We start from the raw sequence: 235,695 nt of genomic DNA on the forward strand, positions 1-235,695 counted from the left end.
GAAGGACACATTGCTTTTTTCCCCTGCCATTTTTTGAGATACAACCTGCGTTTGTTGATGCTGTTGGGAAACAGAGATTACTGCAGAAATGAGTAACCCCCACTCACTCCTCTCACAGAGCTGGTTAAAATGACAGAAGCAGCAGGGGCCCTGTGGACAGTAATGGACTCACTGTATCTCTTCCCACCTGAAAAACACTGCCTGGTTTGTTGGGAAATGGAGAACTTGCTGGAGGCAGGCTTAGGAGCTGCCCGATGCTATGGAGAAAGATCACTCATTTGCTCTCTTTTGGCCATCAAAAGAAAAGCAACCCCCCACTCATGCTGTAAGCAGTAGCACAACCCAAGTTGTGCTACATGGGCACAAACAACACTTCTCCCTGGCCTCCCAGGACAGGCTGTGACTGCTGTTTTCTTGAGAAGGTGGTTCAGGTTCCCACCTGTTTGCTCTTTCTCTTCCCTTGTTCCAAGCCAGTGGTGTTTCTGTACCCTGGGAAGGAGGGCTGCTCTATGGCAGGATGTTGCTCTCTGCAGCTGGAGGGGGAAGATGGAGGAGCTCAGGACTGAGGGATAGACCTTGACCCCAGTGTCTTCCACACATGCAGGGAGAAGGTGCTTGGAGTGGGATCTAAGCAGCCCCTCAGATACTGCTACTGCTCCTAATTGTTCCTGTAGCCAGGTGCCATAATCCCTGTGGGGACTTCGGAGGTGCAGACTCCACAAGCTATGTGCAGAGGTGTGATTTGTCATGGCCTTCTCTGGGATTTCTTCCTGCCTCCACCAGGGATGGTGCTTCATCCCCCAGGATTCAGTGTGGAGAGGGCCAGGGGAGCTGGCACTGGAGGGCTGCCAGCTCGGCTCTCCCCACAGGTGGACAGCAGCCGCAGCCTCCTGCGATTCAGACCTCAGCAATGACAAACCTGGCAACGGCTCACCCCAGGGCAGAAGTCACAGCAGCCTATTTCCCCGGGGCAGCAGTGGGTATAGGACCCTGGTATTCCTTCCTCTCCCACCCCACCCCAATCATTCAGGATTCAAAGGCAACTTAACCCAAACAACTCTGCTTCTCTACGTCATCCCCACCCCCTATCTGTGCCTTTCCCCCATACCTCCAGCCTCCCAGGACCTTGCTGTAATGCCAGGGGGCCACAACTTCCACATCAGCAGCTCTGCACAGCTCCAGGGAATGCGCTGCTCCTGCCCTTCGGCCTCCCTCGCGCTCCTCCCACAAGCCATGCAATCGGTCTCCTCATCTCAGGACGTGCCCTGCCATCCCTCACTGACTGCCTGAGCACATTATCCTTCACTTCTCCAGACAGCAGTCGAGGAAGGCAGCTGGGACCAAGCAGTTCCTCTGCTGAATCCCAGACACGGTCACACCTTGGCCCTGCAGGGCTGTGCTGCAGGGCTGGAGCTTTGCTGACTTGAACCCTCCAAAGACCAACAAAGTCCGTGGAGCTGCCTGGCACTGTGGGCACCACCTGTGATCCTTGGAGATGGAAGTTGTGGAAGATGGGGCATTCGGAATACCACCCCTGTGGACCACAGACAGCTAAATCCATCCTTGTTGCCATGTCCTGGCCAGTACATCCTGGCCAGTACCCCCAGGGCTGTGGTATGGGTTGTGCACTGCCAGGAGGGAGCGCGGTGCCCTCTCTTTGAGTGAGGGCAGCAGGGAGGCTGAGAGTGCACAGCAGCCCAGGGCACAGACAGGGGCATGGGCACGTGAGAGGGGATGGGGTCAGTTTTTGCCCAGCACTTGAATGATTTTGCCCAATACCATAAAGTTTCAGAGGCAGAAGTCTATTCCTTACTCTGGGACTTTTCTCAGGTGCCACTTCTGCTGAGTTTTTCTCCCATTCTTTGACTGTTTCCACTCCTTGAGGCAGGAGCTTTTGCCTGCAGCACCCCTGCATTCCAGTGCCTGCACTCCTTGTGCTGCTGCCCTGCAAACCCTCCTGACAGCCAGGTACAGCCTTCCCACATATGCCACAGCTGCCCTCCTGAGCCCCCACACTCACCAGTCCCTCCTTCCCGGGCTGCCAGACTCCCCAGAGCAGCTCCAGCCCCTCCATGTGCACGGAGGGCAGCAGTGGGCAAACACGCGCTGTTCTGCCACATGAGTACAGCAGAGAAATGCAACAGCATTTGCTCTGACTTATCCAGCAGAAAAATGACAGCAGGGAAATCCCAGTGCTTCCACCTCCGAGATTTTCACAATAACACCTCCTGTGGCAGGGATGACCCCATGGGGACACTGCTGTTCCAGAGCTCCTAAGGAGCTGACCAAATCTGACCTGGTATCACAGACATGGCAACTAGGGGAAAAAAAGATTTTGGAAGGCTAAAAAGAATCACAGCTTCTGGTGGTATATTACAGACATCAAAAAACCAATTCTGATAAATATGTGGTTTAATGTGAGTCAGTAGTAACAGGTGCTACAAATTTAAATACCTCACTGCACACTCAATACGCAGCTATGCAGAATTATGAAGCACTTTGGATTAATATGCATTTAGTACAACGCACCAGTATATAGTTTTTATTGAATTGCTGCACTTCTGTGTGCATGCTAATATTAAATGGGCCTCTACTTGTGTAGATAACAGCAGATATTCAGATGCCAATGCTGATCTAGAGCTTTCAATGATCCTAATGCAATATTTTGGAGAAGCACCCAAGGACCAGAGGGCTAAGTGGTGGTCAGGTCCTCCTGGCTCCCGTTTGTGGGTCCTGCAAGTTTGGAACAGCAGGAAAGGATGAACAGCCTTGGTTCTCAGATAATGCTTTTTGGGGTGTCTTGACACAGACACATCCCAAGGGATGGGCTCACCCACGCACCCTCTGAGCATGACAAGGGAATCCTTGCTGGGACAGATGTCTCAGCTCCTGCTGCTCAGCCACCAGGCCCTGGCTGCCACTTAGCTCCACGGTGCCAGTGTGTCACCAGCATCACCGGAAGAGTGGAATCCTCCAGGGATGTCACATTCTTCTTGCTGTCCACTCTGCTCACAGCAGCCTGGGGAGAGGCCACACCATGGGCACCTCCCACAGCCTGCAGCCCTCTGACTGGTGCTTGATTCCCTGAGGACTTGTGTCCAGGCTGATGTGAAAGGTTTACACTCCCTTCCCAGGGACCATTCTGCAGCCTTGGACCTGGGATTACCAGGCAGCTTCCCACCCACTTTCACTCCTTTCTCTCCAGCTTCATCCCTCTTCTCCCTCCTCCCTTGGGTATTTGCTACCCTGGCTCCATCTCTTAAGCAGACATGAGGCTCTTTTACTCTCTACATGCCAGCTTTCCAGCCTGTTCTCCTGTTTTCCCACAAACTGTCCCAGTCAGTTTCAGCCTCTGGCAGCCACCTCAGGCTGGACATGGTGCCCCAGGATGCTGTTGGGGCTCTCTAGAGGCACAGATTGCCCATTGATTGCCTCAGCCATGCCAAAGACATTCCCAACCTCAAATGCTACTCTCAGTTTCAACCTGCAGTCTTGTAGGGATCCATCATCTTCCACCCCTGCTCCCAAGCAAGACAATCAAGCTTTCCCTTGTCATGCCTCACCCTATCCTTCCCCTGGCAGGTGGATGCCCAGGTCCCTCACACAGTTCACAGTCCCGGAAACTGGGTCTGGTGCCACTGTTTGAGGAGAAAAATCCCAGAGATAACATGGCATCCTCCATCCTTGGAAGTTTTGCAAGACCTGACTGGATAAAGCCCTGAGCAATCCAGTCCGGCCCCATAGCTGACCCTGATTTGAGGAGGAGGTAGGACTTGAAACCTCCTGAAGTCCCTGTGAGTTTTCTTGTGGTCTTAACCCCCTGCCCACACAAACTTTAGAGGTGGTCCCAGACATTTCCCAAGCTGCAAGGGGCAAAACTTTGCTCAGGTTCAGGTGGCAGCGTCTTCTTTGAAGCTCTCCCCTCACAGCCAGGAGCTCCCTTCTCCAGGGTCTCCCTCCTTCCCAGCCCCTCCCAACCTTCCCCTTTACTGACTTCTTGAGGGAGCCCCTCTCTCCCTGCCAGTTCCAGGCTCCCACAATGGTGCTGAGTGAGAGCTGGCTCGGCAGAGATGGGAGGCACACGTTGCCTGCTGGGGGAGCTGAATAAAATGAGCAGAAAATGCGCTGAAGCCTTTTCCACTTTTTTTATGGCTGACAAATCAGTTTTACATTAAGTTTTTAACGTGCTTGGCTTGTCGGCTCTGCTTGGAGTGTGGCGGGACCAGGCAGCACGGGGGGAGAGGGGACAGCAGTGGGGGCAGCAGGGACAGGTGGCATTGTGCTGGAGCAGATGGTGCCTGTGCATGTTGGATGCAACCCCACTGTCAGATGGCTCAGGCTGCCCCAGCTCCAGGAGAAAGCAATGAGCCTCGTCGCCTGGTGCCCCAGGACTTTGGGGTCTCCTGCCTCAGGCGAGGAGGAAGAGGAGACAGGTTTCCAGGAGGCACTGGGCAATACACAAACCCACTCAGGTCCAGTCAGACACCAGTTTTGTCCCTTTCCTCGGGAGCCACAGTCATGACCCTGTGCAGAGCAGGGCATCATCCCAGTTCCACCTCTTCATCTGACAAAGATGGTGGGTACAGTCCATCCCCAGTGAGTGCCTGAAATCCCTGCTTAGCTCTCCTCTGCCTCTCCAAATGCTACAGGAAGTCAGCAGAAACCTTGACTCTGCCAGCCCCATGATGGTCTCTGATTCCATCCTCAGGAAGTCGCAGGAGGGTTCCCTTGGTCCTGGAATAGCATTTGGGCAGGTGAAAGCCACAATGAAATGAGATGGCACCCAATAATTCTTCAGAAAGGACAGTTTCATCAAACCCAAAATATCCCCCCTTGGCTCCCACTGAATGGGTGCCACTTCTGCTCCAGTTCTAGAGGGGGTGGGGTGCAGGTGAGGCACAACCAGCTCAGAGCAGGCTGTTTAAACTACAGCGGACCCCGAGCTACTGTAGTTTACACTGGGGAACAAATCCAAGCCTTTCATCTATCCATCCTCAGGGGTTTTAAGTGTCTCCTTGCTTGCAGGGGTTAGCAAAGCGAGTGTTTTCAAAGGGAAGAGAAGGGATGGCAAAAAACAGCATCCACAGCTGGGAGCAAAGAGCAGCTTTTGTGGAAGTCACGCGAAGAGAGAAATCAATACAGCTCTAAAACAGGCACGACAAAAGAACAAGTGAAAAAATCAAGTGGCCCACCAAATCAAACCAGAAGGTGCAAGCAAGGAGCTGCACAGCTGCCTGGGACAGCAGGAGAAGCCACTGAGGAAGAACAAAGATGGAGCTCAAAACATGTGAGGCAACAAAATGACTCAAGACATCACACTTCCAGTATCGAGTCTCCACAGAGTCCTGCTGTTGGGTCCAAGCCACTGCTCCCTGCAGAGATCTCCTGCAGCCTGTCTGAGCATCCAGCAAGGCCCCTGTGCCTCAGCTGACCTCTTGTCCTGATGCCTCCTGCTCCATCTGTGACCCTTTCTTCTTTCTGACTCCACTGCATGCTATCCAACCACGCTCCTCAGAGAAGGATCAGGCCCTGAGACGGTCCAGAGGTGTGTTGCTGGCTGCTGGGAGAACAGTGCACAAACAGAATGTACACTGCCATTCACTTTTGCAGACATGAACCTTTTCCATGGACATCTTCTGGAGGAGCCAGGCAGCACCTGTTTACAGTGGAGGTGTCCCAGCCCAGAGACCCTGCCTGCTCATTGCTTTGGCCTCAGAGGACCCAGGGCATCCCCTTGCCCTCCTCTGGGGACACCAGGCAGTGTCCCTGCCCTAGCCAGTGTCCTTGCCTGCTCCTGTTGCCGTGCTGGGTCAGCAGCCTGGGAATCTGTTCCAGTGTTACGCCTGGAGGAGAAGCAGCACCAACATGCAGGCTCAGCAGAAGAGATATCCTATGGGGAAAAAGGCTGCTTCCAAGTCCCCCCTCCAGCACAGCCAAAAGCACGGGCAAGCCCTGAGCAAGGGCAGGGGAAGCAGGAATCAGCAGGAGGTCTTCGGGAGCTGGGTGAACTTGGAAGGCACCTCCTGAATCCGTATCATGGAGCTAATCCCGGATTTCGATGCTCAGATACTGACAGCAGTAGCCACAGGTACACAAGCAGGAAGTGTGAAGCAGAAACTCTGGACCCCAGCCAGCCTGTGCCCCAAGCCGTGGTGCTGTGGCCTCTTTGGCTGCCTGGTGCCCAACCTAAGCTCTCACATGGCCCCCATGGTCCCACGGGACCATCTAGAACTCCCTATTGGCATCTTGAACAAAGCCCTGACTTTCCATCCTCTTCCCCAGCCTGGCTTGCAGGGGAAGCCCATTTATATCAAGCAACCTGCGCGCCCAGGAACGGAGCGAGCTGTAACACCGGAGCGGCATGGCCAGGGTGGGAGACGGCCCCGGCTTTGCAGGAGGATCCCCCGGCTCCTGTGGCCCCCGAGCCTGCTGCCTGCAGCCTGCTGGCCCCTGCTGCCGTGCCTGCAGGCAGGGCTGCCATGGCCGGGCTGCTGCGGCTCGCTGAAAGGGCTCATTGTCGGCAGGGGCGGAGCAGGGACACAGGCGGCATTGAGGGGTGGGTGCCCGTGCTCCCGGCTGGCGGCAGGGCCAGCCTGCCCCGTGCCTGGCCGCTGGCAGCCCCGACCTCACAGACCTCCTTGAAAAGGCTGGTTTGTAAGGCTGCCCGCAGCCAGGAGCTGCAGGAGGGTGAGGCACCTGGCACGCGCTTCTGCAGCTCCCAAATGAGAGCATCCTCTGCAGTGATCCTCCTACCCCATCCCCTGCCGGCCCCACCACTCTGGCACAGCATCACGTCTCTGAGCTTTCCAGACCTGACTTTGTTGCCCATCTCCAGCCCCTCGATGTGAAGCTGCAGCTCTGCTCAGCAGGGCCACCACCGCCCCAGTGCTCCTCAGAGCGGCTGATGGACTCTGCTCATGCTCTCTGCTCCCTCTGTCCTTGGGACAGGGCTGAGTGGGATCCAGCCTGGTTGGGGAGGGAACAGTGGCAGGACTCCAGCTCTCCCTGGCCCTTGGCAGCTCCTGCAGCCACCAGTAAACACGTGTGAGGCTCCTGCAGCCACCAGTACACACACAAATCAGAGGAAGGAAGGACGCCTGCTTGGGGAAGCTGGCCCCAAGGCTTCTGGCACCTGCAGCCAAGGGAGGCCAGGCTGGGACCTACCTCGCAAGGGGTGGCAGGGTGCCAGAGGCAAAGACCCCCATCCTCTCCTACCCTACTGCCCTGAGAGGTGCATCAAAGGAAAAATTGCTTCCAGAGTGACCTGGCTGGATGACCTGTAAGATGGCAAACAGCATTTTCTCTCCCAGCCCTGGAGCCAGGTCCTGTGCAAGGATACATGGGCAGTGTTTCAGGCACTGGCTGTTTCAGGACAGGGTGAAGCAGCAGCTCCCCACCTTTGCCAGCACAGACCCAGTGGGGAGCAGGCCCATCCCCTTCTCTCCCAGGGCAGCCCTGCACACCGACAAGGAGCAGTGCACAGCTGCCAGTGAGGAAGCCCTTCCCAGTCTCGTGGATGCCACGGTGTTTTGGGGAGGAGGCATGGGGCTGGTACCCAGCACTGCATAGGGATTCAGTGCACAGCCTTCTGCACCCTCTGAGCAGCAGCTGGAGGAGACAGGGTCTCCTTGGGGACCCATCTGTCCTTCGAGAGACAGGCAGATGCTTGAGGCACTTTCTGGGCTTGCAGTGGCAATGTCACCAACTCGTGTGCATCCCAGTTGTGTGTAGGCTCCCACGGAGGCTTTGTGAACTTCGGGCAGTTTAGGATGAAATGAGAGACTCCACTGATGCTGAGCTAATTCAAGGTTCTGCAGAAGTGTGACAACCACATCAAAAGGGCTGGGGAGGCAGAACAGGTGCTGTGCATGCCAGTGATATGGGTCACACCTGGCTCTGCAGCATAGATGCTGCTCTGGGATGCTGGGAGTATCCACTGCCCTGGACCTTCTGCCAGAGACAGCCCTTGCCTCTTGGGGTCAGGGCTGGGAGCACAGCGGGTCCCATCTCCTCCTGCTGCTGCATGGCCAGGCCGGCAGCCCCTTCCTGGGCAAGCACCCTGCTCCCTTATGGCAGACATGCCCTCACCAGTGCAATCCCTGAGCTGGGATAGAGGCAAAACTATCTCAGGACAGAACTATAGCCCTCCAGTCAGACTTTTCTTTAGTCTCAAGTACTGCAAACAGGATACTGCAGCCTCCACCCTTTCCCTGGGCACTGGCCACTTCCTCTCAAGATGCCTCTGCTCTGTGGGGATCCCTATCAAATGTGGTGGCCATGGTCATACCAAACTCAGAGCAACCTAAAAACCCCCAAAGCACTGTGAGTAACAGTAAGAACAGACAGCACCACACACACTCTTAGGACCTTGCATCCTGTTTTTTTTTCCAAAATGGGAAACTAATCTGACCCAAAACACCTGGATACTCAGACAGACCTGCTCTAAGGTCCAGCAGAGCCTACTCCTTCCTCTCTGGCCAGCATCCCAGCCTTGGCAGCTAGCAAGGAAGGGGTCTCATTTCCCCCAACACACAGGACATGCGGCATCCAGGCCTAGCAGGTGGCAGGCTGTTCCCTGTCTTAGCCCTTGCAGAGTCTTTTAACGGAAATATTAATGCTGGTATGGATGCTAGACAAATGTGAGCTCATGTGTGTATGAACTGGGGGAAAAGCAGAACAGGAGTTAGAAGAAGGGCTGTATTCAGAAGCAAGGATGCATTTCCAATTAGTCAAGCTGAGCGCCACCAAGCCCAGGTCTGATAAGCCTCAGGACAGACGCTGTGTTAGCAGAAGAGAGCAGCATGTTATTACTTCCTGTTAACCCAGCAGGAACACAGTTGCAAAAGACAACTCTGAACAGACAGACAATATCAGTCCAATAAACTAGTTCATGATTTCCCAGCAAGAGGAATGCAGGAATCATAGGGAGGACCCAGCAATCAGCATCCCATCCCGTGAGTTGCAGAGATCGCGAAGAACCCTTGGGGACACACATCTTGGTGTTTGTATGTAAGAGAGCATGAATGGGGAAACACATTAGAGATTTTGTATAATAAAGTCACCTTCCCCTCTGTAAGGTTTTGCTGTCTTGCACCATGATTGGATGACCCATGCTCTTCAATCACTGACAGAAATTTTCAGGACACACAAGTGTATGAACATGGAGCACCTTACCCTGGCATGGCATCAAGGTGGCACTCGTGGCTGGCTTTGACAGCCTTGTCATTTGTTATGGGATCAAAGCAACCCACGTACCTGATGCCACCAAGAATTATGGATAGGTAGCTTCTGAGGGGTTTTCTACCTCTCTGAGGCAGCTGGGAAGGCTCTGTGGGGCTGGCAGGGAGGCAGCGGCCCAGGACTGGTTAGGAAGGGGTGCGGGTTGTCAAAAAGACAAACTGCTCTTTAACCAGGTTTTTAATCTCCAGTCTTCACTGACACTTTCACAAATCCCCCTTTTTCAGTCCAGTGAAATATGGAGTGTCTTAGTAAACACACACCCAACCCCTCTGCAAATTCATAATATGCGAATGATTCTTATTTAAAACACCAGAAGCAGTGTTAAATTTACTACTGTATTTCAAACTCACAGGAAATGGGACTACAAAAGATACAGGCTGAGTAAAAGCATTGACTTGGGTACAGCATGATTTATGGGGCGTATTTAACATCGTGAAACCTGATGTACACTTTCAGAGAAGAAAACAAAAATACAAAGATATGTGTAGTCCAATAAGGCTTTTGATACTGGCTTGGGGTCTCCACCAGTAGATGATTTTCCTCCTGACCTCACCTCAAGGGGGGCGGGAACAGGCCTTGGAGGGATGACCTGAGGGCTGAGTAAAGCTGGGGGAGAACTGCACCGTGTCCCATTTATGTTATTTTCTGTGCTAGGAGTCAGGCAGACACCAGGAGCTTGTCAAGTTTGATCTTTTCCTGAGTAAGATGAGATGCTAGGGGATGACCAGCCCAGGCTGTTATGGATCGCAATGTGCTAAGCAGGTGTGCTGAGCCAAGGCAGGATCCTTAGCTGAGATGAGTTAGCACAGCTGCTCTCATGGTCAGTCCTGAGATGCTCTCTGTGCTTCTGGGGTGTGTGTTTTCGAACAGACATCAGGCAGGCTGGAGAGACCAGCAAGAATCATGAAAAGCCCAGAAAACTCTGCTTCAGTATGAGAGATAAAGAAGTTTAGTCTATTTAACTTCTCACAGAGAAGGTTAAGAGGTGCCTTGATCATGATCTATTAATACCTACACAGGAGAAATAGTTCAGATAGTAGATAGCTCTTTAATCTAATAGGAAAAGGCATAATGCAATCCAGTGGCTGGAAGCCAAAACTCAGTGTCTCCAGCCTAGAAATAAGGGGAATGTTTCACCATCAGGCACATCAAGCCCTGGAACAACTCACCCACAGCAGCAAAACCATCTCTCCTGAGGCAAAGGTGTGCCTGCACTGACGGCTCTGGTGCAGGAATGACTGGATACAAGGCTGTAGCCTGTCACCCACAGGGGCAAGGCTGAGCAGTCACAACGACGATTTGGCCCTGAAAACCTGGGATTTTACAAGTGGGTAGTTGATTCAGTTTATTTTTGTACAGAGGAGGAGAATCTCCCCCACCGCTCCTGCCCAGCAATTCAAAACTGATCTGTAGCCACGATTCTGTGCGTATTTCAAAGTGACTGCATAACATCGAGGCAGTCACTTTTGTCCTCATCCATTTCCTTCACCTTGTGTGTTATATTGACTTCTTGTGGCTCTTGGGTTCCTCTTGAAGAGGAAGGGGGAGTGAAAGGCAGGGGTAAATAAACACATCCTTGGGACATTACCACTCCTGCACACACAGAATTTCAAAGCTCCTCAAGAGAAGGGATTATAGCATGAGCTGTTTATCTCCCCTTCTGAACTACAGAAGCATGATAAGTCTCAAGTATTTTGTTAAAGCTTCTACATGAAGGCAAATGAGAAAGAACATTTTTGAAAGTCAGGTGTCCCAAAAAATATTCCAGTCTTTGTCCCTTAAGATCAAGGTATCAAAAAATCACTCTGTGAGAAATCTCGGCTGGCGCTCCTGTGGGGCTTAGGAAGGATTTCAGTAACCCCATCGGGCTCTGGCAGACTTTAGAAACTCCTCGAAGCGAGGCTTGCGCCCTGCAGCCCTTCAAAGGGAACCCCAGGGCAGGGGGGAGGCAGCGGCAGCCCCGCTTCGGCGCAGCCCTCCCGCGGCTCCCCGCCTGCTGCAATGCCCCAGCCGTGGCCACGCTGCTGCCGAGCCAACAGCAGCCCTTCCTCTGCGGCACACCTCCCCATCCTCCGGGGATGGCAGCAAAGTTTTTACCGTCTCGGCCCGGAGAGGCGCTTCCTTCCAGCATGGAAAGCCTGAGCCCGGCGGGAGGGTTCCTGCGTTGCTGCCGGAGCGGCTGCCGGCACTGCAGCCCAGGGAGAGCCTCCTCTCCTCCGGCACAAAGAACACGTAGCACGCAGGTGGGCTTACAACAAACACTACACTGCCGTCTGACACAGACTTGCAAAATGCCGTGCTCAAGCACACAAATAATGTTTTCTGTTAGTTTGCCTTTAAATTTGCGTGCCTTAATGCATTGCTCTTTATGTTACCGGCGTTTCTCAGGATGTACGGGGTATGTAATGTGGCCAGGTTGCTGACAAAATCATAACTTTGCTCCCGACTGCATTTGGAGTGATTAGAACAGTAACCTTCATATCACCTTAACAGCCACGTTGACATTTTATTACATATATCCCCAAACGTTGTTAAGGTAGGTTCTTTGAACCTTAAGAGAAGAAAATACAAACCCTTTGCAGAGATCTCTTGCTGAAGAGCATGGAAATTGGATATTTTCAAACTGCATTTTGGCTCAGATGAAAATTTACAAGGTGAGCTTCCTTGACTCACCAAGTCACCAGCAGCCTCTCTGCTCTCCTGCCTGGAGCCACACAGGAGAGAAATGATGCCTTTCAAACAGAACCAAATTTTCTTGATGAGGGTGAGGTGCAACCACAGCAGTCCTTCCCTCTGAAAGCAAACTGACAACAAACACACACCACAGAGCCTAATTAATATTTTAATACTCAACAGTCAGAGATAGAGAGCTGTAATACGTACTAATGAACAGCATCTCTCTAGATTAACACTTAAAATACCAGGGCAGCATCGGAAAACGTGATCATGCCCAGCTGAAATAATCAGAAGCATCTGTTTGTCCTTCAACCAGCCCTGGTTTTATTCCTCATTTTCTTGCACCATTCTGTCAAATTGCTTTCTTTTGTATGAGACAGCCTCTACAGAACCTGTAGGTATGAGTCCAAGTATCTCTGCGACTGTTCCAAGTTACAGGACACCCTGGATTTTTACAGATGTACTTTAGAGCAGTCTCAGTGATGTGTAAGAGAGGAGCAAACCCTGAGTCCTTGGAAAGACTGGGAAGCACGCAGGTGCATATTCTTGCTGCAAGCCCCTTGATTTCTTCCTGGCACTGGTTCCTGGACTGGTTTATGCCCCCTTTGGCCAAACTCCTTGAAATTCTGCCATTCCTGCACTTCCAGTGCCTTGGCCCCCAGTGGGAGTGAAGCAGAGCCATGGCTGTGCACCAGCTGGATGCCTGCTTGCAGCTCCTCCCCACCACTCGCTGGAGGTGCCAGGTAAGTGGGAGCACAGGTCAGGTGCATGCCATGAGCACCTGGAGCTGTCGAAGGCCTGTAAGCCCCATGGGGGTGGCACTCAGGGCCATTGCACAGGCACTGTGGGCTCACAGGTACAAGGTGGGCTGCACCATGGCAGATGATTCAGCAGGAAGGGGATGGCCTGAGCCAGCACATCACCTGAGAAGCACCAGCAACACAAACCCCAGGGTCACCAGCTTGTTTCCAGCAGCAGCTGGTGGCATGGCTCTTTCCCAGCTCTATGAAGAGTCAGACAGGCAGGGGCTTCAGTCCTTGTCCTTTGCAAGGTGTAGGAAAACAAGCAAGAAAACGAGTGGCTTCAGGGCTTTCTCACTCAAAACAGGGATACACCAATGCAATAGCACCGTATAACGAATGCTACAATGGGGAGCTGTTGCTATGGTGAGGGAAATAATATTTAAGCACCAACTGTTTATAAATATAAAATCCCTACAAAGTTTTCTAAAATTAGATTAAGGGGGCTAGGGCTGTCAGGATATTGTAAAAAACTTGAGAAATACCAGTATTTTTGGACACGCAAGATCTGGGTGCTCCTAAAACAGCAAATGTAAGTCCAAAATGCTAAACAACAAACGTGACAATCTGCTGTTGTGCTTCCCGAATTTTAAAGGCAATCTCATAGCTCTGAACTCACTGTCGCAGCCTGGCAGGCCTCTGAGAGTGGAGGTGAGACCAGTGTTCCCAGGGATTTATTCTTCTCTTGACACAAGCGCAGCGCAGGGACCTGGGCCCCACTGCTACTTGTTGCCTGCTCTCTGCCAGGTGCAGTTCCGAGCCGCTGCTGAGCGTGCTGGTGCTGCGACCCCACAGTTACATGTTGCAAATCCTAGAGCCAGAGGTAAAGATTTGGAAATCCCTGAGCTGGAGAGGCAGCTTCTTGCAGAGCTCAGGGGTTTTTCAGGAGATAGATGTTGCTCGCATGGATGTAAGAAGAAAACTGCTGTGCCCAGTGCCGAGGCAGCTCCAAACATGCCCCAAATGAAACAGGGATATAAAAAATGAATATCCATTGTAGCATCTCCAGAATCATAACCTATCTTTTGCTGGCAGCTGCCATTTCAGTAGAGCTGCAGTTAAACTGCTAAAAATGCAGTTTAGTTGGCAAGCGCTGGGCAAAAGGGAAACATTCAAAGTTGCCAAAAGTAAATGTCTGACCTGTTTCTAGGGGTTGAACAGAAGCAGAAGGAGAAATGTGACTGTCAGGGCACAGCTACTTCAGCTGCTGTGACACACTCCCATGCTTCTTTTCCTCTGTCCTGTCCCACCTTCCAAGGTGAGATGGATGGTGGGAAGGTGCTGTCACCTGCCACTATTTTGGCGTTGTCACCACTGAGAACGGTTTTGGACCCTGCCCGTGGCGGTGAGCCCTGGCTTAGGCGGCACACGGAGGATTCCTGGCGCTGGAGAACCAGTCCCCATGACAATATTGGTTTTGATGAGCAAAGGTCACCGGAAAACGAGGGAATGAACGTGCACCATCATTGCTACCAAGTCCAGCAGGGCCCGAGGGGCTGCTGGTGCCCCAGGAGCGGGGTGCGAGGAGAGTGCGAGCTACTCGCTGTCCCGCGTCCAGCCGGTCCGCAGGGATCCCCGTGTTCCTACCAGCACCCGGCCTGGGGAACACGTCTCACGGGGGAAGCCTCACCGGGCCCCTCTCCCACCCCCGCGACGGGAAGGGCTCTGCCCGCTCCGGCCGGGCGCCTCGGGGAGGTAAAGAAGGAAACGGGGAGTTTCCTGCTCGGCAAAGCCGGGGAGCCCGGCGGCCGGGCTGGGTGAGCGGGCGGCGCGGGGCGGCGCGGAGGCTCTGCCGGAGCCGATGCCGGTGCCTGGCGCTGCGCTGCGTGCGCCCGTGCGCGCTGCCGGGCGGAGGGAGGGAGGGAAGGAGGGAGGGGAGCGGCGCAGCCCCCTCGGCTCCCGCCCGCCCCTCTCCCGGCGCGGCGCGGAGGGCGTGGAGAGGCGGCCCCGCTCGGCGGGTGCCCGCGGGCGGGCAGGGCAGGGCAGGGCGGCAGCGCGGGCAGGGATGAGTCCCCGCAGCGCCGCCCGCTGAGCTCCGCCGGCTGCCGCCCCCGGGCCGGGCCGGGCTGGGCCGGGCTCGGCGTCCCCCGCCCCAGGAGCCGCGGCCAGGGATGCGGGGGACAGCCCGCCGGGGCGTTCCGCCAGGTAAGGGGCGCCGGGAGTGGGGGGAGAGCGGCGCAGATCGGCGGGGGTGCTCGGGGGCGGCGGGCTGGGGCTCTCTCGTAACCCTTTCCGCGCCACCAACTTTCCAAGGCAGCGAGACGTCGCCCGCAGCGGGAAGGACTTTTCCGGCTGGTGCCCAGCCCGGCTGCGGCGGGACCCTGGCCCGGGCGGCGAGCGCCCAGGGGGAGCCGCCGCCCGGGGCTTCCTTAGCGGCGGGGCACAGCAGCCCTGGCCCCAGACCCCCGCGGGAACGAGCTGCCGCGAAACTTGGGCTGCTGTTGGGCAAGGAGCTGCCTCCTGGAGCAAGTGAGTAAGTCCCCGGTGGCACAGGGAGGCCAGATGCCCTGCCCGGCAGTGTAGCCGCGCCGGCCGGCGGAGCCGAATGCCCCGGTTTGCTGTCAGACCTCCAGGCGGTCTGAGAAACCTGCCGTGAGGGCGCAGGCTGACGAGGAGACCTCGCAGAGTGGGGTGCAAGCACGCCATAGCATGAAGCAGTCCTCTGGGAAAGCTGTGCGGTTCGAGATCTGGGCTCTCGACGCGGCCGTAGGTTGGGGACATTGCAAAAAGAGTGTTTTGAGGTGATGAATGAGCGCGTTCTTCCCAAGAGAGCCTTCCAGCTCCTGCCAGGGAGTGCTCTGGGAGTGAGCAGGCACCAGCAGGCTGGTGGATGGCTCAGGGGAAGGTGGAGAGCACAAAAAACCACTGTATTTGCTTTACCGAGGTGTTCGCATCCTCGGGAAGAGGCAGATGCAGTTCAGCAGATGAGGGATAAACAGGCACAGGTGGATGTTGCGATAAGAAAACTCTGGGACTGGCTGGGGTTGGCATTACTTGATAGTGATTAATTAACTGGAAAGGTGAATGCTGTGTGCCAATAGGAAAGAGACGGATTTCCCGTTTCAATTCCTGTGATTGTTTAAGTGCTGGTCAAAGTGGGTTGTAATCTTCTGGTGTTAAAGGATCTTTCAGTCCCTCTGAAATGCAGAGGGAATGGACAGAGATAGGGGAACAGGGGACGTGCCAGGGTGGCTTTGAGCACAGGAGTCTTGTGCCTTATCATAAGAAAAGTGCTCCAGGAGGTGGTGAATGCAAGAGCAGAACGAGTCTGGGGGGACGAAGCACCTCCACTTGGCACACGGTGAGGCACCTGAGGAAGGTGGCGGGCACGAGTCCCCAGCTGGCATTTGAAGCTGTGACTGTAGGGAAGCTCTAGTGCTGTATGGCTGAAGAGGAGGCAAGGCTGAAGATTCATTCCCACCTCGTCAGGATCTCATGTTGGTGGGGCTTGCTGAGTGGGGCAAGGGACTTGGGGACAGAGGCCAGCCCTGCTCACATGTCTGTAGTGGTGCCCAAAGTCAAGTAGTGCTGGTGGTGAGGGGACAGGGGACAGCTCGGCGCTGCTTTTCCTTAGTGGTCTCTCTTGCCCCTGGCGAGTGGTGGCTGCCCAGGCTGGGTGGCCCACAGGCGTGGTTGGTGTCTGCCAGCCTTTGCAGAACCAACAGCATGACTAAGCCACTGCGACCAAGTGGGATGCTTGCACCCCACCAGAAGCCTGTCTTCCCTGCCTCAGTGGCCACAGCATTGTTTTATGGGATAAACTCTTTGCACAGTGGGATAGCGCTGGGAGGTGGCAGGGCCTTTGCCAGTGGGTCACTGGCTGAGAGTTGGTTCGCAAGCCTGCGACTTAACTTTTGTGCCTGGGTGGCGAGGTGGGGAGGAGCGGGGCTGCTGGCTGGGCAGGGAGGCACTGCAGAGTGCTGGCTGCCACTTGTCCCCTCCAGCAGCCCTCAACAAGCCGTACTGCCCTGGGGAAGGCGTGCAGGGGTGTTACTTGCTGGGCAGGGGACAGAGGCGCAGGTGCAGGGCTGAGCAGGCGCTGAAGTTGGTGCTAAGAATTCCCTGGGTGACTATGCATGCATGAGTCTCTGGGCGGGGGAAGGGAATGGGGGGAAGAGGGGTTGTCTGCCATGAGTCACATTTTGGGATGTGTCCCTTGGTGAGCCTGCTGCAGTCTCACTTGTGTCAGGAGAGGGGTTTTGCCTTACAGCTCCCGGCCTTGTGCAGGGTGTGCCGTGTGCTCCTCTGTGCCGGTGTGCGGGTGCCCGGCATGCGGGCAGGCAGCCCTGCCCACTCCCAGAGCCATCTGCCTGTCTTCCTGGCACCGAGACCCTGGCACTTCTCAGGCGATCACTGCTCACAGTTGTGTTTTCCAGCTGGTCCCAAAGTCCTGAGTCACTCTGCCGTTTCCATGGAAACAGCCTTGCTGGCGGGAATCGGTTTTGGGGGTAGAGGGTGCCGGTAGCTGGACTGGCACCAGGCAGGTCTGCGGGAAGGACTGGCGGGGCACAGACACTCCTCCAGTGCATTATCCTTGTGCCAGGGTTTCTACCAAGGCTGGAGCAGGCACCCGTGTTGCACAGACCCTCACACCTTCTTCCACTCCCTTTTCCCTTCCTCCCTGCCATGGGGAAGCAGAGGTTTCCCTGGCAGTGGCAAGGGAGCTCAGGATGAGCCCAGCCAGGCTGAGGGTACAACTTCTGGGGAGCTGTTGAGAGAGGGGGACAGCCTGGAAGGCAATCAAAAAGAGCAGGTTTTTTTGACTGCCCTGTGAGAGAACCTTGGGGACAGTAATGAAAGTATCAGTAACTGCAAGGGCTCCTTCCTAAAGCTGCCTGAGTTTCCTGAACACGGCCACGTCCGGGGAGCAAGGGAACCTGCAAGGAAGGCTTGGGGCAGGCGTCAGGGCAGCTGTCCTTGTGGAGATGCTGTGAGAGCCCCCCACGAGGATGAGAGTGTCACAGTGCCGTGAGGCTCTGCCCTGCATAACAACTGGCTGCTTTTGGAGGGGAGAAGACCTGTGAGTTGTACTGACCCCTGCAACTTCCCTGCAGACTTCCAGCCTGCCTGGCAGCCCCTGAACTCAGCTGCCAGTGCAGCCTTCAGTGCCACGGCCTGGCTGCATGGCTCCAAAAGCAGGTCATTCCCATCAAACCTAGGAAGACCATCCCCAAAACAGGAGCCCCCGGTCTGCTGCACAATGGCTGGCCGGCCGCATTCACTGCTCCCCGCACCGGTGACTCACAGATGCCATTCAGCTTAATTCATCACCTCGATCTCCCCAGCGCTCCTGGGCTGTCTTGCTGGCTTCTCGCCTGCCCATCTCCCTCGGAGCAGTGCTGGGAGTCAGTGGAGGAGGAGGAGGAAGAGGAAGGCAGGTGATTACGCATCCGCTGCTGTTGGCAGGTGCACAGGATGGGGGAGGTTGCACTGCCTGCGTCCATCCTCTCCCTTCCTCCAGGCTCAAGGCTGCGGGAAGTGGAGCAGGGGAGAGGAAAGGCTCAGCACCTTCCTCTTCCCACAGACAATGCTCCTGTCCCTGTGTCAGGCACTGGCTGGCCTCCTGCTGCACTTAGAGCTGGTTGCCGGATGCTGTGGATCCCTTGTGGACAGCCTGGTCCCAATGCGACTGCAGGCAGCTGGACAGAAATGCAGGCAAGGCAGCAGAGTGCAGTCTGGCATGGTGTGACCACAAGGGGGTTTGGGTTGGGAAAGGGGCAGTGGTGGCCCCAGCACAGTGCTAAAAGAGCCCAAAAGGGGCCTTCTGGCAGGCCCCTTGCAGCACCAGCAGTGCCAGGGGCTGGAAGGTGTGAGCGAGGTACCCCCACCCCGTGCTCAATCTCATAGTCCCAGCTGCTTGGAGGGACACACTGATCTCAGCTCCCACCCTTGGGCTCCATTTGCTCATCCTCTTTGGTAGAGTTGAGCTGGAGACAGAGCAGAGGGTGATTTCGACTGAGAACACTTCTAGCACAGAAACATCTACAAGGCCAGCGTTTTGGATGACTCCCATGGTCTGGGACTGAGGAGCCAAAACCATCCATGCCTCACACGGGACTCTCAGATGCAGCCCCACGTGGGCACGGCCCTCTCTCGGGCTGCTGTCCGTACTGCAGGCCCTGGGTATCAGAGCCTGAAGAAGAACAGGCCGATTTCAGAACAAGGTTCCTCGGGGCAGGAATGGGAGTGCGAGCGGCTGTCCTGCTGTGCCTGTGTGCATCCTGCAACATCCTCCTGGGGCATGTTGTCTGCAGCCACTGCTCAGCCTGCCCGCCCCGAGCCGTGTGGAGCCCGGACAGCTCCTCCTTGGCAGGTGTTTGCACCAGCCTGGCTCTGTCTGACAGATGAACAAGAGGCAGTGGGAGTAAAAGTGATCCTCAGTTGTTCTGGCAGCTCCCAGGTGTCATGTGCTTCTGCTGCCCCCGGAGCTCCTCCAGAGCACCCAGCTGCCGGTTGCCACTGTTCCTGGAGCCCAGGGCCGGATTGAGCAGGAGCTGCAGCCCCTCAGGGACAAGCAGTGATGGGAGGAGGCAGGAGAGCCAGCCGGGAGGTGAGAGTAGGCTCTGGCTGGCTTTAAAGGCCACAGATGAGACATCAGGGAGGGAGGCCTTCTCCCAAAACCTTCCCCTCCCTGGCTGCAGCTCAGCAGATGGGCAGGGCACACACCAAGGGGTGTCAAGGCGCAGCCAAGGCTGTGGTTTAGCACTTGCTCAGTCAAGAAGGTGAATCAACACCCCGTTTTTCCCCTCCGCCACGTGGGATGTTGCAAAGGGGAATGGGTTAGTGTGGGTGGAGAACCTGAAATGCTCACAGCCAGTGAGTGATCTGGTGGGAATTGGGACCAAGAAGGCATCTGGTCTCTGGTTTGCCTTTTTTGGGGAGCCGGCCGCAGGTTTCTGCTACAACCAGGACAATCTGAGTCACATCTGCTCCAGTATCCATCAGCAATGAAGCAAAGAGTAGGAGTTGAGGTTGTGTGAGGGATGCAGTGTGGTTGGCCATCACTAGAGAGCAGGAAAGCATTCCCACTGCAGCATGCAGTAGACACCTGGGCCAGGGGATGCCAGCAGGAACTCTCCTGCCCTGTTCTGCCTTAGCAGACCAGGAAAAACACTTTATCCAAGGGATAGAATATCCAATGTGGACACTGAGTCTGGGTTTCCCCTTTGCAGGGTGGGTAACCCCAATCCAGCAGCAGCAATAACCAAGAATCTGTGGCTTTGGTCCTCCAGCCATGTGCCACAGTCCTGGGCAGGCAGCAGTCCAGGTGAAAGCAACCTGTATTCAAAGCATCATTTTGGGTCTAAAGCACAGCTCTTAGTGCACAGATACAGGAAGCGCTGGCGGGGGGTTGCCTGCAGCAGCTGTGCCAGACCCCCTGTCCTGGGATCCTGCTCTAAACCCCTGCTCCCAGTGAGAGGTCTCTGCAGTTGATAGTTCCTGAAGCTTCCTGCCTTCACAAATCAGCTGGAGCAGTTAGTAAATAATAAAGATATTAATTAAAAACAAGCTGGTTTTTACTCACCTGCAGGTCTGAGCTGCCTTCCTGGTGTCACTTGCTGGGTGACAGGTTCTCCCTGGGGAGTGGAACATATTGAGGATATGGGAACAACACACCATGCCAGCTGCTATGGGCTCTGCCGGGACCACACACCAGGAGCATTGCACTGTCCCAAGCCCATCAGGGATTTCAGTGTGCTCTGGGTTACAGCGGCTCTCACATGCTGAAATCCATTGCTGGCCCACTGGTCTTCCTTGGAGACCTCGTCCAAGCAACAACAGCAGTGGCTCTGACAGTCCCACCCACAGTGACCATGTGCTGGGGCTGAGCAGGGGACCAGGCACTCACCATGAGCTTGGGGCCAGCACGTTGTTCTCCCTGGGGACCCACAGAGAGCAGGGAAGAGGAAGCAATGGCAGTGATGATACAGTGGGCTCTGCGGGATGAGGAGCAGAGGTACTTGGGTCTGTCCCCTTGGTTTGCCTGAGGTGGATGGGCAGGTGAATGTACCACACTACGGGAGGGGAGACGTGGAAGGAAGATGGGCAAGGGAAAGTGGGTGCAGGGGAGCTTCAAAACCATTGCTAATACTGGTGTGCCTCCCACACACAGGTGGTTTAGCTTGTTTGGAGTTTCTGGAATGCATCTTCTTTCTGCTGCCTCCCAGCCCCACCGACCCCCTGGGAGCAGTAGTATGTGGATGTGAAATACCTGTGCTTTGGAGAGCAGCTGGCAGTTGGTCAGTGAACAGGGGGGATATTACAGCACCACCAGAGTTACATCCCCTCCCAGCAATGTGGCAGCTCCCCAGGCATGATGGGTACCCCCCACATGGTCCCTGAGAATCCCATCCAAGGGTCCTGCTCAGTTTCACCTACCCTTGCCCATGTGTGGGCAGCAGCAAGGCAGGGCTAGCACCACTGAAATGGTCCTGTGCAACTACAGCCCCACTCTTCCCTGCATCCATTCCTGTTGCCAAGGGCTTCTGCTGCTGCCTTGTTGGCAGTAGAGTACGGAGGAGATGCAGACTCTCATGCTTCCTCCTTTGTAGTATTGTTTTTCCCCTCTGGTGCTCGGAATAGGAGAGCCCTGAATACCAGAGTGGAGTAGGATCTTACCAGTCCCACAAGCTCATTGCTGAGGGCACAGCTCTGGCTGCACTCATGCCCAGAGGCTGACAGACTGAGCTGGCTGTTGGACCTCTGTGCAAAGAGGTGTGCAGCTCCAGGAGAGACATTGCTGCTGTCCCAAGCAGGAGGTTGCTGGCCTGGATGGGCCATGCCTTATCCTGACAGCTGGACAGAAAGGATGGAGACAAGATAGCACCATCCCCTGACCTTTCCCTGCCACAGCTCCTGCACTGGAGTCAAAGGCACTGGCTGGTGGGGTGACAAGTGACTCACAAGGCAGCTGGGGAAGAGGGTTTGCAGCAGCTGGATGGAGACACACGGACAGTGTCACCTCCAGGTCCTAACATCCCCCTGCCTGGGCTGCAGGGCATGAGGTGAGCCATGGAGCACAGGATTTATGTACACCCCCAGCCTGGAAGGAACAGGACTGAAGTCCTGGCTGGACATGTTTCTCCAGGCTTGCCAGCCTCTGCCTGTTATTTTTCTTGTCTGAAACAGGGCTCTGCAGTGTGTGACTGGGATTCACATGGTCATGACTGATGGACATACATTCGGAGGGCATTTGTTGGTACCTGCATCTGCTGGGTACTTGGCAGTCCATGCTCAACCTGTGACTTCTCTGTTGGGTTGCAGACACCAAGACGACCTGCGAAGAAGCTCCATGAAGGTGACCAGCCATGCAATGTTCCTGGAAGGCTGTACTCCTCTTAGCCTTGGCATCCATCGCAATCCAGTACACAGCAATCCGGACCTTCACTGCCAAGTCCTTCCACAGCTGCCCCATCCCTAATCCTGTGAACTGCAGCCTGAGCCAGGACACTGATGTGGTCGACAGGCTGTGCGATGAGAATCCCACTTTCCCGTACAACCTCTCCAGGAAGACGCACGTTCTCATCCTTGCCACCACCCGCAGCGGCTCCTCATTTGTTGGGCAGCTGTTCAACCAGCACTTTGATGTCTTCTATTTATTTGAGCCCCTCTACCACGTCCAGTACACCCTGATCCCAAAGCTGACCCAGAGCAAGACTACGACAGACAGGCGGGTCATGCTGGGGGCCAGCCGAGACCTGCTGAGGAGCCTGTATGACTGCGATCTCTACTTCCTGGAGAACTACATCAAGCCCCAGCCTGTCAACCACACCACTGACCGCCTCTTCCGCAGGGGAGCCAGCAAGGCCCTGTGCTCGCCACCTGTATGTGAGTCCCTGGGAGCTGTGGATCTCCACTTGGAGGAAGGAGACTGCGTGAAGAAATGTGGGAGCTTGAACCTGACGCTGGCCACTGAGTCCTGCAGAGAGCACGGCCACGTGGCCATCAAAACCGTACGGGTGCCCGAGGTCAGTGACCTCCGGGCCCTGGTGGAGGACCCGCGGCTGAACTTGAAGGTCATCCAGCTGGTGAGGGACCCCCGGGGGATCCTGGCATCCCGGAGTGAGACCTTCCGAGATACCTACAGGCTGTGGAGGATCTGGGATGGCACTGGCAGGAAGCCGTACAACCTGGATGTGACCCAGCTCACCACAGTGTGCGAGGACTTCTGGAACTCTGTGTCCACCGGCCTCAACCGGCCGCCATGGCTCAAGGGCAAGTACATGCTGGTGCGGTACGAAGACCTGGCCAGGAACCCCATGAAAAAGACTGAGGAGATCTACGATTTCCTGGGCATCCCCATGGACAGCAACGTCGAACGCTGGATACAGAACAACACCCGAGGAGACAGGTCCTCCTCCAAACACAAGTACGGGACGGTGCGCAACTCTGCAGCGACGGCGGAGAAGTGGCGCTTCCGTCTGTCCTACGAGATTGTGGCGTTCACCCAGCACGCCTGCCAGCAGGTGCTGGCGCAGCTCGGCTACAAAACTGCTGGCTCCGAGGAGGAGCTGAAGAACCTCTCCATCAGCCTGGTGGAGGAGAGAGACTTCCTGCCCTTCTCCTAAGGCAGCCCCAACGGGCCTGGTTTTGATGCGGACTGTTTCTAACTGATGCCTTATTTTATTTTCTTTCATTTTGTTTCCCCCCTCTCTCTCTCTCTTGTCTTTTTCTCTCCAAAATTTGCACTAAACCTTGAGCAGGAATCTCAATGGCCGAGTCCAGGGGAAGTGACTGCTGCCCCTCAATACATTTTGGATGCCAGGAGGAGTTGGGCCTCCCAAGCAAGAGCTAGAACTCTGGATGGGTAACAATGTTTACAAACCACACAAAATGTATAAAGCAACCTTCAAGCTTTCCAAACCGAAGGGTATCTGGGGTACTGTACTTTTGCACTGTTTACTTTTACAATGTAAGAGGTAAATATAAATATAATTTATGAATGGTGTCATCCCCTCCAGAATAACTCCCTCTGCCCCCAATGAGCAGGCTAGACTGGAAGCTGAAAGTGGAACAACCTCTTCGTTTTTGATCTCAGTGCGACATGTCTGTCTGTTTAAGTCCTGTTATTGGGCTGGGCAGTTGGTCAGCTGCTCCTACATGGTTGTTTGGTAACACCTGTGATAGTTCTTTGTGCCAAAAACCCACAAAAGAAAAAAAAAAAGGGAAAAAAGTGATTGGGTGGTTTGGTAAAAGCCCAACACATTTAATGCTTTATTTCTGTGTTTTCTGTAAATAAAAGTGCAATAAAACTGACCTGGGGGTGAACTTCACCTGAAAGACCTCAGCGAGTATACTGGGGTGGATGCACCACCAGGCAAAGGGCAGCATCTCCTGGTCTGCCTGACTCCTGCGAGGCTGGGAGCGGGTGGGGTAAGGCTGGGGGGCAGACACCACAGCCCCCAAGGCGGGGGGAGCTGCAGCCACCTCCTCGGGCATGTGCATGTTTGCCTCTGAAGTGTGTCAAAATGCAGGCAGTTAAGGCAAAAGCAAGAACCTGTGGCTATTTACTGGCCTGAAAGCTTGTTGGTCTGCATGGGGGCATAGGACTTGCTGAAGTGCCTGACTCCAGAGTGCTAATGGCACCAGCACAGTGAACCCAGCTCCATCAGGCTGCCCCCGCCCATGTCTGACAGTGCTGGTGCCAGAGCATTGGCATCCCCTGTCCTGGAGGCCAGGGGAAGTGCTCTGGTGCAGGTGATGAAACTGCCAGAATGAAAATGAATGAACAAGATGATCCTGGCAATACACAAGTATTCCTTCATGAGCTGCCTGCAAGACACTGGGCCTGTGGGCTGGGCAAGTCAGAAAGCTGCTGAACGGGGGAGCCAGGCATGCAGGGCAGGAACACTGAGAGCCTTACACAAGACATTGCTGGTCTGCTTGATCCCTGTCTGATAGAACAGCTGGCCAGCTCCTCCAACCCAGCTGGGAGAGTCCCAGCAGTCCAGCCCTTGCGACATGTCCTGCAGACCACAAGCAGCTGCATATGGGAAGCCACTGGGGCCAGTTCCCAGGGTATGGAGGACAACAATGCCCCAGCAGTTTCTCAGTTGCTCCTGGAGCCAGGCAGGGCAGGGACCCAGAGAGAGATGAGACCACAACTTGTGACATCTACTCACAGCTGCACACTCCCAGCTTTGGGCCTGCTCCTGGCCCAGAGGGGTCTGAGCCACCCACAGCCCACCTACCTGGGCACATCTTCACTCCAAAGGTCTCTTCCGAGCTCTGCTGCCCACCAGCTTTTGCCCCGCTCTTACCTGGGAGAGGAGTGGGTGCTGCAATTGCACACAGGGGGCTGGGACACGTTGCCTGAGCGAGACAGGGCAAACCTGTAACTATAGGTGATTCTGCACCATCCTTTCACCCCTTAAAAGACCTCTGGAGGGGAAGCTTGTTAGTGGTGTTTTGCAATTTGGCTTAATATGGCAAACCAACTGGGCTGCAGGAAAGGTGAGAAGCTGTGATGTACCTGATAGCTTCTCCTCAGGGCTCACTGCTCCAGCACCTGTAATTCATCTGTGCTGTCTGCAAGGCTACATGGATGGCTCCAGCTCTGTGAGGAGGAATGGGGAGAGACAGTGTGCACTTGCTGGGGATGGGCACTTCCCTCATCTGCCTCCCCACAGTGGGCATAGGGGCAGCCCCTGGAAGAGACTGTGTCCCCAGGTGTCTTCACCTCCCTGTCACCGCCAAACCTGCTCCTGCCACCGGTGCCTCCCAAGCCACACTGCCTGGCTGTGTCTGCAAGCGAGGACGGAGGAATGGGGCAGGTGGCAGAGGTGGCTGCAGACAGCCTTATTGGTGCGCTGTGTGCTGCTCTTCCCAAGCAGCTGGCAGCAAAATGCCAACCAAATAAATGGCTTGATTGCCCTGTTATTAGTTACTAAATTAATCCTTTTGTCAGCACTTAACAAATGCTGAGCTATTGGCTCCTGGCCTCGACCCAGTAAAAGGGACACCCTGTCTTGTGCCTGATCCAGCACTGCCTGGCTGCTGGGCTACAGTCCTCCCTGAGGGCTGTGCATTCCCAGGAGCACTGTGTGGCTCTGCCCTGGCTTAAATGCCTGTGGAGCAGATGAGGTGGCTGGGGTAGCTGGCTGTGCCCCCCAGCACCAACACTGCCAGCCAGCCAGCAGAGGGTCAGGCTGCCCCATGGGGCTTGCTGCAGCTCTGGGGTGGGATGTCAAACTGCCATCTCCTGCAGAAAGAGCAGGCTGCTGTGAGGAGAATTGCTTCCTCAGCTGGGAAGAGTGGCTATGCAAACTTGCCTGGAGGAACAGTGGCTGTAGAGGCAAAATATCCCATCTTCAGCTGCTGAGATCCCACTCCCAGGGCTAGGCCAGCTGTCCCCAGCCTGAAAGCCATCTTATGCACTGGTCTTTAAACCAACACAAAAAATTGAGATTAGAAGTCTTATCCAAACTGTTCTTACCATTCCAGTCAGGAAAGGCGCCTGCAGCAAAATGGCTTTTGAACCGCGGTAGAAAGCTATGTCCTAGTTTAAGCAGGGATGGAGATTCAGCCTTGCTTGGTGCCTCATCTAGAGCCCTTAGGGGAGAGATCTAATTTCCCAAGGAATCTCTAACATCTTCCTTCAGCTGTGCTTCCTCTCCTTATTTCCCCCCACTGGAAACAAGAGCCAGCATAATCAAGGTTTTTATCCTCAAATTTTACTGTAATTAAAATACAGAGATGCAGAATATTCCCAGAAACACACTGCAAAACAAACCAAGCAAACAAATTCAGTAGGAAACCAATTGCAGACAATGAAATGATAAAGAACAAAAGTGTTCTCTGGAGCCCAGCACTGTGCACAGGACCGTGTGGCTGCAGTTTTGGGTTGCCAAAGGCCTCCTCAGCTCCTAGAGAAGCAGAGTTGGGCCCTGGCTCTGCGGCACTCTCTAACCATCTCCATATTCCCACTCATGCTGTTGTTTTTACAAGGATGACTTTGCAATGGAGACACAGAAATGACCCTCCCACAGGGACAAGAGCCAACAAGGGAACCCAGAGAAAAAGAAGTGGGTTAAAATTTTCCACACACAAAACACAAGGGGACAGAGAGGGGTGGAAGACATGCACTTCTCTCCCAGCCTGGGGAGCTGCAGGGGCAATCACCCTCTGCCCTCCCAGACACTGCGAGTGTGAATGTTTAATGAAGGTCTCAGCAAAAGCTTCGGGGAGCTGTATCCACGGGCAAGACCAAAAGCTAAGGGAGGGATAAAAAAGTGCAGGATAATGAGACTAAGGACAGGGAAAAGGGAGGAGAGGATGTGCCTGTGGGTCTCCTTTCAGGCAGGACATGTTTGCTGGGCACAGGGAACAGCCAGGCAACGTGGGACACAGGGCTGTGACTAGGGCCACATCCCACCTCCACCACGGGGGAGACCCAGCCCCATCATGGGGAGATCATGACAAAAGCCTGGGGGAGTTTTGGGAAGGGGGGGTGATAAGAAGGGAGCTGATCTGATGCTTTGACCATCCATTGATCTGTCTAAAAAGAAATCACTAGCAATCATCATTACTACGGAAGCAGGGCACAAGCCAGGCATGGACCACCACCACACATTGACCACAAAACCCACATTGACCCACTCCCCTTTCTGTTCTCTTCCCATTATGTTCATCTTCTGATTCAAAGCCTGTCCTAAGAAACAAATTCCCTCCATGCTCCCCATTTTCTTGTTCCCCTACTCCTCAACTCCTCCTGTCACACCACTCTCTCCCCATCTTCTGTGTACCAACTCCCTTTAATCCTTCCCTCTACCCCGATGCCACCCCCTCCTATTTTGTACCAAGCTACCTCATCTGGTAGCCATGGAATTTATGCACAACAGAGTTTTTTGCCCTTCATGCCATGAATGGGCAGTGAGAGAAGGGCTGCACCAGTGGCCCAGGTGGCTGGAGTCTCTGTAGTGGGAGAGGAGGAAAGAGGGGGCATCTGACAAGAGCCAACAGGTTCCCCATCCAATCCAGATCCCACTGTCCTGCAACCAAAGCTGTCAGAAGGCATCTTTACTTTTAGACTGGGAAGACTGACCGTGTTTTCCCTCTGCTCTGGCACTGTGAATGCCCAGAAAAGCAGGTTGGGACTGGGTCACCATGGTGAACTGAGCAGGCCTAGCACAGTCTTTCTGAAAGCCTTTGAGTCCTGGAGAGTTACTTATTCCTGAATGCCTGTTTAGCAGTGTGAGGCCTTGTTTTTGGAGTAGATTTAATCTTCTACCCCTGCCTGCTAATTTGATCTCTTTTGCTACTCATGGTCCCTGAGCTCTCCTTTAGCTGGGCTGTAAGAACAGCGATTTAAGCTGTGAGTTCTCCTCTCCAGCTCATCTCTTCTTCTCCAGGCCATCCTGCAAAGAAATGGCAGTTCCAGACAAATGGTAAGCTTTACTCCATTTACTGCAGGGATGCACAGAAGAGAAGAAATAAAAAGATGGGAAACCCTCAGGCCCCCTGTGGCCTTCCTTACATCACCTTGATCCCATTTGCCACGGCTGCTCTGTACACACAGTGCCTGCAGACAACAGCTTGGGCAGGATGTACTGCCTCTCCCAGCAAAAGCCTGTGCGAGACACTATTTAGCCAAAAGCATTGTCAGCCTCCCACCACCCACCCAGGGCTGGCTGCTGAAGGTTCTTAGATTCTATCTTCTCCTGTCCAAGACCAGGAGAGACACTTAGGAAGAAGACTCTTCTGTCTCAATTGGCCAGAAGCTATTTTTCTCAGAGGGTTGGTGACAACACAGCTAGTTACACACAAGCAGCTTTTAGCTTTGGGGCTAGAGCTTGCTTCAGGAGCAGTCTGTGATCTGGAATAAGAGATGAGATGTGCTCAGGGAGAGCAGTGAGCAGAGATCCATGCAGTGCAAACGTCCTCCTGCTTTGCAGGGCGTTTGAGATAAAGGGAGAACAGAAAAGACTTCTTCTGGCCTTGCCAACTGCCACGAGCATCCCAGCAAAGTACAGGCACACATCAAGGCCTGATCTTTCTGTGAAGCTGCTGCCTTCAGAGACAAAACCGACATGTCTGGCCTTCACCAGAACAGAGGAGACAAAGTGAGGAAATGCACACACCTACCAAATGCTGCTTCCTCTTCAGAAACAAAGATGTAAGTTAAATCTCTCTCATGCTATCAAGAGTAACAAACGGCGGAGATCAGCAGCTTCTTACCACTACAAACAGTAGGGGCTACCTAGCAAAGGGTATGGAGAGTGACTAACATCAGCATGATTATCACAGGGACACAGCAACATACGTCCCAAAATGTGGATTTAATAAAGGTCAGAATGAAAACTGCGTCACAAGCCCAAGAACATTCAGCAAAAATGGTGGCGGAAGTGTGTGTGTGTGTTGTACTTAAATATTCCCTGATGTCTAAGTCCTAAGCACAAGAAAGCAGCCAGGAAGTGCAACGACCTCCAAGGGGAAACAAAGATCAAGAAAGCTGGCTTCAGTGTCTGAAAGACAGGGCTGAGAGAAAACAAACAGCACAGACAGGAGAAAGGGGATTTTTCACATTCCTTTGGTTTCAATAAACTATGCTCTTGGGCAACAGAGGGCAAAACATCCTCTAAAACATGATGTTTCTTTTGACCAGGACCCTATATAAAAACTGTATGCTGAAAGTGCCGAAGATGACTTTGTAAACTCCTCTGTGGCAGTGGCACAGGTTTGCTTCCCTGGCTGAAGGCATGCCTGTGGACTGACACAAACACACGCACGCTAACATAGAGGCATATGTATAAATCACAGCACAAGCACTGCTTCACTTGCCTATGCATCCAACACCTACAGACCTAGGCAAATCACCTGCCAAAGCCAGGAGCAGCAGAGTTAGTGGTGGAGCCTGTGGCTTTCCTCGTCCCAAGAATTACAGGGGGCCTTGAAGTGAGTGAGTGAGTGAGTGAGTGCACGTTTGTGTTTGTGTGTGTGTGTGCAATGCCACATGGCCCCTTGAGCATCAGGGGCCAGGCTGAGGATGGCTGTGACTCCCAGATGGATGCAGGTGTCTGGGTTTCTGCGGCACTACAACTATGGGTGGGCTATTTAGTGCAACATGGTCATTTAGAGGAGCTGGCCTGGGGCCCCAGGAGCAGTGTGCAGAGGAGTAGTTGCTGGTGCCCTGTGCAGGCTGGCTGCTTTTGGAGCATGCTCAGCCCCTTGGGAAGTGTTCTCCAACATGGTGCAGCCCACTCACACCCAGGCCACCACTCCTGGGATGCTGAGTCATGGGGAGAGCAACACTCTCAGCCTCCCCTCCATCCCTGCAGCAGAATTTAGGTGGCATTTGGGAAAACACTTGCTCCTGGTTACTACTGATGTCTGTGGAGTGTGAGGGTGGCCAAGAGACAAAACGTCCTTGTTGCAGACAGGGATACTGGAAGGACTTCAAGGGTCAAACGAAAGGCCTGGTCTCTCTGTGGAACATCACTGCCTGTACTGCAATATCACAGAGGCCTGGCAAGTGCCACTGTCAGCTCCTTCTCCAAATGGGAACATAAAACAGCTTTCTTATTCCTCCCTCTCACCAAGAAAATCTGGGCAGAATTTGGTGGTCTGGGACGTAGCATACTCTGGTGTGGCATCATTGCCAGAGCTGCTCTGCTGACCTTGAGGGTTCCCTCTCTGAAGGGTGCAATTCAGCCAGGGAGTAAGTGATTGGGAGCAGCTTGTAGGAATGGGCCCTGCGAAGAAAAGGTAAGAGGTGCAGGGCAGGAGGGAGGCTTCCCCCTCTTCACAGTAATTATCCTTTGTGTCAATGGGACTTCTACAGTTCTCTGCCAGGCACACCTCCCAAACACACCTCCCAGAGCAAAGGGAAGGGGTGTTTCAGAGGCTGTCTTCCCAGCTGAAGTTGAATTTGACTACACAACCCACACTTCAAGCCAGGCATAGTTCCCCCCATCCCTGTTACTCCCCTCACCTCCAGGCAGATGGAGCCTGATGCCTTCTCCCATCCCTCTGCGCTTACAAGAGCAAGAAGGGAGGAAGGAAACTACAAGACAGAGACAACTGTGCCTTTAAAGTCCTCAGAGTAAAGATGGTTCCCAGTAGGTGATGGGAGTGAAAGGCATTGACAGTGGCTCTGTGAGCTCTGAGCCAGGCAGGCGGTGCTGAGCAGGCTGCAGCCAGAGTCTGCTCGGGTGCTCGACCCTCCCTGAAGCGGCTGGTTCCAACTCAAAGAGGTGCAGGGTAGGGGAAGAGTATGGGCAGGTTGATCTTTTGGAAGGGAGCTGTGACAGGGATTAGTCAGCCTTGTCCTTCTTCTTTGCAGTGAAAGGGACTTTGCTGGCGACTGCACTGCCCACAGCTCCGACGCTGCCGGTCACTGCCGAGACGCTGCCCTTCACCAGTCCAACGCCAGCAGCGGGGACACTGGTCACAGCTGTTTTGGTGAGCTCCAGACTCTTGCTGCCCACCCAGGCAACTCCTCCCAGTGTGGCCCCCACAGCTCCCCGAGTGATACTGAACAGGCCGCCTGTCACTCTCCAGATGACTCCTGCCTGCTGCTGTGGGTGGTCCTTCCTGGCATCTGTGGGGAGAGACAAAAAGGGAATGTCAGAAGTGGTCATGCTGGAGACCTTCTCCCATGGCACCTCTTCCAGCCCAGGACTGTCAACCATGGCACATGCTCTCATATGCATAATGCCTTGCCTTGCAGCCTGAGACCTCTTGGTGCCTGAAGGAGGAACCAAGGCAATCCCAGACTTACAGCATAGCAAGAAAGGACTTTGGGAGGGTAGGAGTGGGAGCAGAATTGCCTGTGTGACAGAGAAGGGAAGAAGGCAGGTCAGTTACAGTCCCAAACTTGCAAGCCTTCGTGCCACAGTGCAAAGCAAATCCCACTTTACAAGAGATGTAATTCCCCTCCCATGCGTATTGGCTAATGCCAGTAAATCACAAAGACTAATGCCAGCACGGGAGGCACGAACTGCAGACAGCAACAGCTGACATTTGTGTGGCTTGCAGGTCCTCAGAAGCATCTGTTTGGAAGCAGGTCTGGGCTCGTGTCAGATGGAGAACTGAGGCACAGCACAGACTTATCTGCGAGAGCTGTAATTGAGTGAGCAGAGATAGCAAACTGCAGTAAAGATACAGTGACAGAAACGTCACCTCAGGTTGTACAAGCCCTCCAGAGATCTCAGCTACGTATTTAATAGTGTTAAGACAGTGCTTAAGTTACTACACTGTGTCACTGCTGGTTTACCTGTGCCAGCTGGATCAGGGCCAGCATGATATACCCACCCAAGCTGCCATCACACCTGCCCACAACACTGCAGACATTATGTTCACAGCTCACCACTTCTTGGGAAGGGGTTGAATCTGAACTGCTACTCATGGGATTCAAACCTGACAACTCTCCTGCTGGCCTGCACACAACTTTCTCCTTTTACATCAGCTAACAATGCAGTGTGCAGATAGCAATGCAAGAGGTGTTCTTTTCGTGGGCAAGGCATTTTGGATACTCTGACTTCTGATTCACTGCCATGAGTTGAACTAATAATTGCAAAAACATAATAAAGCAATCCTGGCAGGAAAAAAAAGGAGTGTGTTTACTCTGAAGTCCATGGGGAGCTGGTGTGGAAGGTTTGCAGGTCTAACTATGAGAATTAATTTTCTACTTTTATTATACCACTGTAGCTTATGCTGTGTTCAAACACAAATGACAACACCCACAGAAGTAGAGGGGGTGGGCAGGTGATGTCAAATCCATTAAAGTTTCCATTCTGGGAGGGTGATTCAGTTCAGAAAGTGGCCAGTCCACCCTACTTGTTAATGTTCCTAATTCTCCAGCATGAAATAATGCCTCTGATCTCACAGTGTAAGAAAATAGCTTCAACTGGGGTAATGAATATTGTATTTCCAGCTCTGTTACAAAGACAGAAAAGTGGTGAATCTTTGTGCTTCTGCAAATGCAAATGGTGCTAAGTGGGAATAATTTTTAGATGGACAACAAGTTGTGTCAGAGGAGCAGAAAACCTAAATGTTTATAGGCTGTGCTTTTTTTCTCCCTCAATGTGTCACAAAGTGAGCAGCAGTAAAAAAATGCAGACAAAACAAAAGTTAAAAAAAAAGCAGAACATGAGTTAGGTCTGTAAAAAGCTAAATAGCACAGTTACTTGAGAATGATGCTGGCACGTGTTTGGTTATCCTAGAGCTTTGTTAGATCTTTTCCTGAAGGATGGAAGCTCCCATGGCTTTATTAATTGGAGCATCTTGTTGTTAGGTGGAGAAGACTACGGAAGGATATTGCGGCTGTTCAATCACTGCAGTTTCGTTGTATTTGCATAAAGTAAAGTTATATCAGACTCCAATTTTTTGTGAAAGCATCCTGATCCTGCTTATCACAGCCCAGCAGAAGGTGCTGAAATATTCCCCATTAGCCTAAGATGAACCCTAATCCATCACCATGGGTGGTCCAGATCAAAAGGATGTAAGAGCAGCAATGTTGGGGCCCTGCCAGGATTGCCTTGGGATGTCTTTTCCTGGAGCTGTAGGCTCTTTGACACTCCCAACCCTAACCCTAAGCCTAAACCAGAATCAGGTGGTGTTATGATCCTTCTCTAGGTATTTTTGTCCTGGATTCTTTTAAAATTCTGCAGAGTTGGAATTTCCTTGGATTCATACATTTTCCCCCGAGCTTCTCCCAGTCTGAACAGAGCTCTCCCTTGGGCAGGGAGTCCGATGTTCCCCAGCTCGGATGACTTGGACTAAGCCTTAAGTTACACATCTATCTGATAACCCGGACAGCAACATGGAGGTGGAGAAAGGCCAGTACAGAGCTTCCAGTGTACAGTTCCTAGTATACAACCTATTCCTTACCTATTCCTCAACCGTTTCTCAAGAGGTTTTTTTTTCTCCTCTCCCTCAGTGTTACTGAGACCTACTGGATCCATGTCAAGTTTATCTGCTATTCCTCAACTGCTCCAGAGAGCTTATCCAGTACAGCCATTTCTGTGTTTTGTCTGCAGTCCGAGGGCAGGAAGAACTGAGGGGTCCAGAAATCCATGTGACTGTAAAGCAGGACTAGGTGAAAACCAGAGTGGTCCTCCAAACAAACATTATCCTTCAAGGATGGCAGGTCTTGTGTTCCTGCTCCCCTGTCTGAGGAAGTGGGATCCTTCGTGTCTCAGAGGACTGCAATGCAGAAGCTCTGGGCATTAAACACCTACTGGCATGCTCAGCTGCAGAACCAAGACCTGTATCAAAGTAGCAATAATCTTCCTGGCTCTCCCCCAGTAAAACTGCATCTTAGGCTACCTGGAACGTATCTGTAGGAAGATTTATGCCTCTGGAGCTGCCCAGCCATCTGAACTGCACTAGTGTGAGAATCTCTTACATGGTATGTGAATGTCTGCAGGTGGACAGCCCACAGACCAGAGAGAAGGTAGCAACTGCAGACGAGATTGAGAGAGGATGTTACTCTGCCAGCAGAGAGCTAGAACATTTTGGACAAAGTGTCAGGAAATACTAATGAAGACAAGACAAGGACAAAGGTTCTTTCTGATTAAGCTAGGCAGAGACAACAAAGCTGCAGTGCACTGGAGCACCAGTGCTTGCACACTGCCTGTGCCTGGTCTGCAGCTACTCTCAGAGTCCTTAAAACTCCTCAGGGAGAAGGGAGGGAGGATCTGGCCCTAGGAGGGTGGGAGGCTGTGCAGAAGCACTCTAACAACTCCAACACAAAGCAGAAGATGTACCACACCAAAAAAAACCCCAAACCGATCAACCAAATGTACAAAAATCCAAACCAAAACCCAAACACACTCAGGTTTGAATAGATTTGAACAGAAAAAGATAAATCCCTGGTGACCCCAACCACAAGGGACTACACTAACCTGGCAGCAAGCTGAAATGGGTCATATTTGTTCTATATTCCAGATGATGTGTTGGAAGCTTTCAAGCCATCCCTGGTTAGTTTGTCTTCAGGATTGCAATAAACCCCACAGTAAGCTGTCATGTAAGATAAGCATCAGATTTACAGTGCAAATTAGTCTCTCAGACAATGGAGCGAGCTAAGCATTTTGTTGGCACAGAGGAGCCCAGATTAAGAGCAAGACAGACAGCAGAGATGAAATACACAAAATAATCAGAGAGACAGACACACAGCCTAAGCAGGGGAACAATTCTGCTCCCTGGAGCCAGCCGCAGCCGATGCTGCTCATGAAAGCTCTCCACAATCTGTGGAGCCCTTTTTCCTCTCCATCAATGACCTGGCCTTTTCAAGGGTCCCTTCAGCTTCACTTCACCCCACGTCAGCTTAGAATAGAAGAATACATAGGAGAAAAGAGCTGAATAAAAGGCTCTCCTGTATGAATGCCTGCATTCTGGGCTAGGGTCGGCACCCCACACAACAGAGAGGTCTCCCTACACTCTCCTCCCTGGCCACTGCCATCTGCACTCTCCACTGGCTTCTCGTCCAGAGCACGGGTCCTGCCCACCGGGGCTCCAGACAAATTTAGGTCTTCTCACCTGATCCTAACAGCATCTATGACTTGAGCAGAAAGGAGATTGGTAATAACAGATACAACTTTCTACGCTGCCATGACACTCCTCAGGGCTTTGCACTACATTCATTTGGAGAGACAAAATGCGAGTCTGTGCTGGTGCCCAGTACAAATGGCACAGGCACTACTCTCGCCCTCAGCCCCTGCCAGCAGGTGATCAGGCAGGCAGTATGAACTCTTTACTTTAAGAAGGACTTGTGTAAGTTGCTCTTTCCTACTAACTTTCAAGAACAGCCCCAAGCCAGGAAAGCAGTGTCCAGGAGCAGCACTGGTTTTGCATCTTTCCATTCCTGCTGGGCCCCAGACAAAGCAGCCGGGCTGCTCAGAGACCTAATGTAAGCAGTCAATGTCATCAGTCTGTCCCTCCGCAGATGTGAGAGGAAGGGGTGAGGTCACTAGTTCAAACCTGAATTACTCCTCTGACAGCTATTTAGTGCCCACTGGTTGATTTAGGCAGGTTCCCTCACCTAGAAAAATGTTTGGTCTGGAGAAACAAGCAAGGGGTGGAGGGTCAGCTACTCACAGAGTTTAGTCCAGCTTTTTCTAGCTCATTTTTAAGCAACACTGAGCAAGTCGTTCTGACCTTTACTGCCTCTGCCCCACTGTGACTGAGAATGTGTGATTTTCTGAAAGCCTTGGTTGTTGAGTCACAAACAAGCATATATGGGAGAGAAGTTTTTAGTCCTGATGTTTCTTGGAGAAAAAACTGAAAGTTTGATTCAAGTGCACTCTTAATACTCTGAGAACCCCAAGTGTATTATTGTTATGTTTAACCTTGTGACTTTTTCAAGCCTACCTCAATTTGAGATGCATGGGGCTGGTACTGATGTTTCTCTTCCCCTTCTGTAAAGCAAAGCTGAAGTTAATGATCCCTATTTCCTTGTATTGCTGTGCTGTCATGAAGGTTAATTAGGTACAGCTGGTGCAGTGCTTTAAACAAGGAAATTGTACTTGGTATTGTCATGACTGGCACCAATATGATTCCTGTTCCCATTCTCCGTGGAGACACCAATGACAACTTCCTGGAGAGGTTTCCAATTTCCAGACAAGTTACAAAGGTGAGAAGAAAACTTGCCCCATCCCCATGCATGCCAGCCTGCTGTTGTGGGGCTACACAAGTTTATCCTGCAGCTGAGACCTTCCTTCTGTGTGATACGTTCCTCGTCTAGCACAAGCAGCTGAAGCAGGCAGAGATCACTCTGACTGCTGGGCACAAATGAAATCTCACTGTACAGCACCTAGCAGGACCCTTCTCCAGAAAATGACCAACACTGCTTTCTTCCAAGACTGCCTGCTGCTGGAGAAGGCTTAGCTGAACCTTGCAGGGCACATCTGTAACAGGCATTTATGTCTGAGAGGAAGGAATGGCTGTTCATGTCCTTTTTGTCATTTCTGGATCAAAGATCTAGTGTCACAGGCAAAATGTTAAAGGGACCACTACAAAGTGTTTGTTCTTCAAACACTCGTGCTTCACTCCTGCCATCGGTCCCATGATGCAGCTGTTGGAAAAAGCTTTGCAGGCACAGCAGCTGGGCTCTACCCAGCCCTGCTCTGCCCAGGCACTGAATGCTACAAACCATGACGGCTGCCACCAGCAAAAAGCCTAGAAATGCCACACTGAATTTAGCCCTGGAGTTTTAAACTTTAACTCTGCAATCAACAAGATATACTGTCTCTCTGCAACAGGATTGTTCAGGAAGCTGCTGCACACAGCAAAAATGGGGCCAGCTGTCTCCATAGCCCAGCTCACCCCAGGGCTCTTCACTGGCACAATGAGCTTTAATTGTTCCTTGCACATGCCCCAGGAGCAGTATTAACTGCTGAAGCATCTACCTTGAAGCACTGAGAGACAGGGTTCAGGAGGGTAAACGAACAGTGATATGGAATGGCTTGTTTTCCTCGGCTGAGCCTTGGGGAAGAAGCAGCCAATGCTCTGACTCTGGAAGTGTGAGGCTTACTTGGTTGGGAGCTTCCTGACTCTCTTTGTTGGGAAGTTTTGTGTCACCAAAACAGAAACTGTTTGTAAGAACACAGTGGTATTCTTCAAACTTTCACTGAAAAAAGAATTCAGGGAGATTGGCCTCAGAACAGGTAATAACCTGGTGGTCAAGGCATTTGACCAGGCTTGAGTCAGCCCAAGGACACTGCCAGCCACACACACACACACACACACACACACACACACACAAAACCACTAAATGGCCAAGCAGTGGCTATTTGCACTGTTTTTGTTGAACTGTTTCACTTTGCAAGAAGAGATACTAATTGGAGTAGAAACATAAACTTTTCCTCTCACTTCCTAAGTGCTTTCAAATATCAGAGCCAAGATCTGCGCTGATATGGGTTTCTGTTTCTTGAAAAATAGTTGTTCCTTTGCTTTGCCATCCTGCAGGAGGTGATTGGTTTATTTAAACAGAAATATCTCTTTTATATAGCTATAACAGTTTGTCAGGAGCAGCCAGAGTCTCCTTCAACCAGGATGTCCTGGGACCCTTTGATTTTTACAAGACTTCAGCTACTCTGGTATATAGAGATGGTCTCTAATGAAGCTGAAGACAGGATGGCCCACAGTCCAGAGGTAATGCTCCATGTGCTCCAGAAAAACACAAGGGAGTTGCTGGACAGGCAGTATCATCTACTAGAAAGGACGTGGATGAGGCAGGAGCCTGGAGACCCAGCTCTGTTCTCAGCATTACTGCTGACAGCTATGTCTCCTCCGCTTCCTCTCCACATTCCTGGCCTGTTTCAGCCACAGATGGTGTGACTGCCCAGACAGTATGCTGGGGATCCTGCATGACCTGCAGTGGAGTGGGCTGGCAGGCAGGAGTCAACCCCAGCTCTGCGAAGCCCAGCAAGCTGGGAAGGGGAGAAGCCCACCCTTTGCAGAGGGGAAGCTAATGAACACTAACTGGTTGACCTCATGGTACTTCACAGAAACAACCTCCCAGCTCCCACTGATACACTTAACCTCTCATCTCAGAGAGAAACAAGTGCACACCAGGACAAAGTTCTCCAAAGCTTGCTGTCCTTCTGATGCAGCTCACAATGGCTTAAGGATGAGGATTTACCCTTTCTATAGGCCTGTATGGCAGCTGGTTTAAGAAGACTCTTGTCTCATTTGATGCAAATATAATTTCTTACCATGATGTATAGGCTGTAAGAAAGATGAGCCCACAGGAGAGAACTAGAGCAAAACTAGGAGTGGTGTTGGCCCTTCAGGAATAAAGAAACCTGGACGTTCCCCTTTCTATCTCCATCGCAACATATCTCTCCATGTGGAATATATACAGAAATGGGCTTTTGCTACTGGCCAGACAGGTCACTAAAAAACCCATAGGATGTCTCAGGCTGCTGAAAGAGCGGAAAGACGATCTCGAAAGGCAAGAGATTCCAGCTTGCTGCAAAGAACTGTGGACAGTGACTGCTTCCTCCCTACCATCGCCACCCTCTGGGCCCTGTGCTAGAAAATGCACTGGTGCATTATGGCAAGTATGAACAGCAAGGGACAGCTATCAGCTGGGCTCTACCTTTCCTGAACTTGTGTTAAAAGCATCAAAAGTAGCCATCAGACTTGACTTGTTTGAACAATTTCTTGCCTTCAATTTCCACTTTTTGCTCCACCTACGTGCACTTGGATCAGTTAAGAGGCTTGCTTAAAAGCTTGGCAAGAAAGAGCACATAAAACTGCACCAATGGCTCCTTTTCCTTTTGGAGTCTCATCACTGCTACACTGAGATTTTGGATCACAAGGATCCATGAATTTGGACTCTTGATCCCACTTGGGAATCTGTGGGTGGAACAGGAAAAATCCAGCAGACTCAACGATTTTCAGTGGCCTCACGCTTTAGAGGTGTGAGGAGGAGAGCTTTCCAACAGAAAAATTTATTCCTTACAAATAACCCTTCCTAGCATTTGTGCCCAGGCTGAGGAGACCATCTTTTTAAGCCTGGTCTTTGACCCATGCTAGCTCAGCTCTTGTCAGGGCACATCACCTCCTCTGTCAATTCTGTAGCAGTGGTTGCACATTCTTCATTGAGCTGCTTTCAGCTGCTTGTGATAGTACCTGGCACAAAAAGACCCCAAATGAATCAGAGGATCTTGTTAAGCAGTCTTGTTAATTCAGCTCTGATAAAGACACAGGAGAAAAAAAAAATCAATATTTGTAAAATGAAAAAGGACAAAATCCATAGAGAAATAAAGGTCATTTTCTTGGTTCTATGAGGCCCTTACAAACAATGGAGAGTAAATAACATAATCCAAGCTTATGTAAGAAATAACTTTTCTTCCATGCTCTAGTGCTACCCAGTGGATTTTAAACAAAGGCAGACTCAGTTAAGCCTCCTCTGTCCAGTGAGGCTAAAAGTCCTTCCCATGACAGTATTGCTAACTCAAAATTTATCAAAAAAGCACATGAAGTTAGGTCCCAGCAGCATTTTGGGAAGGTGCATGGGAGTGAGACTAACTAACAGGAAGGTGCTCTAGGCTGCCAAGATCAGACATCAAAAGTCCCCCCTATTTGTTCACCAACTGCCATGAATATTTAGTGTACTCTGCCATTATATTATCAAAGGTTTAATCTCTTAATCTCTTGAAACACATGATTGTAACTTAAGCATTTTACAGCTGAGATATCCAAGAATTTGTCCAAAAACACTCCTAGTAAAGTTGGGAACATATCCTGCCTTGGCAGTAGGGAAGGATCCAGGTCCAGACATTTCCTCTTTCCACTCCTGGAGCAGTTGAGCAATGGATGCTGATGCTGTTCAGTAGAATGGCTGGCACCAGTGAGATACTCAGAAATTCCCTATTTATTCTGATTACGTGTTCCCTCTCCAAGGCACATGGAGGAAATGAAGAAAAAAAAATGGCAGCTCAAAAAGCAAAGGCACAAATTTTAACTGACCTTTGACTCAAAGAAATGACATGTTCATCCCAGAGGCTATCCAGCTGTCTTTCTGTCTATCCAAAGGATAACGAGGCAGTTAAGCTAAAAGCTGTGTGCTACAGAAGCAGCTGAGCTGGGGATTTACTGGGGAGGTACCTTGCTTGCCTGCTCATGCTGCAGTATGCCTGGAACAGGCAGGACAGGGCTTTATTTTTCTGCTAGTGGAAGGTATTTGAAGGCCTAATCTCAAAAACTCTTCCACATCTCAGCTGACAAGGGGAGGGTATTGCAGTTTTGAGTGGGCAAGTATGCTGCCTCTGGGAGCAGACAGGCAGAGCATCCCTACCCCACAGCCAGGCTGAACAGAGAAGGATGGGACCCATCCATGTCTCAGACTATTAGATCTATTCTAGTGCAAAAATCATCCCCTAGCTCTGCACCCAAACCTCTCGTGTGTCCCCTCACCCCATCACTTCAGAGCGAGCCAGCTGGTCCTACCTGTTGTTTCCTCAGTGAGCCCGTCACCTGGAAACCTCTGCTCTGAAGGCATAAATTAGAGATAGCACTAACACTGCCCAAAGAGACATCAAACCTCCTCCTCTGCACTGTACAGACAAAAGAGCTGCTGCTTAGGAACATGAACCTGCAAGTGTGACAGTTCCCTTTGCTTCCTTCCATATTCATGTCCTTTCTCTTTCCAGGGCAGATTTCCATACAGCACAGCAGGGATCCTATGCACACTTGGCTTCTGGGTGGTTACTGAAGGGCTCTCCCTGGTGCAGCAGGTAAACTGGACTCCTTTTATATTGTGGCAGGACTGCCATGGAGCCAGGGTCTAGTCTGGCTCTCAGAAACGCTAGGATATCTAGGCCTCCCTTTGAGATTAGTGCTTCATATAGTTGGAGGAATATCTGGAACAAGAGAGACTCCTGTCCATCTCCTGCTTGCAGTCACAAATCAGCCCTACACTCTCCGCCTCTCATGGTGGGTGGGTGGGGGACCGGGTCTGATGAACAGGCTGTGCTTTATCTAAAAGGGAGGAGCCCCTATTCCCTCTTGGCTTTCTCCTGAGCCAGTCTTGACTCTAGCTTGGGATATCCCCTGTCACTGCCTGGAGAAGACCAGTTGACCACAAAGTGCTAGAACTACAGTGTGTGAAGTGAGAGAGCCCGATTCCCTCTCTATTCTGGTTTTAGTTCTCCTGAAGAGTTTCTAATCCTGCAGTGCATCCCTGTTGCACTGGGAGGGGAAATGTCGAACAACTGCCTACTTATTCAGCAAGACCTTCCCTACCTCAAAGATGTCCCTTCAGTCTGGTCAACCCAGTTCCCAGTAGGGATTTCATGTAAGACCAATTTCAAAAATATTGCTAATACTTCTGCTCTCATTTGCTTTAACAATTGCTGAAAATCTTCCCATATGTCTGACTGGGATAGTGATATACTGCGGAAGGCTGAAAGCCTGGAGAATCCAAGACTCTCTGGATCACTGCCCTACTCTGGTATCTACCTGTTGTGAAGCAAAGCCAAGCAAAGACAGACTTGGCTGTCAGAACAAGGGCCCTGTGAAAAAAAATCAGCTGCACACCTACAGCAGCCTTTCAGGCCTTCAAGTTAAGACATTTACTGTCTTGATTCTGTGATGCAGCCCAGCCTGGCAATGCTGTCATGCTTCTGCTATTGGGAAATGAAGAGCAACATTACCCTCCTCTACTGATTCCCCTTAAATTTTCTTCTGCAGTTCTGTACACACAGGGGAGCAACAGTGCAGAACAATTGATTCCTTTAAAAATGAGGGAGCATCCAAGGATGCTTTCAAGTACCACACTGCAGAGCTGCAGGATCTATGTGTCAGGTGCCTTCCCAGCTTTCACATCAGGGAGCCCAGCTTAGCTTGCGGTCCACATGCAGGTACATGCTACCCTCATTCTCAACAGGATAAAACTTCTGAAACTCCAGATCCCAACATGCCACACTCCAGCTTGGCTAGTGCAATCATTACAGAAACTCATTGACACCTTTATTTTCCTCCCTTTGTTTCCAATCAGATGCATACAGGGAACAACTGATGGGACATGAATCTAAACAGAGGCTGATGCCACATCAGAAATCCCATCAAGCTATCTTCCAGTCCCAACAAGCTTTCCCCTGAAACAAAACATCTTGTCATGGCTTGGAGAACCCCTGTCTATATTGTGCTCCCAGCAGGGTTTCTTAATGGGCTCAGTAGTCAGAAACTGAGTTTTATTTTACAAACTACAGACAAAAAGCTTTTCTATTTAAATACTCTCCTAGTTCTCTTAATGGTGTTTTCCTGGACTTTTTCCCTACCAAAGACAACTCTGTCTTGACGGATTCCAGGCACAGAAATCTTAATTCTCCAACGACACAGAGCCTTAAATGGCCTAGGAGTCCCTGCACTTAGCATTCCATGCCTGCTGTGCACAAGCAGGCCCCAGCAGGTGTTGGCTGGGGGGAGTCAGGCAACCTCTGTAAACCCCCTGCTCTCCTTTCAGGCATACAGGTGGAAATCACCTCCTGAACTGCACCTTAATGATGCCACAGGCAAAAAGAAGGAGATGCTGGGGGGCTGGAAGCCCCTGGCCCCAGCAAGCAGCTGGCAGGGGCAGCAGGGTGGGCAGGCCTGCCTGTGCCAGAGAACCAGCCAGCCTGGCCTTGTGCTCTGGAAGAAGAAGGGCACTGCACACCCCTGGTGTCTGTGGCAAAAGAGGAGGCAAGTTTGGCCTCTCTCTCTGTGTCAAGCAGGCAACCCAAACAGAGACCCCAGCACAAGAAGAAAATGCAGCTGCTCCTCAATTCATTGAGCAGGAGTCACAGACTGAGGCCCTGCACCAGGGGCTGCAGTGAAGCCCTTCTGCATGCAGTCTCTGAGGAGAGGGCTGGGAAGGGCAGTGTGCTGGGAAGGGCACTGGCCCAGAGAGTGGCCACCAGGCAACACCTACATCTCACAGGAGCTTTGGCACATCTGAAGGAGGCAGAGAGCTCCCCAGGCCCAAATCAAACATTCCACCATGTTGTGGATGGTGTCAGCACTGAGGAGCTGCCACTGTTGCAGCAGGGGTCTCCACATTCTCCCCATGAGGTAAAAGGCACCCAAGAGCAGGCCAAGAGGGACCTTCAACTTGGAAAATCCAGTTGTCACCACCAAACCTAGCTCAGGCTGCAAAACTTACTACTCCTAAATGCTGAGTCCTGTTTCTGAAATGGACTAAAAGACACATGGCCTCCAATCCCTACCTTCCAGACTGATGTTTAAGAAGTTTTATCAAGCCTCCTGAGGCTGCATTCAAGCATCTTTCCAGCTTGGGGCCATCCTGTGCACGCATAGCTGCGTTCTGCCAAGCACTAAAGGCCTCTCTTCCCCTACAGCAACAACTTGGCTGTCCATCCTCTAGCTGGCTGACAGCAGCACCTGGATGCCATCCAAAGGCAGTAAGTTTCTTGCAGCTGAGTATGTTTAGTCCCTCTCCTAGGGCATGCTCTCCATTACACAGCTATTGTTTATGACCCCAATTATCTCCCAGAAACTGGTCCTTGCCTGCAGTTAATAACCAAGGCTAAATGATCAAGTGTTAGGGCTCAGGCAAACTGGTTGTTAACTTCTCTGTCGACCAAGTTCAGAATCTTTTACTGCTATTAGAAACTCAGATTAATGATGCATAACAGAAATGAACTCTCCTGTGACACAGCTAGGTGAGGTTAGGAGAGGGGGGGAAAAGAATCACTCCTTTTACCTGGCAGTATCAGCTGAGCAGGGAGGAGATGATCCCCCCTTTAACTCTCTTCTCAGCCTACCTGATGTCTGGGAGACAAATATCAAAGAATATCTTATTTTGTAGAGTACTTTAAATCTCCTTAGGATCTGGATCATGTGGGCAGATCTGTAAGTGAAATGGGCTCACTGACCAGAAGCTGCTTTCAGAAATGTATTAGGTTTGCATGGCAAGGTTTTGGTAGCAGGAGCGCTACAGGGGTGGCTTCTGTAAGAAGGTGCCAGAAGTATCCCTCATGTCTGACACAGCTAGTGCCAGCCCGCTACAAGATGGAGCCACCACTGGCCAAGGCCAAGCCTGTCAGCAGTGGTGGTAATGCCTCCATGATAACACATTTAAGAAGGGAAAAAAATTATTGCACAGAAGTACTTGTGGCCAAAGAAGAGAGAACTGAGAAAGTGTGAGAGAAACAACTGCACAGACACCAAGGTCAGTGCAGAAGGAGGGGCAGGAGGTGCTCCAGGAACTGAAGCTGAGATTCCCCTGCAGCCCGTGGTGCAGACCATGGTGAGGCAGCTGTGTCCCTGCAGCCCATGGACATCAAGGGAGGTACACAGATCCTCCTGCAGCCCTGGAGGACCCCATGCTGGAGCAGGTGGATGCCCAAAGGAGGCTGTGACCTGGTGGGAAGCCCAGGCTGAAGGAGCCTCCTGGAAAGACTCGTGGATCTATGGAGAAGGGAGCCCATGCTGGAGCAGGTTTGCTGGTTGGACCTGTGACCCTGTGGCAGATCCAGGTTGGACCCTTCCCCTTTGCAGGAAGGACTGCAGCTCATGGAAGGGGACCCACACTGGAGCAGTCTGTGAAGAACTGCGGTCCGTGGGAAGGACTCATGTTGAAGAAGTTTGTGGAGGGGGCTGCATCCTGTGGGTGAGACCTCACACTGGAGCAGGGCAAGGAGTCTTTCCCCAGAGGAGGAAGCAGTGGCAGAAACCATAACCCCCATTCCTGTGTCTCTGCATCTTTGGTGGGGAGGAGGTAGAAAATTGGGAATAAAGTTAAGCATGGGAGGGAGTGAGGGTTGGGGGAAGGTGTTTTTAAGATTTGTTTTTTTTACTTCTCATTATCCTACTCTGATTTTACTTTGTAATAAATTAAATAATCTCATCAAGTTGATACTGTTTTGCTTGTGATGGTAATCAGTGAGTGATCTCTCCCCATCCTTATCTCAACTCACAAGTTTTCATTATATTTTCTCTCCCCTGTCCAGCTGAGGAGTGAAAGAGTGGCTTTGCTGGGCAGCTGGCATCCAGCAGGGTCAAACCACTACAAGGGACCTCTTCCAAACTGTAATTCCTACCCTAATATTGCAGATTTCCAACAGTTAACAAGAGCTGGTGAATTCTGAAAACCTCTCTAAGGGCAGGAAAGCAAGATCTCACTTCAGAAAGAAAGGCTGTACAGAACCAACATACATAGAAATGAATCTCAGGTTTCAAAAGGCGATCTATACCCAGTAAGAGATGTATCATCAGCCTTTCCCAGCCTTCTCCTCACTGGTTCATCTGTAAAGCAGCCCTCCAACAATTCAGAAAACAGTAGTTTCAATCCAGAAAATGCTGATGCTGAATCCTTTTCACAGATCTTTGTCTTCTGAACACTAATGGGAGATCATCAGCCTTGGGCTTACAGGGGCCTCTAGGTATCTTAGAGGACATAATTTTCTCAAGAGGTTCACCAACTTCTACCCATGAAGTACAGAAGTCTGACTTTAGGGAATTACCACTATGGCCTTGGCAGTCAGTTTGACCCAATCCATACAGAGACACACTGAGAGTACCAGAAAAATAAACCCAGGCAACTGAGCAACCCTGGGATCTCGGACAAATGGACAATGACATGGGAAGAGGAAGAGTAGCTAGAACAAGCATAAGGATTTATGTCTGGATATACATAACAGTAGGAGCTGGTGCCTACAAATGACTTTGGTTGTGATGAGCTCACTGCCTGAATCTTGGAGTATGACTATCTCCTCCTGCCACCAAGGAATGGGAAAAGAAAAGGTGTTGAAAGGTCTTCTGCAGCCAACCTCTCCTGCTCAGATACCTGCCCTCTCTTGTGGGGCAGATGATAGTCTAGACTCCTTCTTTTCAAAATCTGCCATATACTGTCCAAAAGACATTTATTCTTCTACCACTCCATGCATCAGCTGGGAAAAGGCAGACAAGGAAGGAAAATTGAGAACAGAAGAGGGCACTTTTCCCTGTCTGATCAACTGCTGGATGATAGAAAGCCAAAGATGTGTGTCACCATGTGTGCCAGCCAGGTAAAGAATGGATGCCTCTTCCATCAGTAGATGGTGAAGGAAATACAGTGATACAGGAAGAAACAGATTTTCTGGTGGTGTGAAGAGGATGCAAGGATCATCCTGAACTTACAGAGCAGCACTCAAAGCATGAAATATTTCTTGTAAAAGTTTGCTAGTACTTTTTCCGTCCTGCCCAGTCCATTCCCAGCCACAATCCTCATACCCATGTGAACACAGTGACACTTACTGAGGAAAACTGAGTGCTATTTTTTGTGTTCAGGCTGCCATCAAGGGAGAAGCTCTGTCAGTAGACACACCAGCACTCAGCTGCCCCACAGAGACATCTGAAGTGCAATTGCAAGAAAGCACAAATGCCTGCGGTGTGAGGCCATGCCTGTAAGACAACAGCCATCAGCTAGGGAGCCTGTGGACCAGCATGGTCCTGAGGGGAGCTGAGTGGCTGCTGAGTCCTCAGCTGCCGTCCTCCACCAGGGCCTGGCAAGAGCAACCTGGCCACCACTCCTCAAGACTGCTCAGACAGCTTTAAAACCACACTCTTTCATCCTTATGCACAGATTTACTTATTCATGTATTCAACAGAAGCACCAACGGCCATAATTGGATCCATTACTGGGTTATTAGAGCTCTCAGTCACTGCCTCTGCAGTGTCACATGGTGCTGCAGGAATGCACAGGAAGAACAAACAGGGCAGAGGCACGGCCAGTGGCAGGGGCTTTAAAAATCCATTAAGTTGTTGCTGTGGCAACTAAAAATTTCTGGCAGGAGCCACTGTATGTGGAGAACTGTAAACTTCTCCATTTGTGGAAAACATTGGTCATGTCTCCGAAAGGGAGGTGGAGGAAAAGACAGAAAGAATGGCTCTTTTCAGAGACTGTTACAGCAAGAGCCAAAAACGGTCTGCTTACAAATTTATTCTTATGGCAAGCCCTGACGATGGTTGGAGTCTGCATAGCAGAGCTTCCCAGGAGCCAGTGCACCGAGACAGAGCTGGCATGTTTGGAGGAGCACTTCTGGGTATTCAGTCCAGCTGGTCTCGAATGCCAGGAAAGCCACCGAACTGCAGCACAGATAAAGAGCTGCAATCCACTCACTTCTACCTTCACCTGCCTCCTCTGCCCCAAAACCTGTCCAGGGTCTCCATGGAAAATTGAAGCTTGTCTGGGAATTAGCTTTCATTGAAATGGTAGATTCTGGAACACCGAAGTTTCCATCTGTAAACAGTGGGAAATGAAAAAGCAGTTGTTAGGTCTGGAAAAACTAAAATCTGTCTAGAAATGCTGTTGCTGGTCTCAGAAAACACCACAAGTTTTCAAGAGTGGTCAGCATGGCAGTAATGGCACCTGGATGAAATGTCACATATCCCAGCTTCGGAAGGTGTCCACTACTCTTCAACATCACAACAGGGGCTGCAAACTTTCATGCATCTTAAGTTCACATTTAATTATAATGTAGGACCTGCAAAAGCAGAATCAGTGTTGATTTAATGTTGATTGATTTATACTAAACAAGCTGTGCTGTGCCACCTGTTTCATTTTCTGGGAGATTCCCCCAGATCACATCTGAGACTGCTTAGCTAACACAGACCAATAACCCCACACCCAGCCTTTCCTGTTCAAGGATCATGGTTCACCGGTTTGTTAGTTACGAAGTAACTTGCTCAGTGTGGAAATTCAGAACAGCACAGATTCCTGATGTGTAACTCTGAATTCTCTCAAGTTTAGTGTATAGGTTGGAGCTATCAAATGGGCACTTTGCAAAAAGATTCAAGAGTGACAGTGGATGCTGCCAGTAGAAAATTTGTCTACTGAGAGATATTGTATAGGCAAAGTGACTGATGACAATATCCAGCTTTTCTCTGGAGTCAGCAACTTAACTACAAAGACTTTATTGCAAGTCAGACTCACTTGTGGGATTGATTTCCACTGTAAAAGGAGGAGCAGAGGGAACAGGAAGACAAAGATATGGGGACTAGTGTTGGGTCAGCACAGGGGAGCGGCATCCAAGCAGCCCCATTGTAATGCTACCAGTCTCGTCTTCTCTGTCCCCCAGCTACACAGAGGCTCACAGCTTCCTGACCCTGGCTCTCATGGCTCACATGACTTCACTGCATTAATGACCTCAGTGAGAATTTTTTAAGCTGATTGACAGAAACCTGGAAAAAAAACACCTAGGAACTCTGAAATTGCACCATCGCCAAAGGGGAGCTTAATACAGGGCAGGAAAGAGGCACTGGCTAAAGGCACAGGAGGTCTTTAAATAGACACCCTAGGTCTGGCCTGTACAGCATTAAGGATTGTGGTGAGTCTCTGAGGTCAAGGTAAGAAATTATTACTTACAAAGCTCAGTGAGGCTTATGCTTACAATACTGCACTAATTATCCTGTTAATCAAAGTAAAAATCCTGCAGTTTTGCAAATCCAGCCAGCAGAAGTCTGCAGATCCACAGCTCAGACATTTAACCCCCAACTACCCTATATGCTAGAAAGAGAAGGAATAGGAAGGTTTGAAAGGCTTTGAAATTTTACTCCACTCTACCTCCTTAAAACCTTCTGCCTTCGTTTCTACCTTATACCACTTGGATAAGGAATTGTTAACAAGGAGGTTTAGAGAAAAAATATAGGATGCTACCTGTCTGTAGCTTTTAAAATCTTAAATCTGTGGTATATGAATGTTGTTTGTCTAGACAAAAGTCTTTTGTTGGCATAAATATCCCCCTCAATCCATACTTCTGTCATGCACTGAAGTGTATGTCATATATCAAAACCTTACATATTTTACTTTGGTCAATGGAGTTCACGGTGTGGTTACTTCTAGAGAAAAACAGAATTTTCTTCACTGCAAACTACTTCTTCTGAAGTGGCTTGCTGCTTTGAGACACACAGACTTTGGTTTAAATGCTACAGTAAAGGAGGAAAGAAATCAGTCTATCAAACAAGAGAAAGGTAGACCCACACACAGATCACTTCTCAATTTCCAGAGTCACTGATGCAGTGAGGATATATGTTGCTTGAGAACAGGCTTGTCACTGGCTTTGGGTGGTGAAAGATCAGCAGCAGTTAAGGTTGGCTGGGAAATTTTCACTGTGCACAAATGACAATTTGAGTCTTGACATTAGAGCTGTTAGCATCTGCATCTAAGCATTTCCCAACTTAGAAGCAGTCCTAGGCCTTGAAAAAAAGAGCCTGCTCTCATAAATTAGGACCCTATCATAGCTAATTAGGTAAGTACAAGTTTTACTTTAAATTCATAATTTTGAGAGCAGACCCTTGTTTGTTTAGAACTTCTTTTTAATGATGAAGAATTAAGTAATAGAAATTATAGTGAAGCACACAAGCTATACATATGATGTCTCTGACTCTGGAAGTATCAAATATGGAGAGTGTGTTTTTCAGGCTGATCTTCCCATATGCAAATATAACAGGATAATAATTTTCAGTCTGCCAGCATCAGGTATGGTAGTGGAGGTGCCACAGCTAAGCACATTTTTTGTTCTTGTAAAAGTAACCAAATCTCAGTTTAGAACCAGTTAGGTTATTTGCTCTAGTATTCTTACTTGGCTATCTAAAAATCATACTGTTTTTTTGCTTAGAAACTTAATTTGCAGCCTAAATTTATTCATGGGCTATTTATACCCATTTCCTCTTGTGGCAATGTTGTCTTTTAGTTTAAATTGCTGTTCTCCCTCCCTGGTGTTTACTCCTCTGACATATTTATAGAGAGCATTCATATCTTCTCTCAGCCTCTGGATTAAACAAGCCAAACACTTCTAGTTCTCATGTATACAATGGATTATCCATTGTCCCCCTCACCCCAGAAGCCTTTCCCTTTATCTATATGGCAGTTCTAATGTCGATTTCCTTGCACATGGGTGTTTGGTAGCGTGCAGAGAACTGACAAAGCCATGATACTGCCTTCTCCCTGAAGGGACACCTTGCCTTATACAATCTAGGATTGCATTTGGTTTTCAGTATACTGATAGGGTAGAGGAATTTCTTTCATTAACTAACATACTCTAACCTCTAACCCTTCTCTTCCCTCAACCCCCTAATGAGCTCTCAGCTTATACCACACTTCTTGTTACCAGTCCTTAGGTTATAGTATTTTTTTTTCTGGTATTGTTAACAAATGTTACATTTCTATTATATTTGCCATTAGTCATCAGTTTTTGCTCTATGATATCCAAGCATGACTCTCAGTAATGGCAATATTCTAACTGCTTTGTATCATGCTTTTTAATACATCCACATCCAACGGAAAATCTGCGCTGGAATCTAGAAATGGTGCAAGTCATCCCAGGCAAGTACCTACTCCATACTAGGAAGAGGATTGGTTTTCCTCCAGCTCCAGCCTCCACCAACTGACAAAACCACCATTTCATCAGCATGTGATCTCCTCCTGATACAGGCACAAACTGCATTTTGCTACTCCCCGAGATTCCAAACCCTCTTACGAACATACTGAATCCTGTCTGTGCGACTGGAGGCCTCAGGAAGAAGCCCAGGTGATGTTTTTGCATCAGTCTGGTTGCGAAGACAGAAGAGGGAGCTGTTCTGTCCAACAGCGTTTTCTGAGTACTGGCCTACCTTCCTGTTCCAACTCCACATACAGAGAGAACCGCTCAAAGAAGATCAAGCATGGCTTTCTTGGTCATCAAAGTTCTTGTAGCTTTTCATTTTGTGAACCTATTGAGGGCCAGGCTTTTCACAATTTCCTCCTTACAATATCTGTTGTTTGCTTTTGGATGGTGGGAAGAGAAGCTGCTTTCTTCTCTAGCTACCATATCTGAGGCATTTTCAGCCCTTGTGCTACAAAATTACTTTCCTCCCCTAATTACCTCTCATTTCTCCACTTCTACTTTACTTGTTTTGTTGAGTTGAAATTCTTGAGGGGAGCATGGCATTGTGACTGCAGCACTCATCAGAGACTGCAGGATGCAACTCTAAAATACAGCAACGGTAGTAATACTTCTCTCAGATCACTCACAGCCTTACTACCACAACAAAAGGCATGTGGAAATGCTTATCAATAACATTGATTACGACCCAGATGCTTAGGCTGGCTAAGCATTCTCTAGTGCTCAAGAAAGCTGCATGAGAGTGATAGTCTTGCTCTAGCAGGACTCAAGTTGTTTTAGATGACTTTGGCCTAAAAGCAAATTGGTTTAATTAATACCCTAGCCATATGGGCCTGTAAGCTGAAGAGCAGATGAAGCTCTTGTGAGAAAGGAAGAGAACAGAAAAGCCTGGTCCTAAGATGGCTGTTTCCAAACCTGTTTACTTAACTATTAGCGAGGGTGGCTTCCCTTTAATTTATTTACATAGAATGTTTCTGTAACCATCTGCTCTTAAGCTAAATGAAAAATTATCATCTTTCTCCTGCTGCTGCAGAGACTCCCTTGGATGTTCTTAATAATACAAAAAAATCTATCATTTTAATGCAGACAGCTTGGCTAATAAAAATGATCTGTACCATTAGTAATTATGCCACAAATACAATGCAAACAAGCAGCCTTTCCCTGAAGAGGCCAAGCATAAAACACCTCTCTCACCACCAGGGGCCAGAGACAATGGCGCAGCTGCGGGACTTGGCTTCTCAATTCTCTACCACCAAAGAGCAGAGCGTAGTTTATTGAAGTTACCATTACTCGCTTCTTTAACAAGCTTTAGGTGCTTCAGTCAAACCTGCCCAGGCCCCATTTTCCTAGGGAGTTTTTCTGCAGACTATTAATATGGAGCCATATTCCTGAGGAGGGCTATCTTGATGTCCCAGCTTCTACAGTTCTCACAGTGTCAGAACCCTTTATGGTTCTGATGTATCCACCTCTGCAGTGAAGTGAGCTGATGCAGCTGGCCTCAGCTAACAGATGGGAAACTGAGGCAGAAAGCAACTTAAAGGAACAGCAAAGATGATGAAAGAAAGTGGTTAAGCAAGAAAGTTAATTCATTACTGAGCAATTGAAAACATCACTCTAGGTAGGGCCTACTTTAAAAAGGCCCACCATGGGCAGTTTACTAATAAATGGGAGGACAGCACTATTGGCCCACGTGTTGCCTGATACCACTTCAATGTGGCCAGTGCCAGAGTAGCAGGCTTGATACCTAGATGCTGTTTCCCATCGCCTGCTGCTTGCTTCTACAAATAGCAGCAAATCACTTAACCTCCATGAGTCAGTTTTCTCCTGCAAAAGAAGCAATACAATGTTTAGAGATTCAGGGATGAATGAAAGAAAAACAAACCAAAGCAACAGAGGATGAAATGCTGCTTTCTTTAAACAAGTGTTAAGGGAAAAGGAGTGAGATTACTCCTCAAATTATATCAATAAAATATGAACATACCTCTTTACTAAATAATTCAATTGATAAAGAAATGTGTGTAAAGAAATATAATACATGTCTTGGGGACTTCTGGGACACTTCAGTAGAGAGATGAACATTCAAAAAAATAAATTGGGAACAAATTGGAGGGCCAGTACATGCCCTGAATTCTTGTAGCCCAGAGGTATGGCAACTCCCATGTGCTGCATGAAGAAAGGGGAGTGGCACTGGTGGCTGGGCAGGGGGGCTGCTGAAGGGTCGCTCACGGGAGCACACTCCAAGAAGCAAAAAATTTAATCATAAATGTCCGTTGATCCAAATTTCCTTTGCTTCTGTGTCTCAGTCCATAAAATGGGGCTAAAGGAAGCTCTGCTGTGGGATGCTGGGATGGGTCATATCTGCATTACATTTCAAAAGCTAAAGATGCACAAAGGAGGGCACTTCTTTGCTAGGCACGCAAGAAAAGTGAGCTACAATGGATGATAACAGGCAGGCGTTAATTGACTCCTCTGTGAAAGTACTGCAGAGAAGCATCAAAGCTGGTGCATCACAGGACAGATCATGCAAAAACACAACCAGCAATTTCCTGAGCTACAGCTGAGGAAGCAATCCATGCAGAGGAAGACAGAGCCATGGCTGTGAGCCAGTCCAAGAAATGCAGGGAAATATAGGAGCTTTACCCGCCGATGTTTTATACTGAGGTTAGAGATGCAGAGAGATCATTGACATGGATGGTAACTCACCCATGAAGGGGATTATAAAGAATAAGCCAAGATACTTTTAAAAACAATGCAATCTGCTGAAGAGCAGATCTTGGCTTGGTTAGAGCTGCTAGGGAAGATTGATAACATAGGGATTGTGCATAGGGATCAGCTACTTTAGTTGCACTCACACCTACGTAGAGGCTGCAAGCTGCAGAGCTGAAATGGGTTCAGGGAAGCTATCAAATTCCTGAGCCCCATCTCCAAATCTGTCAGGGTTTGTGAGTGACAAGCTGCAGGCAGAAGCAAGGTGAAAGGGAGGCTGTTGTGCTACACCAGATAGCAGTTGCTCAACCCCCACCTCATCACAATTTTCGCCTTGTATTGTTTCAAGGCCTATTAATATTCATAAGAGCAGTTTTATTGTGTTTGCACTTTTCTATCATGCTTGCAGGCCTGATCCCTTCTTGCCTTAATAGGATGCGAACCTCATGAAATCAGATCTTATTAGCCAAACTCCATCAGACGCCCTCAGCAACACAGTACCTCAGTCCCCACTCCTGCTAAAGTGAAAGGGAAGCCTTTCATAGTGTTGACATGTGTAGAACTCTTAATCTAATACGACATTTCGATCTTAAGAGCAGAAATGAACAGAAGTAAAACACAGCACAGGGAATGCCACTGAATGCTGCTGAGTCAAGCCCCACAGCATCGCAGCCAAGAGATACAGAAGTCCTTAGAAAGAAACTTTCTAATCCTGGCTTGCAATAAACTTGATCGAACAAAGGTGCTGGTTCATTAACACCTTTATCTCACTGACAGAAGACTGCTGACTTACCCCCAAATGAGTTCCTCCCAACTGTCTTAGAGCACAAATCTCTTGGCTTTCTCCCACATGACAGTGATTCTGTCCTGGTGTACAACCTCACCTCTGGGGGCTTTGCATAGCGAAAACTGAAGGGAATGAGCAAGAAAAGGCAGTGCTGAGAAGTGGTGATCTTATCCACCATCTCTGCTCCCTGCCCCTCCTAAGCTTTAGAACTACTGACTTGACTAACATGCATAAATTTTCAACTCCTAGTCTTGCAGAACTGGGAGAGGAGGAGGAGATTGGAGCCTGCAGTGCAGCACCAATGAGGATGCTCTGCACTTCTAGGACATGTGTCTTGAGTCCTGCCCTATGTCTGCTCCACATGGGCGACAACAATGCCATAGATTGATTTTTCCAGATCCCAGGTGAAGTCTGTGCCTCTGGCAGGAAGAAAAATCATTGCTGGAGATGGAAAGTGAACAGATTTTGTAAGTTAGAGAGTGAAAACAAATACAAAATGTATAGTGTCACACTGCCACTCTGTCATTTTCCTAAGTAGAACAGTACGTTGACTAAATAATTTCAAAAGAATTTCCAGCAGCAATAACTAACAAGGACCTTGATAGGAGGCTCCTACTCACTGAATAAGAGCCGCTCAGATCTTGACCCTGAACTGCCCAAATCCTTTCTGCTTAATTCATGACCTTCACACTGGATCAACAATAACTGACAGCAATTTGATGGAAAAGTGCTGACCTAATACTCTGGACACTTTGCCAGTCAGGTTTGATACAGAATGGTTCTGTGGTGTGTATCTCCCACTCTCAATATATGGGAACACAAGCTCTTGCCAAAGATCACGTCTTATTCTTGGCAGATGGTTAAGAAAATGAGACTGGGCCCATATGGATCTGAACTGCTGACAGCAGAGCTGGGATTCAGTCACAGCCTTTCTCATTGTGGAGGGGTAAAAAGCTCTCTCAAATAACCCACATTACCAAAAGGTCCCAAGTGCAAGATCTTAGGAGTATCTTACCTTTAGTAATTTCTAGTTACAGGCTTTAAAACATCATTTTAAAAAATCTGTTATGTGAAGATCAAAGGAAGGGAGAAATCTGTTGCTATTATTATCTATTCAAACTTACAGCAAGGAAATTCAGCCATACTGTAAGACCATTATCTCTAACTACAAGGATTCTTCCAAGTGAGAGGATTAAGGGAAACTGGTACTGTGACCGAAGGATAGCTGTGAAGTTTCAAAAAAAGACTTAGATATTTAGATTTTCAAATTGCTGTAAAAGGTATGTGCTGTAATTTATAGCCAGTTGAAACTGCAAAAATTAGCCAGACAAGAGTAGATTATCGTATTGACTAAGGCTTTATACAAGGGTACCACCCCAATTCCGCATCCCAATGTATAAGGTTGGGAGGGAGAGGGAATTTTGATACATAGAACAGTTTTAGGAACACTCTTCATCTCAGCTTAATTGCCACTTTCTCTGAATCAAGATTTCTCTGATTAATTCACAGACCTCACAAAAGGTTTCTCTAAAACATGGGAATAGGTTCTCCATAGGAACAGGTTCTTGGAGCAGAATTACAGGATACTGCAGCAGTTGCTACCTCAAGGTTGTATGTGCAGCACACTGAAATCATCCCAGCAGAGTATGATAAAGAATGCCCTCTGGAGCCCAGATACCTTAAACAAATGCAAGCTTTCCCAAGTGTCCTATGTTACAATGTAAGATGTAACCAAAAACATGTATTCTATGATCATCTTCACAAGCTGTTAAAGCAGGTGGGGCAGTGTTCGTTATCTCCTACCATGACTCATCCCTGATAACTCCCTCTGGGAAGGCTATCTCTGTTTGATGGGCAATCGAGGACCCACTGCCTGACTCATAAAATTACATCAGCCCATTGTGAGCTGCTCTGCCCAGGGGGAGGAGCCAAGCATTCTCACCTGGATATAATCTGGGGTTTGGAACAGCACAAACAGCCCTTACCTACTGGATTCCCAGAGGACAAGAGCTATCACTGGACCTTCAGGTGAAAAACCAGATCTTTCTACAGGATCACTGCTTCAACAGGACCACTTCATCTGGACTGCTACCACCACCCTGACTAACAGGGTGTCAGGTTGTATCCTGACTCTGTCAGTGTTCTTGTACTATTGCATTTATTTTAGTTTTCCTATTAAATTATAATTCTGACTTGTGATTTCCCACTGGTTTGTTTTCAAACTAGCACACTAAGCCTTTCAATCAGTGTCACAGATACACAAAACCACCCCTCAATACCATGTGGCTGTCATTACTTGCGTAGTGCCTGGAGAAAAAGATGTGTTGTGCTTTCCCTGCTGCATTCAACTAAAACTTCAAGAAACCTGTTCCTCAAGCTGTGCCAACATCATTTAGGTTGTTGGTGTGCAAACAAGGAGGTAAACAACAACAACTACAAAAAAATCGTGTTAATTTCAAGGTCCATTAGAAATGCAGGGTTTGGCAGCAAGAAAAATCAATGTTTGTCCAGTGGAAAAAAAATAAACCAGCAGCACTGATAGGGACAAAGGGCTGTTTCAAAGAGGATGTAAAAATCTTGGTACTCAATATCCTCTGAGCTGGGGAAGAATTATTTTCTTATCACAGAGACTATTTGATTCTGACACAGGGAGTATTTTCATGCGAATTATCCAGTCCCAGATACTGCCTGGCAATGTTTTCCTTCTTTATATGTCTGATCATCCTCCCTGGCCTCATTTAGGGAAGCAGCATTTTAATTTCTGAGAAATAGCAGGCCTCTATTAGACCCAGAGTTTGTTCATCTTTAGGAAAAATCACAGTCATTTGCTGCCATGACTATGTTAATTTGCTTAAAAGCAGCAAAACTCTAAAGCTCTGGGCCCTCCCAAAGCACCAGTGTGCATTAGGGTAAACTGCAGTCTACTTCGTACGAATTCACCAAACATCAGGGCTGCTGCCTGATGGGGAAATCCCAAGCCCTGCAGTCCCCAGCAGCCTACTTGTGTGCTTGGGGCCAGACCCTGCCCCTGGCTATGCCAAGCCAGGAGGCCCCACTCCCTTCTAATGCATTCTGCATGACCAGGAGCCTGCCTGTCTGGCAGAACTCAACTCTACCAAGTTGCTTGGAGCATGGTGACCAATTCACCCCCTGCAGCTGCCATCTTGAGCATTTATTTTTCCTTATAGAAGCACTAAAATAACCTCCTGGGGATAAAGACAAAAAAAGAAAAAGGAAGGCAAGCCAGAAAGCCTAAACTACTCTGTTTAAAATAAAACCGATACCATTTTTCTACCTTTGCTGGGCATTATTAGTTCCCTGCTGGCACAGTCCAGCATGGACAAAGTGACAACTATATATTACATGAGGAGGCTGCAGCTAGAGAAGGTATATTATATCAGCTATGTTCTCCTATCACTGGCTGGAAGTTAAACACTCCCTGTCTGCAGGTATTCCTACAGGAGTGTGGAGACTGAAGTTCATCCAGAGATGAAATCTAGCTGTTCTGCTCAGCAGTCCTAAACCGAAGAGAGACCTCACTGCCAAAAACCAAGAAATAATTCCCCTTTGTTCTCAACAGATTGTCTGTCTTCCCTGTCAAGAATGAAAAATATCCCAGAGAAGATCCATTTAGCAGAGACTACACATTAAACGACCCGTAACAGGGAGGGCTAGTATCATCCTCTGGCAAGTGCACCTTAATTTTCTATGAGAAGTATCACATCGTGTGCCAGCTTTCAACAACCCGAAGATCTCGAAGTAAAGTGGAACTTGTGGAAATCAGAGAGCCAAGATCAAAATGAAATGCACCAAACACTTTGAGTTAAAGCCCGTCTCTAAGTGTTGGAGGGTTTCTCACCTTGGATCTCAGTTACGAGGAGGAATCCTGCTACTACTGAAAAGGCCAACACCTGACAGTGAAATGCGTAAGCCAAATCAGAATGGCTCATTTCCAGATTTAATGCACAGCACTGGCATGTGTGAGCTTCCCCCTCCACTTGCAAACTTAACTAGCTGCTTTGCAGCTTGACTTCCTGCATGTTTTTAAATAAGCTACAGCAAAAGTGAAGATGCTCAGTCTCCAAAGTAGACAAATCCTACTGGGACATCAAGGAGAAAGTGTATGCTAACATGTGCGAGGGATCCACTAAAGTCTCAGATTGTATCAATAAGTAAACAGACAGCTTTGCAACTCTTACCAGCAGATAAGAATGATGTACACTTCAACAGCAATACAGCATCTGTTATGCACTATCAACTAAGGAAAAGACTAGGCAGTTCTGGCGAGGGAGAGTAAGGTCAGTAGCTGAAGAGATTCAACAGCTCTTGCTTCAGAGAACAAGCACAGCCATGTGTCAATTCATTCACGAATTCAGACACCAATTTAGGCTAAGCCTGTCTTTAATTTATAACTTTCTGCATTTTGACAGCCCTCTGGGACTGTTAATTCATACTCTGTAGAGTATGTATCAAAGGATGGAAAAAAACAGCCCAAATATATTACCCAGGCAGCAAAACAGAGAGAAGACACCTTTGGTAGGAAGGCTTTTTTTTTTACCAATGAAAGGACTTACTTTTCTTTAACCTAAAGTAGTTAGATGTAAGGTTCAAAGGTGATTTTTCATTATAAAGCTCTATTTCCAAGCCAACAACTCCTCAAAAGATTAACCTCTCATATGCAAATTTCACAGACCTGCACTTTCTTCAAAGACACTCATTTCTTGGGATGCTTGATCAAATTGCTTCTGACCTTTTCTAGTATGCTGAGAAGCAGGGAGGAAAGCAAGAGGGAGAATGATGGTAGGGGAGGGGTATGGAGAACAGGAAAAATCCTCATAGAAGAAGAATTCTTGTTAGCCTATTCTTGAGCAGCTCCACAATCAAAAGGAAGTAGAAATTGGCATGGAAATATTTCTGCCTGAAGGATTTCAAAGAATAATCCTGGAAGGGTTCCTTGGGCATGGCTGGACTCCAGTGGGAATTAGTTTTCATTTGACCCAATTATACATGTTTAAAAAGCACATGCTGAGTATGCCTGTGGGGTTTTCTGTTAAGCTCATTAAAGAGTTGATTTTGTCCTGCACCAAGTGCTCTACCTCAGTCCTGAAAAATGCTTCCTAAAACCATGAGACTCATAAAAGGCCATAGGACACTGCATATTCCTTAAAATTAAGCAGGTGCCTTTGTGCTTTGCTGGATTAGACTTGACCTGTGGTTTACCATGAATTCAACCTTTGGTCCCAGAGTGGCTTTCTAACAGAGATCTTGATTCTCTGAAATTTTGCAAATGTGGCATTTTGCAAATGTTTGCAAATATTAAGTTATCTTAACAAACTTTGCAGACCCATTCAAAATAATCCAGAGCTGGTCTCAAGCTATATACTAATAATGATGATGATGATGATAAAAGTAATAACAACAACAATAACACCGCCCCAAGTGTGTTGAAACAGACATATTATGAAAAAAAAAAATTAACCAAGAGAAAGATCTGCTTCAATTCAAGTTCAGTATAAAACCCTTCAGTACAGAGAAGACAGAACCAGAAACCATTGCCTTGCTCAACAGGAAACATTCTGGTTTATTCAGAAAATAACATGCCCTTTATAGTGCTTTTTAGAAGGAAAAAAAATTGTGAAAATGAATGGTTGGATTCACAAAACTGGCGGTGCATTTAGTTTTATGTAACAGCTCAGAGGTGAGAGCATTCACCAAGGATAGAAGAAAACTAGGCTTAATGGCCCTAAAGATTCAAATTTTTATCTCCAAACTGCTTGTAAAGTACAATATACTGAGGCTACCCTGTTCTTTGGAATGGACTTCTTTTAGCATTTTCTTCTATGCAAAAATAATTAACCATGCATTGGAGCAAGAAGTGGAATTAAAGCACTCTCCCTGCCAACTCAGCATTCTCACCAGTACCCTCACAAGACTGCAAGAAGCATGACTAAGTGCATCGGCCTCAAAACACTCTCTAGCTTATTAGAAAATGAAGTTTCTGAGGGAACAGAAAGACCTCTGACCCGAAAGGACGGACTTGCATCTGCCTCTCCTATTTTTTCCATGAGCACTTAAGCTAGAAGTCTTCCACAGACAGGACAGGATCCAGACAGTGATTTCTTGCAATATCTCCTCGCCTCCCCCTTGCTGTTTCCTCATTGAACGTTACTAGAAAATACAGGTTTACATGAGAAAATGATTAAGTAATTACCTCGCATCCCTTTCCCCAAACATACTTATATTATAAAATATGTTGCCAAGCCCAACTATATATGAAGAATAATTGCAGTTAAAAGAATGTAATTTAAATTTTAGTATAAGCAGACTGACCTTAACAGACCAGAGACGAACTCTATTTCCCTGGGGGAAGAAGGAAGTTGAATCACACATAGGGTTAATGCAAGACTGCAGATAATTTAGATACCTATTTATTTACCTTATTCTCTAAATTACAGCTAAGGAGTACTGCATTCAGCATATGTATGAATAGTAAAATCAGGTTCATCATTAGCTGCCTCAGCTTGAGGAAAGAACATGTCTAATAAGGTTACTTGCAAAATTATTAGTGCAAATGATTTACTGAGAATGTGTGTAAGAGGTCCAATTCAGACACCCCATGACAATGGAAACAGGGAAACATAGCACAAGAAAATTAAAATCCTACAAATGTTTTTAAACTTGCATACAAATTACCATATTCCATTATAATGCATTATTTGAGAACTGTTGTCACAGTGTTATTAAATATATTGTAATGCAAATGCAGCGAAGAGCAGAGACAGGATTTCTCTGCAAAAACTGATGAGATGTAATTTCAGATTTTTGCACACTTTCTCTTTCCTCCTTAATGTTCTCCTAGAGGATACTTTCTCTTTGACTCTATACAGTCCTTTACTCTCTATTGATCCATGGTAAGGCACAGCCTACGAAGTTCAAGTTCAACATAAACCATTCACACTGGAGCCCTGCAACTCTTGGAAAGCACAATAAATACAGAAACTGCTACTGGACCCCACACTGCTGCAACAGGAAGAGTTTACAAGCCATCTGCTAAGCAGATTTGTAATGCATTTTCACATTTTCATCTGGGGGTGAGGGAGGCAGGGCAGAAAGCCATGGCTACATGAATGAAACACTAGTGGCCACACAAACTACTCATCTGCTGGCAACAGCTGCCACTAAAGGAGAAGCTGGAGTAAGAACAGACCCATTGGGTAAATCCACTTGGCTGCAAGCACCAAAAGATCCAAATCCCCTGTGAACCATGAAAGAGACAAAAAATGTTTGATAGAAATATAATTCGAGAAAATAAAAGCCCCACTCAGCTTAGCAATGAAATATATTGGTTATTTGACCTGTTGGAGGAATAAATCTCCAGCATGCACCAATTACATCCAGACTGTGATGTGAAAAATCTCCCAAAACGGTTCCTGAGGAAGCAACATAACCTTTAACATGAAAAAATTTAGTGTATGCTGGCACATTGCATTTCAAGGGTCACTGTTGTTGCAGTTTAATTGCTTGCCCTGTAAGTACTGCCCAGACATTCTGTTACACTGATGTACTATTCTACTCCATGAACTGAGGTCCTTCCAAGCTTAGAGCAATCTTTTAGAAGTCAGCCATTAGATTTCTTCCTCGGGATGCCTTTGAAAGGAATGATGTAAGACTGAACACAAAAACTGGGCATTAAAGAGTGGGAGCACTCTGGAAAATGGACTACAAAATGAATCCACTCATAGAGAATTTTAGAAAAACTTCTGCAAAAAATGGGATTTTGTCTTGGTTATCGCTTTGTAAAGGAGTAGTAGAAAGTGCAAGAAACATGAAAGGTGAAGAAAAAATGAAGGTTCTTTAGTGACGTATGGAAATCAGTGGACAGCAGGCAAACATTCTACCTCTCCCATCAGTTACATGGACCATCAAGGTCTGCAAAGTCCTGCCATTATTCTCTAGTTGTGTCAGCTCAGGGAAGTGATGGAGAGCTGGTAAACAAGAGCTAGATAAACAAACAAACCCATATAGTGAAGCCTTGCTAATGCCATTACTGTCTTCATCATTTTTCTAGTGGTCACTCTGAAGATTTTCTCTCTCTTTGCTCTACCTCCTGCTTCATTTCACCTGTTCCCACTCCATGAAGACCTGTTCCTATGGGTGCCATGAGCAAATCCTGCCCAATACATCACCTACAGGCAGGCAAACAAGGAGCTCTCTAGCCAGTGCAATCATGCAATGCATCACCTTGCACTGCATCTCTCTTCCTCTGGACTTCTGTAAACTTTTTGGAGAAGAGATCTTCATTTATTTGTCATGTCCAATACTGAAAGAGATAATGAGAAGATCTAAAGAGGCAACTTCCATCTAGCTTCCTGACAGTCACAGAAATAATGAACAGTAGTAAAGCTGATTCATGGCAGGAGATGCAGAGCAGAGGCTCATACAATTATTGTGTAAACCTAGGTCTGAAGACAAGAATGCAGAACTGTGTCTGCAAAGCCCTGAGATGAAACCTGTTCACTGGTTTGAAACGTGTCCACAGAGGTATTGTTTTGCTCCCAGAAGTTACAAAGGAGAAAGAAGCAGGGAACAAACAGAAAACCACATAAAGAAAATCCAGAAGGGGAAAGAAAATTCCCCATAGACGTTTCCTCAGGATTTTTGCAGCTACCGTCTGGTTTGAAAGGAAGGGTTTAATTCCGCAATTTCACAAGTATGACACATTTTATAAGTAGGAACAGGAAGGGGAGGTAGTTTGGCATCAGGGTAAGAATTTAGGCAAGTATGCTGTTAGTCCATGAGCCAGACACAGAATTAACATCTCATGAATAAATCATGCCATACAGACTGACAATCTGACAGCTAACCTGAGCTACACCAAGAAATCAAGTTTCTAGAACTACCTAGTCCTTTGTCTTAATCAGTGGCTGTGTCTGGCACCTCTTCATCCCTGATGCAGTTTGTTTATGCAGTTATGGTCTCGGGGCCCACACTGGTGAAGCACAGGTGACACTCATTTTGAAACAAGCAAAAATCCTGCAGCATGGGCTGTCTGAACACATTTGGTTGGTGTCTGTGTCAGAGATGGTTGTGCTCTGATAGGAAAGATCTAAAAAGGCACGGGGTCACTGGGGAGTGAAGTATCTGAGTGAGACAGACAAGCAAAGTCCTTACATTACTACTTGTCCTTGAATTAAGCCTAGCCTGAGAAGAGGAGTCGTGTACTAGGGATTAGATTCACTAGAAGTAAGAACCATTACAGTTCCTTCATTAAAGGGATCAGGCAGCACCTGTGACCAGCACTGGAGCATATCAATTCTGCATTTCCACGCCTGTGGCACCAGAGGAAAAAACAACGTTATGGCTACAACTGAATCATACTCTTTTGATTATTCACTCACAACAACCCTAGGGCACAATAAAAAATTGTGGCTTCCACGGTCTGCTGTCTCTCATAAGGGCTGAAATTTCAGACAGCCATGACTTGAGTTCAGATGCATTGCTAAGGCTTCACTTGTGCATTGCTGTCAGCATGGGGAGGGGAAGAAGAAGAAAGAAAGTGAAAAGGGTTTCACACTTGGGCTTTGTGAGGTAAAGGCAGAGGAGATATTCTAACATGTGCATCACAGAGCTACACTATATGACAGTACATACAGGTCCTTGGGGAAAAACACTTCCCCAAACACCTGGAAAAAATGTTGCTCTAGGACCCTTCGCAGAGATGAAGGCTCAGAGGAGAAAAGCCCAGTATTCAAGGTGACAAAAAGTTCAGGTGTCTCTTTACACAGCCAGAGAGGTTTTCTTTCATCACTGCAAGTGACATTACATCACTGGGGACAAAATCACTCTGCAGACTCATTGTTGTGTTCCCCGATCAGGCATCATGCGCCTTTGCACTGGACAACAGTAAATCTCAAGCAGACCTATGCAAGAAACTTTCAGCCCATAATTTGATACATCTGGTTTTCCTCCTCTTTTCTCCAAGCACAACCTGTCAGGAGGCTGGCTGCAAAAATCTTGATCTGCTTTAAAGTAGTTGTGAATGCTTTCTGCAGCCTGTTGGTCTATATGCAAGCACTGTGCCAGCGTGGTGGGTTTCAAACTATACCCTGCAGAGGGGTGGGACATTTGTCTTGTGACTGTCCATCTTTAGAGTCGCTGGCAGCAGAAGGGTGATGCTGAGGAGAAAAAGGAACTTGTGGCTTCCAAGAGTAGTAGAGCTGGGCCTTAACTTCCTGCAAGAGTTCCAGGACAAGACTCAATCATAACAATGATTATCCAAGACACAGCACCTTTGACTGTGCTTTTACTCTTCTGGAAAGGTTGTCTGAGTTCACCTTTCTGTTAGCTGAAGTTTTATTAGACAGATGCAACTGTGTATTCCTTGAGCTGCCCATGACACAGCCACCCCTTCCCAAGCACATCTTTCCTGCTGCGCTTCTACAGCAGGTTCCCAACAACGTCTTCTTGAGAAGACATGCCCCAATATCATGTTTTCCTAAGTTTAGAACAGTGGCACAAGAGATTATCACAGTTTAGTAGGATGTGGAGTTTGGGGTGGGGGAGGGAAGTGACAGATGAAAGAAATGTTCAGGATGTGGATGCAATTTCCAGTATGAAAACAAATAACGTTCTGAACTTAACAATTCAATTCACTCTTCAAAACTTATGCTCCTTGAACATTCAACTCAAAGATTACCTTTTGTGGGTAGGAAGGCTGGCAAAGCTTGAGTGCTGTGAAACCCTCCAAATGCCAATGGGAATGACAAAATCACTCTTAAATTAGAATGTGCGCTCATGCAATGTGGCTCATGCCACAAAATAATGGAGGAATATAATTGTTCTCATACTCCCTGCTTTGTACCTCTTAAAATAGGAGGAAAGTGGTCTTTGCTGAAGAGATGGGGGTTGCACAAAGTTCATACAATAAAGCAAATTCTAGGCACTCAGCCTTCTATCTTAAAGCAACTTGCTATTATTAAGCAATGACTAGAGCACCTTGGTATTATTAAGCAATAATTCCTTGAAAATACAGCATCCAAAGTGAAAAACAAATAGTTCAGAAATGCAAGGCATCCAGGAGTCAATTTTTCTAAGTAACAGAGAAACAGAATCCACCTACATTTCTGACATCTTCCATTAATAAGTTTTCTAGATGAGCAATTCATGACACTGAAGAAATGAGAGCATTAGAATGTGAAATGAAGGGTGATGGATGGAAACTGTAGCAAAGAAAATGGTAAATCATGATCTGTGCTATAGATGTGCAATTCTGGAGAACGTGGCTTTTTCTGACTCCACCAGATTGTGTTAGACCACAGCTTTCCAATTACATCCCTCTGTATCTTCTGCTGTGAAATTAAACCAGGGGTGTAGTCCCCATGAATGAACTATAACCAAGAAGGAACTAAGTCCTAAATATGCTACTGTATAAATCAACACGGAGCACACATCTACAATACTACGCACAATTATGATTTTTCCACCTTGAAAAGAACATAATAGAACTAGATAAAATAATGTTGCAATTCTGTTGGTTGAGAGTTACAAAGCAGCTTCCAGATGAGAATGAAATAAATAGTTTAGATCTCTGCAGCTTGGAAAAGATATGACTGAGGATGAATATGATAAAAAGCTTTAAAACTATGAATGGTGTACAGAATTTGAATAAGGGATGATTATTCATTATTTTTTATACCACACAAACCAGGAGGCAGCCAGTAAAATGATCAAGCAGCAGGTTTAAAACAAATGAAAGAAAGGATTTTTTTAGATAACACACACTTGAATTGTGGAATTAGACCATGGATTTCTCTGGAGGTCAAAAGCATAAATAGCTCCAAATGTACTTAGATAAATTCACTGAGGACAGGTCTATCAGTGACTATCAGACAGGATGGTTCAGATGGAGTATTTGGCTCAGAAAATGCCTAAAATGCTGATTGCTAGAAGTTAGAGAGATATATATTGGGGAATATTCACCCCAAAACTCCTCTAGCAGTGGAGTGGAAAACACACAATAACACTTAAAAGTCTCAAAAACATCTCACTCCGAAGGCAAGCCTCACCACTGACCCAGGCAGATTCACCATGGCCTGTGGAATGGCATGCCTAGTATCACAGCTCACCTTGGGAGTGCCAACTGCAAAGAGATTTAAGAATAGGATGAATCAATTTCATGGGATTACAGAACAAAGGCAATTATTTGGATTATGCAATTGAGAAGAAAAACAGGTGCACTAATTCTGAAGGAGCTCTGCCATACACTTTCATTGCCTCCTTGAATCTTGGGAAGTGTCTGTTTTGTGCAGTCTTCTGGGGAAATGAGGAAAAATAACAAAGTGCATTAATATCTACTTGAAAGTTAATTCTGAATTTCTGCTCTGGATTCTGTCCAGTGTTTCCTCTTGCATCAAGGCATAGAGGACAAACCCAGCATCACTTCACTACTGAGTATTATTTCAGAGAACTAAGATGGAGATGCTTCCTAAGCACTGGCACAGAGGGCTTGAATCCACAATGCAATATAGTGTCTCATGCATTCAAATCATGACTTAGAAGTACAGTCTCACTAAATGTCTAGAATTGTTTTTTTCTTAGGGCAAGGACATCTGATGATATCAAAGGCATTGATACTGCCTTTCTTATCCCTTACCCACTCTTTAATACAGGTAAGTACACTATCCTGCAGCCATAGTTAAGTGACACACAGGAGGAAGGCAAAGGTAACAACCCTAAATGCATCTGTGGGCAAGCTCACTTTTGGTTGCTGGAAGAGACCTTTTAGATGCAGCCATTTCTTATGATTTACTACGTGCTTGGATTATCACAGATTAAGTTGCTTCCCTAGACAACAAAATCCTCTTTTTGATCTCACAGTGTCGTACAAATCACCAAGCATAAAACATATTCATGCTATAATGATTTTCTGATAATCTCATGACCTCTAACAGGGTGCACAATGCAGCCAGATATGGTACACATCACATTAATATTGCTGACAACTCACTTGACAACAGGGAGTTTACACATCATCACCTTTTTCCTACAATACAAGTGAAATATCCCATGTTCATCTGAAAGTTTTTCTCAGCTGTTCGAAGCATTTTGGGGTTGACTATGTTACACTTAAGTGTTTCACCAGTACTATACAGAATCAGAGAAAAATTCATATACCATTGCACCTGCAATTTTCAACTTGTCTTTGGCAGCACACAGAGACCAAACATCATACACAGACCAGACAGGTGTTCCATGCAGAACCCTGCTTGCCCAAGGGACAGCCCCATAAAAAGTCATCTGTGTAGCAGAGTAGAAGCATCAGAAGTAACATAGAAGCATCAGAGTAACAACTCAATTATTTGAGCAATGTGAGGAGACTATACTGTTACTTAATATACACGTGCATTATTTTCCTGATGCAACTTGCCATTGAGCTATCTTTGGTTTTCTCATTTCACTTCCTACATTCAAAATGTCACCAGCCATCACTTCCCAATAGTCATGTCACACTGAAAAAGGCCAGTGACTCCCAGACACTAATTTTTTTTCCGGCACATTAGGTATGTATGAAATCCTTTCAGGCCCAGTGTCTCTGACAACAATGTTGTTCAGGTCTCCGTGGCCTCCCTGAAAGGCCCCTAGGACTTCTGTGCCACATCATGGTTCTCAGTCTCTGCAAGATGGGGCTGTTGCCATCTAGAACTTCATCTCCTCAAGGCCAGTATCTCTTTCCTACCCTTCAGTCTTCTGCATTTTCACTTCTAAAGGTGTTTGTGAATTCTTGACTAAATCTCCATCCCAAGCTCCGAAGTGACTGGGGTCCAGCACAGTCTTGCTCTAGGGGTCAGGCAGTTCAGCAGCCCAAAGAGCCAGTGCCAGGAACTCTTTTAATATTGGTATGGCCTCAGAATTTGTTTGGTGCTTTTGCCTCCTATTTCATCCTAAACTTGGATAAACAATAACCAGGGTGCCAACCTGTGATCTTTGTTCTCTCACGCACTATCTTTCTAACTGCATTCTCACTGGATAGATTTTCCCTTTGCTTGGACTGCAAGCTCTACTGGGACAGAAACAACATCTCTCATATTCTGGGGAAAATCCAATTCATATTGCCAACAACAATAGGTTTCAGTGAAAATTCTGCACATGCAAGAACTATGGAATTAGGTACAACCTGACAATATTTGGTCCTAGTAGCTGTGACATGTTTCAGAATGATCTGGTTTGGAAGAGTTACTAGCGAAGCAGAGACATCACCCACACCATGTGATTCCATGGACTCACATCTGCATTCACTCACAAGCTTCTTGCAGACATCGTGAAAATGCTGAAACACATCTTTTCAGGCCAAGATCTCTCGCTGGGGAACTGATACTGTGAATGGCATGGACAATGCTGGCTGTAAGTTAACTAGAGAATGGGCTCAAGAGAGCTGGGCTGCAGCACCATGAAAGAGAATACTACCAGGGCAAACACAAATCTGAAGCAAGGGCTCAGTTCTTTTCCTCCCAGAACTGCTCAGCTTTGTGTTTTCCCAGTCAGGAAGTCAGAGTGCACTCTGAAAAGCAAAGATCTAGTGCTCATAAAAAATTGTTACATTTCAGACACATTAATTTGCAAGCATCCCCCATGTGAACAACTTCTGCTACTTAATTTTTTCTTTTAAATGTAATGAAAATAAAACTGTTGCATATTAAACCAAAAGAAGAGGCTGTGTTATCTTATTTTCTTCATTGTTGTCCCTGAAGTATCAGCCTCATCATAAACAACACTTTTGTCCTCCAGGTACACCACAAACAAGTATCTGCAGACAAAACCATTTCCAGCTCTCTTTTCATGAGTGAACGTTTTTTGCACCCTGTAGTGCATTATCTCTAAAACGTCTTCCAAAGATCAAATCCATCCCACGGTTCCTATAAAAGGTCACGTTTTGCAATGTAGCCTACAGAACAATGACATTTCAAGGATCAAAGAAAAGGTTAAAATATTCCTATAAATCTATTCTTGGGATTTTTAAGTATTTTCTACGCAGAAGGAAATGTCATTTTTTCTTCAGGAGCAACTGAGGGCTCTGTGATGGGTAATGGGTCTGTTATGTTTTATATGGTGAAAGAAAGATGCACTTCACTCCTCAACTCATGCAAATGAAACCTAATTTAATTTTAAAACTAATTTATTTATTTAGATTTAATCTAAAACTCCCACATCAAAGCAAACAGAAAAACAACAAATACTACTGGGGCCTTAATAAAAAGAAATTGCGGCAAGCCAAAATAAAACTCAGAGGAGCGGCTTCTGCATAACGTTATAAATTATGGCCTTGTAGAGCACCCCAGCCCGTGAAATCCTTTACTCAGTCAGGCTGACGCCGAGTGAATGCTGAGGATTTAATTCAGTTGCTTAATGCTCTGTAAATCTGAGCTGGCATTGAATTTTGAGATCTGGAGCTCGGTGGTTAGAATTACGGCAGCGAGGTGGAGAAGCTTTTGTGGCGAGAAAGCAGACGGTACCCTCTCTGAGCTCCCAGGAGGCCATTTCCAGGTTCTAAATGAAATGAGCTTATGGCTCCCACTCACTTCTTAATTAGCACTAAATTACACTCACACAGACGGCAGATACTGTACACAGGGGAAAGAAAGTGGCAGGCTAGAAAAAACTGGGGGATAGTGAGAAACCACACTTTCTATTCCCCCTGTTCACAGTAGCACGACTGTCTCACTGCTGCTGCTTGGGTCCCTCTGGCTCACAGTACATTCACAACTTCAGACCTTCTTTATTTGAAATGATTCGTAAAAGGGAAACTGAATGGCTCAAGAATCAGAAGGAAGATATAAAACTTCATTGCTTTAGCTCGAGCTGGATTTATTCACACCAGTTCCCAGTCAGGCAAAACTCTCCACAACAAAAATCGAAGTCCTGCAGATACTAATGGGCTGCCTCATCCTTGGCAGTCTCACCAGCACCACATGGAGGACCAAACGATCAACCCAGTCTTCAACTCCTGCACAAGGGTAAACCCATTGGCAGGAGAAGCACCCTGTGCATTTTAGCCTGTTTTGATGTTCACAGTTACAAAGCAGAACAGTTACAAAGCAGAACTATTTAACTTCACAGTGCTGGCATGAAAATCTTCAGGAGTAAGGTACTGAGGGCACGAACATGGTAACGGCCAGAAGAGAAGCTTACCTCATACCTGACTAATGGGAATTCTTCAGAATGGAAACAATGTTCCCCCAGTTTCCCTGATGAGTCTGACATCCCTCTCTTTCATATTTGTGGCTACAACTTAGGTAACTGGCCTCTGCTCATTCTTGTAAACATCAAAGTTGGGCTGGCACCAGTGACTTTATGGGGCACCTTAGCAGAGTCAGGCTAAAACGACAACATTCTGATCACCCACAGCACCTCACAGACCCATCTGTAGACACCCAGTGCACAGACCACAAACACTCCTGCTCAGCACAGACACAGCCTCCACATGAATCTGCAGATGCTTTTGTGTTTGTTCACAGACTGTTTTTGTGAACTCCAGATGCTGCATAAAGCCATACTCAGAATAGCTGAGACTGCTGTGACCATGTTCTAATTGTGGTTCTAATCATCCGTGTTCTAATCATCTTCACACTCAGTTATTGGTTACAGCCGAGATTTCTGACTCTACATGGAGAATCCTCATCCCAGGCATCTGGGTCTGTCACCATGCTCTTCTGCGTGGCCATATAATTTTCACAATTTATTGAACTCATTCACTGTTGTTTGCTGTTGCTTTTTGTTGGGTTGCTGTTTTTGTTATTTTTTTTCATATTTCCTTTCTTTCTCTGGATCTTCCTTGCTTATTAATTACCAGTCATTGAATCATGCCAGAAGACTTTCCAGACTGAACTGCTGAAGGGTTTATTTTTGTACTGCTTCCTCTTTTCTCATGTTCATATATCCTCACCACACTAATTGTGTAAATTCTGGACATCTTCAGTGTTGCACCTGAGTTCCTATTTGTGTCTTTTCCAAATGTTGAGGCATCCAATTCTGCTCTGTATTCTCCTTATAACAATAGTTTACATCCACTTTATAATCAAGACAGAACCCCTGCAATTCTTAAAACCCTTGTTCCCATCTCAGATCTTAGTAATCATAATCTACAGACAGGACTTAATTGAGCTGTGACTAGGAGAAAAAGGATTTTTAGCCCCAAGAGCCTCTTTGATATATGGAAATAGAGTTGTGCAATAGAGTATGTGCTTGTGCAAAAGAAGTCATTGGACCTGTAAGGACCTGTTACTTCAAGGCTCACTTGTCTTCTGTGCTGTACAGTGCTTACAAGACATGAGGACATGAACAAAAGATTCCAACCTTCAGCACAGTCCTAATAAAGACTTCCAGCTATTATGAAAATGAACAAAAAAACAACCCCAAAACCAAACCAAACAAACAACACCACCCCCAAAGTTAAGAAAACTATGCTATTTCAGAATTGCCTTCTTTACTTCTGCTAGATGACTTTGCTGTGTAACACAACAATGTATTCTGTTCCACTTTCTTAAAATAAACAATTGGTCTATCGGTTGTCAACAAAGCTCCATTTTCAATCACTCAGAGAGACAAGGCGAAGAACATCTTGCAGTGCTCCTATCGCTATAAGAAGGGTTTGGGGGCACTTCAAGCTGAGAATTTCTTTTGCTTTGCCTTAGAGTGATTTGCTGCCTAAGATATGACAGATTTGTGTTGACAACTGGACCGTACGAGTTTAAGGAAATCCTAAAGCAAGAAGGGAATATTTATTGACAAGCTTATGTCTTGCTTTGGGTCCAAAATTCTCTTTCTTCTAGACCAGAGCAACTATTAAAACAATGAAAACTGGAGATGATAACACAGTGGCTAACGGGAGAGTGGATGGTGTAAGGGCAGATCACCTTGCACAAAGTAATTCAGAATACTACGCGTCTGTCACAGAAAGAGTAATGATAGTTTGCTGCTTTCAACAGGACTTGTGGCATTTACTTTTTGTATTGAGTGTTACACCTTCACCTTCTGCAGAGTCAGGCTGAGCAGAGAAAAAAGCACCAACTAGGATTTCAGCAAAGAAAAAACTACCAGGGAATTTCAGCCATGGAAAAAAAAAAAAAAAAAAAAATCAATCTTTCCCTTCTACTAACGAATAAACTGTAATCCTACCTGCACACAATGTAAAACATCTTTGAATCTTACAGTGCTGCCAGGATTAAAGGAGATTAATTTTTAAGAAATGGGAAAGATACTAAGATTCTTCAACATGTATAAGGCACAGGCAGCAGCTGAGCTATATAGTTCGAGCTGAGAAGCAATCTGCATTATGTGTGTGAGGGAAGAAAGCAGTTGCTCACCTGTGCTGCCTCACAATCTTTACAATCAACAGACATAGAAAAGACACACTGACAAAGGCAAAAATTTGCAGGGGAATTCGGAAGACAGGCTGCCCTGTCCCCTTCTTTTAGAAAACTCCAAGAATAAATCAAAGAAAGGATGAAGAGAGAACAAGCGCAGGGAGCTGTCAGCACACTGCAGTTTTTGGCTGTTCAGTTTCCACACCAGGGAATCAGGGATCCATTTCATGCGCTGACCTGACCAAGGAAAATGACAGTGAAGGACAAGGACATGTAGGAGGGTTGCTAGCTTAGAGTTAGTAGTACCAAAGGTCTCGGAACCGGTCTGAGTAAATAAGCACAATTAGACCCCAATTACAGCCTTTATGTGCCACCACAATATAAATATTTAATAAGAAGCATGATGACTAGAAGATCATTATTAATCTGCAGCTAAGTATTAGTGAAAGCAGAGCTTCTGGAGAAGACGAGCTGTTCCAAGAGGTTACACAGGAACACAAGATCATAAATTTAGAACAAAGACACCTGGAACATTTGGCCCTGTAACTGCACATGCTTTTGAGGCAGAGATTCCAGGGAAAAGGCAGAAGAAACTCAGACAATGTGAAGAACAAGCCCCCAGCTGAGACCGTCCTCTCCTTTTTGCTCAGACTCCAAAGAGATCGTGGCATGGGGTGCGCAGCATGAGCTCCCTGGAGAGCACGGGTGAGAGAGGAAAGTCCAGACCTACAGGTAGGAGTGAAGGAGCTGGGAAGGTCCTCAGAAATGAGACCTAGTTGGAACCTGGAAACCCTTCAAATGCTTTTTATTCCAAGAGTTACAGGGAAGATGTAGACTTTAGCAAGACTAGTAGTTTTGGTTCAAGTGTGAAATACAGCCTTTATAAGAGACACTATAAGAAATACTAAGCTTTAAAAGATTTTTTAAAAAGGCTTTACAGTGTAAAGCAGATTCCAGCTAAAGCAATGTCCTTAAAGCGGCTAATGAAATTCTTTAAAATTCTGAGACATGAGATAAAAGACACAGGAGGACGTTGGAAACAAGAAGTTAAATTACAGAACTTCCTCAAAGCAGAGGAAATTGTTCTCTGTAGTTCAAGAGATAAAAAGCATACGGAAACTAAAATAGAGGCTTAAAAAAAGCCTTTTAAGTTGCAGTCAGTATGCTTTCAGCAAGGTACATCTTTCTCACATTTTTACTGTATGTTTGTATATAAATAAGATTCCTTAATAAAAAAGTCCCATTAGAAAACATAAACTTACAAGATTAATTTATTAGAGAAAGAGTTTATAAGAAATTCTGGGCCATTAGAAGCGTAAGTAGCATGGCAAAAGACCAGAGCCAACAGCCAGATGAGGATGGCCATGTTCCCCCCCCCACAGGTAACATTCCAGTCTGATAAGAAGAGAGTCAAGACAGAAGGCACCTTGCGTGACAAGACAGCAGCAATTCAACAAACCACGGAGCACAGAAGACAGCATGAGCTGTTGAACACAAGCACGGTGCTGCCTGCCTTCAGGCCGTGCAGATGAGATACCATCGGGGGACACAGCACACTCGTAGGGTGCACAGATGGTACAGACAGTAATGTCTGTTAAAGGAGTTCCAAATAGATGGGCAAATGTGAGTGAAGGCACCCTTTGCTTTTATTTACAAACCAGCGAGGTGGGCTGTGAGGTGCTGCATAGTATCTTGGTTGTCACTTGTAGGACTGTACCTCAGCCCTAGGCAGGATGGTGCAGGAAACGTACTGTGCTTTCAAGGAAGCAGGAGAGGAGACAGCTCAGGTTCCCACCCTGGACCAGCTCACTGTCTTACAATGACAGGTTCCTGAAGACACACAGATTTTCAAGGAAAGGCATAGGTTGTCTGGAGATTAAAGACAAATTAAAGTCATAAAGCTTCAAGAAAGTTCACTCACTCCTTCCCTCCCTCCAAATTTTATTAGTCCCTTCAATGTGGCGGAGATGAGGCACTGTATCCTGGGCTGGGAATGTTACAGTCAGACACAGAGAAACATAGCTGCACTATCCTTCTTCACCAGAGCTCTGGCTGCCAGGCTGACAGCCAGGGAAGACAGACTGAAAAGCTGCTTGCAAAGACAACAAACACCTGACAAAAAGTCACCCCGACTGATATGGCACTGTTGCAGCACCCAGCATTCTTCTCAGTTATCAGCAGAGGTCCTTCCTGAAAAGATTTCTCACATAAGGGAAGGCATGCAGGCTCTCTTTGTTTCAGGAGGACAGAGAAAGCAAAAAGGTGAAGAAATGCATTACTGAAAAACAAGCAATTCTATTATTATGATAACACCTACAGAATAACAGAATTTTAGATTGGTTTGGGTTGGAAGGGACCTTGAAGAGCATCCAGATCTGAACCTCCTGCTGTGGGCAGGAACACCCTCCACTACATCAGGATGCTCAAAGCTCCATCTAGTCTTGCCTTGAACACTTCCAGTGATGGGGCATCCACAACTTCTCTGGGCGACCTGTTCCAGTGCTTCATCACCCTCACAGTAAAGAACTTCTTCCTAACATCTAACCTAAACGTGCTCTCTTTCAATTTGAAGCCATTCCCCACTGTCTTGTCACTACTGGAAGGTTGCAATAAACCTTTCTGGAGCCTTCTCTTCTCCAGGCTGAACAGCCCCACCTCTTTCAGCCTGTCTTCACAGGGGAGATGCTCCAGCCCTCTAATCATCTTCTTCACTCTCCTCTGGACTTGATCCAGCAAGTCCATGTTCTTCTTGTATTGGAGACCTCAGAAACAGACTCAGTACTTCAGGTTGGGGTCTCACGAAAATGGAGTAGAGGGGGAGAATCATCTCCCTCAACCTGCTGTCCACACTGCTCTTGGTGCAGCCCAGGACATGGTTGGCTTTCTGGGCTGCAGGAGCACATTGCCAGGTCATGTTGAGCCTCTCATCCACCAACAGCCCCACAGTCCTCCTCCTCGGGGCTGTTCTCAATCCATTCATTTCCCAACCTGTGTTTGCACCTGGGATTGCCACAAGCCAGGTGCAGAATCTGGCACTTGGCCTTGTTGAACTTCTTGAGGCTCACACAGAGTCAAGTCTCAAGCCTGCTCTGGATGGGCTGTTTTGAAGTACTCTGCAGAACATTTCATATATGTCTCTATATGATGAACTAGAAAAGCCACGACCCAAGATGGATTAAGTTGGAAAAAGATATTATCTATGATTCCACAAACACAGATCTCTTGGCAGTTATATTACAGTACTGGGGAGACACCAGGATGTGGTATGGGACCGTGCCAAAGTTGTGTAACCTGCATTTAATAGCTCAAGCTACACACATGTAGGACTGGATACAAAGTAGACATTACTGAAATCAGACACTAAAGATGAATGGAACTTTTCTAAAGAAAGGTATTACACAACAGGATGATAACTTGTTCACTGGGTAAACTTGTCCTGAAGCTAAAGTAGGGATGCCTGACCCATCATAGGAAGTTAAGGGTCAATAACAAATTAATGGGATCAGTGGCCCCATTAGTCTTCCCATAATGAACACCAGCTCAAATCAAACCTTCTTCCCAAAATACTTGAAGACATTTTATATTGGCAACAAATTTACCTTACTGAACCTAAAATCATATAAAAGTGATTTAAATGTACTGAACTCAAAACACTCCCTGAAACACAGAAGGCACTTTGAAACAGTACCACAGCAGAAGGTAGACTGATACTGTGAATTAGTGCATTAACCTTCAGCTCCTGGAGAGCTAAGTGAGGTCACCAGGGTAATAAATTTTGGTGTTGCCCCCACAGGCTTTGGCGGATATTTGCCCGTTGCAGAAGTTACACAGTATGGCAGCATGCTGCAAATGGCATCATCCGCTCAGAAATAGCACACAGCTGGGACAGATGGGGATAGCACAAGCAAAGCTATTCTGAGTTCGCAGCCTTGGAGAAAAGGATGGATAAACAGAAATAGAATATGAAGTTTACAACAATGGAGGATTAAGAAGTGCTGGCAAATTATGGGACACGACATGCCCGTTTCCTGCTCTGACTTCCTTTCCTTTTCTGGTTTGTAGTTACAATTCCAGCTTTTATCTGATCTCTTTCACACAAAAGTCTGTGAAAGCAGTAATGAAACCAGGCTTAACTGTTCACATTACCAAACTGAAATGGCACTTTCATCAAGTCCAGCAAGCTAAAAAGACTGGCTAGCACAAATTCTCAGCTGCATTCCTACCTCTCCTGATTTCAGTGATTTCTGCAGTTAAGACACAGAATAAGATGCCAGAACAGCAACCTGGGAGTTACATGTTCAGCCTGCTCATCAAGCACAGACTGGAAGTAGATTTTGCAAATATTTTATTTCCCATGGAGGCACTTAACAGAAATAGCCAGATTCTCAGTGGGAGCTGGATATTGCCCTCATGTTAGCAACTTTTGAAAAAACTTGTGAGAAGGACAGACTTTAGAGCAATTGTAATACTTCTGGAAGTCAGGTTGCCATTGCCAAGACGTGACTATTTTCCAGTGTGACAAAACATCCTGAGCACACTTAAGAGCAATGAGGATATATTTTCAATCTCAGAAAGACTCATGTCTGTGAAGACCTAGGGCTTCCTGTGTCTTGGAAAGAAAGGGAAGCATGAGTTACAGCCAGATTGTTGCTTAGGGACTGCTTTAAACTAAACCTATGTTCTCCGGAAACCAAGTACTGAGGGAATTAAACAATAAACCCAAGCAGTATTTTCTCACTTATTATTGATTTATTCCCTTGTGTTGCAGGTAGGGAAAGGAAAAAAAGGAAAAGAGGGAAAGTAAGAAATCCTGCTAAGCAAATATTCCTCCACAGTTCACATGGACTCCTCATATCTGCACTTAGGACAATACCAGCAGTCAGCACCTTGCCACAGCTGTGGTTGAGTGGTTTTAAGAGCAAAAGGAAAGCATGCATCACCTGGAGGTTTGGGATCATGTGAGAAAAGTCCCTCTGTACCACTCAACCTCCTACCAGAGCACATTCCTCCAATGGGACCCTGCCACATTTTACAGCAGAAGAGACGATCTATTTCATTGCACATGTGCTCACACCTATACTGCTGTCAGGACTTAAACATGTTTTCCCCAGAGTGCACTTGGGTTCTGAACACACCTTGAACCTGGCAAAGCCACAGAAAGCAATGCAGCTGGTCCTCCCTCTCCACCAAAACTGACACCAACTGTGGCGTTGTGTTGGATTTATGGAAAAAATAACTTTTAAGCTACTCACACCACAATGCCTTGCTCATTAGCTCTGGCTAACAGCTAGAGCTCACCTGGCAGCTGTGTTTGCCTGGACATTCCCAATTCTGTGTATTTTACACTGTGGATTTACTTCCATTATTGAATGGGGAACTTGGGTGCTGAATATAAAACTAAACCAAATATTCTTCCACAAAACAATTTGGAGGAGACTGTTGAAGGATACTGCTACAGAAAGACCTAGGATTACACACAGACTCACATCCCACAGAGAACTATATGCTAATTCAAATGATATCTTAAGAATTTTTTACTGAGAATTTCCATTTTCCATTTAAATACATTGTGAATCTATGTTCTTTGCCAGTGAAATTGCTTAAAATGGCATGAAATTGAATGCCCTCCCAACAAACACCACCTCACAAGACTGATAAAGCAAATGCTGATATTGAGACTAGACAAGATTAAATTCTACTATTTAGAGTGTAACAGTTTGCAATTAGGGCAGCACTGGTCTTTGTTGGAAATGTAAAATGTTTTTGTATCAAATGCACTGGAAGGATCATCAAATTCTATCACTTTTTCATAGCTTTGAATAAAGATTTTATCATATACTAGGGAACTCTCTCTAATAAAAAACTTAAACTGATAAAATAAACCTATTAATATTGAATAACTCCCTATTTATCCGCAGATGCCATACAACAGCAAACCCAGGATGCTGAAAAGGACAGAATGGTTCAATGAAAGTTTCTGCTCAAACACAGCTTTGTTACAAAGTAATTGCCTTAAAGACACTGGACACCAGTGCAGCTCCTAACTGGCTCCCAAAGCCACTGCTTGCGCATTTGCTGTGCGCACCACACACAGCACACAAACAAATAGACTGCAGCACTATTTGCTTTGGGATTTGCATTTCACAGTGGCAGGCAACAGGACAGGCCAAGCAAAGCATTTCCTGAATAACAATTATTTACTCCCAGACAATTAAATCACTTTGGTTTAGGTTGTATTTACATCAGGGTGGGAAGCAATATGCTGTAACTGTTCAAGAACATGGATCCTTACACGGTTGTTTCTGTTTTATAATAAACCAGAAACCGATTTAACTAATACCTGTTCAAGTAATTAATCTATTATAAAGAAAAAGCAAATCAATGCACCAAGGTTATGCATCTAAAAGAACTTTACTTTGTTTCTCTCATTTAAATTTCAAAGTTGATGTCAATGTTGTTTCATATCTACAAAGACAATTATTTCATGCACTGTCAGGTTACTTGCAAATCATCACAAATACACCAGGGTCTACCAGGATACCGATTTCAAAGTGCATTGACATTCCACTGTCTTCTCCCTCTGTAGTATCTGGATGGATTGGATTCCCTAGTCTAGCTTTCAGTTATTAAACTTTTCCTTCTTCCAGATGAAGTGAATGAATACACAATGCAGACATGTTATGTGATCCTTGGCTTTTCGAGGTTTCTGTAACTGCAGACTGTCTCTGAGCTGTGTTGCTCATTTTCATACGGACTGACTTTTGCAGTCTCACAGCTCTCCATGAAGAGATCCTCCTGTGCAGGACTGACACACTCCAGTAATGCTGATGGTCTGAAGAACAGCACATTGTTATGCACTATTACTCTTCTCCTCTTTTCATACTGTATTGCTTCACAGCTGTTGCTTCACGTAACTGAAGATAAGCTGTCCGAGGTTTACATCAACCTTCATGCTGGTACAAACAAAAACTGCTTAAAATTTTCCAAGTTTAGTACTGTGTTTCAGTAAGAGCTTGTTGTTTAGCTCCTTCTGATTCTTTTGAAAATAATTAGCCACAGTAAGAACCCTTGTAGTGCCCAAGAGCTGTCCTTTGTAGCTTGGACCTCTAGAAATTGAAGTTGCTTCCTAACGTAATTTCAAAACCAGCATTTGTTTTAGATGTTTAAACGCATCTCTTGTGTTACGCAGTATTGTTCCACAGATTAAGACTACTTTGTCCTCTGTACAGAGAAAGTGGCAGAGGTTCTTTTCATTCAGAGTGAAGAATTTTATAATAAAGAATTCTGATACTTGATCCTTTGCTTAAATTGAATCCCCATTAGATCACCCTAAACAATTATCCATACTCCTGTTACTTTCAAACTCTAAATACAGTTACAGCATGTCTTATAAATTGCCTTGTAGCCAAGTTACACCTGTACAAGCTTTTCAATGTTTGTTCTCCTAAGTCAATCCCACACCCTCTTTAGTCATCAGTGCTGCTTCTCTGCATGGGGTATTCACTATGAATGTATAAACTGATACAGATACCAAAGACATTTTGTGTTGTCTCTTAAAGTGCAACAATTGAACTCACGGGGACACAGTACTGAAAAAGACCCATCAAGATTATTTACAAGGCATGACTGGACCACTATGGATAGCTCTGGTATACAACAATAAACGTCTGAGGCTGGTGAGCAGAAGAGGAGTGCACTGACAGCCAGGCTCTGAAATAAGGGCTTGCAGTGAAGTCAAAAGCCTGATGGTTTTTGTAAAGAGTTATGATTCTGACCATTTTTCTATTCCCCAGGCAACTGTGTGCACCTGCTATCTTCAAAAAGCAATGTACTTGTTGCGTAAGCAGTTGCTGTATTGGTCCCCTACTTTCTTAGTGATCAACCTTAGAGATAAGCTTTCCATTTCAAAAAGCACAGCAAGGCTGCTGTTACAGCAGATCTTGACACACGCAGAGGACCTGCTGCAAAAGTCATGTCACACCTTCCTGAACCAACAGCTCAGCACATGCTTTTACCTTCTGATGCACACATTTCATGCACAAAGATACCTCATGGACCCAACGACATTATGAAAATGACTTTGGCTTATGGTTGCCACAGATCAGACCCTACCAGGCAACCTTTAGAAATGTAAGCAAGAGAGCTCTTCCTGAAGCCCTGCATCAAATCCCACATGCCAGCAGCTGCCGCTTGCCGCAAGCAGATGGAGGGGGAACATGCACATCACAATGAACTACAGAGCAAATCCTGTTATCTGATGAGCCTTTCCCATGCAATCCTTCCCCCTCCCAGAAGACCAGAAAAACAGTGCAGACAGTTCTAAGGGAGGCCCTTTTCAGTCTAAAGAGAGCCCTTCCTCAAGTGCTGCTTCTTAATAGGTGGACAACTCCCAAAATTCAACAGTAGGAAACACTTTACCTTTAACAAGCTCCAGCCATTCTAACCAGACTGTCAATAAACAGAGCATATTGCACAGATGGACTAATAACGCAACCCTAATTCAATTGCCTACAACCATCTTCTGTGCGCACTCTATTAAAAGCAGCCATTCGGCTTGCAGCAGCTCAGAAACGAGGACAGGGTCCCCTTCTGAAGGAGAGCAGGGAGGAGCACTGACTTTGATCAGCTGGCAGCTGTGAGGCAGCTCCCTCAGCACCACACTGACAAGTTGCCCACAACCTCAGGCCTGCGTGTGGTGGCCTGCAGCCACCTCAGTGGGGAAAGCAGTTTGCTCTTTATCCTTGGCTGACCTTTCAGCCATGTGGCTTTTAAGCGACTCAGCTACCTGAATGAGAAGTCTGACAGCCTCACCCACCATCCTGCATCAATATCTGTATCTGAAGAGAGAATTCAACAGCAAACACTCAAGCCCTGTTAACCTGCATTCTCCTCCTTGCCCTGTTGTCCAAGTATCCCACACAGAATGAAGGCTCCCAAAGAAGCTGGTGTCCAGAATTATGGTCAGGTCATGATGTGGCTCACTGGTCTTTAGCTTATATTCAACTTCTGCATTGATTTCCATATGCTTTCTTTCTCTCAATGCTAACCAGGCAGCAGTATGAGCAAGGTTTTGGTACAGGAAAGAGTGACAAACCAAAACCCGCTGGTATTATTTTTAAAGTTTGCTCTACCTCTTTTAAAGTCAGACTGCCAGAAGCCACAGGCTGATGCATAACATTCATCATTATCTTTTGCAGACAGTACCTTTGAAGTGCACAAGATTCAAATCAGCTGCAAATAGGGGACCTGAGGCCTATTGACAGCCATGCTGCTTGGGGCCAGGAAAGTCCAAAGAGCTGGCTCATGCTTCCATCTGCTCTCCAGACTGAAGAGATGTAACACAGGCCACGAACAGTTTGGCTCTCTTTCCAAATGCCATTTCCCTGTTTGCCCTGGATTCAAGGTCGGAGCTACACAGTACCTGACAAAGTACTGGGACCACAGCACACACACACAGTGAGGACCAATAAGAAAAAGAATTTTAGAAGAGCTTTTCATGTCATTTGCTGTTCATGTTTCCTGCTTTGCTGTGAGAGCATCCCAGAGACTCCATGCTTCTTCACAGAGGAATGTATTTATGCAGAGCTACGACAATTTTTACTTCTCCCTTAACCTCCCTTCAGGAATTGTCACATGGCCTATGCAGTCTGCCCCCTTTGAGCATCCTTTCCTCCTCTCTCTGCTCTAGTGTTAGTATCCCTAGGAGAACCCATGGCTGCTGAGCACCCCTTTGAAGTTAATGTGACTGGACGGTCTGTTGTGGCCAGCTGGGATCTATCCACTCCACACTGATGGCCAAAAGCTCTCTCTAGCCCATGGCTTAGTGGGATTAGCTACTTCTTTGCTACTTTCCCTACCTCATTTTTAATATGTAATTTACTTTAGCATTACCCTGGGGCAAAAATTACTGAACATTGCCATGGATGTCATCCAGAGCAAGGGCTTGGATTTTTGCCACAGCTGTCTTCTCCTCTGACATCTTGACAAAGCTGTTGGACAAAACTGGTTGAGAACTAGCAGCACTGTTTGCAGTTCCAAGAGCTCTTTTACAATAGCCACCCACAGGAGAAAAGGCCAGTAACTGAGCAAGAAGAGATTTTTATGTTAATACAACCATGTCCACATGTTTTTAAGCAGTATGTTCAGTAAAAAGAAAGAGGTTGTGCATTTATAACCAGTTCTTTTGAGAAAGCAGCTGCAATAGCAACGGAAAACTCAATGTAGTCAAAGAAAGCACTGTGATAATAAAAAAATTAGTTGAATCCAGTGCCTGTGATAGCCTCAATAAGCCGAGCTAGAACTAAGCATAACGTACATAGAGAGGCTGTCTCAAGTCCTGCCAGTCCCTTCCAAAGGGGGACTGAGTACTAAATACCCTGTTTTAAAGGATTAAGGCTCTCCACGACCCCACTGCTGACCTAGCAGGAAGTCTTGCTCCCTTTTTTAGCATAAAAACTAAGGAAAAGTGTAATTTCAAAACAGGTAGCATGGAAGAAGAAAGCATTTAGCATGTTCTAGGCAGAGTCTTCCCAACTCACTTCACCTGTGACCCATGTAAAATCTGAGATTCAGTGCATTAATTCACTGCAATACTTAGGGACCTCAAACTGGTTAAAAATGAGCAAAGATAGAGATGTCTGACAGACAGGAATTTTGCTGACTGATCTTGCATGCAGATAATGAGCTGAAAAAAAAGTTGTTGCAAAAAGGAAAAATGTCTATCAAAGTCCAAGTATGCTAATTAGTAAGAATTTAATGGAAACTCACTTCCTGACAAACTGCATGTTAGGAAATGAGACAGACAGCTGAATATCTTAATATCAGGTCTCCCTGGGGGGAAAAATAAAATAAAAAAAAAGAAAAAGAATGTTTTCTTCATTAAAAATTAAAAAAAGAAGTCTCATTGGAAAAGTTAGCTGGGGTTATATGAGCTCTTGGGAAATAAGGCAATGCAGTGTTCATCTCAAGAATGGGGGATGATGCTTCTAACAGAGACCTGCAGCCAGGTCCATCATCCCATAATAACCCAATTAAAGAGTTATCACTCATGCAAGGGAGACAGACTAGCTGAAGAGACACAACAGATAACATGACAAGCTAGGCCAGCTGACAAGTACTCCAATGAGTCAAGTCTAAGAGAAAAGTGAAATTCTGAACACTAGTGAAGTGATTAGACAGAGCCAACTTCTGCTCCACAATGCTGACAGCACAGGTTATGCTGACTGAACTGACTGCCAGAGATGCTTTCCTTTTATTAATTTCTTCTATTGCTACGCAAAGTCCTAAGTAAAGGGCATTTGGTTCTGTGCAGACAGTAAGGAATGGGTTCTTCAGAAAGTGTGACTGACCAGGCTCCTACACTCACAGCTACAGATCACCTTGGAGCTTTGCAAGAGGAGCAAACAGCCAGCTGAAAATCCCACTGCTCAAGGAACTAGCTGTATTCATACCAATAGTTCTGAATACAGTAACACTTGGCTAAGCCTACAAAGCTTTTCAACGGTACAGTCACAAAAGGTTCACTAAGTTTTAAACAGAGATTAACTTAGAAAGAAAGGAATTTTAAAAATCACCCCCATTTGCTAATTTATCGTTTGGTCATTGCAAAGTTTCACAATTCATAGACATATGGTATTAGAGACTCACAAGGTACTGTGGTTTGGGCAGCTATTCAGAAACTATCAAATTCTGCCTTGTGGATAGTGGTTATCAGAGGGAAAAGTAAAGTAAGGTAACACAAATCCAGTAATCCTCTTTCACGGCAAAGTGAAATCAATCAAATTACCTCCTGTTGGATAAGAATAAGAAGCTATTCCAGTTTGGTGGACATGGATGAACTTGATCATGAGTCAGAGCCCTCAGTTTGAATTCAATGCTGTTCCCTGAATACTAGCCTTCACTTGCCTTTACCTATAGCAGGTAGGAGGAAAGATGCTCCAGCAGCAAAACAAGAAGGGAATTTGCATTAAGTGAAGAAATCCAAACAGTAGTAGCTCTTCCCACCATGTCACTGGCCAAAGACTTTCCTAAAAGCTCAACAAGACTGACAATGCAGGTAAAGGGCAGATCCCAGAACAGCAATTGCATCAGAAACTTTCTGGGGACCAGCAAGCCTTTTAAGAAGCATTAGACAACATCTGCAAATTTAGACTAACAACCAGCTTCATCCCTGCTACCTCCACACACCAAATATGATTGGCTAGAAGGAAGTGTAATCCTGTAACAACCAGTGTTAAGTTTCTGCTCAGTTGGACAGTTTAAAAACAGTGTTCACTTGCACATGTAAGGATGAGACCACCCTGGCTTTCATATTTAGACGACTAAATACAGTTTTCAGTCTGAGATCAAAGACAGGGGTTGAACAAGGAGGCCGTGAACACAGGGGATTAGAAAGCAGCTGTCCTGGATGTAAGGCACCAGAGAGAGGGAAAACATCACCAGCAACTCAGATTAAGATGAGTACATCTAAAGTCCCAGTCACAAACATCTCCAGCTGGCTCACAGAATTAAATAGAGAACTCAATTGGCACTATAGAAGCAACTGCATTAATTCTTATTTTCAAGGACAGTGATAAACCTTCAATTTCACATATAGCAAGGATATTAACCAGAATATCTCACTGTCTTTAAAAGGGAGCCAGGACTGTGACTGCAGTGAATCCCACACCTGCCAAGGGAAAAGGAAAAACTCCTATTCTATAACTGATCACTCCTTCCTCTGAGCTCAGGAAGATTCCATTTTCTGTTTATCAATTACTATTAGTCTGTATTCACATAATCCACTCCTCCTCTCCTAACTCTGCCCTGCTATGTTGGCTGCCAGCAATCCTTTTTGCAGGAGGTCAGTGCCAGGGCTGACCTGGAATCACACTGTGAGGTGCCAACACTTGGCATCACAGTTGAACTGCTAGGACTTGTATGGTGGGATGGTAGATAACAGAGCTGGTTTACTCTTCCTAATGCTGCAGCAAATCTTTGGGACATCTGTACATTCTGTAACTTGCGTTAACAGTACTGAAGTTACTAAGAACTAACTACAAAAGCCCAAAAAACCCCAGTACAAATCTAATGGCCTTCTGAGGCACTCAAATGACAAAACCAGAACAGTCAGTATTTGATTAAAAAAACAAAAAAGTCAATTTAAAATTCATAAATCTTAAATTCCAGTGGTCTCTGATGTGTGACGGAACAAACATTAACACTATTACACAAATATTTAAGAAGGAAGCAAAAGTAAGAGAATACAGCTGAAACTGCAGAGAGATGCACACTGTCATAACCACATTTGCTGAAATCCAACCAGAGCATCAGGTTTCAACAGCTCAGCTTTTTTAGAAAAGGGACCAGAATAACTAAGAGGACCTCAGGATCCAACTAGATTAAGAATGGTGCTTTAAATGGAAAGGCATGAGGAATTCTGAATAGTAACATCACAGTTTTGGCAATCCTTAAATCTGAAGTCAGTTACAAATCCCTCTCCAGTACCAAAGTTCCTGGTAGTAGATGAGTGCTGGAGAGATAAAACTGTCCCTACCACATGCAGGTATTTTGCAATGTCAATGTGGCACTAATGATAGTTCAGTCCCTTCCATTGCAGCCCAGCCTTAATTTCTGGATGAGGGAATCAAATGTACCCCCAGTAAATTTGTGCATAACACCAAGTTGGGTGGGAGTGTTGATCTGCTGGAGGGCAGGAAGGCTCTGCAGAGGGATCTGGACAGGCTGGATCACGGGCAAAGGCAGATTCCATGAGGTTCAACAAGGCGAAGTCCCAGGTCCTGCACTTGGGTCACAACAGCCCCGTGCAGCACTACAGGCTGAGGGAAGAGTGGCTGGAAAGCTGCTCAGCAGAAAAGGACCTGGGGGTGCTGGCTGACAGCAGCTGAACACGATCCAGTGTGCGTCCAGGTAGCCAAAGAGGCCAATGGCATCCTGGCCTGGATCAGCACTAGTGTGGCCAGCAGGACCAGGGCAGTGATCAGCCCTGTACTTGGCACTGGTGAGGCCACACCTCAAACCCTGTGCCCAGTTTTGGGCCCCTCACTACAAGAAGGACACTGAGGTTCTGCAGCAGGTCCAGGGCAGGGCAATGATGCTAATGAAGGGTCTGGAGCCCAAGTCCTTTAAAGAGTGGCTGAAGGAGCTGGGGTTGTTTAGTCTGGAGAAGAGGAGGCACAGGGGAGACCTTATCACTCTCTACAACTCCCTGAAAGGAGCTTGTAGCCAGCTGGGGGTCAGCCCCTTCTCCCAGGCAAGCAGTAACAGGATAAGAAGACATAACCTCCAGCTATGCCAGGGGAGATTCAGGCCAGACATGGGGAGGGATTTCTTCATGGAAAGGGTTGTTAAACATTGAGATGGACTGCCCATGAAGGTGGTGGAGTCACCATCCCTGGAGGTGTTCAAGGAACAACAGGACGTGGCACTTAGTGCCATGGTCTAGTTGACAAGGTGGGGATCGGTGAAAGGTTGGACTTTATGATCTCAGAGGTCTTTTCCAACCTATATGATTCTGTGTTTCTGTGATGTATTTAAACATGAAGGGGAAACTTTTCAAACAATTAGTGAACATACAAAGAAGGTAGAAAACAAACAAAAAAAAAGAAAGAAAGAAAAAGAGCAAGGGAGCATGGCCAAATTTCAAAGGTCACATTAGAAATTATATTTCTTAACAAGTTCTTCATCAACACAGCTATTGCCCAGGGTGACACAGATGGTAACACATGTGAGGGGACACAAATCCTATTTCAGATCAGAGGTAAAGACAACTCTCTGCTCTAAATCTTGTTGACTTGCAAAGCTGCTGGAAAGACCAACACTTCATGAGGCCACAGTTTTCCTTGCAGTTCCCACCATTACCTTCAGACAGCTAAAGTGCCTGTTGATTCTTCTAGGGGCCCTCACACCAAATGCCAACATCAGCCTGCTCCCATAGCCCCTCCTCTTCTTCAAGTGATTTTGAAGGAGTCTCTGCCAGGGAAACAAGACTCTGGAAAGAAAGAGCTGACTCTAAATGGTGCATGCAGTGAAAATATAGGGACTGACATGTGCGTGTGCTGGCCTTCCCAGGAAAGACTAGCTAGCAGGCAAGAAAGTCTTGTGGTCAGTGGAGATCTGCAGGAGTATGAAACACAGATTTATGTGTCCTTATCTACGGATGAGGTTGATGTGTTGCCTAGTAATAATGTGCTGGAGTGGATCACAGATGCATTCAAGTGGTTGGAGGCTTAGATAAGCAAGATCATAGGTGTTCTTTCAGCAAGTAAACCTCCCAGAGTCCACAAGAAGGTAGGCTGTACTCTAGCCAGAGAAACAGATGGCTTCTCTCTGCCCAAATATTCACCTCTTCATCCCCAGTGTGATCTCTGTGTCTCCACGGGCCATGCACATGTCAGAATAAACCTTCTGCCTTTTCAGTAGCCAAGAAAGATGGGTTTGCTTTCATCTTCCAGCACAAATTCCAAGGGGAGACAGGCAAAAGGGACGTGTAGGGACAGACAACATTTTGACAGTATGCAATAATAAAAAAAAAATGACAGAAGCCACAGACAGAGGAGCAAAGAGCCTCCCTGCTTCCCATGCACAATCCCAGATGAAAGGGAATGGATGACAGATCAGGCAGCAGCAGGCTGCATGCAGAACAGGCAGTGCACTGCCTCATTCCACTGGGACCACCAAGTATTGAAGAGTATGCATGCAGTTGCTACATCAGTCCCAGGCTTTTCCTGAATTCTTAGCTAGCATGGATAAGGACAGTTAGACTTTTTCTGATGTTACTGTAAAGGGTATAATCGTGCTTTAAATTACCCATGCTGTGGCAACATTTGGACTAGCTGACCGACACTCTAGAGAAAGCAATCCCCCTGTCTCCATTGCAAAGTGGGTCATTACTTAAGGATCTTCCACTCTCCAGACTGTACCTGCAAAGTGGACAAGTGATTTTGCTGCAGGGCAATATTCACCACAGTGACCCATTAAACCTACTTAGCCAGAACAGACTAAGTAGCATTTGGAACTTACAAATGGAGCAAGACCTCCAAGGACTTTGTGGGTGCCAGAGGAAAATCCTAGCATCCGTCAGCTGAGATCCACTGCTTCATTTACATTTCACAGCTGCCCAGTAATTTCTAGCACGGAAAACATGAAATAACTGTTGAAATATCCAGTCCAGCTCTCAGGAGGTAGCATCTGCACCACATTACTCAATAGAGAAGCCAAGGATGAAACTTCCACTTAAGGAAACCTTCACTATGCAGGAAAGGTAGAAGAGAATGAGGCAGGTATCAGTTCATGCAGCTACATTCCTTTCTACTGGAAAGGCAGAAGAGTGTGGGGCAGGTGCAAGTACACGCACCTGCTGGGTGCGCTGCTGCTATCAGTTAGTATTTGGTGGGCTGGTTCCTTCTTTCTCAAAACATCTTTGAGCTGCTTTGGAAAAGGGAGATGAATAGAAGTTTTTAGGACTGGCAAGGGATGATGTGAGGGTTAGTTATCCCACCAGGAATTTCTCATTCATTCTTAACCCACTTTACTGTGTGCTCCTTGGAAGAACCTTTCAACTGCCCCAACTCAAGGGCTGTGGTGTCCCTTGAGTCCTTCCCCTCTTCCTGCCTCCCACTCTACTTTTGTGAGCATTACCACCGTTCTCCTCTCCAATGCCTGTGACGTCAAACTTCGCTAAGTTTTCTTTTCTTCTACTCCATAGCCGTACTGTTACTGTCCCTTTTCCTCATGGAAACAGTATCCTGGCCAGAGCTACTGTCACAATAAGCACTGTTTTCTGAAGCCCTGTGGGAAAGATGGGATCATTACATGCCAGGACACGTGCTCAGTCCATCATTATGCAAGTCAGTGCTGGAGCCATTTTGTTTCAATTTGCTTCTCTTCAGGGCCCAAGGATCTGCTCACTCATTATACTAAATGAGGTGGTTTCCCAGCTTGAAAGTGCATTTTCTAAAATCTTACTCTGCTTAATGATTCTTTTTGTTAATTTTAAATAGATTTTTAGAATCATTCTTTCTGCTGGTAAAGGACCCACAGCAGTGGAAACTGTGTGTGGAGCTTCTGCTCCATGTAATGCATCCTTAATGACTCAAATATTTATTTGAAGGAACTTCTCTATATATGTACAGGTGAGATGCATTTCATGCTCCTGATTTACAAAGAATGTCACTCAGCACAGGAATTGTGAAAACTTTTCCTTACAGGAAATTAGAAGAATTAGAGATGTTGCATAGAGCACTGGAATATCTGAAATTCAAACTCATGCTTTCACAGCTTTGCAACAGGTATTGCCAGTGACAGGTCTATTGCTCAGGATCTGGCTGTGAGGGAAATATAACCTCAGAGATTACTTCTTAAAGGTCGCCAGCTGCGAGTCTGATCAGTCTGCTGACATGCACTGATAAGGCACAGGTGTCCAGGGAGAGTCCAGCTGTCAACACAGGCCAAATGGTTCCCCCACACCTGGCTCCTTCCAGAAGAAGGTCATGGATGTGCCAGCCCATGTCTCTCCTTAGAGCTGTCTTCAGTGAAGGCGGGGACTGTCTGCACTGATGGGGGGCTGTTCCAATAGATACTCCTGCTGTTCAGCCTCTCCCCACAAAGGCTTTGGGGCCAGGGAGATGTGCTGGCACAACCCCAGCTCAGCACAGAAGAGCCCAAATGGCCTTAGAGGAGCTGCTTCCTCAGACATATTTTAGGATGAAGCCAGGTTAAGATGAAAGCTAATAAATTGCAGCAGCAATGGAGCTTCCTTCATCTTACCTCAGAAGAGCTTGTGCTGCACTCTCCATTCTCGAGGGACAAGCCACAGACTGATGGACGTTAACTGCTGTGGTGCTAACTGTTGCACACTCTCCTCTTTGCTAACAAGGTTGAATGCTATTAAAAGTTTAGCCATATAAAAAATGGATTTTGAATTGGCAAAAGATGCAGGAAGACAATCCATATAATGAGGTGCTTGTGTCATGATTATCTCAATTTGACTCCTCTGCTTCCCTGTTGTATTCACTTGATGGGTTTTGTTTTAGAACACAGACAAGTCCTTTGGACCAGAAACAGTCTTGTCACAAGCATGTAAAGCACACACCACAACACCCACCTGAACTTGGCGCCACCATGTTCTACCTGATACAAGCCATAAAATCTTAGAATCTGAACAAGTCTGAAACAGTTATCACTCCTAGTCAGCATCTAGCATACATCCAAAACAAAAAGACCTCAGCACCAAGATATCTCCTTTTTCAAGCATGCTTAGGCTTCCTATGGGGGATAAAAAATTGGGAACTACATGGGAATCAATACACAACAAATGTTTAAGAGCCCAAAAAATGCTAAAGTTGAAGTGGAGAAGTGTGAGAGAGGGGACTACTAAGTGACATTCAAATTGCACGTGACATTGCATGCTACAGACACAATATTCAATTAATATACAATCATATTTAAATAGTAGGGTCAGTGAATATTTGTCACCACTTGAATAACCATACGTTCAAATATAACAGCAAAAAATACTTGTACCTCTTCAGGTTTCAGCAGGAGATTAGTAGGGTGATAACTCTCTCTTGGCCAGCTAATTTAATCCTTGGACTGACAAGTATTCAGCTCACCTTTCAAAGTCTGTATTTCCTACAAGCACTGTCTGCTTTTACACATGAAACGGGAGTAACAGTTCAGATTATTTACTCTACCTTTCAAAGGAGACTGTGTTTTTAAAAGAGTTGAAGTACAGGAGTGCAATCAGGAGCACTGCGACAAGTTACCTTGTTGAAATTGCATGGCTCACAATATTCCTGGGAAGCTGTTCTTCACTTCAAAGTGGAACCTACAATTTGTACCTCAAAGCCATACCATATAAAGCTACATTTCCTACTGATTGCTTCTGATAGCAATGGTAAGCACTGGAGCTAAGCTGTAGCAGGTGGTTAATTTTATTAAGTTTGGGTACTGAAAAGCCCCGAAGACTTATAGAGTGGACTTTAATATTTCTGTTTAACAATTTGAATCCCTTACTGTCTCTCCTAATGTGTTTGTGCCTGTTTAATCTTCTGTAAACTCTTATCTCTGCCCTTCTGATGTATACAAAGTACATTTGAGGAGGTCAGTAAACAGAAATGAAAATTCTCAGTAAACAAAATTCGACACATCCCTCAAAGGAAATGTTTGCTGCCCACAGTCTGCACTGAGTGCAACACGCTACATTGTGCAAGTGGGGGTTCACAGTGCAAACACCAAGCCAGACTACAGCAAAAGTCCCACTTTAAAGCCTGCCTCAGGCAACCATTTATTATTGCAAGATACAGCTCTGAAAAATACCGATGTAAAAGATGTTACCAGTTTTGCCACACGTTCAGTTTTTCAAAGTCAATTCCATTGTTTAAGCAAAACTGGGCACGTTTCTGGCTGTTGTCATGTGAATTTTCAATTCAGAGAGTAAGGGGAAAGAAAATCATTTTGTTGCTTTGATGAAGACGCCTTGCATGTTTTGACAAACTCAAGTCCCTCCAGGGTGCTTACTGGCCATGAAGCTCTTTCATATCTCATTCATTATCAGAGAGAGACAGGAAAACACTTCCTCCTTTCTCTTGCGAATGAGTAAATTAGTGAAAGCCACAGAGACTCAGATTCATTAAAAGTGATGGAGTGAGACTGGCTGCAGCCGCTGCACAGTGGGGACCGGGCTGAGCTGACTCAGTGCAGTCTGCCTGGCAAATGCAGGTAAAAAGATTAACTGGAAATTTCTCTACTGAAGCACTAACTGCTTACTGCAGCCAAATTCCAAGACAGCTTGATGCTGTAAAACCTGAACTCAGAGCCCTCAACTCAAAAGCTAGTTGAATGTGTCGTGTTCCTCAGCTCCATCACTGCACAGATTTTAGATGCCCATATGCTAGACCTGCATTTCCCTGCTAGTTCCAAGCCAATGCTATTACCATCACCAACTGTTATAGTTTCTACTAAGTGACAGCCGATGGCTAATATTTCTGAAGCATCTTTCCTCTCAAGTTTGCCAGAGGAAGAAAAAGCCCCCAAAACCCTGGGGATTAACTTCAAGACCAGCTGTCTCACATTACAAAGCAAGGAAATGCTTGAGATGCAAGCAAAGTGGGACAAGCCATTTGAATACAAGCTAAGCCAAACCTCTATCATTCCACTGAAATTCAATTTGCTAAAGATTTCTGCTTTTCCTGAGATTCTCCCTGTTGCTGTGTACCTCCATGATCAACAGCATCACACGAAATAAGAGTGAAAATGCTGACGGCAGTTGAAACTCCTGCCTGTGTGGTGCCTGGGCTTGCCTGAACAGAGTGGCAGGAGTGTCACTGCCTGATAAGGTTTTGTGTAGATTACGGGTCATATCTGCTGGTTTTCACTAGTGATGCTCACAAGAGCAGCATAATGTAGGTGGCTGATAAAACCTTATGTTACAATTATATGTGAATACCCTGAAACCCACATGGAGAAGAATCACAGTGAACTGTGGGTTACAAGAGCAGCCTTTAATTTCAGAAGTAGGGCAGCAAAGGAGGAGGAGTAATTGGAATCACTCTACTCTACACCATAACGTCTTCACACCAGCAGACAGCATGATGCATACCAGCCTCATAACTATGTTCAGCCCTGAAGTCAGGCTCTAAGCTCTCTGCCAGCAATAACTGATTATCTGGCAGTAGGTTCAAGAGAAGCCTAAACCTGGCAATAGAGATACTGCTGCGGTCTGTGACTTAAGCGTACCCTGATTTCTAAATGTGGCAAGCTACCTATCTGTGTTATGTTTGACTCAATCTACTGCTCCAAGTCTTTCAGTTTTACACCTTTTTTTTCCTAGCCCCTGCTGACCTCAAAGATGGAAAAATCAAGGCACTGGCAAGTTATTTATTGAAGTGCAAGTCTTGATTCCCATGATGAGTTAAAAAAAAATCCACATGGATTAGATTGTCATAAGATCCCCAACCAGGTGGCATAACCCTGTTTGGATGACTTAACACAACTGACTTCTAGCTCAAATTTCCAGAAAATCTGTGTTCCTACTGAGTGTGATAATATATTGCACATGCTCATTTTCCAATGCTTTCTCCCAGAGAAAGCTCTGATCCTTTTGTAAGCTCTTCTCTGGGGAACCCTATCAACTCATAAAGCTCACATCTCACAAACTCAGGAGTCATGGGCATTTCACAAATTACTGGTTCAGATACGTGAAAATACGAGATTTTGGAACAGCCAGCATATGACACAGCCATCTAGGTCCTGCTACCAGAGTATCCACTATTCTGCTGTGCTAACATCCATGGGAAGCAGGAAATAACATCCACGCTGAGTTGTGGGCAAATTCAGTCCTTAGAAAAACACAAGGAATGGCAACACAGTCAGAGGAGAATGATGCAGAAACATGGTGATCACCTTGTCTTTTCACACAATTCAGCAAAACAGTCAGCCTCTGAGGTGGAAGGGTAAGGAAATATAACCCCAAGGGTGTTGCTGCTACTGGGCGTTGCAAGGGATAAGGCAGTACTTTCTTCTGTTTTTGAGGTAATTACAAACCTTTTTCTCATGAAAACTAGTAGGCACAATGCTCCTGGTGCAAATAATTCAAACCACCCCTTCTACAAGATGACTGATAAGACAACAGTACAGTGAAGCTGACATGCAAGTGGGTTGGGATATGATGGAGAGGGAAGAGATGAACAGCTGCTCTCTGACAAGATGCCTGATGTAGGCTGCCAACAAAACAACGCCAACTACAGATAAGTCATCTCAAACAAGCAGATAGCAAAGCCATGAAGGCTAAAAAAGCTTATTTTCAGGTGGGAAGACAGAACAGTGCATGATGTGGAATGTATGACGCTGCCCACAATGTGTCCATGAATATACCTGTGGTGCATGGAATGCTATGAAACTCCCAGAGACACTACACGTCCTATTACAAAATACATTACTTTGAGCTGCACAACCCCAAAACCACCTTTATTTCACAGCCCACTGCCAGTGTTCTTCTGTGCAGAAAGTTAGTCTGCACGAGTTATTCTCTCACCAGTACTCAAGAGATATATGAGCTCCACTTCCATTTCATGTTTGGAAAGAAATACTAATACTATGTTGAAAAGCAGTGTTTCACCATTAGCAGAAGTAGTTTTCTCAAACAATGGTGTCATAAAACAACTGCTGTGTTCCTCTTGAGAGGCAGCTATACTTCAGCAGTGGGAAACTTGACTCCCACATAGTCAGCAAAACTGTGGCCTTGCTCCAAAGTGTGGTGGTGTCCTTCTGAGGTAGATCTAGGGCAGTATGGAGCTGTTCTGCTGATTCAAGGCAACATCCCCAAGGGAAAAAGCATGTATTTCTGACAGAAATGCCAGATGAATACCCTTCTCTTGGAGCTTGCTGACAGACAGAAATGGGTGTGTAGATCTGGGACCACAGGTTTCCCTTCGTCCAGCCAAATCCACCTCAGCATTTCAGAAAGATACCAACACACAGTGGGGGGAAGCAATGGGTCTGACTGATGCTGTATCTCTGCAAATGAAATATGAAGCAAGACATGAAAGATAGGAAAGAAGGTGACACAAGAGCAATGTTCAAAACTTTCAGGCATAAAAGAGTTGGTAAAAGATGGGGTTTTTTCTCTTTTTGCTCCTGTTACAAAGAAAGCAAAAAACACCAAACCTCTTTAGAACCAGTTGGATTCAATGACTGTACCCCACCTCTAGTATAATCCACCAGGAAGATGGCAAAGGGCCCTGAGCCACTACTGGAAAGCTGCTATTTAACCACCAAGCAAGGACTCAGCTCTTCATTTCTTTGCTTTTGCAGGCTTGTGTTAGATGTGTGCGTAGCATCATTCTGCTTCACAAGTAAGGTCTGTACTTGAAACTTCTGCTTATTTACTTACTTGAAGTGCTTAGCCTCTGAGGAAGCGTTCATACACTACACAGACCAAACATTTCATCTTTCTTTGTTATTGCAGAACGTTTAACAGAGAAGCATAGTGTGTGAAAGAGGGAATCTTGTGTTTGCCAATTTATACAATTGACCCATTCAATCTTGTCTGTTTCTAAGCCTCCAGCACTTAGGCTTATACCTAAAAACAGAAACAAAAGATAATCCTAAATCCAGCATTAAAAAACCAAATACATACACTGTGGCAAATTTACCCAAGATTCACTTCTGAGGGATCCTCACAGATATGGACAATGCTGTTTTTTTTAAATTCTCTGATCAATAATGAAAACCAGGGCTGCCAAGAAATACATAATTTAGCCTTAACCCAAACTCAGTGACTTCACACTAAACTTTCATAAAGAAATATGCCAAACAATGACAGAGTAACATTTAAGAACTAGATCTATGTGTAATCCGTCCCTGGCTAGACACCTTCTTTCAGAAGGGAAAAAATACAACCTAATTAAAAATCCTCTCAGCGCACAACTGTAACCATGGCACTGCTACCACAAGGCATCTGATTTCAGCAAGTTCCCCAGCTGCTGGCTTGTTCTGCATCAACTGGGATGCAGGGAGTTTCCCCTCAGTCACTTGCATTGCATCACATGCTGTCAGGGTCAGGGTTACATCAAAAAAAAAATCTGATTCCAGCTATTTGTTTTCACCGCAGCTTCAATTCTTTCACTCTAAGAACTGAAAACATAAATTCCGTTCTGGAGAAGCAAAGCACAGAAAATCTGCAATGCAGACTCAGGCAGACTTCAGATGGGGGTAGATGACCACAAAGGGATGCAAAGCCTCCAATTTAACAAGCAAATCACTCCACTGTGAGCAGTGAAGGCAGAACAAAGTGGTTACTGTATGACCAAGACTATACAAGATTGCTTTATTCCTGTTTGTGTTGAGATAGTCACTTGTTTAAAACCACTACCTCAAATATTTTGAAAGCTCAGTGACCTCACCTAGCCAGCTGGAGTCAGTCCATGGAAAACTCATTCACAACTCTGCCAAGAGCCCTCCAAAGACAAATCATGCTGGGATGAAGAAAAGGAACACTGGTTCTTCCTCCCTTTTTCTGCATATGACACTGCTTCCCATATTTCATATCAATACTTTTTCAATCTCAGTTACTCCTCTGCAAGAACCTCTGTACTGATGCACAAATCATAACCGATGCCAAGTCAGAGCACAGCAGCAAAACCAGTAACTTCCCATCTGCAGAATCCAGACAATATTGGCTACTGTCTGCCTGTTTGTCCACTGACTCCCTTGCAGTGGCTTGTTTACAGTCACTCCTCAAGTGCCAGTGAGCCAAAGAAAACGTCTTTAATGCAGTTCTGCTGCAACATCAGCCCTTCGCCTGTGGCTGACACAATTATTATGACCACAGTTACTTTTCTGTTATGGCTGAGATGAAGCATGGTGGTGTCATCCGAGCTCAAAGACCCACAAACTCATCCTGAGAGTCTTTCACATGTGTTTCACCCAGTATCTTGGGACCGTAAACAAACTTGCACTGATGTAAAAGCTGTAAGAATTAAAACTGGTTACTTCTGTTCAAGCTCGCAGAGACCTTTTCCAATCAAAGTATCTAAAATCCATAGGTACCTGTCCAGTACAGCCTTACCCAGTGTTTTTCCAAATAAAACTATTGGATGAGAATCTCTCTCTAGACATTCTAATTAAATCATACAAGTATTTTGTATTTGACCTAAGTATTACATGCGCTTTCATATATGAATAGAAAGGAAGAAAGCTGAGGGATAAAGAATTGACCATGTGCAAGAAGTTGGGGAGAAGATGAACTGGGACAAACAATTTGGACAACACAGTCAGCATATGGAGATAAATTATACAGCCCATTGTTACACACGAATGTCCCAGGCTACACTAGGACCAGCAATGCAGAAATCTGCACATAGATATTTACTCCCCATGGCTGGGAGAGGATGACAGTGGGTTGAGAATAAAGCAATAAGAAATCTGGAAAGCTCAGTCCTGGCTTGGATGATTTCTTTAAAAGAAAAAGACCAGGACGTGAACAGTCATGCCCAGTGGTTAGGATCAACAGCTGCAACTGGATGCAGAACAAAGACAGGAACTGAACTAGAAAGCAAGATTAAAGTCAGAATATAAGCTGAGGGAAAGGACAGATACCACACAGAACAACAGCCAGAAGCTCAGCTGTTAAGCTGAGAAGCCACCTTTAATTGAGCTTCCATTAATCACCGAAACCAGTAACATACCCATCCACACGTACCACAGTTGAACTGTAAGGCCAACTTATTTTGTACCTGCTTCAAGTCTCAGCTGAGGGGCAACTGGTTTTAAAGCCAAGGGTCACTGTCACTGTTTAAAGAGAAAATAATTCATTTATTCCAAGGGGGAAGGAAGGTCAGTGGTTTTGATTGGCATGTTACACTTGGATTTATAAGAAACTAATTGCAGTTGTTTAATCCTATTTATTTTTCTGTTGGGTGATGGCTACAGATGCCAATTTCTCAATCCTCCAGAGAGTGGGTGCAGCTAGGAAAGAACAATATGTTACTTAATTTACCAGTGCATTCCACATGGGTAATTTATGGGTAAGTCTGAGTTTAGAAAAATATAACAGGGAAGAATATAGCATTTTATATATTAATTTTTATAAGAGAGAGGTGGAGTGGGATAGCAATAGATTTGGAAGATGGACATGGTCTTCAGGGAAGCAAGAAGACTCAGCTGTCAACAGGGACGAATTCTGGGGACTGCGTGTAGAAAATGGGTGCACCCACAAAGTGTGAGGGCGCACAAAAGGAGGCGTCTGACTCAGCAGCTGTGCAAGCATCTTCCATAGCTACAACAAAAATTCTCATTCCTGGAGTATGACACGTTCTCCTCGTGTGGTAACTCTCTGAAAACCCAATTACTCCATCCAGTCTGATCCATATTAGGTATGCCTCAGTGACGGATAAGCTTGGCAATAACTCTATCTGCAAGAACTCTCATCGGAAGAGTGAGCCCCCAGCAGCAAAAACAATCAAAAAGCAGGCAGGAGCAAGGCTAATCCATTTAAGCAAGACTAAAACAGCCTTTATTACTAATAATAATAAAAAATAGGCTTAACTAGTGATGCTAGAAATTATCTGTGTCGGTGAAGCAAAGCACAGATCATGCAGCTACTGAGTGTAACCAGATCTGTGGGCAAGGAAGGAAGAAAAAGAGAACAGGAACTGGGGATACTTGGAAAAAGACAATACACTATCAGCTCTCTGAGTCTCTCACAGCTTTTCATTGGCTTCACCCCATCAACTGAGAAATCAAAGAGCTTCAAGCATCAGACATTTGCGTCTGCTCCATCTTCATCACAGCCAGACACAGCCCTGCGATTAAAAGAATGGAGAAATAAGGAGCTTACAGATTCACTTTCCCGGCTGATACAGTGACTCACAGCACCGAGGTATTGATCCCCAGGTCTGGCCTCTGCCGATAACTACACGCCACGGGGGTTAATTTAACTCCCCACCACCTGGCACTGCCTCAGACACTTTGCAGAGAACAGTTATAAATTATATAGCACTCCAAAGGTGCAGAGCAGGAGACCATTTTTTCAGCACATTTCTTTTGTTACCCATCCTCCTGCAACCAGATCTGCTTTGCCGCTTCCAAGTCTCATTTGTTTTCTTCCTGAACTTATATAGCAGTCATCTACTCAGGCACAAACTGCTCACAGGACACTGTAAATTAGAGTCACAGAAAAGAAAAAGGGTAAAAAAAAGAGTAGCCTTCCAAAGCAGCTGGTCATTTTTATCTAATATGCCAGAGAGCCCAACATGCATGCACATGCATGCACATGCATGCATATACACCAGGGAAAGCAATTTCTGCATGGAAGTTTAAGTAAACATACAATTAATCTTCATCTCACAGAAATGCTGGTGATTTTAGAAATAGCAGTACCTTGAAAGAGTGTAACAGTGAAAAATGAAAGGATACAGACAGAATTTCTTATAGTGATAGGTCCTCCAATATGGCAATATTGTACAGCAAAGGGCAATTCGGAAAAAAAAAGATCAAAGCCTCCTAATTTTAAAACTTCTTTTGTCCAGTCCTAACTTGTACCTGGTTTACTGAGAACAAACCCTTTAAGGTCTAACAAACATGGTATGAAATTTAGTCCAGTTCAATCCTCGCAAGCTTCTTGACTGTGTGAAATAGATGTCTTAGTTTAACAGGTGCTCACAATGGTATCTCTCAGCAAAATTTCTGGTGAATATAATCTCATGGCAGAACTGAACTGAAAACCTGACTACCCATTAAACTCTACGCTCCTAAAATGTAAACCATCAGATTTATGCTCATGATTGCTCCTAAAATCCCATCTCTTCCATTCTGCCTATATACAAGCTACTGCTACTGCACAAACCTCACTGATATCACAGTATGTTTCAGAATCTGGGTAAATATTTCTCTTAGATATTACACGGTAGAGCAACTGTTATGTGCTTTCAGTTGTAACAACCTGTGAAATGTTAAATTGATACATGGACAAAAAAGTTTTCTTCTTGGAGGGTGGGGGATATTCCATCCTTAGTTACTGTCCAAGGAAACAGAACTCTGTGTTCGATTGCTTCTTTTTGTTTGTTTGGTGGGGTTTTTTGTTTTGTTTTGTTTTTTAAAAAAACACAATTCAGCCCACGTGTTATCTCTTTACTTGTAGTGATCACCAAACCCTTTACCAAGTTACTGTACTTTCAGGTATTTCTGCAGTTTAAGACATTCTCTTCCTCCCATTTCCTTGGCACTCAGGTAAGAGCTCCAGCTTAAAATCTGAGAATTACAATAGAAATTGCCAGATACCACTATTTTACGTGGGCATTTTTAGCTTTTGAAATGCTTGGGTTAGAAGCATTAAAAAATGAAATTCTGTTTTATGCAGCCTGTTAGCCCTGCCTGGAGCCCTTCTCCAGAGGCTTAGCTCAGAGTATAAAAATTCCCATGTTCCTGAATCAGTGAGAGACTGTCTAGCCTGGTCCTCTATCTCTGATAGTAGTCAACACCAGAAAATTTAGATAGGAGTGCAAAACCACACTGGAGCAGACTATTACAGAATATTCCGCACACAGTACCACTTCTCCCTTTCCCTTTACTCCTTTAATTTCAAGTGCTGTGCAGTTTTCTTAAGGATATAAAATACTTTCTTTACCATCAGTGATGATTGTTTCATGAGCAGAGCTAACTAACTGTGCCTGCCTGAAAGGGAGAGCAGGACTTCTATCTGATAGAGAGTGACTACTGCTCTCCAGACTCCCCTGAGCTACTATGGCTTGTTTCACTTAGGGTATGCCTGAAATTAAGGGAAACTTAGGCAAGGTAAGCCAAATTAAGTACAGATATAAGTTTAAGGTGCATTAGCTAAGGAACTCCTGTACAGATGTTTTCAGTCAGAAGTCAAAGTGAGTCTGAGCAAGCTAATGAGAACTCAGAGCAATTTATTTCTTGAGTGACGAAGGGGTTTAGTGAGTTCTAATATATCTGAAGTTCAGCTCTGTTCATTAACTTGGTTGCACTTAACCAAGTACTCCTGCGTAGACAGGCCCATGAAATCTGTATGTGACAGTCCTTGCTGAAGCTCTACAAGTCACTCACGCACTCGTGATTTTCCTGGACGTGGCATGTGAACAAATGGAAGAAAAGACTAATTCATCTTTGCATGTAATTTTGTCAGATCTTATGCAGGCACTTGCTCAGGGCTGAGATTTGTTAGTAGCAGACAGAAACAGGAGATACATACCTCAGCTTGAGATTTTGGCAATCCTCTGCATATAAGCATGTGTAAAATGCAGCATAACAGCCTTTTCATTTCATCTCATTCTTATCCGTGATGCTTTTAGAGACCAAAGTACGACATTTGTGCATTTCATGATTATAATTTTATTGACAGAAGAAGATATAATAGTTACATCTAATGTATCCCTAAGGGTTGATAATTGGATGTAGATTGTATTCTGGGATGGGAGATCTGACATAAATGCATCTAAATCTCTGAAACAGACTGGAATGTGATGGGCCGGAAGGTAAAGGCAGGAGAATGATGCATTAGGTATGAATATAATATGCACTTTCATTTCATCATTTCCAGCAAGATTTAATAGTTACATTCACTCATTGTCCCACTACAGTCTCCTCTCAAAGGTATATAGCAAACAAACAAAAAGAGGGAATGAAGACTGTGAAAAAATAGGAGTAGTGCTGGGGCTCTGTAATTTCTACCAGGAGACAAAAAGTATTAGCTTATGAACTCAGTCTCATTCACAACCACCACTTTCTGCGTGTGGACTACAAATCAGAACATTATCCCTCTGGCTTTGAAGCATTTCATTAGGCAACAGCAACACTGGAAATAGCACTGGTCACTCATGCTGCTGGCTCTTCCTGGCTGGTGGAAAGCTACAGTGTGTACAGGCATAAGGGCAAGAGAGACACATCCACCACCCCGTGGTTTGATTCTCGGACTAATGCTAAATGGCTTTTGCAAGGACACACCAAACTCCTGGACACCAAGCGCTTGTCTTTTCTAACTGACCGCAGGGTGACGTTAGGATGTGTAACACTGGGGGTGAAAGGAGCATTGTCAGACATAAAGGGATAGTAAAATATCACTGGAGACTCATGGAAAGACCCAACCCCTTGCAATGGGAAGCACTACCCTCTCACCTATACAAGAAGGGTTACATTTAATATCTCAGTGCCATACAGAGATGACAGCTAAACTAGTTTTAACCAGTTATCCTGCATATTAAAAGCTGTGCAGCTGCATTTAGCACCAAAGCCCTTATGTGGAAATTCACCTACGCACTGTACAGAACAAGCATACATTCACCTGCCAGAATACTGAAGGAAGTCAGCAGCTGTCTAGATGCAAAACATGGCATGTCTACAGGTAAGTGGCAATGGTTTATTCATCCCATGCCACTCCAGGATTCCAGACATTCTCCTGAATGAAACCAAGAGGCATATCAGATTTTGCTCCAGACCAAGCAAGAAAGCTCCTAAGAGCTGCCAAGTCATTTATTGGCCAGGACTCTCACCTAGTCTGGAAAAATGAAGTCCAAGCCCTGGTTTTAATTCAGGGAGAGGAAGAAGCTGAAGTGTGTTCTCTCACATTGCAAGTGACAGTATTGAACATAGAAAGGAGCCTCTTGAATTTTACTTGAAATTCCTCCCTGGAAACAGGATACTCTTCCAGTGAAAGTTTCCATAGTGAAACCATTTTTGTTTGACAAACCATCACTTCCTAAGTATTTAGTTTTCTCAAAATGCCTTCAGGTAGCTTCAGGTATGAGATTGCTGAGACGTCCTGTTGCAGTCCCTGTTTCCCTGTCTGTGCCACACTGCCCACCAGACTGAGAAGCAGCCTACAGAAAGCCCATGAAAGATCAGATGGGCGGACCAAGTGCAAAGTTTTGATCTAGCAAATAAAACTGCAAGTTAATTTAGCTTTCAATTCAAGTGATTTAAGAGAGATGCAGGTTTCTTCTATTTCAGCAGAACGTCTATCACCACATTTGCTGCAACTCTCAGAACCCAATATATTACAGCACAGTTAAGAGAAGTGCTTGGGCTTCACTGGCAAAAATGTTTTTGTCTATTGCATTAATATTGACAGATTTAAAGGTGATTCCTAAGTGCACAGATTTGTTTTTCCTTACAGTATATTACTCAGCATTTTTCGGCCTTTGCAATTTACAGACCCCTGAAGGTATTTTCCAGGGTGGGTGCAGAGCCTTATAAGCAAGCCTGAATCCACAGTCAATTGATTTTTCCTAGTTGCTTTTAACAGACTCCCACTGCTCCCCCTCAATTAGCACATGGGTCCCCAAGGGCCTGCTGATTGCAACCTGAAGGCTGCCGCTCTGCCACAGCAAGCCATTTCAAGGGTTGATTCCATAGAACGCAGCACTGGCCTGATGCTGGTTTAGGAAGCTGTACACCTCTACCAAGTTCAAGAAAACCTGTGAGAGTGCAGGAGAGAAGGCAGTCAGAAATCAGGCCAAGTCAGAAATCTTTTTAAACATTGTACTTCTGGAGTTGTAGTTCTGGAAATACATATAAGTCACAAATTAATAAGTATCAAGGATCGTGACAATTAGAGCATATCCTGTTCTGCTGAGAAAAAAATCCTTCGAGTAGAAAGGACTTGTCGAGCCAGCTAGGTTTTTTCCTATAAAAGCTTAAGCTAAAAAAGCCTCAGCTAAACAAAGAAGAATGGGAGCTGAGATCCAAGTGAAGCATTATCTCCACTATAGAAAAACCCAACAACATGCTCTTATAACAGCATTAGAAAGCTGCTGCCACCTATAGTTAACCATTGGCTTTATCCACCCAGATCCCAGTTACAAGAGGGAGGCAGCTGCCTAATTGGCTCATACAATATTCGAAGGTGAGCCAAAACATATTCCCAGTTAATACACACCCACTTCTTATTATCAAAGCAGCACACCTACAAAATAATGCCATAGGAAAAGACCAGAGGTTAATTTGTAAAAGGGACATGACAACTGATGAAGACCCACAGCTGTTGCCTCTGGCAGCCAGTCCATACAAAGCAGGTCAGCAGCTCCACTGGGAAGACTACACTTAGGCTGGCTGAGGGGTAATAAAACAGACTCTCCTGTCTCAAAATCACTGTAATCAACTCTGACTAAAGAAAAAGCAACTCTAGAGCTGCTGAGGCACTAAAGAACAACAGGAGCACATCAGGACAGGAAAAAAGTAGAAGCAGGCAGCACACTAAGTATGCCTAGAGTCTCAGCTGGGAGCCTCAATCTGTGCTTCCAAAGACAAAGTAACACAAAATATAAGTCACCAAAAAGCCCAATCACTTTAATTTGTCCTTAAGGGCTGCAATTGTCATAAAAAGGAAATCCAGGTAAAGTATGGAAATTACCAAGCTTCAAAACACTGTATTGTATTGAACAAAGACATTGCAGATGGAAGCTGGTAGAGGAAACACAATTGGAAGAGAACCACTCAGGCAGGAAGTACTGACTCTGCTTTTAAGCATCTTCTGACAGAATTCTGCCCTACCCCAACTCCTTTGGCAATTTTATTGTGAGACACCGAAGAAAAAAATGCAATTCTTTATTATCAGACATACAGGAAGAGATTATTTTGAAAAATGAAAAGACCAAGAAGAGGGGAAGCAAGAGGAGTTCAGGAGATCCCAGGGCTGCTGAAGAATCAGCTGCTTGTTCACCCTCTCGTCAAATCTCCTGGGATAGATTGCTGCAGGTACCAGGTACCCAACACACCACCTACAGACAAAAGCAGAAGGGTGAGGAGCTACATTTGAACAAGAACAAACAATGAGGAAAGCTGCCCAAAACCTTCAGTTGCACCAGCCTGGTGTTTCCCAGTGATTTCCACTGCCAACAGAAGAAAGATGTAGAGATCTTGTGCACGCACCATTTGCCTACTCAATTGTTACTGCTCATTCAAGCTTTGTCTTTCATACACTACCCCGTATTTCACCTGTCAGAAGGGGGGAGGAATCTGATTAGCTTCTAGAAGCAGTTTAAGCAGTAAGGGCACAGTAGACTGAATTTCTGGGCAGCAAAAGGCCACCTTGGGTACTATGACAAGGTATTCACTATCTGATTGTGTAGATTAAGGAGGAACCTGGCTCTTTTGTCTCTTCAGTGTGTGTGCAGCTCCCATTAGCATTAATGCAAGCTGCATACAGGCGCTGAGAGCCTGCCAAACAAGTGACAAACAGCAGCTTTTCATTCAGCATACATGAGCAAAAAAGGGGCACAAGACACTCAACCATCTATCGCAAGCACCTGACAACTATTTAAGCATTGAGTCAAATCCAGGAGTTTTATATAACAAAATGACATAGAAAACATTCACTGGGAAAGCAATAAGAATACGATACATACCCTGCTGCATGTTTCTGCATGGAGAGGATAGCTCCAAAATTATGTACAATAATATAAATAACAAAAAACCAAAACTATGGCGCTTTTTTTTTTTTTTTTTAAAGATTGCCCAAGGCATAAATCCTCAGACTTAAACTAAGCCAAGTTCTCATGCAACTAATATAAATGATCCATTTTCTCCTCCAAATAGAATATTCAATTTTTTGGCCTACACATAAGGTACAAATTTGGAATAAAGCTCTAACCACTGTCAAAAAAAAGGAAAAGCCTCCAAACTAGCAACCAACTAACCAACTAAAAAACAAAGCAAAGATTGAAACGACTCCCCATCTTTGACTCGACATTGAGACACACATTACGAAAGGAAGCAAGAATTTTTCAAATGTGGAAAAAGAGCTACCATATTTCCTAGAGCAGCCTTTCATAGGAAACGCTACTCCTCTACTAGAAAGGTTTGAGGGTGCCAGCACAACCTGACATTGGCAGAAATTTGTAGGGGTTGTCAGCCAATCAGCATCAAGGACTATCATCTAGAACGTGAAAACCAGGAGCAGCCAAACCAGCATTTTGTCCACTTCGTGCCTTGCAGGTGGCCTAGGCTGTGCTTAATGATTTTACGCACAATTCCAGCCTGGGGCTGGGAGAGAATGTTACCAATTAAAGGAGCAAATATCAATGGTTCTATGCTGTAAAAAGAGACATTACTATTACCATCTGCAGTTTTATGCTGTACAGAAAAATATTTCCTCAAATGATCATAATAGTAGTAGTAATAATAATACAATGCTGTGTAAGTTTATTGAATACAATACATTCTACAAAGCCCCAGATAGCTTGTTAAATATTTAACAAACACAAATATTTAGTATTTAATAAGAACTAAATATCAATGGAAATAAAAAGTAGTAGGCATTTTTCTGATGCTTCCAAAATTAATTCCAGTCAAATGATGCCCATCTATAAGAGAGATCAGAAATGCTGCTCAGAACTGGGGCACCCAAGATGTTCAAAACTGTTGTAAGGCAAATGCTGGTAATTTTTTCATCAATTCATAGTTATTTTAACAGTGGCTAAAGTTAATTGAAACAACTTATTAATAAACAGTAATAGATTTACCTTCCCACCCTCAGGGACTGTTGGAAGGATTAGTTGATATTTGCTTAGAGCTTTCAAGTTGGAAATACTGTATGAACACAATTATAATATTCTTTCAGATCCCTTCTTTAGCAGCTTACTCTTGTCCGTAATCAGATGCAGTGATCAGATTATATTTTATATTACAGTAGCATTTTCCTTTATCAACATTCAGCAAGTGGCTCCAGAGGGCACCTATGGCCCTTTAATGACTTTACTGTTTTTCAGTTAGCAACCATCAAATAGACTAATCACATCCACAAAGAAAATGAAGTTACCTGCAGGTATACACACGCAAAAAGCAGAATGCTCCCCTTCTTAAACTGACCAGGCTTTGAGAAATTAGCTAATGATAATGGTTTAATAATGAAACAGATGCTCAACATTGCTTGGTTCCTTTATCCACAAATAGCTCTGTAGGAAACCTCCCACCCTTGTTCACTCCACAAGTGAGGTTGGTGGCAGACTGCAGAGCAACCTTCCCTTTTATTTCTCACCTCCTGGAAGTGACAGGCTGTGTTTCACAAGTTCTTGCCATGTATTTCCTCTACACCGTCCTCCCTCAAATGGAGTTGAGGAGGCTTATTTCTAATGGAGACCGGCAATCTCCTATCAGAACTGTAGTAACGGGAAGGAAACAAATAGCAAAAAAGACACTCGGACTGGTTCTCACTGTGTACTGAAGGATACATTGTCAGGAATCATAGTCTCACTGCCTGCTCTATATCCCTGACTGAAACAATCTAAGCAGGAGAGGAATGGTTCATGAGAAATACATCAGCAGCAAAATTACATGAGGTTTGTGCCTTTGGAGGAGATGGGTTCAGTGCTGATTGCTCGTGTGGGATGAAGACAGTACAGCTGGCTCTGGTATTAGCAGTTCAGGGTCACACTCTTCCACCTACAAAATCATTGCTCATGGATACACATGGCACAGAACCTCTGGCCATGAGAGGCCAGTGGGAGCCTGAAATGGCATTCCATCACTACCTATACACAACTGACTGTCCTTGCATGGCCTGCATTTCTCAGTGTCCCGCTGTATCTGACTGTAGAGGCTTTAACCAACCATGCACTAAATATACCAGGGGAAGATAAAAAGGATGCACTTCTCTCACCTCTTTTTTTTTTCCTTCTCCTCTCCTCCCTCCCAGGCTCTGAAATGCATACACTCTCTGCATCACATGACAAGAAAGGCCAATCTGCGATCTGTAAAAATGGGAAGGAGCTTCCTATTCTGTTGTATATAAATCCCTGAAGATCATATGTGTGGGATACAAATAAAACCTCTCCACTTGCGTCATTTTTAGCAAAATCCGACTGCCAATGCTTTAACACAACAACAAAAAACTGGAACATTCCTGAGGCAGCTCAAATAATAGCCTTGCAGGCTGAATCTGATAGATCTTCTATTCCAATTCTACACCTCTCCTCTCCTGGTCACACTATGAATGCAAGAGGGAGGCTGCAGGGTATTTGTTTCCAGCCATCAATAAATAAGTGAAGTCTGCTTCAATTCCTCTAAACCAATCAGCTAAAAAAGATTAAAAACAGTTACCATTTGATGCTACTGTGACAGGTCCAAGAGAGGAACTGAACATGGCTGAAATATTTATGTTTCTGGAAGGCTTTCACTGATTCAGGGAATCAATATCATCAAAATATGCAACCATGATGGTCCAGGGCAGAACTAGGTGTTCGCAAGACTCTCAGGAAAACTGGTGCTGCTAATTTCCAGATTTCCTGCTAATCCACCAACTAAGACTAGAAGAACACTGAACCATCACTGTTTCAACCCAAAGCACAGTTAGAAATGTGTCACTTTTGCAGCCACTTTTAGTCCCAGGCCAAATGGCATGGTCACAATTTACATTCACTCTCACTAATGTAGAGCCTTAAATAGGGGTTTTCTAGCCTTAAATCAGTGTCAGCCCATTACTAAGGGAGCATATAGCAGTCAGGAATTTAATGGATTTAAAGGGCGGATGTATTGATGGCTGTGAAGTGGAAACTATTTATCCTGTAAATAGTGTAACAGCTAAGACAGCTCATTATAATTTATTTGTTTCAAGCACTAGTATAGGGAAGGGCTGGCAACTGCAGGTTCTGTTCCTGGAAAAGATGTGGAACAGAGCTGCCACAGGGGCCTGCTGCTGTAGGTGTGGCTGCTGGGGGTGACCTACAGCTGGGAATCTGTGCTTGCACCTTTCATCCCTGCTAACCAGGAGTCCTTCTCTGAGTGAGGCAGACACATAAATATGTCTTCAGGTCAAGTCTCCAAGATGTGCTTTCTCCATGCACTGTCATGTATGACTTGGAAGTGCTGCATGGGCCAGGCTAGCCTGTGGGATTCCCATCCCAGGACAGTACAGAGATCATCAGCAAGCCATTGTTCCATTTGGAAAGCACCACATGGAAACATGTAGTTTAAACTGAAAGTCACCATTGCCATTTTCAGTACTCTCTGACAGGCTGAGATGTCAGAAAGCTGGGATGATTGCTTCCCCTCCTGTCCTTGCCAAACCTCAGAAAATGACCTTGATAAAAAATTTTAAAAGTAGGAAAGACGGATTCTTCAGCCAACTAGTAGCACATCCAATAACTATCGAACTGTTCTTGCTGGATAGGAGCCTGAGAGCATCTTAAAGCCCCTAGCTTAGTGATTCCCAGTTTTCAAACTGTTCAGTTCTGTATAACCATTCAACTGAATTATCTGAGAAAAAATTGGGAGATAATCCAAATGATTTCCGCATAAAACCCTGCTAGTCCCTGTGAACATTAGAAGACTGGAGTGGCAATGAGAGGGAGAGAGAGAGGAAGACAATAAATACTGCACACTTTGTTTTCCTTCAAGGAGTACAAAATTTACAGCTCTCTTTTAGTTTTTTGTCTAAGATTTGTTTACTCTGCCTTGTTATCAAGCCAACTAGGATGCAAACCTACCTCCTGCCTGCACAAAAAGATGTCCGCAGGCAGGCAGCAGACCTGCCGTTTCTCATTCCATGCAAAGGATGCTGCAAGTCAGCATTCTCTATTAGATGCTCTTTCAGCAATAATCTCAGTACTGGCTTTCCCTGAAGCTACAATTCTATGCTTTCTACCACGGAAACACTTTGTTTTTACATGAAACTGTTTAATAGTTATCTAGTGATCAATACTTACAAGTCTAGGCAAATGCCTCACCTCTCAGGAAGAAAGGGATGCTAATTTTGAGAACCCCGAGCACGTGGCATCCAGATCATGCCTCCAAGGCCTGCCTTGCCTCTTGGTCAGCAGCCTCCCTGAAGCCATTGCAGCAGCCACTGAGACTCTGTCCAATTGCAAGACATGTGTGTCAGGTTAAGATCTAAAATTAAAGGCATGTGTGGCCATGCTGTGACACTCGGGTCAGTTCAATGCACTTCAAGGCAGGGCTGTGGGAATGTCCAAAATTCAGCAGCACTACCTCTCATTTTGTTGCTAGCGTACAAGAAGTTGTACTAGAAGGAACTTGATTCAAAAAAACAGTGATGCTCTAAAGCTGCTACAAGAGGTACCAAGACTTTAATTCTCACATGTTACTAAAAAAGAGAAGCCCTTCCACTTCTCCATTCTTGGCTGTTAACTTTCATTTGTTTAGATGCCAGCACGCTACACTTCATAAAAATTAACACTTTTTTTTTCTCTAAACACTTACAAGCTTATTTTCCTCTTGCCTGTACCAGCTGTTTATCTCCTGACTTGATGATTCTCTTTGGAAATGTGAGTTGACATCTGGGTATGAGCGGATGCTGTAAATTGCCAGCATTTCTGTCTACTTATGCAAGCACAGATTAGTTCCTCCGACTAGAGTAGCATCTCTCCTAAGAATGCTAACATTATGATACATAACAACCCTCTTCTTTCACTACCATTACCCCTTTCTTTTCATTCAAGTACCTTTTGCTTTTGCTGAAGGCAAAGCAATGCATTAAGGCACTAGGCAATACAAATAAACATAATTTAAAGAGAAAGCTTTCCAGAAAGTTCTTTTTATCACTTACAACAGGCAGTAAGGAGTAGGTGTGAATGAAGTACAGATCCTGGAACAGGTCAGAGGACACAAAATGAAGAGAATCCATGGGGTCTGCCTAACTGAGCACAGCAGCTGAGGAAGCCTCTGGTCTGGATCCAATTCTTTCCCAGGACAGAAAAAATAGGAAAGTGAAAGGCAGCTCCCCAAAGCACCACGTACTTCAATGTGACCCTGGCTTGTTCATTCGACCTGTCAGAGGAAAATACTCCATATTTGTTTCCCTTCATCCTCACTTTCAGCTATTTTTCACAGCTTTTACAATTTTAGGCATCTGATGCTTGGATAACAGCAGGGAATGTACACATAATGCCTATCTCCATGGCCCATGCATTCCCACAGAACTTTACAGAGTATAGGACTGCTCCTGTGTCTTCCAACACCCAACACACAGGAGAATCCACCTTCTCCATCCTCTTAATGGATGACATATTGAGACATTGGCAAGACAACACATGAAAGGTATCATAGCACCAAAGGCTTCCAGTTAAACTGTTCCTCCTTAAGCCAACTGACTGTTAGCAGGATAGGAAAATCAACAGATGCACCTGAGCTGTACTACACACTACTCATCCTACTTTAAGCTTTAAAGGTTAAAGCCAACACCTTAAATTACACGAAGAATGCAAGGCAGGCATGGAACTGAAGTGTCACATGCTCCCTTGAGAGAAATGTGTCTCAGACAAGGAACAACACTGTCAGAAGCAGTTTTACACATAATCCTTGCAGACAGAAAATCAACACTTTGAGGTTTATTCCATGACTCTTGGATTTGGGAGAATCAATGTGTAACTCAGTGGTCTCCCAAATACAAAATAGTAACTGTTTTTCATAAGCCAAGAGGGGATTTTTTTGTGCACTAAATTAAAACTGTCAAAACTTTTTTAAAGCTTCCATGCCCAAAGCAGGGAAAACTCTGGCATTCTTTGTACTTGGAAAAGCTTTCTCAGTTCTAACTCATAATAATAACCCTGAAAAAACCCTGACCATGATAAGCAGAAAAGAAAGCACAGAGCAGCATGGAATAAGCTGTGTGATTGTGGTTTCTATTGAAGTTATTATTTATCTACCATTGGATATAGAGTATAGTGAGGAATAGAAATGAAGAAAAGGAGGTGGAAAGCGAGTTGGGTCTCTGCCCAGAGAAGGAGGATGCTATTTAGTTGAACAAGAATCAGCTCCACAGAAATGTTGATGGATGGTTGGGAAATAATGTGCTGTTATGAAGGGGGAAAAAATACCTTACATGAATTTTATAGGCTGTTATATATGAACATTCCCTTAGCTTCTGTTAAAGGCAGCTTACCTTTGTGGTGTTAACATTGGTGAGGAAGGGAGCTGATGCAATCAGGCCTTCTACCCACTGTGAGTATTCACTGCCATTTTGATAACTTTCAAGTGGCAGGAGTTCTAGCTGATCCCTCTGCTACAGAAAGGACTGCTCCAAATGCTCAAAGCTCAGGCCATCACATTTTAGAGTCTCTTTCCAACCTTGTTTCTACACTTCAGGAGGGAAGCCAAGTCTTACACAGACATCTGGAGAGACTATGGGGAGCAAAAATCATGACCACTTAGGATTACATGTATGCAGGTTACTTTACAGTGTAACAGAATAAAATAGTTTTGACACAAGGAAAAGGAAAGCAAGAGCCACACTTTGCTATTAAATGACATAAACACTGCTTTTGATTGAACTGAGACTCCCCTATCAACAGATCAACTTGCTTGCTCACTTGTCTCCTCCTGCTTCACACTGTTCCCCCACACGCTCTCTCTTCCAAAACAGCCTCCCTTACTCATTTAGCTTCTTCAGCCATACAGGAAAATGTTTCTGAAAATAAACCAGTTCTGACATTATTCTGAGATCTTAAGTTCTTGTCTTTACCCCACAGCCCAAGTTACTGCTCCATCCAAAGGAGAGTACTTCACTATGTTCAGAAGTCTAGGCAGATTTGTTTGCAATATGTGTTATTTGAAGAAGGGCTAAATTATTTGTGATTCCCAAAGCCCAGGAGACAGTAATCAAAGGAAGCACCACAGACACAAACTGTTCATGGAGCCTCTTTCATATATTATGTTTATCCATTGCAAGCTTGCTGGTCACACTGATATTTTTCCATTTTGTTTTTGCATTACCTACCTAGAGATGAGTATGGCTCCAAGAAGAGATCAAGAAATGTCTCCAGGAATGCACACAGCACAGAAAGAATCAGGAATTTTAGTGCTTTCCCTACTTGTTCAGTGTTCTTTTCACCTTGCTTGTAGTCACACTTTCTGACAGCAGCAGTTTTCCATAGAAGTAGTGTGACATTGGATTTGATGCAACATAGACCTGGGTTTTGCTAATGAAGTGAACCATTTGGAGAAGTGAGAGGCAAAAGTCCTTTTTGAGCACAGGCAGCTCTGGCTCTCTTCTCACAGGAGACAGAGCAAAATAAAGGACAGTGAAGGAGACAGGGTGAAAAGGAAGAAGATTTCGAGGCAAGAAACTGCAATGCTACTGACGTTCACCTTGCTCTTCTGCTTATGCAAAATGAAGAGAGATGGAAGAACAATCCTGACCCAAGGACTTTATTAGGTGTCTCGTAGTTGATAAAAACAAGAGCAAGCATCCACATACACCTCTGAAAAGGGTCCAGCAGCTAACTACTTGTCCTCCCACAAGACATGTACACAAACCAGATGAAAACTCCTTGCTGAACACACAAGTGGTGACCTCTAGGTTTTCACTACAGATGTGGGTGCCTCTTCTGTGCCTATGTAGTCCTCACTGCAATAGGGTATTGATCTTAGGTAGGTGACTCCGCAGACAGACCTTCTGTAGGTGGTGGGGTGTGCCATAGCCAGCCCCTAGAGCAAGCTGATCCAGAACAGAGCTTACAGACCATGTTGGCTTCCATTGCCTCAACCATTAAGGTGATCACCAAATGCATGCAGCCTGCTCCTCTGCCAAGAAACACCCCCATGCCTTGCAAAGCACTTGGTATGTCACAGGACTGTAATTAAAACATAGAAGCATCACTGCATCCTGTTTAGTATTATTTGGATTGAGGGGCAACAAAGAAGTTCTCCATTACTAGTAAGAAAAATAACTAAAACCCCTGAAAAGGCCTGACAACTCATCAACACAGGGCAATGCTCCACAGGAACAACTGTCCCCATACGAACTGGCAAGTACAGTGCACAAGAAAATGAGAACTGTTTGAATTAACAGGCAACATTTGCTCTAAATAAAAGCTATTTTGAGGAATTAAAGCAAACGAATGTCAGCTCCATGTAACGGCGTGTTGGGATGTGATGTGCTGTAATGTGTTGTGACACTTCACTTCATAAATTAAAGCTTTTTTTTCTCCCCCAGGGGAGGAGAATTCAAGTGCAGTCAAATACTTGCACTTGGAAGGTCTGCAGGCTTGACACTTACCCGTCTGTGACTCCAGTGATCTCCCTGAGAGGGGACACCTTCATGCCTGCCCTGTGGGCTGCTCTGTCCTTCCCTGGCCCCAGGAAATGGCCACACAAGAAGCCTGGAGCTCACAAGCAGACAGCGATGCCATCGCCTCATCCTGGCTGCCAAGCTCCAGATAACACTCATCAATCGACAAGGTGAAACCAGCTGATGTCACAGCCAAAACGCTTGGGCCGAGGTTACACTTATTTTATACCCTGCTTCTCTGGCCAAGTACACAGCATTCATTTGAGATATTTACTGTATATGAAGCTACCAGTCTCACAAGACTAACTGTGGAACAAAAGGCCACAACGCACCCACTTCGAATATCACCCCGCTTCAGCTAGCATGATTCAGAGATGAAATGAGTGCAGGCTTAAGTAAGTGTCATTGCTCAATTCTCTGGCACTGAAAGTTGAACTGCACAATGGTAACCCTATTGCTAAGCTAAACCAGTTCAACACAAGGGCTGTCATGCTCCATGAGGAAAGAAGACAATTCTGCTTTCCCGATGCCCAGTGCAGAGGAGCACACATACCCACCATGGTTCTTTGTCACACACTACTCTTTGTGAAGATCTCCAAAGATAAGGAAGAAAGAAACAAAATGAGAAAAAGATGTAAGAAAGAAGACAGGCTAGATGATCTTGTTCATAAGAAAAAGAAAAAAAAAGAAAACACCCAAGCACTACCACTTTCTTCAGAGCATTCAGCATTTTACAGTCATTGCCTGGAAGGTGCCAATAATGAGCTCAGAGCTGTACAACCTACAGAGATGCCAAGGCAGTTCATTAATTAGATATGAAACCCAGAAAGACAAAAGACACCATGAAATTACACAAGTAGTCAATTTTAGCTCTTCTATCTCCTCTTATTTTCTGCATAAAAAATCCAGAGAAAAAGTCTTAAATTTGAGTATTAACACAAACGTGGAGCACTAGAGGGTTTTTGTGACTGGGCCCTGCAAAACAAGAGGTAAAGGCAACAGCAAGATGTAACGAAGTTGAGTAAGATGTAGTCACAAATCCTTTTTTAAGATCCTTGATATGTAGACACCATTTTGCAGTAACCAAACCTGAGGCATGGCTATGACTGCAGCATAGCTTGCAACTACATCTCTTATTAATGTGCTGAATATTTAAGGGTAAATGTTATGTGTCAGAGCTTGTTCCAAGTGTGCAGTTGTGTCCTTACAGTGCAGCCATGGCAAATGACGGTAATGTGAGGAGAGGTAAGGCTTCCTCCTCGTGTGGTGTGCACAGCAGGGACACGGTTACCTGCCAGAAGCTGACACCTGGTGGGAAAAGATGCTCAGAAAGCAGCCTCTGCACCTCAGCATGCTCACAACAGAACTTGGTCAGGTATGGGGATGCAACCGTGTTCTGGCTTGGGCAGACAGTTTTAGAGGCAGCACGGTCCCAACACACTATCCTGGATGAGACCTTAGCCCTCGCCCCCTCCCGGGTGCTCCTCTCACTGCTGGCACTGCCACAGCTGCAGGTCAGCACCGCCCATAGTGCCAAAGTCCCACAGGAGCAAGCTAAAGAATCTCAGCCAATGACTTCTTACATTTCCTCCTTCCCCTCAAAATTCTCCGTCTGTGAAGTGCAATGCCAGATGGAAATTCCAGCCTAAATCCCAACAACAGCATGGCCATATCACTGAAGGTGTGTCCCTGAGTTCATTAGCCTTGTGTCTCACCTACCACTGTAGACCAATTTCTTCCAGTTTTGGAGCAAACCCACCCACAACTACCTCAAAAGTTTCCATATCCTAAGGTGTGGATGTGCTCTTTTATATATTCAGGGAAGCCTCACCCAATACACCACCTCTGATGGAAAGAGCGAGCCCTTATCTGCAGATCGTTGGAACATCAGTTCTATTTCTGTAGTTACGCTGTTGGGACAATGAGAAAAAGCTTTCTGCCAAAAGCTACCAGAAATCTTTCTTATGCTGTGAAATGGTTTGTTAGCTTAAGACAACAAACTCCTAAAAAAGTCAACAGCAGTACTCTGCCTAAGTTTGGCCCTAGCAGGACTATCCTTCTCAGCTAGAACTCTGCAATTACCCATGCAGACAGGCTCACCAAAGAAAGATAGCTGCTTAAACCTGAAGTCTTTGATCTATTGCCGAAACTCTCGCGCAATAAGGGACACTTTGCTCCCACTTGTAAGCTCAGACCACTACTAGGCTCAGATAGATGCATCCTCAGAGTTCTCAAGGGAACATTTCAAAGTTTTAATGGCAGTAGCAGCTGCTCTCTATAAGCTGAAGGCAACGACACTTCATTTTTTAAATGGAGGCAGATTCTGATTTATAAATATGAAAATTGAATGTATGCAAAAGCACAACCCTTCTTCTCTTTGCACATACACAATTCAGATAACTGAACTGATCAGTCACCAAACTGAGCTGAAAGTCATTATGCCGAAGAAAAGACCTTGCTTGCCTAACCTCAATCCAGAATGGATCTAAACCTCTACTTTCCAATCCTCTGAATATGAATAGGGACAGCATGAATATGCTGACAGGTCTTTTATTATAGCTAGAGGGTGTAGCAATAATTAAAAACCAAATCTTGTATGTATGCAGCTAAGACACTTCCCAAAGAAATACACTTGACTTTGTCTTTTTGCAAGATTAGGTTGTCAGAATGGTATTTTTTTAAGTCAGTAAGATAGCACACTGCCTGGGATTTCCACATAAAGGAAGCTTAGAGAAATTGCAAAAGGGATGGATGACTACTGCTGTTCTCCAAACTTCTCTGTACTAGTCTGTGCATGTAACTGTGTGCAAAACTCAAGAGCACAATGTTGCAGCTCAAATGTAACACGCAGAGATAGGGAATTTTCGATTCACTGTTTCTTCAGCAAAAATTCACTTCTACAAAGCCTGCATCTGTGCTTACTGGAGAAATCAGCCAGCAATAGCCCGGCATTTTGGCCAGGTTGCTGTAGGAGCCCTAACGCCTGTAGGTTTAGTACTTCAATTAGGAGGTGAAACATAACCCTCCACCTACTTCAAACTAATTTCTCAGCTGATCTTTTGAGCTCTGCAAAAAGCACATTTCTCACTGAGCACTACAGGTAGCACAAGTGTGTGAAGTCAAAAGGGATATGAATTATTAAAACGTCTGAACAACTGAGGTTGAAGGGTAAAAAACAGAGAAGAAAAGCTCTTTTTTAACTAAGGAATGACAACATAGTTATTTTAAAGCACTCAAAAGGGTCTTTTCAAGGTTGAAACAAATGGTGGAAGAGAAAAAGCCTGCACATTGAGGGTTCTAGCAGACTTTAGATATGGGCAAGGGCACATGGAGATCAGCATTGGGATGGGGCTCATCTCCTGTGTCCAGAGAGACTTTTCCCATGAACTTCACAACTTCACTGCTGTCTGGTCACGAATCTGGAGAGAGAATACAAAAACAAAGCAAACTTATGTCCTACTATTTCAATTCCAAATGTGAACATCAAGCAGCAGCCATACAGACTTGTGTCTCAGACAGTGCTTCAGAAAAATCAGCTGCTCCCAAGGTCTCTGTTAGTCAAACTTATCCTCATCATGCTTGGGAGCTCTTTTCACATGTGTCACCCTAGAAGACTTCACAGCTTTGTCTATAAACTGCTTTCAACATATTTCTGACCAATAATAACAACTTTCCTTGGCATAAGAGCTTGCTTATCAGTTTAGAAATGGCAGTATGCCAATACCTGCCTGGTGCTAGAGTTGTAGGTCTAGGCAGTATCTCAGAATGGCTCCTCAGGTGTTACATGGACACCTACATTAATCAGGTCACTCTGCCCTGGCCTAGTAGGTCACAAAGTAAGGTTTTGCCATCCTGAAACAGAGTTCATCATCTACATCTCACTTTCAAACCACAACCTCATATCTGCTCCCAAATGCAATACTTTTTAAGATAACACCTGAATATCCCATGTTAATATCCAACTCCCCCTTTTGTTAGGTTCCTGAGGGATTCCAGGCAGCTGCTTAATGCTTTTCTTCTCTAGGGATTTATATTTTCCCATATGCTACTGAGCTGCAAGTTGAAGAGTTGTGTAGTACCACACATGCCTGGCAGAAAAATGAAACGTGATGGAAACTTGAATTATTGGCTCTCAGTCTTTAAGACCTGTAACAGTTTTTCATCATTTTTGGAAGACTTTCTTTTTTCTTTCTTTTTTTTTTAAACATTTGTCCTGCTCCTTCTTTTCATAAGAATACTGTTGCCTGAGTCAAGAGAGAATGGAAGACAACCTATATTAGGTCAAGCAAATTGCAGCAGTGGGCAGCCCAGCCGGGGTCCTCATCATGGACGAGCAGTTCTGTGCTGCAGACAGCTTTACCCAGGATTGCAGAGTGCCCCTGCCAGGCTCTATCAAGGCACAGAGGACAAAAAAGTATCTCTAATAAGCTCCATTTTCCTGAATTGTTGAGGAGGAGGAGATAGAAAATCATTCCTGTAACACCTCTGGAAAACTTGAAGAGGTTATTGCTATGGAAACTGCTCCAGCAAAGCAGGTGCGGAAAAGGGGAGCAGCAGAGAGATGCATGGTGTACGGAATAGAAATTCTTAACACCTGAAATTAAACCCTGCACACCTCTGGCAATGCAATCTATTTTGGATAACATCAACAATTTGCCCTTGATTTTGTATCAACAAAACCACAGGTAAGTGACAATGAAATGAACATATTAGGCTGTGCAGGAGAGCACTGGCTGCAGAAACATACTAAAAACAATACACACCAGTATATATGGCAGCTGAGAAAATCTGGTATAGAATAGGACTAGGTGTTTTTAACTCCAGGTGAACTAATGCAAACCTTACAGTGGAGCTTGTCAAATATAAGCAGGGAAGCAACAGAGTTTCTTTTCATCAGCCTTTGATGGTAAAATAAAGCTAGGCTGAAGGAAGCCTTTAGCACAAGAATGGAACAGAGGAGCTCTGACTGTGCCACGCCAATGGCTGTGCCACAGAAAGAAAATACCCTAATGAAATGGGGACTGAAAAAGGAATTGTTCAGCGAAGAAAGAAAAATCAGTTAAAAAATGAGGTGACAAACAAGAAGGTCTTTGAAAGAGACTTTACCCTACAAAAAAAACCTGTGAATCCACATCAATGGCTTTGTGTCAATTTTAACAGTGGATATGAAATCTCCTCCTTTTAGCACACATGCCTGTGTGTATACTTACATTTTTTCCTCCACAAGAGTGTGGGCCCAAGTGTCCCCAGGGATACTGTGAGTGACACAGTATCCTTCTGGACAAAATGTCCAATACACAGCTGGACAAACACATCATGTGATGGGTAAGGAATGGCTCACAGGTTGAACACAAAGAATGATATTGAATGGGTTTACATCAGGCTGGCAACTGGTCACTAATGGGTTGGATATTTGGAAAGGGTTTTTCACTCAGAGGGTGGTTGAGCACTGAAAGAGGCTCCCCAATAAAGTGGTCACAGCACCAAGCCCGAATGAGTTCAAGAGGTGTTTGGACAATACTCTTGGGCACATGGTGTGATTTCTAGGGATGATCCTGTGCAGGGCCAGGAGTTGGACTCAATGATTCCTGTGAGTCCCTTCCAACTCAGCACATTCTGTGATTCTAAATGTAATATTCAATCACCATAGCAGAGTTTTGGTATGTGTTTAAGTGTTCTGCTAAATTGAGGCTTGTGCCTGTACAAACACACCCACAGGAAACTGGAGGTTTTGCATGAAAAGATCGAGTCTTTTCTGGTGCAACGATGTCATTCCAGTGACCTGAAAATCTTTAGATGAACTCTTCCCTAATGGACGATATATTACCAAGAAATGGGGGGAGTGATGAACTACAGCACTAAAAAGTCCTTTGAGGTCTTCATATCTTCAGGAAAATAAAAGCCAAGCCCCTGGGGTAGAATTAACAATGTGCCTTTAAATTTGGCTTGTTTCCTTTTTGGCTGCATGAACATCTGTAATCCCCAAATTCCTGTTGCTATTCCCACCAGCTGGTGAAACTGAAACTGATCCAGCAGAGGAAGTCCGAGTCCTGCCAGCACAATGAAAAATATAACCCCATTGGGCATGACACAGCTCCACCACAATATAAAACCATGCAGTGCATTTTCAAACTTAAACAAATGCAAACCATAAATCATAAACCAAAACATTTCAGAGACACAACTGTAAGACACTGATGGGATGAATTGTTTGCCTTCCCTTACCAGAGAAATCATGCAAAGGTAACAGTAAAAGTCTCCCTAGGAAGGGATAGGTGATGTAAACTATTCTGGGTTGCTAAGGGTTAACCTCAGCACTGGCAGCATGTTTTCAGTCAAGTGTCTAAGCTTCTGCTAGAGGGGAATTTTACAAATAAACTTACAGGCTTTGCAGATCAATTTTCTACTTGGTTTTATCATTCTTTTCTCCTGAACAGACCCACTGCCTCTCAGTTTCTTTTTCAGACACATTTTAAAGTTTTAGTGCCATTTTTGAAACAATACAAGCCCCCCAGAACTTGAAACCACATATGGAGCTTTGGCAGTATTTGTATTTCCACCAAGAGTATTTAGTAATAAACAGCTATGAAAAACATTACCTTAGGGCTCCAGCACTGTGGAGCATGCAGTACAGACCTTCACTGACTGAATACTCATCAAGCATTTAAATTATAATATTACATTAGAGTGGTGGGTGTAGCTGTGTAAATAATTGTGCATTGTCCCCGCTCATTGATTTGTTTTCATATGTGCACACGCACACGTCAGAAAAAGCACTTAAAGAAATTCAAAACCCAGACAGTGATAATCTAATAAACTCCAAAGTGAATCAATAGACTACTTAACAGCAGAGAGATAAACTGCATTTAATAAGAGTTGGAAGGGATGGAGAAAAGGCTCTGCAAGATTCAGCCAGCAATACCAGAAGCACAAAGACCGAGAGTGAGAGAGAGAGGAGCCTGAGGTAGGTGGAGAGGGAGACCAGGCAGCACAGGGAGCACTTTTGAAAAAAATCCTTCCAGCTTTCCAAGTGCTGTTTACAGCGCAATAGGAGTCAGGAGATTTCTTGACAGACAAAACTGTAACAGAACCCAGTAAATATTCAGGACAGGATGACCTTCAAAGGAGCTCTCAGCAGCTGACAAATTTAGTTTCTGCTAATGCAGGGGCTCTCATACAGCTGTGCAGCAGTAATCTAAAAACTGAGTGTCATACAGTTGTGACACGGAGATTCCCTTGTGAGAAAGCACTAAACATTTTTATTCCAAAGTTATTTCTAGAGACTCATGGCATTTAAAGGTATTGAACTGAGGCACAAAAATTAAGTGATGTGCCAAAATTTACAAAGAATCAGTAGCAGAGCTGAAAATGGGTTTATTTCACTTGACTATCAGTCATGTGCTCTGTTTACTGGACATTTTTTTCTGTTTTCAGTGTGCCCTACAATCTTTAAGATAAAGAATTGACTGCAGAAGATTACAGATTCCTGCATGCAGTGCAGGCAGCACACTAAATGAGAAAGTATTGTACAGCAGAACCACCTCTTCAATACATATGAGGACATTGTAGCATAATCTCTTCATGGGGTGTCTTTGACTTACAATTTATGCGGTTTCAGCAATAATTCACAACTACCCTCCTCTTAGCTGTGTCAGCAAAATGGCCAAAATTGGAACATACACGGGATGAAACTGTCTCACTCCCTCTTCCCATGTTAAGTCTAAAGTACCTAAAACAAATATGAAGAAGTCTGGAGGATACCAAAAATTATCTCCTTTGTTTATTTCTTCTTACAAATGGACATCTATGCACATCTAATATAAAGACAACACTGTAGTATTTCTGTAGGAATTCTGATATATTACATTTTTTTATTATTACTAAACAAATCCTTGGAAGGTGCTGTCATTGTGATTCTGGGTTACAAGTAGCTCTCCCTGACAACAAGAGCCTGAAAGAAACTTTAAAATGTTTAGAGAGCAACTGAGCAGATCCACCTCTGAAACTACTCCTTCTCAGTCAGCAGAAGAAACAGATAACACATCACCTGAACCACCCTGTCTCTTTCATCTGGCACTCACGTTCTGATTTTCCCCTTAGCCACACTATATAGTCTACAAAAATTATTATTAGACAAACACAGTTCAAAGATCTTATTCTGAACGTACAGTTTGAGTCTCAGACAATCTGGCTGCACCCAGAGCCAGGCCAACTATTATTTTCAGTCTCACATGTATTAAGTTATCCCAGACCAAACAACTCCAACCACGCCACTTTGACAGGACAATTTTTCAGGACTACTATCCACACTCAAGGGCCATTATCTATGGTTGTAGCAGCAGGGTGCTCTTGCCCTGCAGGGAAGGTATGCAAAACACACAGAGAAGATTTAACAAAGCCTTCTGTAAAGTCTTAAACATATAGAGCCCAGCATATTTTAAGAATAAACCTTCTGAGTGTAACACTCCTCACTGTACCACAGCCTTTTCTTCCAAACCTTAGCAGAAGGAAGGAGAAGGGGGAGATGTCTTAGCTGTAGTAAGGAAAATGAGATTTTCCACTGCCTCAAAGACCTACTTCAGGAGATCCTACAATCTCAGCCTAGTGAAAAGTCAGTGAAATAAACCATCTTCTAGTGTCTTATAATGTTTGGGAATTTCCTGGGATTGAAAAGAAAGTATCACATGGCATCAACTACACTGAAATGCTAGATCAACTGTCTTCAGTAAAAGAGTTTCTGTCAGTTCTAGTCAACCTCAACATAGAGAGTAAAAGTGTTAAGTATACCCCAGTACAAAGTGAAGACCTGTCAAACTACACAGCTGTGGGCCTCTCCTTTACCTTCCATCCCTCCCTTCCAAATAACATTTTGCATTTTCTTATTCTCCTTTCAGTGATTTTTCTGGTTTGCTCATCAAAGAAGCAGATGAATGTCATCACCATTGACACAATAAATGTTAGGTGTGGATGCACCTCACAACAACATGGTGATGAGCTGGCGTGTAGGACCAACTACGAGGCCAGGCAGCACAGACTCTCCTTTCACACAAAGTTCTCTCCTCCATCTTCAAGTCACGTTTTCTACTGCAATGGTAACGGGATAATGAGCAGGTGTACTGACACTCACATCCATGGATGAGCTATAGATCATGCTGGCTTTCAGAGGTTATCCTGCACAGGCTACTTCCAAACACAGCAGCCAACACTTCTCTAAACAGACCTACCACTCCTTCCAGGTGTCTCTGAGCATTCACAGCTGACTAACACTTCAGATGATGAATTAATCAAAGACAGGCTTTGAAGGAAGACACAGTGTTGGGTCAGGAGGAGTAGGAAGGGGAGGAACAGGGCAGACCACGAATCTGCTGATGTTGCCAATGTGGCCCTTCATTTTGCAAAACTTCAGTTTTTCTTCTTCCAATCCCAGTTGCAGGCAGTGTGCACTAGAAGTGGCATTTTGGAGGTACAGCAAGCTACTGTAAGAGAGAGAAATAAAAGGCTGTGGCATATGAAAACAAAATACAAAAAAACAAAAAAGAGAAGGAGGAAACAAAGTTTTAGTTTAGTTCCTCTGGTTTTACACTGATGAAAAAAAAATTGGAAGTAACTTCTGTTTTCATGCTGAGAGAAAAAAACCCCATGAAAAACTCAGCACGGATTTGCAACCATACTTTTCCTAGCTGTCTCACTGAGCAATCCAAAGTTCCAGCTACTTCTTTTCTCACTGAGTCACACATACAAAGCACTCTGCCAAAAAAAGCAAGTGAAAATTCATCTGTCCTAGGGACTACTGGACTAAAATCTCCAAACCCAGCACTACCATCAGATCCTTTCCTTAAGAGTGCATTAAACCCAGATAAACAGTAATGTTTTATTGCTGGAAAAGTCTATGGCTTCCCTTCCCCTGCCTCCATTCTCTTTTCCTTTCTTTTGGGGAAAAGCAGTTGTGAGAGAATAGAACAGTGTTACTAGATGCACAGCCCTGCTGCTTTTCACTCCACCAAAACTTAAGTGAATGTCATGTATACTGAGTGGAAACTGAAAATCAGGATTGTTTGAAAGCAGTGTAAGACCCAGCATCTTGTCTTGGGGAGTTGATTGCACATATGCCTGTCTTGAGAACATAAAGCAAATAGACTGTCCTACCTGTTGTGCCATGGATTGAAAAAGGAAGGGAAAAAAAATCAGGCCCTGATACACAGCTTTTTGGCACAGCAGAAAACACCACTTGAATGCAGTGATTCAGCTCAAAGAGCAGTTCAGATTTACACAGGTAATTACAGCATCCAAGCACAAACACAACCCTATCTCACACTGAATCCCTTCTGTATCCCAACACACCCAGATACGAGGTGAAAAAACCAGAGAAAAGGGGAGAGACATTTTGCAGCATGTCAGTCAGTAAATTCACAAAAAGGAGATAGAACCACTCAGTTAATGCAAAGCAAAGTAAGGAGCTGTGCTGATACTGGTGCCTGTACAGCTGAGCACAGAGATCCCTTCTCATCATTAGCATGTAATCCGTCTGCAAGGAATAGTCACAGCCTATTTAACAAGGTGCTAGCCAAGTCTCTCTAAGCCATGGAAAACTAAGCAACATGCATACTTACGACTCCAGATAGCACAGGCTAGTAATAAGCATACTTGAAAGGAAAGCTAAAAAATCAATAAGTAGAGAAAAGGAGAGGCAGAGGATGCCCAGATGATAGAAGAAATGCATATAAGATGTTATATAGAAAAGAATTAGGGAAGAGGATTGAAAATGACAAGCAGGTAATGATAAAAAAAAAGCACAGTGACAAGCTAATCACTTGCCACTGGAGCAACCTTAACCCTCCCAAATTCAACTAAAGCAGAGAAAGCAAAAGGAAAAATAAGGCAATGAACCATTTTCCTTTTACCAGCTGTGAAGAATTTTAAAGGTACAGTCTAGAAAACAGAGAATTATTTGAACCCAAATTACTTTTGTTATGTGCACTGAAATTTAAGATTACCTCAATTCCAGATGCTTAAACAGCATCAAGTTCATTAGTTCCATGTATTTTCTCCACAGAATTCTCTTCATTCTAATTAAGTAATTCAATAAAATTAATTGCATTTGTATTTGATTAATGAAAATACACATTTTGTTAAAGCAACCATATAAGAAAAGCCTGGATTCAGATTGCTCTCTAGCTGCTTGCATTATTTCACTTGAAAATAGGAAAGATTTTAAAAACCATTGACAGTGAAGAAGAGTAAGGGCAGGTCAGCACAGTCCTCAAGTCAGTCAGGGATATTTATCCATAGATTTTGCTTCAGGTTTCCCTGGTAGCACTGTAATTCCAGTCCACCTTATTTCCTCATCTCAAACGAAGTAGACAGCATGAACAGGGGTTGTGAAGAAACTGGAGGACATTTATGGCTGCTACCTGTTTCTGCTACATTTGTTATTTTTGGTGATCACATTCACGACTGTATTGACACCTCACACTGAATGAGGTTGATTTGGCTTCCTAAGGCTTTCCTCAGTTCAAAAGCAATGAACAAGCTAACTGTCCACACTCTAGTGGTGGCCAACATTAGAGGGCATCTAGATTAGCTGTGGAAAAAGAGCAGAGAACAATGAAACGACATGCTTATTTCTGCTTAAAAACTATGGAATTTATTGGCCCTGAAGGTCACTGCTAGTTTACAAGAAGGATATGTATTTCTAGCCTATAGAGACTAAGATAAAGCAATGAAATGCAGAAAATAAGCTTCTCTGTACAATGAGTTGTATCAATTAGCTTAGTTGATAGGAAATATAAACACATTTGGTCATACATCATTCAAGGGGACTTTTTACTTAATAAAAATGCAAAGTGTGTTTTTGGAAGGATTTACAGCTCCTTTCTGCTCACTAATCAGCCATTTACTGGCCTTTACAAACCAGAAAGCTCTCTAATGTCCCAAGAGGGCACAACACACTTGAAAGAAGGCAAGATGGTCAGTGCTCATTTCCAGCTCTGCTATGTTCCTTATCACTTACTTCCAGCTGCAATCCAGCATCTTTACAAGTAAAGCAGAAAAAGGTCTCTCTCTGTCATCTTATGTACATTCTATCCTCTTGAACATAATCACTATCCTCATAAAAAGCAATTGCCAGGACACGGGCCCTCAGTTCCTCCCAGACTGGTTACCTGGCAGATGACTAGTGAATCTGGAGGCTCTCCCTGAACAAAAAACTTGATATTTTTCAGCCCCAGAATGGAATTACAGCTGTGTCGTGCCCATGGCCAACATGATTCAGAGCAGAACTAAGGAGCCTGAAACAAGCTAAGTTTATAATCTCTTGATGCTGAAGCAGGCACACACACACATTGAAGGCAAATGCGCACAGGGCAATTTAAAAGGTCAAACGTATACTTAATCCATCCAGAGTATTATCAAGTGGAAACTGGTTCCTTGGATTTGTGTAAATTTTTTTATTCAGCACACACCACACCAAGCCTATACTGGTTTGCAAAAGTCAGTTTCAGGAAATGACTGATGCTTCCTTTCTGAAAAATCCCAGTGCCTCTGGCTGCAGTATCACTAATGGGCAAAGCTGCCATAAGCCGACACTGCTGCTGAAAGCAGTCCTTCCTCCTTCCCCAGACTCTTCTTATTACCCTTAGGCTGCCCTGACCAAAAACCCCATGTCAGCTCCTCAATCTGATTTCCCACAAAGCTGCACAAACTTTTACACTAACAACAGAGATGAGCAAGGGAACGAATGACTGGGAGCAGAAATTACTCCTGTCAGAGGCAAAGTTGACTGGAGACATTATCTTAACAGAGTCAAATCACAGCTAAAATACCCAGTGAAATTTAGAAATTGCTTTATCACAGGAAGCAGAAATTCTTCAAGCTCCTTCTGAAAGCAGCTCTATCAGCAAATCTTTCCTCATATGAGCACCATTCTGGTTACAAACAGGTATGTACATACACAACTGTATACATATAATTACATACCTACATGGTAGACCTAACCAGGATGGTTGTAGTAGAGCCCAAAGCTGAGCTTCATCTCCTGAAAACAAGGAATCTGCTTCACAGTTGTCTGTATTTAACATAAAAGCTGAGAACAGACGGCACTATAGCTGTCCTTAGTAAGAGGACACTCTAAACCCTGTTTGCCATCAGTAGGATGTGTTTACTTAAAACCACAAACGAAAATGCATAAGTCCCAAACCCAGCAACAACAACAAATAAAACCTGTTCCATATCATATAAACTACATCATCTCCTGAGTTTGTGACAAGCATTGACAGATAAAACAGTGACCTTATGTAAATCGAGTCAAGCTTACATGCAGCAGTATGAAATTTTTTTCAATCAGGAATTGGCTGCTTTCCCACACTATAATCTGCACTTTTGAGAACAATTATATTTCATCCCAACATGGAAACCTTACATTTTACATTACAGAAATTTTCTTGCAAACCAGCAAACAAAAACTACCACAAAATTTATGCAAGAGCAAAGCTAGTTGGCCTGAAGAACTGTTATGGCTGTAACTCCCAAACCCAGAAATAATCATCAGAAAGCTTATGAAGTCTCAGGCAAAGGAGAACTTTTGCATGACAGACAAATTGACATAATTTTGGAAATGGTCACTGCCCTGAAAACTAAATTCATGCTAAGAAAGAAAATACCTCGTGACTTATTTCGCAGACAGCATTTCCAAACAACTCCAGCTGGTGCCCCCAGATAGCACAAGCAAGTCAACACTGCTGACAAAGCTGCTGACTACAAAGAGAGGCATGGCTGGAGCTGAACTGGCAGCCTGCAGCATGGAACCACAGAGCCAAGGAATCAGTCAGCCTGGATGAGGCCTCCTCAAACCTCAGCCCCTCTCCTCAAAGTAAAATTAATCAAATTAGAGGTTAGCTATATACATAAATGAGATTAATGATCTTCTGTAGAATCATCAGGATTAGGGAAAAAAAAATAGGCCCCATCAGCATAAGACAGCCTAAAACCAGAAAGCCAGTCTAACTGGGCCATGTTCAAACTTCTGCTGAGTCCAAACAGTACTCCTAAGAACTCTGTATGGCCCCACAGGGCTCTTTACCTGACAACCACCTAATAAAATGTCCACTTAATTTAGTGATTCTTTTGGGGGAAGGTGTTATTTTGCTCCATCAAAAGTACCATACCTACCTCTGTAGTTTCCAGCCAGGACTCGTTTTCTTGGCCTCTTTCCCCTCGGCTCCCATTGCACTGCCCCTGTGCTGCCCCACACAGGTGGGCAGCAAAAAGGAGCTGAGGGAACTGGACGTAAGGGAGCTGAACAGCTGCTGACTTGGCAGAGAGATAAATGGCTGGAACAACTCTTCCATATCCTGGGACTCTTAAAACGCAAAGACCTTAAATGGCCCTTCAAGCTGAGACCTTGGAATATGGGCCAGGTGACACAGATAAGGAAAATTAAGGCTATTCACAAATATAATTGACACACGAAAAAATGATGAGTATTTTACCAGCAACTATTTTCAGCAGTGACTCTACCTGCATCTGCTTGCAGAGAGTGGTACATCTTATATAACAACAGACTAAATTAACACTGCTGCATCTCTCAGAAGGTTGAGAAGATCTCTTCAGTTTCCCTGTGCCTTCCAGTACATGTGACCCTGCTACAGATGCAGCAGCAGGGGAATCTCACTTTTCTATCATCATCGTTTTTAAACAAGCTTTTATGCTGCTGATAGTGGCTCCTCATATAAAGGCAGAATAGACAACCTTTGATGAGAATTGATAGGCAATTCCAGGATTGAATTAAATCAGGTATTAGATCGCTGGTCCAAGGCTGACATTCTGCTCCAATGGTGGCAAGTCCAGAATAGACATACTTATTTGGTTCTCCTGCCTTCAAGGAAGCATGGTGATGGGTAGCAGGGAAGTGAACCACCACTGCTGAAGGTATATCATCAATCAGAGCAGCACAGTAACTGTCCTCAGTATCTTTCCTATGCCCTTAAAAGTTAGGAGAATTATCAATTGCTGACAAGCTACCTTTGCTTTTTGGTATTCTGTATTAACAAAAAATAAACCAAAGTTCACAAAAACTGCATTTGCAAAATAGCTCCAAAACCAGTAACCTACACTGACCCCATGAAAAAGACAACAGTTTCAGTCCTGTGGTCCCCATACAGAAAATGCGCATCTAATACAGACAACGCGAAGCAAAAAATCATTAAAAATACAACGAGATCTTTTTAGTACAATAACAAAGGTGTTACAGACTTGTGAGTGAGTGTCTGTGTGGGAGAGTATCAGTTGAAAGTCATACAGGCATCATGAAATTCCAGTGGCTTCTGAGAAGGGGGTGACATAGCATCTTTTGTGAGCATTCATTCAAGTTTGACATAGACTTGCTCAACAGGGCAACATGCTGTTAAACAATACAATAAAACAAGATGGCCAGCTCAGCATATTAGTAATGGAAATTTCAATTTCTAGTTTACCAATCTGAGTATTATTTAGACTGGAATCCAGCCAAACATTAATAGGGCTACATGCAGCCTGGGCTCTAGGGCCACTTCCTAGACAGAATTGCTGAATTATCACCAAAGCTAGCCAAGCAGATTGTAATTCCAGGATTGAAAAGGTCAGCATTACCTATCTCTTTCACCTATATTAGATTGTGAAGGATCAAGTCAGGTGATTGAGAAAGGGAGATTTCCCTTATTTTTGCCAAACTTTTATCTCTTCTGGGAATAATTAACTGTAGTGAGTTTGAAACTCAGAATATCTCACAAGCTCCAAACATATAAAATCCCTTTATAAATCCACCTTGACCACGTAATCTACTAATAAACCTGTCACAGTCATATATAAAACTGCTTCTGGGATCTTTGCAGCTTATCAGCATGAAAGCTGTAGGGGAAGAAGGGTTGAATCCAAGCACCCCTCACAAAACATTCCTTTCTATTTAGTTCGAAACTGAAAATACCATAAGCATATTTCAAAGAGTAAGAAATAACTCTTCTTAAGAAAACTCATTAATAAAAAGTGGTTCTTTTTATTATTTTCTTTCTCCTACTCAGTGCATTGGCAAGTGTTTAGTAGTACTGAGTATTTATTTTCTTTATTTTCATTTCTTTCTTTGGCACTTACCAAATGTATGTTCAGGGTCCACACTGCCAACAGACCTTCTGTTAAGCAGTATTTTATGGGCCTTGTTTCCCGAGACAGACCTCTTGAACCTGTAGCAAGATGGATTCTCCCAGCTATCAAGGACAACCTGATAGTAGAGGTGGGAACCCTGGAATTGAGCACTGAAAACCATAATGCTATTTATGAGAGAGCAAAGTAAGGGAAAGATTAAAGAACACTTTAATTGAAACTAACAGTGAGCTTGCCATTTAAGTCTGACAGAACTCAAGGTTGTGCTAAATGATATATACAACAGTGATGAAAAACTCCCTCCTGTGCCATTCTACTTCCTGTTTGCTCTCAGATGATTTTCATACATCTTCTTCAAAAACACAGAACAACAAAAGATTTCTTGAAAGCCATCACAGGTCTTGCAAATTCATTATGTTTATAATCTGAAGCAACTTAGCCTTCTACTCATATCACTGTCAGTATTTTGGGTTTTGTCTCAAAGCTTGCAATATTAGCATTCTGTATACAGCTTAAGCTCCCAGAGTTGCATGATGAGCGAAGAATCTCACCTGGAGTATGAAAAAAAATAGCTTGAGTGTGTTATCATTAAGAACAAAAATATAAATGATATGTATTTTTATTTTTTATATAAGATCTGCAACTACAGCATCTCACTATTATGGCAACCTCAGAACCTGGGCTCAAAGGCTACAAGCAGATTTCATTCTCACCCATGTCTGGGGTCTGAAATTCCCGAATCTCTTTTCTTTTCATGCCAAGACTTTGTCCTGTCCACAGACCATAAGTGAAGGTCTCAAATGCCTAACTGCAATTGTTTTAGGTGTATATATTATATTTTAACTGCTATTACAGAACTAACATCTTTTGCCTCAAGCCTTCACTCTCACTTAAGGATCAAGAAGTGCATCATCAGCCAGCTGAAGAGCAGAATTTATTCCTGTCGTAAGTCTATCTCAAAGCGTGCAGTACAGACACTGGGAGTTATGATGTGATAAGAGTGTAAATGTATTATTTAATTTCTCCATATCTGCACTCTAATATTCTGAGTTTTTATATTCTGCTTGACAAGTATAGAGCAACAAGTCATGGCACAAGAAAAACTGGAAGTCACAGCTTAAGCTATGTCATGATTTGGAAAACCTGTCAATGTACAGATAAAGAATCATCCGCAGCACTGAAGATCATTTCTGTACATGTGTGAGGCTAAACCCTCCATTTTTCAATGTACAACTTGTTTAGTCCCTGCTTCAGGTGGCACTTCTCATGTTCAGAATCTTCCTGTGATCATCCCTTACTAGATGATTTGTTTAGCTGTGTAGCCCAGTTGTTCTGGATGATAATGTAGCTCTTTAACTGATGTGCATTCCTCCAAAGAGACAATTACTGAAACTTAAAAACCTTCAGTTAATTGGTCAAATATAAGGACACCCCCTCCAGGACTCCCTCTCTGATTCAGAAGAGAAACCACAAGCCAAGATGACCCTGAGCACCCTCACTGGAACACTTGCTTAAAGGAGACAAGGCAGTTCAACCCTCTGAGTGTCCAGGCAATCAGTATTACTTGCAGGGCCAAGCAGCTCAGGTGTCACATCTCAGTTCTCTGATAAATTGCAGAGCTGCACCTCAAACGCTGTCTAAATGCAAAGAGAGAGCACATACCTGAACCGCCCTTTGACTTGAAAAGATTAAAATTACATGAGTAAAATAAAAAGTTTCTCAGAAGAAAAAAAATTAATTCCAAGTTTATAAACTACAAAAGAATCAAATTACAGTTTTAAAATTCCAGGAGAGAAAAAAGAAAATTAAAAAAATTACAAATAACTATATCCCATGGATCTGAATGTATCAAATCCCAAGCAAAGAGAAACTGTTGCTTTTTAAATAAAAATAAAATTGTATGTAAAATCTATTTAAAACTATGTTGTGAGTTTCTTGGCTGCGGAGCAGGGTTTCTCAATGAACTAAAGAAAATTATTTGGGGAACTACTGACTCCATGGCTGTCACTTTACTGTTGTTAGATCACTCCAGAAACTATATAAGGAAAGAAACTGAAAGGTCAGAGCTCTTTTAATGATCGTTTTACAGCTGATCAGAAGCAGGGTACACTGCATGACACAGAGTTTATCTCTTAGGTCACTAAAAAGTGCACAGCTTTGCAAGATGGATGGTGCCAGCAAAGCCATCACACAGGCAGACCAGGGAGACAGACATCTTCTTGTCCCTGTATTTTTCATTTAACGGCAAAATGCGATCTTTCCAATGTTCAGCCACAGAGTCAAGCAAGACAGCAGAATAATTTATCAGGCAAGCCCTCTAAGCATCTCTCAGACACCAGTAAATATGAATGTCTCAGTGGAGCACAACCAATTTTAGGTCCCTGCCTCATTCCCGAACCTAAGTTCCTTCAGAGAATTATGTGCTCTCTATTGGACACAGATGTTAAATGTCAATGACCAGCATCTTCTTAATAGGAAACAGGCTCGTCTAAAGAAAATGTGCCACCTGCAAGGCAGTAAATAAACACTAGTTTTTTGGATTTTTTTAGAATCCTTCAGAATAATATGGAAATTAGACCACTGCTTAATCAACCACAAGACTCCCACAAAATACAAAGAAGCATTATGAGTTTTCAGAAACCCAGTGATAATTGTACATTATATTTTTAAACTATAATGATGATTTGGTCATTGAATTGCTCCTTCTCTCACTGGCAGCAGAGGCACCTCCCCTTATGGTCCCTGCCATCTTCAACATCTTTTCTAACCATGTTCTTCATTAGGCCAACCATTAGGCTAACATTTTCCCTCTGCTGTTTCCCTCCGTCTTTTTAGCCTCTCACCTTTGGCATTTAACTATTTTCACTACATAAAATGGAACTGTATTTTTAAAATAAGTTTGCAAGGGAAGAAAAAGGACCTGTGCAGTCCTTTGGTGCAGATGAAAGTTCTTTGCTCTCCTGGGTCACCAACTAGCAGAGATCCATCCACATGGGTTAAAGCAGACACTTAAAGAAAAACCTCCCTTTGTTGAAACAGCAGCAGAATGAAACATGGAACCTTTATCTCAGCCGCTCTGTGGAGTTAATCCATTAGCTATCCGTTCCCTTCTGCCTCTTTTCTTTCAATTTCTAGGTCAAGCTATCAGGTTTCATTCTGCTAACCAAAAGAGAGGATTTAACACAGCTTCCAAGCAATCGTGTGCTGTGAATCAACCACAGCTTTTACAAGATTAACCATGCAGAAAGGCATGTTCAAAAGATGGCTGCAAGGAAGCACTGCAAGATGGTAAGCTAAGTCATGCAGGAGCTTCAAGCCAGAAGAAACCAGATGGGCAGGATCTCATGGGAGGACAAACCAAACCTGTCCTGCTGCTGGCTGAACTCTCAGCGTGGCAGTGCCTGCAAAGAGCCACAAACACCGAAGTGTGTGAGGGTGCTCACGGACCCACTGCAAAAGCTCTGACAGGGGTGTTAATAAAAGGCTTTCTGTAGTCTGTTTCTTTAAGATCTTTATTTAGACTACACCCATTTGGGGCTAACTATCAGCCAGTTCTCAAATGGTAGAACCATAGCTTTACCATTTATTTTTCACAATGTAGGGCAAAGTGTAGGATGGGTGCATTTCCAGCACTTTCTGGTAACTCTTTCTTCCAGTATTTTATGCTCTCTACAACCCTGTATTCTGGCCACCTTTTGCCTGTATTTCTTCCCGTCTTTACTTCAAAGTCTGTCAGCAGCCTAAAAGGTAGAAACATCCTCATTACCATTCCAGACACAAAGTTGTCTTTTATGTCACCATCTAGACAATATTATCTTTATTTCAACACCTCTGAATACTCTCATTAGGCTGTTTTCTCTCAGATCTGTTATCTGTTTTCTGCTGTAGCTAAATGTCATAAAAAGCTGGCATTACCAAGTAGACAATCTTTCCCAGCCACCCCTTCAGTTGTCTTTGATGTAGCACACTGGGTTCTTAGGACATCTACCAGAAACAGATAGGCAATTGGCAGACATACTTCTTTGTGGTGTATTAAAAAAAAAATAAACCAAAAAACAAACCAGCTGCCAGTCCCTCTCTCCCCGTACAAATTCCTATTCTGAATGACAATTAGGTTTCCCCTATTATCTTCACGAAGTGCAAGGGCACCAGTAAGGTTGTCAGTTACACTTAAAAATTCCGCATTTTAATCCAATTTGTCACCCTTAACACCTGCTTATTTTAGTTAATGTAGGAGCAGCAATGTTTGCTAATCTGATCCACGATATGGGACTAAAATGCTGACACTTCAAGATTTGCAGGAAAAGTTGCCTTTATATCTCTTTCTTCTCAGGATGAGAACATGCACAATAAATAGTAGTTTTTCTGTTCCTGAGACAACTGGTCTAACTGAGGTAAGTGGCCCCTTCAGATTCATCTTCTCCAGCTGACTAAACCATCTACACAACACGTGAGTTAAAGAGAACAAAACCAGATGTGTCCTTAGCAGTCTCACACATCCTTTTCTAACCTTATTCAGGACATCTCTGATGGCGCACCTCCATGGGACAGACTGCCCCAGCAGATGTGCTCTGCAAGCTAAATTCAACTATTCAGTTATGTAAAAGCCTGCCCACTTGTCCCTTCCACATGTTCATATTCTAATTTGAAATCCCACTACTGTTGGAAATTAGTTTAGTGCCTGAACTGTGAGATGCAAACCCGGCTGTTGGAGCTTTGGTAGCAGAAAAGCTGTAACCTCCCACCTGCACATCTGCGTACACTTACTGATGAAAAAGGGGGGTTCCTGGTCAGCTTGACTTTTCCCCATTGCAACTGAGCCTGTTAGATGATGCCAACATGTGAGTTGAAACCTGCCACCTTCCACCTCCCCTACATTTTTTGTTGGAGACAGGAATGAAAAATCGCAATAGGGAACAACAGCTTTATTTTTCAAACTGGTTGTATTTTAGTTCATGTTTGGCACTGGCACCATTTTCCTTCACCATCAATATTAAATATAATTTGAACTGTGTCCAGATGTTCCCTTCTTCACAAGTAAAACACATGGGCTCATCATCAGGGCTTACCCTTCACCAGAGGGACGGAGTTTAAGCTATTGCACTACAAATCTGTTAGAAATGCCTATCAAACTGCTAGCTGTCCTGTCATGTCACACCACTCCAACAGGGCTCTGTGTGACCATTGCTTGCATTATTCCAATTCAAGCATGACTGCAGGGTAACTAAACTGAACAATCCATGAGACGGTCACTAAAGGTAGGTATCTTGTCAGGATGTGATGTCTCAAAGACTTTCACCTGCAAGAGCACGGCTCCCAAGAATAAGGAGTTCTAACTGCCCAGCTGCCTCTCCTCTGCCTTTGCTGAACACAAAAGAGATTTAACTAATTGCACTGTGGAGCCCTGGGTGTAATCAGAGAACACTTTGGATTGGAAGAGACCTTTGAAGACCATCTAGTTTATGCCTGGTGCCATGAGTAGGGACATCTTTCACTGGATCAGGTTACTCGAAGCTCTGTGCAACTTGACCTTGAGCACTTCCAGGGATAAAGCATCCTTTGCCGAGCAACCTGTTCAAATGCCTCACCACCCTCTGAATAACGAATTTCTGCCTAAGATCTAATCTAAGTCTACCCTCTTTCAGTTCCCCCTCGTCTTGTCATTACAGGCCTTGGTAAATGTCTCTCTACATCTTTCTTACAAGACCGTTTTACTATATCAAAAGGCTGTAGTGACAGCTCCCCAATGCCTTCGCCAGGCTTAACAACCCCAACTCTCCCAGTCTGTCTTCACAGCAGAGGTGCTCCAGCCCTCTGATCAACCTTTGTGGCCATCCTCTGGACTTGCTCCAACAGTTCCATCCTTCCTGTTCTGAGGACTCGAGCTGGGTGCAACATGCCAGGTCAGGTGTCATGAATGCAGAATTGAGAGGGAGAACCACCTCCCTTGACCTGCTGACCATGATGTTTTAGGCAGACCAGGATTTGACTGGCTTTCTGGGCTGCAAGTTTAGCTGCCAGCTCAAGTTTAATTTTTTCATCTACCAGTATCCCCAAGCCCTTCTCAGCCGGGTTGCTCTAAATCCATTCATCACCCATAATCTCTCTTTACTATCCAGTGTTTGCATTCCAGCCAGGAATAGCTAATGGTTTTGAACAAAACAAATACAAAGTAGCATGGTGTGATGAAAAGATTTAAAGAGGTGGCAAACAAATCATACTGGTCATCTTAAACAGAATAGAAATAAATTATTTTTATCCTATCCACCAAGCTGCTCTATTTTAGGCTATTTTAAAGAGTTCTGAGGTGTTTTATTGGTACTATTTTCCATACGGCCTATAAAACCAAGTCACCTTAATACTCTAAGTCCAACTGTGCATGCCCTGGCAGCAAAAGAAAATTGTAACTGCTATGTTTTAAAACCTGTAACATCCCCACAATAGTTCTTAAACATAGAAGAATGACCTTTTAGTAAAATTCCAGATATCCAGATATGTAAGCACTTTCCGGGATTAGAAGCAAATGCATGTATTCTGGCAACATTCTTTTTCCAATATAAGTGCTTTTTTTGTGGCCCTTGTAATTCTGGAAATTACCTAATGCAGGCAAGGCTATTATTTGATACAGATATGAACAACTCAAGCTTATGGTCAGAGCTGTAACCACTTGGACAAATACAAATACCTCTGAAGAACCACATGCATTTCATTACTACTCTCTACATGTCACATAATGCATATAATGAATTCTGCATACAATGAATTTGATGATAAAGGAAAAAAAAATATAAAGATTCTAAACCATAGCAATAGTGAGAGGAGCAGGAAACAGACAAGATTGGAGGAATGTAAAAGGTACTATCCAAGGGATTTATGGATTGTACAAAAATGCACACTTGTCTGGGAGGCACTATGTGACAAGGCATTTAGATTACAGTATGCACAAATATATTCACATAAAGAAAAAAGCAACAAGGCTGTGCATGCAGTGCTAATGCTGCTATTGGCTGAATTTTGAGCATAAAAATAAGTGGAGGACCATATTCTCAGGCTTTTTTTCACATTGCATGATCAGATGCTGGAAAAGAATGCTGGAAGGAAAATTCCATATATAACACCAAGATCCAGAGGGCTTGTCTTCTACTGAACTATAAAGACTACAAATCAAAAGTATTTGTCTTCATGTTTTTTCTGAGCTGGACACCTTTTCCTGCTGAGGTCATACAATAAATCAGGTGAAAGGTCTTCAACGAATCATTCTGTAAGCACCAAGCCAGTCTTCAATGGAAGATGCAAAATCACTTCTTGTCACATGGGAGTACTTGTGCGATAAATTTCAGCTTCTTACATGTGCAGTTTTACTGATACTACACACCTCTGAAAAACCCTACCCACTGTCTTCAGACATTTTATTCACCCCTCTTGTGCTCAGAGAAGCCCCCTTAAAATTTCTCTAAAGGTATTCACCTTTGGGGGAAAGCAAGCCCAAGAATTTAATGCCTAGGCTGACAAGGTAAGCAAAATTAAGTGACTGAAAGCAGGTTATTAAACTGGGAATACTGAGGTAACTGTAGATCCTGTATATGAGAGGTCAGGTCATTTATGTCAAACAGACACATGTAGAGATACGTATCACAGGGAGGCAAAAATATGTGCTGTTCTCACAGGTAACAATCTACCTCAGTTCCAGCTGGCTGCGGTTTCCTGTGCACCATGAACTTCACTATGCTAAAGGATTCAGAGGCTGTTACAGATAACACATATGTTAAACATAAAAGCACAAGTACTAAAACCACATATTCTGCTGTGCATTTAAACATAAGACATTATAAAGTGAACTTATTCTTGATTTGTTACGCACTTCCTTTCTATTCTTTCATAACAGAGTTTTGGTTTCACAGAGGAAGCCTGAAATATGAAATTGGATTGTGGGTTGGAAGCAAGAAGACAACTTCAATATGATGGAAAAGCACTCATTTAGCTTTCCTTGTGAAGTCTGAAATGAGACAGGCTAATTATATGTGGGGAATGTGTCCTATCCCTGAAGACAATGACTATTAGGGGATTTATCAGAAAGAACATGTCAGAAACAGATTTTCCAACAGTTACACTGAAATTACACGTGTAAAAATGTGCACATGTTTCTATCTAAAGCATCACCAAAAAGCCAGAATCTGTCCAAAAGTAATTGTCCACTGACATATTATTTGAAGAGCCCATAAACACGAGAGGATATGACAAACCATTTTCCTCCTACTCAACCAGTTTTATAAATGGGCTGGTCACTTCTTAAAAATAAAAAAAGGAAAACAGCCAATTTCTACAGTCTACTTTCAGAACACCCCTAGCTTGTGCAATCCTAAAGAAGATTCACTATTTGGTTTGGAAACAGGAGATGGGCAATGCATTGGATTGTTTTTCTGAGCATTTCACATACACATAGTCCCAAACTCCAACCATCACATAATCCTTGCCATCAATTGAAAGGGACAGGCAGAGCCATACTTCTGCAGTTTTTGGAAATAACAAGCCCCTTGAAAATTCCTGGCTAAACGTCTGTTTAAGTAGGGTCAAACTTCTCACTCTTAAGTTTCAGGATATCTTAATAGTTGCCAAAGCTGGATGCCAAAAGCTGAACTCCAAGCTGTACATTTGGACAGAAAAAACTACCAACTCCTCATACAGATTCCACTAAAACCAATACAACAAACAGATGCCTGGTGTTCCTGAAAACATCGGGTTATATGTCAGTGGAGCAACAATAACTTAAAAACAACTATCAGTGGAGGAATAAGGTTACTCTGCTTTCTGTGGAAAACAATCAAAAAGGCACAGTGAAATCAGCACAGATTTATGTGAAAAATGCATGTTATCACTTAAAAACAGCCTTACTGCTGCATAAGACTACTACTGCCAATAAAAGCCTCATTTTCCCGAATAGCAGTGTATTAGTCATCCTCTGATGCCTAACAAAGAGAAAACTGGACAAGCTGCAAGAAGGACCAACTGTGATGGATACTGAAGAGATGCTAACAAAACTGTTTCACGCTTTATACTTACTGTGCCAGTGCTTTAATTCCACGTGCTTTCAAAGACTCTTCTACCATTTGTCTTGCATACAATTATATCTCAGAAGATGGGTGCGTTTCCTCTACCTTTCATCACTCTTCTGGCTAGGGATTTATGTGGGTCTATCAACGACCAAACAAAATGAACTGCTATAAATGGCAGCTGTACTCAAGTGATTTAAAAAAAAAAAGGCAGTAATTCAAGTTTCAGAGAGGTATAAGGACAAAATTTCTCTAGCAATTTCAGGATTGCACAAATCACCAAAGGAGTGATTTTTAAAAGAAAATAAAAAGAGTCAGGTACTGAAATACTATCAAAAATCAATGCAGGTGGGAAGCCAGCATCTTTAGTGTCTCCTGAGAATTTAAGCCTTGAGGGAACAGCAAACTCTGCTTTCCTTTGATGCACTGGATACAGCTACCAGAGCCGATCTATTGCTTCTCATTCAGTTCCATGCAACGTATAGCAAGTTATTTTGCAGGGCAAGATGATCATTAAGAAGAGGCATTGCTGTTAACTAACATCAGCAAGTATCTGCAGGAATGGCAAGCCTATTGTGAAATAATGGAGGTGAAGCCCTTTAAAAAAAAAGTTGGCATTTACATATCTTTCTTAATAGTAAAACACATTAATGAGCAAAAACTGGTGCAGCAAGGAACCTCTCAGAGGCTCTCAGGGGATCAATTAAGATAGATTTATTTGAAATAGAACTGTTTAAAAGGACACATGAAATGTAATCCAGGGCAAGGGAAATTCCCTGTTTAAAGAAATGGTTGTTTCTCAAACCAATGATGAGCTTTCTACACTTGTTTTGCAAATATAAAATTACAACTATGATTCCAAAAGACATGGAAGGCCTGAATTGTCGTTTTTCTACTTGTTGCTTATTGCCATATAATGAAGGAACACTTCAACCTAAGAAGGTGACCGTTCATCATTCAGCAAAACAGGAAGTTCACCTAGGAAGCGGTGACAATAATTTTGTCATCCAACAATGGTTTGCCTAAAATCTGCCTCTCATAAGGTCCATGTTTACCTTGGAACAGAGACCATCTTTGCTGAACATTACTGGATACATGGTTGGTGCTACCAGCAACAAAATTTTGAAACTGGAGAGAATAGAACATGACAGAAACATAAAGGACTTAGTCTAAATACTCATCTTGGAAAGGTTTACTTGAGGGACATCCCCAAAGATCCTAAATAAGATATGTTCTCCTGCCAACCAACAAGTGTTGTGCAGATAGTCTAATTAGGAGATGCTCTCAGCTGCCAGAGGCAGACTGCTCCACAAACTGGCATTTCTGCCAAATCACTGTAAAGGAGATGTGTCCCAATCTTTGTAAAATGCCTACTGCAGTTTCCCTTGTTGAAATGCTAGACATTCGTCTCCAGACACCTCTAGGTAGCATTTGAGTTAATCTTCTAATTAATTAACTTGGCAATATCATTAATTAAAGCAGATTCTGCCCTGCTTGTTACAAGACCCCCGATTTCCACTCCCCTCACCAGATTTAATTAATACTGGAGTTAGTTGCCTCTTCTATCCTACAAAGACCAATGTTACTTTTGCCATGAGCTGCTCTAACAACCAACTAGGACATGTTCACTGGCACTTCACAGGCTGGGGAGCCGAAGGAGTGAGAGCTCTCAAGTCAGAAAGATCTCTCACAGTTTACTGTGGAAGCCAAGTTGGAAGAAGAATAGAGATTATGCTCTTTGGTGGCACATAACTGTCCTGCATGAAATTTACAATTGGTTTCCCATAATGCCTCCCTTTTATAGCATCATTATCACAGAGTAATTTACAATCAGCCTCACCAGTTGCATTAACAGTCTCTTGCAAGTTTATAAAAAGAAGATTGTAGCAAGAAATGTCAATCAAAAACACATTAAAACAGATGCACTGAGAGAGACATCCAGGTTCCAGTCCCAGCTTGCAGAAAGAACAGGTGGCAGGTGCAGCCTCCACAACTTGTTTAGCACCCTTCAGGGCTGAGCAAAGAGAGACCCCAAAGAACTCCAGAGGGAGCTTCTTACTGGGTTGAAAGGTGATCTCTAGGATGCAAGGAGAACAGAGGAGTATAATTAAAAGAAGATAGTAAATTGTATGGAGGACGCAAAAAAAGCAGTGGACATCTCAGCTACTTGACACTGCAAGAATAATACTAATTTCTTTGGTTAGGTACAGTTACTTCCTAATTATGTGGAAGCTGGGATCAGAAACTTCTTTCTGAGCTCAGAAAGTATACTAACAGCTACACACATCCTCCAGGTTATTGTAAATGTCAAAAATAAATCCACCGATACTGTGCTAATTTGCACAAAATTTATTTATGTAAACATGACTAAGGCAGGATTGGGATTGTGAGTCAGAGAATTCAGGCTAACCTCCTTTCACTCTCCCTGATTAAAGCAGGGATCTGAAGAAAGCAAGACACGGATAGCAAATTGTTTGTAGCAACAGTTAACCTCAAGTGGATGTTATTCTCAGAGCAAAAGAGGAGAAAGGGCTTGTGCTGACAGTGCTGACGGTCCATTAACTACAGCAGTTCTGCTGCCCAAATGATCAAACTCAGGTTTAGCAGCAGTACGTCTTCTCACTTTCCAAGGCAGGAACGGAAGAGGCTTGATCCAGCCTATCAATTTTGAGTTTTTCGTCCAACTGACAAGAATCTACTCATTAACAGAGACCTAAGATCTGAAAGAATTCATATTACTGACTTACCATATCACCCAAACATAACCTTCAGATTCCCTAATTGCTCTTGTGTTTCTCTTCACATCACTTGAGCAAGAGAATCAAGGCTATTAAGACCCCTTTCACGCACTTGATTAAAAGAATACAAACTACACAAGCTGAAAGTCTTTAAAAGCCCTATAGGCTTATGAAAAAAAGGTGAGGTCATTATGCTCTGGTATTCTTCTCAGCTGCCCTCAGTGGGTATCAGTCATCATTACAGCACTCGGAATCATAATGGACTCCAACAGCTTAATAATGATTGCAACACCCTTCCTAATGAGGTTGGTGCTGCCCTCTGATGTGAATATTCATAAAACTGGGCTGATAATGGGTTCTGTCTTGATTAGCAGGCTGTGGGTCTGTATCATGTTTGAGAGACATCTTTTGATGCCAAAAAAAAAAAAAAAAATCAAATTAAATCCTTGTTTCAAGCAGAGTAAATGAATTTGACTTTAGGTGATCAAGAGGGGAAAAACTTCTAATTAGAGACACAAGCAATCATCTTGTTCAGTGTTCTTTCAAAGAAGGGCTATAGGGACACAGAATCCTAATAAACCTTCCCTCAATCACCTTTTAGATAAATGTTGAGGATTAAAATTAAATGTAATTAATGTTTGTAAATCTGATGTGGTTTCCACTGATAGTCCTTCATTTTTTTTTCTTTGCCCTGTTATCCTTTGCTTATTCCTGAGTCCCTCTCCTCTCTTAACTACCAGTATCATCTCATCCACCAGGGAAGGCAGAAAGGCAAATTGCTGCCTGGGATATCAGACCCCAGCTGTAATTAAATCGATGGATTGGCACTTGCTCACATCACACTGCCCCCACACTGCATATGGCAAGTCACTGCTGCATCTGCTTTGAACACGGGGGTTTTCACAGTTTCCATCACTGCAGAATCAGAAGTATGTCCCAAGTAATTAAAATACCAACACTTCTGTTTCCTTTTTTTTGAAGGCAGAGGTGGGCACCTAGTCCTCTCTTTGCAATTGCTGACAATTTCACCTCTTCACTAGAAGAGTAAATGAAATCAACCTCCAAATATTAGGATTTAAGATTCAGTCCATTAAGTTAATAGAAAGACTTCCATTTTTTCCTAGATCCAGAATGAGGCCATTACACCCTCTGGGATGCCCTTGAAGCCAGCCAACCCACAGAGCTGGAATTCACGGGATTACCCTTAAAAGTAAGAAGTTTCCTGTCTAATAAAACAAAAATTGCAGCTATCCTGCTGTTAATCTAGCCGGGCGGAAAAAGACTGATTTGAGCTAAGCTGCTGCTTGCTTTTGCAAAGAAAAGAAACCAAACATTTATCCCTCTCTGTTCACACAAGACGTTCACTGCACAACAGGAAAAAGAAGAGGAAGAAGACAGGTTCTTTGTTCACCAGTAAGAACTGGATTAGACTGGAGGAATAATAATAATAATAATAACAATAATAATAATAATAGTAATAATAATAATAGTAATAATAATAATAATAGTTGTGCACTCCAACATCAGAAAGAAGCCTGCAGTAAGGAAGGGATTTCTAACCAAATGATGGGCAAGCGGAGAAAGAAAAGGAAGAACTGGAAGTGACTCTAAAGACAGGAAGGTCTTTCAATCACAGTACAAAACCTAATACAGGTGCCTAGTACCTCTAAACCTCAAATAAGGTGCTAATTTGAGCTATCTATCCCATTGCAGCTCCATGTAGTGCTGATCTGAATAAAGGGGACAAGACTGCCAAAACCACAGTGCAAACAACATCTAAGAGCCAGGTTCTTCCCTGCTCTCTTCCATTTACAATCAGCCAGAATTATCTTGGGCAAAACATGCCTTCCCATCCCTGCTTAGATGCTCAAAAGCATGATGAAATAATGAATTCGTTACGGAATTCGGGCGGCTGCCCTCCCGCCCCGACTTCCCTTCATTAGCGCACGCTCGGCTGCGGCCGGGCGCGCTGTGAGCCTCCTGGCCAGCGGTGTTTTAAACCCCCCGCACGTAGGTGCTCGATTGCAAGAGCGCTCGGTATCTCGGCGAGCAGCTGCTGTGTCACTGCCAGGCCCCTCCTGCGGCAGACCTGTCACTGGCCTCGGCAGCTCAGTGCCAAGCCCACAGACCACCGGGGGCCAGCAAGCAGATGGCTCATCTCAAAGTCTAATTATCGGCGCTGACTGAAAAGCCTGCAGCCGAGAGCAGCGTGGGGCAGGACTCTGCTGGGTTACTGTTTAGGGGAAATGGTGGCAAAATAGGATGGGTTAAGGATGGATGACTGAGATTTTCCTGCCAGGCTCCCAGTGCACCACAAGTTGTTAGCAAAAGCAGGGCTGAGTTCTGGTCTGGGTTCTGCTGACATCTGGTTTGTTGTGAACAACACCCTGGGAAACATGAAATGGTTTTTACAAAAACAGAAACAAAATCAAAATCCTCCTGGCATTCTTTTCAGGTTTCACAGAAAATGGTGCAGCAGGAATTAACTATACTTCCTTCTCTTTTGTCTGCAGTAAACACTGCATGCTGCACTGAGCTGCACAGACCATACTCAATCTGAGCTGACAGCTCAGAACAGATTCCAACCATACCTTTCTTTTTTCCCTGAGCTTGCAATGAAAAGAAAACCCCAAAAAAGTGAGCTAGCAACTCAATTTTAACCACACCTGTTTCATTCACTGTAAGAAAAGAACAGCAACGTAGGCAGCCATATTAAAATGAAAATCAACCAAGAAGTTCTGAGTTTTGTTTTTAAATCTAGGCAAATTAAGAGCTAACTCTCAGCTCAAATTAAGAGACAATAAGGCTGACCCAAGGTGAAAGCAAACCGCATGCCAATGCCCCTCTGTGCTTGTCAAACAACCACCTTAACATCCTTGGGCTGGCTTGGGGACATCCCTGTTCTACACGGGACCTTGTTTGTGATGCTGCCTGCTCTCTAGTAGCAGTAGGTACTGAGTCTTGTCCTAGACACCACTGATCTCATACTTCCTCCTCTGTCTGCAAAAACTCTAGGTTTCATCATCTAGAAGAGAGTGGATTAGGCTAAGACTCAAGGAACCCATTTCAGTTTGGAAAAAACAGACTCTCCTTTCCCTTTTCAGACAAATGACAAGTTGAATACCATCTTATCAGTAACACTGTACCCCAAACCATGGTGAAAACCATCTGTTTTCTTTCAATTGTGTTGGTTACCCTTCTGTATCTGAAAATGCTAATAGCTGCTTTATTCCTGTGTAGCAACTATGACAATAAGAAATTATCCAATGACAGAACAAAAGCCTTATTGTGGCAACTTCTACAAAGGAACGAAAAGTCACAAAAGCAAGGAGAACTGCATTATAAGGAACGGCCTTAGTGAGATAGACACTAATGACACTATTTAAATGAAAAAGTGAGGAAAGGAGGACACATCTGAAACTCAAGCAAAATAATCCCCAATTCTGCAAATTCATCATAGTACTAATGAAGAAGATAAAAAAGGGCCATATGTTGTTACATGAAAAGGGCCATGTGCTGTTACATGACAACCACATGGCTGAGGGCATCCCAAGGCTTTTTAAGAGAAGAGCATTTGTATTGACATCATGAATTAACATTTGTATGTATTGCCTTCTACTGCCTTGAAGCAACCAACATTTGTTTTACAACTCAGTATGTCACCAATTCTGTGTACTTCCCACTAACCTGTCTTTTTGCACTCGTGTGCAAAACAGTCTGTGACAGGCATTTAGAAAATCCATTCCATGCAGCCAGACATCACAGAGTAGAGGAGAACAGCAGCAGGAGATTGCTCCCCCATCTTCAAGGTTAGGGAGATGCATGTAACTGGATGCAGCAGGGGAAGGCAGAAGAATCCCCTCTAGCTGAGTATCTGCTTACCTAGAATTCTGTAAAATGCTTTATGCTGATTAAAAAGAGACCATAAAATGTTCGTATGACTTGACAAATACGCTGCTTATTCCATTGTATAGCTTATTCTAAGTGTGTCCCACAGTAAGTTGGAGCAACCTGGCCATGACGTAAATCAGCAGGCTGGCAGTGCTCTCCAACAGGCTGCCTCCCAGTCGGGGGCTGGAAATGCTACAGCGAGAGAGCTCTGCAGGACACAGCACAGATCTGCTCAGGCCATCTGAAGGAATATCTTTGAGCAGCTAGTTTGAGAGTAGGATGTCCAGAGCAGCTGCAGTTCAAAGAAGGCTTGGACCTGCCACATGTACAATACACTGCTGCTGCTTCTATGGCCATAATGCAAATGCCTTTGGAGGTGTTCCCATGCTCGGGTATATTCAGTGCTTCATTTGTTTCTCCTGAATAGTACAAACAGAGCAAACATGAAGTAAGGACTGGAACTTCAACACAAGGCATTAAGTAGGACTATGTAATATTTGTAGCTCTAGATTTCAATTTTACAATAAAGGTGTCAATAAAAAAAAGGAAGAGGAATTTAAACAAATACTCCTAATTAGGTATCACCTGTGTCCCTAAGAACCTGTATGACTTCAGAGTTCATAGTATCTTTTTAATAATTCCAGCACTTCCCATAATTGCACAAAACACCATAGGTATGAAAGCACTCTATATTAAAAAAAAAGAAACATACTGGAATGCATAGGCACAGTGAGATACAAAGCACTGGCTGAAAGGGACAATGGGTAGGATTCAGCAGACTGCTTCCCACAGCAATCATTATCAGATATTTACAGGCAGATTCAGAAAAGCACATAAAGGAATTAACTAGCCTAAAGGAAACAGCAATTACGTCCTACAGCAAGAACCTTGGAGATTTTTTTTTTTTCTTTAAAGTGAGAATGACTGAAAAATGGATCAGACCAAAACCCCACCTTGCCCAGTATCTCTCTCACTTGGTAACAACACCTGGGCACAAATGAAGGGAAGAACAAAGCAAGTTTATAGTGAATTATACTTCTCCTGAATGCTCTCCTAGTTTCTAGGTATTTCCAGTTAAGGCATTTGAACGAAGCCTTGTGTTTAATAGGTCCTGATGGATTTTTCTTTCTCAAATTCTTTTTTTTGCTCTTCAGGCTTATGTGAACTTTTGCATCAAAACAGCCCACGACACTAAGATCTCAGTTTACAGATGCTATGAGGAAAAAGAAACATTGCCTTTCAATTGTTCAAGAACTTCATTAATGATCTCCAGTTCTTGTATGAGGAGATACAGGGAACAACTATTCTGTTTTGATACCCACAATTTAAGAAGCCTGTATCCCAGATTTCCTCCACATAGTTTCTTTTTTTACAGTACTGAGACTCAATCTACTTGAACACAGAAATTGCTGTAACCTTGAATTATATTTGTCATTTTTCTCTACATCTTTCCCAGGCTTTTTCCTTTTTTTTTTTTTCCTGAGATGGAGGGACTGATGATAGGAGGGACAAAGGAAAACCAGCCACACAAAAAAAAAGGAGACAAGGATGGTCCACAAATTTATTCAGTGCTATAATGATGTTTTCAGTTTTATTCTCTGTTCCTCTCCTAAAAGTCACTAACATTCCTAACACGAAGTTTGGCTTTTGAAGCCTATTTGGTGGTAATTTTGAATGCTATTTATATTCATAAAAACCTGAAATCCCTGTCTCAAATCTTATTACAATGCTCTGAGTCTCAGCAAACTTCTTTCTGCCCCATTCTTCCTAAGGTCAGTTTGGATGGTCATTAAGTTCAGTCAGGATTCTCTACATTTCACCAGTGAGTGTAACTTATTACCTTATATTCAAAAGTAATACCTAAGAGCAATATATTAGTATTTATTCCTTTTCTACCTCCAAAAATCTTGTCCTAAATTTCCTTGGGAGAAAAGGGGAGGGAGACTGGATTAATCTGCCTGCTTATATTCTCCCCAAAGCTTGACAGACATTCTAGATGTGACACCCGGAGTGTCAAAATGATGGTAATTCTGTCACAACTAGACATAAGTAAGCACTTCCAGAAATTACACAGCCTACTAGTGGCCTTTAACGACACTTCCAAAAATGAAGGAACATCTCTGCTCCAAAGCCACCTACACTGTTTAGCCTGTGTACCAAGTCCTGCTTATGATGTAGTTCGTATTGCGTAGTCAGGACACCTCAGGCTCACTCTGCTAAAACCACAGCACGTTCTACAGCAGGTCTTCATATGAAGTCCCTAGTTTTAAGTAGCAGAGCTACTGGAGAGCTCAGCTCATGTGTATAGCAATCACTATTCTCATCACTGTCAGCAGCTGGCACTGGTTTTCAGCTCCAGCTCATCTGACACTTCATGGTTTCCCAGCTACCCAGTCACCACCATAGAGCTCCAGTAGAAGCAATATTGTGAAGTGTTTAATCTCATCCAGTTTTTCCTCCCCAACTGTTTCAGGTTGAGACTGTGAGACAAGACACCTGCCATTAAGAATTCCTTGCTATGTCACCTACTTCACTTATTTTACTGCTGGAAAGAATAAGAATTTTTCATCTTGCTCTGACTCAAAACACAGAAGTAAATAATTGTGCTTTGAGCTCTCACCTTACTGAGCCTTTGACTTCTACCTATAAAAACTGGAATATTTGGAGGTCTATCCCATATATGTCTCCATTTTTTTTCCTAGTCTCTTTCACAGCTCTCTAGGCTTGTAGAGACAGACCTGAAATCTTGTGAAGGCACTTTTGTCACAAGATTAGCATTAATATTCCTGCAACAAAGATTATTAAATTAAGGTGCAGAAGACTGTTGTGGACACACCTAAGCATAATTCCAGAACCTCTTAATATAAAAATACAGCTAAAATTTTTGATAGAGAAACTTTAAGAAAAGACAAGTATTCATCCCTCCTTCCCTTACCATACTATTCTTTGCAGATTCAAAGCAGTGTCTCATGAACTTAAATACTCTGAGAGTGACACTGAACAACATGCTACATCCTGACAGGCACATGTGATTAAAGGTGCCTGATAAAAATATTTCATGGTAGATTCTTGATTGCCTCACACTAGGTCTCTAACACAGGAGACAGATGAAATTAATAATGCAGTATATAGTTCCAACTCCGTAAAGCAGAATAGCCACATTCTACTTGTTTACATGAATATAAATTAATATAATCAATAAATGAGTATAAATTGAAACATATTTTTGCAGAAGCATCAGGCACGGATGTTGTCTTGGGGTGACTGTATGATACTGTATTCCCTATCGTCTGCCCTATGCCAGACATGGATCCTGTGCCTTTCTCTGTCTTTAAGCTGGGCTGAGAGAAAGCGAGAAAAAAGCCCAAGTGGTTTTGTGTTCAAGGACACAGTTGTACACTCCCTTGCATTCCTGCTGCTGGGGAGCAGAGAAAGCACCTTCCTGCTTTTTCCAGCTCTCGGCTCTGCAGCAGGGAAGAGAGTGGCATCCTCTTGGTTTTTAGCTAGTTTTTTGTCTGTTAGCTAAAGCATGGAGCCTTGGGACTTTGGTTTCTTCTTCTTCTCTTCTAGATTGTTCAGCAACACGAGAACATCATCGGGACACCCTACACACCAGCCTGGAGGGGCCCACGCTGAACCCAGCTCAGGAGAGGAGAAAGCCACACCCACAAAAGACTCCGAAATCTACCCAGGTTCTCTCCACAGAGAGAGGTTTTATTATTTAGCATTATTCTTCTTCAGTGCCTGCGTGCACTCTGCTTGTTAAATGAATAACTTTTTTTTTTCCTCTTTTTTTCACTTTCCTCCGGGGAAAATTCTTTCCAAACTTGGTGGGGGACGGGTGGCTGTAACCTGCCTTCTATCAGAGGACGTTCATTTCGGATGTTCCTCTGAATTTGTCTCAAACCAAGACAATGTCTACTGCCTATCCTCTCACAAAGAGAAATTAAGATTTAAAAAATCCATTAGTAAAGTGAGAATATTATGTCTATACTTTTACTGGTAATACATGTATTTCTGTTACTTCACTCCTTCACTTCCTCTAACTTTTGGCTTCTCCTTCTAGTAGCTAGGAATTTCAGAAGAATCAGCAGGTTTAATCACTGGATGTGCCATTAGTCAGTCAATATAAATCTCTTTTTTCAGAGTCAGAAAATGGTCTTGCTCTAGTAGAGAGCGACCTGCAGAGAAGAGTGTAAAATACTCAACCAAGAAGATACCCCATACACATTAGAAATAGATAATTATGTGCCAAAATACTCTCATATTTAAAATTTCTTTAGGGAGAGATGCATTGACTTACTTTGAATGCGTCTATTGCTTTGAACATCGGCTAAATCGTACAATTTCCCAAGCACACTACCCATTACCAACAAATCCTAAGTATTTCAAGCAGACATGATACACAATCATGTATTTCAGCTGTTCTTGCTTTATCTTTATTTGCATCCATAATGTAACGGAAAACACACCTGTGCTAAGATTTTTGCCTGTCATAGCAAGCTGGATGCCTTGTTCAATAGCAAGTACCATACACTTCTCTTCTGCCAGCAACAATGAATCAGTCTCTTGTTTTGTCACTATTCATGGCATCCTAGAGATGTTTCATAGCTTTAGGAGACTATCCTGGTTTTTAGACATGTGGGAATGAAACTTCTGTTTTGCGAAATCCAGTAAGTCATGTGGTAAACCGGAATCCAGTTGCTACTGGCAGGTGCAGGAGCAGCTGGGACAAGAGCCCAAACACAGTTCCTTCACTGAAGTCTCAGAATACTCAGAGTGTCAGTAACAGGCAGCTTATGCAAGGCGACAAGCATACACCTTTCTGGAAAGCAAGCGAAGGCTGCAGTGCTGCCCTATCTGCTGGGCCATGGCCTGGAATTTTGTGCAGCATCTCTGGACAGGAGAAGTCCTGGGAAAGGTTTAAGTCCAGAGCCTCTCAGGCAGGGCTAGGACTTTCAAAATTACATTTCTTTTAATTAAGGAGCTAGTCTGTGTAACTTGATTTGGATGAAAATGTGGGTGTTGAAATTAAATGGAATCATGCCTAACGTAGAGAATTACATTCATGCACTGCAGAGACAACGCATGCAAAGTCTGTCTGTGTAGGGCATGTTTGCTATGGGAAACCAACCACAGTCATTCCTAAGTTAATTAATTGTTTGGTGTTAACAGATGCTTCATAACTGAGCTGCAATTTTCAAAATCCCTGTTCTTGTGCTGCTGAGCTATTTGGACAAAATGAGCGAGGCTACAGGAGCAAAGTGCTATACTCAACAATGGTTTCACTGATAATCATATTACTGTATCTGTTCTTCAGCTTTCGTACACTGAAATTCCGGGGTATCAAGCTTCTGAGGGTTTTTGAGACAAAGACTTATTCCTAAGGCTGAAAACAATGGTTTTCTATGACCCATGACTACACCTACACAAACATAATGCTCTGAGGGACTTCAGGCTGTAAGCATAGAAACTAAGAAATGTATCAAAAATTTTCTCAAAGATGTTTCTCTAAGCAAAGGTCTTCATTTCCTTTTAGCAGAGCCTGAAAACTGACAGTAGAGGAAACTATATGTGACCCTTCTTATTCTGTCTCAAGTTCTGAATAAAGCTATGGATCCTGTTCTTTACTACAGATTTTCAGAGTTGTGAAGATTTTGTTGTTTGTTTCGTTGGTTTTTTCTTAAAATGATGCTACCCAGCTGTGAAAAGGATAAAAGAGAAAAATCAAATCATATCTATGGGTAGGCAGTGAGCCAAGCAACATGGTGAGCAAGAAAATCCAGTGGGGTCCTCTTCCTCACCTCACCTGATTTAAGAAAATCCAGACACAACAGACTACACCCAGTCGAAGATAACCATGGGGAGGGGGGGACACTGAAGTGCAAAGCAAGTTAGTTTTTTGGTTTTGCTAGGACAGGTTGTTGGGGAAAGGCAGATTAGGAGGGCTAACCCAATGCAGGATGATTCACAAGCTCACTGTTCCAATTCCCCAGGGACAAATGAACTTTCCTCTGATGAAAGTAGAGTATGCAGAAAATTTACATGACTGATGAATAGGTAACACAAGAATATTCTACTCATTTGTCTTCTAAATAGGCAACTAAACCAAGATAACTTATCTATGCTTTACGTGCACCCCTCACATTAAAAAAAATGTGAAGGTTCCCATTTTTAAAGTAACATGAAGTATGACTATTAAAAACATATTTCAATCAATGAGTTACTCAAAAATTATTCTAATAGTCATTATTGCTGAACTTGAACCTTGTGATTCATCACCTTAATTCCAAAGACTGTCTCTGTTCCCTGACTAGACTTCCTAACCACTCCACTGAAAATACACAAAAGGCTTTCTGTAACTGCTTCCTTCAACTACACTCCAGAACAATGAAAATACTTCTAATACTTCACCAGTCTTAAATAAATTACGAAATCCAGGGCAGACTTTCCAAAATATGCTTGCTTTACCAACTGCACAATGGCTTTGATTTCCCTGGTTATGAAGGGCAACATTGTAACACCATCTTACAGAAAAGTAAAACCTGGAGCAAAACTCAGAAGAGATTCATAATACAAGCAATGGCAGCTCCAGAGGAGCTCCTGACATTAAAGTTTATCCAAAGCTCGCTTGTTGCCTCGACTTTCACCAGTATTCTCTGACTGCAGTAAACACAAGCGAACAGAAGATGACAAGGGCAACAGAAATATTCTTTAAAAATTTCTAAAAGTAAATTCAAACATCTTGTAAAAGAAATCTCCCAATAAAGCATGACACAAAAAGCTAGGTATCTTTGGATATTTCAGCAGGTCTATTGAAACAATCTCCAGTTTGAGCAAGAAGTGACAGCAATCATCTAATCTTTGTGCTTTGCAGGGCCACTGGCTCTGCTTAAGGAAAACTCCCAGTGGAGAACTACAGAAGTTCCATGGCACACATCCACCTTAAAAGATTGACCACCATAAAACAAACCCAAATTATTCCTCTTTTAAAGTACAATTGAGGAAAAGCAAGAATACTATAGCTCACAAAAGCAAATATTAGTGGCAAGTTGTTGGGGTTTTAGTTTAGTCTTAGTTTTTTTCCTGTTAAAGGAATTTTCTCCCATATGCATGTTGCTAGGGGACAAATAGCTGTATTTAAGAAAGACAAAAAGGGAGTGGGGCGGGCCTGGCTACTCCTTTGTCTACACCTGGGTGTGGGGTGAGTTCGCTCTGAGCATCCGGAGAGAGAAGCTGCAGAGAAAGGAGCTGCTGTTTCTTTCTTTTTGGCCGTTCTTCTCTTCCTGCTGGAAACAACGCCGGGACCCCAAAAGCCGCTTTCCCTGCCCTGCTGGAGGCCGAGCTGTGGCTGCCCTGCCCCGCTGCTGCTGCTTCGAGTTTTCGCTACGCTGTAGCCCTGCTCGCCCTGCCTGCCTGGGCATCCGTGGGGTTCTCCCATCTGGATACATCTCGCCTGCCACCCGGGATTTGCGTTCGTCCCTGCCGCTCCAGCCTGCCGCTCCAGCCTGCTGTTCCAGCCTGCTGTTCCTGAGAGTCCGGGATCGGCTGCCCAGGGGTTTGTGAAGCCTTTGTTCCTTCCCTTCCCGGGATCCCAGGCCGCCAGTGCCGCGTGCTCCCCGAGCTCGCTCCGGAGCGCCCCCTGCAGCCGCGGGGGAACCATCGCACCTGCCCTGCTCACCGGGAGCCGCCAGCGCCCCTGCCGGCTGCGAGCGGAACTGCACCCGAGGGGAAAGGGCCCGACAGCCCAGAAGGCTGGGACTGGGTTTGTGTGTGCTGTTACTGCCAGAGTTATTGTTGTTCTGTTTGACTGGTTATATACATATACATATATATATATATATATAGTAAAGAACTGTTATTCCTATTTCCCACATCTTCGCCTAAAGGCCCTTGATTTCAAAATATAATAACTTGGAGGGAAAAGGGGTTATATCTGCCACTTCAAGAGGGGCTTCTGCCTTCCTTAGCAGACACCTGTCTTTCAAAACCGAGACACAAGTAAATACGATGTAACGAGCAAGAAAGGGAAGAGAGAATAAAAAGTTCTTGGCAGTGGGAAAAAGGAAAAGAGCCTGCATAGGAGGTAGTGCAATTCTGCTGGGAATATTAAATGGGAAGGGCATGTTAAGGGAAGAAAGATGAGAAGCACAAGTGAAGGGGGAGAAAGTGTAAAGCAGAACAAAGACTGCATTTAGGTGAGAAAAGAACTGTGTAGGTGATTTCTTTTTAGATGGCAGGACACCAGACACCAGCTAGGTAGATCACTACTGTTTTTCTAACAGAGTGTCTTAGGTTTCTAACATCATTCACTGCTTTTTCATTAATGTGGCTTGCCTTTACTGTTTTGCTTCATTGCCACCAAGTAGTTCAGTGCCTATGAAGGTTACACCTCTGACCTGAACTGGACGAGTAAGAGATTTATTCACCGAGCATTCCTTAATTATTACAGTGAACTCAGTGTCCAGTGCTGCCTACTCCCCATTACATCCATTACAACAGCTATCAAATGTTCTGAAAATACAGCAGCTCTTCAGAAACAGGGATGTTTTCCATACAGAAAGAACATGTCAGACTTGAGCTCTGCACACAAATACTCAGCCACATGATCAGTGTTAATCGTGGCTTAGCAAAATTCCATCACTCAATATGGTTTTATATCTGCTTTACACAACATAGTACAGTTAACTAATATGTTTATCAGAATTGTGCAGGAGTAAATGATACTACAAATCACTTGTCCATATTGACATTTTTTTTGTCCTAAGCACGCCAAGAAGTCATTAATCTAGACTATTTATTGTAAGTAAACAGCTACATGACCTGAACTTTAAATTAAACCAAAGTTCATGCCTGCAGATAGCAATATTTCTTTAAAAAGATCAGACATCAATACTGTATATTATGCAATGCTAGTGGATCACATTACTGTATACCCATATCTTTCATAATTTATTTTTCTAAATATTACTTCTGAAAGTCCTAATATGGTCTACATATAAATCTTCTCTAGTTTGCTATACTGGATAGCCATTGCTGATTGCCATTTTGAAATATCTTTATCTGAGTTATGCATCCATCCAATTGTTTTTCCAGGTTCATTTTAATTTTTAAGTAAGTTTAGCACACAAAAACCACCAAAAAAGCCAATTTAAAGAAAGTGTTCATTTTTTCTTTACACGTGTTAGCAAATTTAGATGCTGAATGGTATCATTACAAGACTACTGAAAGCCCCCTCCAGTAATAGTGCAGGAGGTACATAAAGGTTTGCCATTTCTTCTTAATATCTTTTGTAGGTTGCACTATAGGAACAAAAAGGAATAAATATTATGAAAGCCCACAAAACTAATGAGTAGCTAGTGCTGGGAGGTAACACTGAACAGCAAAGAAATTCAAAATCTTGCACCTATCATATCTAGATGCTTCTCATATATACATATATAAATATGTGCATGCATATATATTTTACAGATGCTACAACACATGAATGGAGGAGCTAGAAACAAATTAGAAAATTAGAAAATTTCTTCTTCAGGGGAAACCCCAAGCTATTAGATGAGTACACTTACAGCTGTTTTCAGTGTTAAAAATGAAATAAGGTTTTTGCTTCAGAGAACTAATATATAGGAACTTCTTCAAAGTAAAGCAGTGAATGCAGGCACAAGATAAACTGGGCAGGTTCAGTCTCAGAAATAAATTAAAGTGCTGACCTCACCTAAGTTCCTTTGTGGCAAGATGGAAAATCTTTTTTTTCCCCTTGTTAATGTCAAGGTAACTCATTTTCATTACAATTAAGTAGACTTTTCTTGTTCATATTTAAATCACACATTGAAACCAACATGATGTTGTTTTGTGATACTGTCTACATATAATCTCCCTGTTCCAGAGGAAATTAACTGTCCTCTTACTACAATCTCTCATGAAGATTTCCAAGTTTTCCCCACATGCTTGCTGTCTCTGGCTCCCCAAGAATTCCTGTGTCCTTTTTGTCTCTTTTAACTAAGAAGAAACTTAAGAAACTCAGATACAGTCATTCAAACCTTCCTCCTTCCTTCTCTATTCTTATTTTGTCTTCGATAACTCACTCTGATTCCTCTGCTCTCCCTTCTTCTAATCTGTCCAGATAGCAGCAGCTTCAAGCTATCCATTCCCCTTGTTTCTAGTCCTCACTGCACAACCTCAGACTCCTTCACTGCTGCCAGCAAGGACGTTTCACCATTCTCTTGCTTGCCCTCTTACTTTCAACCCCCAGTTGCTTGTCCATTTACACTTTTCACTTCTATTTCTTAAATTCCACCTTTGCCTGACAGGTTTTATAGGACATCCATTTCACTGAAAACATACGAAAACTTTGGTACAGCTAACTCCTGGAACCTAATGCAATACCCCCAGCTACTGGTTCCATCTGTCAGAATGCACCTAAAAGAAATAAGTTAAAGTAAAATTGAAAAAGGTCTGTATTTTTCTTTAATTATACCAGAATTTACAGGAGCTTATGTAAGTTAAAGAGCAATGCAATGCCAGATCATTATTGACCAGAGAAGGCCTTGAGAAGCTTGGAAGGTGGTAGTAAGCTAGAGCCCCATGGACAACGAAGGATGTACTTATGGGAAGCCACACTGCATTGACTGTCATATTTTATTCAGGAGATCTTTGTGCAAAAACTTCTAGTTTGTGAATACTGGGCCATATGGAGCTGGCTGGGCAAATACCATCTGGGCACATTATAGGCATCTGAAAGCAACTGGATAAATAAAATCATAAGAGATACTAAAAGTAATGGTTTTTGTTTGCCTTAGACTGATAAATATTAAAAATGCTTGACCTAGTTGTGGATGGACATGTTATGCCCTTGTAGGAAAAATTGTCTAATTAATTTTAATTTTATTCAGAGTACATATTTATGGTTTCTTCTAGTCCCATGCAGTGATGGTCATTTTCTGTAAATAGCACAGAAAGGACACTGACTGCCTATTTGGTGAGGATAACTCAAAAACAGACACAGTAGAAAAACATACTCATTTTAGAGGAGGCAGACATCTGACACGTGCATCTCTAGGAAGAATATTAGTTAAAACTGGAGCTCTTAAAGTATGGCTATTCCTACAAGGCAAAGAAAACTTCGGATAGACCATAGCTGAGCTCTTAATGATTGCTTCTCTTTCATTAGCTGTGGGTAGGAAGAGTAAGTAAAGGACTGCAAACGTATTCATGACTGTCATTAGCAAAAATGGCACTGTGCAAATCAATTTCCATGGATCCTGCTAGGATGGGCTTTCTGATTAGTCCATCATTAGACAGCTAACTTCTCACCACTTCTCAGACATCAAATAGTCCATCACCCAACACATCACCGGAGTTAACAAGGAGAATTTTAATGAAAGCAAGTCAAATTGGCTTCTAACACAGAAAGCAGACAATAGGCTTTGTTGCTAATCTTTCCCTATCCTCATTTCTATTCGTTACTTTAGTTTCTGTTCTTATAAACCTTTTGGTTTGCATCAATAATTTTTTTAACCTCCTTTTACTAAAGAACAGAGCAGCTGTAGCATGCGGGGTGGGGGAAAATGCTTAGATAAAGCCAAATAAGGTATAAGCAGAGACTGCTTCTGGGTATTTCAGAGCTTTCCATCTTATGATGCTGAAGAGAAATGTCAGCTTGCTGCTGGTGGTTTTAAATGGAAGCAGCCTGTGAAAAGCATTTGACTGATTGGCTCAGCAGCGTGGTTTAGATGAGCTTCCACCATGGTCATCCTGCTTCACACAGGGCAGATGCTCCATTCCAAATGGTGGGGTTTGGGCTTGAAAATCCTATCAGCAGGCACAGAAAGGGAAACTCCCTTAAGATTAGAAGTGACTTGACAAACAGATACACAAAGGAATAAAAGAATGCTTAACAAAGATGAAAAATCTCTCCCTGAACAATGTAGTCATCTCAGTATTTGAGTAACAACATCAGTATTTATATTGTTTTTTAATTGAGAGGGAAATATTTAAAAGCCTAAATTCTACATGGACATATCCCTAATTTAAAATAGCTATTCCTGCCTGAAGGAAAATCTGCTGCCCTACTGTTCAGACACAAGTCTGCCCATACCAATTTTCTGGTTTTCTGTATTTCACCTCCCTTTCTTCTTTATTACCAAGGACATTTACATGAAACAGCATTTTTGCTTTTAAGAGTTCATCTGTTCCTGCTGCTTATCCCCCCACCTGAAGTCATAATCCTCTGCTTGTGATGACATAATAATTTCCACTGCAACCAATTGTGATGCCACAAACAGAGGATTATGACTTTAGGTTGGAAATAAACAGCAGGAACAGATGAACACTTAAGAAACAAAGATCCTGTTTTCATGCAAATGTCTTTTGTCATCAAGAACAAGGTTAGAGAAATTCCGAAAATATACGATAAGAGCAAGCCAGCAAAATGGGTACTAAAGAAAAACTCTCCAAAATTTCCAGGAGGCATTCAGCTGCTCTTTCAAATTAACTTCCTACATAACTAGGAATTTTAAATGTTTCTGAAACATAGGTAACTTTCTATTTGATTGAATTGCCAGCATAATGTGATCTGAATTATTGACATCTTCTCACCAGCAGGGCTAAGGCACTTTGCCATAGGGGCCATGACTGGATCAAAAGCCCCCAAATAGTGGGAACCGGGGGAAATCATCAGCAATAGGACCAAGAGAGGCTTCCAGTGTCAAAGCCCAGCTGGGCTACTTTTCTCCCACTTCTTCAAAACCAAAAATTCTCCAATTTCAGAAGTATCACTAACTCAAGAAATACTCAGGTGATCCAAACAGCATGAGCAGCAGAAGCAATTTGTGTTTTAATTTAGTTGGATCGGTTTTGAGGTTGCTACAGTTATAATTACAGGGCTGTAATGAATGGCAAAGCTCCCTCTAAATTTAGTCTGAACACAGCCTATAAGATGCAGTCCAAAAGGACACACCTAACAAAGCAGAGCAAGTATTTTTGCTGTGGTTAATGAATGGATAGGAAAAAATGAATCCATGAAGAAGAAAAACATCTGAATTTATCTTTCCTCTTGGAATAAAACCAACTCCTAAGCAAAACAGTTTAAGAAAAATTACCAACATTTTCACTATAAACTTTTTGCTTTAAAATGGCAGGTATTCTAGAAATAAATATTTAAAATACAGGCTCAGAAACATTTTCTGTGTTTAAAAAAAAAATTGTTTAGGTTAATTGTATTTGTTTTCAGCTCAGATGCACTCATAACATCACCACAGCGGTGATCAGAACTGCTCTCCTACTTCATGAGGAGCAGAACTGTGGGTGGATGGATGGATGTGTATGACCATACTCCTCTCTCAAATAAAGATTCCAGAAATGGGGGGAGAGTGGGTGTTGGGGGAGCAGGGATTGGCTGTTCAATGTGTGTGTATACATTCATTTATTTTACTATAGTAAGTATACTTACCATACTAAGCATTCACTTCCTGTAAGTTTCCCATCTGGGACTTTTGCCCACATGAACCATGGTAGGCTCTCATATGCAAGCTGGGAATGTGACCCTGAGAGCACACACAAAATGGGACAGGGGCTCAACACTCCAGTATCTTATGTTAAAAGGTCGCCTCATGTCCTGAAACGGATCTAACAGACCGAGGCAGGTAACAGCAATATGATTTCTCATTTGTTCCTTAGTTTTCACTTCTCAAAGATGCAGGGACCTTGGCTTAGATCTATCCAGCCTAGTTTTCAGCAGCTGACTGAATCACTGAATGAAAGGCACTATTTTCCTTATCTTCCTACACAAACAGGACCTCCAGAAGATGATTCACACCAAGTTCTGAATCGCCCTTGTGAAGTGCCTCACAGACCGCAGAAGGAAGGGAGTGATGGACATTTACATAAGGGCAATGTCTACCTTACACACCACTCAGCTCTCCAGCTCCCAAGCAATCTAATTCCATCCCACAAAACTTCCTGCCCATTCAGAGGTACAACAGATGATCTGTGGTCTTCCACTGCTAGCAGCAAACTTTTTGGCCTGCCACTCACAGCACTGTGTTCAGACAACCATTCAATGGAGTCTCTGCTGAGAAGCAGGAAAAAAAAATTATCCTGCTATTACACTGTCACATTTCACAAACATCCTAAGATCTAATTTCTAGGAGTATTTAAAATAAATTTTAGGCAAACTACACCTTTATCTTCTGGTTTATATTGCATACGTTTGCTTATTTTGGTTTTAAAGTAGTATGGTACCAACCTAACTGAAATTCAGAAAGACAAGGATCTCAGAAACAAAAGCGGGAAAAAGAACATAAAACCAAAAGTCCAATTTTTAAAGAATTTCTTCTTTAAGATGTATTCTTCCATACAGCTGTTCCTTTAAGCCAGAAACAGCACTCAAGGAAGCACAGAAATCAAATCTCTAAAAATTGGTGTTTAATAATTAAGTAACATAAATTGAACATAATTAAGTTATACCAGCTGGGCACGTGCTATGTGTATTTGAATGATGAGGTCGGCAGTAAAAAGCAAAACAGAATAGATGATAAGGAATTTCTGTACAATTTTCAACTTATATTAAATGTGTCAAGATATTCAGACTCTAAAACAGCCTTAAGTAGGTACAGGAAGCTAGTTTATATTTAAAATTCATTTAATAGATCAAATTAAAAAGTGAAATATGAAAAATTAAAACATCTCTCCATTATTGCCAGTTTGATAAAATAGAAAGGAAGAGGGACAAATGAAACAATTTCCCTCTCAAATCTGCTTGCAGTTTTTGATGTGACCCCAAGCCATAATTCTCAAATCATCACAGAAGAAAAATTACCCATTCTTGATAGTCTCTAAAAGTTGGTTTTCTTAATAAAAGCATTTTTGCTTTTACTACTAGATCTTATAGAGAACTATTCAGAGAAATTTGGACCCAGCAGGTTAAAGCATAGGATTTTATACACTTGAAAAGACATATACAATGTCCAAAATGTCACATCCATAAAAGCATTTGAGACAGATCTGCAGTCCAACATAAAAGTGCCAAATGAAAGGAAAAACCCCCAACAAACAAAATAAAAGTAATCTAAACCCCAAACAAGCAAAAACCAACCAAACAGAAAATCCCAAAACCCCCAAACAAACAAAACCTCCAACCAACCAAAAAAAAACCCCCAAAAAAACCCACCAAAAAAAGGGATACAAGGAATTATAAAAAGTCATGTAGTCTATCCATTGTCCACAGAAGAATCAAAGTTAATGGTTTTCCTGAGAAAAATCCAACAGCAGATGAGAAAGAAATCCAACAATCAAGACTCCATGATATCCCAATCTACTTCATAACTTGACAGAATTCTTCCTGTTAGAATTACTTTCCCAACTTGCATCTACTTTACTAGAGCAGTTCAGAACTTTTTACCACTTCTCCTACCTACCCTGCACACAAAGTTCAGGAGTTTTTTCTTTTTTCAGCACACTTTCAAGTGTTTGAAGATTATTCTTAAAATCCCCTCTCCCATCCTGTCTTCTTTAGATTAACCAGCCCAGATATTTCAGTTCTCTTCCAGACACCAAGTTATCTAAGGCTGATCATCCTCACTGCTCTCCTCTTCACTCTCACTGCTTTACCTCCTCCCTGGAGTACACCCAGAACAAAACACCACACACTTCAGTTTAGGCCTTAGGCATTATTTCACAAAGCTTCTTGTGTACACTCTGACATCCTTTTCACAAGTCTAACCCTTCATCTTGGTGGACCACAGACTAAATGTTAACATCATGTCTTTTTTCTACAGAACTGCTCACTAGCCAGTTATTCTCTACTCTGTGTTCATGCATTTTTTGCCCCTTATTACCCTAAAGTCTAGGAATTGACACTTTACATGGTGTCATCCTGCTTTCCTCCCAAACCACTTCTCCAGCCTGTCAGAATTATACTAAGTTCTCACCGTGTCCTTCAACATTCTTGCAGTCCCTCCCAAGTGTGCATCATTTGCAAACTTAGTAACTGTAATCCAGATGACAGAATGAAAAGCACTAATGAATGTGCTGTTACTGGTCCAGAACTATCTCCCTCCTTACGAGTGACTCAGTAGGTACAGCAAGCAGCCTGCTTTTGCACTCTTCACACTGGAGACTCAGCTCTTTTCCAGGTACAAATACTACATCAGGAGTCTTATACTTTATTTCCCAAAATAGATCTTTGGCAGACATTCAAACTGCCCACAAAATGATACCGAGATACTATTAAACATGTTATTGAAATTTATATTGGCAGAGACACACGGAGCAGTCTACTATCTCCTCACCAGAGGACCTCTGTCTCAAGCTTTATCTGAGAATGCACATTTATGTATGAGCAGATGCATCTTCATGTACAAGGCAGTTAAAATGAACACACTAGTAACAAATTCAAGTGTTGAACATTTTGATAGGCACCAAAAAAACCAGTGCTTTGGTCTTCCTAATCAGGAAAAACAGGGATTCTGAATACAATTGTACTGTGTTCATTGTACATTAATTAATTTTTCTATTTCTGATAAAGATGAGGATAGACTTGGCTTTAGTTTCTCTATACCTCAAGTGAATCCAGGCATTAGATTATGTCCACAGAAAGGAAGTATTTTGACAGGCTTCATCAAGGAGATGTCAAACACATATTACATATGCATCCATCATCACTACAGCTCCTGTTTTGATATTATCTGATTTAGAGAAATGGAGAAAAAGGCATCACCTCTTCAGAAAATAAAGTATATTAACTAATGACAGTGCTTTACTGAGACAATTTTTTTATAAAGTCTGCTAAAGTACATGTTCAGTGACCACCTATGGCAGAACCAAACATAGAACTTGAGGTACCAGTCACTGTTAGAGTGGTTATAAAGGAAATAAGTAATTTTATTTATCCTGGAATTCGAAAACTTATTACTAGATTTTTTTAAAACTCAGAAATGCACCTAGCTCATTAGGATTACTATATATGCCATATATTTTTCAGTACACTAAAACAGAATGGCAATAAAAACATTAGCTGGACATCTATCTGCCTACCTTAGAAACCCAGTAAGTACTGTTGTAATTTGCTCTCAAAAAATTATCATCAGTTAATCTTTTTATATTAAAAGTTTATGGTGATAAGCTTCTATTGATTTTAAAGTTAAGAATATAACTGGAAAATAACCACATGCAGAATGCCTCCCAAAAGCGTAGCACAAGAAGATGTTTTGCTTCCCGTGTTAATCTCTGCAAAATTATGTACTGAGATAAGAAAGTCCTTGCTCAGCTCACAACAATGTAAGCATTGCAGTAAACTGCAGTAACTGCGGAAAAAGCTGGCCCTACTGACGTACTGCGAGCTCTTCATCTTAAAGAGGATTTCACACATTCTGAGCTTCTTCAATCGAAGAGGAAATCAATGTTTACCACCCAGAGCAACACATGGAATTAGTTCTCATCCAACCTCTGAAAAGTCATTTATTTTCTATCCTTGAAAGAGCTCTACATCTCAGAAAGATAGAATACATTGAGTAAGGTCTCTACAAATAATCTTTAATCCTCCATTTCAAAGCCTTCACTCTACCTCCACAAGCTACATTTGGGTGAATAATAATTTTTCTAAAAGAGAAGGGTGTATTCTAAAAGCTTGTTTTTAACTAACTAATAAAACTGGAACCATTAATAAGGGCCTTTGCTTCCAAGGGCAAATGCATTGGAAATATTACTTCCCCCGAAGCACTCACTAGAAATTGTTTCATAATTTATAATCAAAGTACTGAATCAGATACAAGTCACAAGCTAAATTTCTTGTCAATGATAATCAAAATATTGGAAAGATATGCAATATCAGCTACCACAAATATCAGAGAGAAGCTTACATGTTAATAAAGCTGACATTGCAAATCCCTTTGCATTTAGGCCTCTATCCATGTTATATTGCTGTTGTCATTTATGAACTTGTGATGCATTACAAATTTACAAGTCAACAGAGCATGCCAGCTGAATTTAGATACAGATGACAGAGATCACAAATGTCTACTGACCTTTCTGCCAGAGGGCAGGATCAGGAGGAGGGGGAGGGATTCACTTCTCCATTTTAACTGCGTGTCATAAAAGCAGAGATTAGAAAACAACTGCTTTACTGTCTTCCAACTAACAAAATACTTACATTCTGGAATACTTTCCCAGTTCTACTGATAAACGTTCCAGGAATAAACAAACATCAGGTTCATACACCTGAGGAGTCACTGAAAGCTATTCTCTCTCCATTACCAACACATTCTTTGCTCTTCTGCTGACATACAATACACATATGAAGGACGGTGTGTGAGGATTGTCTATATTTGAAGTTGATTCATTACAAGCAAAATGTTCCCAAGACTAACACACCATCTGACAAACCACAGGCTTGCAGCTTTCAGGCTGGCTGGATAAACGTGTCTGAAACCGAAACTCAGCCCGTGTCCTGCAAGATCACCCCCATTTCATCAGCCACTCACTGCCAGAAGCAAGGCAAGGAACATGTGAGCCGATAGCCTGAGAGCTATGGCTGAGCCAAGAACTCAGAGCTGCTGCTCTTCAGCGTAACTTTCATGTACAATCTTGACATAATTATCTACATTTAAAATCTCTTCTGCAGAATGTTTGCAAATTTTTTAGCCCACTTCTTAAAATTCAGATGGGAATTCCACAGCTTGACAAGCTTTAACTTCTTCATCTCTTGAAGGAAGAGTTCTGGATATGGAAAGAATAAATACTAAAAAAAAACTCTTCGTGTCTACTTTAATGGACTAGGCCACAGTTCCTGCGAAAACTACTGATGTTCAATTTAGCACAATCAGATTTATTTTTAAAAATTTAGATTTATGTGATGATTTTCCAAATCATCTTTAGAGGGGACAAAATAGCATGACAGTATTATTGTGGAATGCTGCATTATTAAAACTATAAATCCCTCCAAAATGAAGATAAGTCATCTTACTTTTTTTCCAGTGTTGAAAATAGTAAAAATGTTCAAAAGTTCAGTAGACAATTTAACACCTTATTCAACTAACGTGTTTTGGTTTTAACACTTAAATCAACTAAAGTGTCTTGTTGCCTTTGTTTTTTGTCTGAGGAATAATGGGTACACTCTAAAGACATACAGGTTTGTAAAGCCCACGCTCAAAGCAGTCAAATTCATATTTTAAAACCAACATGTGCTCAAGGTACCCAAACTTTAACTGGATTTAACTGCTGTCTGAAACACCCAATTATCAAGTCTGCTTTCCTAAATCACCACTGAAGTGACCCAACAATTAAAAGGTGCTCATATACCACACCAGAAAATGAGTTTAGAATTTAAGTAACATTACTAAATTAGGAGTGAAATTGTCCACAGATGAATATAGATTAAGGGCACTTTTCTGTTTGGGGTTTTGTTTGGTTTGTTAACTGCACTAAAAAGGAAGTCTTTCTACTACTGAGTTAATTTAGGGCATAATTTTCAGAGACATGCATCCACAGCATGCGCATATTACAGCACCTAATTAAAACACAATCAATCAACTTCTGCTCTTGCTCAGAAAAGTTACAGCAAAATTCTGAACTCTAATTCTCATCAGGAAAAAAAAAGTACATTATGCCTGCCCCTCCTCCACACTCCCAGTTCTTTCAAGGCAGTCTTTCAGTCTTCCCTTCCTCCAGCTGCATATGAAGATAACTCCTTTCCCTTTCTTTTTACATATATACCTCTACATATAAAAAACCCCCTACTCTCCCTATATCCATCTTTTATATATAGTCTTTCAGCTGTTAGTTAGTTTTCTGACATGCCTAGGCTTTACCATTGGTTTCATTTAAATTCCACAACCTGAGAAGCATGTATGTGTTAGCAAGACATCCAACCATTTGTTTCAGTCTTGCCTGAGAACTCGAGTTGGGAAGCCAACGCAGCAGAGTGCACCTGCCCTGCTGAGAAACCCCACTGCATACAGGGGCACCAGCAAGCAGGTCACACACCACATGGAAACAGGTCACAGCTTCAAGGAAATCGTGGCAAATGCCTCCATCCCACCAAAGGGAATAGAACAAAACATTTACATGTTAGCTCTCTGTCTTGGAAGAGATCTATAGTACACACATAATTTTTTCTATGTGTTAAACGGACACCCATTTGAGAAGTGAATGCTTTAACAAAATACTTCAGTATGTGTCAAGGTTAAACTCTGTTGTGTGACCACTTCAACAGGAGTTGCAAGCTTGCCTGTGCTGCCAGTGATAAGCTCCAAACACATCTTAACCTTCCTTTCAGGACTGCTTTCAGTGTTTACATCCCACTTCTGTGACTGGTGGTGCAGACCCCCTGTCTCACCTCTGCTGGGCACCTTTTCCTTTCCCTTTCCAATGTGTCCATTCTTTTACTGCTGTTAAGTCATGGTCTTCCTTCCTCAGGTTTCCCACCTCCAAAAGCAGCCTGAACCTTTGTTTTCTCCTAACCTCCCCATCCTTCCAGCAGCAGAATAAGAGAGCAAAGAAACGGAAGCAATAATGTATCATAATTTAGCAGTGGTATACAGGCTCAAGAGTCCCTATCTGTCAGACTTCCACAGCAAAGATGAAGAAAACATTTCTTTTTTTGGTCACTTTTTCATCCAGTAGGCAAGAAATACCAATCCAGAAGCAGTTCAAAAGGAAGGAGAAAACAAAGACTAATTTCAAAGGGCAGCAAATATCTGTAACTCTGTCCCAAGCACTTCATAAGGGATTTTGCAGCATGAGGAAGAAACATGCACACATCTGCTAACTTTATATTTGAGAAACTAGGAGGCAGATTTGTTTCCATTTCATCTCCATATGATTTGGGTGCTCAGTAGGCATCTGTGTGTGTTTCAGGACAGATTTACAAATGAACAGTGTTTTGACCTTGGTAGCACCTATGCAGAGCCCAAGCAAAAACTATTCTGCATTTACTGTAGTGTTTGAGAGCACTTGATTTGCTGTCATCACAAGCCTCCCACTCCATACTTTCATTTTCTCCTCGACAGAGACCATACACTGATTGCTCAAGCAAGGAGATGGGAAGGTAAGCCTGGTTTTTGGATGGATATGCAGTGCAAAAGCAGCAAAAGATACAAGCAAATCAGTTAGGAAAGCTTAGTGAAACAGTTGCAGAGAGAGAGAGAAAGAGACGACGCAGCTGTAAGAGCTAGAAACCATGGGAGCAGAGAACACAGGACTCCAGTCCAGACTGCCAAACCTGAGACTCAGGAAAAACCACTGCCAAACACTTTTCCCAACCTTGTTTCTTGTTTTTCAGAGCAAGCCTGTTATGAGATAAAATTGTATTTCATGTTCTGGCCTCCACGTTTTCCTCCTGTGGGCTGGGAGGGCAGCGCTTTGGACACGTGCATGGAGTGACGCTGCAGAAGGCAAACACAGCTCCGAGATGCCAGGGAATGGAGCACTCCATGTGCTGCTGTTCTCACTGCAGTTGTACGGGCGGCAGCCTAAGTGCTGTGACCTGCTCATGTTTGATGTTGTATCATTTACAAAAATTTGGAGAGGAAAGAAACTCTATACTGTGCTGCCCCCTCACAGTCCGGTCAGAATGCCAGGAGATGTTTTTGCATTGGTTTTTGCCATCTTCTATAATGAGATATACAGTCTAATTCCTAGACCAATCTAAAAATTTTGGCTAATAAATGCTACGCAAATACATCGACCTAACACTCTAGTGATATCCTCAAACTGTCCAGCTCTGCTTTATGGCACATTTTAGTTGCAACATCAGATCTTTTATTACAGGTTACCAATCCATACCACATTGATAAGAAGTGTATTATCACCCATAATATGTGGAGTTCATTTTCAGTGACTATTTCTAAGTTTAACACAGTTGTTGCTGCTATGGAGGAGCATGTTCAATTACCCAACAGTCCCTCCTATCTAAATACTTATGTGCTCATATACAATAAGAGTGATAATGCTGTGCAACTTGAGGGTGCCGTGCTAACACTTACTTGTGATGTCAACTCTCTTTTTTCAGAGCACGTGCTATGTGGAGGTGTTAAAACAAAGCAGTTCAAGTGCTAGTATGCATTTAATAAGATAAAAACAAGCAGTGAACATTACCGCCCTACATGCATCACTGGAGTTTTCAAAAGCTTTTCATTATCCAGCATATTCCACTTATTTTTACCTAGATAGTTTTAGAACTGCCTTTCAAATCACATCCTCCTCTATTAAGAGGTATTCAGAAGCAATCCTTCAGATTTCTTTTAAAGGCTGCAGAGCACTGAAACACATGGATGCAATCAGCTTGGTGATGGGCATGACTCCCAGAAAGCTACACTCCCGGGGCATTCTCACCAATTTTACTTGGAGTTCACACATGCAGTATCTGGCTGTTAGGTGAGATCTTCCAGCCACATCTGTGTACACTGCAGGGAAGGCTGGTACTTCTGTTAGCAGATGGCAGCTGACCACTTCCCAGTGTTGTCCAAATGGGAACTGAATATCCACAACAATGAAATTGGAACAATTTCACTGGGAGCACTGGAGAATTATGTTAAGAATTATGTTATGTTAATAATTATAATTATTACTGTGTTAAACAGTGTAGTGGTTTGGTCCAAAATGCTCATTACTGTTTATCTTCTGTGAGATAAGAATTAGGAGAAATGCAAAGCAGGCACCAAACTTGAAAGAATATAAGGAAGCTTATTAACAGATCTAAAAGAAGGAAAAGAAAAAAAAAAAATATACCACCTTCAGAACTCTCCTCCTCCCCCCACCTTCCTCCCTTCTCCCACTGCCAATGTGAAAAGACAACCCTTAAGATGTTCAGTCTGTTTACCACTTCCATAATAAGCTTGTTCAGTCCATTTAGAAAGAGAAGTCTCTTCTTGCTCATGCTATGAAAAGCGCAGGTGCTTTTGCTCACGAGTTGAACGCTCCACCCCCCATATCTTCATGGAATTACAATGGATACTCTGATATATCATAGCTTCACAACAGAATTTCAGCTTTAAGCATCTCCTCTCTCTCTTCCCTCAGGTTTTCAGCTCTTCACAGCAGTAAAAGGGTTAATCTCACCTCGGCCTTGCATCTGGAATGTTGAATTTTTCTTATCTCAGTGGAGAGGGGGGAGAGCCGAGCCGCTCCGGCTGCCCACGGCAAGGCAGTGGGGGGGGTTCCACGGCTGGAACAGGTCCATGGCTCCAGGATGGCCGTGGCCCAGCCCGGCCTGGCCCAAGCAGGGCCTGGCCGGGCCCGCTGGCCCCCACACGGGGCCTGCAGCCACCTGTCCCAGCGCCGGAAACGAGAGAGAGCTTGGAGGGGGAGTTTGCCTATTCTTAAACGTGGATCACAGAGGTGTTCACAACTTTAAGTGGCTTAAAGAATTGTCCATATTCAAACTGGCCAGCTGATAGGTTCTATCAGGTCCCAGAGGAAGCTGTAAGCACCCCTTAGCAAGGACATCCCTTCCGGGACTGTGCTTGCTAACCTATGACAAACAGTTACAGAAATGACATTTAATTTCCTATTTACTTCTTTTCCCAGTTTTCACTTAAACACAGTGAATAGCTTTTAACAGGCCATGGGTCATTATGCTGCACAATGGACCTCTGAAGAAGAGTTCTGGATTATTCCTCCTCTCTCCTCTTCTTTCAGCACTTCTTTACCAGAGCTCTGCCTGAGAGGGTCTTACACTCTTCCCCTGAGAATGGAACTGGTTTTTGTACAGTTGTCTGGGAAGCCCCCAGGACCACTCCTTTCTGCAGGTAGCTAGAAGACATCTCTGTCCTTCCACATCAACAGCAGGTAAAGTCTTTGGCTGAGATCAGTAACTTAAACGAAAGCCTGGGCTCCTTTACAAAATGCAGTACTCACATAAGGAGAGCATGCCTGTTGCTGCCTCAGAATAGGCAGCAACACATGCCAACCCCTTTCTAGGACAGAAGCTGCACTAGCTGGTATTTCTTTTCAAAGGCCTCAGAGAAACTTGACCCATGTAAAAGGTCAAAGCCAATCCTTTGTCAGAAAAAGGGAAGGACATGCAGGGAAGTTATAATTAATAACATTTGTTGCAACTTACTAACAATTTATTAAGGCATGGGAAAACTCTGTTATGTCCCAGGGGGTTAGGCAGCTGGAATGGGTTTGGATTTTGTTGGGGGTGGCTTTTTTTTATTTGCCTTAAATTTTTAAACTGAAAGGTGGAACAGCAGAGATGAGGGATATACTTGGACATAAGTTGTCCTGAGGACAGAAAGAGGTTTTGAGAACGAGTCCCCAGATCTCACTGTGCTGCTCAAATCACAGCTACCCCACTGGAGACATGAACATTTCTGTACTCTGCTTGTGGTCAAACACCAAATCCACTGGCTCTACATGGTCTGCAGAAGGAAAAGGATCAAGGTGATAGTACCAGCCACTTGCATGGCAATGCTTGGTTAGCATGAAAATGTAAAAGAAAAACAAAACAAAACCAAGCAAACAAAACCACCAAACCACAGGCTAACAAACTGTCTAAATTTCATCAATCTACTCAAGGTATAAATGATACCTCTGAGATCTCTCCAGGTGGAAATCAATTTAGTTAGTCCACTGAAGGGGGATGAGGGAGCAATCAGTACTGCAAGCATACAGGCCCCCTAAATTGTTCCATTAATTAATTTGCTGACTCAGTATGTAGTGGGCTAAACAAGCTTTTTTTCCCCAAAGTCATGAGACTTCAGATGAAAAGAAGCAAAATGAAGAGGCAGCCATGAATGACATAAAAAACCACGCAGAAACAGACAAATGAATACAGAAAAATATTTACCGTTTTAAAGGTAAAGATATTAGATGGCAAGATAATAACCTGTCAATCAATACCTGCAAAGTGTCTTTGGAGAGGCAGTAAAATATACTATTCAAGATGTTAGCAAGATCATAACTCTGGAGAGAACCGAGTCTTGCTACAATGAAAAGCTTCCATAGTTAGAAGAATGAGAATATGGCATAGTCTTCAAGGCAAGAGTGCAAGCACCCACTCATGGATAAATATTCAGAAATAAAAAAGATAAGTCTTCATAAATATTCAGTAGAGACAATCTTACACTCCACAAGGACTCAGGAGAGAGTAGTTGACCAGACATGTCTTCACTACCTCTTATATCTGGCACTAAATTAGTCTGTAAAATCTAATCAGAGCTGAAGTAGGGATATTTATGGAATAATTCCAGCACCAATACAAAAGAAGCCTCCCTGGAGCAGTAAGAGGTCATTTTAGCTGAATTTCAGGCTGGATGGCTCTAAAACACATCCTCAGTTTATCTACAGAAGAGATGCAATAGGGACAGGAGCCTCAGGAAAGCAAACAAAGGTAGCAAACAAAGAACAGTACTTCAGGACTGAAATTCAGCTTACTTGCTCATACAGCCCTGTTGCAGGTGTCAGTGATAACAAGATGGATGAGTAATACTGTGTGAGTGGTAACAGGTAACCAGATCTGGGAAAGAATGGTTTAGCAGTTAAGTCACTCTCAGGAGCATGAAAACCTTTGATTTTAGACCTTGCTCTCCATATATTACCCAAGAGACACTAGACAAGCCACATGTTACCAATTTAAACAGCATTCAGTGCTAGATACTCAATCAGATTATGAACTTTGTCCGTTTATTTAATGATTAGGTTACGACTAAGTTTTATTTTAACCCTACCATCAAGAGCCTTTCAAACCCCACGTTTCATACTCATTCATAACCCACATCCCTCCAAAGTGTCTGGGCATTGCTTTAGAAATTCTTATCTAGCATCAATATTGTTCTACAGAAACTACAAAAGCAACTGTAGCTCATTTGTTCCTTGGTGGCATCTACCTTCTCCTAGAGGAGGATTATACACGCTGTATATAAGGAGATTCGAGCTCTAATGAAGCATAACAAAACTGAATTGAAGAACAGTGTCTCAGAGATCCACCTCAGCCTTAAGCCGGCAGAGGCACATAGGACAAAGGATCCTCAGAGGTGCACGCACTGCTGAAGTCAGTGCCATAAACAGCTGGCTCCAGCTCTGAGTTTGTGTGGGTGGAGACAAAGCACCTTTAAAGCACTGCAGATGCTTGGGGCAAAAGGGCTCCTAATGCCTTTCACAGCATTACACACTGCTCGTGCTCAGTTGACCTGAAGCTCTCTGATCAGTAACATTCAGCATTGCTCCAGCTCGAGTACTTTTCATACCTATTCTTGCCTATCTGCCTGGTGTTCCCTAAGACCTTGATTTCCCAGTTCAAGCAAAACTCTAGCTACAAATCTAAAGCCTGGCAAGTAAACTCACACATCCTGTGCTTCTGCACACAACAGCTGCAGATTTATAAGCTAATCCTCCTGTTAAAAGCAAGCAAGATTGGCTCCGTGCTTTGTGGACTCAGCCTTACGGATCACGCCATAAAGACAGCTAAGCAACTCCCAGCTGACTTCATGTTCTTTCCTGGCTCCTACTGAATAGGAAGTGAGGATTGCCCAGGTCCCATTTGTTTATGCAGTTCTCATTTACTCTTGGACAGAACACTTTGATGCCCATGCTTCTTCTATGCTTGCCCTCCTGCCTTTATATTTTTTTCTTACATTGTACAAATTTTTTAAGTTAGAATTATCTGACTGCCTGCATCCCTTGAGCACCTTTGTGATTATTTTTATTAATTTTTTATAATCTCAAGTGTTTAAATAAACTCCGTTGGGAACTAGTGACACCAGAGGGGTTAAACACAGAAAATAAGGGGGGTTTTGTGGGGTTTGTTTTGGTTTGGGGTTTTTTTGTTTGGTTGGGTTTTTTTGTTTTGTGTTTTTTTTGTTTGCAGACATAGTATGGAATATAAATTTTATTTGGCACAAAAGCTACTCTAGCACATCAGAAGATAAAATTTAACTCCTTACAACCGAGATGGAAAGACAAAGCTTTCCCTTATTTCAAAGAAAAATTAATTTAATCTGAGGATAACTAAACAAAGTGTTTCACGTTTCCACAGTATGATTGCTACGTATGATGTGATACAAAAATACCAGTGCAGTAACTTCCCTTGTAGAAAAGGAACAAAACCAAGAATAACCCTGGCTACAAAGAAATTACCTCATTACCCATTATATAGGTCAATAGAAAGAGAAAAAAAAACCCTGCAAAAGCGATTTATCATTACCTCCCACAGAACATCGATTTTATGAAGAAATGTTTGTATATGTTCTCTTAACAACTTCAATTGGTCCTCTGTTTTCATACTCACAGTGGTGTCACGAAGGCAGATTCTCTAAGAAGTTCCAAAACAGAAGCGCATTTGTGTGAGGAAAAAATAATTCCTACATGTTACCAGGAGAGATATTCAAACTTCTGTAATTTGGGTATCCAGTTGTTTTGTATTGTGACCTGACAGAACTAAAAGGTTTTGGATGACAGGTAGAATTAGAAAATGAAGGTGTGAATGATTCACACAATTAATTATCAAGGGCTGTCAACACAAGAGTGACTTTACATCGAGATACAATCAAAGGCCAACCACCACTCATTAACTTTTAAAGATTATCAGCGAGCTGGAGGCAAAACATGTGACAACTACATAACGCTTGTGAACTCTGATTTTCTCACTCTAAAAAATCTAAAACACTGTGGATTTATTTGTTTACAAGCTTTTGAAGAAATCCATTTTACACATCTCAGCAGGGAAGAAGATCACAGCCTCCCCGTCCACCTGCCTCAGCTGCCTGGAGTGGAGCCTTCATAGCTGTAGCACTACATTAGGTCAAGGTAGGGACAGGAGGAGCTCTGCTCCCACCCCACCCTCTGGCCAACACAAGAACACTTCCCAGCTACCTGCTGTGATGCTGAACACAAAGCACAGCACAACCGAATCACAGATCCCTTTATGCTGCAGTTTCTGTCAGGATGAAAATACTTTGTTTCACTGCTACAAATGCAACTGTACCCATACTTGTCATCGGTATCACAGTAATACTACAGAACCACTATTTGAGAAGAAATTATTTCTGACCCTATCATAAGATTCGCACTGCATGCAGTACTTAAGATGTAGTCACAGAAAAAAATAAAAGCAAATGCACCAAGGCAGCTGTTCCATGGGAAATTACAGCAGTATGTGAACATGTTACTAAGCAGTATCATAATACAGAACAGAGCAAGTGGCTAAAGATTTAACCAAAGCATTCTTAGAACAAGTGCAACACTTCGTGTTATTTTAATTTAGTCTAGGTATATGCAGAATTTCTAACACGTGTCAGTGGAACAAAATAACAGCCATCTTAGAACACAAAAATACTGGCTGGCATAGCTAAGTGCATGATTTTATTTTTTCTTTTCCAAGTACTGTAAGAAAAGAAAAGAATGATAAAAGGGATAGGAGCAAGATTGAAAGGTAGTATAGGTTCTACACAAACAAACCTTTCCACTCTTTGTACAGATTTCAGTAGAAAAATATTTTTAAAATATTTAAATAATCAGATGATAAAACTGTGAGCAAAAAGCAGCACTGAGTTCACCAGCATTAAATGTCAAAAAGTCTTGCCCACTTTCTTTCGGTAGAATTACTGCACTAAGTGAATGAAAGTGATCCGATAGATGCAGTTTTCAACAACTGCAGGTCAAATTCATCTAATACTCTGAATTAGCAATGTCTGAAGTACATCTTTTTGTCCCTTATCCCTTGCAGATACTACATTCTCATTTGCCTATCTTGTGTCAGGACACATCTTTTCAGCAATAATAGCAGAGACCAACACCGAAAACCACATGAGAATATGGGTGCTGCACTCAACTGGCTGGCATTTAGACTTAGAAGTATTTTGCCCCAGAGGAGCATATCTAATTTCTCTCCTATGGAAAACTGCTGTCTTTCACATAAAAGCAATACTCTGAAAGGCAACACACAGCTGTTTCAATACTATTTAATTTACCTGAGAGATGAAGAGTATGAAAAATCTGAATCAGAGACAGGGCCAGGACAGCAAAACATGATAGATGTAAAATAAATTCAAGGCTGTGCACTGTAAGTTTTTCTTCTTGTGAAATGGATTATTAAGAATACAATGGGGCTGTCAGCAACATATTCATCTAGTACGTGCCCTTTTTAAAACATTCTCTTCTCAGTGTTTTTGCTCTATCTTTTGAGCATGCCCTTTCAAGGAAAACATCAGAGCTGACAAAGCTGAGTTGTCAAATACAAACAAACACTGCAATAAGAGTCCATATCCTTCTCACTTCTTCTCTTGCGAAATCTATAGAAAAGCCTTACACATAGTGTATGAAAGATACTTTTATACGAGCATATTTTAGCACTCACAAAGGCAAGCACATACACTAAAAGTCTGGCAGAGAGAAGGCAGATGCTGTTAAAACCTTCAGACAGAGCCCTGATGGCATGCCTTCAGCTCTGACCTGCAGTCCAGACACCTACTGCAGTTCTGACCCCTTGCGTTAAATTTATCTCTGTGTCAGTTTCTCTTATTCCTGGACTAGAAGAAGCTGTTGAAGGCCAATCCTAGTCCACTTCTCCACCACTTCTTTGACATTGTACATCACCCCTAATTTGCAAGCTCCCCAGTTCCGTTATTCCTCTCCCGAGACTCATTTCAGCAGACTGATGTGCTGCACTATGCACTACCTAGCAACACAGAGTATGTTGTGAACCAAAAGCAATTAAGATCTCATCTAGAACCACCAATCTCATTTCAGCAGCATTTCATATTGGATGCTGCACTTCCAACACATTACGAAGAAAACAGCTATGAGAAACTGAAAATTTGAGGGTGGGATCAAAGCATGTATTAACTGAACCTAAATCCAGAGTTTGGGTTCTGCATTTCTGCTGTTACTACAGGAACACAGTTGCGGGAAAACTGTGAAGAAATACCATTGGTGTGAACTTTTCAGACCCACACTATTCCTATTGCCACTAAACCCATGGCCAGCTGCACTGATCTTGCAGCACAATGTGAAATCTGTTGTCCCTTTTTCTTAGATGCCACAGATCATGCAGGCTTTGAGTAATGGATTCTTTTCATAGTGCTAGACCATTTTCTGCCCCAAACAAGCTGAAAGGAGACTCTTGGAAACAATGAGCCATTCCAGCAGCTCTTCTGCAGGATCAAATATTGGACATGAAGACTGTATTAACCCTGGTTTCCACAGAGCAGCAGCCTCCCTGGTCTCACAAGAGACCTGATCTCTACCTGAACGCTCACAATTCAACTCTTTAAATTAATTTTATTATTATTCTTTAAACACTGAAACACAGGAGTTTTTCTGCAAACATATTTCAAATTGCCAGCTGCTATCAGTGTGTCACTATGGTGGGTTGACTAGCCACCACTGTTACCCTTTAAGCTTGAAAATAGCCACTGAAAGTTTATGAGTATTTCAAAAGTATCATGAATAGTCATTAATGCAGAGATCCTTTTTTTCTGACTGTCATTAGAAATTCTAATTCCAACAACTGCCAACCTCACTGCAGACTCATCTTAAGGGAACACAGAGGTAGAACTGACTGTCCCCAAAGAGTTATCCAGACAGCTCACATTTAAAAGGTTGTGACATGAAAGTGACAGAGACAGAATATTTTCTAATAAAAAGAACAGAAGGCTGAAATAATAAAATATACTCAGTGTTTGGCACAATCATTTCCAAGGTAGAGGAAAACAATAGGATTTTGATTGCTGTATAATTCCACCAGTCACGGAAGAAAAAGATAGGAAACACATGCAAATAAAACACACAGTGTTTTAATTTTTAGCACCTAAATCAGGGACTGCGTTCATCCAAAAGGGCCAGTCCTAAAGCTTGAGAAGGAAGTTGTGACTAACCTCTTGGCAGTCTCGAGGATCCAGATTGCTGACATGCTCTACTGCCCTTTTACACAAGAAGTTAAGAGATTCTAACTGCAAGAGGAGATACTTAGTACAAGGACCAATACTTTAACTAGCCTCAGGAGGACTTCTCATCATTTTATAGAGAAGGTTATATGGCCCTGCCTGATAAAAACAAGGTACCAGACTTGCACATTATGACACAGGATGAAAATACAGGAAGCAAACTCATACATATGCATTTTTAGGAAAAGCTAGAAGAAGCCAGGTTTCTTCTGAAGGCTGTTCACAGATTTCACATCATAAAAATATCAAGTCATTGATCAATTTTATGATTTTACAATGGAAATATTACAGATGACTTAAAACAAAATGTCTGTATCAAACATTAGAACTACTGAAGTGAAAGTTCATGGTTACAATAGGCCAGCACCGCCGCTTTCAACACTCTCTTTCCTGTTGCTTCCCTAAGGCAGACAGGGAATTAATCTAGAAGGTTAAAGCATACATTTTCAGCCTTTCAAGTTTAAAAAAAAAAAAAAAATCACTTGAGTCCTGGACACTCATCAGTAGTCTACATCTGTGTGCTTGGTTAGAATATCAAAATACTGTCAAACTCATCTACAGTCCAGGTGCTTGACAGAGCTTGTCAGCATTTAGCAGCTAGAAGGTCCCATGGTTGAACCTTACTATTAGTTATTAAAAATACTAGGCAGTGCCTAAGCTGTAATATTTAAACTGCAGAAGAAAAAGCTAAAACTGTTTTTCCTAAGTTTGGACTTTAAAAATGTCTGGTCTGGAAAAAGCCTTCCACAGTCCTCAGAGTACAGGCTCTTTACAAAGCAGTCTATTACCTACTTTTGACAGCTGAGGAGGTAATTTATGCAGTTGAGATGCAGAAACGAGCCGACAAAGTTGATTCTGACGCAAAAGAAATTAAAATGTAGAGACCTAAACTCCTGATTGATACAGTGAATTGAAAACAGCAGCCAAGTTAGCTGACTCTGCGAGACACTCTGCTTAAACAACACTTCAAGTCATTTTAATAAACATTTCAAGGCATCACCACCACCAGTGAGCAGCAGGAGCCTTGCAAGTGATACAGAATCCGTTAAAACTCTATTTATATCCTACCTCCAGAGTGACAATATAATCACATTCTTGCTTTGTATTGATGCTCATTACAGGGACATCATTACGTGACCAGAGGTAAGACTGACACTGGACACCTGCATGCAGCTGGAATCTTAGAAAAGTCAAAAAAGATTTGTTCCTCTTAAAACCTTTGCTTTTATTATAAACTGCGCTATTTAAACCTTGCTTCTGCAAGGGCCCAGATTATGCCCAGTTTTGACAGAAATGTACCACCACTGTTGATAAGGTTGATTTTCAGATTAAGGCACAACATGAATGTGTTTAGAAACAGAGCATACAAAAACTGAACGTCAAGAAATCCTATGCAATAGAGACTCACAGAACAGGGAAAAGATGTACCCTAGAAAAAAAGATGTCCATAAACCTCTTAGGAACTTCAGCCTATAACAAAAGACTGAAACCTCACGTGTGTAGACTGTGACCTTTGAGTAACAGAAGACAATACAAAAACTACTTCTGGTGTTATCAAGATCATCAAAAGTAAATCCCTCGTGTCTCCATTTAGTTAAAAAGTGGCATCATTATGAAACCAACATTCTATGACTTTACTACCTCAAGCCACTTCTACAAACCTTGTTTAAAAATACTGGGAACTGTTTATAAAGCATAACTGTAGGTTGTGGATTTGCAACTGTACAACATCCCCATATAGTCAATACAAGGAGATGAACAATCTTCTAAGAGATAATCCAGAACAGTTACATCAGGCTCTTGCTTTATTGTCTCCCTGGGGAAAACTTTTCTCTTTCCTTCCACTGATTGTGGAGAGTTAAGGGAAATAAAGCAGTACAAAGATGAAAAAATTTATTCATTAAAGACTAAAAAGTTTTATCTTAAAATCTCTTCCTTGCCAAATACCAAAACATCAGGACATGAATACCCTGGCAGCAACACACATGAATTAGAGATGGCCACAGCTTGACCAGAAGTCTTTGTTTTCCCATCTTGGCTTAATTTGTTAGTTTCTACCTGCACCACAGGTGCTCAGAACACACGGACGTTCCCTGGCAGGGATGATAACCCGGCATTTTGGCAGACAGAGACAATGCTGTCAATGACAAGTCCCCAGAGACCAGCATGGGCACAGCACATGGCAACATCTAGCAGCTGTGAAAAGTCTGTATTGGCCGGTTTCTCGGGGCTCAGTGATTTGCTAGTTACAAACAAGCTGTGACTTTCAGGATTAAAGTTTATCATTGCATCTGGTATTTTCTGATGGGAGAAACTTGGAGGACCTCTTGAGTGAAAGGTCTTTCATGTCTGATTGCCAAGATCCTATTCCTTTTGGGGGTTTGCCTGACAGGAGCCATAACTTGAATTTGACTGGTGAACCAATGCTCAGAATTTATAATTGGTGGATACCTATTTTTGGGGCTAGTTTTAAAATTAATGAGCAATTCTCTGTATAGAAGTCGGAAGGAATATCATCAAGGGACTGATTACAATAGTTCTTCCTTCTCATTTCCAACAGCTCTCCGAACAGTACAGTTATCTCTAAAATGGTAGCATGATGTCTTTCAGTCCATCTACTCAAAAAAAAAAACCAATCCAATATTCACAAGAGCACAGACTGTGGATAAGCAAAGTAGGACACATTTCCAAGCAAAATGCAAGACAGAAGCAGAGTGATGAATGTTTGCTAAAGCTCTTGTTTCCACTATCAGTGAAGGAAAGAATAATACCAAGCAAGGAACAAATTACAAGTTATTAAAAAATAAAAACCAACATAAAACCAATCATCAACTTTTATTGTTGATTTCTAACAATACATCAAAACAGACCTGGAAGCCTATCTGTAGTACAAAAGCCAGTGCCACCTACTGTGATAGCTGTTGGTGCAACTCTAGTCCTCAGGACAACTGCAGAAAGTGTTCCTACAGGTACTCACATGCACGAGATCACTAGAACTGATCTACATAAACGGTTTTTAATAGATCCCTGTCAGGTGACTGCAGTCTTGTCCCTGTGGAGAGCTGGGACACAGGAAGCGAATCTGCTCTAGTTCAGCTCATAGGAGCTTTTGCATCAAGGGAATTTTTAAAAGGGATGCAAATTAAAATTTATGTCTGCTCATCATTAAATTAGACTTCTGCATCAATACGTGCCAGAGACTCCGAGAGACCCAGAAAGGCTATTTAGCAAAAGCATCAAAATCACATATTCTTGACTTTGAGGAACAGGACTTTTCTTTACGAAAGTAAAAAGAAAAAAATAGAAAAGAAAAAAACAAAGCTACTTTGTGAACAGTCTACACTAAAAAACTGCAACACAAAAAATGCAGTAGGTTTGATTGCAGTGTGTATTCCATGGGATTTAAGTGTTACCTGAAGCTCTCCAGTACTTCAATGCACAAGCCAGAAATCACCTGAATACGATGTCACCTGTGAACTGCCTTTACTTGCAGTAAGAACTGCAAACAGGTGTGAGGCAGAATGTTGCATCCAGTGTATAGATTTTTTTTTTTAAATGAACCTTACAGCTCGCAGCAACAATGATGTGGTTGCCTCATGAATTTTAGCACCTAAATCAGGGACTGTGTTCATCCAAAAGGGCCAGTCCTAAAGCTTGAGAAGGAAGTTGTGACTAACCTCTTGGCAGTCTCAAGGATCCATGAATGCAAATAATTTTATAAGAGAAACAGAGCTGCAGATTAGGGGAGACAAAAAGATTGCAAACTTTCCTTTGAAATCTGTCCCTAATTTGCTTGCTTGTAGAGGACAAAAAATTAAAATTCACTACATTAAGTCAAAATCCTACAGGTTACTTTTCCTGGAGCATTTTGAACTTGAAACATTTGTTGTTGAACAATTTGCTTCCTTTCACCCTCTCTGCACCCTCCCCAGCATTCAACAGTATCACCTCTGATAATGCTGTATCCTTTAACTTCTTTACTTCAGATCTCTTTCAGCTTTTGGTAGTCTCCCTATGCCTGTGGCATTGCAACAAGCATGAGATGCAGGCTCAAGTCAATTACACAATTGCTCGCATCACTTCAATTATCTGGCCCTACACAGACCTGGAAGGTCACCCTTGGATCCCTCAGTCAATATACATAAAGTTATGTCTCAAGAGCAGATGCATCCTGAGTGATGCTCAAGCATCAGAAGCCACAGGATCTCAGGTTAATGGAATCTCTGTTTCCACACACGCTGTGTCTTTATCGCATTCCTCCTTCATCTTCCTATTAAGATGCAATAGCAAACAGGGGTCTATTGCAATTCATAAAGTAAGTCAATCTTCAAATTCTTGATTCATTTGTGTAGACTTCACAGGTTTCAACTCCTGTCTCTGCAGGGAACTAAAGACCTTCACTCAATTCTTAATATATTATGAAACACAAATATATAAATGCTGCCATTTGGTCTGAAAGTGATAATAGCACAGAAACTCAGTTATTTGTGTTGCTGCATAGCAAAGAGTTGTCTCAACAGGGAGACACAAGAGGCTTAGCAGAAGTCTAAATTCTCCATTTCCTTCTTTTATAGATTTAAACACTTTAGAAAATGGGTTTTTTTCATGCTGTAATACATCTCCGTCTCCCAGATGGAAGATTTCAGGTCAGACAAGCAAGATGATTGCCTCAAGCATCTGCCAAGACTTGTATATACCCAGGCCTCCCATAGTTCTCCAAATATCCATGCCAAACAGCTGACTTCACAGTTGCTAGTTTCTGAGTAGGTCATTAGACTAGGAAATAGCTAGACAGACTCAGTGACCAATTGCTTACAGGAAGACATTTTTGAAGAGCATTCAAACAAGGAATAGGACAACTTCTGTCCAGAGGCAAGTGAGTAAGAACAATAGCCTGGAGAAATCACAGGGGCTAAGATGTGTCATGAAGACATACACATTGAGAAGATAGAGATGATTCATGACACCCCAAGATGAAATCCAAATCGTATTTTTCCATTTTTATATCTGCCAGAACTAAACCAGAAGAATACAGAAAAAGGGGAACAGAGCAGAAACTAAAGCAAAAAACTTACCCATCCAATTTAAGCAGATCATAAATTTTCTTCTTTGGTCAAACTATTATAAAACACATTCCAACAGTCTTGCTGCACCCTACAAGTACAGGAGCATTGACAGCAAAGGCTTTTGTTCCCCTGAAAGAAACTGCCATAATCACGTCAAGTATAAACAAAATAAGCCATCCTCAATGTGATATGTTTCTTAGCATAAATGCAAGGCAAAGTTTAACTTTATTTTGCCTGACTGAAATATACACCTATGTATGTAACCCATTTAAAGAAGTTTGTGAAAGCAGATGCTAGGAAGCTCTAAAGCACTGTATTCCATACTTACAGTGACATATAATTAGGTCATTTGTTACAAAATCTTAACATGCTGTATTATTTTATTACAGCTACTTTTAGAAACCCAGATCAAGAGGTTGGCTCGATTAGTCAAGAGCCATACAAGTACATTTGAAAAATCAGAGACTTACCACCACACAGATCTCTGGAAACAATATGATAATCTCAGATGGAAGGAACACAAAAACTAAACAACTCCTCAGCTGTTTTAAGGGCTCTTATTCTTAAAACAGGCTGGAATTTGTGACACTAGACTCTTATTTTCCTAGCTCTGCAATCATGACCTTCTGTATGCCACTCTGCTCTTCTGTTTTCCTATGTATGAAATTGATCCACTTATCCTTAGTATCAAGCCACTGATTTGACAGAAGTGCTGCAAGTATTAATTTAGTGTTTGGAAAAGTGCTTAAATACTTTCATCTGGAAAGTGCTGAAGGCAGACAGAGGATTACATGACATTCTCTGCAACTAACCTGCTTTTAAGGGAATATTAGGGTGGGGATTGCTTCTAGGCAGAGAACTTCTACATTTAGTTTCAGTCTGAAAGCACTTCAAACATCTGAGCTTGAGGATAAGCCACTCGCTGGGGAGATCTATAATGGAAAGGCTGAGCTGAAAGTACTGTATAGCAGTCCTGCTGCTGATACTACCATCTTCAGACAGTCTTCTATGAAGACTGTGAAGAAAAGACAGAGTAAATTACATTGCAGATGTACCTGTAACTATACAAGGCTCAGCTTTCTCTCAAAAGCAACACATGAGAAGAACAGCTTAACTTGCAAAGATCATTACTAAAGTTTAGAGAAGAAGTACAATGCCCACAGTAAAGTCTTAAGAGAAAAAGTACTTTCACCACAGCTGGAGTCACTTGAGAGCTTTAAATACCCTGCATTACTTTGCCTCTTAATAAAGAGTTCCCTTTCATCAGATGAAACAGCTACTTCTGTGTCCTTGCAGGAACAGAAGAAAACATTAAATAGCCCATTCCACAACAACAATCTCCAAAATAAAACTGATTTTCTACAGTAAATCAGATATCCTATTTATTCTCAACAACAGTGGGAAAGTGCAGTTAAGAATACCTATGATAAATCTGAGAGTACAAATCCCACCATGACTGCACTGTGCTCCTTTCAAAGGAATGATTTTCTCCACCATCCCAAGCCTTCTTCATCCAAAGTTTCACTGTAAGATAAAGGCTGCCCTGAGCAGAAGGCAGAGTGGTGTAACTCAGCTTGAGCACCCAACTCAGAGTATACTGGAACTGCACAACTGACATGATGGCTCACTGGCAATTAACCAAGGCCACTAACAACAATGCTTACAACCCTTGTTTGGTCTAATCTAGGGAGCTAGGGAGCTTGCTCCTTCATGCAGGAACAGAATGCATGCTTCTGGAACATTTCAGACCACATCACAATATTAAGAGTATAAATGCTGCTTTGGCCGGTCAGAGTTAAGTTGTCAGAGTAGGGGGGTAAACTATTAGGGATGCCCTGCCTTCATCACTCTCTTGCTGTGTAGTTTTGGACAACTCAGTGAGCTTCTGTTTTAGTCAGTCTTCTCACCCATGAAGTAGGATTACCTGCTTCCTTTCTCAAAAGTCCCGGGAATCAACACTCAGAGAAGACTTGCAACAATACTTTAAGCAAAGCACACACAGAAATGGCCATATCTTTCTTCTTCTAAAGACACCTACTCCTGCAGTTTGTGTGCTTCGAACTAGGAAGAAAGGGGGGTGGGACATAAAGGGCTGTGACAGCCATATTCTGCATAGCTCTCCTGCACACAGGAAGAAGTGAACACCTCAGCCTCTTTCCATCTGAAGTGTCAGCTTTACTACACACAGAGCATTTACAGAACTCGCCCTGGGAAGTTTATTGCCAGGAGAGAAAATGAAGTTAACTCTACCCTTAAGAGTTTGTAAATTGAGAGTTTATTAAAAACAAACAATTAATATGCAAATACCAAGGCATCTTTGTTCCCAGTCTACTGTGGCTGATAAGACAATATACAGGGCACCTCGTCACTAACACAGGCTCATCTTTATACTGTGAACACTTCCTTTGTATCAGTCTTAAGATCTCTATGCAGTCTGGTAAATTCAGAGAAGATGCCAAAGGAAGGAAAATTAGACAATTACATGAGAATTAGTCAACCAACTAGTTCCTCCCTCCACTTTGGTTATGTCATTAGGGACTTCGCTGTTCTAAACATCTTTAGCCAAACTAAGGCAACTTCTCTGCCCATAATGCAACTCATTATCTACTACAGATTTCTATGGCTATATTAATACTGGTTATATTTCAAATGTTACTTTAGAAAGAGTAACAAAAAAAAATCCAATAGAATTCTTTAGCGACAATGACACAATCCATGGAGGTGACTGACACACCAGAAACTTATTCAGATTAGAAAAGGAGATGAATGATGGGCTTTGAAGGACATGCCCTTTTTTAGATCGTGTATACTTGAAGAGATTAAGTTACCTGACACGAGGAAGAATCACAATAATTTTATCCAAGTAAAGAATTTTACAAGTTTCTCTCACTTAGCTGAAAGTTCATCCTTCACATGAATAATAGCAAGTAATCAGTCTTACTTGTAGGAGAAAAATACAGCCATCTTTCTCTGAGGAGGAAAGGGTGTCATGAATGAGAGAGATAATAGAACAGTATAGCTACGAAAGAAAACAGTCTGCTAATCCTGATGAACAGTGCAATGCTTTAAGAGAATTCAACACAATTATGCTGGATTGGCTGCCACTGTCCTGCCTAAGCCCATGCTGAAACACAATAAACATGAGGACAGGGGCCAAACTCTACCATACAGTATCAGTGACATATGTTGTACCCTGGGTTATGCAGATTTAATGTCTGCCAAATAGGTAAAATTAATACATTCCCCAGAGCCCTGTTTTGTCTGAATAGGCATACAACTCTTCTTCTGATGGCACAACCTTACACACACTAGTTTTGCTGCTGTGTTATTCTGGATTGAGTGGCCATTCCAAGCATGAGCATGCTTTTAAGATTGCCCTAGAGCCTAACTACTCAGGAAATTAATTTCTACTATGTGTGGCCTGAAGAACTGGAAACAAGTGTCAATTCACTAGCTAAGCTTGCTATATTGGACAAGCTGTGATTTAGTTTAAGACTGTGAGCTAAGACTGGGAAGTAAGATTTAAAAAAAGGTAATTAATACATGAGACTTCTTTCAACTTCAACTTCTGTTTTCTAGACTATTTTAAGAAAGTCTTCCAAGGCCTTTATTTATTTTCTCCTAGTGGCAGAAGTCATTCAATGCCCAAAGGCATAGTCAGATTGTTTGAAGAAGTTAAAAAAAAAAAAAAAAAAAAAAAAGAGAGAAGCCTGTCTTTGGGCAAGGATCTCTCTCATTTTATTTCTGATATTGGGAACACATACTGTTCCGGTTTGGCCAAATTTAGAGATATATCCTCTGAGAGGAGGCACAACCACCCCTCCCCCCGCAAGGTTCGGGAAAAGATAAATTTTCCTCGAAGGAAAGTGAAGGAGATAAAACCTATTTATTTAACAAACACATGGGAAAGGAAAGCAATGTTAAATAATAAAATCTTTCACTGTGGAGGAAAAACCTGGGAAAGTGTTCGAGTCCTCCCTTTGGTCTCCTTGGAGCTGGGGCTTGGCCCAGGGCCAGGCCCTCTGCACTTGGTGGAAAGTCCTCCTGATGTGCTCTGGTGTTGAAGCAGTCCAGTAGAAAAGGGAGAAAATCCAAAATTCCAGGGAAGGAAAAAAAAAAGTTCAACTCTATGTCTCTCTCTGGAGAAAAAAAAACTGAACAACTGGCCAAAAGCTGACTGGAAAGCAGCAAGCCGGGTGCTTCCTCGCTCCCCTGCCGCAGCTGGGAAAAAAATGCTATCTCTGTGTGACCTTGAACAAGCTGCAAACTGCTTTGAGAAAGTTTTGCTCAGTTTTTCCTTCCCCCTCTCAGGCTCAGTTTAGAGGCATAGAAAGGCACAAAGTTAATTTCTGGGCATAGGGCAGAGACATGGGATACACATCATAAAGTCACCCCAAGACACATACGCATACAACATGATCATAAACACACATTCATTTCAAGGTGGAAAAAATCCATCTGTGTGTGTATTCATCAAGCTTTATTATTCCAATTAACACATTCGTTCCACTTTGCAAAGATGGGGTACCCGCTGTAACACATTTTCATTTTTTCACTGAAAAGCAACAGTTTAAATGATTGTGCTCCTTATGCCTATGGCTCAAAGACCAGAGCCAGCAGCTCAAAGGAGACAGAACATTAGTGCAACACAGTGAAGAAACTTTTCTCTCATCTTGAGCTTTTTCCATCGATCTAACACCCTGTGCAAAGTAGTAAGAGTGAATTTATTAAAGACAATAAAGTAGTTCATGGGATAATGGCAATGCTTTAGTGCTACAATTCAATAATGAAGGCAACAATCAGCAAGCAGATCAGATTTTCCACACAGCACTAATTAATTAATAGGAGAAAGTTAGGAAGGAAAGAAAACCTACACACAAAATACAAAACAAAAAACATCTGAGACACTGCATCATCTCTGAAATGCTATTCATGGCTTACTCTAACAAGGTCTATACAGAAGAAACACCAGACAAAGAATGTGTGGCAAAGGAGGAATTCACATAGTTCTCCCAGATCCATTCCTGTTTGTACAGGGTATCAACAAACAGGGAAGCTCTCAACAGGGAGGAAGCATCCTCTCTGCTAGTTGGCAGACATATTTTTATTTCACTTTTTCTTCCTGAAGAAGCACTCAAAAACCCTCCAAATGTCTACCAAAATAGCCATGCTTCCTATCTCAAGGAACATAGAAAACATTTACAGATATGATACAACAAAAAAAGCAATAAAGACACAGACAGAAAGATGACTAAGAGCAGCAGCAACAATTCCTGCTGAATTTTCAGCAAAGGTTTATATATAGAGTGCCACCGTACTTTTATTTTTGTTTCCTTAAGCGATAAACTGAGTGAATAAACACCAACCCCAAAATTAAGTGGCTGTGTTCTGGTAGCCATCCTGAAGGAGAATTATGAATAGCTCCACTTCCCCACTTCACTATTCATACGACTCCCCAAATCTACCATATCTGTCATAACAGATGCATTGCAATATCTGAACACGGCACATTGTGCGACGGGAAATGGTACGGATCAAATCACTTTGAACAAATCTGTAAATTCAAGGTTTCCTATGAGAAAAGGCTTGGCCCCACAGAAGCTACTCATCTATTTCTATGCATTAGACAGCCTGGCATAGCATCTGCACTCTGCTTCATCCCCCCCTTTTTCTCCCTCCCTAATACTTTACTGCGCACAGAAATGAGTCAGTATGATATTGCAGCCTATGGCTATGACAAACATTTTTGGACTATTTTTGTTCTTTGATGCTATGAATGTATTTGATATCCACAACCAAAGCTGTAATTGAATTTGAGGGGGGAGGAAAAGGACTATTTTCTTTGCCTGCTGTAATGGTAGCTGAAACCAACAACAATAATCTGCCAGCACAAAACACAAGAATGACAATCATATCTGACACCATTTTCCAAGCCAAGATGATGACGAGTGGATGAACAAATCACTCTGGACAATCTCATGCTGCAGCACTAACACATACCACAAGGGTCTAATGCTTCATGACCCAAGCATCAGCTGAGGGATAGACAGGATGATTTCTAAGTCTTTTTCACCTTTAACCCTATTTCATTAAAATTACAAAACCAAACACCTGCCTTGGACTTGCAGACTAACTCTGCCAGGCTACCACTTGCATTAAATCTGTCAGAGAGTTACGTAGTCCTCTCACACAGGGACTATTTGCCTTACAAAGCATATACTCATTCACAGAAAGAAAGAGCCACAGGAAGAAACAATGTCATGAGGTGAAGTGGCAAGGAAAATATGTTGGTTATGCTTCGTTAGTATACAACCAGATCTAAGAATTCCTTTCCCAAAATTAAAACACAGTGAGAACTCATCTCAATCATACCACTGCATCTCTGCTGCAACTCTGTTTAAGTCAAATTTGACATCATCCTAAAGTTCATGAAGTGTCATGTCCACTCATGAAAAAAGGATTAGAAATGGATTTTTAACCAAAGAACATGAGAAGCACCAATCTGAGCACTGGTACAGCCAATCTTTATTTAAAAAACACTAGACTGCATTAAGATTCAGAAGTTAGCTACGTTTGTCTGGAAGACGTACAGTGACTTCCCACTGTGCAGCATGACATCTTGTACTTCAAGACTGGAGTTGCACCATTTCACTTTTTTCCCTTGATCCGAGACCACCAACAATTTACATTGCTACTCTGAATACAAACACAACCAAACAATACCCAAAACATTAAGAATCAATGCTAGTACACTCTCACAACATTCATGTTTTCTGTGCTTCTTTGCAGCCTGCTGGCCTTGTACATTGGCCCTTATGCAGACTATCTACTCCAGCACCAGCTGATGCCAAGTTCTTCCTCACCAAATGTCAGATCAAAGCAGTTACTTGTTGAGGTTTTGGGTTAGGTTTTTGTTTCTTTGTCTGGGGGGCGAGGGAAGGGGGAGTGGCAATGTCTGTTGATACTGAAAATTTGTGAGAGAATCACACCAATGTAATGGTGCCTTGAGAATATAAGAGGCAGGGAAAGGGTACCACCACCACTTTGTACTGCTGCTTCTAGGGCAAAGTCCCCCAAAGCAAGTTTCTGGTTCCCAGCTAGATCAAAATCTATGGAGAGATGGATAATTAATGAAGTGGAAAGAGAAAGAATTCCCTCCCTCCAACACAGGCTACAACCACTGCCTTCCTGCACTAGTTTTCTCCTAGAATTTGACCTTACGATAACCTGAATAAGAGTACAACCAGCCTCTATTACTGATCCAAGTTCTCTTCCAAGATTATTTGCAGTTGTTCTCATTTCAAGCATATCACTTTACTTGCAACTTTGAGCTCCTGTTTAAACTATACTAAGCTTAATTACTGCATGTGTACTACCAGAATACGCTCTAATTTTCTTACATTTGTTCCTGTTGTGTGGTCAATAATATGCTTCCCCAGAGACATGGGGAACTTGTAAAAGTAGAAAAATAACTCCTATTTCTCCATCCACACCTGCATAGCTGCCTACAAGTAAAAAGCACAACAGCACAGACATACTGTTTCTGTACATATAACAATTTGAGGAGGTACCAATATCTTCAATATTAGCATGAAAGAGAGCAAAAATAGATAACTTTGTAAAATTATATGCTGCCTATGGTACCTAACAGCACAGCCTAGAGGAAAAGAGTAGAGACCAGGGTCATTTATGGTTATTAAACTCCAAGAAATGGTATATCCTGCAGATACACAGAGTTTCACTAGCATTGCAAATGATCCCTGGAACAAAGACCCAAATACACCAATGCTTCTTGCTGTCGTGAAAGCAACAGCAAAAGCTGCCAACCCTTTGGAGGCCTTCTGTCTAGTTGTGTTCACTGACCACAGTGTACAGAACAGCATGGTCTGCCTTTGTGCATGGCAGATCCACAGTGTACCTATGTCATCAGCCTTAAAGATAACCAAAAGGTATGAAGAAAAATGCTGTTCTGACTCACTATTTCTCTAAATTGGAGGAGGAATTGAGACTGGAGAAAGAAAAAAAATTAGAATGTCATCCCACAAAGCAGTGAGCACAGACTCAGTACCTGCACTGCTGAATCAGCATGAGCTAGGATAAAGCACTCTTATCAGAGTGAAGACTTCAGCTTTGCTGCCTTTTAAGACAGAAAAACAGCCCAAGCCTCTGCTGTCACTGTGGGGCAGGATTACATTATCCACAGGCTTCTGAGCAAAAGCCATAGAGTACTGTGTAAAGAAGCACTACTCTAGCCTATATAGAGTCAAACAAAATAGAATACAACAAGGTCTCACAGTACTAGATTCAACTTAGAAAAACTCTGGAATCACAAAAACTGCCACGTGAAAGACGTTAGGAAGAAACTGAATGACAGGAGCATCAGAGCTCCCACACTGCTTTGTTACAAGTGCTTCTTCTTTGCACTGCTTGGATTTATATGCAGGGTTGGCAGGCCAGATTTATTTTCATGTTATTTGAAGTTTAAAAGTTAGTACAGCCGTCAAAGTAGCAGGCCCCTAGCAAAACAGCTGGCTGAGGACAAGCTACAAACAGAACTGAAGCAAGAGAATTTGACTGTATAATTTATATAAATAAATATAATTTATAAGTAGTAAGTTTGTTATCTTTTACCTTCAAGAAACCTTGTGAAGAAATAGGGTGCCAAACTACAGTGTAATGTACAGCTCTGTGACCACATGGTAATGTCCTGAGAACTGCAAAGATGAACATTCTGGACAGGGCAAAGCATTTGACACCGTACCACATGACATCCCTGTCTCAGATTGGAGAGGCATGGATTTGACAGATGGATGACTCAGTGAACAAGGCACTGGCAGGATGGCCGAACTCAAAGAGTTGTGGCCCATGGCTCAATGTCCAGGTGGAGACCAGTGATGAGTGGTGTTCCCCAGGGGTTGGTATTTGGACTGGCACTGTTTAACACCTTTGTTAAGGTGCACAGCGGGACTGAGCACACCCTCAGCAAGGCTGCTGACAGCACCAGGCTCTGTGCTGTGATTGACACGCTGGAGGGAAGGGGTGACATCCAGAGGGACCTTGGCAGGCTAGGGAGGTGGGGCTGCGTGAAACTCATGAAGTCCAACGCGGCCAAGTGCAAGGCTGCACATGGGTTGGGGCAATCCCAAGTACAAACACGTGCTAGGCAGAGAATTGATTGCTAACAGCCCCGAGGAGGAGGACTGTGGGGTGTTGGTGGATGAGAGGCTCAACATGACCTGGCAATGTGCTCCTGCAGCCCAGAAAGCCAACCATGTCCTGGGCTGCACCAAGAGCAGTGTGGACAGCAGGTTGAGGGAGGTGACTCTGCTTCTCTACTCCACTTTGGCGAGACCCCTCCTGGAGTGCTGCATCCAGCTCTGGGGTCTCCAACATAAGAAGGGTGTAGACCTGTTGGAGGAAGTCCAGAGGAGGGCAAGAAAGATGATCAAAAGGGCTGGAGCACTTCTCCTGTGAAGACAGGCTGAGAGAGTTGGGGTTATTCAGCCTGGAGGAGAGAAGGCTCTGGGGGATCTTATAGCAACCTTCCAGTACCTAAAGGGGGCCATGAAGAAAGCTGGAGAGGAACTCCTACAAAAGCATGTAGTTATAAGGACAAGGGGAATGTCTTTAAACTGAAAGAGGGTAGGCTTATTTCAGATATTAAGAAGAAATTTTTCACTGTGTGGGTGGTGAGGCACTGAGACATCCCAGACAAGATGTGGATGCCCCATCCCTGGAAGTGCTCAAAGCCAGGTTGGATGGAGCTGTGAGCAACCTGGTCTAGTGGAAGAACCATCACACATATGCCAACTTACTGGGGCCAAGTAGTCAATGATCCTGCTTATCTACATACATAGAAGCCTTACCACTAAAGAAATAACATCATCTGAAAGATTTCAAATGTGTTAACAGTGATGAAAAGCAAGGGGTTTTATATTCCACATTCCCTCAACTACACATCTTCAAGAGTATTATTTTGAGAACATACTGGAGTGCCAACATCCTTCTGTCTTTAGGCTACTAAAACTGACAATTTGGCTCCATGACCCAAAGCCACACTACAAATGAGGTACCTTATGAAAGCAATGCTGTACCTCCAAAAAAATCACCAGGAAAATAGACATGGGAATGTTATCACTTTCAGAGGTCACAACCTCCATTACAAAGCCCAGCCAGTCTGTGTGTGCCTGTACCGTGTATCACAATCCAGCTCAAACCCACCTTTTTCAGCAGCTTAAGACAGTGAAGTGGAAGCTGGTCTGAAGCAGCTAAAAAAAAGGGATGCACTTCCCATTATTTTCTACCATAGTGAGAGTCACAGCAAAACAAAATGGTGGTAGCTGTTGCTCCTAAATGCATCAGATCCTAACCTTTACTTGAGATCTAAGCATACTGCTTAAGATCACAGTTTAACAGTTGTCCATTTTCATTTTAAAGAGAGTTGCTCTACGAGCAGAACTGGGAAAGCTAAAGGGAAGGAAGAAATGAGAGTTATATATTTAAACTGTACTTTATATGCGCTAAGCAAAATAACTTCAGATGACTTTCAGAAGAACACCATTAAAGCATTTCCTGCCACAGTTATCCTTCAACACCTCTGAGATGTGGTGAGGTTTTACTTTTAAATTAAGAGAAGCCTTCTCACATGTCCAAGGTACACTGTGGCCTAGCAATGCTTGACCTGTTGCAATAGCATATTGGTTTATTATTCTGAAATCAAAATTATATGTTAATGCCAAACAGACACTGTGAGATTAATCCTCTTGTTACGTGGAATGACCAAAGGAGCTATCAAACAAGCTCTTGAAAAAGAAATTTAATTCAGCCAACAACACAAGTGGGGGAAATGTACCAACTTGGAACCATGCGGATTCACTTTTGGAACCTGGCATCAGAGTTAATCACACAAAAGAATCATTGTTTGGGATTGTTATTGTGTGAGAGAAGGAAAAGGTTTTTGCTTCTCCTTTCTGCCAAGCACACATAATACAGTTTTATGCAATGGAATAATTTGCTTCCTTTTGCCTGTGCAGTGGTCACTACCCTTTATTTTTGTGCATATTTGATATAGTATGTTTGCTCTAAGTTAATTTTTTCTTTTGCCTAACAAAGCATTTCTTTCCACCATTCTGTATGTGCATTTTTACCATATACATATTTGTAGTTAGAAGTGCATACAGAGTGTTGTTTTACAACCTCTACACACTACCAGTAAAGCAGAAAGGCAGTCTCCTGTAGAGAAGAGACTTATTCACAAATGACACTTCTTTACTGCTGCTCTCAATACCATCTTTCAGAACAACCAAATTCATAAAACTAAAGGAGGGATACTCATCACAGCAAGAGAGTTCACAAGTTAGCTACATTTCTCTCATAATTATCAATTCAGAGTCTTCCTGACCATCTCCAGCTTCAGCAGTTTAGAGGCTGTCTTTCTCCTTTAAGACACAGAAATACACTTACTTTGTTCATGACCCCAAAATTCCAGGTTTTTTTGAACCACTGGTTAGTTTACTCTAAGCACTAAACATCTGCCAGACAGTACCAGAATTCAGCTGCAAGGCAACACTCACTACCTTTGCTGTGGCTAGTTTTTAATTCATTCTTGACATTTTATTCACCAGGGAGTTTCTGCTTTGCTTTTTCCCATCTTCTGATTTTTGTAGGTTTCAGCAAACAGGGGAGTTGGGCATTCTGCACAGAACAAATTAGGAACCTGATGACCAGTTACTGAGAATTTCAGTGAAAATGGTTGCTGGAGTCAGGCAGGTAAACACACCTGATGAACAAACAAAAGAGTTCCTCACCATCTTCTCCCATACAAAAGCAAGGGGCAAAGTACACCAGCAGATGAAAGACATATAAATATTGTATCATTGCTTGATAAGTGTGTGCTGTTTCAATATTTCCTAGATGTCAGTTTATCCAAGCTCATTATGACAAACTCAAAGTCCAAGTACAAACATTCTGCATATTTATTTCCTGCAAGAGGACACTAGTTGTCTAAACTGCCAGAGGAACTATGTGGCATCCTCCAAGTATGCAAAAAATACCTAAAATTTGAGAGTGCTGTTCCTAAGTACCACTAGCATTTTAAAAGAGACAGCCAGAAGAGCTAGAATGGTTGGCAGTGACAAGCAGGTATCATCCCCTTTGCTGCAATACAGGGATTGGGTATTTTTTTGCTCCAAAAAGTCCTTGGAAAGCTAAGGAGAAATGACAGACACTGGCTCTGCACTCTTGGGTGTGCTATTCTTCATGCAGGGGAGGGAAAGATGTCAAGTGATAAAGGGCTTTAGAAAAAATCCCTGTTCCATATCAAGGGAAAGCAGATGAGCCCCATGCCAGAAAAGCCAGATTGTAAGAGACAGAGCTGCACTCTGGGACCACTTGCAAACAAAGCTGGTAGCAACTGTGATTCACACTAGCACATATGCTTGTTTTGCTGTTGAAATCTCAGTCAAGAACTCCATAATCTTAAAGAAGGAACTCTAAAAGAATGAGTAAGACAAACAATAAAATAAAAATACCATTTTCATCTGTAAAAAGCAAAATATTGCATGTGTTAAAGAGCTACATAAACAGACATCATCTAACAGAATGCTGAGCAATCAAGCAGGAAAACTAACTTCTAGTACCTGGGGCATCAAAGTTTTCTAAGGACCTTGAAAGGCCTGTTTTCTACATGCAGGCTGTTAGATTCAAAGATGAAACCCTTACTCATGTTTTAAGAAAAAAAGTTTAAGATATTTCTGAGCTTTAGGATTAAATTCTTTCAGTACATTTCATCAGATTTCTCATTGCAAGATAAGTTGAAATCCTTTAATAAAAAACATATTAGGACATTCTCTCTCTACAACCTATGTTGAAAACAACAGATTAAAGTGATAAAAAACATAAGCAGAAAACAACTTTCTCCAAATATTACTGTTCTTGTATTTCTTGCAATCTGTAACATAACAAGGTGAATTAAGGACAAAGTAACAGTTCCTCTGTTTTGCTCATGGGAAACATAACTTCAAACCATCATTTTAAATGCAGTTTTCAAATATATATTATTTAATATGGCAGCAACACACTGCACCTTACAACAGTGCCGCTCTTATTAATGAAGTTTGCAGTGCTTTAAGAAAAATGTGAAGAGAAGTGCTTTCAGCAGAATCATTACACATTAAAAATTAAGGAATCAAAAAGGAAGCACAGCTCAGCACACTTGTGATAAACATATTTCTCATTTAAACATATCTGAAACAGCATCCTACCCTTAAAGCTGGTAACAGATGACTACAATGTGTGAACAGCATCACTTGTCAGTGTTTAGCCACCTTCTCTTTTTGCACTCATGATGTACAAAAAAAAGGCTCATATGAGGGGAGGAGAACAGGGGAAGGTAAGTACTAAATTTATGGATCAGCCACAACTGATTTAATCCAAATGGCTTTTGAACAAAGACGTCATTAGAAAATCCAAAATTTCAAATAACTTATTAAAGCTTCTTTCTTCCCTTCCCTAACAAACTACTGTCATCTCTTTACCTCTCTCCAGCTGGACTGCAGACCTCATGAGGAGCCATAACAAATTAGTTCAAGGCTGTGTAAGCTTCTGCTTCATTACACAGCATAGTGATAATTCAGGGAAGAAACTCCAGCCCTGCTCTCTTTACATCCCCCCTAACTCCCTATAGGAAGCACTGTCTTCTAGTGATTTTGTTAATGGGTAGCAAGTTTATCTGATGTTCAGTCTTTTATTAAAACTTCCAAATTGCTTTTAATTTTTAAAATCAATTATAAGAAAGATTGATGGCTAAAAGGGTAAAAAAGTCAGGCAAAAAAAGTCTATCTTGTTCCAAGGGCAACATACACAATTAGGAATACTGCCTCAAAAAGAGCCCAGTACATCTGTGTGCACTCAGACAGGGCACAGCCCTAATGATGGTGAGCAGAGTTCCTGAAGTGTCAGTGTGGAGAAGAAGCCTAGATACTGAACAAAACCACATTTTTGTTGCAGTTAAGACTGCAATTCCAGCTTACACCTTAGAGATGTAAGAAAGGCTGTGAGTGTATCTCTCAGGTTGGTCTAAATGTATGCTACTTTCAGCACCAGCTGTTATCATTGCCTGCCAGGCTGTAATTCAGTTCTGATCCAAAACTGTGCTTTAAAATGGACAGATTTCAAACCACTGCCCCCTAAAATGTAACAAGGTGCAGAAGGCACCACCAAGTTACCAGCAGTCAAGGTGCTACTGATGTCTCAAATGCTGCACCATCTCAGAAGGATCAGTCTGCAATGGCAGGAGAGGCGGCTAACACACTATGCACTTACTCCGGATTTTTGAATCAATGATAAACACACACCATCCCCCAAGGAGTACTGCAAATGTATATAGCATGTGGCTAAACATCTGGAACAGAGATTGCAACTCTTCAGCTGAGGAATATCAAGAGTTTCACAGTCAGAAGGAGATCTCATACAGCTTCATCCTTGTTTGCTAAGTAACACTCTTGGTTCTCAGCTGCTGTGGCAGAGAGCTGTTTCCCAAGCTTTCCTTTTCAATATCTCTACATGGAAATAACTTAGTTTGAGAACTAATATTAATATCAGCTTCCTCATTTTAAAAGAACCACAGCCATTGCTCTGCAAGCCTTTTGGGACTACAAGCAAAGCTGCCTTACAATGCATGCATTAAGACCCTCTGAGTTACTTTGGCCTCAGTTTCTTTCTCAACTGGAGGAAGAAAGAGACCTGTAGCCAACATGACTATCTCTAAGCTTCCTTGAAAATCTGCTAATCACCCAACATTTTCTAATATATCTTTTTACTTCCACTTGTAGATACTGAAGTTTACAGCTCTCAGTCCCACTAATGAGAAAACAATTTTAGTAGTTCATACACACAAGAGAATTTGCAAAACACTTCACATCTGACTTGAGTCAAACAAAAATCCCAGAGGTCTCACAGATGTTTCACTAGTCATGCCAGAAAATATTTTCTCATTTCCGAATATGACTTAAAACTTCCTTTTTGCAATATTCCATATTCAATAGCTGTGGATGCCTCTTACCTTACAGCTCTTTGAGAAACACATCAAGGTGGTCAATTTTTTGTGACTTTCAGACCATGTGAAGTTGCATCAAAAAGCAGCTTCAGAACAGACCCTGGTTTGGTCACCTTACAGTCACACGGTTATGGCAGCAGCTACACTGCTCTGCATTGCTTCTGCCAGGAAGGAAAACAGGGAATAGAGAGGAGGCAGGATGGCAAGTGCCACATGTCTTTTGTCTAGTATTTTTTGAAGGTTCTCGATTTAGATAATAAATAATTAATAAATTTAATTTATTAAAGCAGTATTTATTTAAATAATAATGAGCTTAAAATCTCTCTAGATCTTTATTAGTACAACACTCTATTTTCCCCATACAGATGGAAATCATGGAACCACTTTTGGTACAACATATTTAAATATCACAGTTCCTGTTTGCTTTAATTTTTAAACTAGAGCAACATCTACTTTACTTTTCAACCAAGAAGTGGACAAATGAACACAGCCACCTACTGTATGAATTTCTGGGGCTAAATCTGCAACATGGGGTCTTTAGCTACTCTGATAAAAATCAGAAAACAGGACACAAACCAGGAAAACTGAAGAAACAAGAACATCCTGTTTTCTTTAGTCGAACAATGTTCAGAGTCCCTCTGAGTTCTCTGACCCTTATTCAGGCACAGAGACTTCATTCTTTCCCAGTAATTGTTCTTTAAGATTACACGAAAAGTCCATGAAGCCAGAGAAGAAGTGATAGGACACCACTAAATGAAGCATGAGTCATATTGTCTGCCATCACTCAAGCACATGAATTCGAATGCTGGCACAAGCCTACACATTAAATGCACTGATGACACTGACTCATAGGGTGCAGCAGTTAACTATCAATGTAGTCATCATCCTCTCTGTACTTCAAGCTTCAAGTGCACTCTGTAATAATGAGATTCTTCATGCTCTAGACAAATTCAGCAGTGGAAGGCCTGAGGCTTCACATCAATTCCGTTTGTGTCAATGGCTTAGAGAAAAAAAAAAGACGACCTACCAAGCTTCAAAATCTTTCAGTGTGAAAGAAAAAAAAAGATTGCAGTTTATTGTATCTTTTACCCTTCCAAACCCACTATGGAAGTAGAACCAAATAAAGCAAGGAGAGGAGGAGAGGGGGAGAGGAAATGTTAAAAACAGCTTCTTCTCCTCTGGGAAAAAGCCAGTAAAACACACAAACAAAAAAACCAAAATGACCACCTCTTCCTTAATATTACCTCATCCTGAAATGAAGAGCAGAAGAGATTCGATTCTAAAACAGATCAAGACAAGTGACGTTGTAATAATAAATTAAAGTGAGGTTGTGGGAAACCAACATGGGTATATGGCTGCATGTATGTAATGAATGTACAGTAATCTCAAAAACATGCTTTTGCCTGATGCAATAGCTAAAGGGAAAATAATATTTTTCTAAGATGGGAAAGAGGAAACGAAAGGTAAAATACTGATGCTTTTCAAGTCAGCAGAATTTTTGAAATCAACTTCAAATGGATTGACTATTTAACCTGAAGAGAAGCTAAAATTAATATTTAAATTCATCAGCATGAAAAACGCTGTAACTGTTTCTTTGGAAAACTGTGGTAGCAAATTCTGGCTCAGTGAAAATTGCTACAATCTCCTCTATCACAACTCATTAAAGATCGAAGTGTCTGTAATTGAACCATAAATCTCCTTTGTTCTTAGAGACACTAACTGAATAAAACAAAACCGTAGATATTTACAGTGATATACTTAGCAGTAGCAAAACAAAATATTATTTCAAAGTAATATTATAATGATCTCTTATTAAAATCCACATCAGGAAAAAAAATGGAAAGAAAGTATGAAGAACAAAGAGAAACGGCTCTAAAACTTGGAGTCCTTGTGTCCCAGTCAAGTTCTTAAGGATAACATTGCTACAATTAATAATCAATGAATTAATAACCTTTGGGAAAGAGGGATTATAGTCTCTACTTGGACAGTACCCAAGACATTCTGAAGACTACTTTAATCTAAATTAACACAAGCTTCTCAAGAAACTCTCTGAAGATCATCTTCTAATTTTAAGTCACTAAGGTTACCCAGCGAATCAGAACTAAAACAAGAAGGCAGAAGGATGAGTTCTACGGAACGACACACGATAGTAATGGCTGGGGAGGGTTCTGGGGACTGTCTCTAACTAATCATTTTTATGAAACTGAGTGAAGTTCCTGCTAACTCTCTGAAAATAATACAAAATTTTTCATCACTCTCTACACTTGGAATCAAATTCCTGACCTTTGGCCTTGCAACAGTAAGCACAGGTTACTCTTTGCCTTCTGAATTTGTCCTGTAACAAGCAGGAGGTTTCAAGTCAATGGCAGGCACATGGCACTGCATGCACCAAACGAGTTCATTTATACTGAATTCATGAATTTATCCTTTCCTTCAGGAAGCAAATTTCCTTCTACCTCACACTGATGAGTAGTTGAAGGATCTACTCACTCTTATCAACGTGCCTCAGGTAGGGGAGCAGCTCAGGCAACAGCCAGAAGACAAACCTTTCCAAGGCAAATACAACTCATTGTGCTTTTCTCAAGAGCGTGCAAGTGGAGTCCAGTGGGACAAAGAAGCACACAAGATGACAGGGATGGGGAAAAACAACAGTTACTTTGCAAATTGGCAAATATATAACTTCTGCATAACTACATAGCACTGAGCCCCTGCATGAGACCAAGAAACACCAGCTAAAGCACCACAGCATTGATAACTTTTGCTCTTTGCTTGAACAAGAAGTAAACACAATGAGAAAATGTCTGATGCCACTCACCATTATGAAGTCCTGCTGACAAAGAGAGGCCAGAGTAGGTAGAGCTGCTCTCAAGCAGCTCTGTTTTTGGTTTTCTGATAAAACACAAAGGGTGGTTGCGCCAATTGTTCCTTTGCCCTGAAGTATCTCTCCTGAAGACAGAGAAGGATCTCACTGTGGTTGAGCACTGTTGGGAAAGTTCATGAAGAGACTGGGGTTGTGGCATGATCAGCATGCTGATGTCCTCAAGCTCTGTACTGCCACTTCAACAAGGATGGAAAATCAGGAACAGAGTTGTCTTGTCTGGTAGGACATGGAACCTGAAGGACTAACTAGTGACACTAGGTGAGCTAGATGAAGGTGCTAGAAGGATAGATATACTGTTGATCAAAGGCTGACTGCTTTAGATAAAATAGGCAAACAACTGTTTCGGGGAATACAAGAATCCTGAACAAAGGCCATGTTTATCTCATAAAACAAAGTTTTCTATGCAAGGTTCCTCCCCCAAAAATAATCAGCTCCATGCTTTAGGTTTCAAACACTCTCACCTCTGGCATGTAAAGCAAAGATTTCACTTCTTGTATACAACTCCAACACAACACATACAGTGAAACAAATTAAAGGTACAACTTAAGTAAGTTGCTACATGTCAATGGCATCAAACTTTACTGCAGCATTTGTGACAGGCAAAATACTGATTTCCTTCTGTCAACACAGATGGGCAAAAAACCCTTCCACAGATACTCCCTATTATTTCTGTAAAGACTATCTTTGCTCTCCTCATAGTGAGAGGGTCATAGCCTCCCTGTGGAGAAGCCTTTATGGCCTGTGTAAAATTGAAACAGGGAGCCTAATGGGTCTTGTTAGAGATTAAACAGGCACGCTGATACCTAGTTGAAATTGAACTTAACACCTCAGGTTGCTCACGTCAATTTTCTGAAACATGGTGAAAAAAGGTAATTGTCAATTAATGAACCATTGACTTGGGGTTGGTAGAAATCAATAACATGAAACAATATGAAACTATACAATCTTAATCAGTATTCTGTAACAAAAAGGCTTTTAGACAGACACAGAGTAATTGGCTGTTCCTTTGTGGCCCATCCTCTAAGCTATACAATTGTCCAATTAAAATATAACATCAGTAGCAACACCGTTGTTTGTTTTGTGGTTTGGGGTTTTTTTTTATATTCACTAGGTTACATTTGTTAAATCAAAAGTTGCAGACACTGAAAGAGCATGCACAGAAGAGTAAAACATTAATCAAATCCAAGGGATCAAATTCAGGTCAGATACCACAGTTATGAACCCTAGCCACCCAATTCACTATCCTTCTAATCATACGTAGAGGCTTGACGATAGAATTCACATCTCTTGGGTTCCACCAGAAACACAACATTGCTCAAGTAGAAATTTCTGTTGTAAAATCCTCTCAGGACAATTTCACATCTTTCACAGGAGAAACAAGATCAGTTTTAGATTAAACGTACTTATTTCCACCAAACAGTAAGCATCCACATAGTCTTCCAAAAACCAAGAAAAAATACCACAAGTTCTTGAAGAGGATCAGAAAGGCTGGATGTGCACTAGAGAAAGTATGCTCAGGAAAACTTCTCCAACCCCTTTCCCCTCCTCATGATTTATGGTAAAATGAAAGGATTGTATCAAAACAGTCCCACTATGTTGCAAGAGCAGCAGAAGTTCCAGAATGGAAGTTAAAGACCTGCTGCAAACAGTGTGCCCAGAGGTATGAGAATAAAGGTCAACATTTCCTCACCTTTTTAATTCATTATTGAGTAATGTGTTCTTAGACTAGTTTTGCCTACTTGAAAATTTTATAATACAAGGTAAGATAAAAAATTTATTACATACTTGCACTGCATACTGACCACTAATAATAGACCAAATTATAGGGGGTTTGGTTGGGTTTTAAATGATAAATGATTACACTGCTATCTCCAGGACTGGGCAGGATGCCCATGACAGAAATAATTGATGTTGGAAAAGACCTCCACGATCATCAAGTCCAACCTTTGACTGAACACTACCATGTCAACCAACCAAACCATAGCACTAAATGCCACATTTCTTGTACACTTCCAGGGATGGTGACTCCATCACCTCTCCAGCCCAATCCAGTGCTTAAACACCTTTCCAGTGAAGAAATTTTTCCTGATGTCCAGGTTGAACCTCTCCTGGCACACCTTGAAGCCATTTTCTCTTGTCCTATCACTAGCTGCCTGGGAGAAAAGGCTGACCCCTCCCCTAAAATATCATCTTTTAGATCATAATCCATCCAAACATGCACCTGTTTTAACAGCTTGAGGGAAAACAATGAGTCATTTAAAACAACAAAGAGATCATTTATTTCTTTGACAAGTTAAAAATTAAGATACACGGTTCTTTTTTAGCATATCTTGTTTGAGACTGTCAGGCATATTACCATAAAGAGGTGGTCATTCAGACCCAAAGAGGTAGCTTGGTACTTGAAGAATGAATGGCAGAACTGAAAATGAAGCTGTCTGTCCCATGACACAAACACAAGAGACCCCAAAAGCTGCAGTTGTAACCCAGTCCATTATATCCCAGTAAAAATTCTGACTGATCAGCTGCAAAAAGGAAGCCTTCACTTCACGGAGACTGCTCTTCAGCAATCCTGTGTGCTTTATAGGTGTTACACAATAGAACGTATTTCAGATTTCCTTAACTATGGTAGATAGGTTGGAAACTAACAGCACATGGACAAGCACTCCTTACAAGGCTACATTTTTAGCCAGCCTTACACAAGTGGCCCACAAAACATTTCAGCTACAGAAGATGGCAGATTAAGCACATTCATTTTAAGAGAAGAAAAAGGAAACCAGAAAAATTCTTTTTAGTTATCTTTCGGAGCTGGATCCCTCATGTACAGTTGGACAGTGCCGTGCCAGTGCTAAGGGATTTTTTGGTAGAAACCCACAAACAAGATTTTCTTTTCTCTTTTAATGAGAAACAACACCAGGTTATCACTTTAAGGCATCTAGATGTTATTATCTCTGATGCAGCACCTGCAAGGAAATACTGTAGGGCTAGCAGAAAGAGGCAAACCAAAGAAAAAATGTTGTACTTAGTAAGGATTAAAATTCCCAAGGTTATTTTGAAAGATTATTTAAGCCCTCTGAGAAGGAAAGGCATGGAAGAGGTGTCAGCATTCCTTTAACAATGCACTTATTATCCACCATCAGCTGGAAATACTAGAGCACTTGGCATCTTGTTAACACCAGAATCACTCATTTGATTACACACAGACTCTCACCCTCCAAACTGAAATGAATCCTAAGCTTTGGGAACATCACAGCACGTTGGATACTGTCACACAGGCCATTATGGTTTTAACGCACAAGTTAAGCAGCAGCACTGCTACATTTCACAGAGACTGGAAAGCTGTATTTGAACAGCAGCATGAAATTGTTTAATTAAGGACTTCTTTTTTAAGAATTATTGAACTTATTAAATTTAGTATCAGGCTTGAAATTAAATACCCAAACATATTAAACATTAAAAACCCCCCAAGAGTGCGACCTTAGTGTCTCACAGTATGTCTCAGCTTTATCATGAGTTCCATATGGACACAAATAAGGAAAAGGTGAAGAGTTTGGGGAGAGCAATCAACACAAACTGTATTCTGGGTTCTGGTCTGGGGGCTAAAGCCAGTGGGGAGAGCAAAAACACAAACTGTATTCTGGGTTCTGGTCTGGGGGTTAAAGCCAGTGGAAATGATTCAGAGTGCCACAGTTGTTCTAGTGCTAACACTTTACGGGGAAAAGAGGAAATGCAAAGTAGAACTGGTATTACAGGGAAACTCTATTTAAAAGGCAACAGCCCTTTGGGAAAGGACATTTCTATAATGGTTATTCCTTCTGTCCCTTTAGAACCATTCTTTTTTGGGTTTACACAATTAAAAAAGCTTCACTGATATTGGAACATTTACCAGCTCTGTAACTTCCTCATTTGTTAAAAAGTGTACAAATCCTACAACCAAGTTTAACATTTACAGGGCTTGTTAAAGGTCAGCAGCAAACAGTCATAAAAGCAAAGAGGCAGTGGTAGATTATCTTTTCAGAGTGAAAGAAGGAAAGAATCACTAAAGATAAAGGGGAGAAAAAAAGTCAGATGTCCAGTAGCAGCAAGGAGTGTGAAGAAATTAAATCATCCTCTTCTGGCAAGCATCCTCATTCTTCTGCAAATACCAAGGCTTTTATCATGCAGCTGTCAAATACCAAGACACTGTTTATCATGTAATAGGCAAGTGCAAAATTCAGTGGTAGAATTTTCATATTCTGCAAAGGCTTATTTCAACAGATAAAAGGAAGCTCTCTTATAATTATAGATGAATTACAAAAAAAAAAAAAAAAAAAAAAAAAATCACACAGGCCCTCCATTAATTTCAATATGAAGTCCAGTATGTTTGATGCTATTTCTATATTCATTTTCTACTATGGCAAAGTTTTCTATTTTTAATAATAGCACAGCAGATGTTGATTAGAAGTGGCCAACCTCAGAAGACGCAGTTGAGACTTAGAGGGTCCTGTGAAATTAACATATACCAAGCTTTGATATGGTGAGATAAATAGAATAAGATCAGTCTTCTTCAGAGATTACTAGTTACATTTAACGTATGTGTCATTAGAGAAAAATCCCTAGAAATGAGGAAGGTAACATGATTTTGTTTCAAGCTGACAAGTTGACCTGTTTGCCCATACTGTGAGTTAATATTAAGTTAATTCATTGAAGTGTCCTCTGCAAACAACCAAGCCAGAGTAACCTTGGAAAAAGATTAAAGGGAAAAAATACCAACCTATTATTCATTTCAGTTTCTTCATTCACCATCAATATGTCTCTATTTCAAGAACCTTCCAGAAAAAGCAGACTAACTTCCTCAGATACCACAGGTTTTGTGCAACAGTTTTACACCTGCCTGTTTTAAAGACTTGTGAATGAAGAAGCTGAGATCCCAAGCAAATCCCAAATGAGCCAGCAACACAACTCCAAACATCGGTGAAACAATGACTTGCTGCCCAACTGCGCAAACCTTTTAAAAGCCCCTCAAGTCCTGCAGGTTTTTGCCCCACAGTATTCTCTCTGTCTGAATGAGATGCTGGCTGGGCTCCTGAATCTCCTAAAGCAAATTCGTGTCACAGGCAATATTGCTGCATGTTTGCTTTGGTCTGCAGCGTGCCACCATTTAGTATCAACTAAAATCTCCAGCAGACCAGGTCTAGAAAAAGACACAGCAATGGACTTCAAGTTTTTAGTAAATAAAGCTGGGGAAAAACAATACCAAGATGCAGAGCCTACCTCAGCAGAGCCAGTAGTCCTCTGGAAAGCCCACAAGAATGTTAATCCAGCAGAAGAAACCATGCTTTAGAGATGCCTTCCATTCATGGGAATTTCAGAAGGATACTCCGAAAAACACTATAGCATCTCATGGGGGCTACCCACCTTTACATGGGCTTCACCCACTTGCAGGAAGAAATGCCTGAAGAGCAAGATTGCATTGGCAGAAATGGTTTGTTCAACAGCTGTCAAAGCATTTGCGCACTGGAACCACAGGCCAAGAGGGAAACTGGTAAGGTCAGAATGGAAAAACACGGTGCTCTACTGATGCACTTGTCTTTCTCACCCCTCTCTCCTCCTGTATTCATGGATGCTCAGCCACCACTGTATCTGACATAGAATTTGGTTACTTTCTGAATACATTTTTGGTCAGTAGCAAAGAACTGCAGAATAGAAACACTGTCACCACCTGTTTCAACAGGAAACCTGTCTATATGCTCCAACAGGCAGCACAACTCATAAGGGATGATCCCAGAATAGTCTGGGGTTTAGGCTCTCTTTGTTTAGAGACCAGAGCCAGTGAAGAACCCCTAGGGCTTTTAAGTCCTCTTACAATTTTTTACTACAGTTACTCTCCACTTCTCTTACCTACCATCAGAATTCTAGGGTTTTGTGTTTTGGTGGGATTTTCTGCTCTGTTGTTCACTGACATAAGACCTCATTATGTTTGCATATTTTGAAATACAATAAGCTGCCAATGCCCATTTTATATTATTTAGCATTGTTTCAACTATCTCATTCTTCCCTTCTTTTATTTCCCACTCTTGCCCCAAAGCCACCCACAGGAAAAAGTAGTGAACACTGATGTGCCTGCAGTATTTTGAAACAAAAGATGAACTGTCCCTTCTAAAGGGCTGGCCACTACTACTTTCAATGACATCCACATGACAAGACAGTCATACAAAGCAAATTCAGCATATGGGGATCATGGTGATTAAAGAATCTACAGATAGAATGAGCATATTTGCAAGCAAAAGATCCATAAAATTATGTAACAAGAGAAAGAGCATGAGTTGGATTGGAGGTGTGTGCAATTTTCTCCACTGCTTTTTTTTTTCTTCTTTGAATTCTTTCAAGTAAAGCCACAGATACTCCTTTTCCTTGTGATCTGAGATCTCAGACAGCAGAGGAAATTCATGACTCGAGTTTCATACAATTCAGTAGCCTTCCCCCCATCCTACCATTACACGTATATTAGGCATACATTAAGAGTGCAAGACTGAAAAGGAAAATATTTCTTAAGCCAAGTCTGTGGCTGATGGCATTCTGCTCCTGTCAGTGTGGCAAATGGAGTCTACTACAGTGTACTCTTCTGTATTAAGAGAGAAATTACTCCTGCCCATCAGTCACAGAGTGGATGAGGTACAAAATCCATTCCCATGATGAATAAATCAGAGTTTTAAAAGGTCAGGATGTCTTCAGTGTCTGCTGGGGACAAATCTCATTTAAGATTATTACACTCTTGTCAAGATGTTCACCAGTCAGTTTACCTATCTCTTTCTTCCTTTCCTGTATTTCCCCCCTTCTTTTCCTAAAGTAACTCAGCTGTGCACATATTTCTTGCTTGACTTTTTAACACAACATTGTTTTCTCCAGAAAAGTAGGATATCTTGTCCTGTAACAATGAAGACAGCTTTAAGCTCAAATAGTGTCCATTCCAAACTCAGCACTGGAAATGGAAAAATACATGGGGTGAGGCTTACACCCTTCAAACCCACTCTTTAAAACTGTGAAACTCCTAGCTGTCCAACAAGAGATGGATTTCCAAATCTGAAGGGCTGGACGTTTGACAGGAAAATTCTGACAAGTTTTAGCAACAAGAGCTAAATCTGCAGTTAAAAGTTGCTGTGCAATTCAAAGACTACCCTTTCCCTATTTATCAGTAGTGGCCCAAAAATATCCCAGGTACTCCAAGAAAGGTTGAAGATTTGCTTTGCTGTCAACTCATTACTCACAGTTCCATTTTCCAGTGTGGCAGAGAGAAGTAATGTAGCTCAAGTGCTCATCGAGAACAAGAGCTTGTTCAGGACAAACTGAGGGCAGGGGATGGTTGGCTTCTCTGAACTAAAAGCTTTCTCATGATCTCAAATCAAATCTATGACTACTAATGGACTCCAACTAGGTCCTTCTGAGAGGCTGTCAGAATATTTTTTCCAAGCTGTCCTTGCAAAACCCTCCTTATCTCTATTTGAAGTCCTCAATTTCTTTTGTGCTGCAGGAAGAAGACAGGTGAAAAAACATTCTGCTTTAGTACTTTGAAAATAGTTTTTAGCCAGAAGCTACTATAAATTCACAGGACATTTAAAAGAACTGCTGGTACGTCATGGAGACTCCAACTATTTGGAAACACTCATATTTGTTCCATACTTTAAGCGTCTTTACAGATTTCTGGTTTTGGCTGTAATTCATGACAGCAGCAGGAAAACGTCTCTGCGTGTGCGTGTGTGTCCCCACCCAGAAGTTCACTTGCTGCTGCTACTTTCCCTCTAATCTAGTCAGTCCCTAATCTGCAAGCATAGAATTTGTTCCTCTGGGGGAAAAAAAAAAAATCATTACACACAAAAGGCTTAAAATCTCAACTTGGGAATTAGCAGGTACCTTTAAAGGTATTTTTCCCCCTTGTATTTGCCTCAAATGAAAAGAAAGCAGATACTGATATTGAAGAAGAAGAAGATAGCTTTATACAAGGTCTGCTTAGCCCTTCACCAAAATACTTTCTAACTGAGTCAATAATCAATTAAGGAACTACTCTACTTCAGGAACAATTCTACACACAACCTGCAAGAAAAGCATTCAGCTTTCTTGTCAGAACTGACAAAAAACAGCCCTGCCACAGCCACAGGAGCTGTGTGCTGAAGCAACCACAGCCGTGCACCCTGTCAGGTGTAGGAATGCCCTCCTTCCTGCACCTCTCCCAGCACGGTCCCTTCCAGGAGGAGTCAACAGGGGCCCTGCCAGGCCACCCAACACCACATGATCGTAGGTCAGCAGTTCCAGGCAAGAGGATTTGTAAGTTTTCACAAGCACTGCACATCTGTGCAGAGGTCAGAGGGCACATTTTGCTTTAAGTGGACTTGAAAGTGCCCGCTGAAGATTTTTTGGGAACACTGTGAAAGCACATTTCAGGTCTGAAAATAAAGCTAAGGGTTACCAAGACTTCAGCAGCTATTGTGCATGCCATGGCTTTCACTCCTTTGGATGCTTAGTACCCACAAACCCAGCTCCCTGTCAGGGTAACACTACCTTTAAAAACACCCTGCTGCTGACTGGGAAACGAGGAATTGTTTTCACAGCAAGGACCCTAACGAGAGAGGGGAAGTTAAAAACCGTACAATAAAGAAGGGAATGAGAAGGGAAAATAAGCTTTGCTAACTCTCCAAGTCTTACTTGTGAAATTAGTTAGTTAATTATAAAATAAGCCCAGAAACATTCTTGCTGTCCCGGAATTTAAGCCGAGGAAAACCGCAAATGCAGTCTTGGGATGGGATAAAAGCGGCAGCGGGCGGAGGCGCCGGCCGGCCCTCGGCAGCCCCCTGCTGGGCTGCGGCAGCTCCTGGGCCTGGGAATGCGAGACCCCGCGGCTGCAGAGCATCCCCACTCCGGACAGCAGCAACACCGCGCTCCTGGAGGTGCCGATAACCCCTAAGAACAGCGGCCATCGCCGAGGGCGCTCTGCTTGAACAACGCGGCTTTAGGTTGCCATTTGCCATTCCCAGAGTTTGTCAGGAGGGTTTTAACTGCGCAAGACAGCTCAATAAAACGTTTAAAACGTTTAAAAACAAATCTCGGCAATACGGGAGTGAACGGGGAAGGTGCCGACGCAAGCTCGGGAGAGCAGCGGGTGAGGCCTGTCCCGGTGGAGTCGTGCAGGGCAGGCTGCCCCAGCCCCTCCCTGCGGCACGCTTGGCAGCCGGCTCCTCAATTTAGTTTTAAGTGTTTGTTTTTAATCGCACATGTCGGCGTGCCGGGTGGTTAACTTACAATGTGTCACACAAAACAAGAGCAAGCCTCCCAGTTAATCAAATACCAACAAAACATCTCATGTCATATTAATGACACTTGGATCAGAGTCAGGAGGAGTAAGTTTGAAAGCCAAGATCCCTCCGCTTTCCTTAGTATCTTAATCACTGTGCTATACACTGAAGTTGCTAGAAACATGAACATCAAGAGCTGACCTCCTGTATGCTATCACAAAAGAGGTTTTCAGTGATGCCTGCGGCTGCATTTCTTCCTTGCTAGAACCACGAGGAAGCCAGGCAAGCTCTGCAGCACGCATGGGACCCCAAGCCTGCCCTTACATTCCATACAAGCTCTCACATGTGCTACAGGTACTCCTCAGCTGGACAATCCATCCCTCAGCCTCTGGATCGTGGGAATGATGTGCAGGTTCACTCACTTCGGTTACAGCCACACTTTCTCCAGACCAGAGGCATTATGCCTCCATGGGCACTCATGCTTTTGTGCTGGCACCCAAGTCCACATGGCCATGCACTGGGACGAAACTGGTAACATGCAACCAGAGTTGAATGCAGGAACATCTCTTTCAGGAGCTGTGTGGGCACATGTTAAGTTTAAACCAGTGACCAAACTGTATCTTAATTAGAACTGGGTTCAGCTAATCACAGTCTTTTAAACATCTGCAGATACCACAGGAAACAGATTTCTCTATATAATGTAAAGTAAATTCTTAGGCAAAATTCAAACCCAGTAAATGTGGGGTTTTTTTCTTTTTCAGTGTAAAAGTACAAGATTCACAGACTGGAAGAATTTGCCCACTTCCCTGATCAATTAACTCTAATGTTTAGAGCAACAAACAACACTCAAGATGCTAGGAACAAAATACTGCAACAGTAACATTCTCAAGCTATAAAAGCACAAAACCAAACTTGAAGTCTCAATTTGCATTTCCCAAAGTGAGCCCTAACTTTAACATATTGTAATAACATTGTATTAAAACTTGGCAGTTTGTTCTTTGGCTTTTGGAGGGGTGAGTGAGAGGTACTGGGTCCTTCACACAACCACACTTTCCAGTACTAGATACACACAAATGGCTGGCTCAGCCAAAGAGAATCACTTCACATAACTAACTAGAGTTATTCCACTTTTGTATCCAAGAGACATAGGGGAAACCTTTCCCCTCTTTAGGGGAAAACACACTAGTAAAACAAATAAACAAGCAAAAAAACCAAAACAAAAACCAGAACACATCACTACCACACACAAATCTCCAGAGAAGTTAGAAGGATGGGGAAAGGGGAAGGAAACAATCAACAGTTTTGGCTTCGGACTTCTGCACAGGACAGAACCTTTATTATTTTGATTATACCTTTACAGTAAAATCTGAGTTTTGGAAAGGTAAAAACAGTAGAGGTAAACAACATCACCAGTTCCTAAGAATCTTAAATGGATGAACAGGTATTTAGGTGAATGCCTCATTTATTCCAAAAATGAGGTCTCATTTGCTAAGAAATAAAATTATAGTTCAATACTATAAATTTGTTCTTTCTACTGTAACGATATTCCAATACACTCATTTAATAATCCCATATGCTAAGACCCTCTCACAATTAACAGAAATGTCATGGCCAAATTTTTAGCATTATTTGCATAATAGATGTAATATTTTATATAAAGAATACTTACTTCCTTTTGGATGCTATCTAGAAAAATACATTAATTTTTCATAATACAAGATCCAAAAATATAAAGGCACCTAAACTTTTTAAAGCAGATACATCCTACTGAATATTACATACTTTGGGCAAAACATGAAACCAATTGTATGTTACTGGTAGAGAGAAGGCATAACAAAGAAGACATAAACCTAAAACGTAGCCTTAGGTAAATTCTTTCTCACCACACAAGTATCAGATAGATAGAGGACAGATTCCCCATAATATGGCAAAGAAATGTATCACAATAGTTTAATAATCCCACATATTAATAAGGAAGATGCATTGGTATTCAATGTGTTCAGAAAATAAAAAATATATAGAATTATACATGCCCATACTAGTGCAAGACCATTCTCTGTAAAAATTGCTCTAGAATTCCTCCCAGTTTCAAATTAGATTTTCTCCTAGAATACTATCCTAGAGGGCAAACAAACTGACACAAAACCCCTCACTTTACAGCTCATTCCTAAGTTCATAAACAGCCTTGGAAAAAAACTATTCTTCAGAATCAGATTGGTTTTTGTGATCCAAAATGATCAGTCCAGAAGAGGCCAGATTGATGCAATTGTGCAATCATACTGGTAATCAAAGTAGTGGCTCAAATTGTTCAAAAACAGCTGAAACCAAGGCAGGCAGCCAGGCTGAGACTACAGATGTTTATGAAATGTTAACTGGGCATTTCACGTGGTTCTGAGGCAGAATTAACAGCCTCATGTACCAACCTTATGATTTAATTGCCTGCTATAACACTCTGATAGTTTAGCAGTTCAAGATATCATCATTGTTAACACACTGATATATTGATTCAATTTCACTCCTGACCTGGATTTACTGCATTGCTCATTCTTATTTAGTACTTCAGACTGTAGCTATATGTAAAAGTGAGACTACTTGACTCTTTTTTTAATCCATTAGGAACAAGTAAGAACTGCTTCCTTTTTCAGCTTTCAAACAGGACTGATAACTACAAACCTGAAAGATTGATTGTGCTGCTTTTGACTGGGGCAGAGTTAATTTTCTTCACAGCAGCTGGTATGGGGCTATATTTTGGATTGGTGCTGAACATAGTGATGATAATATAGTGATGTTTTTATTATTGCTGAGCTTACACAGAGCTGAGGCCTCTTCTGCTTTCCATGCTGCCACAGCAGTGAGGGGACTGGAGGTGCATGGGAGGTTGGGAGGAGACACAGCCAGGACAGGTGATGCCAACTGACCAAAGGGATATTCCAGACCGTGTGGCTTCATGATCAGCATAAAAAATGTGGGGAAGAAAAAGGAAGAGGGGGATGTTCAGAGTGACGGTGTTTGTCTTCCCAAGTCACCATTACATGTGATGGGGCCCTGCTCTCCTGGAGATGGGTGAGCACCTGTCTGCCCATGAGAAGCAGTAAATTAATTCCTTGTTTTGCTTTGCTTGTGTGCACAGCTTTGTTTTCCCTATTAAACTGTCTTTATCTCAACACATGAGTTTTCTAACTTTTATCCTTCCAATTCTCTCTGCGAGCCTGCTGGTGGGGACGTGAGTGAGCAGCTGTGTGGGCCTTGGTTGCTGGCTGGGGTTAAACCATGACATTTATTTAAGAACAATTGTCTGCATCTTTATGTTAATTTATTTGTCCCCCGAAATAAAAAATAAATAGTAAAAGAACATACATTCTTTTACACAATTTCATATATCTCTAACTAGCATAAAAACAGTGACAAATGTCTTGCCACTTGAGCTGGGTAGTAAGATACACAGTACAAACCTCTATTGCTAGAATAAAACACATTCACTAGTAATTGACCAAGATGTATCTTCTGACAGAGGCTTCCCACAGATCTTTCACGCTGAAATATCTTTACATTTGGATCCCACACTTTTGTTACAGTTACTGTGCCCAGGCAAATGGTAAAACTATTGTTGCCCCATCCTATGGGCAAAGACCCTCTGGGAAAACCAGATGGTTACTCATACACTTCACAACATTATTGTATTAACAAGATCCACTCATAAGAGGTTTCCCACACTTACGTAATGAGAACCTTTCTTCTGGAATCCACCAGGCACTTGGAGGCTATTTATGCTGCCATTAACAGCATATGCTGTGCACACATATAGCACTTAGTGACAGAATGATTTGCAGGGCATGGAATAGGCTAAAAAAAAGGGATGCTGAGCTGTCAAAGTAACATCTCATTAAATCATATGAAAGTAGTGCAGAGGAAAGAATAGGACATAGGAAGAAGTGGAATAAAAACAATTTAAATAGCTTTCATGCTGTTTCTAGGAGACAATGTAAGATAGCTGCTGAATAGAAGATGCCTGTTGTCAGCAACAAGCGTACAGCAACAGGAATACAGAAGGGCAGGGGGCTTAGAGAGGGAGAAAGGGGTACATACAGACACTGTTTATTAATCACATTTCAGACTGTCAATTTCCCCCAGAGAACTAAATTAAATAAAGCATGAATAAGCCAATATAGCCAGTGGAGAATTTAAACAAAGAAGAGCCTCAGCTTTACTACAACAATGATGATGATAAATTTAATAAAAACACATTAGAACTTTTGATGGATGTGAAAATGTTTTATAATCTACCAGGAATACTAAACTCGACTTCATGCACAAGACTGAGCTGACACTACCAGTCATTTCTTTTGCAGAAACAAGAACTGGTTTGGCCAACAGAAGAGCATGGCTGCAAGGAATCCACGCCTTAGAGACAGATGATACTGAAATGTTGCTCTTCAGCCCCAGGGCATTTACAGAAGTAGCTCAGGAAATGTTTTTACAGATGAGAGGACACGCCAGGTACATAAAGTCCCAGTTCCAAAGAACAGACAGCTCACTGCTAATTTCTTTTTCTGACTTTTGAGAAACCTGCCTTTCTATTTAATGTTATCTGACAAGTCCAATCACCTTTTTGAGGACTCAAAAAGATAAAAAAGGATAAAAGGAAAAAATGGACAAGTTATGTATCAGTCAAAGTTTTGTATTATTTATACCTTATGATCACCATTTCTGTTTCAATTTTCAAGTATCTTCCACCTCGAAAAGCCCAAAAACTTACAGTTTACTTTTTCACCCTCCTCATTTTTAAATAAGAACAGCAATTTCTGTTTCATACACAAATAATACTATGGTTCAAGGAAGGCCAAACTACTTGACTAGAGCCACAGAATAAGTCAACAGTAGAGCTAGGAATCACAGAATGTCCCGAGTTGGAAGGGACCCAAAGGATCATCAAAGTCCATCTCCTGGCCCTGCACATGACAACCCCAAGACTCACACCATGTGCCTGAGAGTACTGTTCAGACCCTTCTTGAACTCTCTCAGGCTTGGTGCTGTGACCACTTCCCTGGCGAGCCTGTTCCAGTGCCCAACCACCCTCTGGGTGAAGCATCTTTTCCTAATACCCAACGCAAACCTCCCCTTACTCAGTGCCTGCCCCTCCTCTTCCCCTCATGAGGAAGCTGCAGACTGCAATAAGGTCTCCCCTCAGTCTCCTCTTCTCCAGCCTGAACAGACCAAGTGACCTCAGCCACTCCTCATATGGCTTCCCCTCCAGGCCCTTCACCATCCTCACAGCCCTCCTTTGGATGCTCTCTAATAGTTTAATGTCTTTCTTACATTGTGGTGCCCAAAACTGCACCCAGGACTTGAGTTGTGCCAGAGCAGAGCGGGACAATCCCCTCCTTTGCCTGGCTGGTGATGCTGTCCCTGATGCACTCCAGGACATGGCTGGACCTCCTGGCTGCCAGGCCACACTGCTGAGATTATAGTTTTCCCTTTTCCCAGTCTTTTGCTTTGGTTACATGACCACAGAACTGCAGAGGTCAATCCAGGCTGAAAACATCTAACAGGCCATTAGACAAAAAAAGCACATCATTTAAAGAGGTCCCCTGTAGAAGGATTTAACTGTAGGACCTGATGAGGTAGCACACTGAAGAGAGTGATTTGAGTCAGGAAAATAGAGGAGAGCTTAGCAGATACCACAGCTTTGCACTGCCAGCTTCACAGAACCTCAGGATACTGGTCTGGTAGACTACATACACACGTACTTACCTAAGAATGTCGTAGACAACACTAAGTGCCACAGGCAACTTCCTTAAGTGATGTAACACCAGAAAAGGCAACAGAATTTAGCAGAAAGCTTGATACTGAAAGGAAATTGAACTGCTATTAACTGCATCATTTTCCAAGGTCATTTCTTTGAGGTTATTTGGATATAGGCAGTTTGGAGACAAACATACTAAATATGTAATAAGAAGATGCAAAACAGTGCAGAGAAAGTTTGCATCATTTAAATCTTGGTATGGCAATTGTTGCAGCAGACATTTGGCCCAACAATAAAATAGGAAAAGTGCCACCCATTCATCAAAACTGTTTATAGGCATATACCTTTTTAACATTAAATACCTGTATCATGAACTTCAACTGAAGGTCTCATCATAGATGAGATGCCTGAAAAGGCATGTTCTTCTGGCATCTCCTGGTTTCAATAAGTTGTCATGTTCTTACAAGAGAATACACCAACATGAAGTTAACAGTCTAATTAATTTCAGACATTTCAAATGGATGGTAGTACCTCAACTGAAATACAACTGTACTTCATTTAATTAGATCTGTACAGATAATACATCTAGGTAAAATGCTTCTATCAAAACTCAATCCTGAATGAGCAATCTACAAAACTCCCATATTCTTTGGACTGGAGATTCTCAAACTGTGGATAAGGAGTCCTAAAGCTTCCTACAGAAGCATGCAATATAGTTTTATCTTGCAGAAGATATAAAACAGCAGAAAAGGCTACATGCCTCCATGGAGGAAGATTATAAGGCTCACACAAGATACTATGTTCTAAACTCCTGCAAATCATCTGATTTACAGTAACTATCTCTGTGTATTCTTTACCCACAGCAAGTGTAAAACAATTTGAATTAAGAACACCACAGTTATTTGAAAAGTAAATTTCCCAAGATCTGTTATATGCTGCAGAGCTGCTAAGACCCATTGCTTTTAATAAAACTTTACTCCACAAGGCCCAATCTGTCTGCAACAAAGAAGGAACATCTCTGCTAGGTCTGAAAACTACAGAAGAGGTAGCAAACAGTACAGACACAATACTCAGGCTTATTGCAAACTGATCATAGTAGTTGGATGATAAAACCTTCACGCTTAGTACTTAAAGGCCATGGAAGTAAACACTGGTTTGTAAACTCCAAGAGGGACTACCACTGTTAACCAGTGGCATAGCTTTGCAACCAGACCATACCACCTCGAAATGAGCTTTAATATACACAGTACTACCTAGCAATGTAAGGCCAAAACAAACTACAGCAATGCTCCAGTATCGACAAAGTAGACACTCCTGAAATGCATAGTTTTCAGCAGTTTCACAGAGCAAAGCTACATTTCCCACAAAAATTAGTGTAATAAATGGGGAATATATGCAGAAACGTCAGAAAGAGATTTTAAATACACAGAGATAGTACATATGAAGTAAAGAATCACATGATGGTTGAGGTTGAGAGGGACCTCTGGAGATCATCTGGTCCAACCTCCCTACTGAAGCAGGGTCACTTAGAACAGGTTACTGAGGACCATGTTCAGACTACATATAAGGAACAATGTTTTTACAGTGTGAGTGGTGAGACAGTTGAACAGGTTGCCCAGAGAAGTGATTGATGCTCCACCTCTGGAAACATTCCAAGTCAGGTTGGATGGGTCTCTGATCAGCCTGGTCTAGTTGAAGATGTCCTGCTCATGTCCCGGCCCATCAAAGGAAGTTGGACTAGATGACCTTTAAAGGTCCTTTCCAACCCAAACTACTCTAGGATTCCTAGGATTTCTATGTCCAGATAACTTCTGAATGTCTCCATGGTAGGAGACTCCACAAACTCTCTGAGAAACCCATTCAAGTGTCTGATCACCCTCACAGTGGGAAAAAACCATTCCCTTACGTTTAATTGTGTTTCCATTTTTGTCATTGCCTCCTGTCCTGTTACCAAGCACTACTGAAAAGAGTCTGGACTCAACTTCTTTACACACTCCCCTCTAACACCTACACACATTAAGATTGCCCAGTCCTTCTCTTCTCCAGGCAGGAGAGTCCTAGCTTTTTCAGCCTTTCCTCATAGGAGAGTTGCACCAGTCCCTTAATTATCAAGCAAGATAAGGTTTACTGATTCATCCAATAGAAGAGATCAGATCTGAGTCATCCAACAAAGGAGGTGCTGACATTTCATAACGGAGAATGTCACAGAAGATTTAGTCACCACCAGTGTTCATTGCTAACGCTTTCCTTGATTAATTCAATGGAAAAGGACAGAAAAGCGAAGTGATCATATCAATTAACATTGCACTGTATTAAATGATCAGCAACAGAACTCTGGAGAATAAAGAAGCAACAGGTACAGCAAGGTGTTGCTGTACTTGAGTGACTAAATCTAGTTCTCTCACTGCAATCACATTTCCACTTAACATTCAAGATGACACAGAATCTACATTAAAGTAGCTCAGACATGTGGCAACACAAACCAGCCATGTTAAATTTCTTGCAAAGAAGGAAGGAGTTCATACAATTTAGAGCAGTGCACTCCTCTGCAGAGCTCACAGCTCTTCGCTGGTTGGTGATGGGAAACCTGCCCTACACAGCCCGCTCTGTGAAGTGCTAAGTGCACCAGCACTCCAGATGCTAATTGCTATTGTTCCCCCGTGCTTGCCTTTCAAATGACTGGAGAAAAAAAACCCGTATGTTAAAAGGATCGTAGAGATACTAAAGACGAAAGGGGAATTAAAAAAAAAAGTGAATTTGGCAGATGGATCACGATGTCAAAAGGTAAAGTATCGTTAGGGCATAAACAGCCTTCCTGAGGCAGAGCGTGGAAAGCTTCCCCGGTAACATCGCCAAGCAGCTCGGGAGAGGCGCCCACAGGTTTGAGCACTTTCTCCGGCCGGCTGGGACGCGCGAGCGCTGCCGGGAATGCGGGCCCGGGCCGGCCGCGGCATGGCCGGGCCTGCAGCGCCCCCGCGCGGCCGCTCCCCGCGGCGGGCTCCGCGCAGCAGCGCTGCCCGAAGCACGCATCCTCCTCACACAGCAAAAAGCCCTTTGCCGTATCTAATACCACGCACGGTATCCGGCAGGAGCTGTACTTCTAACTGACTTGCTCTGCTGACCTAGTTAAATATAAAAAAAAGTTAAATTTAACGGCAGATAAAATAAAGAGATTCAGGTTACACACAGATACCAGCCTCTGCCTTGGCTATCCCTCATTTGGTATTTCTCCTGCCTCAAACGCCGCCAGGCTGCCACACTGCGCCTGGGACCAACGTTTGTTATTCCATACCAGTTGTTACCCACACATACACCTACTCCATTTAGTTATGCACATGATGGACATGTAAAATCATCCCGTTATTTGTAGAAGGCCATGGTGCAGCACACTGTTTAGAAATATGACAATCCATGAACTGTTATTTTACTGCAATATTTACAGTAGAACAGTGCTTCCAATTCCCCTCCTTTCAGAAGGGCAGTAGATATGCTGTGCAAGATAAGAAATGAAGTTATTATGATGCAGTCTGGTGAAATAATGGATTGTGCTAAACAGAGAGACTCTGGAGAGCCTTCCATCCCTTATGCACTCATTACCAGAAGGCAAGCAGACATGGTCTCCAACTCAGAGATCCCAGGAAACAGGAGTGCAGCAGTCACAACAATATTGTTATGTATTGCAAAGCATTTGATTTAACTAGGGAAGTGCTATCAGAAGAAACCAGAAATCTCAAGAGCAGCAAAGATAAGATAGTACTCTGAACGGTATTTGACAAAGAACTTCAGAGTTCTTTTTCTTTCATGAGGTATTTGCAATCATTCCTGCAACTACATGTTCTTTATAGTAATTCTGGTTGGTCTATGTTGGTAGACATCAGCTTCTAAGCAACAGTTCTGTTACTCAACTCCACCAATACCCAAAGTCAGCTATAAATTCAGCATAAGCTAGATTGCTCTCATTTGGGACAAATTTTTCCACTTCTCCCAAGCAGACTCTAGTTTCAGTTGTGCTATCAGCATCCCTCCTATTTTGCTACTCCTGACATCATTGTAAATTCAAAAGGTACATACTGAGCTCAGACTTTATCTACTGTATCACTGCTTAACCAAATCAGCTCAACTGCTAGAGTTCTTTTTCCTCACGCCAGCAAAGTGGGTATATCCAGACCACATACTTCCCCCAGACCATCCAGTAAGTCACAGAAGTAGAATATTAACACTGGTGTTTCACTGTCATTCAAACCAGCAGGGTTGCAGGCAAAAGCACTTACATTCAATTAAAAAAGTTAGTTTGCAAAAATACTGAGCCACATAGAAAAAAACCCTTCTGATTACACAAGTCAAGGCCATGGTCCAAAATCTAAGCCTACTCCTGATAAACTGATGAGACAAGATAGGTTTTACATTCCAGGATATAGTCTCCAGATTCATGTAATCATCATCTTAGGCTAGTGACCAGAATTCTTATTTCAACAACAAACTGTCATTACATGCTGACTTGGCATTACTTACAAAGAAAGGAGGGGGAGGGAATATTAATATTATATCGTCCATGAATATCTAGAATATTCACAACATCCTCCACATTTATTTCCTTCTGGTTCATAAGAGTTGCAAAAGAAACCTACCTTTCACTTACCTCCATATACTGTAATTGTCAACACAAAGTATATGAAATGGCAGAAGAAATTACAACTTAATATGAAAACTTTAACAGAATGCTCAACAAGAAACGAGGGGAGTAGCAACTTCCTAAAACCATCCACTTGGTTCATATTCCCTTTAAGAATGGCTGTCAGTATAAATGCTGTATCAGCATCTTGTTCTCTTAAAGGAAAAATATAAAGCACATTTAATGTTTCCCAGAGACGTGTCATGGTATTTTAACAGTAAGTTGCTAAGAATCTCAGCACTCTCTGGCTTGTTTAAGCCATCCACAGTGATTATGAGTGATTGTGTCTTAAAAGCCACCGAACTGAAGACAAAGCTCAGGATGGATCATCACTTGCAGCAATGTTAGCAGCTTCTATTCAAAAGAAAGCAACACCTATTTTGTTGCGTATGTACAATGTCTGCGACTTTTGCACAGTGGGAAAAGATCTGTTCCTTGTATAAATCCAGGGCATGTCATTGCAAACAAGGTTTTTAATTAAAATTGGAATTTTTGAGCCTCCTGCTGACAGAGAGCATCTCATTGCCTTCTCCTCAGATGGCTAAACTGGCTTCCAAGAGAGACAAAGAAAAGAAACAAAATCACTAGAATATCTAACTTTGACAAGTCTCTGCTGGGGACAATTTCCATAGCAGGATGCTGCAGAGAGAGGTAAAGAGAGAAGAAATGACTACTTAGGAAGTCTCCCCTAATGAAGACTCAGAACATCACAAACAAGACAGTAGAGGAAGCATTTTCTTCCTAAGCCTGCAGACAGGATGATCAAGCAAGACAATTTTAATCAGAAGCCATATTGTTAAAGAGCATGCAGAACTGTGTCTGCACCTCAGCGGGTAAAGCCTTCTTTTGAATGCAAAAGAAGGCTTAGGGGCTCGCTAGCCTCTGGCTGGGAGGTTGGCTAAACTGTCAGCTCTGACAAAGCTTTATCCCTCTCAGAAAACAGGCAGATATAGGTTCAAATCAGACAGATAAATCAGACTTCTTGGCCAGAACATTTTCCTCAATTTATTGCAAAGAGTTTATATTGACTGCCAGCACTGTACCTTCGGGAGGCTCTTCCCGCAGATGAGGAGGCAATTCTTCACTTGTAGTCTCAGTTTCATCATCCACCATCTGTGTTTCTAAGCTAGGGCCCTGCAGAACAGAACAGCAAGAGGGGATAAATTGGAGAAAGCTCAGACAGGAACCACAAAAATGGGTAGAGGACTAGAGAATATGCCAGACACTAAGGACACAAGGAGCTCACTTTAGCTGATGAGAAAGAAAGCTGCTAGGAGATTTGTCTGTAGTTAAAATACAGAAAGGGGAAAGTTAAAAAAAAAAAAAAGAGGACTTTTCAATATGACATACAAAGTTACAAGGGTCTTAATTGACTGAAAACCAGAAAATGAACAGTAAAGCACAATTTCTAAATTATTTCCAAAACACATAATGCAATAATAAATTAAAATGTCTATTTATCAAGGGTAGCAACAGATTCACCATCAACTGGAATTTTCAGGGAAAAACACTTATCTTTGTCTTATCAAGACTGATTCTGAAATGCCACTTTTTTTCAAAAGAAAACAAAGCAAACTGGTTTACAATCTTATAACCTATGCAGGTCCATTGACCAGAGAGTTTTCCCCTACAAGCCAAATACATCCATTTGTGTGTCCAAGCGTAATATGCCGAACTAACCATTCCTGAAAAACTACTGGACTGCCCTCCCAGGTTTTGCATTTCCATGTTCCAGCCTTCATGATCCTGTAAAGAGCCTGCAATGTTACTGCTGGAAGGACACAAACAGAGTTAAAAGATTTGCAGCGGAACTCACTTTACACACACAATATTTTCATGACATGTGGAGCTATAAAAATGTAGTTGCTTTTTCAGTTTCAAACTATCATAGGAAAAAAACCCCACCATCTGCTTCCCCCCAGCTTACCTTTTTTTTTAAGTAACAGCAGAGTAAACACTAGGCATAGCTAGAGGACTCCTTAAAAAAAACCTAACTGATTTTCTTTGCAATGTTAGTACAGTGAAGAGTGAAACAACAAAAGAGTGAAACGACTTAGCAGTCATTAGGAAATGAAGCTTTTTTTGTACTTTGAAAACATGACTGGGTTTGTAGTCTGAACTATCTGAAAATGTGTATTAACATACGCAGCTGGAATGTTACAGAAATACAGGTGGTACATCAACAGCTTGCAAAATGTTATTATTTGAACTCAGGAAGAAAAGGGGTTCATAGCCCTAAAGCTGCAGCATTCATTTTCATTCTTTCCAAATGTGACTGTGAGGTTACCCCCAACAGCATTGGCTACTTCTTCCCTTTCCTCAGTTTGCACATTATGAAGAGTAACACACTTCCATCCTTTGTACAAGTAGCTCACATTTCCATTCATTCCCCTTTTTATCAACAAAATGGACATGAAAACAAAAAGTACCACAAAACTTTTCAGATGTTTTATAGCAGGAATAAAGAGACCACCCAGGTGAAGTGTACAGGTCTACTGTGACAGTGCCAGGACCATGATGTGGATTTCTGCAATCTATGACTATGCAAGTTTTACCTAAGATATTTACTTCTTTCTCCTCACTTAAAAACACCTGGTATCATCACTGCCCAGCTTTGGTCAATGAACAGTTCAAACATTGTCATGCCCTGTAGTAACTATCACAGAAAGGGAAAAAAGTATTTACCACAAGGTACAGATGGGGAAGTAGTAAGTTGCCTTAGTCCAATTAAAAAAACCCAAAACATTAAACCCAGGAGTCAGTAATCAACATCAAGACTTAACCATCTCCTCAGTTCAACTAAATAATGTGATCCAGATTTTAAAAACATGTAAACAATTCTGTATAAGACCAACAAATTGAATATAAAGTATATACTTGAATAAGTTTCTACATCAACCACAGGCAATATAAGAATTTACACTTCTTTCCTACCCATCAGTGCCACAGAGAGAAAACACAAAGGGAAGATAAGGCTACAGGAGTATACCAGATCAGAACATTTATTTTTCATATAAAACATTTAGACATGTAGGACATGAGGCACAAATATATGCCTTGGAAACATTCTGAATCACAGCTATGGAACTCCTAAACTAGAAGGGGTCTTGAATGTGAATCCTGTGCCTGTACTTTCTGGTTTACAACACCAACATTATTTTAATTTTTTAAAATAAGTAAAAGCCATCTGCACATGCCAACTATATGCTGCCCAAGGAGACAATCCAACTTCCAGAGACCATGGAAAGGCCAGCAAGAAAAGCATTATCTTTCCTTCTTCAAAATAGTCAGTATTCTCAATTTCCTATGAGACAAACCTGCTTAGTAGCTCCTCCCAACAACAGTCCATGATAAGTGATGCTCCTTTGGGTTACAGTTGTTGTCATCTACATAAACACAGAGAGGATGCAAAATGCTATCAAAAGTGAGTGGTGGCAGGCACTATGGTTTTTTCCTTCCTCATGCATGAACTACTCACTGCTTGGTGTTCACAAGCAATACAACACTCCAGGTATGGTGGTTATCACTGACAACACTTACTCCAAAACAAAGATTTATCTTAGATGAAGGTCAGCCTTGTACCTAAGCTAGTATTAACAAACCCAGCTGTGAGAAAAACAGGGCCCATTACAGAACACCACGAAGTTCACGGCTGAGACACTGTTTGCCATCACCTATTTCCCTCCAATTCAAAACTTTTAACACTTGCTACTGGAATACTACAGAAGAAGAATACTCAATCCAAGACTACTACTCCTACAGAACATTCTGAATATCTAACAGAAATGACCAGAATTTCTGAGGAATTTTTTTTCACTACTCAGAAACACTTAATCATAACACAGCATATTTTAACTGTATTTGGTATACATTTCTTGTGTGGTTTTGAGAATTCTTCCCCAAAAAATCCTATTTACAATTTTTTTCTCAATTTGATGTCTAAACTGAAGCATGGACATGTCAAGTAATGACCAATTTTAAGTTTTTAAAGAATTTTTTTGCAAGAAACCTTGAAATCTTGAGATTTCCTAGTTCCTAAAATGAAGTTAGAAATGTTTTCTACAGAGTAACTCCAGTTCTTATCTCACTGACATCTTACCACTATATATATTCACCTATGATACAGGGAGCTTCTAAAAGCAGTCTGATAAACATCAGAGTTTATCAGACTTCAGCATGTCCGTCTACACTGAGGCCAGTGAGTAAGTGTGCATAGTTTGGTACTGAGATTCACTAATTAAAATGTAAAACAGTTAACAGTAGATGAAATTCTAGGTTCTCATATGCATATCTAGAAGTAATACTAAAGGCTCAAACACTGACAGGTGTTATTAACAAGATTACAAATTCTCTTTACAATAGCTTTTTTGTGTGTTTAGCATGTCCATTGCTTTTTTAATTACGTCTGCCGAGTTCAATTCACTGGGCCTGCTGCAAGCTTGGTAATCAATATCTAACATACCTACGGTTTTTGCAGCACAGTCATCTACTACAAGCAAAAAATCCAGGAAATCATCTTCTAAGAAGGCTTATAATTATGTTGAGTCCAACAACTTTGTCTCAAGCTTTCTTTTTACACTATCATTTCAAGAATGAGGCATCAGTTACATTTTCTTTTTTCATTCTTAAGGACCTTTGAGAGACAAGTAGGGGAATGGGATGCACAGAACTGTAAGCTATTGGCTTGCAGGTTCTATAAAAATCCTCTGGAGCTGCAGCTGTGGCAGAAGGAATGTACCCAGATTGCTTCTGCTTTGACAGTCCCTTAGGAACATCTAGGAAGATGTATCAACAGTTCAGAAACATTAGTAGATATTAGCTGTACAACATTCTTTCAATTATTTAGGTTTTGTATAGCCTCTTAAATTGGGAATGAGGTTCTGTTCCTCGCTAGAAACACTGGAGAAGCACAAGCTTGAACAGGTATTATTACAGAAAGTAAGATTATGGTGCAGAGCTGAGGAACATATAACTAAGAAAAACGTATTGGCTCTCCAAAGACAGTCCCTGCCCTCAGCAAGCAAGCACTTCATACAATTCCTTTCAGCACTTGATGAGTTTCTGACTATGAGCACTATTAAAACTTAGTGGCAACTTTTCTATGTCATATCTTAACACAATCTCCAAGCTGAACAAGAACAAGTAAACTCAAGCAGAGGCAACACCCACCCTTCCAAAACGAAGTTAAAGACGTGAGATTTAAAGGCACCTCACTCTGTCCCTCCCAACAGTTTCAATGAACTCTTAAGGAAGCTGAAAAGCTTTGCAGGAACTCAGCAAATGATAAAAGACCAAGAGAAAAACCCTACATGAATTCTCACAGAAACTGCCTGAGAAACATACAATCCCCTGTTCTGATCACACTGCATGACTACTGACCTTACAATGCAGTTTAACCCAAATACTATGGACTGCTGTGACCTGGCAAATTCGTGTTTGTGGCTTTATAATGTGTTTCATAGAAGGCTATGTATTTATGGCTAGAGAGGACTGCCAGTACTGAACTAAACAAGTGTGACAAATGGCATACAAGCATTTCAGAGTATACCTCATGCTCTTCCACAGGATACAATACTTTGCAAGTAATTCTGACCAGAACTTCAGTGATATGCTCAGATTTTCAGTATATTTAAAGACTGTGTATTTTACAAGCGCTGTGGTAAATCCATGCATGACAGAAAGCAAGTTCCTATCAGTCAGAGTCAGCATTTTCCACAAGGTACAGCGTTATGTTTATGACACTGAAACCAAGAGCTCTGTTTATCACCACATTTGTAGTAACAAATGATATCAGCATGGTTCATCACAAAAAGAGCCATAATATCTTGGTCTCAGCAGATTAATAAGTACTCAAAATACCCAGAGTAAAGGAGTCAATCCCAACACCAAGTGATCAGTGTCAGTTCATTTTGCTTGCAAGTCAATATCAACATGAGACTGTCAGTGCAAATGCCCCAATGTGGCTCATCTTTCTAAACAGTCCCTACAGGCCATCTCGAAGCAACCAAAAAGTCCTACCTGCACCATCACTACTTTTAGGCCTTTTAGACTCTACATTTGTACTTAACATTACATTAACTATGGTATATAATCTTAGACTGAAGTCTGTCGATTGACTGTTCACCGAGTCACAAATTCATTTTGCTAATGAGTAGCAAAATACAAGACTCCAAAACAAAGTCCAAGAAGGGCAATAATGAGAGAGGGCAATCAAAAATTAAAAAAAAAAAAAACCATCCTGTGAAACATTAATAATGAAATTGAATGAGTTTGGGGCAAATAACTTCAAATTTTCTTCTGAGAACCACGTATCTTACAATTCTGTTCCTTCTTGCCATTCCTACTCAACTCACAAAAGACAAAAAAATTTTTTAAATGCCCTACCATAAGCAAAAGCAGAAGGAAATACACGATGTAATTACTCTTCTCCATTATACTCAAACTTATTAGTAATCTTTTTCCCCTTTCAGAACAGAAGCTGGAGGAATCTAAAGCTCATAGTCATGGCGGATTCAGCAGCAGTTTACTGTCTCAGTTCTGAGACTATACTTTAGAAATAATTCTAAAATCTGCAGCTTTAGCTACTACTTTCCCTGTGCATTTTCAAGTGAAAATGGTATCTATTTCCTGATCTAAACCTTCATGTTTCCATTCTTGCTTCTAAACATTTTACTCCAGTTTCTCCTTTCTGACATTATTCATTTACATTCTGGACTTGAGCCTAGAATCTCACTTCTTCCACTGCAAGAAACTGCCTCATTCCTCCTAAAGCCTCTCCTTAAGAGCCCAGAAGGTCAAACTTGCTTCTTTCTATGCAAATCCTCAACTGCCAGCATAAATCACATGTCCTCTGTCCTGTCTAACAGTGACTTTCAGACCTGGTATTCTATGTCGGCAGAATTCCAATAAAGCAATTAAGCAGAGGAAAATAAGTGGCAGTCTGGGCTTCACACCTCCACATCTGTGATTTCACTTGTAGGCTTCCCAGCACAGGTCCAACATCTTTTTTATACAGTATCAAATATATGTCAACTAATAATCATGAAGATTAGATGCACCCCTGAAGAATGACAAGACTCAGTGGGTCTGTGTGAAGAAAGAAGCAAAGTAATCCCCAAAGGCAAGTCAAGTTTGTTAAGTGCTATCAAAGTGAAAGCCTTGGCTATTTTTGTATCAGATTTAAAGAATACTTATTTCATATTCACAAGAATAAACCCCACAGTTTCCAGCACGTTTGCATACTTTGCCCCTTCCTAGCACCACAAAACAAAACCCCAGCTCTTTTCACCCCAACTTCAGTTTCTCTAAATGGGTGAGAGATGATACATACATGACTGGGCTGATGCCAAAGGGCTTGTCAGATCCAGTAACGATGAAGCTGACCTTCATCAGGCTTTCCTAAAATGACATCGTTAATGACACTGGTAATTTGGGATCTCTCCTCTATCTTTGTCACTGTTACAAAGTTTCTCAGAACTTATCTTTGATATTTCATGTTTAAACAAATTAAATGGTTCCATCTTCCATATCTGAAAATGGCTTGTGGCTCACAATGCCCTTTCTGCTTTTTACAAAATTACATAAGGTCTTGATTCCTACAGAAAAAAAAGGGGCTATTGTTCAAAGAAAAATAAAAATTAAACAACCAACCACTGGGTAGGTAGTTCCACATGGTGACACCCTTTTCCAGGCAGCTGAGGACCTACAGGTACTTCAGCTGAAGCCCGTAACTACCCAACCACCTCCATATTCTCTGCTGCTCAGACACTGGAAACAAGTTTATCACTGTACCTTTGTTAGGCAGTTTGCAGCTGCAGCTTTTACTTCAGCAATGAATTTTCAGCATGTTAAGGAATTAAGACTTTAATTTAAAGTTTTCTAAATGCAATAGGAACATTCCACAGAATCTGCCATCATTATTGATTGCACACCGACACCTTCAGGATTTCCAAAGGCAGTTGGATTTTTCCTGCAGAGGGAATAAAATTGATCTGCAACCATAAACATGTTTTTTTTGCTTTCCTCTATGTTTAAGAAAGCCTCTTGATGGATGCTTTGCTTTTAATTTTGCAAAACAAAGTTCACTTGTAATGAGAGCTTCCGTGCCAGGTTTCAGCCCAAGGGGAATTTGAGTTGCAGTTATAAATCCCCTGGAACACTGAAGGAAAGCACAGAAATAGAAACGCTGGGGATGACAGTAGTGTAAAATTGTAGCACTTTGTTCACAAAGTACACTGTAACAAAGAATAGAAAAGTTGCTTAGATTACTTGCTCTTTTCTGAATTTGGACAAACACATTAGGGAGGCTACAATTTTAACAACACTTAATTTTGTCCTGACAACAGGACTAGTGGAGAGAGGCAATGAGAGCAAGATTTAATGTTGCAAATGCCAAGTCAAGATTAAGTTCTATTGTTCTCAGCAGAACAGTCAAATCCTATTTTTACAGCAATAAAACAACTTTGTATTGTCAGTAATCCAAATTAGGGTTTATGTGACATAAAAAAATTTTCAAGAGTACTAATGACACCACGGTCTATTCTCCATTCAGAAAGCCAGTAAACTGTTTGGTTTACACTTTTTATGTCCATGTTTTGTATGGGGTAGATAATACCATTTGTACAACAAACAGCCAATACAGTCTGCTCAGTGGTAGATCAGACAGTTCTGGATTTTGAATTAATTATTGTATTGAATTTTGTCTTGATCGACCATTTATTTTCCATCTGAATTTTACTTCCTAAATCAATGTTAGCACAGAAAGAATGTAAGAGTGGCTTTCAAAAACCAAACCAAGCAAACCACATTTCATTTGATCATGTACTGACCTGGCCCAGAGAGAACACTCCTCACTCCAAGCAGGTTAACCAGTGCAATTATCAAAAGGATGCCAGCAGCAGTGTGACGTTACCCTGAAAGGGGCTGAACAGTTTGCTATCAATTCTCCTTTGAACTACCACCTCCACAGGGAAGTGTATGCCTTCTCCACAACATGGTTTATCTTCAAAAACTGACCATGCTGAATAGCATTTGTTCGGGAAACAGAAGGTACATGAAGGCAAAGTGTTAGGGGCAGGCTTATACATAGACAAAACAGTTCTGACAGAAACACCTACAGACTCTTCTGAAACACAGAATGATGCAGGACCAAAGCATGACCTTGCATCACAGCAAACCAATCTGAGAGCTATTAAATATCAATAACGAAATCTCAAAATATCAATTAACTCATAACTGCCTGTCACTGATTTAGATAACTTCAATGGGAAGAAGCCTTCCTAAATCCTGCCAATCATCTGTCTGTCAGAGATTTCTGGCAGGGAGTAAGTAAAAAAACCCCAAAACACTCAGAAAATTGAGCTGGTGAACCAAAGGTAAGCAATAATAAGACTTGATGACCTGAAGTTTCATTGCACTTTCTACATAACTACACTTAGCAAACAAGCATGTTTGCTAAGTGTAGTTATGTAGAAATGTGTTTTTCCAGCCTGGTCCTTGACAAATGGATTTAATGATTAATGCCAGTTTTACTCTGACTAAAGAAATGAAATAATGCACTCCGCAGAAAGAATATTCTCCATTTTCCTAACAAGATGTGGAAGTATCACTCTAGAAAGCTGCAGACAGCGTGAGAAATTTGTCTGAAAAACTGGAAGTCCTTTGCCTAATAATATAGGCATATATGACAGAGGTCATTAAGATTTTCTCAACCATGCTAGAGACTTATAATGTAATAGCCTTTTCACTACCCTCAGTAGGGTAACAATAACAACAACAAAAATATATATATATATACGTATGGAAAGATGCATTAAGAAGTTTTCTATAATTTTGGTTTCACATGACCTGATTTCCATGCATTTATTTCCTTAAAAGTGCACTACTGTTTTAGTGCGCTACTGTTTTAGCTTTAATAAGCTGAAATTTAAGTAATTTTCAAGGGCTTTTACAGCTAGAACACTGGAATTTTTACAATAAGACTTGAATTCAAAATATATAAGCATATATACAGCTTGAAAAATATGAGCATTCTCCCCCAAAAGAGTCACAAGAGACATCACTGCAAGTTTGAAACACAAGTCATCTTGACAAAATATTAATTTCCTGTTCAAAAATAAGACCCAAAAAAAAAAAAAAGCTGCAAATCCATTTGAAGTTGAAAAGTTGTTTCAAAACCCTCAAAAGTAATTTTAGATGCTAGAAATTGAGGATAAATATGAGATATTTTATTCAGGACAGAACTTATTCCTGTGTCCTTATTTCATTAGGAATTTCAAAATGCATTTTCTGCATTTGGGAATTAGCTAGGAGATTGCAGTATGATGTATTTATCACACAACTTTTAAATTATTTTTGTTGATAGCTAGATAGTTACATATTTCCTTCCTTACAAATGAGTTTTGAACTCACATCAGAGCTCTTTAAGACCAGTGTTGCTTGTCATTCTATGCACTTATTGTAGTGTTTTAAAAAAGAAACATTTCAGATAAAATATTTACTGACTCTACAGAACAAAAGCTACATTTTCTGGTACTGTTAAGCCCTCCAATTTCACACCTAGCCTGCACATCAAAATTGACTGCCATAAGCACTGCCAGCAGTAACACCCCTTTTATTTCAGGCTCCATAAAGACCTCATTTTCTCCCAAACTCACTCCAAGAAGTAGTAAGAAAGATCACAACTTACTGCATACAAGATTCCAACCAGAGTTACTACACTCAGCAACCAAACAGCCATCGGACAGAAAAAACACTCAATCACTGTGAAGACACAAGTAAGAATTCATTTGGGAAGCAATAGTTTTTGGTAACTACTGCCTTTTACTTTTGAAGATCTGTGAGGTGCACAGGTTCTCCCTCCAAAATGTTTTTGGAATGAATGAAAGCTCAAGAATTGCACTGGACCTTGAGCAGCTCTGCAGATGCATTAAGACTGTAAGATTTGCTAACACCAGCACAAGCCACTTCTGTGATGCCCACTAAGTTCCATTAGAACATTTCCTCTGAAGAAACTTAAGAGCTCTACTATTTGCCCTCATCTATGTAAGAATATACCTTGCCCAGAACTTTGAAGGTATGTAACCCCTTCCCATCTCTCTGAAATTCAGCTGAAATGTTGGAAAAGAAAACCACTACAAAGTTTGTAAGGCAGGTTAACAATAAAGAAAAACAGATGTGACCAATCACAGGCAAATATTTAAATCAAAATAATCTACAGAATACGTACTCCATGTTCCCTTTTACTCTATCACTTACATTCATGCTCCTCCTGATTCCTAGACCACATTTAGGACTACATGCTAGGAAAACAAAATATTACTATATACTCCACAGAAAGCAATGCCTCTTGTCTCTTATTTTTATACACTGTTCCTTTCCCAAGTACTTTTCATTTCAACTATCAAGAGCCCTACTAAAAAGGATTGGACACATGTAAAAAAGAGGTTACATATACATCATTTTGACAGGACAATCCATGACATCCTTAAGGAACAGAGTTGTCTGTAAACACAAGCAAGAAAAATATTTACTTGAGCTTTCCATAAATTTTGACACTGCATCTTCAAAATATCTTGCCTTATTTTGATCTCTAAAAGTCATCTGTCAACACTCACTATCACAGGCAGTCAGAAAAAGAGAACTATAGGCAGTAAGTTCACATTCTTTCTCTTAAATATAGCTTTAAGTTTCTCAGAGTAAAATGTCACATTTATGACACTTGTTGTATCCCAGATTATATAACTTAACTGTCAGCACATGCCAAAGCACCACAAGCTCTCACTCTACTTGGAAGAATCATTTCAATAAAGAGGGGACCAGCTACTTAACTGAAATCACATCGTGAACTTGCTTTCACAAGTAAGAACTTCAGTATGACCTGCCACTCTCAATGCCCTTAATTTCTCTGATTTTGGATTTAGGTTAGACCAGTGACAGGAGCAGTGTTAGAAGAGTTACCACAGCAGAACCATACCAGGAACTATCCTAATGCCTCAATTCATTCACCCATTGAAGATACAGCATGAAGAAGTTCTGTTAGCAAGGACACAAGAACCTTCTCGAGTGCTGCCTAAGACCTGAGAAATCCAGCACTCAGCCACAAGAGATTAATACTGGAAAGATAATATATTGTGGGACAGTAATTAGCAGCTGACTGTGATAGACAGGCGGGGATTTGGTTATCTCCTCACTGCCCTAATAAATGGAACCACCCTCCCCACATGACAGACATGTTACCCAGGCTCCTAACACAGCCTGGAAAAGTGTATTTCTTTGCCATCAGGATGATCTGCCCTTGAAGGAAAGCAAGTTTTACTGACGTATTCAAAAAGTATCACTTTTTACTACATACAGAAAAGGTCCACTTCCGGATACAGTCTGAGCTGTTTGCCTCTTACTCCTGTCCTAAAAAGCATGAAAAGGGACTTTAACCAGTTTTGTATTTTACATAGCCTGGAAGGGCCCAGAGATACCAACCTTCAGCATGGACACAGCTCAAAATACATGAGAACACAAATAAAGTACACATAAATACTATCTTGAATCCAGTCCAGCTTCAACACCAAATTTTAAAGCATTGCTTTACCATACTACTTTACTTCACTCTACCTTTTCAACAGGACACTTATTGCGTGATTGTGTTAAAAATAAACTACACCAAGCTTCAGTTTCCTCAGCAATGATCAGACATTAGTAACAGATCCTGAAAGGATCACTTCTACTGCAGAACTCTCCTGATGTTACCACTTACTTACCTTTGCCTGCTTCTTCCCTTCCCTAAGTAGGCAGACCACTTCGATACACACTACATTAACCTGTTTTGTTTGGACTGCTCTGCCTTCTCAGCAACATGCTAACCAGCATCAACGAGCTCAGCATGAAAGCCAGTGCTGCTAAAACCACACAAACTCAAATGTATTTCCCAAGATATAATTAGGGGAGAAATAGACACAATGACTTTTGAAAAGCTTAGTTCTGATGTATTCCCTGCAGTGATCAAAAACTTAAACTTATTTGTTTTAAAGTCACACTGAACTACTCACAGGCAGGCCCCTAAAAGGGATTCAGATCCAACTCACACCACACAGACACCTCTTCCTCCTTTTCACTTCTCCTTTCCTTACCCTTTTAAAGGGGTGAAAATACTACACATTTCAATGCATTCCACTTGTTAAATGAAAAGGTAATTATCCCCACCCCCAGCTTAAGACTTTAAATCATGCATCTGCAATGATCTTACCTAGAAGAAATTTGAAGCAACTGCCACAGCAAAAGGTGGCACACATGGAAAGAAATGTGCACTGAAAGAAATTACCCTCTCAGAGAAAAAACATGAACCCTTTTAAACTGAAAAGCTCTACACAGTACTTATACTTAAAAAAATGATTGGTTAAAAACAAACAAACAACTTTTCTCCCAAACAGACACATTGTCCTTGCAGTCAGAACACGATTCCACTCACATCATGCTGTATTTTGAATGAGCTCATCTTAAATAGTCATGAGCTTTCCCCACTCTTGTGGGGCAAAAAAGGAATTCGGCAGAAGTAGTGGGCTTAACAAGAATAAGCAGCTGTTTACTCTGCATGCAATAAAACAGAAGCTGAAGGAAATCTTTTCAGTCTTGACCTCAAGCGGGATGTACTGTTCAGACAGCACTCTGAGGTTTTTGTTTTACAGTTTAAGTCAACAAATCACCCAAAGCCATAGCGCTGTTTATCAACAACGTTCTCAATACATACTTTTTATTATTCCACACTACTGGAATGAACAAACATTCAGAGAGAAAGAAAAAAATACACTTTTTACTATCAGGCTTTGTACAAATGCACAACAAAGTATAACACTGAACAGAAGGAGAGGATCATTTTACATATATTTGTTGCATGTACTCTGAAACTGCCCCTTTGCTTTCATCTCCCAGCTGTGCAGACATTCGTGGTTAAGAGCCCCTGGTGCCCAAGACAATTGTTGTTAACCTCGGTGACTGCCACACATGCACTTCCCAGACCCAACACCTGCACAAGCTGATGAACTTCTAACACACACTTACTTGACTCAGAGGCTTGCAGGAAGGCCTGAGCCAAATTTCTCCATCGGGACTGGTACAGACCTATACAGTTTCTGCCTCAAAGAGTTTACAACCTAGCTAATCCATATTTTTTTTACTGCTACACAAATTCAGGAGACAGGGAATGCCTGCTGTGTCTCAAGTTTCAGACTGATTAATGACAGAAAACCCCTTCAGAAGTCATAAACGTGAAAATTAAAGAGATATGACAACATAAAGTGAAGAAAAAGCAATACCACAGCACTGCTGACTCCTAACCAACACAACTGAAGACACAGCCTTGCATCTGAATGCTATATATTACTACTTCTATAGTCCAGCCGGCCTCGGCATCCACACCAACAGCCGGCTCAGGTTAGTCACTCTCTATCCTAATAGTTTTCCACAGCAAACTACGGCGAAAGGCGACGATCTCACGCAGGCTTAGGGAAGGGCCTGCGAGAGCAGCAGCAGCACAGGTGAGCGCCGGAGCAGCCCCGGCCGCACACCAAGGCACGAACCGCACGGCAGCGGGGAGGGAAACCGCCCACGAGATGCTGTGGGGTGAGAGAAGATGCCCGGGCAAAGAGGGCGATTTCTCTGGGGACACACCAGCCTAGAAGGGCAGCGGGCGCAGGCAGCCTCCCCCGGCTCCCACGCTACTCCCTTCCCGTCTCAGTGCCGCAGGAAACGATGCGGGTTTTAATGGAGAGAAGGGGGGATTCTTTCTCGGGAGACGGACCCAAGAAGCGACACCACATCCCCCGCGAAGTTGGAAGCTTCTGGAAGTTGCTGTACTTCGTTACGAGCGCGCACGGCCACCACCACCTCCCGCCACCGGTGACCGCGGGGGCCCGGGCCCGGCCCCCGCCCCTCGCCCCCCCCGCAGCCGCCGGGAGCCGCCGCGGCCCAGCCGAACCCCCCGCCCGGGGGACAGCCGCCAGCATCACCTTCATGCCGCGTCTCCCGGAGCACCGCCCGGAGGGGATGGAGGGAGGGCGGGCGGCCGGCAGCTGCGTGCCCGTCTCCCCCGGCGCTGGGGCTCCGGCTCCTCCTGCCCGATGTAAACACACACCGGCGGGCGGGGGGAGGCTGGGCCGGGGGAGGCTGGGCCGGGGGGCAGCGCCATGGCAACCCGGCCGGAAGAGGAAGCGCGGGGGTCAGGGGCGCCATGTTGGCGGGGGGCGCGGGGGGCGCGGGGCTCGCGGTGATGCTGCGGGGGGCTCGGAGCCGGCGCCTTCCAGCGAAGCCAGGGCTCCGCGCAGCCTTCACCGAGACACCCCGCCAGCCAAAACCGCTGCCTGGCATGGCAGGTGAAGTGCTTCACCTGCGGTAACATACTGGCCTCTTCCAATGTCCAGTGCGAACTGCCGGGAATGCAGCGAAGGGAGACGGATTGACTCAGCCGCAAGTCAAACGTGGAAGCAGTGTTTGTTTGGCCAAGATGAGGAGCCAGTTCTCCGAGCTCTGCCCTCTCTGAAGGCTTGCGGGCGTTCACAGAATCAAATAGAATCAATTAGGTTGGGAAAGATCTATGAGATCAGTGAGTCTAGAGTAAACACCTCCATGTCAGCTAGACCATGGCACTAAATGCCACATCCAGTTTTAACTCCATGGACGATGATTCCACCACCTCCCTCGTCAGTCCATTGCAGTGTCTAACCACCCTTATTGTGAAGAAATTGCTCCTAATGTCCAACCTGAACCTCCCCTGGTGCAGCTTGAGACTATGTCCCCTCATCTTGTCAGTTGTTACCTGGGAGAAGGCACGGACCCCCAGCTGGCTATAACCTCCTGTCAGGAAGCTGTAGAGAGAGGTCACCCCTGAGCCTCCTTTTCTCCAGGCTAAACATCCCCATCTCCCTCAGCCGCTCGTCACAGGACATGCGCTCCAGACCCCTCACCAGCTGGACAATCGATCCTAGTCACAAGCTGAGTGACCAGGAGGGCATGGGGCTTTCGAGCCCTCTCCTCCCGTTATCCTCAGCCAATGGAGCATGGCTCCAGCCTGCAAGATGGGGGCTGCGCCCATGCTGCTGCTTCACACGAGGGAGTACAGTTTGGTGGCAAAGATAAAAGAATCTGCAAATAATCTTTGGCGTCTGAAGTTTTCTTTCTCGTGTATTGCTTTATAACTATCACTAAGCACAGTCACACACATGGATAGAAGCGTGTTCTGCCAGTGGATGGTTTGGTGTGATGTGGGAAGCCAGACAAAGCAAAACAAAAAGAAGAGTGGTTTGAAGAAATGGTTCCTGAAACAGGGAGAGAAAACATTAAGCAAATGACAGTGATTAAGAGTTCATTTTTCTCTGATTTAGTATTATTCTACATATGATACTGAGTTAATAGGTAGAGAACATAACTACAACTCAACAAGTGGTTGATTCCAAAAGAGGAAAGCTGCTTTT

General features: G+C 43.1%; 1 protein-coding gene and 1 pseudogene across 2 annotated transcripts; one reads left to right on the plus strand and one right to left on the minus strand.

The window, feature by feature from the left end:
• Window positions 1-22,024: 22,024 nt before the first annotated feature.
• Window positions 22,025-23,284, plus strand: CHST1 (carbohydrate sulfotransferase 1; the record flags this gene model as incomplete). Its single annotated transcript, XM_082282907.1, has 1 exon — window positions 22,025-23,284. The coding sequence occupies one exon, from the start codon at window positions 22,025-22,027 to the stop codon at window positions 23,282-23,284; it is 1,260 nt and encodes a 419-aa protein (XP_082139033.1).
• A 7,683-nt stretch (window positions 23,285-30,967) lies between these two features.
• LOC309574101 (transmembrane protein 263-like) lies at window positions 30,968-230,836 on the minus strand (annotated as a pseudogene). The gene is made up of 3 exons: window positions 230,767-230,836; window positions 220,279-220,369; window positions 30,968-31,254 (listed from the first exon to the last, which is right to left on the minus strand). The product of its transcript is annotated as a transmembrane protein 263-like (transcript).
• Between the last annotated feature and the right edge of the window lie 4,859 nt (window positions 230,837-235,695).

Source organism: Coloeus monedula, assembly GCF_965178545.1.
Source record: "Coloeus monedula genome assembly, chromosome: 6".
NCBI lineage: Eukaryota > Metazoa > Chordata > Aves > Passeriformes > Corvidae > Coloeus > Coloeus monedula.